The following is a 288,358-nucleotide window of genomic DNA, read 5'->3' on the forward strand; positions in this document are numbered from 1 at the left end:
TCACCATCACTGTAAAGAATTTCTTCCTAATATCCAGTCTGAATCTCTCCTGTGCCAGCTCAAAGCCATCCCCCCTCGTCGTAACATTGCAAGCCCTTGTCCTTCCCCAGCTTTCCTGTAGCCCCCTTTAGGTGCTGAAAGGCTGCTGTAAGGTCTTCCTGGAGCCTTCTCCGGACTTCCTCATCCTCTCCTACACCTCACCGCTTTCCTCATCTTCCCCTCTGCCTTGCTCCCTTTCTCATCCATCCTTCCTACGTTTGGAGGTGGGTTGTTTGTTGCAGAAGTTGCATGGGAGAGGAGGATACTGTGACCAGCACAGAGATCCCCATCTTCTTGATAGTTGTGTCAGGGCAGCACAGCTTCAGGTACTTTCTTGAAGCAAGAGCCGTGATCACGCTGGTTACCTGCTGTACAGTCTCTAGGGTTGATGGCTTTTCTTGATCTTAAAACAGTTTGGATGGGAGGTTTAGGTTGGACGTTAGGAAAAATTTCTGTCCTGAAAGAGTGTTCCAGCATTGGAACAGGCAGCCCAGGGATCTGGTGGAGTCACCGTCCCTGGAGGTGTTCAGGAAACGTGTGGACACGGCACTTGGGTACTTGATGTGGCCCTGGGCAACCTGATCGGGTTGAAGGTGTCGCTGCGCACCGCAGGGGTGTCGGACAAGTGGGCTTTGAGGGTCCCTTCCAACCCCATGCAATCTGTGAGTCCGTGATACTGGAAATATTGGCTGTAATAAGCAGTCAATTTCTCTTGAGTGAGATAGCAGCCACTTAACCTCTTCTCCCAAAGCGGCAAGGTTTGCAGAGGACAAAACCCACAGATAATTTGTCAGTGTGCCTCTGTTGGCGGCTGTCTGCAGCCTGTTTGTTGTTTCCCCGGCGCTCTGCTGGTAGAGCAGTTCACATGAGCACTTCTTCGATCGCCTGAAGGCAAAACATGCCTGCTCTCATAGACTGCACAACAGCAAACCAGTGCCATCAGGAATTTACAACTCCCTGCCTTTCATTGCTAACGTTGGCGAGAAAATTTGGATCGATTTGGGTGAATTCCTTCACGATTGGCGAGGTTTTTATTTTCTTTGCTAATTATTTGGAAGTACAGTTGCTGAAAATCACCTTTCTCAGTCAGGCAGAGCCAGCAGTGAGCAACTTAATCCTCTGAAATGGAAGTGTGCTAGTTCCAAAAAACCCCCAAAACCAACCCAAACCGAAACCCCAACAGCTCCTCACCGAGAAACCTTTTATTTTGAGGTCGTGGTAAATAGGTGTGAAATGTATTTAATGAAGCTTTTAATCGTGGGTATTTAATTGTTATGAAGCTTTTGTATTTCTTTTTCAAGGAAGCTTTTATTTGTGTGTCTTCATTTTTTCACTGGGCTGCAGTTTGATGTTTGGGTACAGTTTCCCATGGTTCTGTTTCAGTTGCTTTGCTTTTCTGAGGTCCAGCTTGCAGCACAACGAGTAAATTAGAGAGTAGTTCATTGCCAAGTGCTGTCAAACACCCGATTATAAGGTAACCATAATAGTCGATTATCAAATCACCATGAATTTATCATGTTTAATATTGTTGATGCTCTGTGGCAGTCCAGTGTCTTGTGAGAGAATATTAAAGCACAGAGTAGTTCCTCGGTGCAAAGTGTCATCAAATACAATACATAGTACATTTATAGTTGTTTCATTTAAAAAATGACTGTTTTGATGCTCAGCAATAGTCTGTGACTTGTGTGAGAATATCAAAGCATTGTCTCAAAGATCAGTGCTTTTAAAGCTAAAGACTTGCTTTGGAAAAGATGAGCTCCAGCAGATAGTGACACGACTGCTTTCTCTGTCATTTGGCATTTTTTCCTTTGTTCTTTTCTCTCCTTACTTTCCCCTAATTGAATTTAGTCATCCAATCCATATCACACTTCTGGCCTAGTTTATACGTGTAAATACCATTAGTCCCTCTGAAAATGCTGGAGCTACTCCAATTTGTGTGCTTATAGTGCTGGTATAGTCAAACATTTTGAATGATTAATGCCACTTCAGGGAGCAATGACTGTTCCAAGAGCTATTAAACTATGATGATTTCTCACAAACGAGGAAAACCACAGTGAATAAAAGATTCAAAGCCTTCATAGTTTGAAGTCAAACCTCTCTTCTGGCCACGGGTGTTGGTTAAATTTGATGATCTCAAGAACTGTGAATGAATGAGAATGGATTGAAGATTGAGGAGGGTACATTTAGGCTGAGTATTAGGAAGAAATCCTTTACAACATGGGTGGTGAGACACCAGAACAGGTTGCCCAGGGAGGTCATGGAATCCTCCTCCCTGGAGGTGATCAAGGCTATGTTGGATGAGGCCTTGAGCACCATGGTCTAGAGGAAGGTGTTCCAGCCCATGGCAGGGGAGTTGGAACTAGATGATCTTTAAAGTCCTTTCCAACCCAAAACCATTCTATGAATCTGTGAATTTCTGATAAAATCTTGGCATAGGATTTAGGTCTTTCTTGAAACAGTGGTTAGTCAGTGGTGGTGTTCTGGAGCCGTGCTGGAATATGGCAGAGAAATGGCAAACCCCATTAGTGGTGGTGGTTTGTCATTAACCACATGGAATGCCGTGGTAGGATTAATCACAATGATTTATAGTGCAGGTCATTTCTCAGTACAAAAATCTCCATTTTCAACTCCATTGTGTATGCACTCAAACACTGAGTAAGACTCTTATCTAATACATGGTCTGTGCAGCCCCCCTGTCAGAAGAGAGAGAATTTACGAGGAAATATCTAAACCTGTGGGCATTTGACTCCACCTTCAGAGATAAGAAGGAACAAATAATAACATTTTATTGACTGAGCTGCCCTGCCTGCCATCTCTAGAAAGTGTAGAATTTATGCCTCCTGTCCTTAATGAACTGATTTTAGATAGCTGTGTGATCAGCAGCAAAATTGGAACATCAGTGGAACAAGAGGAAATCAGCCCTTCATGCAGTATTCCTGACTATGGCATTTTAGGGGCAGCAGCCAAGGAAGTGGCACCCCCAAGTTTTAATCAAAAAATAGTGATGATAGGTTAAGGGACCTGTCCATTAAATAGGTGTGATAATTCACAGATGGCCTTGGTCATCTTGTCCAAACCTCCTGCAATGGTCAGGGATACCTCCCACTAGACCAGGCTGCCCAGGGCCACATTAAGTACGACTTGAGAGTCTCCAGGGATGAGCCCCATCCGTATCCCTGGGCAGCCTGTTCCAGTATTTCATCACACTCATTGTGAAGATCTTCCTCCTAATGTCCAACTTCAGTTTACCCTGTTCAGTTTCAAACCATTGCCCCTCATCCTGTCAATACAAGCCTTTCCAAACAGTCCCTCCCCAGCCTTCCTGGAGGTCTCCTTCAGTTATTGAAATGCTGCTTTAAGATCTCCCCAAAGCCTTCTGTTCTCCAGGCTGAATGCTCCCAGCTCTCCCAGACTGTCATCAGCCCTCTGATCAGCTTTGTGGCTTCCTCTGGACCTTGCTGAAGCAGGTTCATGTCCTTTCTGTGTTGGGGGTCCCATAGGTGGACACAGAATAGAAAAGAATTAACCAGGTTGGAAAAGACCCTCGAGATCATCGAGTCCAACCTATCACCTAACACCATCTAATCAACTAAACCATGGCACCAAGTGCCTCATCCACTCTCTTCTTACACTTCCAGTGATGGTGACTCCACAGTGCTCCAGGTGATGTCTCACCAGAGCACAGTGGCTGAATCACCTCTCTTGATCTGCTGGCCACACAGCTTTCGATGCCATTGGCCATTGGGCTGCAAGTGCTCATGTCCAGCTTCTCACCCACCAGCACCCCTGGGTCCAATCTCACCTCCCACCTCCTTGGCCAATGAAATTCGTTCAGACTACCAACATATTTTATAAACATTTAGCCAGTGTGCCCCTTTCTTAAAGGCACAGCGTCAAACGGCCACAGCACCCCCAAGTCTTTTTCTGCAGGGCTGCTCTGGATCTCATCGCCCCCCAGCCTGGACTGATAGCAAGGATTGCCCTGACCTAGGTGCAGGACCTTGCACCTATTTGTGTAGAGGGGCTGCGATAAGATTCTGATCATGCCTTTTTTCCCCCCTTCTTTTGTTACTTCATTAAAGCATGCTTCTGGGTTTGTGGTGTGACAGAAGGGTTTGGGGGGTTGGGGTGTTTTTTCACTTCTTCCTATGTCATGTGCTGCGATTCTGTTGTACCTTAAGAGGGAATTCTGAGTTGTGTCCCTTTTGCTTTTTCTTTCCAGGTTCTGCCCAGCTGGCCCTTACTACGACAGATGTGGAAACAACTAACTGTAACAAAACTGTTATTTTGCCTTGCTATGTGACTGACCTCCACGAGAACAATGAAAAGACCATGATTGTTTTGTGGGCACTGAATGAACGAGAGATATTTTCCTACGAGGGAGCAAACCGTACGGTTTTCAGAGACAATGCCTTTCCCTCCGCTAACTTGCTCTCGCCGGGGGATCTGCTTAAGGGTGTTGCCTCCCTCACGCTTAGCAGTGCTGAAGCAGAAGTTGGAAATTACACTTGTCAAGTAACAGAATCAAACAGAGAAGGAAAAATAAGAGTGGAACTTAAAAGCCGCGTAGGTGAGTTGCCTGCCGGTGTTGTAGGACCTGCCTGGAGGGGGAAGAAGCACGGTTTTATGGGAGAGAGGAAAGTGGGGCATGTGATGCGTTTGTGTTCATGGATTGAAATTAAAAGTAGAAGAAGTGTGGCACCCAGACCTTCTCACTTGCATGCTAGTGTGAGTTTTATTTTGGCCAGACTGGATGAGGCCTTGAGCAATCTGGTCTGGTGGAAGGTATTTCTGCCCATGGCAGCGAGGTCTGAACTTGGAGGATCTTCAAGGTCTGAACTTGGAGGATCTTCAAGGTCTGAACTTGGAGGATCTTCAAGGTCTGTTCTGACACAAACTGTTGTATGAGCCTCTGAATAAGTGTTTCTGAGGGGAAGATCTGACTACATCTTTAATGCCTGAAGATCATCACTTGTCTAATAATGGCAAAATCACTGCTTTCCCTCTTCTCTTAGATGGTAAAGTTGGTGGTATTTTCAGCACCCTCATGTTATGAATTTGCACACTGAAATACACTCCTAGTTTCATTGCAATGCTGAGATGGATACATCCATCACAATGCTTGGAGAGAGCTTTTCTGTTAAAAATTGCATCTTGCAATCTTCAGCATTGGTGGGAAAAGTACAGAACTGGTAGAAATTCTTTGTAAGCCCTCTAAAACTTGATCTGAAGGTGTGTGGTTTTCCAGTGAGGCTGAAAAATGCTACTACTAGATGGTAATTGGCTATGGTTATCTAGCATTAAGTATCTTCAGAAGATGGTACTTACAATAATAGTGATTAAGAGGGCTGATTTAGACTGGATATGAGGAATAAATTCTTTACAGTGAGGGTGATGAGACACTGGAACAGGTTGCCCAGGGAGGTTGTGGATGCCCCCTCCCCAGAGGTGTTCATGGCCAGGTTGGATGAGGCCTTGAGCAACCTGTCTAGTCAAAGGTGTCCCTGCCTATGGCAGGGGATTGGAACTAGATGGTCTGTAAGGTCCCCTCCAACCCAAACCTATGAATTAATTTCTCATTTAGTGAGCCATTTTCCCTTACCTTGTCAAGGGGATCCTTGTGCCCTAGTGCCTCAGCTATTGAAAACGGAGATCTCATACTGAAAATGAGATCTGCATTTGTGCAGGCTGTCCAGGATGCCGCAGAGATAAATTTCACTGAATGTGTCTGTGTATTTTCTACTTGGTCTGCACAGGAGATTTGCTTCTTGCTCTTGGAAAGCTCCTCAGGAGCACCAAATATGTGCAGCACATGGAGTCTTACCTATGCACTGTAGAGCTGTTGTGGGCTGTGCTTGCTGTTTAGCTATTTAGCAATTGTCATTACAATATCCAGGAAGCTCAGACAGATGCTACTTGTGTGCTGCTGCAAATATCTCTGTAATTCACAGCCTGGTCTACTTACTGAGTTAACTGCAAGCCAAATGTGATCCTGAAATGAACCGAGAAGGGCACAGCCACTGAAAGAGGGTGGATGGTACAAAATCCCTTGGCTCCTTGCAGTGTTCTTTGGAGCTATAGGTGGTTTCCATCCATCTCATAGCATCTTCCTCAACCTTTGTGACCTGTTTTACCATCCAGTTTTAAAGTCTAGAAGAGGAACCAAGGCTGGAGGGTGTGGAATCAAGTCCCATGATGCAAAGTTGCGCTGTTTTATTTTTACTATGTGTTTATAGAGTTTTGAAAGCCTTACCAAGAGTGCAAAGCAGGAAACTGATGCCCTTTTTCTAATTTCATTTTCTAGTTGTCAGTTGCGCCGAGGAAAGTGCCCCAGCATCAAAGGAAAGCTGTGGTTGGTGAAGAATTTATAGTTGTGAGGTCAAATGTTAAAGTTTGAGAGTGTATGCTAGAAAATGTCAAACTTAAGTGTTATGTTTGAGGGGTTAGCTGAAGGTAAAAAACAACTCACTTGCTTTCTCTTTCAATTCTTCTACTTTTGTGTTGCTCGTCCCTCAGTGTTCTACACAGTCTCATGAGCAATGAGTCTTGAAAAGGGTTGAATGTCAGAATCCTTCCCCAGTCTTCACTCTGTCATTTCTGAGCAGTGAATTCCTTCTGGCACCACTAACACGTTCAGTTTTACGTGGGCTTAGAGGAGCCAACTGTTTTCCATCTCACTTTGCACAAATCCTCCCTTCCCTCTCCCTTCCCTCTCCTTTCCCCCTCTCCCTTCCCCCTCTCCCTCCCCCCTCCCGGCCCCCTCTCCCTTCTCCCCCTTCCCGCGCCCTTCTGCCCCTTCCCTCTCCCTTCTCCCCCCTTCTCTCTCCCCTCTCTCCCTTCTCCCCCTTCCCTCTCCCTTCCCTCTCCCTTCCCTCTCCCTTCCCTCTCCCTTCCCTCTCCCTTCCCTCTCCCTTCCCTCTCCCTTCCCTCTCCCTTCCCTCTCCCTTCCCTCTCCCTTCCCTCTCCCTTCCCTCTCCCTTCCCTCTCCCTTCCCTCTCCCTTCCCTCTCCCTTCCCTCTCCCTTCCCTCTCCCTTCCCTCTCCCTTCCCTCTCCCTTCCCTCTCCCTTCCCTCTCCCTTCCCTCTCCCTTCCCTCTCCCTTCCCTCTCCCTTCCCTCTCCCTTCCCTCTCCCTTCCCTCTCCCTTCCCTCTCCCTTCCCTCTCCCTTCCCTCTCCCTTCCCTCTCCCTTCCCTCTCCCTTCCCTCTCCCTTCCCTCTCCCTTCCCTCTCCCTTCCCTCTCCCTTCCCTCTCCCTTCCCTCTCCCTTCCCTCTCCCCACCCCCCCCATGTCTGGAAACCTCTTTTGGAACTGACTTCCTTATACTGCCTCCCAACATTTTTGCTTTATTGCTGTTAAAAAGCAGAGTTAGAGAGAAGTGTTCCATGTTGCATGCTGATGTCCTAGTAGACACCAGGCTTCATGGCTGCTTTTTTCTCTCTTTGGTAAATACCTGGTGGTGTGATCTGGAAATGCTGGAGGGGAAGTGCAGGTGCTTTAGAGCCTGTGCTTGCAGGTATTTTCAGTTCATTAATAATTCTCAGTTGCACAGAACAACATCCCTGGGCTTTGCCTTATCTAAAGAGTGGCACTGAAGCTGCTGTTCAATGGGAGCTGCCTAGTCAACAATGCAAATGAAGCAAAGAGCCTTCCTTTTACAGTTCATTCCATTGTTTTGGGGTTTTTTTGGTGATAAGGAAGTTGTCAGCTATTTCTCCACTTCTGCCTTTACTATCTTTTCTATCTCTATTATAACCACAGTATCTTCTGTGAGCCCTTGTGGGAGGAGGAGAGGGGGAAGGAGGGAGGTTGGGAGCTTACAGCTGGCCTGGAGTTATCTCCTTGACATTGAAACTTGAGAACTTTTGCTGCTGAATTCCATATTTGTGGAGCTGCAGATAGAGGTTTTAAATATGGAGAGCAAGGGGTATGCAACAGCATGAAGATGAAATATCGCTTTGGAAGTGGGAGTGCAGGCAGAGGAAGCTAGTGGAAACAAATGGAGGCTTTGGATTCCACTGAGTGAGTCTAAATGAAGCCATGAGCAGAGATGCCAGAACCAACTGCATTTTCTAGTTCAGTGGAGGTATTTGCAGGATTCTGTACTGGGAGGTGGCTTTGCAGGGGTTTGCAGCACAAGTGACTGAACAGCCTAAGGCATCCAAGATGCAGAGGAAAGAAGGCTAAATGCATGATGGTGGGAAGAAGTAAAGGAAACTTGGGTTTCTAAAATTAACATACCAATGTTTACTTCTCACTGAGGTTAGCTCCTGTGTTCCTTGTCACACAGTTGGCTTTCTTCAGGAACTGCAATGTTTGGATGTAGAACAGAGCAGAATAAACTGGAACACAGGAGGTTCTGCCTCAATAGGAGGAGAAACTTCTTTGCTGTGAGGGTGGCAGAGCCCTGTACCAGGCTGCCCAGAGAGATTGTGGAGACTTTCAAGATTCATCTGGCCTGCCCTAGGTGATCCTGCTTTGGCAGGGGGGTTGGGCTGGATGATAAACAGAGATCCCTTCCAACCCCTACTGGGCAAGCATCAAGTTTGACTTGCCATATCTCTCCTACTTGCAGATTCACAGATTGCATGGGCTTGGAAGGGACCCTCAAAGGTCATCCTGTCCAACCCCTCTCCACTGATCAGGAACACCTCCAACTACACAAGGCTGTCCAGGGCTACATCAACTCTAATACATAGCCTCAATACACAGTCTTTCTGATCTACTGTGCTGTTTGTGGTTCCACAAGCTAGCAGAGCTTGTACTGCCAGAAGATAGCACAAATATATCCTCTGTTCCAGTGGAAATTAAAACCTCCAGCTTGGAAAACATGAGGTTAACTAGAAATACAGAAAAAAATGGGTTTTCACACACAAGATCAGAGTGAAGAAGCTTTCTTAGCCTTTCATAACTCCTAGTGCTAACTCTCCATGTTAACTATTACATCCAGCATTGAGCAACCTAGAAACATAGCCTAAAAGTAACAAGAAGCTGCTAACCTCAGTTTTTGTTTTCTTCCTACCATTTTGTCTGTGTTTATTCCCTAGGATCATGGTTTCCTCTAGTGGAAAGAGCTATCATCATAGTGTTGCTGTTCTTAATTATTGTTTTGTGTTCAGCTCAGTTAAGTGTTGTTGGTAAGTATTGACTCTATTCATTATTTTTAATGACTGATTTGTCCTGTAAAATCACTTGGGTGTGTAAAGGCATCTGTGGAAGGTGAAAGCTGGTGTTTGCATTTGAAAGGGACATGGTAAAACTGACCCAGTTTGGGCTGTGCAGCCAGGAGGGAAAAATGCTCCAGAGGGACTTTAGAGTGGCCTTCAGTGCCTGAAGAAGGCCTGCAAAAAATCCTGGGGAGGGAGTTTTCCCAAGGGCTTGTAGTGACAAGATATGGGGCAATGGCTTTGAGCTGGAAGAGGGGAGATTTAGAGTGGGTATTAGGAAGAAATTCCTCACAGTGAGGGTGGTGAAACTGAAGCAGGTTGCTTAGGGAGGTTGTGGATGCCCCCTCCCTGGAGGTGTTCAAGGCCAGGCTGGATGAGACCTTGAGTAACCTGCTCTAGCAGGAGGTGTCCCTGCCCATGGCATGGGTATTGGAACTAGATGATCATTAAGGTCCTCTCCACCCCAAACCATTCTCTGTTTCTATTAATACATAGAGTGTTGTATGTCTGCTTTGTCAGGTCACCTGGAATTGGGTTATGGGTCAGCTGGCACCACAGAGAGTTAGCCCATACACAGTTCTGAGGATAGTTCCTCGTGAGCACTGTTACAGGACTGGTCAGAAAGAGCACACCAAACTATGTTCTTCCTCACTGCTTGCTCTGCCATTTCATTTCAGGCAAGCCTTACAGTCTTCCAGGACACATAACATGGCATCAAGCTACACAAACACTTGTCTCCCACAGCATCTGTGGATTTGAGGAGCTCTAAAAACATGACTTCACCTAAAGAATCTGTGTTTTGGGTCTTCAGTGTGCCATGGGGGAAGTTTAGATTGGAAATTTCCCACCCCCTTTAATTTGCACTGGTTTAATTAACCTGTGAATCCAACAGTGCTGCAGTAGGCCTTTAAATATCCTCTCTAACTGGGCTTGATTTTTCTATGGGCTACTTGGGAAAATATTGTCTTGGGTTTGTGTTTTGGAGGAGTCTGTTTTGTTTGGGTTGGTTTGGGGTCTGTTTTCATTGGGGTCTATTTTGTTTGGGTTGGTTTGGGCTCTGTTTTGTTTGGGTTGGGGTGTGTTTTCATTGGGGGTCCTTTTTGTTGCTTTTGGGGTATGTTTGGTTTGGGTTGGGGATCTATTCTGGTTTGGGGCTTATTTTTGCTCATTTTGGGGTTGTTTTGCTTGTTTGGGTATCTGTTTTATTTGGGTTGGGGCTTATTTTGCTGCTTTGGGGATTGATTTAGCTGGTTTGGAGGTCTGATTCGGGGTCTGTGTTGCTGGGTGTGGGTCTGTTTGTCTGGGGGTATGTTTGGTTTGGGATGTTTGGGAATGGTTTTTTTCTGCTTACAAGATGGGCTTTTAGGATTGCAGTATAGCTTATCCACAACTGGGTTTGGAGTATTGTTTGCTTTTTGTGTCTTGCTTTCCATATTTATCATATGCAGCTAACTGAGCAGTATCAGCCTCTTGTCAGTCCACTGCATTATTTAGGGTGTTAACAAATACAGGACATTGTAACTGAATGGAAGTTGAAGCCAGGTGGAGGTTGGTCTCTTCTCCCTAGTAACAAGTGATAGGATGAGAGGAAATGGCCTCAAGTGGCACCACAGGAGCTTTAGGTTGGGTATTAGAAGAAACTTCTCTGAAAGGATCCTCAGCCACTGGAACAGGCTGCCTGGGGAAGTGGTTGAGTGCCCATTTCTGGAGGTGATTAAAAGAGGCAGAGATGTGGTACTGGGGGATATGGTTCAGCACCAGACTTGGTAGAGTTAGGGAATGGTTGGACTTGATCTTTTGAGGCTGAGGTCTTTTCCAATGAAAACAATTCTACCTCATATCTACTCATCCTCAAAGCATTCTGATGAGAAGGGAACACCCCTTTATTGCCCTGGGGACAGAGGTGATAGGTCTGAGCTCACAGAGTCAGGGGAAAGAGAATTAAACCTGGGATTTGTAAATCTCTGCCTGACACTCACCTGAGCAACAAATTCACTGTAACTTGAACCAACTACTTGAATTCAACTGTGCCATGTCCCACAGTTACTCTGATAATGTATCACCTGAATCATCTAGAAGGTGTAATTAAGAGTGTGACTGGAACACCAGTGCCAGATTTCCTTTATCCTACTAAACCATATTAACCACACAAACCAATGAAACCAGTGAAGCCTTAGTGATACAGGTAGTTCTAATTGATTAGGAGCTTGTGTCCTTTTCTTAGGACACCACTCCTAATCCCAAAATCTCTGTATGTTAGTGAGAGAAACTGTGTGTCTGATTGGTTTCCTCTCTCTGTGTTTTGTCCTTAAGCATTTAAATACGAAATAGTACCTCAGAAGAAAGTGAGCATTGCTGTAGCAGGTTTCATCTTCACAGTGGCTGCGGTTATAGGCACTGTTCTTTATGTCCAAGGTAAGTGTCTTAAAATCACTTTCCCAGTTTAAGGGAGTAAGAGAAGCAATTCAGTCACTTCCATGCAGTATTGTGGAAGTTAGTATCACCTAGTAATTGCCACCTGTTCATTTGAAAATCAAAAAAGAAACAGTTGTAGGATACAACAGAGAGAGCGTGGTGGTGGTGAAGCCCAGAGGTCATCAGCAGGAGGTACAGACTCCACATTTACTTCTCTCTCCCCCACTTTAGCCCTGTCCTCCACAGTTATTCCTGTTCTCCTCCTACCCTAGCTGAATATTAGGGAGTGCCCTCTGTTACTTCAGTGGGATTGTTTATTTCCTGCCCCCCTAAAAACTTGAAGATGCAAATAATTGTTGCTTTGAGCTTGAATTCATTCCAAGCCAAGGTTTTTATTGTATTCATTTCCCTGCAAATGTTTGCAGATGGCTTCACTGCACAGAACCAGGCTGGGCTTGGCCTCATCGTAATCCCTGCTGTGAGCATGGTACCACTCCAGTACTTTATTTTTAGAATTGGTGAGTATTTGTTTGTTCACTAGCTCAGGAACATAAGAGAAAAACAGGTGACAGTAGAGCTGAGCTCCCTCTGCCTCGGGAAAAGAGGTTTTGTGTTTTGGAGAAGTGGGTTTTGAGTAGTTTGGGGCTTGCTTTTGCTGCTTTGGGGTCTCTTTGGTTTGGCTTGGGGTCACATGGCAGGATCTGCACAGCCTCTTCATTTTTACACAGCAGTGCTACAACAGCAGCCTGGATTCATAGTGTCTCAAAATAAAATGCTCATAAGTGCATAAGGCAGGAACAGGCACAAGGGGGAGAAGGTTTCTGTCGCAGGGGTTGGCTGTGCTCATTAATCAAGCTTTAAAGTAGATTCAGAGGGGGGAAGGGTAAAAACCAGGCTTGCTGAAAACAAGCCTGGGGTGCTGTGAGGTGGTGTGCCAGCTCCACTGCTGCTTCAGGGGAGGTGGGGCATAATGAGCCATGTGCTGGGGAAGATAAAAGAGCCAGTAAGCAAACAGCAGCACGGGCAGGGCTCACTGGCAGGTTGGTGGCCGTGGAGGGAGCCAGGAGCAGTCGGGCAGCAGTTGTGAAAACGAATGGATTCACTCCCTCTCTGAAATGCCTTATGTACCAGTGCATGGAGCATGGGCAATAAGCAGGAGGGGCTGGAGATCTGTGTGAGGTTGCACAGCTATGGCCAATGGGATCCTGGGGTGCATTAAGGGGAGTCTGTCCAGCGGATTGAAGGAAGTTCTCCTCCCTCTCTACTCTGTCCTGGTGAGGCCACGCCTGGAATATTGTGTCCAGTTCTGGGCTCCCCAGTTCAAGAGGGCCAGGGATCTACTTGAGAGAGTCTTAACAGAAGGCTACCAGGATGATTAAGGGACCAGAGCATGTGCCATATGAGGACAGGCTGAGAGCCCTGGGGCTTTTTAGTCCTGAGAAGAGAAGGCTGAGAGGGGATTTAATGGTTATGTGATCTACCTTTTGTGTCTATGGAGTTAAACTTTAAAAAGTAGAACTTTTTCTTTCTCTTTTTGTCTTTCCCAGCGTTTGATAGTCTACCACAAGCAACATTTGCTCTGATAGGTTTGCACATCCTTGGTTATGTAATTGCTGTGGTTGGTTTTGCACTGTGTGTCTCAGGTAAGCAATTTCTCCTCTCTAAAAGTGTCTTTTTTACTGATGTTTGTTTATTTGTAACATGAAAACACTGCGAACTATTTCAATACACAGCCTGGGCAAGTAACTTCTGTTAATGTTCTTTAGGAGTATTGAGTTAATGCTCTTTCCTCTGATGAAAGAATAGCCCTAAGGCAGTATTACATCTATCAGTTTCATTTGTATGACTATATCCAGCATCTGTCAGCTTAAAAAAAACACACAACAAACAACACAAAAGCTAATTGTTTTAATTCTGCAATAATTAGTGCCCTAGAGTCACCTAAACCCACCACTGCTTAGGTTGTAATAGCCTGTTTCTGCTCTGTGATACCCCTGTGAAGGTGGAGCATTCCTGTTATCAGGGGTGCATTTGCCTCAGAACTGCCCTTCTTCTCCCCTCTTTTCTGCCCTTCTTCTCCCCTCCTTTCTGCCCTTCTTCTCCCCTCCTTTCTGCCCTTCTTCTCCCCTCCTTTCTGCCCTTCTTCTCCCCTCCTTTCTGCCCTTCTTCTCCCCTCCTTTCTGCCCTTCTTCTCCCCTCCTTTCTGCCCTTCTTCTCCCCTCCTTTCTGCCCTCCTCCTTGGTTTTACCCTGTTTTATTAGTAACAGTATTGTGTTCTCTAATCCAATGCAATTATAGTTGGAAACAATTGGGACTGAGGATGTAGGTTTAAATTTAAAGTACAGTTAATGCCAGAATGCTGTCAAGTGAATGACAGTGGAAGAGCTAAACTGTATTGGAATATTACCAGCTAAGTAGGATAAATCAGTAAATGCCTCCAGCATTAGAGAACTTAGGGAAATGCAGAAGTAGCTCTGGGATGGCTTTGAAAGGGAAAGGAATCACATCTGGTTTTATCAGGCTTCTTTCATTATTCAGCTGTGGGTTTACTTATCTCAGATGCTTTTATCTTGTTTTTAACAGCCTGTCCTCCTTCACATGGGTCTATTTTGATTGCTGGCTTAGCTATTATGGCTATCACAAATTTGCTGAGCCTGGCTTACGTGTTTATTATGGGTAAGTAGCACCTCATGTTATCTTCTTTCAGCACTGAAATACTCAGAAGAGCAATTTTGTCTGCTGCACTTTCCAGAGGTAGGCACAGCTGATGAGGTGTGGTTGCACAGTTATGTAGTGAGGTTACTGAGAAGTTGCATTGGCTTTGCTTCACAGAGCCCATGGACAATCTTGATTAATTAACAGTTTATCAGAGAATAAACTTACCTTGAGATCCACACAGCCAGGATTTTAAGTGGGAGTGTGGGATTGGGTGGTGCTGTGTAACGTCTGCACAGACACAGTTGGCTGGCTGAAGGTTAGAATAAAGAGAGCTGAAGGGTTTCAAGGGTCTGTAGCCTGTGTCTGTTCACCAGGCTCACCAGATCTCAAAAAGATGAGAGATTTCAATGTCTAAAAGCCAGACAGGCCTCCAGTACCTGAAGGGGACTATGGGAGAGCTGGGGAGGGACTTTCTACAAGGGCTTGTAGTGATAGGACAAGGGGAGATGGATTGAAGCTGGAAGAAGGGGGATTTAGACTGGATATTAGGAAGAAATGCTTGGCAGTTGAGGGCAGTGAGACACTGGAACAGGTTGCCCAGGGAGGTGTTCAGGCCAGGTGGGACAGGGCCTTGAGCAGCCTGGTCTGGTGGAAGGTGTTCCTGCCCACGATGGGGGCAGAGGTTGGAACTAGATCATCTTTAAGGTCCCTTCTAACCCAAAGCATTCTGTGGTTCTAAATAAGTATAAAAGGTGGCAAATGCTCTGTGCTTGGAATTCTGGCACACCACAGAGAGAGCAGAGTGACTTTGTTTCAGAGTGCATGAAGGCTTTTCAAACAGCTTGCTGGTGTAGATGCGGAGCCACGCAGTGGAGCATGTCTCGCATCCAGACTCAGTCTGGTGTGTGGTCTGCACTGAACTAAGCACTCTTACAGCTTCAGGGTGATGTGCACAGGATCACAAGCAACAGACCCTGGAACAGGGAGGATTTCCATTACAGAAGAAATTAAAGAACAGATTAAGGCAGAATGCTTAATACTTGATATCTGAGGTCGATTAAGATGAGTCCAAAATAGGAGAGATGAGACAAGCCTTTTAACAACAATAAAAGTTGTTGACTTTGGGCTATCTATAGATGTATCTATACCACTTGGATGCAGTGTGCCAGTGAGCTGCATAACCATGGCATTTGTAATTCAACTTTGCAGGCTGAAAAGGTCAGATGTGGCTTTTGGACTAGATTCCAGCACACCAAAATCAGCACAAAGAAAAGTGAATGCATGAGAACAGTTCAGAGTGTACAGAGCAAGATTAGCTCCTAACCCAGAGGAGAGCTTTCAGAGGCTCTGAGAGTTTGCAGATCATCACCTAAAGAAATAGTTTGGGATAGGGGAAAGCTTCCATTTTGTGTGCTTTAATTTGGTTGATCATGACATTGCTTCATCTCCCTTGTGTAATTGTTTTAGGTTCCAGAATGAAAGATCATCCTCGTCCAGGGGTAAGCTTAAAATTAATAAATTTGGGGTGACTAGATGGCTCAGGGGATTGTAGTGAGATACTGAACCTTTCTCCACTAGTTCCAATTCAGACCAGGTTGGTAGCAAGCCAAAGTTCTGACTGTGTAACAGATGTCTAATGTTGAGTGAGTCTTCATTGTTCCTACTGAGTGTGTCTCCCCTTACCTAATCACTGCTCTGCCTGTTGTCCCCAAATGGAGTTGCAAGAGCTGTCACAAAAGGTGGTGGGTGTGCAGTATGATGTTTTACAGTGCACTTTCACATGCATTTATGAAGATCTTGTGCTCACCTGAATGAAAGAGCTTTCCATTAGGGCAAGGGCAATACACTGTGGATTTGTTGTTGTTGTTGTTACATTTCTAGGTGGCTTCTATTAAAGATTCAAGGTTGTTTTGCTTTTGGGTTGGGTTTTTTTTGTCCTGTGGTCTAACAGTCTCACTGAGGGGTTTTTTTGTGTCCTATGTTCTTTATGTCAGAAAGCTTCAATATTCTCTTGAATTCCCATGCTGCAGCCTTGATCTTTTCTTATCTTTTAATGGCCTTGGTGGTCTTAGGTTGAGGGTTGGAATTGATGAACTTAGAGGTCTCTTCCAACCAAAACAATTCTATGATTGTATTTTCCTATAATGCCCCTTCATATGATGAGGCTCTCTGAAAGCAGAGTGTCTGTCTTTGGGTAACACAGAACAAATGAGATTGGATCTTAGGAGGAAATGCTTTAGGGTGAGGGTGTGGAGACACCAGAACAGGTTGCCCAGGAAGGTTATGGATGCCCCCTTCCTGGAGGGGTTCAGAGCCAGATTGGGTGAGGCCTAGAGCAAGCTGGTCTGGCAGGAGGTGTCCCTGCCCATGACAGGAGTTTTCTAACTAGATGATCATCAAGGTCCTTTCCAGCCCAAACCATCCTGTGAGTCTAGGAGATGGAAGAAAGACCCACGTGTGTTTTGTTTGGCTTTGCCTGTTTTTCCTTTTAAGAAGGTTTTTCAGTCATTTTGTTAAATTCTAGAGTAATCATTCCTAAAACAGTAATTTTCATAGATTGGTGCTTTCTAGTGAGCCATGAATGTGAGCTGCCTCATTTGTGTCGCTCTGCAGAAGCAGATAAAGAGGCACAGCTGTAAAGCACCAGTGGAATGTCCTTACAGCAAGGGAGCATGGCAAGCCGGCCCATTTCCTGGCTGGCAGCCAGCGCAAGACACTCTTCCAGGTCTCTTCAGTCTGAGACACAGCTGTGGAAGAAAGATGGTTTCTAAAAGAGGGGCAGGAGAGCTGACTGCAGTTGGCCCCCAGAGTGGGGGGGAGGGGCTTTTTTTTCTGTGTGCGTGGTAGGGGGTTTTTTAGGTTGTTTTCCTTTGCTCTTTCTCATCTATTTTCATTTTAAGGAACAGTATTTCAGAGGATTGGTCTCTCACAGAAGGAATTCAAGTGCAGAAGGTTTACAAACAATGAAAAGAAAAAGAGGTTCACAGAGTTCATTATGATACAAGAGATAGTTGAGAAGTGTGTTACAGAGACAGTTTGGGGCAACCAATCTTGCCTTTATCTGTTATGCTCATGCCATGGTTTAGTCATGAGGTCTGTGGTGACAGGTTGGACCTGATGATCCTTGAGGTCTCTTCCAGCCTTGGTGATTCTGTGGTTATTTGTAGAATGGAAGAGGAGATCTTAAAACTTAGCTTTTTATTGTAAATAAGCTTGAAGTAGAAACCAGAAGTCTGAATAGCATCCTTTGTGGAACACCAGCCTTTTTATGAACTACTCAAGTTTGCTGGCACAAACCTGAACACAGGAAGTTCCATCTAAACATGAGGAATAGCTTAATTTAAGGCTGATGGAGCACTGGAACAGGCTGCTCAGAGAGGTGGTGGAGTCCCCATCTCTGGAGACATTCCAAACCCACCTGGACATGTTCCTATGTGACCTTCTCTAGGCAGGGGGTTTGGACTCGATCTCCAGAGGTCCTTTCCAACCCCTCCATTCTGTGATACAGAGCAAGGATTTGAACAAGAAATAGCCACAACTACATAGTAGTGAACACCATGTTAGTCTCTGAATTTGAGACAGGAATGAAATCAAAAGGAGTTTTTGGAACTTAGAGGCCATTGGAAATCTCATTGTAGCTGCAGGTAGTGGAGGCTCAAACACAGAGATTAAGTGACAATAATTTGTGCTAGTGAGTTTCAAGAAGTTGTGGAAAGCCCTAGTGGCAATTGGAAGTGTGTCAATCTGTTGCTCATTTCCATCAAGGGCTGTACTTCGAGGCAATAAATAGATGTGAAGTCATTTTGTAGATGCCCCCTTCCAGCAGGTGTTCAAGGCCAGGCTGGATGAGGCCTTGAGCAGCCTGCTCTAGTGTGAGGTGGGGCTTGGAACTGGATGACCTTAACAGTCCCTTCCAACCCCAATCATTCCAGGAGCCGATGAATTTGGGGACTAAATTTTTGATTCTGTGTAATCTAAAGACTGAAAGGCTTCATTTTGGTGCAGTGCTTCATTTTGGCACAGGGGCACAAACCAATGCTTTGTGTGTTGTGAAGGCAGAGGGGGGGAAAGCTGTGCACTTCGAAAGCTCCTCTCTCGATTGCTAATTCCTCTTTATTTTTAACCTTTCTGTAGATTGTGTGTGTTGCTTCTGACAGTTGTCTAACAGCCTAGGCTCACAGCTGTGGTGTATTTCATTTTGAGGAGATGACATTTGATTGCTTGGCTACTATTTTTGGGGTGGTTTGTGGTTGATTCTTGTTCCTAACCATCGATCCAGTGACAGAAGTCATGGCGTTTGTAGAGCTTCACTGTAGTATCTGCATGCCTTTTGCTGCCACCTAGAGGGGTTTCACCCGAGGAAGAATTTACAGTGGGGGAGTCCAACCCGACTAGGCTGGGCACTAGTTACTGATGGGTATCTTGATTTCTTTTCAGACCTTATTAACTCTCAGCTTTCTTCACTTTTGTAGAATCACTACTTACTGTATATGTCAATTAGAGTAATTTAACTGTGGCGAGCCAAAAGTAAACATGAAGGCTTTTTATACATATATATATATTTTTAAATGTTTTGCAGAAAGCTGTAGAAGAACCACTAAATGGTAGGTGATATTCAAGGCTTATCTTCTCATTAGGGGATTAATGATAGCAAACAGGTCAACAGTTGTAGTCCTCAATGAAAGCAGCGGTGAGGTGTCACCTTACGCAGCTCAGTGAGAGTTTGATCTGTTGATGGCGTTGTGCCTGCAGCTCCAGGCTCCCTGTTCCCTGCTGGCTAGCCAGAGGCATTATTTGAAGGGTGGGCTTGATGATCTTAGAGGTCCTTTCCAGCCTTAATGATACCTTAATGACACTTAATGACTGTCTCAGGACAAGTCTAATCTCACGGTATTGTCAGGTTGGGCTTGATGATCTCTGAGGTCTCTTCCAACCTGGGTGATGCTGTGAGACTGTCCGCCCTCTTTGCTTTGCCTTAAATGCAACTTCTGAAAGTTGAACTTGATGATCTTAGAGATCCTTTCCAACCATAATGATTCTATGACTCTTAGGATAGTCTGTCCTCCCTCTTTGCTATGCAAAAAAGTCCCAATTTAAGAGGAAAAGAGGGCTGAGTCTTGAAAGTCGATCTTAGTTCTTTTTCATAAGCATTTATCTTGATGGGATAGTTAAGATTAAAGCAAAACCTCTTCCTGTCACTCTGTTCAATTGATATTTGGGTTGGGGAAACTCCACCAAATTAGGTTGAATTGACATTGGAAACTCAAACCAGTGTTGGGAAACCCTGATAGTGCTTAAGAGGGGGGGAAAGTCACAGTGAGACAAGGATGGCTGAAGTTTATTTCATTGATATCTCTATTTCTTGTACTATTCTGTTAACTAATTGGCATGCAGAGTACTAGCAATTCCTAACCTGACTTTTAGACTTAATCTGACTAGCACTTGTGAAGCATTTCTTGCTGTCTTGCTCATTACTAATCCTTGTGCTTGGCTTTTAAAGATGCAAAAGGAGTGATGTTAGAATGATGGTAAGTCCAAATCTGTCTCTGGGTGTTTGTTTTGATAAACATGTTGGGGGGGGTGTGAGATACTAATGAGATGGAACTTGGAGGACAGGTTTCAGTGCTGCAGGGACTGTTTTAATTCAGACTGTATTGACAAGAGCCAGTGCATAGCTTGTGTCATGGGAAGGGAAGAACGTGTATGGCTAACCAGTGAAGAGGATGAGTAAGGAAAGACTGTTGAACAGTATGTTGCTGATCAGATGTGTGAAGTCAAACAGTTTGTATGCTTTCCTTTTATGTGATATTGAAGATGCATGGACTCTTTCCTTGGTGGTGGGCTGCTGTGGTTAGTCTTTTGGGCTGGTTGGTTGGTGGTAATGTAACTAAGCTTTTGCTGTGTACCTAACCAGTAATCTCCTGGAAAGTGGTTAGTTAGTGCCACTCTCTTCCATCACTGAAGTGCTAAAAGCTGGTCTAGTGGAAGGTGTCCCTGCCCAAGGCAGTGGGCTTGGAACTAGACTTGAAGGTTCCTTCCAACCCAAACCATTCTATGAATCTATGATTCTAGGCAGCACAAAACTTCCCTTAGCAGTAGTGGTGGGATTGGGAGCTCTAGGCAAGTGCTTGGACTTGAGGATCTCTGAAGAGAAGACTCTGGGGAAGCCATATAGCTGCCTTCCAATACCTGAAGAGAACCTCCAGGAAGGCTGGGGTGGGACTTTCCATAAGGGTGTCTAGCAGTAGGACAAGGGGGGATAGTTACAAGCTGAAGGAGAGCAGGTTTAGACACTATCTCTGGAAGAAATTCTTTACAGTGAGGGTGGTGAGACTATGGAACAGGCTGCCCAAGGAGGTTGTGGATGCCCCCTCCTTGGAGGTGTTGAAGGGCAGGCTGGAGGAGGCCTTGAGCAACCAAGTTTATAACTTCCCAGCCATGGCAGGGGAGTTACAGATGATCTCTAGATCTCATCTCTGTAGATGATCTCTTCCAGCTTCAGGCATTCTGTGATGCATGATCCTATGGTCTCAAAAGTATCTTCCAACCTCACAGAATCGTACCACTGCTGATCATGTGCTTGCTCTTCTGTGATCTGATGATTCCATGAACGCCTTGCTGCTCTTCCTGAACAATCCTTTTCCCTTCTTTTCTGCTCCCCCCCAGAACTGAGGAGCTCTGTGATGTGTGGAAAGTACACCGCTGTTGGTACACCGTGGCCTTGAAGACGCACTCCCCAACAAGAAGAAATTCAGGACCCCCAGCTGTTGTGCATGTGTGGCAAAAGTGCTTTTGACCCGAATGCCAGGAGTTTCTGGTCACAGCAGCTGCAGTGAGGAGCACGTGTGCCTGCCCACACGTGACCTTCATTTGCTTCTTGGTCCGGTATCTCTGGGGGAGGGGTGAGAGATGAGAAGCGCTGTTTGCCCACTCCGGGGTCTCCCTGCAGTAATCCTTAGTGGTATTATTTGCCCCAAACTCTCCTTAGTCACTGCTTTGCTGTTGGGCCCGCTCAGCCCAGCGACTGCAATGCCCTTCAGATGATTGTGTCTCTGTCTGTGTGCATGGGCAAGTTCTGGTCCTGCGCCTGCGATGCCGGCAGGGGGTAGGGGCCGTACAAAACACCAAACCTACTTCCTGACCTCGGCAAGACTTCTCGACAAAGCAGCCAGAAAATGCTTATCCACCACGTTGCAGGAGTGCAAAGTTTGCTCCCAGCTCTCCTTGAAGTTAACAGAGTTCTCCTGATTTCCAGCAAAAGCAGAATCCCTCTCTCCAGACAGGAGCCAGGCCTGCTCTGCTGGCTTCTGGCCCGGTGAGAGAGCTCTCCATGCTTCTTCCATGATTCTTTGATGAGAAACCACTCGGCTGTTGGAGCCTGATTCAGCACTGGACTTGTGGAGCACAGCAGCCAGTCATTTCCCTGCTGACTGTGGTTCTTTCTGTGTGTGTGTGTGTGTGTGTTCATGTTGTGCCGTGTGTGGTACCAGAAGCAATTTCAGGCTTTCTTAACTCGGTGAATTTGTAACAGTCATGGATGCTTCGTAACCAGCAGGAGTTGTCCTATTTAGTGTTACTTTTGGACAGTTCTGGTCTTAAAATCCTGTTTTCTTGAATGGAGAAGAGGAAAAAACACACAAAAAAAAGGAAAAAAAAAACCACACAAAAAAAAAGGAGCTGTTTAATTTCTGACCCAAGTTTGTGATGCTGCCATCCCACCACCAATAGAGAAAAGCGAGTAGCAGGAGCTGCTGCGACAGGAGGAGGCTCAGTTTCTGTATATATGTTTGTGGTCCAGTTAAAAATCAGTTTTCTAGCAACTTGCACATTAAATGAAATCTTAAGCTGTTTTACAAGTGTTCTGAGAGTCCTTCCAATGCTGTTGGCTTCTCTGGAACTTCATGTCTGCTTTGTAGAAATCTTGTCTTCTCGTTGTGCTAAGGGAATCCATTTCAGAGGTGGCACTCATGGGTTTCTCCTAACAATCATCTCCAAACTCTGCTTGCAAAGCTGTTGCCAAGCAGTAGTGGAATGAAAGGGAGGGAGCTGGGGTTGCTTAGCCTGCAGAAGAGGAGGCTCAGAGGAGACCTTATTGCTCTCTACAACTCCCTGAAGGGAGGTTGTAGCCAGGTGGGTGTTGGTCTCTTCTCCCAAGCATCCAGCACCAGAACAAGAGGACACAGTCTCAAGCTGTGCCAGGGGAGGTTTAGGCTGGATGTAAGGAAGAAATTCTTCCCAGAAAGAGAGATTGGCCACTGGAATGTGCTGCCCAGGGAGGTGGTGGAGTCACCATCCCTGGAGGTGCTTAGGAAGAGCCTGGATGAGGCACTTGGTGCCATGGTTGAGTTGATCAGATGGTGTTGGGTGATAGGTTGGACTGGATTAACCTGGTTAATTCTGTAAAATCCCCATTTTGGAAGAGTGATTTGGCACAGCTCAAGAGCTGAGTGTTGTGACAAGGGAGGTTTGTGTTCATGCTGGTGCATCTTGCAGAGATTCTCTGCATCCTGAGCTTCAGCTCTCAGTGCAGGACACCAATGCACCAAGAATTCAGCAAAATGAAGCAAACAGCAGGGGAATGAAATGCTCATTTTGTTCCAAGATTCCAAGTCATCTGGCACAGCTGGAGCACAGGGTGTTTAAAATGCAAGGTTCCTGTGCGTGGTGCAGAGATTCTCTGCATCTTGAGCTCCAAGGCTCGATGCAGACACCAAGAATTCAGCAAAATGAAGAGTTACAAAATAACCCCCTGGTTTTGCAGAGCAATTTGGCACTTGTCAAGAGTTAAATGCCACAAAAGAGGAGGTTCCTGTCCGTGTTGGGGGTGCCTGTTGCAGGGATGCTTGGCATCTTCAGCTCCAAGCCAAGCTTGCATCAAGAATTCAGCCAAATTACATGATGAACTGTAATGGAATAAAATCCATGGCTGTGAGGACTCTGAGGAATTTGGCACAGCTCACGAGTTGACTGTTACTAAATACAAGGTTCCTATCCTGATGAATGCAGTGAAATCCTTGTGTTTGAAGCCTGAGTGATCTGGCACACCTTCAGAGCTGAATGTTATCAAATACAAGGCTCTCATCCACGTTCTGGGTGCGTGCTGCAGAGATTCTCTGCATCCTGAGCTCCACGGCTCAATGCAGCCACCCAAGGATTCAGCAAAATTAACACAGGGCTGTCTGAGTTGGCAGTATTTGCTCTCACCAACAGTCCTCTTGCTGGGGCTGCAGCATTGGGCCACTAAAAGCAACCTCTGGGTCTCGCCCTCACTAAAATCAGTGGAAGCAGCCACAGTGCAGAGGGTTTTTCAGGTGATGAAACACTGAAGCAGCCCCTGTGGTTTACAGCTGTTTTCATAGCTTCAGGTTTGCCAAGGGGGAGCATTCATCCTTGAGCTCCTTCGTGTGAGTCTTTGGAGACAGGTTTTCCGTAATCCCAACAGTCTTGACCTGAAGATGGGAGGTGAACAACTCGGCAGAAGCAGCAGCCTGATGAAGTGCCATGCAGAGCTCCCTCATTTTGGTTCCCTCTGGCAAAGTGACAGTTGAGCAGTTAAGGAATGGAAGTCCAACTGGAATTGTGTTGAGGTTTTTCTGCCTTACAAAAGCTATGATGTAGAATAGCTTCATGTTCACTTCTGTACAGCAGACCACGGTAGAACCTGTTTGTGTCCCCTTGGGCTGAGGCTGAGCTGTTGGTAGGCATGGCTGACACCTCTGAGGAGCGCGGGGGCCACGGACAGCTGCCTCAGAAGTGAGAGCCCCACGGTCCTGGTGGGTTCTGCCTTGGATTTCTGGTGGGTACACAAAGTCATTGACAGGCCCAGCCCTTTCCTGCCAGGAACTGAAAACCAAAGCTGTTTGATAGCTGTAAGCTTCCACCTGTGTCTCTCTCTGTATATATCAGCACATAGCCATTTGGAACCTCTATAGAGCTCTAGTCTTTACTCCAGAAAATGTTTCTATTTATGAACCACTTTTGTAAATACTGTGCTAATATACTGGCAACAATACAGGAATTTCAAGTTGGTTTGGGCTGTTTGGTTTTGTGTGGGAAACTTTCTCCTTGCTGTCACGTTGAACTGGCTTCCTGCCTTCAGCCACAGGCCAGCTTCACCCTTCCTTCGCATCCTCTCTCCACCCAGGTTCCCTACTGGGTATGCTTTGGCTCCACAGCTGGGCTCTGGTGTGAGGGGAAGGAGCAGTCCCAAAGGGAAGGGTAGAAGCAGGCTGTGTTTCAGTGGGTGGATGGATTGCTGAGAAGCTTCCCTCCGCAATGTAAATAGCAGGGAGAGCAGGATCATCTGCTCTGGGGGAGGAGAACTGCAGCGCTGCAGCAAGCTTTGGAGTTCTTCTGGTCTCTGGCTTGCCTGCTTGTTTGTAAGGACTACAGAAAGCAGGCTTTTGAAATGAGCTGGAGAGTGGGTGCAGTGCAGTCACGAACACACAGCGGGTGGGAGAAGCATTCTACAGAGCTTAAGAACTGGAGAGCTGCTGGAAGAAGCCTGAACAGTTCCACAGGGTCACAGGGAGGTAGGGGTTGGGAGGGACTTATGGGGATCATTGAGTCCAGCCCCCCTGTCAAGGCAGGATCACCAAGGGCAGGTCACAGAGCTGTGTCCCGGTGAGGGTGGGAGGTCTGCAGAGATGGCTCCTCCTCAACCTCTCTGGGCAAGCTGTTTGGTTTCTCACCACCCCCGCAGTTCCTGATGTGTCCGCGCCCAGCCCTTGCACGCGTGCACCATGAAGCTGTTGCTGGATGGAGAAGTGGTCCAGAGAAACCTTTTCTATCTTTGAAATGGAAGCTGTGATTGCTCTTTTTAATGCCACCCCCACCCCCCTTTTTCCTGGAGAGGCTCAGCAGCAGAGTGGGGTTTGCTTCTAAATGGCAGAGCACAGCTGCTCTTCAGCTAGCTTTGGAGCAGGGGGAGTATTTGCTCTGACTCACCAGAGCCATCTGCTTGAGGCAAATATTGTAGTGAATGATCCCTCATTTATAGCTATACAATGGCTTTATTCGCCTGTTGAAGGATCAATTGCATGAAGAAAAAGATGGGGTGGCTTCTCACCAGCTTGCTCACCCTGCCTCCATCAGCACTTGCCTGCGTAAAACCATCTGTCTCACCCAACCTCAGCACCACCAAACACTAACATGGCTTGAGGAGGGTAGATTCAGAATGGATATGAGGAAGAAATTCTTTACAGTGAGGGTGGTGAGACACTGGCACAGGTTGCCCAGGGGAGGCTGTGGCTGCCTCCTCCCTGGAGGTGCTCAAGGCCAGGCTGGATGGGGCCTTGAGCAACCTGCTCTAGTGGAGGTGCCCCTGTCCATGGCAGGGGGGTTGGAACGAGATGATCTTTAAGGTCCCTGCCAACCCAAACCATTCTGTGAATCTATGAATTTTCAAGGTGGGTTAGAACTGTGGATTAAAGTTGGAACATCTTTGGCTTTCTGGGCAGTTCCAAACAACTAAGGGTCAGCTTGCTGCAGATTGCATGAGAACACCAGGGCAGGTACAACCAGCCTGACAGAAACATGGAAGTGTGGCAGACACTTGATAAATGTTAGCTTGGTGCCTCTCAGCCATTAACCAGGCCTCCATGCCCAGGCTCTTACCCTCCAACTCATTATCAACTCCTCAGTGGTGTCCTGTGATAGGACACAAATTGGAACACAGGAAGTTCCACCTCAGCATGAGGAAAATGCCTTTGCTGTGAGGGTGGTGGAGCTCTGGAACAGGTGATGCAGAGAGGTTGTGGAGTCATCCTCTCTGGAAATGAAGTTTCAAGACCCATCTGAGAGTGTTCCTGTGTGGCCTGTCCCAAGGGAACTGCGGTGCCAAGGTGGTTGGACTTCAGGTCCCTTCCAACCCCTACACTGTTCTATAGTTTTATGACATGCCACCAATAGTGGGAACTAAGGGAAAGAGCTGTGGGCAAAACCCTTGCAAGGAGGGAGGATCTTGCCATACTGAGGAAACACTGGTTGTGAAGCTGTGTTCCAATTTGTGTCCATTGCCCCTTGACCTAGCACAGGACACCACCGAGAAGAGACTGGCCCCTTCGTAATTGCTGGGGTGATGGATGGACTCTCCCACTGTACACAGTCTGGGTACAAGCCAACCCTGTGTGGGGCCCTTCCCTTCCTCCTCCACCTAGGTCTATCACTTACATGTATCTTGGGTGGCTGCCCACTTAGCATGGAGACTGCAGCTTGCTCCTCTTCCACCAGCTGGATTTGGGGTGCTCCATGCTGTGTGTGAGAGAGGAGCAAACCCAGATCCTAACCCTGCAGCACCACTCTGACCATGTACCTGCAGGGAGGACAGCAGGACATGCTGGGTGCCCCTAGCTGGGGTGCCTGGCTAGCAGGGCTACAGGCCAGCTCTGGAACTCATCCTCATGGTGTGCACGTGGCGTGCACGTGGGCCCCTCTGTGGTTGCCTGGCTGGACACTGGGGCTCACAAGGGGCCTGTGCCTCCTCCCCAAGAAAGCCACCTTGCAGTGCCGGCACCAGAGTGGTGCTCGGAGCCAGGGCCACACAAATACAAACCAAATCAGCATCACACTGGCAGCTGCCAGCACTAAGAGCATCAGTACTCAGTCAGCAACTTGCTGCCCATGACTGGTGAGTACAGACCAAGGCTCTCCCTCTGTGCACACGTAAAACCATGCAAAAGCCAGCAAAAGAGGTGAAATTAAGCAAAAGCCCCTTGTTTGACTGCCAAAGGAGAGGGGTTTACTGCTCTGGGGGCAGCTCTGCTGCACAGGCAGTGCCACCACATCAACTGCTGCTTTGGGGTGGGATGGCTCAAAACAAACACCAGCAAATGGTGTTGACTGCTGAGGGCTGAGGCTCTTAGCAGCTTCATCTCCCCATTTGTATCTCATGAGATTTAGTGGGAAGAGGCTTTGCTGTCTGCCCTACACTCCATTCTGTGAGCCACCACAAGGGAGCAGAGCCAGGTGTCCAGATCCCTTCTCCTGGAGAAGGACCAATTTTGTGCTGTGCTCTGCTGAGAGGAGGGCCCAGCACGGGGTGCTGCTGTGTGTTCCCTCAGGAACTTCTGAGCAGCTTCCTGAGAAAGAGGAAAGGATCCTCCTGTTAAGGTTGGGTTTGGACCAGCTGATTCTCGGGGTCCCTTCCAACCTGGCACTGTCATTCTGTGAAACACAGCAGGTTCCCACCAGTTGCTCCTGGGAGTGACTTTTGTTGTTTGTTTTGGAAATGCAGAAAAACCCTGGCAGAGGTGTCAGAAGGGAGAGGGGCCTCCCCACAGAGCAAACCCTCTCCCCAGAAACACAACCAGCCCAAGGAAATTAACACCCAGACAAGTCATGACTTCCCTAGGCAGCCTGTTCCAGTGTCTCAGCACCCTTAGAGCCTGTCTCAGCAGAGGCTGCCAGGGTGTGTAGCTGCCGAGGATGGATGATAGCTGATGGATCACCTTGTGTGTGGCAAAGCACAGAGTGCCCCTCGCCTTCCTGGCACGGCCGTGGACCGGAGCCTGCTGTGTGCATCGAGCTCTGCTGATCTCCACACCTCAGGGCAAAACCCAGCACCACCAGAACATCAGGCTGTTGAAAGAGCCAGAAGCTGGCAGTGACGGCACCTGCCACTGCCACCCTTGCCTGCACTGGAGAAGAACAAAGAGTTGTGTGAAGTTAGAAGATAGAGTCACTCATCTATGGCCACAGGGTCTCCTCATGTCATGTCCTTCGATTCATTTATGCCCACAGTCTGCTCATGTCCACACATCTGCTTAGGGATGGATGGCTAGGGCACCAGGCTAGGATGGCTTCTTGTGGCAGCTCCTTCCTTTCCAGCACCCTTTGGGGGTTTTTTGGCCTTTTTTTGTCCTGGGCATTTGCCTGGCCCCTGCTTTGCTGTGGAGTTGAGCTCTGCCAGCTGTGGTGGGAGCGCTGTCCTCCTGCTGGCAGCCACAACTCCATCACCTGGCCTCCCCCGGCCCTGACTGCCCCTGAGCGGAGAATGAAGCAGCACACCACTTGGCTTCAAAACATACAATATACTTTATTGCCTGCTAGATAACCAAAGTGAGGAGGAAACACCAGAGCTGGAAAAAAGCAGAAAAGGACCAGGAGAAGGAAAAGAATATCCAGTCACCAAACAAGGTCTCAGGCAATAAACCATACACAATATAAATAATCTGTTTCCCAAACAACTAAATCTTTCTTTTGCTAATGGCCATTAGATGCTTCATTATCAGTAGTAAAACCTCTGGATTTGCCTTTTTTTGTTTGTTTGCTTTTTTTTTTTTTTTCTACACAGCATTAGTAGTAAGAAATATAGAGGGGACTCTGCAGAAAGCAATACAAAGGAGTTATATACACAGGCACCTTCTGTGGAGCAGGAAGGGAGGGAGGAAGGCAGAAAGGAAGGGAGGAAGGAAGGCAGAAAGGAAGAAAGGCAGAAAGGAAGGAAGGCAGGAAGGAAGAAAGGAAGAAAGGAGGGAAGGAAGGCAGAAAGGAAGAAAGGAAGGAAGGCAGAAAGGAAGAAAGGAAGGAAGGCAGAAAGGAAGAAAGGAAGGAAGGCAGAAAGGAAGAAAGGAGGGAAGGAAGGCAGAAAGGAAGAAAGGAAGGAAGGCAGAAAGGAAGAAAGGCAGAAAGGAAGGAAGGCAGGAAGGAAGGAAGGCAGAAAGGAAGAAAGGAGGGAAGGAAGGCAGAAAGGAAGAAAGGAAGGAAGGCAGAAAGGAAGAAAGGCAGAAAGGAAGGAAGGCAGGAAGGAAGGAAGGCAGAAAGGAAGAAAGGCAGAAAGGAAGGAAGGAAGGCAGAAAGGAAGGAAGGAAGAAAGGAAGGAAGGCAGAAAGGAAGAAAGGAAGAAAGGAGGGAAGGAAGGCAGAAAGGAAGAAAGGAAGGAAGGCAGAAAGGAAGAAAGGCAGAAAGGAAGGAAGGCAGGAAGGAAGAAAGGAAGAAAGGAAGGAAGGAAGGCAGAAAGGAAGAAAGGCAGAAAGGAAGGCAGGAAGGCAGAAAGGAAGGAAGGCAGGAAAGAAGGAAGGCAGGAAGGAAGGCAGGAGGGAAGGCAGGAAGGAAGGCAGGAAGGAGCTATCTACAAACCAGAAGACAATATTAGCTCAGACTTGGTTTAGCTGCAGCCTTTCCCCGAGGTAAGGCTTGGCCAGCTTATGGATACATATATATTTTAATATAGATAATTATATATAGAGAGCTTTATTATCTTTAAAAATAATGTGAACTACCTGTAGTTCCTAGACTAATTTTTTTTCAAGAGGCAGTGTGTACCTTTCTGAAGCTTCATTTCAGGAAGTCTATTAAAAATGGGATATAAAAGACTAGCAGACCCAAGATCACCTCTGCCCACCTCCAGCATCTCCCCTCTACAGGTTTGGTTTCTTCCCTGCCCCCCACGTGGGCAGCACCACCTTGAGTCCCCTGGATTGCTGTCTGTCACGTTGCTGTAGCTGCAACCTCTCTGCTGGCTGGGCTATAGAGTTAGTAGCTGCTGAGCATCACTGATGCTGCAGGACACCGGGGAAGCCTGCCCGCGCTCGGGGCTTAGTCTGGATGTGCATGCAGAGCTTTGCTTTAAGCTAAAAGGTTTCTCAAAGTGCTTCATCCCCTGCCAACCTCACCACCTTGCTCAAGACATGTCCTTTCTCTAAGGAAGAGGTGAAGCTGCTCTCCCCACACCAAACTCACAGCAGACAGCTAGCTAAGTCATCCATCCACACATCCATTCAACCAACCACACATCCAGCCATCCAACCAACCAACCACCCACCCACCCATCCATCCATCCACCCGTCCCTCCATCCATCCACCCATGCATCCAGCCATCCATTCTCTTTTATCTTTAGGGCACAACCCCTCCCTCTCCCACAGCCAGTGTTCCAAGGGCTACTGACTGTGACTCACAAAACTTGAACCTGACTATTTGAGGAGATGCTTTTGCCCCATTTTGGGCCAGATCTCCAGCTGGACTATTTCCACCTCACACTCCCCACAGCAGGCAGGCAGCAGAGCGCCCAAGGGCCCAGATCAAGCTGGAGACATTTGCTTCAACACCCAATGAAACCAAGGGTGCCTCCTGTGCTCCTTGTCTGCAGTCTGCAGCCTGTCTGCAAATCTTGGGGTCCACTTCCAAAGGCAGAGTCACATCAAGCTCCTCTTTGAGGGGGTTGTCTATTCATGACACTTCCTGAGGGACCAGGTCCTCTCCATACCTGATGCCATTTTGCTCTCAGCCCAGCTGTCCCCATGAGCTGGTCCATCCTTCCTGTTCAGACACAGACACCACTCCACACACTCTTCCCCAGTCACTGGTGACACCCTGAGATGTGGTCAGGCTACTTCAGGTACCACTCAGGTGGTGAGGAGCCACCTGGGTGTGAAGGAAGTGGCTGAGACCCAGGAAAGACCTGAAAGACAGCAGTGTGAGCATGAGGATCTCCCACCCAGGCAGAAAACCTGTGGTGTGAGGTGGCTTGGAGGGCTCCAGGGAGCCTCTGTTTTCACATCTGCCCAGGTGTCCCTCACAGCCTGCAACATCTCCTTGCAACCTGCCAAGCCAGGATCCAGCCCATGAGGCTTGGCAGGGTCCCACCAGCACACAGGACAAAGGAAGAAACAAGCTCCACACCAGCACTGGCCAGTGCATAACAGCTGACCAAGAGCACAGCACACCCTCAGCAGAAGCCACCTTCTCAGTACACCACAAAACCACCTACTGACCAAAGTGCTGCTCCCCATAATGACTCTGCTTTTGGGGTAGGGGAGCTTAAGAAGGAGTGCTTTCAAAGAAGGACACCCTGATGGGCCAGGACCAGAGGACGAAGGCTGGGCAGTGTTTGAAGGCACACTTGTCACCAGCCAGGCACAGACAGCCTTGAGGAAGCCAGCACTGCCCTCTGCACTGCTGTTTACAAACCAAGAAAGCTGAAGAAGTCCTGAACTGGTATTTCATGGTGACCTCAGAAGCAACCTTAGCTATCCAAGCAGCAGGTGTCCTCCTCTGTCTCACCCAGCTGCCATTCCAGAGCACACACAACAGCTAGAAGATGGCCTGCTACGGTGCAAGATATCAACTCTTGGGTCTACACTGTGTAGGGATGGTGTGGCCAACACAGACACTTAGTCCCTGCATCACCACAGGGTGTTGGTTCATCTTACTGATGCACCTGGGCCTTGCTCTACCCTTGCTGTCCCCCAGCTGGGCTCAGCAGAAGGGAGATGCCCCTTTCTCCTGTTATCTGGGTAAGAATGTTGTGCCTGCAGGGCTTACAGGATCACTTAATGATTCAACTCCATTGGCAGCTCCTGTCCAGCTCTACAGGGCTCAAAGCACAAACCCAACAGCAGGGAAAATATGAGAAGCTTCCCACCAGGCTGGGGAGAAGGGGTCAAAAACTGGTTTATTTTAAGAGAGCTACAAATGAACTAAAGATTGATCTTTGCTGGCTGCTCTCAGAGCTTGGGGACTGCTGAGGGAGAGGGTGGGATCTGTAAGTCATGCTCTGGTTGATGCAGTCTATGATCTGCTGCAGAGTGCAGCCTTTGGCTTCACCACAACTGATTTTTGCTCATCCTGGGCAGGGCTGGGCAGGAGCAAGGAAATCAGGGGCAGCACAAGGATTAAGAGCCTATGGGAGCAGAGGGAAACTGGAACACAGAGGAACACTTCTCCAGGCATTGCTGATGGTTGTATGGACCCAGAAAGCCAGGGGGTGCTGAATCTACTGGATGATTTACCACTGGAAGTCCAGGCTCATAGGGCATGCAGCTCATCTCAGAGCTTGTGGGTGAAACCACGAGCCAGAAATACTCAGGATGGAGCTTCAGTGCTAGGGGGTTTACTGAAGTTCATCCCTTCCACACACTTCATCTCCCCTTTTGCAGAACCAATGCTTCCACTCACAGGGCTTTTGAGGAGATGGCACCTTCTGAACTGCTCTGTGGCACCCATCTCCTTTTCAGCCATCTAAAAGCTCTCCTGACACTCTGAGACTGCCAGCTGCAGAGGGAGGCTGCCTGTAGAGGTGCTGCCTTCAGAAGTCAGCCTTTGGTCAGTTGCACTGAGCTTCATCAAAGGCTCTTGCTGGAAGTAAAGAGAATTGGGTCCCTCACCCCACTGTGTTCCTTGCCCATACCTGAGCCAGGCATCACCTGAAGCAAGAGCCCACAGATGGCAAATGCTTCTGGGGCCTCAGCTTTGCATCCTGCCACTTATTTTAGCTCTTCAATATAGCACCCAGACCCTGCCCAGGCTCCTGCTACCACATGCAACAGTTTAAAAGAAGCCTTGGGGCCACAATGACACCTGATGGGCACTGCACACCTCTGGCAGTACCACCTGTAGGGTCACCTCTGCCACTGCTTGCTATTAGGGGCAAAGCCATGGATGTGCACAGCTCACACTCAGAGCACCCCAGCATCCCGTGTAACCCTCAGCAGTGCCACTGGCCCCTGCCATGGGTTGCCATGCGTCTCAGAAGGTGCTACCACCACTTGCTGCTGGAGCTGGGGGACTCTGCTATTGCCTCCCCCCACCTCTGAGCTGTGTGGGGCTGTGCAGCCCAAGGCAGGGCTGGTGGGACCCGGGGCCAGGTCCCAGCAGCATCCTGGCACAGCCAGGACAACCTTTGCCCTGCGCACGAACCATCAGCGTGGAAGAGGTTTTTCCACTGAGCGCAGCCAAACCCTGCCCGCACACCAGGCACAGAGACCCGAGAAGGGCAAGGAAAGAAGGCAACTGTGTCTCTTGCTTGAGGGATGTGCTCTTCCCTTGGCTTGTTCCCAGTGATGGGCATTCTGCACAAAGCACCAAGACTCCTTGGCAAACGGTGGCAACTCCTGAGGTAAGCCAGTGCACCATCAGCAAGGGAGCTCACTGCTCTTGCTGACACCCCGGCCTTGCTCCCGTAAGTCTCCTGAGTGTGGCAAAGAGATTCCACTAGTCCTGGTTTTGGAGATGGAGAGAGTATCCCAGCAACAGCCACGGGTACCCCCCCCAAAGCAGAGCCCCAGGGATGTTCTGGTCCCTGAGCTGCTGACAGCATGGTGGGAAGCTTCTCCCATGTCTCCATCAGGCAGAGACCTTGCTGTGAGCGCAAGTGATGCTTCACCAGCAGCACCCCGCCAGAGGACAGCCAGGAAAAGCCCTGGAGGCAGCTGAGGATGGCTGCAGAGCCAGGACAGGTCTGCTGGCCCACCAGCCTCACAGGGTGGCTGCTACAAGCACTGCCTGATGAAGTGGAAGCTGCTCTCCTCCAGCTTCCTCCTCACAATATGGCTTTAGTGATGGAGCTGTGTCTGGAAAGGGTACTGAGGAACAAGCTGGCCAGCTGGGGTCTTTTGGTTTTTTAGGCTTTTTTGGTTTGGTTTTCTGTTTTTTACTGTTAGAAAAGGAAAGGAAAGAAAAGAAAAAAGGCAACTGCTAGACAGAAAACACAGCAGGAGGAGAAAGGTTGCTTTGAACCTCTCTGGTATGGCTATTAACTGTCAACCTGACACACCAGTGGAAGGAAGAGGTTTCCAAAGGCATGGAGGACTCCTGTGGCTAGCAATAAAGCTGGGCTGGTGCCCCTTGGCAATGGCATCTCAGGTCCTCTCTGATCATTATCTCTAAGGCTGCATTTCTAAAACCAGCTAAAATGGCTGTCTAGCATCTTGTGGGGACACCTTGTCTCCTACACCCTAAAATTTCATACTTAGGCACTGGGGGAATAAGCCGCCCTCAAAAAGGAAAGATAGCCAGGCAGTGGGAAAACCAGCATGGGGAAATGCTTCAGTCTCCAATAATAAAGGCTTCTGAGGACAGGTTCAACACTCACTCATCAGGTATGACAGGCATAGCTTAACCTGCCTTAGGGCAGAACTCCTCTCTAGCTGATGCCTCCAGGCCCCTGTCAGTCTGTACCAGGTAGACACTGCTGAGCTCTCATCCTGCCACGACCCAGGATATGTTTAACATCCTGAGTGTGGCCACTCAGTCTTCTGCCTGGGCTTGCTGTTTGTCCAGGAACACACACAGAGCTCTTCAGACATCTGGTTTGGAGTGAGCCTACATCTTCCCCACAAACCATCCAAAGCCTGTCTACTTCTACAGTCACCCTGAAAACCCCTGGGGAGCAGTGAACCAAGACTGCAGCAAAACATTCACCCTAACATCTCACAAGCTGCCACGGAAGCCTTCCCGCAGCCCTGTAGCCTCTTGACCAAACTATGGGCAGGCTGGTAAAGAGCAAGAAAATCCCACACTCAGAATTACTGCCTCTCTTAAACATCCTCTGCTGGTTCTTGCACAGGTTGGGCATCCAACAAGCCTCTGGCTTCTAGAATCTGCTACAAGTAGCCCCAAGAATGACCTGGTTCAGAGGTGCATTAGTAGCTGGAACAAGCTGTGCCCTAAAAAATGACCCAGGGCAGATCCTCCTCAATCTATGCTCAATAAATTGTGACTCTCTTCCCAAGAAACTGTCCATCTACTCCCAACAAATTGTGACTAAGTTCTCAATAAACTGAGAATCTATCCTCAATAAGCTGAGGCTGTTCCCAACAAAACATGAATCTATTCCCAGCAAACTGAGAATTTATTCTCAATAGTCAATCTATTCCCAATAAGCTGCAAATCTATTCCCAACAAACTGAGAACTCAAGTCTCAATAAACTGTGGTGCTCAGCAAACTGTGAATCTATTCCCAACAAACTGAGAACTTAGTCTCAATAAATTGTGAATCTATTCCAAATAAACTGTGAATCCATTCCCAATAAACTGAGAACTTAATGAACTGTGAATTTATTCCCAATAAAGAGAAGACTTATTCTCAGTAGTTAATCTATTCCCAATAAACTGAGAACTGAACTCATTCCCAATAAATTGTGAATCTATTCTCAATAAATTGTGAATCTATGCCCAATAAACTGCAAATCTATTCCCAATAAACTGTGAATCTGTTCCCAACAGAGAACTTATTCCCAATAAACTGCAAATCTTTCCCAAATAAATTGTTCATCCCTTCCCAATAAACTGTGACCCTCTCCCCAATAAATTGTTAATCCCTTCCCAATAAACTGTGACCCTCTCCCCAATAAATTGTTAATCCCTTCCCAATAGATTCTATTCTCAATAAATTGTTAATCTATTCCCAATAAGTTGTGAATTTATTCCAAATAAACTGAGAACTTATTCTCAATTAATTGTGATTCTATTCCCAATGAACTGTGAATCTATTCCCAATAAATTGTGACTCTATTCCCAATAAACTCTGAATCCATTCCAAATAAACTGAGAACTTACTCCCAATAAACTGTGACTCTATTCCCAATAAACTGTGACTCTATTCCCAATAAACTCTGAATCTATTCCCAATAAACTGTGAATCAATTCCCAATAAACTCTGAATCTATTCCCAATAAACTGTGAATCAATTCCCAATAAACTGTGAATCAATTCCCCAACAAACTGTGAATCTCTTCCCAACAAACTGTGTATCTTCTCTGAATAAAGTGAGAGTCTACTCTCCACAAACTGTGAATCTGCTGTAAACAAGCTGGGAGTTTCTTCTCAATAAACTGTCAGAAGGAGGAAACAAATCATTGCAAAGCCTGCTGGATTCCTGACACTGCTGCTGGCTTCAGCTTTCCAGCAGGAAGCTGGGCTGCAAGAAGGGCCCAGGGAGCCCAGCTTTGCTGCTCTACCCTCTTCACCAAAGGATCCTTCTTTTTGCAGAGGCTGCCTTAGATGCACAGCCCCAGCTGGGGAAGATCACTGGCAAAAACGCCACTAGTTAAAAACGAAGCCACCGCAAAATGACTGTCTGGGGGCTTTTCAGTTGTGTGGTAGCTGAGGATGGTTCAGGACATGGCCCACCCACTGAAAAATCAGTGGGAGGTTTTGCTACTGATGCCCAACAAGTTTTGAGATGGTGGAGAAAAGAGAGGAGAGGAGAGGTGGAAAACCTGTAAGTAAAGCTTGACAAGCCCAGCTTCCAGCAAGGTGAAAGCAGAGACTGATCTGTCTCAGTCAAGTGCAGCCAGCTGGACAGCAGATATGACAACACTGACAAAGCCTAACCAGTGGGCTTGCTTTTAACCAGCTTCTACCTTGGTGGCAATAGATTTCCAACAGCTGAAGATTTATGGGATGGTGGGTTGATGCTGCAGGCAGCTGCACATTCCAGACATGCCACCACCTCCCCCCACAAGCACAGCCAAGGAGCTCCCAGCCAGGTCTGGGGCACCCAAAACATGAGGAGCTGCCCTCTGTTTAGTTAGTTAACTTAAAAAATCAATTGGAAGGCTGTTCAGCTGCCTGTGTTTGTGAGCCCAGCAATCAAAAGCAGTAACAAAATCACTCATCTTGCAGAGGACTTGCAGGACTGGGAAGCTCTTCAGAAAAATCTATGGAGTGCTGCAGAAAAAAATCTATGGAATGTTTCAGGAAAGATCCATGGAGTGTTTCACAAAAACCTATGCCTGGAGTATCCAACCTGTGCTACCCAAAGCTAAGCATTGCAGAACATCTCCTCTTTTCTTCTCAGTAAACTGTGAATCTATGGATTGTGAATCCATTCCCAACAAACTGTGAAGCTATTCCCAGTAAACTGTGAAGCTAAGACTCTCCTCTCAATAAAATGTGGAACTTTCATCAATAAGCTGTTGGCTTCCTGAATGGTCCTAGAAATCCCACACATTGCCATTGTTTGAAGGGGAATTCTGTAGCTCATGATTAAATGAAGCTGCTTTTAAAAGCCCTGCTAGCAGCCCTTGGCTGGCAGTGCTGGAATCGCTCTGCCCAGGTGGAACAGCACACACCTACTTGTAGCTACGATTTCTTTCTGTCTAGGCTTTCTTTTAGCTAGTTGCAGGTTAAGAAAGTCTGTGAATATGGGAAGCAAAAAATGGCTTTGTGCCTCTGATGGGGTTGCCATGCTCCTCAGACATGAGGCACCTGAGTGCAACTCTCACCAATTGTTTATGTCAAATACCTGGTGGCAAATGCTAAATTAAGGGCCCCGCCCTGCAGACCATCTGGAAATTGCTGTTTTTTCCAGCTACCTGATGACCAAGGCACATTTTGCCATCAGGCAGAAACCTGTCTATTACAGATCTATTTCCACTCATTTGTAAGGCTCCAAGTGCCCAAAGCAGGCTGTGTGAGTGCAGCTGTCAGACCTGGTGGCAGCAAACAGTGTGCATCCCAGGCGGTTTTCTCGCACAAGCCACGAAGGACCGAAGGGCTCAGCCGTGGGGGGGTGCCACTAACAGTCTGCTTCACTTTTTATGAGCATCCTCTATTTCTGCTGCTCCCAGAGCACAGCCCAAGCAAAGCTGTTGGTGCCCCAAGGCCAAGTGCCTTTTCCTTGAGCACAGCAGAGAATGCCCAAGTGGCTTGCCCAGGTGAGTGCCAGCGCTGCCACCATCAACCCCACACCCTGTCCTCCAAAGCAGCCAGAAACTGCACTGGGCACAGCCCATGAGGCAATCCTGGAGGATGCTGAGAACCACTGGTTACCCCTTCAGTGCTTCACATCTACAGTGGGGCTGCTGCACCTGGCCATGGACAACAGGATGGTATCAAGACTCACTCTACCCCATCTGCAACTGATCTAGGCACCCATGACCATCTTTGGGGCAGGGCTAAGTTAAAAATGTTGAGTTGCAGAGAACCAGCAAAGAAGCCCTGCAATGAAGCCTCCTCTCAAACTCTGGTAAGAGCACCTGGTGCTGATGACAACATGTTGGACTCAGAGAATCAAATGGGTTTTAAATTCAGCTGTCCTGCAGTTTAAACCATTTTCCTTTCATGCCACCCAGCACAATCAGATACCTGCCAACAGCCTGTCCTAGGTCTGCAATCAACCATCTTCCACGTCCCAGGTCTTACCAGATCTAGCACTTCCACACAGCACCCTTTAGCAGCTCTTCAGCCCTAAGGGATTCCCTTGCTGGTGTGGATTTCTGCATCAGAATCCAGTAGTTACCTTCACTGTAGAAGACCTCAGAGCTGAATTAACTGTCTCCTAAAGATAAAAAAGGAAACCTGGTTTGGAAATATCATCTACTGTGGCCAAGCTGTCCCTCCATTACATTCTGGGGTAAAACCACACTTTGTGCCAGCCAAGCACAACAGCTTTTCTTGAGCAGGGAGAGTATTTTAAGCATTGCTTGAGCTGCTGAATGCTTGGTACTATTTATTGTGTGCATGCAGGGAAGAAGCACTTTGTTAGCAGCACTTCTGCACTTGGAACTCCATCACATCTCAAGCAGCTCAGGCTGAAAAATCATCACTGAAGCAAAACACAGCATCCATGTCAGGCCACACACTAGAACTGCAATTGCTTAATTTCTTCCTCCCCCCACTTTTTTTCTTTCCCTGGCAGACCTCACTCTTCAAATTGGAACCTCTTGAAGACAACGCAGTAGTCCATCTGCTGGGATGGCAATTTCCCTGACACCTCACTTCCATTAGCAAACATTGCTCTCAGCAACAAAAGGAACCCCAGCTTTGCTGCTGTAGCCTGTCAATCTCTGCCACAATTTCCATAGCTGCTCTGGCTGAGGACACATTGCATGCCTCACCCTCAAGCTACCACCTACTGAAACCTGGAAGCTGATGGAGGTCCAACCTTACCATTGAATTCTCAGCTGAGTTTGCTTCACTTTGTTTTACAAGAATGTATCTGAGCAGTGGTGGGCAAGAAATGACCCTAGCTGCATGGACAAAGAGGCACTTTGCTCCCCTGAAGGGCTTTCATGGTGGAAAAGCCTCCCTCTGCCAGAGCCCTGCTTCACGACAGCCACCACAACTGGGAGTCCCAGAAAGGTTCACTTCTGTGAACAGCGAGTCTTTGCCCAAACCAGTGGGCCACACCAGGTGGGACATTTCAGAACAAGGAACAGTCTGACTGTTGAGCCAAGCAATGAATTTGCTCCAAATGACATCAGCCTGGCCTATGCTGATGGCAGTGGCATGCTGCAAGTGTTCTGATCAAAGTCACTGTAACGTGCACAGCTCAGGACAAGCCCTGCAGAAAGACTCAGCGGCATGACAAAAGCCACCACCAATGGACACCAACACCAACACCTTTCATTTCTGACAGACTGGGACTGATTTCCAAATTCTCTGTAACTCCTAAAAGACTGCAAGATGCTTCAATAATCCACAGCAGTTAAGACAGCAGCACTGAGAACAGCCCTCCCATTATTGTAAATGTTCTGAGGTTGATATCTGAGCTACCAGACCTTGAAACTCTTGGCAGCATGCTGCTGAGTCTCAAGAACTCCAGCAGCAACACAATGGTTAAGAATCTCCCTCATGAAGACACAGCAATCCAGATTTTTTTCACACTAGGAAAACCTGAGATGAGATCTTAACTCTAAATGTTCACCAGGTAGTGAGGGAACCAACCCACACACACCTTGGAAGCAAGAGAAGTGATGCTCAGGTTGATGTGTCTGGAGCCTGATGGTCTGCCATGACTGAGAAGCCTTCAGTGGACCTTGTATGTCACTTTAAGGTACACTCCAAACACTTCTTTTGAATCAGAAGGATGTCTGCTGAGAGCTCAGGTTTTCTCTTTACCCTTTTTTCTTCCTTAAAGTGGATGTTGTTTGATGGTCTTCTCCTAGTCATAAATGAACTTGACATTCTTGATGCTACTGCTCCAAACCAAACACTAAGGGACCAACAGCAACAAGCAAAAGCGAAAGTGGATTAAAGCATTAGGTGCTTACATTGAGAAAATTCCACTTTGGTGCTGAGCCTGATGTTCTGCCTTGATTTTTGGGTCTGTTTCAACTAGCTCCTCTTTCCTGGCTTGGCTGAAGTGCTGCTCTCTGCACAGAATAAACCTTTTCTATCACTTTATGGAGTTTGGATTTCCAAATGGAGTTCCAGCTGGGGTTGGGACAGCTCTGCCTTGCACTAGCTTGCTTCTACTGAAGGTCTAAAGTTTTCTCTTGAACCTTATCTTGTCCTGAAGATCTAACCTGTTTTTACTTCCTGTGGATTGAACTGTATCTTCTCCTGAAGAACTGCCTGACCTCATCATCTCCTGTCAGAAAGCACCCCATGAAGCCTAGCTGAAATCTGGAGTACACTTGAAATACAACTCTATCACAGCTCAATTTCTTACTGCTGCTGTGCCAAGAACAGTCCCCCAAAAGAAGCTGACACTGGATAGGTGATAGGTGTGATCCCTCACAGCTTTTATTTCTGGAAACAAAGCAAAACAGAACTTTGAGGCAAGCTAGAGGAATGCATCTTGCTGCTGCTTACAGAGTGCTAGTGTCCTACTGAGGAATCAGATGCTTCACAAACATGGCTAGGGGCTGCCCAAGTATACTTTGTGCTGTCATGCTGTAGGGGAAAAAAAAACAAAGGTCTGTCTGAAAGCAGGGTTTGCTGCCCCTGAAAAATCCAGGATGAACAACGAAAAGGACCCAAACAATGGTACGGAAGGGATAACACTGCAGCATCTAAGCTGGCACTTGAGGGGGATGCCTTCCCACCCCACGTCCTTCTGAAACCATCAGTGGAAACTTCTCTTACCTGACAGTTAAGAAAGTGTCAGTTCAATGCCATGCAGCTGCAAGAAGCAACATCAGTTACAAGCCAGACCTCGATGCACCAAGAGCTAGCTGAATTTAGTGTCTTGTGTTGGAAGAACAGAAAGGGAGCAGATGAGGAAAGGTGGGAGTTGGAGGAGTGAAAATGACTGGTTTAAGGTAATTTGGTAATAAATAGTGTCTTCAATGTCCCTGACTGGCCCTACTGTGTTGAGAGAACACACACTTCTTAAGATTTCTTCCATCTTTGTCCTCTGAGCTTTGCTTCCCCTTCCCCACTCATGACCTCTACATGGCCTTTAATTCTGAACTTCTCCATTCCTGGTGTTCCTTTCCAGACATCTCGATGCATACCCAGTAAAGGCAGTGCAAGGCTGGGCACTTTGCTTCTTCCCTGAGGAAATGGTTAAAGAACCTAAAGCTTCCCTTCTGCTACTTCTGACTCAGAGACAGCAGTTCCCCTCTTGTATGAACAGCCAGTGTCTATCTACTGGCTTCATGAAGTCTTCTGTGATCAGAAGAATACATTGCAATCAAGGAGGCTTCTGGCATTGAAGGACAGGTGAAGACAAGATCCCCAACTGTCTGCTTTTCAAGCCTCAGGGGGCTAAACTATATGGACAGAAGAGAGACTGGTTTACATAAGTTTCCAAAGCAGTGAGGACCCTCATGTTCAACAGTGATGATGCTACTTACTGCTGAAAGAGTTTCTAAGTAAGTACTCTTAGTGTCCCAAGACTAAAAGCATAGCAAGGGCTTCTTCAGGTGAGATGACTTCTCTTGCACTTGTGCAGCCTATGAACAAGTTTCCCAACGGTGCAAAGAAGACAAAACCCAAAGTGGATACCTGGAAAGCTCAGGAGAAAAGGGCTGACTTTTCTTCTACAGCCTAACTGGCTCTCTCTGTTCCACCATCTCCAGTTTTATGCCATCCACTGAATTCTGGGGATACTGGCACAGGTCCATGGATCTTTCCAACCACATCCAACTGTGCTAGCCAGGCTCTGAAAGTTTTAAAGATAAATGGAAATTTAAAAACAAAAAAGAAAGCTCCCATTACAGCCAGGTGTAGGCAAGGACTGAAAGGGTGGAAGTTCTCTGCAAAACAGGTGGTCTCTTTACAGCCATTGTGTAGGAATTGAGTGGATGATCTGACAGGAATTTACAGCTCTGAGGATCTACCTCTGGTCTTTGGCATCTTCCATGTCCAGGTGTAAAATGAGCTTGTTTCTCCTGCGAGTATAGAAACATCACCCCCCAACAATTCATCCTGCAGCTCAAAAGCAATGCTGCAAACGCTGCTACCTCAGCCACACGGTGAAGCCAATGACCCTTTGGGAGGAGGAAAGCAGGTGAAGTGGCAAAGAAGGTCCTTTTGAACAGCAATGTATTTGCAGTCATGAGCTTTAAATGGGAAGCTGATTCCAGGCACACGCTAGAGAACCCAAATAAAGAAATCTATTGGAAGGTCCTTGTCAAATAGTTCAAATCTTTTATTAAATATTTTATTCAGTTGCATTATCACAGTTTAATGTACTTTTAGCATGTTAGACACATGACTGAACATGTGCACTCACTTAAAAAGATCAGATTAGAGGGGTTTTTGGGGGGAAAAGCATGACATTCTATCAATGTGCTTACTTTGACTACACACATCTAAGAAGGCAGTAGCTCTGTTATACCATTGACAGAGATAAACTACTGTAAGGCATGTTTACACCAAGCTTTGGAGAGAATCAAGCCAAACACTGGGTCAAACTTCAGTGGAATGATGTGTGAGGACAAAAGTCAAAGGATTAGGCTCGAGGAAGAAAGATCACAGAAAGTAAGTTATGTTGCAACTGTCAACAGCTACCAGTAGTGAAAAGCAAGGGCTGCTGAGAAAGAAGGGCTTTGCAGCATCCAGGCCAGCAGGAGCTGTGGCTTTTTTCTCAGGTGTGATTCCTGACAATCACACCTTCTGGTGCAAAGTGAAGGAAAGAGGCTGCAATCTAGCAAAAGAGTTGGAAAACTATCCTCTGAGAAGTGTCACCTTGGTTTATGGCCTAGGATGGGAACACTTCCGTGCAGAGAACGTGCACGCAAGTCCCTGCGAGTCACTGCCGTCCAGTGCCTGTGCTGCATTTGCACACACATGTCCCTGCCTGCTCCTTTCGCTTTTCTCTAAGCCCCAACCACTGATTCAACTGTAGCAGTGCTGGGGGAGAAAAGAAGTAGTAGGGGTTGAAAAGAGTAGCTTAGACCTGGGTAGTTGCCCTGCACAGGCGTATTTCCCCAGAAGAGTACAGTGTGAGTCTGCTGGTAAATGCTAACAGTCAAGGCCCAGGAACTCCAAGAGTGTTCTTGGGAAGAACTCAATAAAATGGTTAGCTGTTTGCAGCTGGTCCACATCACTGAAGGCCCTAGGTGACAAAGATGTACCTGCCCCAGGAACATCATGCAAGCCCAAGAGTGCGGTGGCTCCGTAAGAGAGACACTGGCACAGTGCAAATGTCAAGGCTGCCCCTTCCCTAAGGATGGGTTTCAGCTTAGGTGTGGAGATCTCATGACAAGTCCTGCTAGGTTGCTGCCTTAGAAGCATTAGTGGGGAATGTAAAATACACACCACTCTCATAAACCTCTCCAAAGCTCTTGGTTCAGTAGAAAACACTGAGTCTAGAAATGACTGGAACAGTTCTCAGGTGAGTATGAACCTCACTGTGCCTTTTCACTGGGGACTTCAGGGGGGGAGGCAAGTGACCCCTTCACAGCCCAAATGCACTCCTTCACAGCACAGAGTATTCTGAAGTGCCTCAGCACGCTGGCAGCTGTAGGTGACAGTTCCACAACATGTACAAGGTAAGGAGAACGCCGCAAGCATCAAAAACCACAGCAGAGATACCTAGGAGCTTCTACAGCCTACCAAAGCACAGCAAACAAACAATGGGTAAGGTATGATGTCCAACACACAAGCTGCAGAGCTCTGTTTCTTTGCAAAGTCAGGACTGCAAACGTCAACCCCAGGGTAAGTTTCGAGAGCAGCACTTGGCTGTACTGCATCAACTCTGGCAACACCTTACGTCCACCACCTCACGAGCACTGCATTTTCTGCTCTTTACAAAGCCTGATCTCACTGAACCAACCACAGCTAGCAGACCCATGTCCTGCAACCCAGATGACCATGGCAGACCTTAAAAAAAACGCCCTGGCAACACAGTTTGGCCACCACTCAATATCCAGCCTCTGTGCTGACTGCACCACATGAACCTCGCCCTTTGAAAGCGAAGCACACAGAGATACACCAATGGTATCCATGGCTGACAAAATGACACCAGCAAGCCTGAAAGCAAATGGAATTTAATGAAAGTAGTCTTGGAGGAGAGGTAGCCATATTAGACTGAGCAGTCAATAAAACCAAGGGAGTGCACTCAAGAGGGCCAACATACACCAGAGTCTCCTGGAGACCCATGGGGTTTTTGTTTTGCCTACATTTTTCTTGCCAAATGTACACACCCAGGCGCGCACACACACACACACACACACATATATATACATCTTTTATTCTAATTCCACTTTGCTGCCATAACTTTGCCATGCTGAGAACAAAGGCCACCTTTCCTTTCATCCCCTCTGAGCTGTCTCCACGTCCACAACGGCTGCCTTCGGCCTGTTCAACACCTGCCCTCGGTCTGTTCCATACAGCAGCTAAACAAGGCAGTGGAAATTCAAACAAGATCTCCCTCTAAAAGACAGCACCCAAACTCCAAGGCATTCCCTGCTTCTGAGGTGAGTTACAACTCTTTTTGGGTTTCTACCTGACACAAACTGCAGAGTGATCTTCAGCCTGGTGCTAGAAAGGCAGCTTTCACACCAAGAGGCCAAGACCAAAGCTGGAATTTCACCACCACGAGTTCACACGCTTCTCTACCAGTCCCTTACTCCTGTGCCCCTTTCCAACAGCACTCACCACTTGAACTTCAAAAGTCATGCACCAATGCTACAAAATAGAAACTCAAACTACCAAGAAGTCTCTTACTCATGACTTTGGGATACTGTATTAGTATAAAAAGAGCATTCAGTCACCTTAAATAAATATATTCTATTTCTGAAATCACAGCACATTCAAGGGGTAGTTACTGCCATAAGCAGAGCATTAAGTGATCTCCATAGATGCTTTCAGAATCATAGAAGGACAGAATCATTTTAGGCTGATCTTTAGACCTCTCAAGGTCACAGCGTTTGGATTGATTTGGTCTAAACTCTGAGAAATAACCTCCTGCGGGGTTAAGAATCTGCATCTCAAATGTTCTGCAGAACATTCTGCCCATACTTGCATACAGTACTAGAACAATTCAGAGGACATTACAGTAGTTTTCTCCTAGCTGCTTAGATCCTGTAGCTCGGGCTACAGCGAGATGCGTTTTGTACACCTCCAAACTACGCCTGAAATCCCAAAAGATAAAGAGAAGCCAAGGAAAACTGGGACAGTACTGCATGTCACACTTGAGACAAGATTCCCCCCTCCCATGGAGCAGTCACAGAGGACAACTAGGGTCAATGCTTTGCTTTTTTTTTTTTTGCTTTTTTTTTTTTTCTTTTTTTTTTTAAAGAAAGATTTATACACAGGTTCAGATCCAGAAAATAAATGTGAAATGCATAAATACCGAGAGCTTCAGCTAGGTTAAAATGGGTTCAGTCAAAAGTATGATACAACATATTCAGAATAAACAAAGCAGAGAAGCATCATATTTTGGTTTGCTTTGAGATATACATAAGGTGCAACAATTTCTTCTCTAGAGGCATTTTGTGGACAATGTGTTAACAGGTAACAGTGTTTGCTGGTATGCTGAAGGACACACAATAGCAAGAGTTGTTTTGTTTGTTTTGTTCCCCCCCCCCCCCCCCAAATGAAAGCAGCTGAAATGAATAAAATTTAAAAAAAAATAATAAAAACAAACAAGGAAGGAAACCAAAAATCAAAACCAAAACCAAACCAAAAACCCAACCCAACCCTCCCCTCCCCCCCCAAAATACAGTAAGATATTGGTCTGGATTTGTCGTCGTTGTCGTTGTGCTAACAGACTTTGTTACCTGAAAATACTGATACCCCCTTTCCTAGTAGATTCAGGGAAAAAAAAGTTCTAGCTACTGAAATCAAGACATCACTCAGAGAACCAACAAAGGCAAATGCCTAGTGAACTATAAAGCTTTGCAGGATTTCTGCTACTCTCAGTGCCTAATCGCTTAAAAATTAAGCATATCTACAAAAAGGTTTAATAAGTATCTGAAAACAGTCATATCCAGTAAACTGACCCAAACCCTACCCCCTCTCTAAGGGAAAGTCAAGGAAAAGCAGATCAAGTAAAGATATTAATCCATATAGAAAAAAGTAATTTTTTTTCTGTTTCTCTTCTTTAAAAAAGGTACCATTAATATACAGAAATATCTCCAGGAACAACATTGAAGTTTCAGTCGAGGAAGGGCGGGGTGCTCTTGACAAAAATAGATCTACTCTAAAGGCTTCTAAGAGAAATAAGTTAGTACCATTGTCAAGGTGAACGGCCTGCACTGGAACGATATTTGGATTTCAGCTAATTTATAAAGTGGTCCAAAACTCCAACAGCCACCTTGCTGGCACCCAGCAGTTGGTGAAGTTTCTTCCTGTCTTTGTTAAAATAACTTATAAAACTTTAATAAAATCCTATTAAAAATACTGCCATAGGCTGCAATGGCATTCTAGGGGCATATATTATATATTGATATATATTCATATATATTGATATATATACTGCTAGATATATATTGATATATATTCATATATATTCATATATATATTCACCTGAATTCTTAAAAAAGCCTTTCCACTGACTCGTGAGTTCTGTTGTTCTTGTGTTGCTGCTCCCTTCTTCCAACACATGCATCCTCCAGGGGGCTGCTTCAGTGACACTTCCCCAGCCAACTGCCCTTCTGCCAGACCTTCCGAGCCTTTGTTCCGACCGCTGTGGTGTGCTGCCCGTTTGTTTCCTGACCCCGAACCAAAGACTGACACTTAACTACGACAATGAAAGGCTAAAACTCAGCAAGCAAGTTAAGAGACTTACTGTCCATATGGCTATTACATCAAATTAGTTACAAAATAACCCCAAAACACCTCATCAGTTCATCAAGTATAAATAAGAATGCCTGATAGAATGATGTAAACTCGCATCATTTAAAGACTTAATTCAAAGAACTTCAAACTCAAGCTAATACTATCAAAAGTTCAGCCGGTGTGACGAAGACTTAATAGAAAATTATTGCTGGAGTCCAATTTGGTAACTTGTTGTGCTACAATGCAGAAAGTAGGGAAACATCTTGTGCTATAGAAGAAGTACCCTGTTGGATTTGTAGCTTTAGATCAATTACTAGCGATCGCTTTGCATCTATTGGTAGGAATCAATGCTCGGTTATACAATAGTGTTAAGTCAGCAAAAGGTTAAGAGGCCAAGTGATACACTCGGCCTGCTCCTGGGATGTCTTTGTGAGAGCACAACACAAAAAAATTCAACAGAAGCAAAGACAAACTGGCAGATGGGTCTGTGTGGAAGCCTGAATTCGGTCAAGCATTACTCTCTTCGGTTGTAGTTTGTCTGTATACAACTCGCCACTTTACCAACACAAACTCTCACTGGCCCTTGACGCAGGCTCTGCTGTGGACTGTGCATAGTTAGCTACAACAATGCCAGTGTCTGTAGCAGGGAAAAAGGATGTGTACTGGTGTGCATGTATATCCAAAGTCACGGGTTTAGGGTTTCTCCAGAACGCTGAAATAATACTAAGGTCACTTTTGAAAAACTCCTTTGCAGGACTTTGTTTTACAGGAAAAGTTTCACCAAGTCGCTCAGGGATCTACCCAAGAAACATCAAGGAACCCTCCAAGGCATGAAAGACACAAGTCAATTATCTGCAGCATTTTGCTTGTCCATACACCACTCCTTTTGCTTGTTTTTGTTTTTTTTTTTTCCTCCTCCTTTCTCTTTTTCCTCCCTAATGCACAACATCCTGGTTACTGAAAAACTAAAGTGAAAAATAAAAGCAAAGAAGAAGGAAAAAAAAAAGAAAAAAAAAAAAGAATCATAAACCCAACTGCAAACCAACAAACAAAAAAGAGAGAACCCAACCCAAACATAGCCTGTCAAGAAATCTCTGTTTTGTTTTTGTTTTTCTCCTTTTCCCAGTAAACTCTACCACGCCGGTGGCAAGTATCAAAGTGCAGAACATCTGGACCACGTGGCTGCCCAAACACCGCTAACAATGGTACATCTGTCCAGGGCCTGCCTTCAGTTCTCTGGAACAGAGCTTGTATTTTTGTCTGGTGGTTGTTTTTTGTTGTTGTTGTTGTTTGTTTTTTTTTTTTTCTTTTTAAAGTCATTCTACAATATAAAGGTAGGCATCACCTATTAATATAAACCATCTTAGAACTTAAATCTTCATGTACAAAAAAAAAAAAGGACTAAGAATATCTAATAATAACTAGTGCAGTGCGTCAGTGTTTTCATTCTTTTTTTGTTGTTGTTTCTTTGTTTTTTTTGTTTTGTTTTTTTTTCTTCCTTTTCTTTCTTTTGTGTTGCTGTTGGTTTTTTAAACTTTTCATTTAGAATAACTAGGTATTACATGAAACTAGTTGCCATACTCTCGGGTTGGTACAAGAGATGCTGTGTGAGCTAACAGTAAAGGCAGCCTTTTTTTTGTTGTTGTTGTTGTTGTTTTTAATCACACCAACCACCTATCCAAACTGTTTAAAAGCCTTCAATAGAAAGCAAGCTCTAGGATCATTCCACTTCTGTTCATTAAAAGATAATTAATATCACCCTCCTACATACTGGGTTCCCGATTTGAGGACCTGGCCCAAGTTGCTAAGGTCTGGCTTCCAGTGAATTCTGGGCCACTCAGAGCAATAAGCACTTGCTTGCAGTCTATAGTTTCCATCCCATGGACTGACTAGCTTCCCTTGGTAAAGACAAGGCTAGGAGATTAGGTAAAGCACAATGTTTTACAATAAAGTGGAGCTTCACTGGTCAGCGCAGGAAATAAGCACTGGAGCCTGAGACATTTCATTTGGCTGTCCATCGTGTGGGAGAGGTGTGGCCCTCTGACTTCTGCAAAAGAAGAGAAGAAAAGCCACCCATCAGTAGATCTTGGGTATTAGATATCACCTGCCATTAGATATTGGGTGTTAGATATTGGATATTAGATACTGGGTGTTAGATACGGGGTGTTAGATGTTGGGTATTTGGTATCAGGTATCATTCATCCTTAGATATTAGGAAAATTTCCTTACTGAAAGAGTGGTCAGGCATTGGCATAGTTTACCCAGGGAGTCACTGTCCTTGGAGGTGTTCAAGGATCATAGAACAACAGAGTTGTTTTGGTTGAACAGGCCTACCATATCATCACGTCCAACCTTCAACCTAAGACCACCATGGCCATTAAACCATGTGCCAAAGTGCCATGTCCACACCCTTCTTGAACACCTCCAGGGATGGTGATTCCACCACTTCCCTGTGCAGCCTGTTTCAATGCCTGACCACTCTGGCAGCAAAGAATTTTTCCCTAATCTTCAACCTATACCTCCCCTGGTGTAATTTCAGGCCATTTCATTTTTGTTCTATCACCTGATACTAGGGAGAAGAGACTGACCCCACCTCACTCCAACCTCCTTTCAGGGAGCTGTAGAGAGCAATGAGGTCTTCCCTCAGCCTTCTCTACGTACATGGCACTCTGGGACATGGTTTAATGGTTGATTGTTGGACTTGATGATCTGGGAGGTCTGTTCCAACCAAACCAATTCTATGATTCTAGGATTACTTGGAGGAGGGGAGGTACTTTTATCACAGCAGAAAGGATGTGACTTGGCCTGTGATATGGTTTAACACCTGGCATTACAGCATGTGCTGCTACAGATGCCCAAGGTCTTTTCAGAGTGACTCCTGCTAAAGGAAGACCATATCCTCAGAACAATCCCCAACACAGTGGACAGGCAGGCAAAACCAAGATGTCACAGTATTTGAAGGCACAAACCAAAATGCAGGGCTCTAGAGTGAGTTCAGAGTGCACCAGTGCTGCTACTCATTTTGTAAGGGAGTGGCTTCAGCCCTGGGAAGCAGAGAGCAGAGGTCATGTTTGGCAAAGGAAGGTGAATGCACAGATGCACGTGTCATGTTCACGCAAGCCAGCAGCCAGCTTGCAAGCAGTATGGAAATGCACTCCTCAGCAGAGAAGCACACGTTGGGATGGCTCCAAGTTTCATGACTTAACACTTCATCAGCCCAACACATCATCTCTTTCATGACTACAGCAGTGTTAATTTAAAAATGATCCCCTGGCACAGGGATATTAAAAAAAAAAAATCAAGTAAATAAAATGCACCAAAATTCAGTGCTGGAAATCAATTACTGTGGCAGATGGACTTGGGAGAGCTCCTCTGCAGCTTGTCTTTTAAAATACACACACAAAACATGCCACCTCCTGTTACCTAATCTCACAAGTCTATTTTTATTCCTGGATGTGTCATCTGCAGTGATGAAAATCTGGGGCCCACTTCTTATTTACATCAAGGCCACTTTCCCTCACTCTGGCCCAGCGGAGACCCCAGCAGAAATGGAGGTACTGACCTGCTTTGCACAACTGGAGTGCAGTGAAGTGGCCTTGGCACAAAATGCAGCTCAAGATGCCAGCACTTAACTGGGGCATGCACAAGATAAATAAAGCTAAACAGAAACCTTCCAATGAAAACCATGCTGCTCTTTCCAGACAAGGTCTAATAACAGTTAGAAAGGGGTTTAGCTTCCAGAGCCCAAGGCTATTGACATTATTTAGTAGCTACAGTCAGACACTGAAGAAACACATGAAGTAAACCTCTTCTCATCTCTAGCTATTTGCAAACAAATGAATTGCAAAAGATAGCAAAGAGTCAACCAAGTATAAAACAGAGGAGCTTCTAGCCCATGAGATTTAGGTTTTTGTTTTGACCTCCATTTGCCAAGTCTGCCAGAGACATGTCTAAGTTTCTACTGGAGATGAGACCTCCCCTCTTGTCATGGGCTTCCCTGGCCAGGGGCATGGTTACAAGCTGGAATTGGCAGCTGTTGCTGGCCATTTGCTGGTTTGGTGTTTTCAGGCATCATGGAAGGTGCTGCATTGTTCTAGCTGCATGATGAGATGACAAAAGGTAGGAGGGGAAGAAGAAAGACCCAAGCAGAAGACTATGCAAAACATTAGCTCACTTCAATAGGAAGACGAGGAGGACAAGAACTCTGAGAGGAACAAAGAGGGAAAACCCACAGCAAAGCAAATCCTATTGCTCTTGCACAATTCTGGTCAGTGTTAATGGGAATCAATGAAACCACAAAGATTTAGTGAGAGCAGGGCTTAGCACAGCACTTCTCCAAGTCTCACTTTGTGGCTTCTGACCACAAAAGGTGACAGAAATGAGTTCAGCCTTTCGCTGTCTTGATAGCAGACTAATTTGTTTTGCAAAATGGGAAGGAAAGGTCAGGCTGACTGCATAGTGAAAGCTCTTCTCACCCCAAGCAACGTGGCTTAAATAAGACAACAGCTTTTCCAAAGAGGACTTAGTGAGCTAGGTTCACCTGACCTTCTATAGGGCCTGTGGGCTTCTAAAAAGCCTTTTAATGTTTGAAGCACAGCCTGAACACACAGGACTGACATGGTTGATGGGGTCCACGAGATGAACAGTAAACATCTCCAATAACCTGCAGCATCAGACACCACCACTGGATAATTAAAAGCCAAGGAGGACTCGCTTTCATTGGTTTCCTCCCATCACAGGTCTAACATGCAGTATCTGAAAACCTGATCTAGTTGGAGGTGTCCCTGCTCACTGCAGAGGGGTTGGACAAGATGACCTTTGAGGCCCCCTTCCACCTTGAAGGATTGATTCTATGACCATGCTGAACTGATCCAACAGCCCAAAGTAACCTGCACCTTCTCCAACTTCCCTGTGAGGGATCACAGAATGTTAGGGGTTGGAAGGGACGTCTGGAGATCATCTAGTCCAACCCCCCTGCCAAAGCAGGCCCACCTAGGGCAGCTGGATGGCCCACTCAGTAACTGAGTGGACCAACCCAACCTAATGTGACTTTCCATCCCCCAAAGCTGCTCTGTCACATGACATTCTGCAGACACTTTGCCTCCTACACAGCAAAGTGCCAAGAGTCAAAATAACAGCTTCCTTCAGCCACCTTCATCATCAAAGCTTGGGCTGAAGGTGTACAACATTCTATCCAGTCTTAGGTCACTGAAAAGTGGAAAGGAGCATGCAACAGCTGTTATCTGAGGAATGGCATCTGAGAATTGGAAAGCATCAACCACTAGGATCTCAAGGACCTCCTTAGGGAAGTTTCTGTTCCTCAGGAAACCTGTTTACATCAAGAAATTGGCAGGCCAGCTTACCAAGGAGGACCATTCTACTGACTACTGCCACAGGCTGCACTGTCATTTAGGTGAAGACTAAACACTGCTAAGCAAGTGGCATAGAACATGTGACATTCACAGAAAGCTGTGAAAGAGGAAACACAGGCCAAACTGAACACTTGGCAACATGGTTTCTTAACAAGGTGGCAGACACATATTATTCACTTAGACAACAAGGGGAAAAGCAAACCATACCTGTGCACATTTTCCATGGCTGCTACTTCTGCCAGAGCAGCTAAACTAAAGAATGCAGACACTGCTGGCATATCTGATGTAATACTATGATTTTCTTCTGTCTCTGCACTTCTGGAGCATTCACTGTTGCAATCTGTTTCTGCACTTGATGTTTTTTGAAGAGTACTTTGTGGCAGCTCTTTTGGCTTCTCATCTGCAATACAAGGAAGATAAGCTTGGAAATTTTGCTCTTAAATTCCCAGCAGGCCACCGAGATACCGACTTGCCTGATGTTAAGAGAATCTGTACCTTTATCTTTACTGCAACCTCCTCTGAGCCAAGCTGTTGCCAGAAGCACAGTACAAAGGTTTATAAAGCAGCTGACTGATCTTGATTCAGCTGAGTTTGATCTTTAGGTCAAGCAATAACATTTTTGTGTAAATTTCAGATACAGAGATTCTGAGAGGACTGCAGCACTGACTCTCAGGCTACGGAATTACTTTTTATGTCCTGCAGCTAGGTGCAGTGCAATTTCTTTGCTGGACTGGAAAGAAACCATGAAAGGTAGCTGCCTTCCATTTCTCTCTGTATCAGCTCTCAGTCCTTCCCAAAGAAATGTCCAGGGAGACAAGACAGATTTGGACTTTCAAACAAAAAGATGTTGGCCACAGAGTGGCCATAGAGACTTGCTGATTTCCTGGTTGATGGAGAGCCATATTTTAAAGAATGGTCTTTCTAAGCAGGTATGAAACCAACCCAGCTGAAAAACACATCCCTGGTAAGTTATTCCAAACATTCTCCCACCATCCCATGTACAGAAAATTCCCATCTCCTTACCCACTGTCCCTCCTGCTGGCGAGACTCGGCCATCTGCTGTTCGGACAAGATGTGTGATCTTAGTTTTCCTTGCTTTCCTCTTCTGGCTGCCAACTAAAGGCTCATGCATCATTGCTGGCTCTGGAGTGTTTAGGGCAGATAGAGAGAATTTGCTCTTCCAGGCAGACTCACTGGAATTTCTGTCTTCTGAGAGTATGGCTGAAAAAGGAGAAAAGCAGAGTTTTACATGGAGAGTAACTGAGTTACTAGCTATGCTCAGTCTCCATTTTGCATCTATTTGCACAAAGCTTCCCTCACAGATGCTCAGAGCTTAATCTTTTGGTGAGATACAATCCAAATGCTGCAGATATTTGCAGAAGAGCAGCACAAACTCATAAACACATCTCAAGGGGTTCAAGTTTCTTATATTTCTAAAGGCAACTGTGAGAGGGGCAGCAGGACTTCAGTGGAAGCAGGATACCAAACAGTTTGTACAAAACATTCCACAGCTGAGGATGCCAGCAAATAGCTGAGACAAAATACATTTAACGTGAGCTTATCTCTCTACAGTCACTCTATGTCATCCCTTCAAAGCAGAAGGAAACAATTCCTGTGCAAAACAATGAATACTGATCTGCTGGTTGACAGCTGAACATAAGCCAGCAGTGTGCCCAGGTGGCCAAGAAGGCCAACAGCATCTTGGTTTGATTCAGCAATACTGTAGCCAGCAGGACTGCAGAAGTGAATATGCCCTGCTGCTTGGGTACACCCCTCGAATGCTGTGTTCAGTTTTGGGCCCTTCACTACAAGGACATTGAGGTGCTGGACCATGTCCAGAGAAGGGCAACAAAGCTGGTGAAAGGTCTAAAGCACATGTCCTATGAAGAGCAGCTGTGGCAACTGGGGTTGTTTAGCTTGGAGAAAAGGAGTCTCAGGGAAGACCTCATTGTTCTCTACAACCCCCTGAAAGGAGGTTGGAGTGAGGTGGGGGGTGGTCTATTCTCCCTAGTATCAGGTGATAGAACAAGATGAAATGGCCTGAAATTACACCAGGGAAGGTTTAGGCTGAAGATTAGAGAAAATTTCTTTGCTGCCAGAGTGGTCAGGCATTGGAACAGGCTGACCAGAGAAGCGGTGGAGTCACCATCCCCAGAGGTGTTCAAGAAGCATACGGACATAGCACTTTGGGATATGGTTTAATTGCCACGGTGGTGTTGGGTTGACAGTTCTTTTCCAACCAAAGCAATTCTGTTATGCTATGATATCTTTAACACTCATTTGTTCACTTTCTGGGTGGCAGGACCAGCCAAAATTGCACCCACACAGCTCAAGCTGGAATGCAAACAACCGCTCTTTCAGAAGGCCTCAGCAGTGCCCAGGATTAGTCTCCCACCCCCAGACTTGTTTTGCCACACAGGAGCAGCAAACCCCCCAAACCACACACGACAGCTGAGCAGTCTACATGGCCCTTTGCTTTCTCTTATTTCAGTGTGGATTCACTGGTTATCTGATGTTTGCTCTGTGGATTTAATGAGCTTCCTGTTCCAAGCCCCGGCTGATAGTCACCTCTGTCTTTTGCTAGCTTCTCCAACTGTTAATTGCATGAGGATGCGGACTGGGTGAAGAGAATCTGTGAGACATCTGATCTTGTTAGCTGTTGCCTTTTGCTCTTTTAAGTGGGAAGGGGCTTTGAAATGTTTTTATGGCATAAGAACACAAAGAGATCTAGTGTATATATAGCTGTAAAAACGTTCAGAGACGTTCCAAACCTTAATTTGTTTATGGTCTTAATTCACCTTCATTACCTTCTCTTGTAAAGCATTTTGGAACTTGTGTGTGCTCTTTCTTTTGGAAAACAGAAGCAGTTTGGATGAGCTTTTCTCAGTGTTTAGCTACAGCTGCTAGCTGTAAAACTTGGCCTTTGTAAAGAGAACAAGAGAAATCACAAGAAAAGATCAACCCTGGAACAATCCAATTAAGTGGAAGCACAAATGCCTGCAAATGTGACTTTAAAGTAACTCATCTGGGCTAAGGGTGAGATGTTCAGATCAGCTTGTTGCACTGAGACTGAAATCTTAATTAGAATGTGCCTAATTAAATGGACAGCTTTCTCTCTAGATTTCTTCTTTGGGAATTCATAAGTGTTGATTATCTATTAATGCAACGGTTTGGTTGCAGTCCAACGCTCGTCGTTAATTCTGATTTGAGGATTTGCTCTAATTACTACTCTGACAGTGCCATTTAATTCCAGTTTGATTGAGTTGAGAATGGGTTCAGTCTTAGGAATACAAACCACTTTTTTGTTTCACATTTAATACAAACAATGTGCCCTTGTGGCCAAGAAGGCCAATGGCATCCTGGTGTGCATTGAGAGAGTGTGGCAAGTAGGTCAAGAGAGGTTCTCCTGCCCCCTGCTCCGCCCTGGTGAGGCCACATCTGAAGTATTGTGTCCAGTCCTGGGCTCCCCCATTCAGCAAGGGCAGGGACTTGCTGGAGAGGGTACTGACAAAGTCTGCAAAAATGCTGAGGGCACTGGAACATCTCCCTGATGAGGAAAGCCTGAGACAATTGGGGTATTATAGCCTGAAAAAGAGCAGACTGAGGGGGCATCTCATCAATGCTGATCAGAACTTAAAGGGTGGGTGTCAGGAGGATGGCACCAGTGTTTTTTCAGTGGTACCCAGAGGCAGGACAAGGGGTAACAGGAACAGACTTGAACATAAGAAGTTCAATCTAAAGATGAGGAGGAACTTCTTTAATTTAAGCTTGTTGGAGCCCTGGAACAGGCTGCCCAGAGAGGTGGTGAAGTCTGTCTCTGGAGACATTCCAAATCTGCCCAGCTGCCTTCACATGTGACCATCTCTAGGTGAGCCTGCCTTGGCAGGGGGATTGGACTTGCTGATCTCCAGAGGTCCCTTCCAGCCCCTATCATTCTGTGATAAAGACATGATTTCAAGCAATAAACATCACACAGTAGACAGAAGTTACATGCAAGACAGACTTAATTTCCTCAGTGATACCTATCTGTTAGGAGAGAGAGCTGCAGAGGTTTAATGGTCTTTATGGAGTTAAAAAGTGGGAACCTAGCAAGGCAGAGCAAAGCTTCAAGTCCCCAGTGCCTAGGGAACCATTTCACCAAGGAAGTGATGCCAAACACACTCCTGGTGGGAATTGCAGCTCTTCTGATAATGAGATGCTGCTGCAATCTGGCTCATGGAATGAGGTAGCATGGGGAGCTGTAGCAAAGGCTGGAAACCAGCTGACAAAGCAGCAGATGGTCAAGTCAGGTGGATGGGAACAGCTGCCTGGATGAGATCTACAGCATAAATCTCTGCTGACCCATCCCTGTTCCAGTCTGGATGGATGCTAAAGATGCAGTGGCACAGAGCTGCTGGCTTCCTCTGGGTTGCAGGCCCTAGACAACAGGGCTTTCTCAGCAGAAAAAAAAATCAACAACCAACAAGAGAAGAAAAGGTCAATTCTGCTAATTTCCTTCACTTTCTGCTCTTTCTCAAACATGTACTTAGGCTGTACAGACTGATGTGTGTGTGGGAGAGCTGGTGGAGGAGCAGTATCAGGCAGTCAGCTCTACCAGGTAGAGGAGATCGTGCTCCCTCACACACCAGCTCATGTGCAGACTGGTGCACATGTTCATCTCCTCTTCTCCTGTTCTGGTGCAAAGACCAGAACATTCACTCAGATACTCAAACCACACACAGGCTCAGACAACATGACCCAATCACATCAAAATTTGCTCTCACTGTACTTCATTCCAAACACAGACACACACACTTTTCAAGACAAAACATGGATCCAGCATGACCTCTGCTGACAGCAACCATTCCAAGTGTCTCTTCTCCAGCTTTAAGAATATCCAAGCTCCTTCCTCCAGCAAAATAAACTCCATAAACCCCCAAACCACACACTATGACTCACCACAAGCATAGGCTAACCACAAAAAGAAGTTGAAATTCTCCTTTAGTGTTCAATTCACTAAGTCCTTGCCCCTTTGAGCTCAAATAGTGGGCTGAGACTCTCATAAGGTTCAATAAAGCAAAGGGCAAGGTTCTGGAAGGGTGGGGAGGGGCCGTTTAGAAGGGCTTGAGGTGACAAGACAGGGGTCAATGGTTTGAAACTGGAGCAGGGTAGATTTAGGTTGGTCATCAGGAGGAAGTTCTTCACAATGAGAGTGGTGAAACACTGGAACAGGTTGTCCAGAGACGTAGTGGAGGCCCCATCCCTGGAGACATTCAAGATCAGACTTGGTGTGGCCTTAGGGAGCCTGATCTAGTTGAAGGTGTCCCTGCTGACTGCAGGGGAGTTGGACAAGCTGCCCTTTGAGGGTCCCTTCCAACCCAATGCAATTTGTGAATCTGTGAAATGATGCTGGGATTCCCATCTTGAATGCTGCAGAACATGGGACAGGAGTTCAGGGCCACACTGCCTAGGAACTCAGGAAAGGATGCAGTAAGGTAGGCAGCACACAGCACCCACCAAGGTCATCCCCATGCTGCACATTGCTGATCAATACTTTCTTCAGTGTCGCTTCACATTGAGAGCAGGCAAGACCCCAGAGCTTTTCCCCTTTGTATCCCAGAGAAGATGCAATTGGGGTTGCTTAACCTGGAGAAGAGGAGGCTCAAAGGAGACCTTATTGCTCTCTACAACTCCCTGAAGGGAGGTTGTGGCCAGGTGGGGGTTGGTCTCTTCTCCCAGGCAACTAGCACCAGAAAAAGAGGACACAGTCTAAAGCTGTGCCAGGGGAGGTTTAGGCTGGATGTTAGGAAGAAATTCTTCATAGAAAGAGTGGTAGTAATTCAGGAAGAAAAATCTGAATGGTGGCCAATGAAAGCTATGTTAATGTATGCTGCCTTCTTCACACCAGTGTGGAAGAATGGAAGAAGTCACTTCTCCCAGGTGACTCCCACAACTTGTTTGTGATACAAATCCTGTGAAACAGAGCAAGCAATTTCCAAGTATTTGCACCCCTGAATGCAGCAGAGCTGGCAGAGCCTGTAACCACAGAGGACAGAAGAAAAACAGCATCAAGAGAAGAGGAAATGACATGAGCAAGCCTTAGGGAAAGAGAATAAACATAAAGGTAGCTGGAGGAACTGGAGATAGGGGTAGTAATTTTGTTATCTTAGAGATGGATATGGAGGAGGGGGGAAAAGTAAGAAATTCAGGAAGCTACCTTAGTAAGCAGAACCAGAGAAGCTCTTCTACACCACAGTGACAATGTGAGACAGAATTCCACTGTGGAAGAGCTAAGGAACAGCCTGGGAATGATTTGTATAACGTGGACAACATTACTAGAGAAGAAAACAAAACAAAACAACCCCATCAAACCAACAAAAGGCCCAAGGAAGTTGGCTAAGCTACAATCCTGCACATACTGAACATGTGAAACTGCTCCTCAGACTTGTGAGCATGCAGGAGCACAACACTGTTAAGAACACAAAAACTTTGAAGAGCTACCAGCAGGACAGTGGACAGACAAGTCCAGGACATAACTTAAAAATCTGTTCAAGTTATCCTCAGTCTGAGGCAGACAGAAAGCTAATTAAGATTTCTGCAGAGAAGGGGCTGGGTTAGGTTAGTAGTTCTTAGATGTGGTGCAGAAACAACCTCCTGCGGTCTGCAAAGTTCTAAACAGCAGAGACCACAGGGAGAGGAGACAGGGCCATGGATAAATGCTCCTGCAAAGGGATAAATTACTGTGGTCTCTGAACAGGTTGTCCAGGGAGGTGGCAGAGTCACCATCCCTGGAAGTGTTGAAGAAACATGTGGAAATGGCACTTTGGGGCATGGTTTAATGGCCATGTTGCTGGTAGGTTGATGGTTGGACTCAGTGACCTTAGAGGTCTTTACCAACCCAAACAATTCTATGGTTGTATGAACCATTTAGACATGGCACTTTGGGACATGGTTTAAAGACTGTGGTGGTCTTAGGTTGACTGTTGTACTTGGTAATCTTACAGGTCTTTCCCAACCCAAATAATTCTATGATTCTGTGAATCTATACAGAATCTAGGGAGGTAAGAGCAACCAAGGGATGGAGAGCTACAAGCTGTGGAAGATCAAGAGTTCAGGGCCAACTGCAGTACTATCCTTGTTTTGTCAGCTCTGCTGCATGTCTTAGGGAGCAGGGAAACTGTAATTAAGGGACATGCCAATTAAATCCAGAACAGCATCATACCGGAATAAGGTAGCATGATCAGCTGGAGCCAGAAGCTAATGGAATCAGAGCAGACAGGGAAATAAGGGACCAAAGCAACCAGACTAGACAGCTGAGCAGCCTCTGTCTAGTCATACTTCCCCAGAGACTGGATTGAGACAGAAGGTGGCCCCAAACCTTAACTAAGCAATGCGCCAGTACCTGTGTCCGGAACATTATGCTTCTCCTTTTTGTGCTTACATTTGGTGACAATTTTGTGGAGTAAGTTCTTTTTCTTAGACTGGAATGAACCTACAGACAACATTAATAATACATACTTGTAATTAGCATGTTTTCAAAAGAGTACAACAATCACAGTATGTCCTATGCAACTGTGGATGCCCCCTCCCAGCAGGCGCTCAAGGCCAGGTTGGATGAGGCCTTAAGCAAACTGGTCTAGTGCAAGGTGTACCTGTGCATGGCAGGGGGGTTGGAAACAGGTGGTCTTGAAGGTCCCTTCCAACCCAAACCATTCTATGATTCTGTGAATCTCTGAACCTCCCTTTCCACTACTACAGGATGCCATTCCACAGGGAAGCACAAAACCTGGCCTCTGCCAGAACGGGCTTTCAGCAGACTGGATGTCAACTCATTAGCTCCCAGCACTTCAGTGCACAGAAAGCATGTTGGAGAGCGATGACCTCAGGAAAGCTCAGCCATAGAACAAACCATGGGTTTAGCTTGCTTGTTTAAAGCTATGCTCCCCTTTGCATGTGGACTGGGTTTGGCAGCAATGGTGCAAACTTTCCCCCTAGCAGCCTGCCTGGTGCTGTGTTTTACAGCAGTGACCAAAGCAGCGGCGGCAACAAACCCGTGTTTCAGCCGCTGCTGAACAAAGCTCTCCTCTGCTGAGGCCCCACCTGGGAGTGCTGTGTCCAGTTCTGGTGCCTCCACCACAAGAAGGACACTGAACTGTTGCAGAGAGACCAGGAGGCCACAAACATGATCAGAAGGCTGGAGGACCTCTCCTATGAGGAAAGGCTGAGCTTTGGGCCTATTCAGCCTGGAGAAAAGAAGGCTCTGAAGAGACCGTAGAGCAGCCTTCCAGTACCTGAAGGGGGCTAAAAGAGAGCTGGGGATGGTATAATGGCCATGGTGGTGTTAGGATGAAGGTTGAACTTGATCATCTCAGAAGTGTTTTTCACCAAAACAAGTCTATGATTCTAGCCCAGAACAGACCAGTCCAAAGACAAATGAGATGTGCTACAGAGTGACACAATGGCTTATAGCCTAACAACAGGGTTAGGCCGCTGTCTTGGAACCTGCAGATGACTTGGAACAGGATTGTACCACTAGAACTACTTGCCTCCTCCACTCTCATCCTTAAAGGGACCACACACACACACTGGCCTCTGAGACACCACTGCAACCATGCAGTAACACACTGCAATTTAATGATTAAGGCAACTCTACATCACACATCTGCAACTCACCATGACTGATCCTCTATAGGCAGGGTAAGAATGAGAAGAGGATGTAGCACATGGGAAGAAGGATCTAGTCTTAGGAAGAGAAAACCATTCATAGACACTAGGTGAACAGGGTAGATTCAGCCTGGACATTAGAAAGAAATTCTTTGCAGTGAGGGTGGTGAGACACTGGAACAGGTTGCCCAGGGAGGTTGTGAATGCCTCCTCCCTGGAGGAATTCAAGGCCAGGATGGATGGGGCCTTGGGCTACCTGCTCTAGTGGAAAGGAAGGTGTCCCTGCCTATAAGAGGGAGGTTGGAACTCCATGCTCTTTAAGGTCCCTTCCAACCCAAATCATTCTATGAGTAATATTGAAAATTGAGAGAAAACTAAAATCCAGCCAGAAACAGACACCGAAATGCTAAGATTTTGTAGGTGTTGACTTTGTGGCTCACCACTGCTTGGTTTCTACTACTTAAGAAAAGAAATCATATCTTTCCCTAAAGATTAAGCATCTCCCAAAAAAATCTAGAAGTCACATCAAGTCAAACAAAGCCCAAGTGAGACACCATCTTCGGTAGCATCGGCTTACATCTGAACAGCTTCACTAGGCCACATTAACTCAGATTCAGTGTCATTCTTCACATGTTAGAAGAGTTCCTTTAGGATCACAGAGCTGGCCAAGCAGTCTTGTGCCAGTGCAATGCAAATGCAAAACAGGGGAGGAAAAAGCTCAGGTAGGTCGAGGGAAAGCCCAAGTGAAAAAGCTGAGCTTTTCTGCAGAAGAAGGTGGAACACTTCACCCACATCAAGGGGGACAAGGCCTCCCACAGCAGTTCCACAAGAAGACAGAGGCTGAGGAGCACAGAACCGTGATTCTTAGGAATTCTGCCTGTAAAATTTTGTTCCCCAACAGAAAATCCAAATGTAAAGACTTGAGTGAGGTCAAAAGAGAAGCTGCCTTTTCATGAGGAAATTCAAAGTTTTCTTCCCTTTTAGCCGTTATTCCTGTGAGACAGGGACCACTGCCACTGGAATATCCCTTAGTCATGAATGCAGTGAAAGAGAAGATGGGCTAATAGCTGAATAGGCCAACACTAAACTGCTGGAGCAGGTCCAGAGGAATTTAATTTACGGGTATCCAAGCCCCGAAACAGCCTGCCCAGAGGTGGTGGAGTCTCCAGCTCTGGTGGCATTACACGCCTGTCTGGATGTGTTCCTGTGTGACCTCCTTTAGGTGACCCTGCCTTGGCAGGGGTGTTGGACTCCATGATCTCCAGAGGTCCCTACCATTCTGTGATTTCTCTGTGCACTTCTGCATCCCTCAGGAAGACAATGCTGTATTTTTAGGTCAAGATCTTTGGACTATTACAGCACACAGTCTCCAGGCATCTGAACACTTTGAACTCAGCCAACCCTTGCCCCAAGCTAAGACCAAGAGGAATGCCACAAAGAAGTATCCATCTTAAGCTGATGCTTTATTTCTAATACTAGAGGCCACAGATAAAAATTTGTTGACAATCCCTTTCCCAACCAGATCACAGTATGCATTCCTTGCCTTGCCTTCCCAAAAGCAGAGCTTTAGTGACCTTCCCACAGCTGGAACTAGATGATCTTTAAGGTCTCTTCCAACACAAACCATTCTATGATTCTATGAAGGGAGCATTTCTTCACAGCTCAAGGCAGAAATAATGAGTATGCCTGTTGCTCATTTTTGCATACAAGCAGCTTAGTGACTCACTGCAGACTGCTGACTCCTGGGTGGTGGGATGTTTTGGCACATAATGCCATTGGGAAGAAGAAAAATAAGAAATCAGTCACAGCACCAGCAAATGTTGGAGCAGGCCATCTGCACAGATTCAGTGTAGCTACATTTTTCAACCATTTTGTGACATTATTAATGTATATGCACACCCCCTGTTCTAAAGGCTTAAAGCAGGTTTTGCCAAAGCTTCTTCAGTCCTGCTCCCATTGAAGACAGAAGCCCATTAATTTCTGTGGGAGCAGAATTCCCTCTCTTCTCCCTGGCATCAGGTGACAGGATGAAACGGCCTGAAATTGTGCCAGGGCAGGTTTAGGTTGCTGCAAGAGTGGTCAGGCATTGAACAGGCTGCCCAGGGAGGTGGTGGAGTCACCATCCCTGGATGTACTCAAGAAATGTATGGGACAGGAACTCTGGGACATGTTTTAATGGCCATGATGGTGCTGGGTTGGACTCAATGATCTCAGAGGTCTTTTCCAACCTAAACAATTCTGTGATTCTCTGTGACTTTGGACAGTTCTGGGGGGAAAAGCTGCATACACTTAAGAAAGTTCAAATTTTTCTTTCTGCACGTGGCTTGGAAACAGCTTTCATACTACAGGGTTTTCATCTGGGTTTGTATGAAAAAAAAGAGTAGCTGAAGTGAGGACTGAACATGCGAATCAGCAGACACTGACTGACTCATGCTCTGCTTAGGCCTGGGAAAGCATCCTGACAATCCTAGCTGTTTGGGTTAGGTAGCAGATCTGGCCTCTGGCAGGTGGTGAGACACTAGTAGAACAGGTTGCCCAGGGAGGTTGCGGATGTCTCCTCCTGGGTGGTGCTCAAGGTCAGTTTGGATGAGGCTTTGAGCAACCTACTCTAGTGGAAAGTGTCCCTGATCATGGCAGGGAGGTTGGAGCTAGATGATCTTTAAGGACCCTTCCAGCCCACAGTGCTTATTGTCTGGAAACACCCAGAGGCCCCAGCCACTAGTAAGCACAGTGCAGGACATCTGTTCTAATTACTTTACAGAGAAACACAACCCCAAGGAAGGGCAAAGCAGCAGAAAACTGAGTGTTCAAACGGTCCAATGTAGGACAACCCACAGCTTCCCTTGGGAGACAATTCTAATGTCTAACTGTTAGAACAGAATATAATTAACCAGATTGGAAAAGACCTTCCAGATCATCAAGTCCAACCTCGCACCCAACACCATCTAATCAACTAAACCATGGCATCAAGCACCCCATCCAGTCTCTTCTTAAACACCTCCAGTGATGGTGACTCCACCACCTCCCTGGGCAGCACATTCCAATGGCCAATCTCTCTTTCTATGAAGAACTTCTTCCTTACATCCAGCCTAAACCTCCCCTGGTGCAGCCTGAGACTGTGTTCTCATGGGGAAAAATGTTCTTCAGTGGTCTAAAACCCCTGATTCTCTTTGAGGGTCTAAAAGATTATTTTTTCTTTGATAGACTAAACCCTCCCCCAATAATTCAAGGAAGCCAGATCCATTCCAAATCCAGCTCTGTAATTTTGCCATTTTCAGCCTAGCACTCAGACCTGTATGCTTAACGCCTCCGGAGGTCAGCATCCTCTGGTTTTGGACTCTCACAGCTCCCAGGCAAGCCAACAGCATGAGGAGGCTGAAGGGCTGACTGCCAGTACATCCCAAATTAAATTGAGGATTCAGCTTAATGGATGTTTGGCTCAGCTGTAAGAGTTTCCCTTCTAAGATAACAAGCTTGCCTGTATGCAATTTGGTTCAGGTCATTTCAAATTCACAAGCTGAATCTTCATTTTAAGCACCCTAACAAAATGAAACAAACTCAAATGAACCCACTGATGGAACACAGACAGTCCCATCTAAACATAAAAAGGAATTTCCTTTAATTTAAGGGTGCTGGAGCAATGGGACAGGCTGCCCAGAGAGGTGGTGGAGTCTCCATCTCTGGAGACATCCCGAACCTCCCTGGATGCGTCCCTGTGTGACCTTTGGCACGGAGGTTGGACTCGATGATCTCCAGAGGTCCCTTCCATACTCCCACCACACTGTGATTCCATGATACATTCCAATGGATTCATTTCTTTTTAGCAATCTTCCCTTTTCCTAAAGAAAAATGGTTAGTTGGGAAATTTTTCAGCTGCCATTTGAGAGCTGAGTGTGCCTCCCCAGCAAGCTGGAATGAGTGACACAAGCTGACAGCCTGCCCAGCTAACGTGAGCAAATCCAGCATTTGCTGAAGTTACAAGCAGATATCACTGGCTCGTCTGGATTTAGTTTGGGGCTGTGGTTAGATGTTCCCTACAGAAAGAGCTGGCTGTTCCTGCCCTGGGGGGCTGCTTGTTGCAACCCCACATCTCAGTTGGTAGAAAAGTTCATGTGACTTCACCATCTGCTTCAGTACAAAGTCAGATGGCTTGGTTTAAAGAGACCTTCTCAGCTAGAGGCCAATGCTCCAGGGCTTCCTCCGCAGGGCTGTGCCAAAACTACTCAGATCAGGCTTCTAACCTGCCTGCAGTTATGTTTCTGACCTCCCCTTGAGACACGGCCAAATACATTCCAAAGCTTTTTGAGTGATACAAACAAGGATAAAAATTAAGCTCTCATGTATGAATCCAGCCACAAGTAGGATGAAGTTCTGGGCTACCTGACTTGAGGCAGCGCTCTGGTGTGCCATTCCCAAACTACATAGGGACTGTGAAATGTTAGATCTAACAGGTACACGGTGTAGCAAGGAAGTCAAGGAGCTGCTTTCACAACTCCAACTGCCAGATCACGGTCCATGAGATGTTCTTCCCAACAGATGTTACTTAATTTGCAAGGCTAGAGGCTTGGGGTAGAGTGGCTGGAAAGCTGCCCATCAGAAAAAGATGTGGGCGTGGTGACTTGAGAGCTGGCTGAATGTGAGCCAGCAATGTGCTCAGGTGCCCAAGAAAGCCACCAGCATCCTGGCCTGCATCAGCAATAATGCAGTCAGCAGGAGCAGGGAGGTGATCATGCCCCTCTACTGGGCACTCCTGAGGCCACATCTTGAATACTGCATTTGGTTTTGGGTCCCTCACTACAAGGACATTGAGGTGCTGGAGCATGTCCAGAGAATCACAGAAACGTTCTGGTTGGAAAAGATCCTTGGGATCATGAAGTCCAACCAATAACCCTACTCTACAAGGTTCACCCCTAAACCATATCCCCAAGCACCACATCCAAATGACCTTCAAACACATCCAGCTTCATCAAAGCTGGGGAAGGACCTGGAGATCAGGTCTGGTGAGGAACAGCAGAGGGAACTGGGATTGTTTAGTCTGGAGAAGAGAAGGCTGAGAAGAGACCACATTGCTCCCTACAATTCCCTGAAAGGAGGTTGGAGTGAGCTGGGGGTTGGTCTCTTCCCCCTAGTACAAGGTTACAGGAGAGGAAATAGCCTGGAATTGTGCCAGGGGAGGTTTAGGCTGGATATTAGGAAAAATCTCTTTGCTGCAAGAGTGGTCAGGCATTGGAACAGGCTGCCCAAGAAGGTGGTGGAGTCACCACCCCTGGAGGTGTTCAAGAAATGTGTGGCCGTGGCACTTTGGGGCGTGCTTTAATGGCCTTGGTGGCCCTGGGTTGATGGTTGGGAGGCAATGGTCTTAGAGGTCTTTTCCAACCAAAACAACTCCGTGATTCTGCGAATTACCCACTGCACTATCCCACCACAAAGCAACTAATTCATGCTCACTGAGGAAGTCCTGTTAAACACATACCAGTACAAAAAAAACCCAACAAAAAAGGTATTTCAAGTCAGAACTCACTTGGTATTAGCACAAGCTAATTTTGTACAAGTGACTGTTCCACAGCTAATTGCATGAACACAAGAATCAATACTAAAATTGGCAGGCATCAGAAAAAGAACAGCTGCTCAATCCTACAGACTCTACTGTGATGATTTGTGAAGCACTCCAAGAGACATAGCTCTAAACCAGGGTCACCTGGGTAAAATAAACAAAACAGATCTAAAAGCCTGTCACAGAGTGGCTGAAAAGGAAACCAGCTGTGCATAATGTCTTTGTCTTGCAAAAGTATCAGTGTCATCCCTCCATTTGGTGGTGTTTCTGCACTGTATGGATCCATCAGTATTTCTGCCATGGTCTAAAAGCAGTTTTTCCTACCATATTCTCACCTCTCTACCACCTCTGTGTCATGGGTGTCTGTACATAAAACTGCCAAATCCATCACACCCCCCTGGAGGTGTTCACGGCCAGCTGCACAAGGCCTCGAGCAACCTGGCCGAGTGGAAAATGTCCCTGCCAATGGCAAGAGGGTTGGAAGTGGATAGCCTGTAAGATCCCATCCAATCCAAACCATCCTAGGATTCTACAATTTTTGGTACATTTGCTTGCTATGAAGAACAGGAGGAACAGATTTCATGCACAAACTCTAACCAGCTCTACTCAGCATGAAAAGCCAAAGTGCAGTCTGAAAACTAACCCAGGTAGGAACCAACCGACTTCAGTGTTAGAAAAGAGGTCTCCTTTGATTTCACACAGAACAGTAAAACAGGAAAGTACAACTTCCTGAGCTGCTTGTAGCATTGCTGCTGCTTAAGAAATGATTGCACATGGTCATTTACCTTTGTTGGACTTTGGGTGTTCAGACGAGCCGCTTCCAACCTTTCTCTTTTTCCTTGGGACAGCTGAGTTTTTCCTGTCAAAGGTAATAGGACTGTATTGAGGGAGGCTGTTGAATTTCTTTTCAAATTCTTCTTCCAACTTTGCTAAGCTAAAGGGGGAAACAAAACCAACCAAATTAAATGTAACTCTGTTTCTGGAGGAAAAATAGTAATGTCTTGTTTAGGAGTGTTTGTGCACAGAAACACAGCTATCTACACAGGGCGGGGGGAGGAGAGAAGCACACATGGAAACATCAAACTAGGATGAATTAACCCAGCTCCAGGATGAGAATGGAGAGCAACAAAGCTGGTGCAAACAAAGCTGCAAAACAGGTCTGGTGAGGAGTGGCTGAGGGAACTGGGGTTGATTAGTCTGGGGAAAAGGAGGCTGAGGAGAGACCTCATTGCTCTCTAGAACTCCCTGAAAGGAGGCTGTAGAGAGGTGAGGCTTGGCTTCTCCCTAGTATTAGCTGATAGAACAAAAAGAAATGGCCTGAAATTGTGCCAGGGGAGGTTTAAGTTGGAGATCAGGAAAAAAATTCTTTCCTGCAAGAGTGGTCAGGCATTGGAACAGACTGCACAGGGAGGTGGTGGAGTCACAGACCATGAAGGTGTCCAAGAAACGTGTGGCCATGGGGCTTTGGAACATGGTTTAAGGGTCATGGTGGTGTCAGGTTGGTGGTTGGACTCAGTGATCTTGAAGGTCTTTGCCAACCAAAAGAATTCTATGATTCTGTGCAGGCTCCAGCTTCTGCATCAGCAGCACAGTGTGAGAGTTGGTTATATTAGTTGCATATATTAAAATGAGAGAAACAACATAAAAGTCAATAAATCAATGTCACACTGGTGACATTTAGTTCTGCGGCACCATTTGTACAGGAAATTTGTCTGTTGTGTGAAGGGAATGAAAAAGGACAGTAAAACCAATAAACAACCCAACCCCCCAAAAAAAAAATCAATAAAAGAACTTCACATCAAAGTCCTCACACCAGAATGAAAGCAGCAATTCAAACCAGAATTAAAATGACAAACTATTCAATCCTCTGCTTCTATTCTAAATCTTAATGCTTTGGGGTGGGAATTAGCTTTCTGTTTGCCTGTGAGGAGACTTCATTTTCTCCCCTTGTATTTCATTTGTTGTGGGATGAATAAAAGCAATTAGATCAAGCTTCCAGGAGACTCCAACAGCCCTCATACTTCAGCCCAAGCTGAGTTTGATGACTTGGCTTGACAGGTTGCTGGGTCACCTCAGTTCAACTCTACTGCTGTTGAACCAGATGATCCTTAGGATCCACTCCAGCCTGGTGTTCTGTGAATAACTGCAGCCAGATTACCTACAACTCAAGAAACCCAGAGAGATGATGTTGTTCCCATCAGCCAGATGGAAACAAGCCAGTCAAGCAGCATGATGGTTCTGGATGCAGTGACTCCATGGCTTCCATGTGCACTCTGTCCCAGCATGTGTTTGCAGCCATGCAGAAGCACAGGAAGGAATGGAGGAAGATGAAGGACTGGAACATCTGTCTGATGAGGAAAGGCTGAGAGACCTGAAGTGGTTTAGCCCAGAGAAGACTGAGAGGGGATATCATTCATGTTTATGAATATGTGAAAGGTGGGGGGTGTCAAGAAGAAAGAGACAGTCTCTTTTCAATGGTGTCCTGTCATAGGACCAGGGGCAATGGATACAAACTGGAAACCCAGGAAGTTCCACCTCAATGTGTGGAAAAATCTCTTTGCTGTGAGTGTGCTGGAGCACTGGAACAGGCTGCCCAGAGGGGCTGTGGAGTGTCCTTCTCTAGAGACTTTGAAGGACCCATCTGGATGTGTTCCTGTGTGACCTGCCCTAGGTGGTCCTGCTTTGGCAGTGGGGCTGGACTCAATGATCTCTGGAGGTCACCATTCTATGACTGGTGCTTTAGTAACACAGCTAGGCAGGCCATAAACAGCACAGCCAACATCAGGGGAACAAGGACATTTTTTACTTATCTTCAATACTGGTTGCTACAAAAAATCTGAACTTGACAAAAACTGGGAATGGTAGCATAAGGGGCAATGGTTTGAAACTGGAGCAGGGGAGATTGAGGCTGGACATCAGGAGCAAGCTCTTCCTGATGAGAGGGGTAAAACACTGAAACAGGTTGCCTAGGTATGTGGTTGAGGCCCCATCCCTGGAGACATCCAAGGTCAAACTTGATGTGGTCCTGGGCAGCCTGATATAGTTGGAGATGTCCCAGCTGACTGCTGGGGGGCTGGACAAGACGACCTTTTAGGGTCCCTTCCAACTTGATGCATTCTATGATTCTATGACTATGTCTGCTGTCCCACAGACATGTTATTTCCGGGAACAACAACATCATGTCTGTGGGTTTCTTGAGCTGCAGGTAATCTAGTCACAGTAATGACTGCTGGAGGGATGGCCCTTACACACTGGACACTTGGCAGTACCACAGCAGCATGGCATTCCTCTCCGCTCTCTGAAGCAGCACTTGAAACAAATCGTGTTCTGAAAGCTTTGGAACACAGAGTGACACTTCATTTTATCTCTGTAATCATCACTCAGTAAGCAATCTTCAAGTGCAGCCTTGGCTCTTGTAGACTGTGTGCATGATGGGTTAGTTGGTTTGGGCTTTTTTTGTGTGCACATGCTCCATTTTCTTTTTAAATCACTAAGAGATCTGCCATTAGTGGTGCCTGGTCACAGCACAAGCTGATTTCCTGCTCTGACAGCTGTCACACAGTTCCATCTTCTGCCTCTGCTCCTCCCCACTGCCTGGTGACACCTGCCTGGTCTCCTGCCCCAAGGCAGGCTGCAGTGCTAACTGGGAAAGCCCAACCCTGCAGCAGACCAGCTCTCCTCCTGGCTAGTAATTCACACTCATGGGACATGGAGACACTGGATCATTATTAACAGTCAGAGCACCTTCCGGCCTGGTCAGGTACATGCAGTGGAGCTAAGGTCTTCAGGCCATATGGACTAGTCCTGCCAGGACATATACAGAGCAGGCTGCAGATGGACTAAGCAAACCTGACAGGGACTATCAGGGAAGTGTGGGCAGCTATTGATGGAGAAGGTCAGAAGACACCAGGAGAAGAATGCAGTTCCAAGGAGGTGAGGAATTTCCCCCAGGGCTCCCAAACTCAAAAGAGACAAGGATCTACTGGAGACAGTCCAATGGAGAGCTACGAGGATGATGAAGGGACTGGAACATCTGTGAGGAAAGACTGAGAGACCTGGGGCTGTTTAGTCTTGAGAAGGCTGAGAAGGGATCTTATTAATGTCTACAAATATCTGAAGGGTGTCTGTCAAGAAGGTTTCAGTCTCTCTGTGGTGGTGTCCTGTGATAGGACAAGGAACAGCAGGTATAAACTGGAACACAGGAAGTTCCACCTCGACATCAGGAAGAACTTTGCTGTGAGGGTGCTGCACCCTGGAGCAGGCTGTCCAGAGAGGTGGTGGAGTCTCCTCTGGAGGCTTTCAAAACCCATCTGTATGCATTCCTGTGGGACCCTGCTTTGGCAGGCAGGTTGGACTCTGTGATCTCCAGAGGTCCCTTCCACCCCTTAACGCTGTATGATTATATGAAAGATGATGCTGAAGGGAAAAGAAATGATGAAGAGAACCTGGTGGAGGTAAAACCAGTCCTTCCATTAGCCAGAAGATCAGGCTGTGCTATGAAGAGGGATAATGGATACCTTCTCCAACACTCCACACTCCAAAAATGACTGATTCTGCCTTCAGAGAGTTCACTAAACAACATCCATTAATGACATCACTGAACCAAGAAGATTGGCAAGGATGTTTTTTTCCCAGCCACCTAATGATTGTAGAACAGCATTTGTCAAATGAATTGATTGCTTACACAATGCTCCTAGGAAATGTTTGTTAACTACAGAAGGGTTGGTTTGGTTGTTTGGTTTGGGTGTTTTTTTGGCTAGGAGATTGTAGCTTTCAATCATTCAACCAAAATTCAGAAAGTATTAACAGAACTTATACACAAAGCACTAAAAGCCCAAGGAATGGTCTATTATTTTTCTCTTTTTACCATTCCAAGCAAACAAGACTTGGAAGTTTTCATCAATTTAAGACCTCTGCTGTAAAGTTAGCTACAGCTAAATTTCCCACAGCCTAGGTGATAAAAAAAGGCTCCTGCAGACCTGCACGTAACAAACACACTCATTTTAAGCAAGAAGTGGAGGATTTCTACTTTTTAAATTACTTTTCACCTCTGAATTCAGATAACTGGAAGTCTTAAAGAATTTGCAAAGGTCCAAAAGGCTAAGAAGATTAAACAGTCAACAGATTAAACAGCAGTTAAATAAATGTGTAATACCCTGACAAAAAGTTAGCCATGGGACAACAATGTGCCCTTGTGGCCAAGAAGGCCAATGGTATCCTGGTGGGCATTAAGACGAGTATGGACAGCAGAGCAAGGGAGGTTCTCCTCCCCCTCTACTCTGCCCTGGAGAGACCACATCTGGAGTACTGTGTCCAGTTCTGGGCTCCCCAGTTCAAGAGGGACAAGAAACTACTAGAGAATGCCCAATGGAGGCTATGGGAATGATGAAAGGACTGGAACACCTGTCTGATGAGGAAAGACCTGGGGCTGTTTAGTCTGAAGAAGAGAAGGCTGAGAGAGGAACTGGTCAATAATTGCAGTTATGTGAAGGGTGGGTGTCAAGAAGAAGGGGCCAGTCCCTTTTCAATGGTGTTGAGTGATAGGATAAGGTGCAGTGAACACAAACTGGAACACGGGACGCTCCACCTCAACATGAGGATGCTAGAGCCCTGGAGCAGGCTGCCCAGAGAGGCTGTGGAGTCTCCTTCAATGGCAACTTCCAAGGACCCACCTGGATTCATTCTTGTGTGACCTGCCCAGCTGATCCTGCTTTGGCAGGAGGGCTGGACTCAACCATCTCCAGAGGTCCCTTCCAAGCCCTATCGTTCTACGGTTGGATGATAGACTAGACAATAATTCAGTGCAGCCTTGCATCTGTAATCAGCAACTATTGAACAGTGTATATGAAAACTACATCATCCTGTCTCTGCAGTGAAGAGAAGGTACACTTCTCATAACTATTTGCCAATATGAAATCATTATGTAGTCTTCCTCTGTAAGCAGTGTCCCCATGTGGGCACAGAGATCTATTCTTCTTAGCCTAATTCTGTTTAGGATGGTTGAACACCTACGCAGAACTATAAATAGTGCTCTGCCAAGGGCTCTGAAAATATAATAACCCTTTTTGACAGCTCTTGAGAGGGCCAAATCCTGCATGGGATTTTTCAGGGCTGGGCAAATGACGTCGCTCCAAGCTGTTTACAGGAGCGGAAACCAGGAAAGATCTCACAGGAATTCCTTTGGTATATAAACAACAGGTTACCCAGAGCATGACTCAACCCACTGTTCAGGAGTTCTGGCTAATGATGATGATTTGCATGCAGCTCACTGAACTGCAGTGAGGACAACTCACTCTCAAGCTGGAACAAAATTAAAAAGGGAAAAAAAAAACCACCATCCAAGTGCCAGGTCACAACAATGCCATGAACGCTCCAGGCTGGGGGCTGAAGGGCTGGAAACTGCCCAGCAGAAAGGGACTGGGTCCTGGCTGTGAGCTGGCTGAACACAGAATCATACATTCAGTAAGGTTGGAAAAGACCTCAGAGATCATCAAGTCCAACCTATCACCCACCACCTCATGACTAACTAAACCATGGCACCAAGTGCCACGTCCAATCCCCTCTTGAACACCTCCAGGGATGGTGACTCCAGCACCTCCCTGGGCAGCACATTCCAATGGCTAACAACTCTCTCTGTGAAGAGCTTTCTCCTCACCTCCAGCCTAAACTTCCCCTGGCACAGCTTGAGACTGTGTCCTCTTGTTCTGGTGCTGGGTGCCTGGAAGAAGAGACCAACCCCCACCTGTCTACAACCTCCCTTCAGGTAGTGTAGAGAGCAATAAGCTCTCCCCTGAGCCTCTTCTCCAGGTTACTGCATGCTGAGGGGGCCAAGAAGGCCACCAGAATCCTGGCCTCAATCAGGAATGGTGAGGCCAGTGGGAGTAGGGAAGTGACTGTGCCCCTCTACTGGGCACTGGTGAGGCCACAGCTCAAGCACTGGGTTGAGTTTTGGGCCCCTCACTACAAGGACATTGAGGTGTTGGAGCAGGTCCAGAGAAAGGCAACAAAACTGGCGAAAGGTTTGGAAAGCAGGTCTGGTGGTGAGTGACTGAGGGAACTGGGGCTGTTTAGTCTGGAGAGGAGAGGACTGAGGGGAGAACTCATTGCTCTTTACACTCCCTGAAAGGAGGCTGGAGTCAGGTGGGGGTCTGTCTCCTGTGCCCACTATCAGGTGATGAGAGGAAATGGCCTGAAATTGTGCCAGGGAAGGTTTAGGTTGGAGATTAGGAAAAATTTCTTTGTTGCAGGAGTGCTCAGGCATTGGAACAGGCTGCCCAGGGAGGTGGTGGAGTCACTGCCCCTGGAGGTGTTCAAGAAATGTGTGGATATGACTGTTCAGGATATAGTTTAGTAGTCATGGTAGTTGGGTTACAGTTGGACTCAAAGATCTTGAAGTAGTTTCCAACCTTAATGATTCCATTGCTCTACAGTTCAGGACATGGTTTAATGGCCATGGTGGTGTTAGGTTGGTGGTTGAACTCAATGATCTCAGAGGCTTTTCCACCCCAAATAATTCCATGATCCTGTGATTCTAAGCGAGCAGACTGACCCAACTGAACTCTTGAACAGTGTTAAGCTGCAACTTACCCGAAACCAAACTCCTCCTTTTGCTTAGGCCTTTTCAGTTTTTTGTTCCCACTTGTCCCACTTTGGGAAAAAGCCCAGTTTTCTTCATTCCAGCATCCTTCATGATCTGAGGAGTTGCCTTTTCCTGAGCTTCTTTTTCCTGGGATGAAGGTAGAAAATTGTTTCTCATCTTTAGACAAAAGTGTGCCAAAAGGAAGTGGGCTCAGAAGGAACTTGGGCACCCATTCAGTGCTGCAACTTAGCAATCTGTGATGCTTGACCTTCTTGATGGGGTTACAAAACATTCACTTATTTATTTTCAACTGGATAAAGATGATATTGGCAAGTATGGCCCCCCCTCCCACCCCCACCAGGTTTCATAGTATCTCTGAAGTTAGGATCAATTTAAGGTATAAAAGAAAAGAAGGAAATCAGTAAATTCAGAGCAACACTTTTCCCTCCACTACAAACATCTGTGTTGTTTCTGGCTGTTCTAGTCACACACTGGGATCTACTAAACAGAAAATAACCTTTCAAGCTCATGCCCAGTAGCTGTTGTGGAGTCCCTTCTGTACACTTTAAAGACTCATCTGGACACATTCCTGTGTGGCCTGCACTAAGTGATCCTGCCTTGGAAGGGAGGTGGGACTGGTTATCTGCAGAGGTCCCTTCCAACCCCTACCATTCTATCATCTCACTGAGCTTCCAGAAATTATTTCAAATGTATCCTTCCACAAGCTGAAGGGTTCTTGCTCAACACCTACCATAAAACTAGCAACTAAAACCAAAGCACAACACATTTGCCTCTTGCAGGATCAAGAGCTAAGCACATATCCAAGAAAGCTGTTTATATAGAAACAAGCTAACTGTTCAGGGTTAGGTACAACACAACTCCTGAACACGCAGATCCAACACAGGCCCAGTACTTAAAAGGGCCCTGCAAGAAAGCTGGGGAAGGACTTTTACCAGGGCTTGTGATAGGATGAGAGGGAAGGGATTGAAGCTCAAGGAATGGAGAGTTAGATTGGATATTAGGAAGAAATTCTTGAGAGTGAGGGTGGTGAGACACTGAAACAGGTTCCCCAGAGAGGTTGTGGATGGCCCCACCTGGAAGCCTTTGAAGCCAGGCTGCATGAGGCCTTGAGCCACCTGGTGTAGTGGAAGGTGTCCCTGCCCATGGCGGGGGGGTTGGAAATAAACAATCTTCAAGGTCCCTTCCAACCCAAACCATTCTATGAATCTATCAGCAGGCTGACAAACTAACCAACAAAGCCCCCAGTCAGAAACCTAAATCTTAAATCATGAAAGACAATAAAGGAGAGGTTAAGGGTTTGTAAGTAGGAATAGACGGCAAGACTCCAGAAGACCTGCTGTGGACCACGAAGCCTGATTCCTCCACCTGCCCAAAGCAGGCAGCCACAGCTTTCCCACTGCACACCATTCAAACTCCAGCTTAAACATGGACTTTTGCTTTTCCTCCCAACTCCAGGCAGGCTTTTGTGGTGCATGCTGTAAAGGAAACACTCAAAGCCACCCACCTCTGTCCACATTAGCGCGTAGAGATGTGAGCATGCCCTCTGACACCAGAGTTTTATAAAGAGCACCTTTGCAAGATCTCTCTGATTTCCTGGAGCCACAGGTTTCTATCTTTTTAAGACAGTCACTGTCCTCAGTTTTGACCTGTCCTGGTAAGCTTTGGGGTACCACCTCCTCTGTCGGGGTCAGTGGTTCCACTTTAATGCTATCAGAAGCCTCACAGGGTACCTCCTTGCTGGCTGCAATATTAAGGAAATCAGGAGGTTTGGATTCTTTGGTGGTCTCCACGGGTTTCTCCTTTGATGTTTTCTTCTCTTTTGACTTCACTTTTTTCTTTGGTGATTTTGTGTCCAACAGGCTCCCCTTCAGGCTGGGGACAGGGCGAGGCTTTTTGCGGGGAGTTTCTGCCAGTCTCTCTGCGCCCCAGTCCCCCTTGGCCACCGCCTCGATGGTGTACATCACGCTCTCAATGTCCGACTCGGAGGACTGCCTCTTTTTACAAGGCTTCTTAGGGGTGGATTTCTCACTTGTGTGCCTCTCCAACTTGTTTTTTTTCTTTTTCTTCTTTATCTTTTCTGGCTTTAGCCCCAGGAGATTCATGTCAGCCATGGAAAGCTCCGGAGAACAGCAGATGTGACCCTTTGTGGTGTCGTTCCTCTCAAAGCGACTGTTCTCCGTGGCAAAGCTCGTCAAATCTCTGCATTTTGCTGCTTCTGGTTCCTCAGCTTTTGACTCATCCCACTTTTGCATTTTCTCTATCTCAGACAGTTCTACTTTTCCCTTACAGGAGTCCTTTGCTATTGTTTTCTCCAGTTCTACTTCCATTTCCTCTGGGACTTCCCCTCCCACATCTCCTGATGCTTCCACTTCAGTTTTCCCAGGCTCTTTCATCACTTTCACTCCTTCTGAAGCAAGGCACATCTGAAACAAATTGAAAAGTAGCTCAATGAGAAAAATGCCAACTCTGAAGATCACTAACTTGTCGTAATAGGAGCATTTTCTGGAGAAGAGGAGGCTGAGCCAAGACCTCATTGCTCTCTGCAGCACCACCAAAGGAGGTTGGAGTGAGGTGGAGGTTGGTCTCTTCTCCCTAGTATCAGGTGATAGAATGAGAGGAAATGGCCTGAAATTGTGCAAGGGGAGGTTTAAGTTGGAGATGGGGAAAAAGTTCTTTCCTGCAAGAGTGGTCAGGCATTGGAACAGGCTGCCCAGGGAAGGTGATGGGGTCCCTGGGCAACCTGTTCCAGCCTTTTACCACCATCATGGTGAAGAACTTCCTCCTGATGTCCAACTTAGATTTACACTGCTCCAGTTTCAAACCATCCTATCACTACAAGCCCTTCTAAACAGTACTTTCCCAGCCTTTCTGTAGGTTCCCTCAGGTACTGAGACGCAGCTCTAAGGTCTCCCCAGAGCCTCCTCCTCTCCAGGCTGAACAGCCCCAAGCCTTTCAGCCTTTCCTCATAGGAGAGGTGCTCCAGCCCTTTGATCATCTTCATGGCCCTCCTCTGAAATGGTCAATTAAAGACTGATCTTTAGGTTTTGAAAACCACAGGCTGTGTTTATATTCCAGTGCATTAAAAACTCACAGAAGTGCCTTGGTAGCAAGAACACACCACAGCACAGTTGGGGGTTCTCCACTGTATCATTTAACCTGCTTCCTAGTAGACAGTGCTGCCCAAGGCCCAGTATTTCCAGTGCTCAGCCTAGCTTGACCAGAACCAGAGCAGGATTTTCCACCCTGTGCAGCAAGAGTTACTGCAGTGTTCTGCCACAGGCATAATGCTCATACTTACAATTATAGACTCATAGAACTGATTTGGTTGGAAAAGACCTCTAAGATCATTGAGCCCAACCATCAATCTAAGAACACCACGGCCATTAAACCACGTCCCCAAGTGCCATGGCCACCTCTTTCTTGAACACCTCCAGGGACAGTGCTAGTTTGCAAGGAAAAAATGTCTTGCTGATTTGAGAAATGTAAAAGTGACCTAAAGAACCTCATAATCTGGAGCTTGCATTCACACTGACCACATGCTCTGTGGGCAGAGGGAAGCTCCTGATGTCTGGTTCAAAGTCAGCCTCTTCCAGATGGTTTTGCTCCAGGCAGCTTTTTGGTTGACATTTGCTTTCAAAACAAAAGAGCAGTGGAATTTCAGCATGGGGGCTTTGAGAGGGAGAGGAAGAAGAGGACCATGTCTGCCCAGGTGCTTCTGCTGTGAAGGATTACACTCTGCAGCAGCAGCAGCAGCAGCGCTTTCCAAAACTGAGAGGATCTCTCAGATCAGTGCTGCAGGAACTTTACAGTCTGAGAACCTTTTTGCATCTCTCTTTTTGAATATTGCTGTTCCTCAGACAGTAGGAGCATTCTGGAGTCCATTAATGTTCACTCCAGGAGGAGATAACCATGGCAACCACTGCTTCTTTGCAGGTCTTTGCAAAACAAGTCTATGATAAGAGAATAAATTACCGGCAGGCTTTTTTTTGCTACTTCCCTAATTAATTTGCACATTCAAGTAGAAGAAAATAATCTCAATTACTGAGATTCAATTAGCTTGCCTCCACCACACCTCCTTCAAGACCAGCTGAAAAATGGAGGAAAAGAGTTGTGTGTGGAGACATTTGGGAGTTGAAGTGGGGATGGATGTGAGATTTCAAGTAACTCGACTGTGGCAATGGTGAGAGGTGTTGTTCCGTTGCATTTAGGGTGTTCTGAAAAGCAGCCTAGTAATTGGCTTCCAGGTTATATGAAGGCATTTAAAGGGATCATGGAAAAAACCACTGGAATCAGTTGGAGTCTTTCAGAGTGGTAGAACCCAGCAGCCTGATTCTAGCACTTGGCCATCCTCACGTAGCATCCATTTTGGTAGGGTTTCAGCATGTTTCACAGTCCTGACCTTCAGCATAGTTTGCTTCCCTGAACTGAGATGTCAGAGAGATTCCTTGTGAAATCATGGAATCATGGAATTGCTTTGATTGTAAAACCCCTCTAAATTAAGCATTGAGTCTGATCTTCAGCCTAATACCACCATAGCCATTAAACCATGTCCCAAAGTTCCATGCCCACACGTTTCTTGAGCACCTCCAGGGACAGTGACACCACCTCCCTAGGCAGTCTGTTCCAGTGCCTGACCACTCTTGCAGGAAGGGAAATTTTTCCTAATCTTCAACCTAAACCTCCTCCAGCACAGCTTGAGGCCATTTCCTGACACTAGGGAGAAGAGACTGACCCCACCTCACTGCAACCTCCTTTCAGGGAGTTGTGAAGAGCAATGAGCTGTCCCCTCAGCCTTCTCTTCTCCAGAAGAACCCAGTCACCAGTGTTGGAATATTACCTCTGCAAGCTGAAATAATGCTGATGTTCCACACTGCTTTGTTAAATCAGAAGGACTTGAATGGGATGTACTTGAAGAAATCTGAGGAAAAAAGAGAGAGGGAGATTAAAAAATAAAGCAGAAGCCCACCATTACTTTGCTAGCATCATTCTTTTACATTTACTACCCAGCTTTTGAATGGATTCTTTCCTCCCTCCTCCCAAAATTCATTCATAAGATTACACATTGAAAAAGAGCAATTCCACTGGACACTAAAAGGTATTTGCAGATCTGGGGATCTTCTTGTCAGGACTTCCTTTGAAGAGCAGGATGAAATAAAGCAGTTGCTCTCTCACACGTGCACAGATTTCATCAGCTAAGCACCAGTCCAGACCAGCATGCAATCCAGCTGGTGGACTGCATGCTTAGTTGGACATTTGCTTTCAAAAATCATCTCACTGATAAAGCTTAAGAAGGTTACTCCTGTGATGCTTCAGCACTGCCTATTGGTGTCCTTTAGGACTCACAAAAGAGATGCCATGAAGCCCAAGTGAAGCAGGAGCTCTGAAGTCCTTGGTAACCTTCACTACTTCTCCAAGTGTGGGAGGTTGTCTGGCAAGTGAGTAGCCCATAGTTGGCAGCTGGAATTCTGGTAGCCACAATGCTAGGGAGGATGGGACCAGTCTTTGTTCACTGGTGCCCAGTGACAGGACAAGGGGTAACAGGCACAAACATAAGAAGTTGCACCTAAATATGAGGAGGAACTTCTTTAAGGATGATGGAGCACTGGAAGAAACTGCCCAGAGAACTGGTGGAGATTTCACCTCTGGAGACATTCCATACCACCTGGACATGTTCCTGTGTGACCTTCTCTAGGTGAACCTGCCTTGGCAGGGGGGTTGGACTGGATGATCTCCCTCCCAGTCCCTACCATTCTGTGATTCTGTAATACTTCAAGAGTATCTTCTACCAGTTTTGAGCTAGGTGCAAAGACATTCTCTTTTTCTAAATAAATTAAATGACAAGGATGAGTCCTGGGAGTGAACACAAAACTGTTCTGCCCCATAATCTCTGGCCAGGCTTGCAGATTTCTTATACTTGCTTCCTTAGAAAGAGATGGAGTTGTAGAGACTGAGGAACAACAATGTTTACAACCTTTTAGCTCACCCTATCCCCACAAGCTCTGTTTTCATTGCTGGCAACCAGCATGGGCCCACAAAGGTGATTTTGTAGGAATCAATCCATCATTCATAGATTCATAGTCATAGAGTGGTTCAGGTTGAAAAGGACCTTGAAGATCAATCCCCCTGTCAGGGGAAGGGACACCTTCCATTAGACCAGGTTGCTCAAGCCCTCATCCTGTCTGGCTTTGAACACCTGCAGGGAGGGGACATTCACAACCTCCCTGGACAACTTTTCCAGTGTCTCATTACCCTGACTGCAAAGAATTTCTTCACAATACCCGGTCTAAATCATTGCCATAAAGGAAAACAAAAATGGTTAACAAGACTCTCTTTATGCCTCCTGGAAGCTGCAGCTCTTCACAGCATCTTCCCAAGCTCTCACTGATACAGCTCAGGCCTCCAGCTATTGCTTACAGCCAAGAGCTTCTGGTGCTGCTAGCACTCTGCCAGAACTGGTCTCCTTCTCTGGTGGAGATGATGCACACCCCCTCACCCTCACACCTCCAGACTGAAAGCCAAAGACAAAGCATGCATTTAGGCACAGCAGGAAACTGAGCAGAGCTGAGCAGCAACAGCCTCCCAGGCTCCAGCCTGCAGAGTGGCTGCTCCAACTGTTTTTAGAAGCTCAGAAATGCTCAGAATTCTTTAGAAAATCAGTTAACCCACTTCTGCATTTTATTTTATGACCATCTGTGACATACTGTGAAGAAGGAAGGCGTAGGGAAAGAGTGGTGGAGGGAGAAGGTGAAACTGGTTAAGCCACATAGCAGAGATGAAGGAGGGGTAAAGCAGCACGCTGTGCTGAAGCAGATGGGCTCCCTGCCATGGCAGCAGCATGGAGACAGCAGTCCAGTCCCCTTCAGTGCACAGCATCTCTGGTTTGGAGTTACAGTATCATGGCAAAGCTGTTTGAGGAGGAAATTCTTTAATTTAAGGGTGGAACAGGCTGCCCAGAGAGGTGGTGGAGTCTCCATCTCTGGAGACATTCAAAACCCATCTGGATGTGTGGCTGTGTGACCTTCTCTAGGCATTCTTGCTCTAGCAGGGAGGTTGGATTTGATGATCTTCAGAGGTCTATTCCAACCTCTACTATTCTGTGATTCTCTTTGCCAAGTGAAGACACACACATTAGGACACCCCCTCAGGTGACAATGAATGCCATTGATTTGGGATGATCCATACCTAGCCCTGAGCTGCTGTCAGGAAACTTGGAACACTGAATCTCTTGTATTTTATTTGTCCATGTACAGCCCAACATTACAGGGACCTCCAAAATCAATTAAAGAATAATCCAAAAAGTCAACAGCGCTGGTGTCCTTCAAGATCTAGGGACAAGGAGGGTCATAGGATCATATTTCCATCTGGACAAGACTGCCAAGATCATCAAGCCAAACAACCAACCTAAACCCACCATGAAATCATGTCTCAAAGTGCCACATCCAAATGTCTCTTGAGCACCTCCAGGGATGGTGACTCCAGCACCTCCCTGGGCAGCCTGTTCCAATGCTTCACCACCCTTAAAGAAGTTTGTCCTCATCTTTGGATGGAACTTCTTGTGTTTGAATTTGTACCTGTTACCCCTTGTCCTGTCACTGGGCACCACTGAAAACAGGCTGGTCCCATCCTCCTGACACCCACCCTTTAAATATTGATCAGCATTGATGAGATCCACCCCAGTCTGCTCTTCATCATCTCCAGAAGTCCCTTCCAACCCCCACCAATTCTGTGATTCTGAGAAACTCTACTACTGCCAAGGACTGTCTGAAAGCAGGTCTTGTCTTGCACTGATAACCAAAGCTTTGCTTTGTGAATCCTGGTATCCAGCTCCTCATGAAGAAGAATGCTGATGTCTCTTGTCTTTGCTGTTGTCATGAGCATTGGTTTTATTACACCTATAATGCTAGTTCTCCTAAAAAGCAGCTTGAATTTTCTGTGTGGTCTCCAAGAAACTAGGAACATCATCAAGTGTGCAAAGGAAAACTGGGTCCTTGGAGCCACTGCTTGATTTTCTTGCTATTCTCTTCTTCACTCATTTATGCTTCTGGAAACACCCAATTTGACAGCAGAGCAAATCTGACACAACTTGTAGTTTCTGGGGGTAAATGATACACACATCTTCCCAGGGGGACACTAATGACTGTAACTTTACCTCTGCCAACTGGAAGAGAGCCGACTTCCCACAGAGCTTTACTGACTCAGGACTTGACAACTGGGAAGTATTTGAGGAGATCTAGGTTTTAAATGAAAAGAGGAGAAAATACTTCAGTGGCAGGCAGGAAAGGCAGAAAGGAAGGCAGAAAAAGAATGGAAAAAAATTAAGAAGTTAGTAAGATCAGTTACTCCAGATAGGCAATCCCCCCCAAGAGAGAATCAATGGGCATTTAGGAGTCAGCAGATGCAAGCAAGTAAAGAACTTCTTCCATGGATTAGGCTTATGGATTCTCTGCTACACTTGTGCTCACCACACCACACCTGCTATTATGCTGGGTTTTTTATGTGTTTCATGTGACTAAGTGAACAAGACAGACCTGTGGCTTAAAAAGATGAACTGGGGGAGTCAAGGTTAAATAAAATCCTCTCAGAAAGCCTGAGCAGTATTCTCCATTTGGTTAGTCACAGAAGAGGACCTCACAGACACTGCTTGTTTCACTTCTTTAGTCAGAAAACAGGAGGAAGACCTGCAGCCTGGAGGTAAATGTAGCCTTCTGCATAGATGCTGGTGTGCCAATAGAATAGAATAGGAATAGGAATGGAATAAACCAGGTTGGAAGAGACCTTCAAGATCATTGCATCCAACCTATCACCCAACACCATCTAATCAACTAAACCATGGCACCAAGCACCCCATCCAGTCTCCTCCTAAACACCTCCAGTGATGCTGACTCCACCACCTCCCTGGGCAGCACATTCCAATGGGCAATCACTCTCTCTATGAAGAACTTCTTCCTAACCTCCAGCCTAAACCTCCCCTGGCACAGCTTGAGACTGTGTCCTCTTCTTCTGGTGCTGGTTGCCTGGGAGAAGAGACCAACCCCCACCTGGCTACAACCTCCCTTCAGGTAGTTGTAGAGAGCAATAAGGTCTCTCCTGAGCCTCCTCTTCTCCAGTACCAAACAACCACCACCACACTTCAGGGAATTGCTTTCAGAGCAATCCTATTACAAGGCAGGTCAGCATTTTAACTACTATATTACATTCCAGTTTGCAGAAGCAGCATCTGCCATGGCACCACTTCTTTCTTTGCTTCTTAGAACAGGAATTTCACACCCAGGTACTTAATAATTTCATTTTATAGACAAATAGCAAACACACTTGCTTATTTTATGTAACAGCTTTACCAGGGAAGCTCACAGCTACACCTAGGAGAAGGTGAGAAGACACTGCCTAGCTCTCACACTCCCAATTTCAAGGCATTTTGATGAAGATTTCTGCACTCAAACCTTCTGTGCTCACTACAGAAAAAAACAAACAACAAAAGACAAGCAAACAAAACCCCCAAATCCCAAAGCCCAAACAAACAAAGCCCCCAAAACCCAAACAAACCTAACCAACCAAACAAAAAAATCAACCAAACAGAAAGAGCTGCTTGCAAACAACTCAGTTTTGAGCATGTGAGAGAGCAGCAGGGACAAAATCATCCCCAGGCATGCACAGTTCTTAAAAGAGAGTAACCTGCAGGACTAGCAAAAAAGGCCCACCTTGCTGCATGCTGCATGGGATGTTTCTTTGGTAACTCAGCTAGAGAAAAACTGCAGAAGTGCAGAGTCTGGAGGGTTTGGCTTCATCTCCTTTTCAGGACAGCTGAGCTAGTGATTTCATTGCTTCAGCTCTCCAGAAACCTTTCCTTTGTTCAGCAATGGCCGAGAGTTTGGCTAAGTAAACCTAAGAGGTACCCTTGTTTCTTCTCAACAAAGCAGTCACCACCATCTGTCTGCATTTGCCAGACACACAACCAGTGAGCCCAAGAAAGCAAGGGGTCCCATCTGCTTTGCTTCCCTCACGTGGCAAGGAGGATGGCAGCAAGCAGCCCTTGGGAGCAAACAGCTTGCAGTCCCCATGCTCAGGAACACAGCCCACTGCTCAGCAACCACTGGCCTACATAATGGCTTTCTAGAGAGGCACAGAGGAGAAAACTGGGACCAAGAATTTGCAGATCAGAGTAGAATGAGGGTAACTTAGCAACACCCCAAACTTCAAAAATCTCTTATGAGGATGTCATATCATCTTCAAAGGATCTCCAAGGTGCTCATCTGCACCTGCAAGAACCCAACCCAGTTTTACTCCCAGGTCTTTAATCACAGAATCACAGAATTGTTTTTGTTGGAAAAGACCCCTAAGCTCATGGAGTCCAACCCTCAACCTCAGACCACCATGGCCATCAAACCATCTCCCAAAGCACAATGACCACACATTTCCTGAATGTTTCCAGGGATGGTGACTCCAACACCTTCCTGGGCAGCCTGTTCTAATGCCTGACCACTCTTGCAGCAAAGAAATTCTTCCTAACCTCCAACCTAAACCTCCTCTGGCACAATTTCAGGTCATTTCCTGTTCTGTCACCTGATACTATGGAGAAGAGACCAATCCCCACCTCACTCTAATCTCCTTTCATGAAGTGTAGAGAGCAATGAGGTCTCTTCTTGGCCTCCTCCAGACTAAACAATCCCAGCTCCCTCAGCTGCTCCTCACCCGACCTGTTCTCCAGGCCCTTTACCAGTTTCATTGTCCTTCTCTGGACATGCTCCAGCACCTCAATGTCCTTCTTGTAGTGAGTGGGCTCAATACTGAAGCCAGTATTCAAGATGCAGCCTCACCAGTGCCCAGCAGAGGGGCATCATTACTTCTCTACTCATCTGTTATGGCAAGCGACTGGCCAGGCCTCATTAACCACATCCTCATCAGCTTTAATTAGAGACTACAGCACTTGGGACAGCCAACCAGACGAAAGGCTAACCGAGGCTGTAAAGACAGAAGGAAACTCATGCTGTGTCTACCTATAATGAGCTGCTTGAGTGACAAGGGACTTGTACTCATGGGCTAGAGGTGTCCATTTTAAATTACACATCTACTCAGCAGGATGGCTGCCCTCACAAAGATGCACTCTCACACACTCTGCTGCAAAGGTGGTGAAGAGAAAGGGAACAGATGAAAAACACCCAGTCAGAACCCAAACTGAGCTGGGAGGGCTGCCAAAAGTCTCCAGGCACATCCGACTGCAGCACGTATCACATTTCTTCACAGGTCTACTTGGCTACTGCCTAAAGAACTCCTTTCTCTCCCTCTCTTTTTCCCTTTTGTAGCACTGACAGCAGCCTCCTGCAAATTGCTTGCCATGATTTAGCTTACCAGAGGCAGTAATGCCTTCCTATAGGCAGGACCCAATGAGAAGTGGCACAGTGAGGAACGGGATGTTTGCCAAACCTGACAAAGACACCCTGTGCAAATGAAAAGCCCTTCTATTCCAAACAGCACCAGCAGCTTTAACAGCAGGGAGGGGAGAAAGCATTAAGAGGTTCTGTAGCATGCTCAGTACTTCCCCCTGGCACAACCTAAATGAAGGGGAGATGCAGACTGGGTATTAGGAGGAAATTCTTTACAGTGAGGATGGTGAGACACTGGAACAGGTTGCCCAGGGAACCTCTGGATGTCTCCTCCAATGAGGTGTTCAAGGCCAGGTTGGATAAGGCCTTGAGCAACCTGCTCTAGTGGAAATAGAATAGAATAGAATAGAATAGAATAGAATAGAATAGAATAGAATAGAATAGAATAGAATAGAATAGAATAGAATAAGAATAGAATAAGAATAGAATAAGAATAGAATAGAATAAGAATCGAATCGAATCGAATCGAATAGAATAGGAATAGAATAAGAATAGAATAGAATAAGAATAGAATAGAATAAGAATAGGAATAGAATAGACCAGCCCAGCCCAGCCCAAGTTGGAAAAGACCTTTGACACCATCAAGTCCAACCTATCACCCAACACCATCTAATCAAGTAACCCATGGCACCAAGTCTCAAGCTGCACCAGGGGAGGTTTAGGCTGGATGTTAGGAAGAAATTCTTCCCAGCAAGAGAGATTGGTCATTGGAATGTGTTGCCCAGGGAGGTGGTGGAGTCACCATCACTGGAGGTGTTTAGGAAGAGACTGGATGGGGTGTTTGGTGCCATGGTTTAGTTGATCAGATGGTGTTGGGTGATAGGTTGGACTCTGTGACCTCTGAGGTCTTTTCCAACCTGGTTAATTCTAATACAACATCATGGCTAGGGATATTAACTCCACAGGGTTTTACAGAGGTGTTTGTATGGTATGGTATTTTATGGCACCTGAATCAGTAAATTGATTATTCTTTATTAGGCAATCCTAAAAAACACATCAAGCCCATCCTAGCCAAGCTAAAACCAGACAGTACACAATTAGCTGAATGTTTATCAGAAAGCAGCATGGTGTAGGTGCAGTCAAACCTTGGAACAACAAAAGGTACCTTTTCATCCCATTATGCTCCTCCACAACAGCTCCAGCTCCAACCCCAGTCCTTTCAGACACTGTACCTTTGTCATAACTGATTCTGCAAACAGGACCAGACTCCTCATACTGAGCAACAAGAGTACACACATGGGAAGCCAATGAAGCACACAGGAGTAAGAAAGGCTGAGAGAACTGGGTTTGTTCAGCCTTGAGAAGAAAAGGCTTAGGGCAGACCTTACTACCATGCAACAGTACATCAAGGGTGGCTACTAGGAGGGCGCAGACTCCGCTTTTACAAGGAGTCACATGGAATAGACAGGGGGGAATGGGGACAGGTTACTCCTGGGGAGATTCTGACTGGAATCCAGAAGAAAATGTTTCCCCATGAGAACAGTTGGAATCATCTCCCAAGGGAAGCAGTGGACTCTCCTACACTGGCCAGTTTGGAGACTCAACTTGGCACAGTCCTGGGCCTTCTCATTTCAACTCTACAATTACCTAGAAAGGTTGGACCAGATGATCCCTGGGGTCCCTTCCAACCTGGCATTCTGTGAGCCTGGGAAATTCTTAAAAGCAACCTTGAAGAACTTCAACTCTTCAATACATGGAGGAAGGAGGATAGCTTAGGGGTAATTTATAGGCTGTTTAAGTCACCACCCAGTGATGCTGCCACATCTCCTTGTAGCTGCTGTGACAAGCTTCCTTTCAGCTGCAAGATGATTTCCCAAAGATTCCTGGCTCCAGGGCAGTTGTCATTTTGCTCTGCTGCAGCCTGAGCCTGTTCCACAGGCAGTGCAGTGTCCTTTCAGAATGTTTTTTATTTCTTCTTTTCCTAGAGGTAACTTAGAAGGAAAACATGGGAAATACATCTGCTGTGGTCCTGTGGTATGGAAGGCCAGCTGATGTTCACAGGCCCAGTATCTTTTATGTACGCTACAGCTGGTAGCACTGGTCAGCATCTCCTCCAGTCACTGCTTACTCCCCCTGTAATTTCTTAACACTATGCTGTCATGAAGGTAAATACCTACTGAGAGCAATCACTTCTGACACAGGGTGCTCAGCCAACCCCTGCTTGCTGCCATCCTCCCCCCCTACCATTTCAAACTTTATACCTCAGCAAACTGGAACAAAGCAGAGTCCTCAGTGTGTTTACCAGGTCCTGGGACTGCAGGCTGGGATGTGCTTGAAGAGATCTGTCAGGAAAACAATCATGTCTGTATTTTCAGTATCAATTTCAACATGCAAACAGTTTCAATATCAACTTACAGTTCAATACCTTCAGTTTCAAGATCAGTTTGCAACATGAAAAACTTCTGATCTCTCAAACAGAAAGCCTCCCAGCACCTAAGAGTGTTTCCAGGAGGCATAAGTCATAGAATCATAGAATGGTTTGGGTTGGAAGAGATCATCTAGTTCCAACCCCCTCACTCACCCTGGGCATTCACTAGATCAGGTTGCTCAAGGCCTCGTGCTCCTAAGAGAATGAGCTGTGAAATGGTGATGCTGAATTATTTTTCTCCAGGAAAATCTTTGCTAGGATCAATGAGACAGGCCAAGATACTTTCCTGAAGGGCTTTTATTTGCCCATTGATGTGGTGTAATGTGCTGGGTTGAAAATTCCACCCCCCCCCCCCCCCAACAGTAAATTTGCCAGACCAGCTCAGGTGGAAGCAAATCTAATGCTGGGGGCAATTTTCAACCCACCACAATGCTGAAACAGAGTTAGTTAGCCACTATTGTATTTCACAGCTCAGAGGAACACCTGAGACTGCAGAATGGTGGTGCTGACAGAGCAAAGAAATACATGTGGACAGGGACACAACAGATGCAGGTACCTGAGATACCAGATCTCTCCCAGACACTGAAGTAACTGCATTTTATACTGCTTGACTTGTGCAAACATCTTTTTGTTGCAAATGACACCTCTGACCAATGTTAGACCCTGACACAAGTATCAGTTATTTGGCTGTTGACACACACAGCTACCATGCACTGCTGAGCTGCAGCCTCACTACAAGCTGCTTGCTGCAGCTGTTCAAGAAACATGGACACAGCACTCTGGGACATGGTCTAATGGTGGTCATAGGTTGAAGGCTGGATTCCAGGATCTAAGAGGTCTTTTCCAACCAAATCATTGTATGATTCTAATGTTTAACATCCCCTGAAAGGTAAGACTAGCTAACAAACTAACAGAAGGGAGATTTAGAATAGTTTCCAAGAAAGAGGGTTTTTTACAGTGACGGTGGTGGAACACTGGAACAGGTTGCACAGAGAGGGGGTAGAAGCCCCATCCCTGCAAACATACCAGGTCAAGTGGGGCAAGGCTCTGAGCAACCTGATCTCACTAAAGATGTTCCTGCTCACTGGGGAAATAGGGAGTAGGGGTGGTGTTGAACTAGATGACCTTTAAGGGTCCCTTCCAACCTAAAGCATTCTATGACTCTGATGTGCATTTATGCATGGCTGCACAGAGCTATTTGGCTAAAGCTCTACATAGAAGCTCTTACTGTGTCCAGTTCTGGGCCCTTCGATTTAAGAAGGATATTGAGACACTTGAACATGTCCAGAGAAGGGCAACAAAGCTGGGGAGGGGTTTGGAGCACAGCCCTGTGAGGAGAGGCTGAGGGAGCTGGGGTTGCTTAGCCTGGAGAAGAGGAGGCTCAAGGCAGACCTTGTTGCTGTCTACAACTACCTGAAGGGAGGTTGTAGACAAGTGGGGGTTGGTCTCCTCTCCCAGGCAACCAGCACCAGAACAAGAGGACACAGTCTCAAGCTGCGCCAGGGGAAGTTTAGGCTGGAGGTGAGGAGAAAGTTCTTCCCAGAGAGAGTTGTTAGCCATTGGAATGTGCTGCCCAGGGAGGTGGTGGAGTCGCCATCCCTGGAGGTGTTCACGAGGGGATTGGATGTGGCACTTGGTGCCATGGTTTAGTAGTCATGAGGTGTTGGGTGACAGGTTGGACTTGATGATCTCAAAGGTCTTTTCCAACCTTACTGATTCTATGATTCTCCTACAAAAGCTCTTCTACAGGAGACAGTATTGGAAATTCCAGAAGTATGGCTCTTTCTGATGGAGTCAGTGACTGCAGCAGCCCCAACAGATAAGGGATGCAATGTACCATCCATATAGACATATTAAAACTATAGTTACTACAACTTCAGTTTAAAACTAAGTGCAAGAATGGCAAATCTCTGTATTACTGCTTGAACCACAGTAGATCTTCCAACATGTGCCTAAATGTGCACTTCATGTCTCATCTAGCTACCTGGTAAAGGATCCAGCATCACCAAACCATAAAGAAGGAACAAGTAAGTTGGAATTTGAGAGACTTGATTTTACATTCAGCTGAACATCAGGTGCTTCTGGGGAAGCACTGGGGAAACAAACCCTTTTTAAAGGAGAACTCACCTCTGCAAATTGAAACAATGATGACTTTTGACATGCTTCTGTAGAATTTGTTGCAACTGACTGGAAAGTACTTGAGGGAACCTGAAATGAGGAGGGTTCAGAGTAAGACATCAAAGGGACTTCTTTCAAGCTAAGAACAACAGTGAGTAAAATGGAGCAGGGTAGATTTGGAATGGGTGCTAGGAAGAAATGCTTTACAGTGAGGATGATGAGACTGGAGCTGGCTGCCCAGGGAGGCTGTGAATGACTCCTCCCTGGAGGTGTTCAAGGCCAGGCTGGATGAGGCATTGAGCAACCTGGTGTAGTGGGAGGTGTCCCTGCCCATGGCAGGGGGGTTGGAACTAGGTGATCTTGAACACCCCCTCCAACCCAAACCATTTTATGAGTCTTGAAAAAGTTAATGCTGTTAATGCCTTTGACAGAAGCACAAACTGGAGACTGTTTCTTCTCTTCTCCTTGTCCACACACTCCTTTGACTTGTAGGAAATGTATTAACCTCTGCCAGGCTGAACCTGATCAAAGCCTAAAGACAGCTACTGGAGGGAACAGACACACACAGAGTGTCACTGCCTCTGTCACAATGAAATGTTCTCATCATCCACTCATTTCTCCTCCTCCTTCCTCTCCAGCTTATCCTCAGCTGCACCAAAAGCTTTTAACTTCTGCCTTGTGATGGGGCAAGGGGCAACAGACACAAACTACAACACAAGAAGTTCCACCTCAACATGAGGAGAAGCTTCTTTGCTGTGAAGGTGCTGGAGCCCTAGAACAGGCTGCCCTGATAGGTTGTGTAGTCTCCTCTGCAGACACTCCAAGCCCACCTGGACCTGTTCCTGTGTGAACTGCCCCTTCCCACTGTGTGGTTCCATGATCTGCACCCCAGGGAGTACCACCCTGCATAGATCCAGTATCACATTATGGTAACTTTTTACTCTCCAAGAGAAGGAAAGCACAAGGATACTCCTCTGGACCCTCCTTTTCCCTGCAGGTTAACACAACCTGCTCTGAAACAGATCCCACCAAATGAAGGTGAAGCACAGCCTCATGCCCACCTTCTGCACTGACAGATGGGAAGTTACAATGCCATCCTGATGTACTGGGCAGTGGCAAGAGAAGAAAACGGCAGACAGGAGAGATTTTGGACTACACCACAAGTTCTGGCATTTCAGGGCAGTATCCTGCAGACAGGCCACTAGGTGCTGCTGTAAGGCAAGCAAAGCGCCTGACAGGCAAGGCAGGGAGATCACAGAGCCGCAGAACAGTTTGGGGTGGAAAGGACCTTAAAGATCATCCAGTTCCAACACCCCTGCCATGGGCAGGGACACCTCCCACTAGATCGGGCTGCTCAAGGCCTCATCCAACCTGGCTTTGAACACTCCCAGGGAGGAAGCATCCACGACCCCCTGGGCAATCTGTGCCAGTGTCTCATCACCCTCACTGTAAAGATGTTTTGTGCTGCACCCCAGAAAGCCAGCAACACCTCTCTGGCAGCTTGTTCCGGTGCTCTGCTGTCCTTAAATGAAAAAGAACACATTCCTCTCCATCTTTAGGTGAACTTCTTTTGTTCACACCTGTGTCTGTTACCCCTTGTCCTGTCACTGGGCACCGCTGAAAGAGCCTGGTCCCATCCTCCAGACACCCAGCTCTGAGCACTGGTCAGCACTGATGAGATCCCCCCTCAGTCTCCTCTTTTCCAGACTAAAGAGCCCAGATTCTCTCAGTCTTTCCTCACCAGAGAGATGTTCCAGTCCCCTCAGCGTCTTTGCCACCCCTTGCTGTACCCTCTCCAGCAAGTGCCTCTCCTTCTTGAACTGGAGAGTCCACAGCTGGACACAACACTCCAGCTGTGGCCTTCTCAGGGCAGAGATGCTATCAGCAGCGTTAATATTGAACTGATACAAGAAGTGGACTCAACTTCTATGTTGAGTGTTGGAACACAGGACTCGTAGCACAGGGCTCACAATTCCATCCCACCTGAGGCTCCCCAAGATGGAATGGACTGGAGTTTGAGGAGGGTAGATTCAAACTGGGTGTTTTAAAGAATTTCTTTGCAGTGAGGGCAGTGAGACACTGGGCAGGTTGCCCAGGGAGGTCAGGAATGCCTCCTGAAGGTGTTCCAGGCCACGCTGAATGCCTTGAGCACAACCTGGTCTAGAGGAAGGTGTCCCAGCCTGTGGCAGGGGGGATAGATTAGGTTATCTGCAAGGTTCCTTCCAACCCAAACCATTCTATGAATGATGTATCTGAAATTTCATTTCCCACTGGTGAAGTATTTCACTTTCAGAGCTCTCTTTGAGGACTCAAGGTAAGGGAGAAGAGAGAGTTCCTTACCTCTTGTGCAGTCAGGGCATGTTCCCCTGCTAGAAGCAGCATACTCAGGCCTCCCATTTGTGTAGGATCTGTTCAAAGAGTAAAACAAAGTCTTAATTTTACTAATTTGCTTGTTTAAAGAACCTACCATTTGCAGCATTAAACCCCCAGAAGACTACTTGTCACAGACACTCCAAGCAAGCTGCCATAAAAGGCAGTTCCAGAGAATCACAAATAACCATTTCTGTCCCCTCTGGGAGAGGCTTTCAAAGCTGTTTTAAAGGGTTTAATTGGATTTGTGTGCTTAACACCCCACTGTGTGGATTTACAATTTGACTGCCAAAGGTTTTATGCACTACAGAGATGGGTATCTTCAAAACAGCAACTGCAATGATCTCAGACATAAATACACACAAAAATGCTCTAATGCCACATGTGTTTAGGACTCAATGGATGCCCCTACCAAGGCACTGGTTCTCCCTCCTCAGCCTCTGAGCAAACAAAAGGATAGAATCAAATGAGATGATTAAGCTCTGAAGCAAAATTCCTATTTTCATTTAGTTTTAATTTAGAGCTGCATTTAGTGGTGAGAAGTGCCAGCCTGCCAGCTCTGCAGCAGAAAGCTCCTGAGCCTCTGTGCCAGAAGAACACAGGCACTGGCCAAGCAAGCTGCCTGTCTGCTTGTTGTCCTGCCAATACAACAGATAATTGAGGGAAGTACAACAGCAATGCAAATGTTCTTTCTCCAAGAATTTAATTCACAGATTGCATCAGCTTGAAAGCAACCCTCAAAAGTCATCCTGTCCAAGCCCCTTGCAGTCAGCAGGGACACCTCCAACTAGATTGGGCTGCCCAGGGCCTCATCAAGTCTGATCTTCAGCATCTCCAGAGATGGAGCCTCAACCACGTGCCTGGGTAACCTGTTCCAGTATTCTACCACTCTCATCAGGAAGAGCTTCTTCCTGATGTCCAACCTAAATCTACCCTGCTCCACTTTCAAACCATTGCCCCTTGTCCTAACACCACAAGCCCTTCCAAACACTCCCTCCATAGCCTTCCTGCAGGCCCCCTTCAGATACTGAAATGCTGCCCTTCAGGCTGAACAGACCCAGCTATCTTAGCCCCTTATCCTAGCACTACAGGCTCTTCTATAAAGTCCCTCCCCAGCCCTCCTGTAGCCCCCTTCAGGTACTGGAAGGCTGCTCTAAGGTCTCCCTGGAGCCTTCTCTTCCTGGCTGAACAGCCCCAATTCTCTCAGCCTGTCCCTGTAGGAGACATGCTCCATCCCTCCAATCATCTTTGTGGCCCTCCTCTGGACCTGCTCCAGCAGGTCTTGGGGGCCTCATAGTTGGACACAGTACTCCAGGTGAGGTCTCACCAGAGAAGAGCAGGGGAGCAGAATTACCTCTCTCAATCTGCTGGCCACACTGCATTTGATGCAGCTCAGGATGCCATTGGCCTTCTGGGCTGCAAGTGCCCACTGCTGGCTCATGTCCAGCTTCTCACTCACCAGCATCCCCAAGTCCTTTTCTGCAGGGCTGCTCTCAATGTTATCATCCTCCAGCCTGGACTGGTATTTTGGGTATCTGGATTGTCCAGACCTAGCTGCAGGACCTTGCACTCTGAACCTCATGAGGTTCTCCTCAGCCCATTTCTCCAGCCTGTCCAGGTCCCTCAGAACACCCATCCTGTCCTTAGGCCTTATCAACCTCACCACTCAGCTTGGTACCATCTACACACTTGCTGAGGGGGCACTCAATCCCACTGCCTATATGATGCTGACAGCCTCTCCCTTCCAGCTCTTCCACACTGCCTGAGCTCAAGAAATGAACACAGTAAGTAAAATCAATGAACACTGGCACTGCATCCCTCACCCAGTTCTTTTCTGCTCAGAGCAGTGGTTGCTCTTCATCATGATGAAGACTAATTATCTGATTTTGGGGGATTGCCTTGGAAGCAATGCAGGGGTCTGACTTAATAGCATCATGTCAAGAGGGAGAGAGTCAGTGGCCCAAATGTCTCACACAATAGAATCACAGAATGGTAGGGGCTGGAAGGGATCTCTGGAGAGATAGTCCAACCCCCCTGCCAAAGCAGGATTCACCTAGGGCATGTTACACAGGAGTGCATCCAGATGGGTCTTGAAAGTCTCCAGAGAGGGAGACTCCACAGCTTCTCTGGGCAGCCTGTTCCAGGGCTGCAGTACCCTTACAGTAAAGAAATTTCTCCTCATCTTGAGGTGGGACTGTGCTCTGGTTTGTATCCACTGCCACAATGTGTGAGAAAGGGAAGTGTTACCCTTCCTGTTTGGCTGGGACACCAACTTCAGCCATGTTGAGGCATCAAAAACAAGGTTTCACTAGAGATGCACTCACATTTTCCAACTTCCTTTCACTAAACTACACAAATATCTCTCTCTACAACAATAAAGCACACATCCCCAGGACCACTTCCCTGTACTCAGCACTAGAGAGAACACACCTTGCATACTGGGCTCAATTCTGAGCCCCTCACTCTATTGACATTGAGGTGCTGGAGCATGTCCAGAGAAGGGCAACAAAGCAGGGAAAGGGTCTGGAAAACAGGTCTGGTGAGGAGTGACTGAGGGAGCTGGGCTTCTTTAGTCTGGAGAAGAGGAGGCTGAGGGGAGATTTCAATGCTAGCTGCAACTCCCTGAAAGGAGGTTGGAGTGAGGAGGGAGTCAGTCTCTTCTCCCTACTATCAGGTGATAGGAGAGGCCTGAAATTATGGCAGGGAAGGTTTAGGTTGGATATTGGGAAAAATTTGTGCCCTGAATGTGTGGTCAGGCATTGGAACAGGCTGCCCAGGGAGGTGGTGGAGTCACCATCCCTGGAGGTGTTCAAGAAACGTGTGGCCATGGCACTTTGGGACATGGTTTAATAACCATGGTGGTGCTGGGTTGAAGCTTGGATTTGATGATTCTAGAAGTCTTACCCACCCAACAGAATTCTGTGACTCTATGATTCTATTCCATGATTAGATTAGTTCCTAATTACTTCTTAAGGTCTCTATGTTCTACTCTGAGAGATGTTGATTCAAGGTCCCTCTGTAACTCAGAAACTCTGCAGCAGGAGTGGTGGGGGATGGCAGACAGGTAGAGCAAGACCTATTCTAGTTCTGAAGCCAACAAACCTTTAAGGAGCGTAGAAGTTACTCTTCTGATAGCAAAACCAGAACAGGATGAAGAGGCTTGTCATTTTTGGAGCTAGGCTCTCAGCTAGGATATCTATGTAGCATGAAAAACTTTATTTTGATCCCATTTTACAGTTCCCTCATAGCCAGAAGGATTTTCATGACAGGAATTTCCATACCACTTTAATAGCCAAAAGGTACAGAGGAGTTTTTGTATCTTTATATCCTTTTGCACTTGTTCCACAAATCCATTTTTCCACTCCCTAGCTCACAATCTCTAAGCAGAAAACTCCTACCTGCCACACACTTGTCAGAAACTAGGCAGGATACCACCAAGTTTCTGGAGAAGAGGAGGCTCAGGGGAGACCTTATTGCTGTCTACAACTGCCTGGCTGTAGCCAGGTGGGGGTTGGTCTCTTCTCCCAGGCAACCAGCACCAGAAACAAGAGGACACAGTCTCAAGCTGTGCCAGGGGAAGTTTAGGCTCAAGGTGAGGAGAAAGTTCTTCATTGAGAGAGTTGTTGGCCATTGGAATGTGCTGCCCAGGGAGGTGGTGGAGTCACCATCCCTGGAGGTGTTCAAGAGGGGATTGGACGTGGCACTTGGTGCCATGGTTTAGTCATGAGGTCTGTGGTGACAGGTTGGACTTGATGATCTTTGAGGTCTCTTCCAACCTTGGTGATTCTGTGACACAGCAGTATTTCCAAAATGAGGAATTTTAGACTGGAAACCAATTAAAAAATGGCTGGTAGGCAGCAATGATTTTCTACTTACTAGAGTCTTTTTCAGCTGGCAGTGTTTAGTGTGTCTGCATTTCAAGGTCATGAGAGCAAGAGTCATGCTATTTGTGGCTATCAGTGAGAGATTATCTGCCCTTCACCACCAGTTCAGGCATTCCACCTACACTCCTTCACAGATTTTATTTTATATGACCATGAACAAGTTTAAATGATTAAATTATTGTTAGGAATAAAAGCCTTATGAAGCAAAAAAAAGTTCAGAAAGGTTAAAATCTGCCTCTCCAATGCAGAAAGAGGGAAACAGCCTCTTTTAACTGAAATAAGATAATGCTTCTCTTGATTTAAACACAAAAAGTTAGCTCCACCTGTACATTCATCCACAAGAATGTTGCCTCTTCCAACTTTACTGGGACCAGTGCTACATTAAGCAGTGATACAGGCAGCAATCCTGAATGCACCCTCAGAAAGTTCTGGGGCCTTCAGTTTAGGAAAGATGCTGAGTTGCTGGAATGTGTCCAGAGAAAGGCAACAAAGCTGGGGAGAGGTTTGGAGCACAGCCCTGTGAGGAGAGGCTGAGGGAGCTGGGGTTGCTTAGCCTGGAGAAGAGGAGGCTCAGGGCAGACCTTGTTGCTGTCTACAGCTACCTGAAGGGAGGTTGTAGCCAGGTGGGGGTTGGTCTCTTCTCCCAGGCAACCAGCACCAGAACAAGAGGACACAGTCTCAAGCTGCACCAGGGGAAGTTTAGGCTAGAGGTGAGGAGAAAGTCCTTCACAGAAAGAGTTGTTAGCCATTGGGATATGCTGCCCAAGGAGGTGGTGGAGTCCCCATCCCTGGAGGTGTTTAGGAAGAGACTGGATGAGGCACTTGGTGCCATGGTTTAGTTGATTAGATGGTGTTGCGTGATAGGTTGGACTTGATGATCTCAAAGGTCTTTTCCAACCTGGTTAATTCTCTTCTATTCTAAAGTTTGCTGATGACACCAAGCTGAGTAGTGCAACTGGCAAGACTGAAGGACAGGATGCCTTTCAGAGGGACAGGCTGGGCAAGTGGGCTCAGGAGAACCCCATGACATTCAATAAGGCAAAGTGCAAGGTGCTGCACCTGAACTGGGGCAATTCTCAGTATCAGTCCAGGCTGGGGCACAATGAGATTGAGAGCAGCCCTGCAGAGGACTTTGGGGTGCTGGTGGGTGTGAAGTTGGATCCGAGCCAGCAATGGGCACTTGCAGCCCAGAAGGGCAATGGCATTCTGGGCTGCATCAACAAGGTCAGCAGGCTGAGAGAGGTGATTCTGGTCCTCTGCTCTGGTGAGACCTCACCTGGAGTGCTGGGTCCATGTACAGGGCTTCTCAACACAACAGAGACATGGAGGAAGCCATGAAGATGATCAGAAGGCTGGAGCACCTCTCCTACAAAGACAGGCTGAAAGAACTGGGGCTGTTCAGCCTGGAGAAGAGAAGGCTCTGGGGAGACCTTGGAGCTGCATCTCAGTATCAGGAAGGCTGGTAAGGGAGTTTTGACAAGGGCTTGTAGTGGTACCACAAGGGGAGAATTTAGGTTGGTCATTAGGAGGAAGTTCCTCACAGTGAGGGTGGTGAAACAGTGGAACACAGGCTAATCAGGGATGTGGTAGAGGCCCCATCCCTGGAGACATTCAAGATCAGAGCTGATGCTGCCCTGGGCAGCCTGATCTAGTTGGAGATGTCCCTGCTGACTGCAGAGGGATTGGACTAGATGACCTTTGAGGGTTCCCTTCACCCTGATAAGGTCTGTGAATCTGTGAACGTCAGAATGATCTCCGTAAACAGCAAATTCCTGAGCGTGCCACAACACTCTCTGAGAGGAAAAAGAGAATGCACACAACCAGAATTTCCCTTTTTGACTAGAAAATTAAAATCTCTAACAGCAAATAAGCTGGAATTCAACACCAGCCAAATCTGGACCTCAAACCAAGTATGGGTTATAATGCCTCTTACGTGGCCTTGACTCCTGAAAGCAATCATGCATTAAGGAAAAACGTTAGAAAGTGGATATGCAGAGATTTAACTGGAGCTTGGCAACTTAATTCAGGACATGAAAGGTACTTACACTACACTGCCATGTGCAGTAAACGGGTGTTACACTTCCATTTCACCACCACATCCTCAAACACAAGGAGGAGTAAGCTGGATGGAAATCTCACCTGCCATCCCAAAGTTAAGCTGGGGCATTTCTTCATTTTTTGCCCCTTTCCTTGGGCTGGGCAAATCTTTTGTAGATTCTGATGCAAAGGCCCACAGCTTTTTCCTGCTTGCAACAGTGGATGTCTGGGTTTTCACAGGTTTGTTTGTGGTTGGGCACCACTTGTACCCTGGATTTGCCTTCATAAATGCATCTTTGTACTAGAAAAGAAAAGGAAAATTACCAGTCATGCCAGTCATGATATTATACTATCCACAGGGCAAGAGAATGCACTGTAAGAGGATTTAATGCAGTAAATTATCCTTAAATACCTTGATTTTTTTAACAGTTTAATCACATGCTTAGAGTCTGATCACCAACACAATTTAGCAGGAAGAACCATTAAGAGAAGCAGGGTGCTATTTAAAACGGGGGGGAGGTGTTTCTTTCTCTGCCTCTGAGCATTTACCACCCAGAGCAGGCTGAAGTTCTGAGCCTGCAAACTGCTCCTCTGTCTTCACTGAGACATGCAGGCAGCTATTTGAATTCTTTTGCATGTCCAGGCTGTATGTTGTAGCCTGAGTGAAAGGCAAGCATCCCTCCAGCAGTAAACACACATTTAGTCAGCCCAGCAGCATGCTGCTCCTTACCTTGCACTCTTTTTTTTCTCTGACACTTCTGTGTTTTCTAATATTTAGGCACATGCTTTCCCAAACCAGGCAGAGAAAATAAACAGCCACCAGCATTATCTCCTGCTCAGGACCTTCTGACACAGCACCTCTGCGTTCCCTGGGAAGCGCGCCGTGCTTCGCAGCTGCACGAGATAAACCGGGACCCTTTCGAGCTCCCGCTGGCCTTCAGCACACTGCACACAGCTCAGCTGCTTGATGCAGTCTTGGTAGGAGGCAGCAAAAGGAACAAAGCCAGACTACACATGGGGGGTGGGGGGAGAAGTCTGGATCCCAGGGAGTTCTGGGGGTAGGGGAAAGGATGGGGACCTGCTTTGGTCACCGAATGCAGCAGTCCCACTTTTGCCGACCAAATCCCAACAAGGTTTGGGAGTGACTGCAGCAACCAAAGCAGCACATCTCACGTTTCCAAGGTGGTGTTGTGGATGGTGGAGAAAGGGCAAACGAGAGGAATGTGCCACACATTCCAGCTACAAATGTTTGCCTGACAACTGCTAGGGGTGCAACAGCACTGGCTGCTGGGGAAGCCAGAGAGTCACAGAATCGCTGTGGTTAGAAAAGACCTCAAGTCATTGAGTCCAACCTTCCACCCAACACGACATGGGACATTAAACCATGTCCCAAAGTGCCACGTCTACATGCTCCCTGAACACCTCCAGGGATGGTGACTCCACCACTCCCCTGGGCAGACCTGTTCCAATGCCTGACCACTCTGGGCAGAAACCCCTTTTTGTCTAATCTCCAACCTAGCCCTCCCCTGGCACAACTTCAGGCCATTTCTTCTCATCCTATCATTTGATACTTGGGAGAAGAAACCAACCCCCACCTCACTTCAGTCCCCTTTGAGGGAGTTGTAGAGGGCAATGAGGTCTCCTCTCAGCCTCCTCTTCTCCAGACTAAGTCTATCCAGTAAGTACTAGTGCTCACCACAGGGAGAAAGAAGCCAGCACCTGGAATTGTTCAAGGCCAGGTTGGCTGGGGCCTTGAGCAGCCTGGTGTAATGGGAGGTGTCCATACGCACAGCAGGGATGTTGGAACTAGATGATCTTTAAGGTCCCTTCCAACCCAGACCATTCTATGATTCTGTGTTTCATGCAGATGCCTGCACAGAAACACACACATAGGGTTACAAAACCTCTTGGCTATGAAAACCAGAACTAGCACTAAACCCTTGTCCTCTCTGGCAGTGGCTGTGGTGCTCTCCCAGATCAATAAGCCTGGTAGCAGCATCACCACCACACGCAGATCACTTTTATTTCCTTCTTAGCCTGTTAGCTGGCACATGGAACCTCCAGGCTGCAGCAAGGTTTCAGTTTAGAAGCAGCACAGCCCCGTGTGAGCCTGCTGGGTGAAATCCTGTATTTATAGAAATGGCTATAAATAATAAAAACCTGCAGGGACTGCTGACCCACATACACACTGCATTTCTGCACAGGGTGCATCTCTGAAATGGGCAAAGTAAGGGCTGAGCTACCTCTCACCTCGCTCCTTTCCTCTCTGGCACAGGCTGCCCGGGGAGGTGGTGAAGTCACCATCCCTGGAGGTGCTCGAGAAACACGAGGGCTTGACACTTCAGGACATGGTTGAGTGGCCATGGTGGAGTTAGGTGGACAGTTGGACTCAACAATTCAGAGAATGGTTTGGGCTGGAAGGGACCTTAAAAATCATTTAGTTCCAACTCGCCTGCCGTGGACAGGGACACCTTCCATTAGACCTGGTTGTGCCAGCCTGGGTTTGATCACTTCCAGGCTTGGAGCCTCCATGATTTCTCTGGGCTACCTGCTCCTGTGCCTCATCACCCTCATGGGGAAGAGCTTCTTCTAATGTCTAATCTAAACTGAATTTTGTTTTAATAATGATTTTTTAATCCAGTCTAAACTGGATTCCAAATTTCAGATCTATTTTAATGTCCTGAGGATTGATGCAGCAGGAGAACCACAGAACACCTGCAACAACTGCTAAATGCAAAGCAGGACTTAAATCCCACCACACTTCAAGAGGGATCCAAGCAAATTCATGCCTATAAATCAGAGGCAAACTAAGGTTAGAATATTTGCTTTACAGGGAATTTCACTACAGGATCATCATCAGACCCCCTCCTCTATGGGCCACTTCCTACAGCCAAGCAGGCAAAGCTCCACACAGAAGTGACAGGTAAAGGAAAGCCAAGGAAGTGTGACTGCAGTGACTGACACCCTGGAGTCAGGAGAAAACCCACTATCCCACCCTGTGTACTCCCACACCTCAAATTATGAACCCTAAGGAACTGACACAATTACAGGGTTCTAGGATTGACATTTTATCTTGACATAAAGATGCTTTGTGCAACATGAGGTTAAATCCCTTCTCCTTGCTCCCAGTTTAAAGACTCTTGACTATGTATTGCTCCCTGATTCCAGAAATGGACTCAGTCTCAGCAAAGGTTGTTCTACCAAACACTGATGAACAATACACAGAAACACTAATTGTTTCTGAACTCTTCAGAATCAAAGGGAAAAGATGACTACATTTTTTGACCATGCTTCTGGTCCACCTGTGTAATAATAGCAACCTGTGTCATTGATAGCAAATGCACAGCTTGAGCTAAGTGTCTTTGGGGAGCTGGCACTAGGCTGTATGTCACTGTTTTCAGTGGCCACCATCCAAACACCACTGCTTGTACCACAAGCAGTTATCATGTGGTATCTACCACAAAGTGCATATATTCTTAACAATGACTAGTAGAGCCAAGATAGTTTGTGCACACAGACCAATTTCTTCTCACTCTAGTCCAAAGACTAAGTGAAAGTCTGGGGAGGTTCTCCTTGCCCTCTGCTCTGCCCTGGTAAGAGTATTCCAGGAATACTGTATCCAGTTTTGGGCTCCCAAGTCCAAGAGAGCCAGGGATCTACTGGAGAGAGTCCAATAGAGGCCTCAGGGATGAAGAAGGGCCTTGAATATCTCTCCTATGAGGAAAGACTGAGAGACTTGGGGCTGTTTAGTCTTGAGAAGAGAAGGCTGAGAGGGGATCTTATTAACATCTGTAAATATCTGAAGGGTGGGTGTAAAGATGAAGGTGCCAGTCTCTTTTCAGTGGTGCCCAGTAACAGGACAAGGAACAATGGGTACAAGCTGGAACCCAGGAAGTTCCACCTCAGCATGAGGAAAAGACTTTTTTACTGTGAGGGCTCTGCAGCTCTGGAGCAGGCTGCCCAGAGAGGTTGTGGAGTCTCCTCCGGAGACATTCAAGACCCATCTTGGTGCATTCCTGTGTGACCTGCCCTAGATGATCCTGTTTTGGCAGGGAGGTTGGATTAGATGATCTCCAGAGGTCCCTTCCAACTCCTATCATTCTATGATTCTGTGATTCTATGCATCAAAGCAAGAACAGCAGCTGTGACAGGCACCATAATCCCACTTAGGAAGCTGAGGAATTCAGGGAAGAAAAAGACTCCACAGAAAACATTTAATACACCAGAGAATGAGGAAACGGACAAGAAACATGTCATGAACTCCACTGACATCCACCACTCTCCCAGCACATACCTCCTTAGCCATGTCAGTGTATTTCTGCTTCTCTTTTGGATCTAGAACAGCCCACCAGTCTGCCAGGATCTTGGTGGCGCCACGGTTGTCGAGCCGCGGGTGTTCCTTCCGCACCAGCGAGCGATGGCGTTTGCAGAACAAGAGAAACGCGTTCATGGGCCGGCGAGCTCGCTGCTCCGAGGACTCCTCATCTTCGGTCTCATCAGCATCCTGCTCTAAACCATCAGCACCAAGGAGTGGCACCTGGCAGAACCAAAAGGGAAGGGATGTAGACCCAGTTACCCACGCTTCCCACATGGGCTGAGTCCTGGTGTGAACAAGGGACATGCACAGAGCTGTCTCCGGAGGCTGTCCATGCCACCCTGGAGACCCAGAGCCCTACACCAAACTCCCTCACGTGAAGGTTCAAGGTTCATTTATGCTCTCTGCAAGACTTAACAGGCACAATCTTGAACATAAGAAGTTCTGGCTAAACTTGAGGAGGAACTGCTTTAATTTATGGGTGCTGGAGCACTGGAACAGGCTGCCCAGAGAGGTAGTGGAGTTTCCATCTCTGGAGACTTTCAAAACCTGCCTGGATGTGTTCCTGTTTGACCTTCTCTAGGTGAACCTGACTTGGCAGAGGGGTTGGACTGGATGACCTCCAGAGGCCCCTTCCAACCCCTACTGTTCTGTGTGCTTCTATGATTTCATAAACTCCCAAATTGCAGGTTGAGTAGATTTCTAAACTGAGGACCATTTCCCTCAGGGGGCCTACAAGGAACCTGGGAAGGGACTTTATACAAGGGCTTGCAGTGACAAGATCATAGGTGAGACAGACTGAAGCTTGAGGAGGGCAGATTTAAACTGGAGATGAGGAAGAAATTCTTTACCATGATGGTGGTGAGACACTGGAATGGATTGACAAGGAAGGCTGTGGATTAGCCCTCCTGGGAGGCGTTCAAAGCCAGGCTTGAACAGGCCCTTGAGCAACCTGGTCTAGTGGGAGGTGTCCCTGCTCATAGTAGGGGGGTTGGAACTAGATGATACTTCAAGGTCTCTTCCAGTCCACACCATCCAATGAATCTATGAAGGAGGCCTACAGCAGCTGGAGGGAGAAGATCCTTCCTATTCACTTCACACAACCTAGTCATCATCTCAGTGGGATGATGTGAACCTCAATCGTGTGTTTGCAACTACAGAGTGCAGAGGAATGGAAGTGCAGAGGCAAGGTCTTCTGCAGCTTGGTGCTGAGGCTGTGAGCTGTGCTGCTGCCCAGCCTCTGCCCAGTTACCCAGTGAGAAAGACAGGGAGCAAACCCAAGCAGGAGACACTGCCAAAAGATGTCCTCTCCATTTAACCCTGTTACACCCCTGCAAGGTGCACACCCCAAAAGACTAGTTCTGACTGAGTAAAATGAATTATTGTCATCTCCTGCCTAACTGCAAAGCTGCTGTTTTATACCACACTGCAAAAGTGACCTGGAAGGTGACTGTCAGAGCAGCAGTACCTTCTTTTTTTCCCTTTTGGCCTTTGCAGTTTTAAAAATCTTGTTAAGACAGGTAAGAGAAAGAGGCTGAGGGAGCTGGGGTTGCTTAGCCTGGAGAAGAGGAGGCTCAGGAGAGACCTTATTGCTCTCTACAACTACCTGAAGGGAGGCTGTAGTCAGGTGGAGGTTGGCCTCTTCTCCTGGGCAACCACCAATAGATCAAGAGGACAGAGTCTCAAGCAGTGCCAGGAGAGGTTTAGGCTGGATGTTAGGAAGAGATTCTTCACAGGAGGAGTTATTTGCCATTGGAATGTGCTGCCCAGGGAGGTGGTGGAGTCACCATCACTGGAGGTGTTTAGGAGACTGGATGGGGTGCTTGGTGTCATGGTTTAGTTGATTAGATGGTGTTGGGTGATAGGTTGGACTCGATGATCTCAAAGGTCTTTTCCAACCTGGTTAATTCTATTCTATTTGTTTGGTATGCCCTCAGAGCCACCAGGAGCAGGCAGCAAGTAGATGGGGACAATCTTCTAGCAGAGGATAGGGCTGATAGATTTAAACTAAAAGAGGGAGGAGTCAAACTAGAGAGAAGGGAGAACTATTTTATACTAGAGGAGATGAACAGGTTGACCAGAGAGGTGGAAGATGCCCCATCCCTGGAACCACTCCAGATCAGGTTGGATGGGACTCTGAGAAACCTGCTCTAGTTGCACATGTCCCTGCTGGTTGCAGGTAGGTTGGATCTTCAAATGTCTCTTCCAAGTCAAACCATTTCATGCTTCTGTGACAGGCTAACTTAATGTCTAACTTAATTCACAAAAACATTCCAATGTTTCTGAGCAATTACTATTGAGCTGTGCAATAAGTTACCAAAACAGCTAAACCTCTTACAGCCCAAATCTTAAAAAGGGAGTTTTTGACTAAGGTTTTAGGGTTTCAAAGCTTCACTTTTCTACTTGCCCTCATAACATTGTGGGCACAGCATCGCTGTGTTTCACTAAAGAGAACAGCAAGAAGCAAAGAAAACAAAACACATGGCTAAGGAGAATCTGACCCATCATTAACCTCCTACAATCAAAGCATCCAGTGAAGTCTACCTTATCAATATCTTCCTCCTCTTCTTCCTCCTCCTCCTCTTCAGAGAAGTCAAGGAGTTTCTTGGCAAGCAGGGGATGCCACTGAAGACACTTTCTTTTTGGTCGCTTCCCAGTTCCTTCTCCTTCTGTCGAGTGATCCTTACTCCTACTACTGCCTTTCATTACTGTGACCTGTCATGCAAAAATAGTCACAAATTCAGAATGAAACCCCAAGATGACCCTCACAGAGATACACCAGGGACAAACACCTGGGACACTAATGCAAGACTTGCAGAAGTTTTTGGCAGGATAATGGCATTTTCCTGGGGCCAGTCTCTTTTCAGTGGTGCCCTGTGACAGGACGAGGGGCAGCAGAGAAACTGGAACACAGAAAGTTCCACCTCCACACAAGGTAAAATGTCTTTGCTGTGAGGTTGCTGGAGCCCTGGAACAGGCTGCCCAGAGAGGCTGTGGAGTCTTCTTCTCTGAAAACATTCCACACCTGCCTGGACACATTCACCTGTGTGGCCTGCCCCAGGTGATCCTGCTTTGGTACCCGCTACCAAATGGACTGAATGATCTCTGGAGGTCCTTTCCAACCCTTACCATTGTGTGATTCTGTATTAGATGTTGTTAGTTCCTCCCTGCTCACCAGCAGTACCTGGCCCCCACCAGTTAAGGATGCCCTGTAACTTGGTAGCAGCTTGCCATGATGTGTTGGACCTAGATGATCTTTAAGGTCCCATCCAGCACAAACTGTTCTGTGAAGCTCCACGCTTTGCTGTCCCCATCATGTTGCTTCTGCCTGGAGCACATCTAAACTCTCACTTCTTGGCACCTGCTCCTCATAATCTTCTGTAGCCAACTTATGTCTCTTAAAGGGTACATAACTATGCCCCATTTCACCATCACTGGAGGTGTTCAGGAGGAGACTTGCTAGGGTGCTTGGTTGCATGGTTTAGTTGATTAGGTGGTGTTGGATGATAGGTTGGACACGATGATCTTGAAGGTCTCTTCTGACCTGGTTTATTCTATTGTAGAAACACCAAAATATCTGTCTGTGACTTGTAAAGTGGAACCAAACACAGAAAGAAACAAGTTTGGCTAATAAAATACTGAAATGTTACTTTTATATCATGATCTGGAAGCCCTCCAGCCATTAACTGTGTCAGGCTATATACTCCATGCCAGTTCCCCTTGCCATGGGCAGGGACAGCTCCCACTAGACCAGGCTACCTGAGGCCTCATCCAACCTGGCCTTGAACACTTCCAGGGAGGGGGCATCCACAACCTCCCTGGACAACCTGTTCCAGTGTCTCACCACCCTCACTGTCAAGTATGTCTAATATCCAGTCTAAACCTCCCCTCTTCCACATCAAAGCCATTACACTTCATCCTATCACTACAAGCCCTGGCAAAAAGTCCATCCCTAGCTTTCTTGTGGGCCCCTTTCAGGCAGATACAGTGACACATTCACATATGGAGCTAGATGATCTTTAAGGTCTCTTGCAACTCAAGCTGTTCTACCATTCTATGATAATTACATCAGCTGTCCCACTTAAAAATCCAGCTGAATGCAAAACACAACCAACAAGGTCACTGTCCTTCATGTTTCTGAATGGAAGATGTTGGCAAGGCATAGTGCAACTCCTCAAGACACTCCATGGTCAAGTGGATGTAGGTATGGTTAATGCCAGCACTAGTTTTACTGACATTATTTACTTGATGAATAGCAAAACATCAATAGGATCTATGTAGTGGACTCATTCTATTTATCTACCTCATTTTTTCCACTTGACACATCACAAAAAGCATGTTAGCTGCTCATTTTGTATGGCAGACAGGAAGCTGGCAGCCAGAATCAAGCAGATATACCAGCTCCTCCTCTCCTCTCAAGGATTCCTGAGGGCTGCCAAGTATCCCTACCAGCAAGCTTTTGAAAAGAGAGCTGGACTTGGACCCTACAAGAACTGAAGTACACTCTTAAGCTTGGCAATTAAGTATGTCCCCATAGGAAGTCACAGAACCAAGTCCTGAACAGCCTTTGCAGGATTTGTGTGTTAAAAACACAGAAGACACACAGCATCCCAAGAACAGTGCTTGCAGTAAGTGGTATTTTTTAACCACATCACAGAAAAAAGGCAATTTCCTCTACACCATCAGTAAAAATATCATGTGTCTCTAAGGAAAATGTAATGGTTTTTAGAAGAGGAAAAACAAAAGCAGCTAAGATGATTTTAGAAGCTAAGGATGACACACAGAATACAGAATTAACCAGGTTGGAAAAGACCTTCGAGACCATCAAGTCCAACCTATCACCCAACATCATCTGATCAACTAAACCATGGCACCATGTGCCTCATCCAGTCTGTTTTAAACACTTGCAGGGATGGTGACTCCACCACCTCCCTGGGCAGCACATTCCAATGCCCAATCTCTCTTTCTATGAAGAACTTCTTCCTAACATCCAGCCTAAACCTCCCCTGGTGCAGCTTGAGACTGTGTCCTCTTGTTCTGGTGCTGGTTGCCTGAGAGATGAGACTGACCCCCACCTACATCCACCCTTCAGGTAGTTGTAGACTAAAGTTGAAGGAAGGAAGGAAGTAGGGATATTGCAACAAGACAAGATGAAAGCTTTGCTTAAAATCAGCCACATATGCTTTACAGTACCACCAGAAGATACCTGTGAGGGTTGACATTCAAGACCCACTGACAGCAAGAGATGCCTTCAGGGTGATGTTCTACATCTCCCTTTAGTGCAGATACAGATCAAACACCACAGAGATATTACAGCAGTTAAAAAAGGAACCATTTTTTACTTTTTCTGTTTGTGTGTATTACACCTGGCTGTTTTATTTCCCTTCTGGTCCTGTAAATAACTATCATCAAGGAATTTCATTGCATGTCTTACAAAGGGGTTTCAGAGAAAATAAATCAATAGATTCCTTAAGAAAAGAGCTGGATGGTGGGGGTGTTCTTCTCATTGTTCAGCTTTTAATGGTACATATTTCTATTTCAATTCCACAGCTCTATGCAAGTCTTCAGTTTTAAAGTGTTCATTCTGACCAGATGATCCTTGGGGTCCCTTCCTGCCTGGCATTCTCTGATTCTGCAACTAACAAGTATTTGATTACCTTCATTATAGAATCATAGAATGCACTGGGTTGGAAGGGACCTCTAGAGTTATCTAGTTAACTCCCCTGCAGTGAGCAGGTACATCTCCAATTAGATCAGGCTGCTCAGAGCCCCATCAAGCCTGACCTTGACTGTCTCCAGGGATGGGGCCTCCACCACCTTCCTAGGCAACTTCTTCCAGTGTTTCACCATTATATTTTTGTTTTCCTTCTGTATTCTTCTGTGATTTAGAAATCCTGATACCAAATTCTGCAGTCCTGATTTTGGGGGCCATCTCATCCCATGGTTGAGCTGTCACCAAAGTGCTGCTAGTGCTTGTGCTGAAAAATCCTACAAGTGTTCCTCAAACACTGAAATCCTTCTAAAATATCTTCAAAAGTACCCAAGTGCTAAAAGTGCTGTAGTAAAGAAATCCAAGAAATTAATGTCTGCTTTCTTATCACCTTAAACCGACATTTCCTTGAGACTACCTGAGGCAGATTACTGATGGAAAAGGGCAAAGGGAAAGCTTCAAGTGTATCTTCCACGCTTTCTGCTCTGTTTTACACTATTATCACAGAACCACAGAATTGTTTGGGTTGGAAAAGACCCCAAGATTATCAAGCCCAACTATCAACCTAAGACCACCATGGCCATTAAACCCTGTCCCAAAGCGCCATGTCCACACATTTCTTGAGCACCTCCAGGGATGGTGACTCCACCACCTCCCCGGGCAGCCTGTTCCAGTGCCTGAGCACTCTTGAAGCAAAGAAATTTTTCCTGATCTCCAACCTAAACTTCACTTGGCACAATCTGAGGCCATCTCTTCTTGGTCTGTCCCTTGTTACTTAGTTGAACAGACCAATTTCCACCTCTTGAAGTCCTCCTTTCGGGGAGTTGTAGAGATTCAGGAGGTCTCCCCTAAGCCCACATCAACACCACCACCGCAAACCAACGCACATCCACAGAGCCAATGGCTCCTCGGTAGGTGGGCACCAAACCCATGGGACAGAGGAGGCCCAGGGCACGCCTACCCAAATGGCACAGAACTGGAGAGCCAGGGAGTAGGGGGCAGGGAAGCTGGGGAGGAGGCTGAGAGACACTGCAGCTGCCAGGGTCAGCGGCCGGCTGCGCCAAACGGCTGCGCTACGGCAGGGGCCGGCTTACGGTACCTGCTGCGGGGAGCGTCCAGCAGCACTGACCGGCGCCGCCCTCACGGCACCGTGGCAGGCCCAGAGCAAAGCCCAGCAGTGCCTGGGGCTGGCTAGCACCGGCCGGGACTGCAGAGGCGGCGGGACGCGGAGCAGCGACTCAGCGGAGCCGGCAACCGGTTAGGGGCGGCTGGCAACCGGCCGCGTTCTGAACGCGTTCTAAACGGGCAGCGGCGGGGAGGGGAGGGGAGAGGGGAGGAAGAGAGAAGCGTGGGAGAAGGCGGGGACAAGGTGAAGAGAAGAACGGGAGAGGAGAAAGGAAAGCTCACACCTAAGGCTCTCCTTTTTAAAAGCAAAGTTTAAAAAAACCAAAGTTCAAAAAAAACCCAAACCAAAACAAATAAACAAACAGCAACCAGCAACGAAAACCCCACCCGAAGGCAAACATCACCACCAAAACCATCCCAAGCCAAAGTGACCTGCAAAACCACCACCAAGCGGCATACACAGTGGAAAGCAAGCGCCAGGCTTGAGCAGTTGCTGCTACTCTACCCGGTGCCAGAGGGGGCATCTCTGGTGGCAGAGTTCTGCAGAGCTCGTGGGGGCAGGTTTGGGGTGTAAATCACCAGCATCTTTACTCACACACATTGATGTCTCCAAACAGGAGCCCCTGCTGAAGGACGCAGTTTAAACAGTTTCAGTAACTAGCCCCAGAACTCTTTCCCATTCACGTTCCTTTTTTTCCCCTGCAGCTGTCCTCCAGAGTCACGTGAAACAAAGCAGCAGTTATCTGAAGGCTCAAGGCTTAACCAAAACAGGCCATTTTTCGCCTCGAATTTAAGTTCCAGTAGAACATTTGCTACTGCAGGATTCATTTCGGGCTTCAGCAGCTGCTGTGGCAGACACAGCAAGAAACCCAGTCGCAAGCTACAAGACGGATAATAAATTCCTAGCTACTGTCACATTGTCTGTGGAATCTAATCACCACAATCTCCTTTCATCCTCTCCCTCTACTAAGAGATAAAGTGGGTAAAGCAAAAAAACTTAGTAAAAAGTGAGCCAGTGGAGTCTGTTCCCTGACTGAATACCACACCACCTCCCCACATCTGGGTTCGTTTCTGAGTTCTTAACCTATTCAAGGCCAGGTTGGACGAGGCCTTGGGCAACCTGGTTTAGCATCATAGAACAGAATCACAGAATCGGTAAGGTTGGAAAAGACCTGAGAGATCATCAAGTCCAACCTGTCACTCAACACCTCATGACTAACTAAACTTCAAGTGCCATGCCCAATCCTTTTTTGAACACCTCAAGGGACGGCGACTCGACCGTGGAAGGTGTCCGTGACCAACGGAATGAAATGATCTTCAAGGTCCCATGCAACCCAAACCATTCTATGATTGTATGAAAATCACATTAAAATAAATATTACAGCAGCAACATGTTGTCAAGGTATGTTGGATCTCAAATTAGGCTTAACCCTAGAAGGTACCTGGCATGCCAGGGCGGAGCAGCATTTGGTTAAAAGAGATGGCTATAAATAGAAGCAAAGAAACGACTGTGTACCCATTTATCAGTTAGATTTGGAGCTCTCTTCTTTCTACAGGCAGCATTTTAAGCATCAGGCGTGAGCCTTTCATGCAGACTAGATCCACAGAATGGGTTGGGTTGGAAAAGATTGTAAAGATCATGTAGTTCCAACCCCCCTGCCACGGGCAGGTACACCTTCCACTTCCACCAGGTTGCCCAAGGCCTCATCTAGCCTGGCCTTTAATACCTCTCGGGAGGGATTCCTTGCTGCGGTGGTTTAATTTGGTAACAGGAGGAGGAGACAGAGCTAAAGGAGCCTCAACTCTCTTTTTGGAAACAGCACTCTCAGACCTCTAACATCTTTTTGGGTCTGTTAAAATTGGCAGTGAGCTGGAAAACAGATGTACCAGCTCCAAACACAATTTCCAAGTGCCATCTAGTGGTTATTATCATTCTTCTTTCAACTTGGCACTTACTTTCTCAACTAAAAATAAGAAAAAACAGTTTATTATTTTTTCTTCATGCTCTTTTTATGTGGCTCTTGGTCTTGCAATGGTTAAGTGGGTGCTTAAATTTAAGCCTAAGCTTAAGCATTGCCTTGGATCGAATTTGGGCCAGAAAATAGTTGATTTCAGAAATATGGAATTAAAAGGAAAAAAGGGGGAAAAAATAATCTCATCCTTAAAAACAAAATGAGGTACAAAAGTCAGTTCATTATTCAGAACTCCAGGTGGGGGTTGGTCTCTTCTCCCAGGCAACCAGCACCAGAACAAGAGGACACAGTCTCAAGCTGTGCCAGGGGAAGTTTAGGCTGGAGGTGAGGAGAAAGTTCTTCCCCGAGAGAGTCGTTTGCCATTGGAATGTGCTGCCCAGGGAGGTGGTGGAGTCACCATCCCTGGAGGTGTTCAAGAGGAGATTGGGTGTGGCACTTGGTGCCATGGCTTAGTAGTCATGAGGTGCTGGGTGACAGGTTGGACTTGATGATCTCTGAGGTCTTTTCCAACCTTATTGATTCTATGATTCTAACTTCTTCAGCAATCACTTGGCCAGCGACTCAGCTTTGTGTGCTCCCAAGGACTACAGAAGCAGTGAAGCACAACTGCCTTTTCACCTGAGGTTCTGTTAGTCTTAGATTTGTATTTTTATTGATTTATTTCTTGAATAAAGCCCTTCTACAAAATGTGGAGTAAAACTGTCAGCTGGAAGAGATGCAGTCAAACATGATTCATAGAGTCATAAAATGTTTTGGGTTAGAACAGGGACCTTAAAAATCATCTAGTGTCAACTCCCCTGCCACAGGCAGGGACACCTTCCACTAGAACAGGTTGTTCACAGCCTCATCCAGCCCAGCCTTGAACACCTCCATGAAGGGGGCCTCTGCAACCTCCCTGGGCAACCTGTCCCAGGGTCTCACCACCTTTATTGTTGCCACAAGTAGAGGAGTTCAGCCTGCACTGTTTCATCCTATCTCCTTTTGGCAAGATCTTCTGGAGCATCAAGAAAGCACCAGAGAACCATAAACACTGCAGGGGGGAAGTTCTTTTGGTATGAGAGATTATTTACTCTTTGGAGTCTCATTTTTGTTTTACACTACCACCTCTTTAACCCCCCCCATTTTTTAACTGTCAGTTAAAGAAGTGGCTTCATGAAACGAAACAACCCCACAGCCTGGCTCCAGATGGGTGGTGAAAGCTTCTTCTGTAGTTAAAACAATCACCAAAACAATAAACCTCGAGTCAACATTTAAAAACCACTTCACAAGCAAACCACACCTCAAACAAGATTGGGGAGTTAAGATTACAGGTAGGCATTATGGGTTTTATCTTCATATCTTTATGACAACAGATTAAAACAGAAAAAGAGAGGAAAATATTGGTTTTCCCACTCCTTTTGCTTGCTACTGAGGATCTTTGTTGATAGTTTAACACATCTAAGACTGAGTTTTTGTGAATGCCTGCAAAGTTTGTATGAGTTTTATAAAATGTGTTATGATGGCCATGCAAATATTCCCCGATGGAAATACAGACTACACACATGTGAAGTCATAAACTCAAGGCATTACATCTAGCTACTCTGCCACCAACCAAGGAGAAACTTTCATCTGTGTCCAAAGACCAGCCAAAATATAGAACCACAGAACTGTTTCAGTTAGAAAGGACCTCCAAGATCATCAAGTCCAGCCATCCACCTAAGTATTTTCCAACCTGCTTAATTCTATTCTGTTCTATTCCATTCTACTCCATTCCCACCATGGCCATTAAACCATGGTCCCAGAGTGCCACGTCCACAGATTTCTTGAACACCTCCAGGGATGGTGACTCCACCACCTCCCTGGGCAGCCTATTCCAGTGCCTGACCACTCTTGCAGGAAAGGAATCTTTCCTGATCTCCAACCTTTCCTGGCACAACTTCAGGCCCTTTTCTCTCATTATATCACCTGATACTAGGGAGAGAAGACCAACCCCCACCTCACTCCAGCCTCCTTTCAGGGAGTTGTAGAGAGCAATGAGGTCTCCCTTCAGCCTCCTCTTCTCCAGACTAAATGAATAATAACAGATGAGTAACAGTTAAGAAGAATATCTGCAAAAGGAAGATACTTTCCTCCCTCCTCTCACTTGGAAGCGTGTTACCAGTTGCCTGTAACAATAGCAGGTAGAGCACAGAGATTGAAATCCTACTTGAAGGTGCTACTAGAGTGCAGCATTGTGCTTGGTTGGTAAGAGCTGATGCAGCAGCCTTCAGAAGGTGTGTGCTGAAGAGGCTGAGTGTTGCCAGACATATTGCAGAGACATCTTCATTTGAATAAATACTTGAAAAGTCACAGGGGCTTTCCAGTACTAATTGACACTTGTATTGCAGTTTGTCTTTTCTGGATCTCCTTGTCTCCCCTCTCTACCTCCCTTTCCTCCTTTTGTTGCTCTGCTGTGTGGTTCCCTGGGCTGCTCAGCTCTTGCTTTTCAAACGATTGTGCTCAAGTGCCTGGTGCTGACTGCCCCCTCTGTAGCTACAAGGAGCTGATGTATGCCTCTCTCCTCCTTGCTGCTGGGGCATGAACTCAGTAGACTTTGAGCATGGAACACAGGCATACGCACAGCTTCTACAAGGTAAGGTACAAACAGAGTGGGAAACAGAAGGGACTCAAGCTTGCCCACCAGCCAATGTTATTTCAAATCATCACAGCAAGCACATTTCTGAGCACTTAAGTAATCTAGAGAACAAAGCAATGACAAAAATCTTAATGCACCATCTTTAATCAAAATGAAGAAGGAAAATGTTCCCTTTGTTTTATTAAAAATAAAAACAGTATAAAAAATGTTTATTTTCATTAGACAACTACTTTTACCTCCTTGGAGTTAATTAATTATTAATGTGAAGTTACTAATTGATTCACAGAAGCACACGTCTGCCCTCTAGTGACTACAACATGCAAATGGAGTGATTAGTTAAAGCAGGATCTTCACAGGATCAGGGAATGGGTTGGGTTGGGAAGGGGCCTTAGAGATCATCTAGTTCCAATCCTCCTGCCATGGGCAGGGACACCTCCCATCAGACCAGGTTGCTCAAGGGCTCATTCAACCTGGCCTTGAATGCCTCCATGGAGGAGGCAGCCACGACCAATTGTTTACAGTGAGGGTGGTGAAACACTGGAACAGGTTGCCCAGAGATGTAGCGGAGGCCTCTTCCCTGGAGACATTCAAAATCAGACTTGAAGTGGCCCTGGGCAGCCTGATCTAATTGGAGGTGTCCCTGCTGACTGCAGGGGACTTGGACTACATGACCTCTAGAGGTCCCTTCCAACCCAGTGCATTCTATGATTCTATAATGAAGGTAATCAAATACTTGCTAGTTGCAGAACCACACAGCATCACAGAATGCCAGGCAGGAAGGGACCCCAAGGATCACCTGGACAGAATGAACATTTCAAAACTGAAGACCTGCATACAGTTGTGGAATTGGAAGCAGATGACCTTTGAGGATCCCTGCCAACCTGATGATTCTCTGTGCTTCTGAGTAGTAGTGATGCAAAACTGCCCTTTTCTGATTCAGCAGATAACCTCCTGCCAGGTCTCTCTTGAAGAACAGCAAGAGTTGTCCGAGTTCTGAGTGCCACAGCCAAGCCAACAGAGCCACAAGCGATGAAGAGATCGCAGCCCGAGGTCTGCGTCCCCACAGCCGCCTGCCAGATCTGGTCTGCAAGACCAGTTTCTGTGTATGTGACCCATTTCCCTCTCATCCTCAGCCCACAAGCATGGCAGAGCTGCCAGAAAAGGCAGAATCAGGCCTAAAATTAACTTTATCAAGCAGAGTAAAACCCTAGGAAGAAGCCAGGGAGCTCTGCTCTCCCCAGCTGAGTTGAGCAGGGCGGACACTGCGCATTCCGATCGTGCTTCAGCCTTTTCATTCAGCAGATTTGTCACAGAAACCCCACAGCCAGCCCACATCCTGGCAAGCCTTTTTCACAGGGTGAGGCTGAATCTCACAGGAACTCCTGGACACTCTCTTCCACTTCTTCCTGTCCTGATTCTGCAGTAAGTCAATCCCCTGCCACCTCCAAGCCACATGTCTAGTTTTGAGTAAGTGTTCTGTTGGAATGCTTTTGGTGAGATACTGGACTGGGCTGCCCAAGGAGGTCATGGATGCCCCCTCCATGGAACAGAACACAAGAGAATAGAATAGACCAGGTTGGAAGAGACCTTCAAGATCGAGTCCAACCTATCATCCAACATCACCCAACCAACTAAACCATGGCACCAAGCACCCCATCAAGTCTCCTCCTGAACACCTCCAGTGATGGTGACTCTACCACCTCCTTGGGCAGCCCATTCCAATGGGCAGTCACTCTCTGTGTGTAAAACTTCCTCCTCACCTCCAGCCTAAACCTCCCCTGTTGCAGCCTGAGACTGTGTCCTCTTGTTCTGGTGCTGGTTGCCTGGGAGAAGAGACCAACCTCTGCCTGTCTACAACCTCCCTTCAGGTAGTTGTAGAGAAGTATTCAGGGCTAGGTTGGATGAGCAACTTTGAGCAACCTGGTCTAGTGGAAGGTGTCCCTTCCCATGGCAGGAGAGTTAGAGCTAAATGACCTTTAAAGTACTGTGAATGACCTTTAGAGTACTGTGATACTGTGACCTTTAAAGTCCCTTCCAACTTCAACCGTTCTGTGAATCCACAAATGGATGGGATGGACAGACAAGTGTGCAAAATCACTGCAGCACTCCTGTGTCTGGAGTGATAATCAGTTTATCTTATACTGTATGTACACATACCAAATATTTTATTCTATTTCTATGTTATTTGTTTAGAATCCTGGAACTGTTGAAATGGGAAGAGACCTCTGAGACCACCAAGTCCACTGGCTTGCCTACAGCTCAGAAGCCCAACACTACTGCTAAGCCACTAGCACTAAATATAGAATCATTTACCAATTAATTTCTTTAGGAAATTTATATGTAATTAAAATGGATGGTTTATTTACTAAACCTGTAATGAATTTAATAGCCAGATATTTAATCAGCTGAGAAACTCTGACTCTAGATGCTCAGTGCTTGAGAGCACAATTTATCATTCAAGGCTCATTCGGCTCAACAGGATTCTTCTCCTTACTCAACTCTCTTGTAAATGATAACAATAAAGGGGGAAAGCATGAATATGCTCTCATAACAGGAAGAAAGAAACAAAAGGGATAAAATCTTCTCCATGGTTTTAGTCTGAAATCATCTGATAGACCTTAGCATTAAAAAAAATGGAAGCTCTTTCTCAAGGAGGGGCAAACTGGACAGTGAGGAGAAAAACTGAGACTGTTAATTATTTGTGATCCTACAGAACCTTATTCAACACTGAATGATGATGCATGAGGGGGAAAAAAAGGAAGTCTAACCAATATTTTGGTTAAATTCTCTCACTTGAAATCCTGAAACAAACAAGCAAACACACAAACAAAAACCCAACCAAACAAAAGAACACTAAAAAATTTCAGGCTATTTCTTCCCATTCTATCGCCTCATAGTAGGGAGAAGAGACCAGCCTCCTCACAGGGAGCTGTCGAGGGCAATAGGGTCTCCCCTCAGCCTCCTCTTCTCTAGACTGAACAATCCCAGGTGCCTCAGCTGCTCCCCACCAGGCCTGTTTTCCAGACCCTTCACCAGCTGGACATGCTCCAGCTCCTCAAAGTCCTTCTTGCAGCAAGGGGCCCAAAACTGAACCCAGTGCTTGAGGTGTGGCCTCACCAGTGCCCAGTACAGGGGCACAATCACTTCTCTATTCCAGCTGGCAACACTACTGCTGATCCAGGCCAGGATGCTGGTGGCCTCCTTGGCTACCTGACCTCACTGCTGACTCATGTTCAGACAGCTGTCAAACAGCATCCCCAAGTCCTTTTCTGCTGTGCAGTTTCCAGACACTCTGCCACAACACTGGAGCACCTATGGGGTCACTGCTACCCAAGTGCAGGACCCAGCACTTGGTTTTGCTAAACTTTATACACCTGACCTCAGCCCATCGATCCAGCCAGGCCAGATCCCTTTGCAGACCCTTCCTGCCCTCCAGCAGATCAACACTCCCACCCAATTTACTGCCATCCAAAAACTTACTGAGACTGCACTCAATTCCCTTGTCCAGATCATCGATGAAGATGTTAAAGAGAGCTGGCCCCAGCACTGAGCCTGCAGACCACCACTGGTGACTGGCCACCAGCTCCATTTCCAATATGTACCAAATAAATTGCAGGCAATATATTTGTCCCCAGTTAGTTCAGAGCTCAGCTGTTTTTTGCAAGCTCTATGTTTCCCCACCCTGCTGTGTACATTCAGAACCCTGTGTGCATCCCTCCCATCAGGCTTTCTCTGAAAGCCAGCAGCTATACAACACTGAGAGCAGCAGGATTAATCCACATACAAAAAGGTTACAGTCAAGGCTGGGAAAAAAAAACCACAATTGTTTCCCCACCAGAGCTGCCCAGTGGATGAGGGAAAGGCTGTGGCCTTTGGCTACCTGGACTTTAGTAAAGCCTTTGACACTGTCTCCCACAGTACTCTTCTCGAGAAACTTGAGCCCCATGGCACAGCCCGGTGGACTCTTCACTGGATTAAAACCTGGCTGGATGGCTGGGCCCAAAATGTTGTGGTAAATGGAGTTAAATCCAGCTGGCAGCTGGTCACAAGTGCACCCCCCACCCCGGGCTCAGTATTTGGGACAGTTCTGTTTCATATCTTTATCAATGATCTGGGTAAGGGGATCAGGTGCACCACCAGCACCTGCAGACAGCACTACACTGAGCAGGAGTGTTGACAGAGCTCGAGGGTAGGAAGGCAGTGCAGGGAGATCTGGACAGGTTTAATTGATGGGCTGAGGTCAACAGAAAGAGGTTTAACAAGACCAAGTGACAGGTCCTGCTCTTTGGTCACAATAACCCCAAGCAGTGCTACAAGCTTGGGGAAGAGTGGCTGGAAAGCAGCCTGGTGAAAAAGGATGTGGGCATGCTGGTGGATGGCCAGCTGAATATCAATCAACCCAGGGGCCAGAAAGGCCAACAGCATCCTGGCCTGCATCAAAACCAGTGTGTCCAGCAGGAGCAGGGAAGTGACTGGGTCCCCTCTACTTGGCCCTGGTGAAGCCACAGCTTGAGTACTGTGTTCAGTTCTGGGTGCCACAGCATAGGAACAATAGTGAGGTCCTGGAGCACGTACAGAGAAGAGGAACAAGGCTGGTGAGAGGCTTGGAGGGCATGTTACACAAGGAGCAGCTGAGGGAGCTGGGGTTGTTTAGGCTGGAGAAGAGAAGGCTAAGGGGAGATCTTACTGCTCTCTACAACTGCCTGACAGGAGGCTGGAGTGAGGCTGGGGTTGGTCACTTCTCTCAAGCAACTAGTGATAGGACAAAAGGAAATGGGCTTAAGTTGCCCCAGGGGAGGTTTAGACTGGACATGAGTTAAAACTTCTTCACTGAGAGAGTGGTCAGGTGCTGAACAGGCTGCCCAGGGAGGTGGTGGAGTCGCCATCCCTGCTGCTGTTCAAGAAGCATGGAGATGTGGCACTTCATGATATGGGTTATTGGTCATGGTAGTTGGGTTATGGCTGGACTCAATGATCTTAAAGGTCTTTTCCAACCTCAATGATTCTAATTGAACTATACCAGGGTGATCAAGGCCTCATCCAACCTGACCTTGAAGTCTCCAGGAAGCAGGCATCCACAATCTCCCTGGGCAGACTGCTCCAGAGATCAACTGAGCTAACCTGCCAATCACACAGGAGGAAGGCCTATTCTATCCACATAAACACCAAGCACTGCATTTCAAGTCTGGTTTGCTGCTCATTCACTTTGGGGAGGGAAAACCAGACATTATTTAGGAAGTCACAGGTATCAGCTGGTTACCATTAGGACTCCAGTTGTATACCAGATCTGCTGCAGCCAATCTTGGGCTACAAAAGCCTTGCCACAAACAGTTCACCTCTTTGGATACTCACATCTACAGCTTTCAACTGCCTGAGAAAGACGGCTGGCTGCCAGCCTGGCTGAGTCTGAGGTGTTACTCTGAGGTCTCCAGCAGCATCTTATGCAGAGCTTTTGCTGCAGCTTCAGTTAGGGAACTAGGCTTCAATAAAAAAACAAGCATTCTTTATCTGCCTTACTACACATGCAAAAAGCAAAGGTCTCATCTTGTCCAGCACACTGGCACAACCCTTAAAGAGATTCAGTTGTAATTCCTCTGGAAATGCTATGCTGAGGAGACAGGGTGAGATTCTCACTGACTTCAAAGGATTCTCAATAAACCAGTGAAATCAGAATCACAGAATGGTTTGGGTTAGAAGAGACTTAAAAGATCATCTAGTTCCCAACCCTCCCAGCCTTCCACTGGAGCAGGTTGCTCAAGACCTCATCCAGCCTGGCCTTGAACACCTCCAGGGAAGAGGTATCCACAAGCTCCTCCTGTTCCAGTGTCTCCCCACCCTGTCAAGAATTTCTTCCTAATATTCAGTCTAAACCTCCCCTTTTGCAGCTCAAAGCCATTGCCCCTCATCCTGTCACTACAAGCCCTTATATGAAGTCCCTTCTCAGGTCTCCTGCAGTACTGGAAGGCTGCTGTAAGGTCTCCTCAGAGTCTTCTCTCCAGGCTGAACAGTTCCAACTCTCCTAGCCTATTCTCATAGGGGAGCTGCTCCAGCCTTCTGATCATCTTTTTGGCCTCCTCTAGACCCACTCCAGCAGGTCCATGTCCTTCTTGTGTTTGGGGCCCCCAGTGCTCCAGGTGGGGTCTCACAAGAGCACAACAGAGAGGCAGAATCACTCACTTGTCCAGTGTCATCCTAAAATGAGGTAACGGTACTGAGAGCTATTTCAGCATTTCATCACTCTTTTCCTGTAGGTTTCTTGTTCTGAAGGCCAGCAGGGGTGAGGAAGGTGGAAGGAGTTTGGTCACTCTGGTAAGGGAGGACTTGTCATGCACTGTGGGGTGGCCTCAGCAGCTGCTGCCCTGCTACAGGCTGTTACACCAAATCAAATCCTCAGCATTCACCTTAAAGCAGCTTTGAGAGGATGAAGAAATCTAATCCTAGAGGGAACTCCTGTGCCCACAGACAATAGAGATCCCACCCACACCCAAACAAGTTGCTGGATGCACATCAGAGAACATACCCTCTGCAGAATGAATGCTAAATCCACCCTCCTCAGAGCTGTGTCAATATTGGCACTAGGATATGAAACCCAGCTTCTAAACTGGTGCTGGGAAAGGCTCCAGTTGTCAGAAACTTCCTGAATCCACCAGTGCAACATTCCCTGCGCTTCAGCTGACAGCAATGCAGGTACAGACCTTTGTGAAATGCAAGGCTAAGGCAGGCAAAGATCCTGGAGTTCTGCAGAGCCAGTTAGAAGCTGTAGGAGCTGCCTGAAGCCTCATTCAGTTTACAGTTCTCTACCACAATCCAGAAATGAAAAAGGCAAGCTTCTTCAAAGGCATCTGCTGACAGTCCTCAAGAGGAGTTCAGGTTTATAACTGACTCTTACCACATAAATGCATGCTTGTATTTGAGGGTAAAACTATTAAAAGAGGGTTAGAAAGAGGTAAAGCTTTACTCAAGGTTGGACCAAATGATCCTTGAGGTCCCTTACAACCAGGCATTCTGTGATCTCATCCAGTGATTTGTGTAAGTGCTGTACCAACCTTATCTCAAACATTCATTGAGTTCCTCAGGCTCTCAAGGATGTTGGTTTGTGGGGGGTTTATTGCATTTAGAGGGAAAAAACCCCACACCCCAAAAGTCTGATTTTCTGTCTCACACTGACCATACTCAGCATTCCCTCAGAGAATCAGATTGCATCAGGATGGAAGGGACCCTCAAAGAGCATCTTGTCCAACCCCCTGCAGTCAGCAGGGACATCTCCAGCTAGGTCAGGCTGCCCAGGGCCACAGCAAGTCTGATCTTGAATGTCTGTAGGGATGAGACCTCCACCACCTGTCTGACTAGCCTATTACAGCACTTCATCAATCTCATTGTGAAGAATTTTCTCCAAGTGTTGGACATAAATCTCCCCTGCTCCAGGTCTGAACCCTTGCCTTGTGTCAAATCACTGCAAGCCCTTCTCAGCAGTCCCTCCTCAGCCTTTCTGTAGGTCCCCTTCAGATACTGACATGTAGCTCTAAGGTCTACCCAGAGCCTCCTCCAGGCTGAACAGCTGGTCCATACAGTACAGATGTTGCAGGTCTTTGGTCATTTTTGTGGCCTGCTCTGGATCTGCTCCAGCAGGTTCACCTCTCTCTTGTGTTGGGGGTCCCACAGCTGGACACTACTGCAGGTGAGGTCTCACCAGAGCAGAGTGGCAGAACCACTTCTCTCAACCTGCTGGTCACGCTCCTTTTAACATGGCCTTGGATGCCATTGGCCTTCTGGGCTGCATGTGCCCATTGCTGCCTCACATCCAGCTTGTCACTCACTAGCAGCCCCAAGTCCTTCCCTGCAGGGCTGCTCTCAATCTCATCATCCCCCAGCCTGTAGTGGTATTGAGCATTGGCCTGACGTAAGTGCAGGACCTTGCACTTCACCTTACTGAACCTCAGGAGATTCTCCTCAGCCCAGCTCTCCAGCCTGTCCAGGTCTTTGCAGAACACCTAACATTCCAAACTGTCCATACTCCAACTGACCATTCTAAAACTTCACTATGCTAAGGGCAGGAACAAAGAAGTATCCAAGGGACTAGCTGCTCTATCCACAATGATAGCTGATGAACGAGGAAGAAGCAGAAAGCCAGGCATATAAGCATGAGTCCTGTGAGCCATAGGTCTGCAGAGGGATAAGCACACTGAGCTCACCCTTCTCCCTGCCACTTCATTCACAGACTGGTTTGCGTTGGAAGGGACCTTGAAGAGTGCTTCCCAGGAAGGTGGTGGAGTCCCCATCCCTAGAGGTGTTCAAAAAAGGATTGGATGTGGCACTTGAAGCCACGGTTTAGTTAGTCATGAAGTGTTGGGTGACAGGTAGGACTTGATGATCCCTGAGGTCTTTTCTACCCTTATTGATTCTAGTGGCTGACAAAAGCAATAAAATCATAAACAAGTATCATCAGCCCTGTGTGCACTGGTGTTTTATACAGCTCACACTTTGCACCATGAACAGGCCACACTGCAGAGCAACTAGTTATTCATGTTTCATTTTCTTCTGAGATATAATAATGTCAGAGAAACCCACAGAGCAACTAAAATACCACTTCATCATCTAAGTGCCTTGATAAGGTCTGCACTAGATGCTTAGTACAGACCTTGGCAAAAACATGTTTATGAAACTGAAGCATCATTTACTCTGCCTCTACATGGGAGGAAGATTATTTAATGCTGAGCACTGCAGGGTGAGGAGCAGACCCTCTGAGGATGCAGGGAAATCTGCAGGGACTTGGGGAACGTTCTGCCTGGGCTTTAATGTCAAGATTTTGTTCCATTCTAACAGGATTCATCCATCCATATTCAAGATGCAAAGAGGCAGCAAAGACAGAGTTGTACTGCTGCTGGTTGGGGGGGGTTGTGGGTTTTCTAGTTTTTATTTTGCATTGTTTTGGGGTTTTTTTGGTGGTTTTGGTTGGGTTTTTTATGAGGTTCTGTGGGTTGTTTCCTCCCCCCAAGCTTACGAAATAGGAATTGTAACAGCAGAGCTCAACATAAAACCAGGCATTGCTTTAGACTAGACAACAAGTAGTACAACTTGCAACATTAGCTTCTTCACAGATCTGTTAGCTCAATAAATCTACCCTGACCTTAAGGGGGTCACAACCTTTGTTTTACAGATTCATTGAATGGTTTGAGTTGAGAAGAAAAACCTTAAAGGTCATCTGGTTCCAATCTCCTTGCCATGGGCAGGGACACCTTCCACTAGAGCAGGTTGCTCAAGGGCCCATCCAGCCTGGCTTTGAACACCTCCAGGGAGGAGGCATCCATGACCTCCCTGGGCAACCTGGCCCAGTGTCTCACCACCTTCACTGGAAAGAGTTTCTTCCTAATTTCTTGTTCTGCAATTGCTTTTAAAAAGTACCCATCAAGAAGCCTCAAAAATCAGTGTTTTACTGCTGTATTGCCCTGTAACTACTTCAACTCAAACATGTTAACACTTCCTTCAGTTGTGAGACATAAAACAACTTTATTTTGCTGCATCTCCCTTAGCACCCTCCAAGAATAGTCCTCTCCTTTCCACAGATCTTTTCAGCTCCTAGCTCACCTCCCAGCAGGCTGAAGGAGTCATCTAGTGGCCACAGATAATTCCTGCAACCTGCCTGGATTCTGCAGTGGAGCTAAGACACGAGTTTTGAGCCCTGAAAGCACACTCAGCACTGATGAGTGTACACTGAATCTGCAGTAGCTGCTACCAATCCATGCCCATGTTCTCTAACTTGCCCTCAACATTAGCTTCCCACCTCTGGTCACCATCAAGGCCAAATTCCAAGTTGTGTCCCTACACATGCTTGGGAGATGTGCTGTGTTGTTTCTAACCCATAGGCAGCTCACTTTTCCTCTTCAAGGGCCAGACACGCTGAATAACATTGTTCTACATGTAAGGCACCAGTTCCAGCAGTGGTCTTGCTCACCAGTTAAAGGGCAAAGCAGCAGCACAGCAAGCTACCTGATCCTCCTTGGTTTCTAGCCCTCCTCTTCCACAAAATCCACAGGTAGGCGTGGACTGAGCACCTCATAAGTATTCAGGCAAGGCCTCTCACTCATCTGCCCAATGACCTGCAAGCCTCAGTAAGAACCATCATGCCTTAAACAGCTAGTCAAAGGCTGAGTGAAACCAACACTGATAAACAGTCGTAAGATCTACAAAAACCTTATTAAGCTCCACACAAAAGTAAGAAAGTATCATAATGCTTTAGCAGTTCTTTGTTCCACATCTCCAGTCAGGTAAGCCCCAGGAATTTTAGGCAGTATAACTTGCTTGGAAAACTTCAGCTGAATTGTCATCTGACCTGTGTTAGAAATTCCAAAGGGGAAAATCAGGGTTGATTGTTTTCCCCCATCAACACCTTTGTTTCAAACTAACTCAGATGGGGAACAGTTTTTTGTTACTCTGTCAATGTGTGCCACCTGCTGAGCAACTGTACCTGAGCAGAGAGCAGGACTGGCTTCAGTTCTTTTGCTGGAGATGGCACTTAAGATTCATAGAATGGTTTGGGTTGGAAGAGACCTTAAAGATCATCTCCTTCCAGCCTCCTGCCATGGGCAGAGACACCTCCCACCAGCCCAGATTGCTCAAGGGCTCATCCAACCTGGCCTTGAACACCTCCAGGGAGGGGTCATGCACAACCTCCCTGGGCAACCTGTTCCCATATCTCACTACCCAGTCTAATTCTTCCAGCTCAAAGCCATTCCCCCTTGTCCTATCACTAGAAGCCCTTGTAAAAAGCCCCTAATTGCTACTTCATCACCATCACTGGAGGTGTTCAGGAGGAGACTTGATAGGGTGCTTGGTGCCATGATTTAGTTGATTAGGTGGTGTTGGATGATAGGTTGGACTTGATGATCTTGAAGGTCTCTTCCAACCTGGTCTATTCTATTCTATTACTAGATTGCTCTTTACATCTCTTCTTTTTAAGCACTGTCACCCTCACTCAGAGATCAATCCAATGCAGTGGGCATCAGGTGCTGAATATACCTCTGTTTTCTAACACCACCACCCCCCACCCCCAATACCTGTGTGGTTTAACATCTCATAACTTTATCTTAGCAGCAGTAGCCCCTTCTCAGAAACCAGGAACTATAGGTTCTTCAGACCTGTGATGGATGAGCCTAAAGGCTTCCTTAAAATTCATATTCACCCTCCCTGTGACTCAGAGTCTCTATCTGCCTCAATCAGTGCAGTCAGAAAGGTGCCACCTAGCTTTCTTCATCAATCCTTGTGCAACTCAAATGAAAAGTCCAGAAAAGTGCAAATCATCATTATGGTTTTGTTAAGGAGCTTGGACCTAGCTGCAGCTGAAGGTGGGAAACTGTGGTACCACAACGATACTAATGAGCGAAAGAAAACAAAACCCTGTTAAGTATTAGCCTTCATTACAAAAAAGCTGTCCTGCTCACACTTGGGAAATTTCAGGTACTTCCCATTTCAACTCAGGTGAGCTGGTCATCACAGATTCATGGACTGCATCCAGTTGGAAGGGACCCTCAAAGTCCAACCCTCCTGCAGTCAGCAGGGATACCTCCAACTAGATCAGGCTGCCCAGGGCCACCTCAAGTCTGATCCTGAACGTCTCCAGGGCCAGGGCCTCAACCACATCCCTGGGCAACTTGTTTGAGTATTTTGCCACTCTCATTGTAGAGCTTCCTCAAGTTCCCATCAGGGAATACTATACCCTGCGAAGAACATCATAGCAGCTCCCTGCACCATCCCTCCACAGCTGGGAGGCTCTTTCCTCTTTCCAGTTACTGGGAGAGTGAGGCTCTCCCAGTATCATCCCAAACAAATCCGTGGAGAATGCTGCTGCCATTACACCGTATCCATGCAGAGGATGAAATAACACTGTCAGAAGGTGCTGCAACAGTAGCAGGAACTCCCTGTCTCATCAGAAGCTCTACACTGATACAACCATGGTCATGGCCCAGCTGCATCAACTCTGGAGGTGTTAGCTCCCTTCTATTTGCTGTAATTTGCCTAATGAAGAAAACATCACTCTTGTGATCTGCTCTCATGAACTAGCTTCCTCACCAGGTCTCAGCCCACCTCTGATGGGCTCTGCTCACCAGGAAACCTCAAGGTGCTGGTGAAGAGAAGAAAAAAACCCTTACTTTTCCTTTCAAAAGAAAGATACAATTCAACTTAACTGCCACTCTTGCAGTTTTTTATGCTTGGATTCTAGGTGGTTCTTTCAACCATCCTGCCTTTCTAAAAGCCAACTGAATGTCATGCTGTGAAATCTTGATAGGAACATCTAAGTAAGTTTTCTTTCTCCCTGTGGAATTGTCATTCCTTTTGTTCCTCTCCCATAAATACAAAGTTTTCATTGGACAGCATCCTTTTGAGGCTGAGGGTACTTTCAATACTGTGTCCAGTTCTGGGCCCCTCAGTTTAGGAAGGAGGTTGACTTGCTGGAAGGTGTCCAGAGAAGGGCAACAAAGTTGGTGAGGGGCTTGGAACACAGCCCTGTGAGGAGAGGCTGAGGGAGCTGGGGTTGCTCAGCCTGGAGGAGACTCAGGGGTGACCTTATTGCTCTCTACAACTACCTGAAGGGAGGTTGTAGACAGGCAGAGGTTGGTCTCTTCTCCCAGGCAAACAGCACCAGAACAAGAGGACACAGTCTCAGGCTGCACCAGGGGAGGTTTAGGCTGGAGGTTAGGAGGAAGTTTTACACAGAGAGAGTGATTGCCCATTGGAATGGGCTGCCTGAGGAGGTGGTGGAGTCACCATCACTGGAGGTGTTCAGGAGGAGACTTGATAGGGTGCTTGGTTGCATGGTTTAGTTGATTAGGTGGTGTTGGATGATAGGTTGGACACAATGATCTTGAAGGTCTCTTCCTGGTTTATTCTATTCTAATTAGGACTCACAAACCCGAAGAGCACGTGCCAGATTCTGCTACAGGTTTTCAGTTTGTTAGGGCCAGGGAAGGAGCAGAGATGACATTTTCCATTCCTAGCTCTACTGTTTGAACAACTTCCAAGCAAAGCAGACACTGGCCCTGTAATCCCTTTTCAAATCCACTAGCATGGGATTTCTGTACTTCCAGTGTCTCACAGAGCGTAACAAGGCCCTGGACAAACACATGGGTCCAAACTGGATCTTCATCCTAGGATGCAAAATACAACCCCAGCCAAAACACAGCCCCCACCAAGGACTTCAGGTAGAAATATTTGCTGATTTCCATCCCCCAGCACCTAACACATATAAGGAAAGCTTGCAAACCACTAACAAAAACTTCCCTGAACTCCACAAATCACACACAAGCAACGACAGCCATTTAAAAACCAACCAAAACCACTACAGTGCTGACTAGGGGCAGCACTGAGAGATACTCTGCCCCTACTCCAAACCTCAGAGTAACTGACTGTATGAACAATTTACAGCCACAGCTCCAAAGCTGAACCAGCACCTTGAATCTGGAGCAACTTAGCATTCTGTACCCAGAATTCTTTCTTTAATCCAGGTATTACCTGGGTAAAATAATTTATCAAACACACTCACTGAAAGGCCCAGGGGACTTACAACAACTTTCATGCTGGGTCACACAAAGAAAAGCCATGCAAGGCAGCACCCACCTCAGAAAGGATGTCAGGAGGAATGTAACAGCCACCCCACAATTAAGGCATGCTATCTCCAGCATCAGTAACTAACTGATGCTATCTGGACTGGAAGCTATCCAGCCTGCAAAAAAATAATCACACTGAAAAGATGCATGCATGTCCCCAGTAAAAGAAATATTGACAATAGTGGTCTATTTCTGGAGAGACATCCTCCTTCTCTTGCATTTTACTTAGCCTGCCCTTGAGGCTGGAGCTTGACAAGCAGGAAGAATGCACAAGCCAGCTCTGAAGCCAAAAGTAGCCCTGTCCCCTGTTCACAGAATCAACAGAATTGCAGATTGAAAGGGACTTCAAGGATCATCTGGTCCAACCTTTCTAGGTAACAGCATAGTTGAAAGGAGATGGAACCAGCACCCTGCCAAGCTAAGTCATAAAACTGACCAGTGTAGGGAAATCCACTGCTTCCCCTGGGAAATTATTCCAGTCTCTAACTGTTCTCATGGGAAAAGAATTTCTTCTGGAGTCCAATTTGAATCTCTCCAGGAGTAACTTGTCCCCAGCCCCTTTGTCTTTTCCATGTGACTCCTTGTAACAAGGGAGTCTCCATCCTCCTAGTAGCCAACCTTGACGTACTGGTCCATGGCAATGTCTCCTCTAAGCCTTCTCTTCTCAAGGCTGAACAAACCCAGTTCTCTTAGCTTTTCCTCATATGGCAGGTCTGCCAGTCCTCTGTTCATTCTTGTGCTTCTGCTTCTATTCCTCAAACTCCTGGACTCCTTATCTGGGGGCCAGAGAGCTGTTCAGTTCTCCAGTCTAACTCATGAGGCAATCCACAATCCACCCGACGGTGCTCAGTTCTATCTTTAGTGGATGGAAAAAGTTAGGCTAGTAAACCCCACCAATTTTAGCTACAATCAGCTCAGCATGCAACTGCAAAAACAGTAGCACAGACCCATGGTACCCCATGGGATCTGTGCCATGGGATGGGAGGATCACAGAGTGGTAGGGACTGGAAGGGACATCTGAAGATCGAGTCCAATGCCCCTGCCAGAGCAGGATGCAAGCGTCTGAGCTGGGACTGCTCCTTTCAGTGACAGAGCTGTCACATAAAACATGCTGCTCCCTTATTGCCTCTGTCAAATAAGTCTTATTCACTTCTTTGTCAAGGAGCTGTACTTCAAATAAGGTACTGTCTCTTCTGTCTGTGGTGAAGCCCTACACATGTAATGAACAGAGGGGAAAAAAAGGCTCTGGGAGCTATTCCTTTCACTCTTCTCTTCATGCCTACGAATACAGAGCTTTTATTCATTCTCTTATGACCTGCACTTATTAATACCCTTACAGCCTCTCCTACAAGGAGAGATCCAACTTGCAGACAGAACTTCCCATTCCCCCTTCAGTGCACTCTGAAATAAATTAGCAAATTTCTACAAGTTAGCAGAAGACCAGGTTGCCAAAATGTGACAGAGAAGTAGCAAATGCTGTGACCCTAGCTGTCAGCAAGGCTGGCAAATCAGTCTGAAGCACAGAATTCAGTAGGAGCCCTTGACTGCTGATAGAGGCAGCATTTTTTTACAGCAGCCTGCCATCAATCAGGGCAAAAATTCTGAAAGTAAGTACAAAATGAGTAAAACAGCCCAGAAGTGCAGCAGCTGTTAGGCTTGGGGCTTAGCATCAGTGCTGCAGAGTTGCAGCCTGGCATCACTTAACATCAGTGCTGCAGAGTTTCTCTAGTGCTGGAATGAGAGTAAAAGGATAACATTTGGCAATTAAGAACTGGATACTTGGGTCCAAGCAGGAAATATATCTGCATCTACAGGATAAGCCCATTTCTCACATTTTGTGCAAAAGTTACCATTTATAGATTCATAGAGTGCTTTGGGTTGGAAGGGACCTTATAAATTGCCTAGTTCTAAACCCCCTGCCATGGGCAGGGACACTTTCCACTAGAGCAGGTTGCTCAAGGCCTCATCCAACCTGGCCTTGAACACCTCCAGGGAGGGGGCCCCCCACAACCACCCTGGGCAACCTGTTCCAGTGTCTCAATTAACACACTGAGGCAAATGGGCATCCACCATTTTTCTGACATGCAGATATGAACAGCGTATAAAACATCTTTAACCACAGGCTGTACCTCTTAGAATGACGACACAGCACATGGTTAGGTTTCTGGAGCACAAATATATAGTGAGAAGTAGATTTATCAGCAGTGAATTAACAGCTTGCATGGAGGCAAAACCAAGCAGGACCTGAAGTCAAAGTGCATGGGAAGTTTTATTACTACTTCCTATACAGTGCTCTTCCACCATCATGGACAGGCCTCAGAAAGGGCAATGAAAGTGTTTTACTGGATTTCTTCTGACCTTATACAGTTATCCATGAAGGTGTTCAATTACAAGGAGTAAGTGTGGCCCAGTAATACAACACACTTCAGAAAAATCACAGCGTCACAGAATGCCATGTTGGAATGCACCTCAAAGATCATTGGGTCAAACCTTTCAAGGTTATAATAGTGGAGTTGAAATGAGCTGGCCTGAAGCCCTGTCAAGATGAGTCTCCAAACTGACCAATATAGGGGAATTCACTGCTTCCCTTGGGAGAGGATTCCAGATGCGCTCCTAGCTTGCCCCACAACCAAAAGAAGCAGTGGTAATGTCCATCAAGGCAAAAAAGCAATGTCAGTCACACCCCAAAATGTTACAGAACACCAGCCCCCAGTTTCTGATTTGGTAAATCTCTCTTATTTTCTACTGAAGCTTTGAAAACAAAGATACCCTGGAACTACTTTCACACAGCTACTGAAGAACTTCACTGCAAGAGAAGTATCCTCTACTCTCACATCTAATCTAAGACAAAAAAATAGGTTTCATTTTACAGCAGAACCAGTCAGTTCAACTGGGCATCACAGAAAACAGCTACTCCAAAAGGGCACCCTGGTCTGCATGCAGAACACAAGCAGTTCTGGTCAGGCCTCTGAGCTTGGAATACATCATAGTATCAGTCAGGGTTGGAAGGGACCACAAGGATCATCTAGTTCCAACGCCCCCTGCCATGGGCAGGGACACCCCACACTAGATCAGGCTGGCCACAGCCTCATCCAGCCTGGGCTTAAACACCTCCAGGGACGGTGCCCCAACCACCTCCCTGGACAACCCATTCCAGGGCTTCACCACTCTCATGGTGAAAAACTTCCTCCTCACATCCAGCCTGAATCTCCCCACCTCCAGCTTCATTCCATTCCCCCTAGTCCTATCACTACCTGAGATATCAGGATCCCATCCTGATCACATCACATCACATTCCCATCTCATCACATCACATCCCCTACAATCCTGAACAATATCCTTGATTCCCTCCTACTGTCCCTTGTCACCTGGGGAGCAGCTGAGCCCTGCAGCAGTGCCTTGGAGCTGTGATGGCATCATGCAGCACTGGCTGGCCCAAAACAGCCATGCTTTTGGGTGGCTATGAAGAGCCCAGCAAAGTCACTCAGGGCAGCTCACTCAGAATGAACAGTCTGTTAACAGGCAGGAAGGAGAAGGCAGCAAAGTGTCAACCTGCCATCCCTTACAGAGCAATGATTTTGGAGCTCCATTAGAAGCTGCTCACCTGTTAAAAAAGCTGAAAGTTCATAAACCTGTGATATTTACATTATTTCTCTTTATGGAATGATGGAAAAAAATTAAGTTCCAAAAAAATCACAACTGTGTAAGAAGACAAATTCCTGCACAAGCTGCCCATTTGTTGCAACTGAGACACTCTTCCAAACAATCTGTTTTCTCTCAACCAACCTGGCTTCCATCCTGTAAGGAGGTTTTCCTCTTTGTTTGTTTTTCCTGTGTGCAATTTTATTTCCACACATGATAAAAACATGTCATCCCTTCATATACATCCTGCTGTTCTAGACTCAGTCATTACTAAATTACTGTGAAGGGATTTGTTTAGCAAGGCCTTGCAGTGATAGGATGAGAAGAAATAGAGTGAATCTGGAAAAGGGGAGATTTAGACTGGATGTCAGGGAGAAATTCTTTACGGTGCGGGTCGTGAGACACTGGAACAGGTTGCCCAGGGAGGCTGTGGATGAAACCATTCAAGGTGAAGTTGGAGGAGGCCTTGAGCAACCTGGTCTAGTGGGAGGTGTCCCTGCCTATGGCACAGGGTTTGGAACTAGATGACATCTAATGTCCCTTCCAACCCAACCCATTTGAGGAGGTCTCTTTCTGGCAATTAATCTGAATTAATCACAAATTAATTGTTTGTGATGGATTGAAATTCTCCCCCCCCTCCCCCCCAAGATTAAACTTGCCAGACCAGATCAGCTGGAAGCAAATGAAAGCTGTTTAGATTTATCATTATTTTCCTTTTTACACCCAATAGTGATTTATTTCCATCTCACTACTTTCTGTTCAAGATCTGTGAAAGATTTTTAAAGGCATAGCCTAAAACTACCACATTATTCAATTCATCTGAAAGTTGTGGAACTACCTTTGTTCAGTGTTTTTCCTGTCTGAAGTTGTTTGGGGCGACCCCTCCTTTTATGATCTGCCCTTTATGGCTGTGTTTGTGCTGTATCTGCCCAGGCTTTTCAGTGAAAGAAAACCCAATTTACACATTGTAAGCTTTCATTAACCGTGTCACTTTGCTACAGTAAACCCCATCATTTCCTGAGCGTGCTCCATCACGGTGTTAGTAGCAGCAAAAGCATCTAACCAGAGAGCACAACAACGTTAACTGCTCTCTCCTTTTTGCCGAGCCGCGGCAGGTTGTGACTCCTGGTTCCACCTCCAGCAGCTCCCCGGCCCTCCGCGATGCAGAACTGGCACTCACCTCCTTCTCTTTCCCTGGTCACAGAGCTGGCACTGAAATGTTTTGGGAGCAGCACTCAACCATTCTGCCTACAGCTCTGCAACAGAACAAAATCACCATCACCCCGCTGCTCAGCCTCGGCACGGTGGGAGCCCGGCAGCAGAAGAGCCAGCAGCCACCCATAAAAATTAGGGGAAAAAAATTTAAATAACAACAACAATCAACTCCAGAGCGAAGAAAATAACTCTTGGAGGGGAGGAGCAGCAGCGCCGGGAGGAAAATGAAAAGCAGGAAGCTGATCTCAGCAGCGCGGGGCGCAGGGACGGGGCGGAGCGGAGGCAAGTGGAGCAGAGCCGGGCCCCGCGCGGCGCTGGGCTGGGGCGGCACGGCTGGGCCCCGCCGGGGCACCGAGAGCCGGCGGCGGGGCTGCGGGCACACGGGGGAGATCCCTCCCCACACACGGGGGATCCTCCCTCGCCCCAGCGGAGCCCCCTCCCCGCACAAGCGCACACACAGAGGGGAGCCTCCTACAAACCCACAGGGGAGCCCCCTCCCCACACGCACACAGGAACAGACACCCACCCGGCCCCACGGTCACCCACCCGTTCCCAAAGCACCCTTGGCCGCTTCCCCGCTGGCTCCACTCAGCCCCCGACCCCAGTTTCAGGCGTGGGCCAGTTTGAATCCTGCTCTGGTGCCCGGGGGAAGCTCTTACGCATGTTAAAAGCACCAGATGATGGCATCTTCTGAAGTGCCATGTTTTGTGCATTGCTAACTTCCCTCCCTCAACTTATTAAAAAAAACCCCACCAACAAAACCATACAAAAGGCCTTTCCAAAGTCAGGCTGCCTCTGCCACTTGCCATACCGTCCCCGTGCTCCTCGGCAGCAAGGTTCGTCCCCATCATTAGGATGGCATTACAGAAACCCCACCTACAGCATGCTGCTGACTACCCTGTGAGAGCCATGGGCTGTTGTTTCCAAAGGAGAACGAAAAGCCCTAATGGAGAACAGAGTGTCCATTCACCTTCCCAGCACTCAGCCAGCCAGGATCTGATCCACACCTCCCAATTAAAAGCAAACAATCCCTACTCATAGATTCACAGAATGGTTTGGGTTGGAAAAGATCTGAACAATCATCTCCTTCCAACCCCCTGCCATGCGCAGGGGCACCTCACACTAGACCAGGCTGCTCAAGGCCCCATCCAACCTGGCCTTGAACACCTTCACAGAGGGGGCACTGCCAACCTCCCTGGGCAACCTGTTCCATTGTCTCACCACCCTCACTGTAAAGAATGTCTTCCTAATATCCAGTCTAAATTGTCCATGGTTTGTTCTCAGTGAGGCTTTAGAGAGTATTCCTACTTGGAACACTTGTCCTGCTCACCTGCAGGTCTGAGTGTTTCACTTCACTAGCTCTGCACCTCAAGATTTGCAGTGATCTTTCACCAGCGGGTACAGAAGAACCACACAAGCAACACAAAACAGTACACCAGTTTAAGTCATGGGAGCATTGAAGTGTTGAGGGTGGAAGACACCTTTTGGATCATGGAGTCCAACCACTCAGAGCTCACAGTCCCAAGTTCCTAAACTTTTCAAAACCCTGTCTTCTGTCCTCTACACCAGTACTGACAGGAAAAAGGGGAAAAGAGAAGCTATGTGGCCAGCCAATTTGATCTTTACCACTTCTTGCTTGTATTTTCTTTTGTCTGGTCGACATAGGGACCTGTGGCATGTTTTCAAATCACACTTGAAACATCCCCTTCCAGAAATTTACAAACCCAGCAAATGTAATGACTTCTTTGAAATTGACTGTGCCTTGTTCACTTCTTGACAGGACTTCAAAGTGTGCCTTTTACTCAGTCTGCAGTAAATCCAGACTGAGCTGGAGACACAGTCACAGAAGTGACTGAATGGTTTGGGTTGGAGGAGACCTTTAAAGGTCACCTAGCCCAACCCCTCTGCAGTGAGCAGTGACATCTTCAACTGCATTAGGTTTCTCACAGCCCCAACCAACCTGACCTGGAATGCTTCCAAGGAATGGGGCATTCACCACCTCTCTGGGCAACCTGGGCCATATTTGATCACCCTCAGTGTACAAAAATTACTCCCCAGAGTAGTGGCAACATAATCACTCCTCTTTTCCATACCTTCCTCTTCAGCCTTCCTATTACTCAGCCTGCTTGCAGGTGACGGCAGTTCCATTGACTCCTCAGGCCCTAAGTTGAAAGTCACTGATGCAGACAAACATCCCTTTCTACAGCTTCTCTGACAGTGTGGACACAAAGCCTCACTGCAGCAGGATCTTCAGGTGCTGCAGCAACATCAGCAGAGCCACAAGGAGACTCCAAGCAACCTAAATCTCAGCATGCAGGCTAGGCCAGCCAGTGTTTGAGCAGCAACACATCAGATCCTACCCACCTTCATCTCAGTGCCATTTCTGCACTACTGTTCCTGTTGTTTGGCAGCTTTATCCCTCTTCTTGCACATACTGAGATATTCTAGTTCCACTTTCAGCAGGACTTAGTCTTTCTTTTCAGGGGAACTATTGGCACTGAAGTAGCCTACAGCTGCTTCCTTACTAACAGAGGTGTCAAAGCCAGAATTACGTCAGAACTGGGAATATAGTTTATACACTCATCTGAAGAGAGAATCACCGAGTATTAAACCCAAGAACTGTGCTGCTGGTGCTGTGTGGGCCAACAGGAAGGCTAAAATACAACTAAGAGGTGAATTTAAGAGAATCATATAGTGGCAGGGATTGGAAAGGACCTCTGGAGATCACTGAGTCCAACTCCCCTGCCAGAGCAGGATCACCCAGGGCAGGTCACACAGGAACACATCCAGGTGAGTCTTCAAAGTCTCCAGAGAAGCAGGCTCCACAACCTCTCAGGGCAGCCTGCTCCAGGGCTCCAGCACCCTCACAGCAAAGAACTTTCTCCTCATGTTGAGGAGGAACTTCCTGGGTCCCAGTTTGTATCCATTGCCCCTTGCCCTATCACAGGACACCAGTGAAAAGAGTCTGCCCTTTTCTTCTGGACACCCACCCTTCAGAAACAATGATCAGATCCACTCACAGCCTTCTCCTCAAAAGGCTAAACAGCCTGAGATCTCTCAGCCTTTCCTCATCAGATGTTCCTGTCCCTTCATCATCCTTGTAGCCTCCCTCCAGTAGATTCCAGTCCCTCTTGGACTGGGGAGCCCAGAACTGGATACAATGCTCCAGATGTGCTCTCACCAGGGTTAAGTATAGGGTGAGAAGAACCTCCTTTGACCTGCTGGCCCACTCTTCATAATGCACCCTAGATATCAGGACTAAACAGCCCCAGGTCTTTCAGCAAAGATACTCCCAAACCTTTTCAGATGTAAATACTGTTGTGTGAATCCCTGGACTTCAAATCAAACCCAACACCTACAAAGCATTACTCACAGCTTTGGGAGTCTACCACATCAGATATAAACTATCTTACAATCCCAGGATTATCCTGTGTATTTCAGAGAAACTGTTTCCTGCCTGGTTAATGGAAGAGATTCTACAGCACTGATTTCCCCCTGCTGCTCAGACTGGAGAGGGCGCTTCTCAGTTCTCACACATACCAACTGGGTATGCACGTTGTACTAGCCTCCTTCCTCCTCTCCACTTCTTCACTTCAGGTACACATCACTGGTTGTCTCATTAGATACAGAAGAGTAATCCCTGCCTCTCCTGACATGACAGTCAATTTATTCCAGTAATCTAGAAAACACCAGAAATGCCTTAAACCACACTAACAAACCGAACCAAACACATCAAAAAACCTACAAACAAAAGCATTCTTAGACAATAAATAAAAACCATGGGATCACAGAACTGCTTTGGCTGGAAAAAATACCTCTTAAGATCATTGAGTTCAACCATCAACTCTGGCCACTAACCCACGCCCCCAAGTGCCATGCCTGCATGGATTTTGAACACCTCCAAAACTCCACCACCTCCCTGGGCCTGTTCAATGCCTGACCACTTTTGCAGGGTGGAAATTTTTCCTAATACCCAACCTAACCGCCCCCCAGCAGAATTTCAGACCATTTCCTCTCATTCTGCCAGCTGATACTAGGAAGAAGAGACCAAGCCCCACCTCACTCCAACCTCCTTTCAGGAAGTTGTAAGGAGCAATAAAGTCTTCCCTCCTTATCTTCCCCTTCTCCAGACTAAACAACCTCAGTCCCTCAGCCTCTTCTCATCAGACTGGTTCTCCAGACCCTTCCCCAGCTTTGCTGCCCTTCTCTGGACCCACTCTGGGACCTTAATGTCCTTCTTGGAGTGAGGGGCCCCAAACTGAACCCAGTGTTCAAGGTGTGGCCTCACCAGTGCCCAGTACAGGGGCACAATCACTTCCCTGCTCCTGGCCATGCTATTGCTGATCCAGGCTGGGATACTGGTGGCCTTCTTGGCCACTGGGGCACATTGCTGGATAAGATTACCAAATCCCTTAAGGCACATCTCTGACCTCAGTAATGTGCATCTTTATCAACAAAGTCACATTTTTAACTTCAGTCCATCTTGACTCAGGAACAAACCGAAACACTCTCACATGGTTTTAAATAGCTTGCTGTGATTTAGTTTGCAAACAGGTTTTTTTCAAAGCTTTCTGCAAGACCCTCCTCTAATAGCCCAATTCAGTGAAAAGCACCACTGAAAGCACTTCATCCTTAAGGTGACAGGTCACGTAAGGCAAAGCTGGAGAGACCCTGTCTAAAGCGCTGCATTGTTTGCTGTACAAGCTCCGTTTCTTTCACTCTGCCCCTCTACGCAAGACACTTCCTTGAGAAATTAGAGCAGCATCTGCTTGTACTTCAAATAACCATTCTCTGCTTCTTTGCCCCTCCCAGGTTTCCTTGACTGAGGTCATCAAGAGAACAAGTACATTTTAAGAATCAAAGTTTAACATTAGGAGGATTTCAGGGACAGGATTCTGAAAGTCATTATGAGGCAACCACTTTTCTCCAAGTGAAACAGTTCGTGCTCAACACCACCAAATTGTTAGACTCCTATCATTACCTTTGCTTCTGCCATTATCTTTGTGGTCCCTGACTTCAGATACAGTGTTAAATCAGCAGTTTGTACACCACAGTCAATATTTCCTACAGGTCCACAGAACAAACCATAGAATAAACCAGTTGGAAGAGACCTTCAAGATCCAACCTATCAACTAATCCAACACCACCTAATCAACTAAACCATGGCACCAAGCACCCTGTCAAGTCTCCTCCTGAGCACCTCCAATGATGGTGACTCCACCACCTCCCCAGGCAGCCCATTCCAATGGGCAATCACTCTCTCTGTGTAGAATTTCTTCCTAACCTCCAGCCTAAAACCTCCCCTGGTGCAGCCTGAGACTGTGTCCTCTTGTTCTGGTGCTGGTTGCCTGGGAGAAGAGACCAACCTACACCTGTCCACAACCTCCCTTCAGGTAGTTGTAGAGAGAGTATATCTTTCCCCTCTTGAACCAACATGACATTGCCTGGCTTGTTAACTCTGGTACTCCATGAGCATTAAAATTGCTTAGAAAGTGAGCAGGGTGAGGAAGAGTTGGTGAGAGAAGGTACAAGAATAAGACTGCTGAATTTTGTATGGCTGAAAGCTTTCTGCTGCTAACAAGCAAGGAAATGGACCAGCAAACAATCAAGGAAACAAACATTTTGAAAGTATATTTAAACAACTCCTCCAAATCTTAACCTGGAAGTGACTGTCAGTGAGGACATCCAAGCAATTCCCCAATCAATCAAATTCACAGTATCAGTCTATTACTGCTGTCTCGCCACTTCTACAATTCACACTGTGCTCATTTATACACACACAGCATTTGCAGCAGTATCAGTAAGTTCTCATCTCCACTGGAGCTCCAGATTTTATTCCCATTCTATGAAGAAACACAATTTTAAACCACTATATCTAAATAAAGTCACTACACATCCCAAGCTGGGTGCAGTCTCCCAACCCAGTGCTTACCTAACTCTGCAATACCGGTTGCAGCAACACTCAACAGATACATTCATAGAATGGTTTGGGTTGGAAGCGACTTTAAAGATCATCTAGTTCCAACCCCCTGCCATGGACAGGGTCACCTTCCACTAGACCAAGTTGCTCAAGACCTCATCCACCCTGGCCTTGAACACTTTTAGGGAGGGGGCATCCACAGCCTCTCTGGGCAACCTGTTCCAGCGTCTCACCACCCTCACTGTATAGCATTTCTTCCTAATAGCCAGTCTAAATCTCCCTTCTTCCAGACTCATTCCATTCCCTCTTGCCCTATCACTGTAAGCCCTTGTAAAAAGTACCCCCTCAGCTTTCCTGTAGTCCCTTTTGGGTACTGGAAAGCTGCTCTGAGGTCTCCCCAGAGCCTTATCTTCCCCAGGCTGAACAGCCCCAAATCCCTCAGCCTGTCCCCGTAAGGGAAGGGAGATTCCAGAAAACATCAACACCACTCTGTGTATTCAGAAAGATCAGAAGTGCCATATTCATAACTCCTAGATCTCAGCTCTTCTCAGAAGTTGGATCAAGTATTTTTGTGTGCACATGTACACACAACAGCTTTCTGACCTGTGTAGCACACCACCAGCAGACATGCAATAGCGGATTTCCATCAGACCGCCACTGCTCCTTTACCTACCACACAAACTTCAGGTAGAATATAATATATAATCATAGAATTGTGATGGTTGGAGAAGACCTCTAAGATCATTAAGTCCAACCACTTACCTAACACCACCATGGCCATTAAGCCATGTGTCCCAAAATACCATGCCCACATGTTTCTTGAACACCTCCACCACTTCCCTGGGCAGTCTGTTCCAATGCCTGACACTCTTGCAGCCACGAATTCCTCCTAAGCTCCAATATGAACCTACCCTGGAACTTGGTCCCATTAGTATCACATTTGCTAAAACCCTGACAAGCTTCTGTAGGCACTGGAAGAAATTGGGAAATGAAATGAGAAAGCTTCAGGAAGCAGGCAAGTGACTTAAAAGAAATAAAGACACAGAGATGTGGTCCGAGGGCCATGGATTAGCACCAGACTTGGGAATTAGATAATGGTTGGACTTGATGATCTTAAAGGTCTTTTCCAACCAAAACAGCTATATGATTCTATGATTCTAAATGTGCTTTGTCCACATCTGTGGGCAGCTGGTGCCTGTGCCAGCCACGACAGGAGATGAGATCAGTCTCTGCAGCAGCACCGAGCGAGAGAGGGAGCAAGCATGGAGGAGAGGCCAAGCCCTTGCAGTCTTGGCATATCCAGGTTCACTGAACTAAGAATGGGTAGTTGGAAGGGACCTCAGGGATCATCTATTCCAACCTTTCTAGATGATGGTGCAGTTAAAATGAGCTGGCCCAGCACCCTGTCAAGTTGAGTCTTCAAACTGACCCGTGTAGGGGAATCCACTGTTTTCCCTGGGAGATGATTGCAATGCCTAACTGCTCTCATGGGGAAACATTTTCTGCTGGATTCTTTTCCTCTATGAACATGCTTTCTGAAAAAGCCAGCAAGGCAGCAAAAGCAGCAGGAAAATCATTTCCCTTCACAGAGTCACAGAATGGTAGGGGTTGAAAGTGACTTCTGGAGGCAGAGGCCAGTCGCCTGACAAAGCAGGATCACCTTGGGCAGGTCACACAGGAATGTATGCAGCAGGTGGGTTTGGAAAGCCTCCAGAGGAGACTCCACAACCTATCAGGCCAGCCTGTTCCAGTGCTCTGCCACTTTCAGAGTAAAGAAGTTCCTTCTCATGCTTAGATGGAACTTCCTACATTCAAGTTTACACTCATTACTCCTTGTCCAGTTTTACTAAAAGAGAAACCCAGACTGACATTTAACTGCCCTTCCACTGCTTTCACCTATGGCTGCTCTCCCACCTCCACAGCCTCCCCTCCCCTCTTGCCCTCTGGCAGAGAGTGCCCACACAGCCCACCCTACCCCACCACAAGGGTACACCAGCACATACCACAGCTCTGCCAACAGCCTGATCTGGGAAGCAGAGCTGCTAGGAGGACAGCTGGCACCAGCCAAGGCCACTGCAGCTGAGAGCAAGGACAGAGGACTCCTCCCTGGAAGCACAAGGGGGGGTTGTGCCAGTAAGCAAGTGTTGTGTAAATGCTGTACCCAGCATGCAAAGCCAGCAAGGAAAAATTTCAGACATCCTCTGTGGATTTATGAAATGGCACCCAATCTTTAGCTGTTCTTCTCTTTTACCAACAACTCATTTACAGATTGCAGTAGGTTGGAAGGGACCCTCAAAGGTCATCCTGCCCAAACCCCCTGCGGTCAGCAGGGACATGTCCAAATAGATGAGGCTGCCCAGGGCCACATCAACTCTGATCCTGAATGTCTCCAGGGATGGAACCTCCACCACCTGACTGGGTTACCTGTTTCAGTATTTTTCTAATGTCCAACCTAAATCTACCCTGTTCCAGCTTCAAACCATTGCCCTTTAGCCTATCACTACAAGCTCTTCTTAACAGTCCCTCCCCAGCCTTCCTGTAGGTCCCCTTCAAACACTGAAATGCAGCTACAAGGTCTACAATTCCTCTGAATGGCTGCAAAACAAATTGAACTGCAAACCCATTAGCCTTGGCTAGATGCAAACTTATTTAAAACAATACCTGTATAACTTCATTTCCAGTAACAAGTGTCACTGAAGGGTTCATACATCAGAACAGAACATTTGCTTTCACAGCTCTTGTGATGATGCCCCACTCCTGGAAGTGTTCAAGGCCAGGTTGAGCAACGTGGTCTAGTGGAAGGTGTCCCTGCTCATGGCAGAAGAAGGGCAATGAAGTTGGTGAGGGGTTTGGAACACAAGTCCTATGAGGAGAGGCTGAGGGAGCTGGGGTTGCTTAGCCTGGAGAGGAGGAGACTCAGGGGAGACGTTATTGCTCTCTACAACTACCTGAAGGAGGTTATTGCCAGGTGGGGGTTGGTCTCTTCTCCCAGGCAAGCAGCACCAGAAGAGGACAAAGTCTCAGTCTGTGCCAAGGGAGGTTTAGGCTGGAGGTTAGTAGGAAGTTTTACACAGAGAGGCAATTGGAGCCCATTGGAATGGGCTGCCTGAGGAGGTGGTGGAGTCACCATCACTGGAGGTGTCTAGGAAGAGACTGGATGGGGTGCTTGGTGCCATGGTTTAGTTGATTAGGTGGGTTGGATTGGTTGATAGGTTGGATGTGATGATCTCGAAGGTCTCTTCCAACCTGGTCTATTCTATTCTAACTAGATGATCTTTAAGATCCCTTCCAACCAAAACCAGTCTGTGATGTCCAGTCTTACCCCAAGACCTGACACCAGGGCCGGATGTGTGAATCAGTGGCCATCACATGGTCTTCTCAGAGTCCCTGTATTTTGTCAGCATATTATCTAGACCCATATGAGTCATTTTTCTCACTCAATAAAAAGGCCAAAAAAAAAAAGCAAGCATTTTCTTCTCTGGTCTGTGGTTTTCTTCCCAGTGTTTGTGTAAAGCTAAAAAAAGTTTCTGTTATGCAACACTTCACTTTACTATAAAGAATACAAAACAGATTACCAACAGTCAAGTTTTACTTCAAACATGTGTCTTTCCCCCCACCAAAAAAACCAAACCAACATACCCAGGCTCTTTTTTCCCCCCAATCACTGCCCTTTTGTGTATAATTAAACTTAAGAATCAAACTTTACCTTACTATAGTTTTGCAGTCTGAGCGCCACATGAAGATTTACATGCTCATACAACACAGGAACTACACTTGAGAACACTGTGGAACACAGACACCTTCATAGGTTCATAGAATGGCTTCGTTTGGAAGGGACCTTGATGATCATGCTAGGTGAAGGGACACCTTCATAGTATGGTACCATAGTATCAGTCAGGGTTGGAAGGGACCACAAGGATCATCCAGTTCCAATCCCCCTGCCATGGGCAGGGACACCCCACACTAGATCAGGCTGGACAGAGCCTCATCCTGCCTGGTCTTAAACACCTCCAGGGATGGGGCCTCAACCACCTCCCTGGACAACCCATTCCAGGGCTTCACCACTCTCACAGTGAAGAACTTCCTCCTCATGTCCACCCTGAATCTCCCCACCTCCAGCTTCATTCCATTCCCCCTAGTCCTATCACTACCTGAAATCCTGAGAAGTCCCTCCCCAGCCTTCTTGTAGCCCCCTTCAGATACTGGAAGGCCACAATTAGGTCACCTCAGAGTCTCTTTTCTCCAGACTTAACAGCCCCAACTCCTTCAGTCTGTCCTCACAGGAGAGGTGCTCCAGCCCTCTGATCATCCTCGTGGCCCTTCTCTGGACACCTTCCAGCACCTCCAGATCCCTCTTGAAATAGGGGCTCCAGAACTGGAGGCAGTACTCCAGGTGAGGTCTCCCCAGAACTGAGGAGAGGGGGAGCATCACCTCCCTTGCCCTGCTGGCCACACTTCTCTTGCTGTAGCCCAGGATCTGATTGGCTTTCCAGGCAGCAAGTGCACATTGAGAGCTCATGTTGAGCTCCTCGTCCACCAGCACCCCCAAGTCACTCTCCTCAGGGCTGCTTTCCAGCCAGTCACTGCCCACCTTCCACTAGAGCAGGCTGCTCAAGGCCCCACCTAACCTGGCCTTGAACACCTCTAGGGAGGGGTCGTCCACAGCCTCCCTGAGCAGCCTGTTCCAGTGTCTCACCACCCTCACTGTCAAGAATTTCTTCCTAACACCCAGTCTAAATCCACCCTCCTCAAGCTTACTTGTTCAGAGGCCAGTAAGTTCCTGCATGGTTTCACCTCTGCTCCCTACTCACAGCCACGATGTACATTACAAGCTAATTACCACCACGCAGTGAAAATAAAGGTCCCTTTTGTTGACAAAGTGAAGAATGTTTGGACTTCCTCTTTTGAGGCAAGATTCTTGAGGATGTAATCTCTTTTGTTCACCCAAATTATTCAGGAATACAAGGAACAACCTACACAAGGTAGGAGTTTGGAGACTTTTGATACAACGAGGTTGGGGGTTGAAAGTTTTAGGTCGAACTTGCTGATGATTTGAATGCGTGCAACCAGCAGGATCAGCTCATTACCTTTATTTTCCTTCAGACCGTAGCTCTAGCATAGAACAGTTAGCTCCTGCCACCTTGTGGGACTCCATGGACTTCCCTGCAAAGTGGTTTCAGCAGCAGCAAGCTGAGTCAGTTGAAATAAACAAACATTCAAGAGTTGCTTTCCCTGTGTTTCACCAAGGTGAGCGTTAAAAATAAGAGAGCAGTATTTATGGGCAGGGCATGCCACCTGGAATATTTTCTGCTTCATTATTCCTAGCATTGTTTACCTAGTTGAATAGCTAGATTTAGGAATCTTATGGAGGGTGGTTTAAATATTTAAATACCTGTCAAGACTCTTAACTTTTGGAAGCTGAGGGGAGTTGAAAACAACACTCTGATCAAATACTTGTCACAGGTAGTAAATTCACGTATCTGAAACAGACTCCACCTAGAAATAAAAGGAATTCAGGCTGAAAACCTTTGCAGTCAGGGGCAAATATGAAACCCCCAAAATCACCTCAGTCTCACAAGGAATTATGCATGTGCTCAACTTCTAACGTGGTGACAACACATGATCACTTTTCCCCAAAAACTCTCATTCATCTGCTTACTTTTTAACTGCAGTCTATTTCATGGGTTTCCCCTCCTCATCCTCCCCTTATCAGATGTGGCCAAATGCACATGGAGTGAAGTTCTCCAAAGAATGGAACAATTAGAATGGAAGAACTGTTTCAACACAGTAACAAACAGGTGAATCATAGAAGACCAATGAATGCCCATTCTCATGTCTTCCATGCTGTCTTCTGCCCTTCGGACAGGTAACTCGTCACACTTACTTCACGAAGGTGCAGAAGACAACAGAAGCTGCAAATAAAAAGAGAAGAGGTGAGGTTCTCCTTTTATCTAAGCAAAAGCTCTTCTGCTCCAGATGTCAAAAAAGAAAAAGCACAATAGACTGCAGATGATGTGACTCCATGAACCCAATCAACAGCCTCAATGAACCCGCTCCTTGCATGTTCTTCATCATGGAATGGTCTGGGATGGAAAGGACCTTGAAGATCACCCAGTCCAACACCCTCCCCTGGCCTCCCATGGGCCGAAGCACCTTCCCACTGCAGGGGGTTGGCCCTAGAGGATCCCTAAGGATCTTGGAGATAAGTGATGTTTTACAGATACACAGAAATGCAACTGCTTCAGTGAACCTGCTGGAGATCTACTGTGCTGTGGTTTTGATGTCAACTGTAGTAAACTCCTTGGAGCTTCCTTCTGCTAAAGGAAACACTGTCAACAGACTCCAAACAGAAACAGCTCTTCCTGACATCACAACCAAATAATCTCTAGTAAAGGCCTTCAAGACTCATAAATAAACTCAAGCAGAGTAATCACAGATCCAAGGAATGTCCTCTTTCATCCATAAGCAGAATGCATCTTTGCTAAGGAATGAAACAAAATACCAGGCAACAAATGAAACTGGCACAGGACACCTGAGGGACAAAAGTTCTGTCTTCTTGAATAAAAAGTTGTACAATCCCACAAGCTTCCCTGGGAACTTCACAAGTAGGGTTTTCTATGACAGTTACCATATTCCCCTTTCCCTTGTCTCCTCCTATATATTCCTGAAGTCAGAATCATAGAGCCAATGGCATCCTGTAGGGCATTCAGAAGAGTGTGGCCGCCAGGTAAGAGGAGGTTCTCCTCACCCTCTACTCTTCTGTGGTGAGACCATCTGGAGTATTGAGTCCAGTTCTGGGCTCCCCAGTCCAAGAGGGACAGGAACTGGAGAGAGTTGAAGGGAGGCTACGAGGATGATGAAGGGATGGGAACATGTGTCTGATGAGGAAAGGCTGAGAGATCTCAGGCTGTTTAGCCTTTTGAGGAGAAGGCTGTGAGTGGATCTGATCACTGTTCATAAATATCTGAAGTGTGGGTGTCCAGAAGAAGGGGCCAGTCTCTTTTCACTGGTGTCCTGTGATAGGACAAGAGGCAGTGGAAACTACCTGGAGCCCAGGAAGTTCCACCTCAACACAAGGAGAAACTTCTTTAGTGTGAGGGTGCCAGAGCACCGAAGCAGGCTACCCAGAGAGGTTGTGGAGTCTCCCCAGAGACCTTTGAGACCCATCTGGATGTGTACCTGTATGACACACCCTAGATGATCCTGCTTTGGCAAGGGAACTGGGCTCCATCTCCAGAGGTCTCTTCCAACTCCTCCCACTCTATGATTTTTCATTTCTCAGTGTCATCCACTGCATCCTGAGACTGTGAAAACTGACCACTATTAACTTCAAAGTTTGAAGTGCTCTTAGAAGCCAGAAGCATGTGGTCCAAGTCAAGGAAGCATCTCATCATGGCTCCAGCCTGGGTCCTATCCAAAACACAACTCCTCAGCTGTCAGGGTACAATTTGGTTTACTTTTTCTCAGAATATTTATTTTGCTGAAAAAAAGGTAATTATTTGACTTTTGCCAGCTCTTGTTGAGAGAGCTTTCCAAGCAGTTTGATAGATTAATTACTTTATTCATGTATTCAACTGAAAGAGTATTAAAAAAAAAAAAAAAAGTAGAAAACAAAAATCACTCTGAGCTTTCCTGGTTTTATTCTACTATGCTCTTTTGATTATTTTACTACACTCTTGTTTACTATACTCTTATTATTTTATTGTCATAGAATCATAGTATCAGTCAGGGTTGGAAGGGACCACAAGGATCATCCAGTTCCAATCCCCCTGCCATGGGCAGGGACACCCCACACTAGATCAGGCTGGCCACAGCCTCATCCAGCCTGGTCTTAAACACCTCCAGGGACTGTGCCCCAACCACCTCCCTGGACAACCCATTCCAGGGCTTCACCATTCTCATGGTGAAGAGCTTCCTCCTCACATCCAGTCTGAATCTCCCCACCTCCAGCTTCATTCCATTCCCCCTAGTCCTATCACTACCTGAGATCCTGAGAAGTCCCTTCCCAGCCTTTTTGTAGCCCCCTTCAGATACTGGAAGGCCACAATTAGGTCACCTTGGAGCCTTCTCTTCTCCAGACAGAACAGCCCCAACTCCTTCAGTCTGTCCTCACAGGAGAGGTGCTCCAGCCCTCTGCTCATCCTCGTGGCCCTTCTCTGGACACCTTCCAACATTTTACCTATACTCCTGCTGATCTCCTTTTGCTGTCAACTGCTTAGCCTTAAATTTTAAGAAGAAAAGAGGAGAGATCTGAATTGTTATTTTTCCGAGTATTCTGAATGCTATTTTTTGAGAAAGACTTCTCAAACTCACTCAGGTTACAGAATTTTCAAACCCCTGTAACGGCCATGGTGGTATTAGCTGTATGGTTGGATTCACTGATTGCAGAGGTCTTTTCCAACCCAAACAATTCTGTAACAAGCCTTAAATGAGATTTCCAAGAGGATCCTCCCTGCTTCACAAATGAGAATCCACAATCAGATCCACCTTACAAATTGTTTCATTGATGCCAACCTACAGCAGCTTAACCAGAACTATGCACGTGCCCAAGGATCTGTGCCAAAAATGCCTCAGAGCAGGATCAGGCTTCAAGTCTGTAACTGCAGTAGGTCAGGGAGGCTGCTGTGAGAGAGGCACTGCAGGGCTGGGCCCTAAAATAATCAAGTAAGGGAAGAGCTTTGTCCCCTACACAACTAAAGCCAAAATCTTAAAAAGCAAGTAAACAAAAATCTTTTGCATCTGTGAAGTAAAAAAAATATCAATTCTTTGAACAACAAGGCAGAAGCAGCTTTGAGGAAAAGCTTTTTCATTGTAATGGTGCTGGAGCACTGGACCAGGCTGCCCAGAGGTGGTTATGGAGTCTCCTCTGGAGACTTTTAAGACCCAACAGGATACATTCCTGTATGACCTGCCCCAGGAGATCTTGCTTGGGCTTAGAGGCTGGAGTCTGTCTCCAGAGGTCCCTTCAACCCCTATCATTCTGTGAGTTTATGATTCTAGAAGTCAACCTGAAGACTCTCTCTGATCTTCAGAGACATTAACCTTAACTCAGCCTTGGCATAAAGTTTTCCCCAATTATTGTAATCCCTCCACAATTAATGGAACTGCTGTTTTCCCCCATGATAAAGCCCACACATGGTACTACTAGTGAAAAACCAAACACAACAAAAACCAAACATCTGGACAACTCAAGTTTCTGTCTTGCTGGTCAGAGGTTGCACAACACTTTATCAAGGAAGAAGCCATCTGCATCTCACAGTTGCAAACACAGAAAGAGGAAGCAATCTGCCCAAGATCACAGAATGGAAGGGGTTGGAAGGGACCTCTAGAGATCATCCAGTCCAGTGGGTTTGGAATGTCTCCAAAGATGAATATTCCACCACCTCCCTGGGCAGCCTGTTCCACAGCTCCAGCACTCTTATATAAAAGAAGTTGCCCCTCATGTTTTGATGGAACTCCTCATGTCCAAGTCTGTGCCCATTACACCTTGTCCTGTCACTGGGCACCACTGAAAGAAGACTGATCCCATCCTCCTGACAACCACCTTTTAAGTATTGATCAGCACTGATAAGACTTCCCCCTCCCCCCCCAATCTGCTCTTTTCCAGACTAAAAAACACCCAATACTCTCAGTCTTTCCTTGCCAGTCTCCTTGTCATCTTTGTGGCCCTTTTCTGCACCCCCTCCAGCAAGTCCCTGTCCTTCTTGAGCCAGGTTTGGGTTCTTTCTCCTCATGTTCCATCCAGCACAATTCCCACCCTTTGCCAGAATCCTAGAAGGAAGTGCTAACCTTTTTCCTTGCTGGAATGTAACTGCAGAAATGGAATGTATTTTCACCTAGCCCTCTGAATATATTGGAGCTTAAATAGTAAATTGTACCAGCTACAGGATTGCCTATGCCCCAGCTTGTATTTCAAGGAATTCATCCAGTGTCTGGGACACTTTTCAGGAGAAACTCACTCCAGTATCACTCTTCTTCACTCCTAGCACCATCAGAGCAGAATTCATGCATTATTCTATGCATTTGTCCACCTTAGGAAATGGTTGCTTCAGCTGAACCAGAACACAGTCAGAACAAGTACCATGGCACCAGGATTTTAGTCTATACCTAGGAAGAAGTCATTTTTTCTGTGCATACACTCCAGCTTTTATCATCCCCATGTGGTAAAAAAAGGAAAGCTACCAAAGCAGCACACCCATGTGAAAGGGCTTTCACTGTGGGTTTTTTTTGCTCAGAGAATCATAGAACGGTTTGGTTTGGAAGAGACCTTAAAGGTCATCTAGTTCAAACCCCCTTGCCATGAGCAGGGACACCTTCCACTAGACCACTAGGCCGCTCAAGGCCCCATCCAACCTGGCCTTGAACAGTTCCAGGGAGGGGGCAATCCCAGCTAAGGTCCCTGTAGCTAGAAGAGCTGTAGTGGCATCCTGACCTTCTATTCTAAGTTACTGCATCATCCATGCTCACTCATAACTTCACCTGCATTTGTGCAACAGCAGAATTCCCACCAATTACCAGTATCATTACACCAGTGAAGTGCAGGTGATCCTTAAGTGTTCATGAATGTGATTCCTGAAGGTCTTTTTTGACAAGTCAGAATTCACTCCCACTGAAGTCAATAGCAAAGTTCTCCCTGAGCTCAGTGTGACAGCGACTAGAAGTAATGGGACACAGCTCCCAGGCAACAGTGTAGCTCCTCTCTGGATGGGAGGTGAGGCAATCACGGCTGGAAAAAGAGAAAGCTGGGGCGGGGGGGGGGGAGGGTGTGTGAAGAAGAAGGTGCCAGTCTCTTTTTGGCAGTGTCCTGTGACAGGCACAGGGGTAGTGGATACAAACTATAACACAGGAAATTCCACCTCAGCGTGAGGAGAAACTTCTTTGATGCGAGGGCACTCGAACCCTGGAACAGAGAGGCTGGTGAGCCTCCTTCTCTCAAGACCTTCAAGACTTATGTGGATACACTCCTGTGTGGCTTTCTCTAGGTGATCCTGCCTTGGCAGGGGGTTGGACTCCATCTCCAGAAGTCCCTTCCAACCCCTACCATTCTATGAGTCTGTGGTTAGCTGTCCCCTGTTGCTTTTAGGAGTGTGGGGTGAGAAGTACCTGAGAAAGCAACAGACTCTCTTTTGCAGACAGTGAACAATACAGATGCTAGTTTGCAAAGGATGTTCTGCTGCAGCTCAGCTTATACAAGCTTGTACAGACAGCACACCTGCCTTTCCACTCCCTCTGTGCCTGGCCGTACCTGCCATGAAAGCAGACTGCTTGGCAGAAACACCAGTTTGCTTCAGCACTAGCAGAAACACTTCTGGTTGTGAGGAGAGGATTTTTCTGAAGTTCATCTGTATAAAATGGCTTCAAGGAAGAGACTGCCCTGCCACCTAAAGAGGAACTGTTGGTGGAGTCATTTCACTAAACTGCTCCATCTGACTACTCTCCAAAGCAAAGGAAAAAAGGTGACCCTTACCTGCAGTGATGGGCCCAAACTCCCTGGTCCCCCAAACTGAACCCAGGAAGGAGTAAGGATGTCTTGTTCTTCCCCATCAAGTGTTACTGATGGTAGTCACAGCAGCATTTTAAACATGCATTGCTCTCAGCTGGTTTTGCCACAACCTCTGTGACTAACACAGGGCAAACTGTTCAGCAGCCTGGGTGGAACTGCACAAGCTCACATCAACTCTGAGTTTAGACCAAAGTGAATTTTATATCCAGACTTTTTAGCCTAACCAGTAGCCCACCTCAGTGTAACCTAGCAGGAGAAGGCTGCTCAGCACAATGCTGAGTAACAGGCTTCTGTGAGACACCTCAGACAGCACACCCTCAAAGGTATCAATTCTCCTGAGACAAACTCAGCTCAAATATTTATTTTCTGGAAAAGAAGAAAGCCTCATGCTGAAGCAAGTTACAACAAGAACAGTTCAACCCTATGGAAAGGCAAGACCTGTAAAATCAGCTGCATTAGGGAAGTGTCCTGTTTAAAAACTTGCACTAAACAAGAACTAATTGTTTTAGGGCAGCTTATAGAAGATGAATGCCTCAGCAATAAATGGCTTCCATCAGGAAAGCTGCCTAAATAGCCAACCACTTTATTTCTTTACTGATCTTGTATCAGTTTAAGTGAAAATGAAAATTAGCATCCTTTAGGATGAGTGATTCACCTCACTTTGGCTTGTTCTCTTACAAGAAAGAGTAAATAATCCTAAGGAATCTTTCCATTGAATGTTAAGATACCTTTCTTGTGACCTACAGCAGCACTGTGATCTTTGCTTTGCCTTTCCACTGATTTTCTCCAATTTCTATGTAGCTTTTTAATCTTACCTTTTTATATTCACACACAAGAGCTCTTGAGACTTTGAATCACAGAATGGCTTAGGTTGTAAGGGACTCTAGAGAGGATCTACTCCAACCTCTCTGACATCTTCATAAGATCCAGTCTAAACCTACTCTCCCTCAGCTTAAAACCATTCCACCTTGTCCCGCCGACAGACAGCCTTATGAGAAGTCACTCTCCAGCCTTCACCTAGGTTCCCTTCAGGTCTTGGGGGGCAGCCATAGGGCTCCCTCAGAGTCTTCTCTTCCCCTCTTCCAGCTTCAGTCCATTCCCCTTCATCCTATCACTCCGAGTCCTTGCAAAAAGTCCCTCCCCAGCTTTCTTGTAGGCCCTCTGCAGGTACTGGAAGGCCACTCCAAGGTCTCCCCAGAGCCTTCTCTTCTCCAGGCTGAACAACCCCAGCTTTCACAGCCTATCCTCATAACAGATGTGCTCCAGCCCTCGGACCATCTCTGTGGCCCTCCTCTGGACTTGGTCCCACAGTTCCATGTCCTCCTTGTGCTGGGGGGTCAGAAGTGGACGTGGGCTCTCCCTGTTTCACCTGCCTCTTTCGTTTTGTTTGAAGGGAAGCATTTCTTTAAGTTTTAAAAACTGCCTGCTTTAAACATTTGTGAACTGCAACAGCACTTTGACTTTGCTTGAATTGTCTTCTATTTAGCTTTTCAATCTTACCTTTTTGTACTCAGCTACACAAGAACAGCACCTGTTGAAACTTTGCATACCCCACAGACTGATACTAAAGAATATAGGGAAACTGGGCAAAGGCAGAAGCACAAATTAGCACATTTTGCATGTTTTTCCTGAGGCATCTCCTGCTGATGACTGACATGTAACCAAGGCTTCTGGAGGCTAGCTCAGATAGGCAGGCTCTGCGGTGCTCCCCAAACAGCAGACAGGCAATACTGATACCACTGAAGCTATCTGGAAATGTTATTAAAGTTTCCAGATGTAGGCAATTTCAGAAGCTAGTTTAACAATCATGAGATACTGTCCCTGCCCATGGCAGGGGGATTGGAAGATGATATTTAAAGCTCCATTCCAAACCAAACCATTCTATGATGCTATGAAAATGTTTGTGCTGGGAAGAGAAGGCCATGAAAACACTTGTTAAAGTGGTCAGGCACAAAATTGCAATATATAAGTTATGTGCCACCAGGCCTCAGGCACACTCTACATTTCTGAGCACAACCTGAGGTCTAACTCTGCATTCCTCACTGGTGAGAGACACTGCTTCCCAGTTGCCCTACTGCAGAACAACTGTGTGGAGCTGCAGAGTCAATACATCTTATCAAGCTCTTTGACTCTGCCTAGATGCTATTAATATTTTGGTAGAGTGGGGGTTAGAGTTGCTACCTTAGCCCAGAATTGCTGACACGTTGACTAACTCATGTTTTCTCTCCTTATTCTTTATCTAATCACTTTGGGACCCTTGCTACAAGAAGGACATTGAGATGCTGCAGCAGGCCCAGAGAAGGGCAACAAAGGGCATGCTATATAGCCTAGGAGAAAGCTTCCAACAGCAACTTGAAAATAATCACTTCAATGTTTCCTAATGTTAAGTAGGGATCTGTGTAAACACACAGGTATCTGTTGATCTAGAGCTGCTAGAAGCTACAGTGGGGTATAGCTCCCATAAAAAACAAAGGTTAATAAGGCCACAGTGTCACCTAGTGAGCTGATCTGCATTCCTCAATGGCAAAAAACATATTGCCCAAGGCTTCTATTATTACAAATGGAAACTTTAGATCACAAGTATTGAAGTTGTCTGAGAAAATATATTCAGCTTCACATAAACGTGCACAGCTAGGTTAGAAGAGACCTTTGAGATCATTGAGTTCAACACCATCTAATCAGCTAAACCATGGCACCAAGCACCCTAACAAGCCTCTTCCTAAACACCTCCAGTGATGGTGATTCCAGCACCTCCCTGGGCAGCACATTCCAGTGGCCAATCTCTCTGTGAAGAACTTCTTCCTAACATCCACCCTATACCTGCCCTGGCACAGCTTGAGACTGTGTCCTCTTGTTCTGGTGTTGGTTGCCTGGACCAAGAACAGGTTTAGAACTGAATTACCTGAAAGTTGGTACTTCCACTGCATTTGCAGAGAAAATGTCTTTGCTCCACAAGTCACTTAGGGGAGTTTGGTGTAAAGCTGAGAAACTAACTGGGAACTGAAAATCACAGAATCACCAAGGTTGGAAGAGACCTCAAAGATCATCAAGTCCAACCTGTCACCACAGACCTCAGGACTGAACCATGGCACCAAGTGCCACGTCCAATCCCCACTTGAACACCTCCAGGGATGGAGACTCCACCACCTCCCTGGGCAACCCAGGCTGAAAAGGCATAACAACTTGTTTCCCTCCTCATCTCTGCTTTGCTATCTCAGAAGTTTGAGTTCCAGCAGCTCTAAAAGCTTGCCTTCAGTTACAGAAAAATTGGTTACCTTATCAGGGATACACTTTACTCCTATTTTAAGTGTAAACTCTATTTGCATTAACTTTTTGTACATGCCTGGTCATGCATGAGGGTGGCTTTATTAAACACCATCATAGAATGGTCTGGGTTGGAAGGGACCTTAAAGGTCATCTAGTTCCAACCCCCCTGCCATGGGAAAGGACACCTTCCACTAGAGCAGGTTGCTCAAGGCCTCATCCAACCTGGCCTTGAGCACCTCCAGGGAGGGAGCACCCCTGGCCTCCCTGGGCAACCTGTTCCAGTGTCTTACCACCCTCACTGGAAAGAATTTCTTCCTAATATCCAGTCTGAATCTGCCCTCACATCCTGATCAAAACTTTCTCAACAGTTGCCATCTAAATCCACAGATGTAAGCCATGTAATTGCTTAGCAAGTGTGCAGGCACAGAGAGCATCCTCTGAAGCAACAGAGAAGCAGTGCCAAATTTAGTGTGAAGACTGGAGTTAGCATATAGATAATAAAATATCCATTTTATTTTCATTGTCATCTACCAATGGACATTGCTTCTGAGGAAATAAATACAGAAATACCAAAGCCAAATGAGATGAAAAGCACCAATTTAAACCAAGTGTTTATAGACCAAAATCATGAGTTCAGTCATTTCAGCAGGTGCAGCTGGGACATCAAGGCAGCAGATGTGCACAGGTATTTACAGAGGGGCTAACAAGAGCCAGGAATTTGAGGTGTGAAAGCCTCTCTCCTTCCACTGTGCCTGCCCTGACTCTTTCCCTCAGCCCTGCTGTATCTCTGCAAAGCCTGTCAGTGCCCCACAAAACACCATCCCCCATACAAAGAGTATCTTTTTTCACTGGGATCCTTGAGTAAGAGGACACATCCTGTCCTCACTGGGAGGCCTGAACTGTGTTCTTCTCTCATGCAACCAGCTGTGCTGACTGCTTCGTCTCTCATTTTGATTTCTCAGTGTCTCCAAAGGTGAAGACTAATAGTAAACTTCAGCCCTGTGGGTCCACCTAGGAAAACAAGACTGCACACAGAAACTAGATCACCTGTGGCACAAAAATGAAGAGGACAGCTCTTAGACAAAAACAGTTACCTGGACAGCTTTCTCAAGTGCTTCCCTCCCCACACTCCAGCATCCTCTCACTTTGGCTCCATCACCACAGGGTACAGTGAAATAGAAAGGTTGACAAGGCTGTCCTCAAGAGGTCACTTAGTTATGTAAATAAAGAACACATTTGCTATAGACATGTGTCTCCAGAGAGCAGGATCTTCCTCTGCAGATTAAAGATGAGGCAGGCTTTGCACAGGCACAGAACTCTGTTTGGAGCTCTCGCCTGGAGGGTCAGCCCTCAGCAACAGTGAGCAGTGAAAGAGATTTCAAAGCCTGCATCTGAGCATCCAGATCCCCTCTACAGCCTCCTCTCACTGGACTTCAGTAGAAAATGCTACCCCAGGAGAACAGTTAACAGATTGGAATTATGTCCCAAGGGAAGCAGTGGATTCCTTTATGTTGGACAGTTTGAAGGCTCAGCTTGACAGGGTGCTGGACCATCTCATTTCAAGTACAGTACCACCTAGAAAGGCTGGAGCAGCCGATGCTTGAGGTCCCTTCCAACATGGCATTCTGTGATACTAACAGCCCTGACTGTAGTGAGAGCCCTCACAGTAAGATTTTGCCTGAGTCACTGGTAACCATAGATTTTATTTACCTTCTGCTGCTTTGGTGCACAATGCTGACGTGAGAGACCAGCACAAGCAAGCACATGCAAGATTCACAGACTGCATCGGGTTGGAAGGGACCCTCAAAGGGCATCTTATCCAACATCCCTGCAGTCAGCAGAGATACCTCCAAATAGATCAGGCTGCCCAGGGCCACATCAAATCTGATCCTGAATGTTTCTAGGAACAGGGCCTCATCCATATCCCTGGGCAAACTGTTCCAGTATTTCACTGCTCTCATTGGAAAAAGGTTCCTCAAAATGTCCAACCTGAATCCCACCTGCTCCAGTTTCAAACCATTGCCCCTTGTCCTGTCGCTACAGGCCATTCTGAACACTCCCTCCCCAGCCTTCCTGCAGGTGCCCTTCAGATACTGAAATGCTGCTCTAAGGCTCCCCAGAGCCTTCTCTTCTCCAGGCTGAACAGACACTACTCTCTTATCCTGCCTTCACAGAGGAGGTGCTCCAGCCATCTGATCACCTTTGTGGCCTCCTCTGGACCAGCTCCAGTAGGTCTATGGCCCTCTAGTGTTAAGGGTCCCAGAGCTGGACTCCAGATGAGGTCTCACCAGAAGAGAGTGGCACCATCACCTCTCTCAACCTGTCAGCCACACTACTCTTGATGCAGCCCAGGATACAAGATGCAAGGAAAATGCTGATTTGCTGCTGAGGGAAATACCAATAGGAAATGGATATAACTAACCAGCTGTTACACTCGGCTATCCATGATTTACTTCCCTTCTTTGAGGTTTTCTGCACTAACAAACAAGGTCTAAAACTTTCTCCCCTTGCTCTAGTTCCGACACCTGCTCTTCCTTTAAGTCCAAAAGCTCTGTGAGAATGAAAACCAGCTTTAAAAGAATGACACTGGAGCTTCTGCTGAGCCCTTCAGCACTGGAAACCATTGTTAACCAACAGAACAGAAGCGGAAAATCCTGAAGAGCTTCCTCGTGTCGACGGATTTGCTACCAGCTCTGTCACTCTTCACGTTGCAGAGACCAAATTTCCCCCTCTCTAAACACCTCTGTTTCTCCAAAAGCAGCTGGAAATTAATTATGCTACTTTTATTTTCTTATTAATTGGTATGCCATAGCTCTGCAATCAGTGCTGGATCAGGCGGCAATTTGCTGCGCTTGTTTCAAAATACATTACGAGCACTTGATGAGGGATGTTTAACACAATGTATGAAAGAGTATCTCAAACAAATTAGAGGCAAGAAATACAAACAAAGACAGTGGGATAAGAAAAAAACCCACAACAAAATATTACAGAAATATTCAAACATGAGGTGAACCCTGAAAGTCACAGGCTGGTGGCACAAAGCACTCGCTGCTTAGAGCTGAGGCAAGGCAGGAAGTCTTCACTCTTCAACATGAAAACTAGATATAAAGAAGCCTTCTCCAAACAGAAAGAACATCTGAAGCCAGGATTAGCAGTGAAGTAGAGGTGAATACACTGCTTTTTTCCAAAACCATTCACCTCCAAACACTGACTTCCAGGTGGTTTTCTCTGCCTAGCCATAGAACCAACTTGAGAAGCAAAGACGCACAGACAAAATGGCAAACGTGCCAAAGATTCATTCGCAGATTCACAGAATGGTTTGGGTTGGAAGGGACCTTAAATTAGGTCATCTAGTTCCAACCCCCTTGCCAAGGGCAGGGGCACCTCCCCCTAGAGCAGGTTGCTCAAAGCCTCATCCAGCCTGGCCTTGAACACCTCCAGGGAGGAGGCATCCCCAACCTCCCGAAGGCAACCTGTTCCAGTGTCTCACAACCCTCACTGTAAAGAATTTCTTCCTAATACCCAGTCTAAATCTGCTCTCCTCAGGCTTTAATCCATTACCCCTCATCCTATCACTGGAAGATGTATCTTCTACCAAATGGCATTCTCACACTTTATGCTCCTCTACCTTCTTTTTCATTAGGGGAACTTAGCATATTTCAGCCACATCTTTATTCCCAGCCCTGCCTGACCCTGGCAGGACTATCTGCACATCAATGGCTCATGAAGAATAACATCAAATCTGCAGCATTCCTGAGGAATTTTGTGCCCCCAGCAACTTCAGGCAGCAGGTCCAAGGAGAGGGACACACTGCTGAGGCAGCTCTGCTTCTGTTTTTCCTTTGTTCAAGAATCCAATTGCAGAGTTGTGTCTGCAGGACTGAGCTCCTCAATAGTTAGGACAACACACACTGATGTCCCTGTACTTAAACCCACAAGGAAAAAGAAGTAACAATCATTACCAGGACAAAAATAGTATGATGCAGCTCACTGTAGAAATGATGCTGCTCAAAGACCACCTGTAGAAAGTGACTCAAACAACAGCCAACTACAAGAATGCCTTTTTTCATCAACCTGGCAGAAGAAAGCAACTTCCTCAAACTTTTACAGAGAGGTTGTAACGCAGAACATCACAATGTTTCAGTTCTGCCGACTTTCACCCAGTTACTTCACACTGAGGAGGCTAAAATAAGGCAAGAAATTAAGTTCTCCCTCACTCCTTCCATTCTCTCCCAAGGTTTTCTTTATCCAGCTTCATCTCCAAATCTCCTGTGATGTTGCTCTCTTAAATATTGCTTTGACAGCCACAATAACAAGGCATTCTCTCATACACTAACAAAACCCCAGGATTATTTGCTTCGTAAAAGAACACACAGGCTGAAGAGTGAAGATTTACTGCAAGAGATATAATCCTAACTGCAATGGTGTGACATGCCTTACCCACTCCTATTGCTGGTCAAGTCCTGATGGTGTAGGACATGGGTATAAAACAAAAGCAAACACAAAGAAAAACAAACAAACAAAAAACCCCACAGCAGCCCAACACCAACACCACCACAAGGAAAACAAAAACCAGACAACTTCTGACAAAGGCTTGGAGTGATGAGAGGGAATGGATTGAATCTGGAAGAGGGTAGATTTAGACTGAATATCAGGAAGAAATTCTTGACAGTGAGGGTGGTGAGACACTAGAACAGGTTGGAGGTTGTGGATGCCCCCTCCCTGGAGGTGTTCAAGGCCAGACTGGATGAGGCCTTGTGCAACCTGGTCTAGTGCAAGGTGTCCCTGCCCACGGCAGAGGGGTTGGAACTAAAAGATCTTGAAGGTCCCTTCCAACCCAAACCGTTCTATGAATCTATGACTGTTTAAAAGCCTTTATGTAGCTGGCAGAAAAAACATGGTGGGGAAAGAACCGAAAGGTTCGGGTTCAAAACCAACAATCCAAGAGCAGTAAAACACTGGCTGGCACTCTTAGCAGAACAGTGACATCACCAAAAAACATTGATGAAAGAAATATTGATTTTTTTAAAAAGTGAAAAAAACAAACCAAACCAAAGCACACACACACAAAAGAGGCAGCATGAAGATGCACCTTCCTGCTTCTCCTGAGCGGAGGAAGCTGGAGACAGGACTGGTTAAGTTTGCTGTCAGGAAAGCGTCTGCTTAAACTTAGCTCCATAGCTCCCACGTTAGGCAAGTCCACTGAAATATTTTGATCATGCTCTGTTATCATGAAGGTCAATAAAATGCTGGGTTGGTTTTTTTTTTCAGCCATTGCTACCTTTGATGAAAATTCTTCCATCGAAACACCCACGTGGGAGATTTCTGACAATAAAAATTCCATGCTTCCTAAGCAACTGATTTTCTTCATCTGGTCTCCTAAAATCCTGTTAACTTTCCCTCCCCTCACTAAAAAAACCGAAATTTTGTTGTACTAGCTTTCTTTGTACTCAGATATGCCTGAAGCCAATTTATTTTCACATGCTGAATTGTCCATGCTCCTAAGGACTTGCTATTACATTATGTGTGTGTGCTCTGAAGGAAAGCACGAACACTGGAAAGTGGCAAAACAATGCTTTTCCTCTTTTTGCATTCATCTTCTAGGTAATCACATTTATAAATACTTGAAATAATAAAATGCTGCTAGCATTGTAAGAATACTACAATTAGCTCTTGTTTCAGGCATTAAACATGCTTTCCTCCTCACATGCAGCTCCTGCTTTACCAAAGAATGGCAGGGGTTGGAAAGGACCTTCAGAGATCATCAACTCCCACCTCTGTACCCGAGCAGGATCACCTAGGGCAGGTCACACATACATGTTCTGATGGGTTTGGAAAGCCTCCAGAGGACATTCCACAATCCCTCTCCAGGGTTCCAGCACCTTCACAGCAAAGAATTTTCTCCTCATGTTGAGGTGGAACTTCCTGGGTTTCAGTTTGTGTCCACTACCCCTCGTCACAGAATCATAGAATCAATAAGGTTGGAAAAGACCTCAGGGATCATCAAGTCCTATCACTGAGCCCCAGCAATAAGAGACTGGCACCTTCTTGACACCCATCCTTCAGGTATTTATGGACATTAATAAGATACTTTCTCAGCCTTCTCTTTAGAAGACTAAAGAGTCCCAGGTCTCTCAAGTCTTTCTGCATCAGAGAGATGTTCTAGTTGCTTCATCATCCTCATAGGCTCCACTGGATTCTATCCAGTAAATCCCTGTGCCTTTAGAATTGAGAGGGCCAGAACTGGATGCAGTATTCCAGGTGTGGTCTCACTAGGGCAGAGAAGAGGGGGGAGGAAAACCTCCCTAGATAGCTAGGCACACTTATCTTGATGCACACCAGGGTACCACTGGACCTCTTGGCCATAAGGGCACATTGCTGCCTTATGGATCACCGAACATCCACTACAACTCCCAGGTCTTTCTCCATGGAGCTGCTTTCATTAAGGTTTGAGAAGACCTCTAAGATCACCATGCCCAACCATTAACCTGACACCACCATGGCTATTAAATCACGTCCCCAAGTGCCATGTCCACACATTTCTTGAACTCCACCAACCCCCCCTGGGCAGCCTGTTCAAACACCTGACCAGGGGCATGTAAAAAAAAAAAAAAAAAAAAAAAAAAAAAAAAAAAAAAAAAAAAAAAAAAACCAAAAAAAAAAAAAAAAAAAAAACCCAAAAAAAAAAAAAAATCAAACCCAATCCACATTCTCAGGAACAAAACATCAGCAATCAGCAAACCTGGAAGTGTTTCCAGGATGAAATATGTTTAACGGGTTTAGAAATGAAAGTTCAATTTAGTAAGTTCCCCTATTTATCACAATACTGCCAGAGTGTCAAAGGAACTGCTGCTGTCAATTCCATGTGTCACAGGAAAGCTGTGATTTTGCATTAAGCTAGGAACATAAAAAAATAATTTAATTATAAAGAACTATTTCAGACCAGTGCATATTTTAGCACCTCTGCTATGCAAAAAGAAAAGCTTCAGTTAATACAAGGAAGCCAGTATTAATACAAGGAAGCTACCATTAAAGAAAGTGCAATGTAATAAATAGTGTAATATACACACCAGCTTAAATACCACATTTAGCGGCAAAATCTCTTCAGTAAACTCTCCTACTTGAGTCAGGAAATGTAACTGACCTGAAAGTCAGCATCTTCACTCTCTTCTGAAGGCATTTTGTACTGGGTTTGGTTGTGGCAGGGGGTTTTGTTTGTTTCTTTGAGGTTTGTTGTTGGTGGTGGTTTGGGGCTTTTTGCTTGTTTGGGGTTTTTTTGTTGTTTGGTTGGTTTTTACAGTGGTGTTATGAATGAAAGCCGAGTGTTAGCAAAACATGCCCACCTGGCACAGAACTCAGTGAGACTCCTCACATTCCAGGACAGGCATTCACCGGGAAAGCTTCCGAGTGGTAGCATACACCAAGGGAAAGGACTCAGAGGTGGCTTTTGTTCCATTCCCTGCTAATGCTAACCTGTTAAGTGACTGCAGGCAAGCCTATGTGTCTTCACTGCTTTGCATCCCAGATGCCTAAAACAGGGATAAAAATAATGGTTCCTCCTTTTGAGGTGTGTGAGTAGAGTATGGCTTATGCACTTCAGCAGACAGGTCATAAGCACATGAATAAGGCACTGCCTACAACTGCCAATTATTAATAATATCATTATTACTAACAGAGTAAAGTGTGATTCCTCCCCCCCCCCCCCCCCCCCCTTTTTCCAAGCAATGGAATATAACAGCAGCCCATTAAGCCATTCTTAAACTTAGAGTAATCCTTATTCTGGGTCAATTCTTACAAGCACTTCTTAAACTATCAGGAAGAGTGACAGCTATGCGAGTCTGTCCTGAAATTCACACAACCTCTAGTACCAGGCTCACCACACTGCTCTCAGACAGAAACAGTGAGCTTAGAACAATAAAAGCAGTAAAAAGAAAATAAATCCTAAAGAGTCTTTTCACATAAACCAGAATAAAACATCTTGTGACCCTGGGGAAGGGAGACAGCATGGTAGAAAGACAGGAAATCAAGTTAATACTACATAAGTCAAAGAGTTAACTTTTTCTCCTCCAGAACCTTTGGAAATACATTGGACTGTTACTTCAATCCAGGTTTACATGCTCCTAAGTAATTAAAGTGCACAGAAATTAACACTGCAGTAAGGTAAGGTTCTATCCATATCACTTTAAAAACAAAATAGATAAATCAAAAAGCCCTAATTTAGCTCACTCAGGAAAACCATCCCAATACACTCGTGCCATATGATTTAACCATGCAGGGAAGGATTGTGAAGTCTCCATTTGCAGGTGGCAATGGGACATATGGCTGTGCTTCCAGGAATAAACTCTGACCCTGGAAGTCACCAGCAGGCCACAGCATTCCCGCTGACACCATCGGCAGACGTAGCAGGCCACCCTCATGGCACAGCACAGGGAGCCTGACTAAGGTCTAAGATATGGAAAGTGATTACATCACTTGCCAGAGCTTACAGAGACAGCCTGTGGCATGCTCAGAAATCAGAATTTCATTGCAGCTTCACCTGTATAGTACCCTCCTCCACCAAGAAGCCATCTTCAGACAGAGGGAGGCACGAACACTACACATGCCACTGAAAGGGAGGCAGTGTTTCACCCCTGAGGTGCCAGGATTTCACTGCAGGTGCATTTACAACCTTCACACTACAGCCTTGCACACTGCAGGTCTTGTCTACCTTCCCCACAATTACATGTGGTGGAAGAGTAACTCTCTCCAGCTCACTTGGTCAAAATTTCCTTTCTGCACCCCAGTCTGCCAGACAACTGCCTTGCCAGACACCACCACCACGAGCAAGCTCTGGGGACGCTGCACATCCTCAGTCTGAAGACTAGGAGTAGCAGCGGCCTGGAGTAACTTTAAGCTCTGAAGGTGAGCAGTTGTATCACTAAGTTTAACAATACTTGTCACCTGCTTAAAGATACTCACATGCTTACACATTCACAAGCCGTGCAACCACCAATTTATCAACAAAGTGTATCAAGATCATTCTAGATGAAAAGGAAAAATGTCAGCTATAAAGTAACTGCACAATTATCTCTGATATTTTATGTGGGAAAATGACATTTAATATCTTTAATTATTCACACAACAGCTATGGAAGAGAAAGGTTTTCTTCACTGAATGGCAAAAATAAGCATGGACAAATTCATCTCACCGTCACTTCTATACTTCTCTCCTAAATAAACCTCCTGCTGAAACCAATGGAAGTTTTGCAGACGCAAGCAGACCCCAAACGAAATCTAAAGCATCAAGGGTAAGCCTCTTCAATATTCCAAGTTTACCTCAACACAGAAATCAGTTACATTTCTCCTAAATTAGGTGTCTGTTTGAAATGCTTTACCAGCCTGCTGTGCCAAGAGGGACACCACAATGCAATGAACTTTTGAGACCAGGACACAACTTTCGCAGCGCTCTCAAAGCCCCTTGTCTCATCACGTTTTAGCTTGTTACACACCATCACACCACCCAGCACTTGGTAACCAAGGCCAGAATAAAGGTCTCCCTGCTGTACATTACTAAACTGCATTCAGGAATGGTTACTTAACTGAGAACTGTGTAATAAAAGAAATCTTTGCTTTTACCAAAATAAAAGCTCTCCAAAGTAAATGGAAGTTTCTAGTTATGGACAAATCTAATGAAATCTCTAGTCTCCTCCTAACTAGGCACATTATTACCTTTGTTTTCCTTTTTAAGCTGAAAGGAAATTTATTTCTCTGCTTCCTCTGAAGTTTCTGTAAGGCTTTCTTCTTCAAAAAGAATTCCTGCCCTTCTTTACTTTGTCATTTGTTCACGGCTGTTCAGCACCGGGCAAGACCTATACTCAGGACTAGGCACAAAAACCACTCCTCTTAAAGTTGGGGGCAGATTATGATCACCACTTCATTTCTAGGATGAAAATTCCATGCATCCAAAAGACTTCATCACAATAAAAATTAAAACCACACCATGTGTGAAGACACTACCTGAAGTAAGGTCCCTGAGCTATCCTTGCTTAGTACCCTGAAGTATCACTCCAAATAAAGTCCTTGGAACTGAAAGCACTCAAGTCTGAGTCTCACCTGAAAACACAGAAATTAAGTTCAGAAATCAGAGCATTTGTATTCAGCTCTGAGCAATAGCTTGAAGCCTAACCTGCCATTTTTTTAATTTCCCAATGCATTTTTACATGGCAAGAATTGCTGTAGCAATTACTCCACACACAAAATAAAAGCAAAGGCAAGATTCTGCTGTTTTCCTACGCAACTAGCCTGTCGTGAAGAATTTCAGTCACTTCATTTGCTGTTTATGCTCTCAGACCTACATACACCAACCTCAATGCCCACAAAAATCTGGGAAAGTGAAATTTGGGTGTAATTCCCCAGGAAACTGAGAACAGAGAGAATCCTCTCTTCAAACTCTCTCCCCACAGCGGCCTTCCCAGCCTGAAGACTAGTTTTGCGGTCATAATATCACACCAGAACAGCTGCTCCCAACAGCCCCCTTCCAGCCAGCATATTTGGGACCATCACTTATCCTATGTCTGCTCCACACTGCCTGGAAAAGGTCAAGAGTATGTTATTAATCATTCACGCTTATGAGTACTAAGCTTACCCCAAATACATGTCTTGGTTTTAATTAAGTACACAACAGTACTGTAAATAAAATATATATATATATATATATATTTTACTTCCTACTTCCCCATTTTGGGCCCAATGCAGCTCAGTGCCACCAGCAGTGATTTTATGAGAAGCGCTCCAAGCGTTGGCTCGTTTTAGGTCACCCATGAGTATCAGCCCACAAATTGAAAACCTCCTCTTTAAAACTTCCACTTGGCCTTAAAAGATGTCAAACCCTTCCAAAGAGTGTCAAAACTTTCCCCAGCATACAGATTAAAAAAAAACAATAATAATAATTAAAACAATGGGTTGTGTACCTGAAAGCTTAGGACTACTAGTAAATTAGTCACTAAGATTCATCTTTCTAATGGATGTACCTGCATTAATCAATGCCAGAAGAGGGGAAAAAAACCACCACAAAAGTAATGCAGAAAGGAACATGGATGGAATTCTAATCCTCCAGTTTAGGTGCAAAAGCTGAACCACCTCCTGTTGCAGTAGTTGCACAGCTCTGCTGATCTTCACACAGATTCCTGACCCCCAGAGACTTCCAGTGAGGTGCTTTTCTTCTACTTTCATGATTTTACTACCACTGAATTTTAAAAGGAGTTTCTATTCTCATTAAGTTTGTGACTTTTGTGTTGCACCTTGCATATTCCAACCTTACTTGGGTTTAAAACTTTTGCCTTAAGTCCATCACCTGATTATCTTTACAAAGCAAGGTTTAAGATGAAAACAAGGGGGGGGGGCGGAAATCAAGAGATCTGAATATGCACAACCTTACAATTGTCAGGTTATTCAGAGCTATCCCTACATACAAACTTTGTCTCTAGCAGTTGCTAGGAGCACCTGAGAAGACATGTTTGCTGAGGCACTAAAACCTGAGCAAGCATCTTCCATGTAAGAAGTGGCAGCACGAGGTCTTCTGCCTTATCAACAAAAACCCAGTTCTTTTTTTTTTTCCTCCATGTGGACAGTTCACATACTCACCCAGAAGGGCAACTGGAAATTACAGACAGATGAAGATGAAGCTGTCTCAAAGCCTTTGTCATGTGATAGTGACCTATAAAGTAGCAAATAAAGGCACATCATCAGCACACCATGATTTTACAATATTGCAACTCACCACAACGCCAACGTGAGGAGAGATCCCAAAAACTTGAAACTTGCTTCTGCTTACACACACACACACACCAACCCCTGAGAAGCTGTCATTAAAACGAGATGACAGTGGCAGGAAATCCTAAGGAGCAAACAAAAGATGTCTTTAAAAGGGCATTAGGAACTGGGCAAACGGAGCAAATCACCTGAGTGGGAATGGGATGGGTGGGTTGTTTCTCCTCTGTGCCTCTCGAATGCAGGCTTATGGGAGCACAGAGGTAACAGAGAGGGATGCAGCACCTAGGTATTTACATGCATACACAAACATTATCGAAAAAAAAAGGCACAAAGTTGACCACCATCTGCAAGGAGCCAAACATAACAATAACCCCCGGGAACTTAACACAAGTGAGCGATCAATCCCCGCGCCTGGATAAAGCCAAACAACGCGAAATTAACAAACAAGCACAAGCCGCCAGACTGCAGGTACGAGATACACCAGGGGAGACAGACAGACAGAGGGACGGACGGAAGGCTGCAAACGCTGGAACACAGTTTCAGGTAGTGCCCGTGCCCCTTTCCTCGGCAGAGCCCGACAGAGCAGCCTCGGGGGTCCTGCGGCCGCCCCTCCACCTCCGCAGCCCGCAGGGAGAGCAAGCACCGAGACCCCCGGGCCAAGCCGCGGGGGGAAGCGGCGTTTGCAGCCGCCGCCCGCCGCCCACCCCCGCCCGTGCAAAGTGTAGGGCCACCGGAATCCGGGCTCCCGGGGTGGGGTGGAAAGAAAAGGTATTAAATATGGAGAAAGACCGCCGTGACCCTGGATTTTCCCGTCTCCACCCGACCCCACGCCCTCGGTCACCATCAAGTTTGCATTTTAGTTACAAAATGTCGATCTTGGAGGCTGACAAGAGACAGGGAGAGGGGGAGAGAGAGTGTGTGAGTGAGTGTATGTGAGAGAGAGAGAGAAGAGAGAGTCCATCTTGCTTTGAGGGGGGAGGAGAGGAGCAATAATGCAGCGCATAAATCTCACCCTCCCGGGGGAAAAGTCTGCACAACACCTTTGGGGGCGGGCAGGCGGACAGGGAAGGGGCGGCGGCGCGGAGAGGGGGCGCAGGGGGCTCCCTGGCCCTCCCAGCTGCCCTCCCCGGCAGGATCTGGCGAGGCAGGCTGGCAGCAAACACCTCCCTGCTACTCCCCTCCTCCTCCCCGCGGGCCCGGGCGATGATCCCGCTGCTGCCGCCGCTGCCGCTGCCACCGGGGAGGAGGTGCCGCCGCCACCGCCGGAGCCACATGGAGACCGGCACCCTGTCCCTGCCCCCGGTGGCCGGGCCGGGCCCCTCCGCCGCCCCGGCGGGCTGCGGGACTTGGACGTGTCACCAGCAGGACGGGCAATGGTTTCGGCGCCCCAGGCCCGAGTGACCACCGCCAGCCTGGCGGCGCCCCGGCCTCCCCGTACGCACTCACCTCCGGAAAAAAACTTTTAACCGAGGGCCTTCCCCGGAAAAAGTGGCGAATCCGCCCCGCACACGGTTAAAGCCCAGCGGCCCCCCGGCTCGGCTGGCGGCGAGCGGGGGAGACCCGGGCACGGTCCTTCCCCGCCCCGGCGGGGAGGGAGGGAGGGAGGAGGCAGGCAGGCAGGGAAGGGAGGGAGGGGGCGGGCAGCCGCCTGCCGGTGCCTCTCGCCCCGCCGCCGTACATGTCGCCTCAGCGGCTCTCGCATCGCTTCGTTTTACCTTCCTCATTCAGCGGCGGCTGAGTGCCACCGATATTCCTAACGCAAACCTGCTGCCGTGCGGCGCCCGGGATTAACACGATCACCTCCCTTCCCCTGCCTCCAACCTCTCCTTCCCCGTACTCCTCCTCCTCCTCCTCGCAAACCTACCCTGGATCGGCTCTTCTCACAGCCATGCAAGTTTCATACATTGCAAATAAACCCGAGGAGGAAGAACGAAGCGGCTGGCGGGCGGCGGGGGGGGAGGAGGAGGAGGAGGAGGGTTGGTTGCTTTCTGTAATTTACCAGCTACCCGATCTCGCAGCAGCAGCAAATAACAGCCGAGCACCCATCCGGCTCCCGGCGGCCAAGAGAGCCGTCCCCGAGGCGGTCACCCCCTCCCCGGGGAGCCCCTCGCCAAGTTTTCTGTCATCGCGACCACCCAATGTCACAACTTACCTTCGGAAATAGGACTTCGCGCGGCCGAGGCCTGCCGCCACCTCCCCTCCGGCCCCCGCCCGCCTCCCTCCCTCCCTTTCTCCCTCCTCTCCACCTTAAACTTATTGACACAACATAATCCCCACATCCACGCGAAACTCCGGCAGGGCCGCCCACCCCCGCGCCCCCCCCAGCTGCCCACCGGGGCCGCTGCTGCCGCCGCCGCCCCGGGTGCATCGCCGATGACTACCGGAAAACGCACAGCCCAACTCTCCGGCCGAGCTCGGCCGCTGTTGTTGTCGGGGTCGGCGCCGGGGTTTTTCCTCCCGCCGCCCCCCAGCCCCGTGCGGCCGCTGGATCGGTTCTCTCACCCTCTCCGGTTTGATACACACACCCCAACCCCCTTTCTCCCGGCGGCAGCAGCGCGGATCCCCCCCAGGCCGGCGGCAGCCGATACCGATCCGCGCACTCTCCGCTGCGCCTCGCCTCGCCGCCCCTCGGGATGAAGTTTCGTTTCTGCCTGCCGCGATTTCCCTGTCAATTTCCCCCCGGGGGCACACACCGAGCGGCGGCCCATGGCTAGCCCTCCTCCTCGCCCTCCTTCCCCTTCCTCCCTCTGCCGCTGCTGCTCTTGCCTCTCTCTCGGTGGCGGCGAGAGGTGCCTGGTTTCAAACGCAGCCTGGCACTGGCTGGCCTACCCCTGCCGCCTTCTTCTGGGCTTTTATTTTCTGCACATGCACTGCGCTGGATTGCAATGCACTCCGCCGCCCCCCGCGCTCACACAGCCCCGGCCACCCCTGCCCTCTCGGCCGGGCAGAGGGCTGGAGGCACCAACCCACCCGTCCTCCCCTGCCCAAACTTTCAAACGCAGGCAGGGCTGACGAGAGGGAGGAAAAGTGACTGCGAGCCCCGGCAGCTGCCGCGCAGGGCAGGGGAAGCTCCGCGACTCCTTCACGGCCACCAATGCCGCCGGGGGGGCCCGGAGGGCTGCCTCAACGCTGGGGCGCGGAGGGGAAAGTGTGGGGCTAGGGCACCTCTCTCCCTGCCTGCCGCTGCCCGTCTCCGTTTGCCTTCCTGCCGGCCGGTGAGGGGTGGGGGGTGGCGTGCACTCACCTCGGTGGGGCCGGCGGGCGTGCGGGCAGCGCGCCGCTGGGCCGGAGCGAGACGCGGCGCGCAGCGGAGCCCCTCCGCCTCGGCGCCCGCGGAACGCGGCTCCACACAGAGCCATGCAACCCGGGCAGCGCCACAACACTCCCCGGGATATAAGGCGGCCCGCCATTGGCCGGCTCGCTGAGGGACAGGCTCGCCAGCCATTCAGCGATGCCGTTACACCCGCGGCCCGCGAGGGAGCCGCTGGCGCACACACTCACACAAAGATCGTCGCTCTGGCTTCGTAGTGTTTCAGGAGCCGGTGTCGGCCGTGGCGGAGTGGGGCAGGTAGCGGGAAGCTACCGGCCACAGTCCATCAGCGCCCAGGGGAGCGCTGAGACGAGCTGTGCCGGCCACAGCGCCGGCAGCCGCTGTCCATTGGCCACCCGGGAAGGGCTGCGAGAGTAAACTACGCCTGCCCTGGGCAGCGCCGCGGGGTAACGGCGGTGGCGGGGTGCGGGCGGCGGGCACGGCACGGCCCGGCACGGCCCGACCGGTCCCCCCTCGGCCCCAGCCCCGGCAGCCCTCCGCGCAGCTCCCCGATAACTTACTTTGCCGAGTTGGGCGGCTTTCATTCAGAGGCCAAAACACGGCGAGCGGAGAAGTTGAGGGAAGCAGCAGCGCATCCGCACAGCCCCTGCTCAGGGAGTAAACACGGGAAGGCAGCCCCGCGGCCCGTGGGGGGAGCCGGGCGGACGGGCCGAGGCCAGCGGCCGCCCCCTGACCCGGCGAGAGGCTTTGAGGGGCAGCGGCGCTGCACGGGGATGCGGCGGAGCAGCGGGCGGTGCCTGCTGCCTTAGCGATCCTCGCCCAAACGTGGCGGAGAGGCCCTCACCGGCCCAGCACCGGCAGTAGCACGGCAGCCTTGCGCACCGGCTTTTCGCAGGGACAGCGGCCGCTTGTTGGACAGAACTGGTGAAGTGCCAGGGTGGCGGCCGTGCCACTCTCCACGCCCTGATCTGTGCCCTGGCCGTTTCTCTGCCCTGCACCTCACGCACGGTACCGGCCACATGGATGTGAAATTCATCTGAGAATTTCTGTGACCCGCAGGCTGACAGGGACAAAGCAACAGTGTGAGGCCAGCAGCTTTGGGGTGGCTGTGTGGCGATTGTGCTGACGGCTGTTGGAAAAGCCTTGCTGGATAACTTTTTTTTTTTTGGAAAAAGCTATTTTCTCCTGCAGGAATCCAACCCAATCACACTATGTGCACTGCCCCAACATCGTAATGTTTGCAAGGGCTTGAATATAAGAGGGTGTATTGTTTTTTTAAGGGCAAAACACATTACATTTATTCTTACAGCTAGCACTAATTTTTGTGTGATGCTGTCTCCAGATGGAATTCTGCCTTATAGTCAGTAATTGGCCTATACAAAACTAAAGTTAGAAATAGCCAGTTATAATAACAGTAGAAACTGAAGTGCATTAATTTTTTTCCCCAATAAAACAATATTCGTGCTTCACTAGATCTTTACACATTCAAGACTCCAAGGATGTTGCAGAGTTTGTTCCTTATGTTGTTTATCCTGAGCTTTTCTCTGGTGTAGTATGGTCAATTTCAGCATATTCCCCTTCCTTATCTAACTCTTCCTTCATCCTCTCCCCTCTCCCTTTTGTTTTAATGGCAGGATTGTGTTAAATAACTGTGAGACTATTTCTGAGGCTATGTCTCACTAACTCTGTCCTGAGCTTTTCGCCAGTGTTGTACGATCAATTTCAGCATCAGCATGTTGCAATTTATTTCTTATGTTCTCCATCCTGATCTATTTACCAGTATAGCATGGTCAATTTCAGCATCTTCCCATCACTTCCCTGCTCTTTCATTCCTTCCCCTCCCATTTTTTTTTAACGCAGAAATGTTAAATAACTGTGGAACAATATTTCTGATGTCTGTCCTGAGCTTTTTTCCAGTGTAATATGGGCAATTCCAGCATCATTCCATTACTTCCCTATTCTTTTTTCCCTTCCTCTCCCCTCTTTTTCATGTTTGGGTTTTTTTTATTGCAGAAATACATTATATAACTGTGAAGCAATATTTCTCATATCTGAATAAAATGGTGGAGTAAAGTACAGGCTCATATTGTGCAACTAAATTGTATCCATGTTTCTGAGAAGTCATTTTTGGGTAAGATGTGAGAAAAGTATCCCAAATGCCCAGCAGCCTTGCTGGTTGTAAGCAGCAGTGCATTGATTGGTGCCTGAATAATACACAAATAAAAATATAAACATATTGCATAATTAATGTGTTCTACCTAATTTTTTTTTTCATGGAGGAAAGGAAGAAGAGCTGACCATCATCCTTCACTGGAAGTCAGATCCATGTCAGGGCTCACAGGTTGGGACACTGACAAGTGAAGGCACACAGATTTCGTTAGAAGTGTGTGAACATGTTGGCCTAATTTTCAGACAGAGCTTCCTCCTGTCACAGATTCACAGATCTGTAGATTCACAGAATGGTTTGGGGTGGAAGGGACCTTAAAGATCTTCTGGTTACAACTCAGCTGCCATGGACAGGGATGCCTCCTGCTATACCACATTGCTCAAGGCCTCATCCAACCTGGCCTTGAACACCTCCAAGGAGGATGCATCCACAACCTCCCTGGGCAACCTGTTCCAGTCTTTCACCACCCTTATTGTAAAGAATTTCTTTCTAATATCCAGTCAAAATACCACCACCCACCCCTTCCAGCTTAAATCCATTCTCCCTCAGCCTGTCATTTCTAGATGGTGAAGGAAATAAGCAACATCTTCTCAGTGTGCATAAGTTGTTGGTACTTTTAAGAGGCCTAAGCCATGCAGTGAAAACTTGAAGGTGTACGTTTCTTGTCAGTATCAAGCCTTGTTTCTCGGATTCTTTTACTATTAAGAATAGTACACTTTGGAGCCTCTCTACCTCTTGATTACTAAAATCCTGCCAAAACAGATGTCGACATTTGACAGCATGCGTGTTCATTTTAAAGCATGCTTCATTTTGCTATTAGCAGGACTCCTTATTACACTTCATGCCTTTACTGTCTATTTTTTCAGCAAAGAGGTCAAGATAGGGACAACTATCTTGGTTTGAGGGTTGATTTAGGCTGCATATTAGGAAGAAATGCCTCACAGTGAGGGTGGTGAGACACAGGAAAAAGTTGCCCAGGGAGATCATGAATGCCCCCTCCCTGGAGGTGTTCAAGGCCAGGTTGCATGAGGCCTTGAGCAACCTGCCTTAGTGGGAGGTGTCCCTGCCCATGGCAAGGGGTTGGAACTAGATGATCTTTAAGGTCCCTTCCAACCCAAACCATTCTGTGAACCTATGACTGTCCCCAGAACTCTTGTGCTCTGCTGGAGTCGATGCAGTTCAGCACGGATGAAGCAGTTTGCTCAGATGCACACACACAGCGGGATGGGTGGCCTCTGAAGTGGCATTTTTTAACTTTTTAATGTCTTTGTGGCATTTGAGTTCAGCTGGGTTTGCCTATTTTGCACTCGAGTGATGGAGGAGTATCTCTGTCATACACATCCCCTCCTCATTAACCCATGGCACAATATAAAACACATGAGTAGCCATATGTTTACACTCTGTCAAAAGGGGAAAAGTATTTCCTTTCACTTTGTTGTTATTTAATAATAACAGGAAAAAGAATAATGTTTGTATAAGTAATAGTCATCAGGGCTTGTTCTGTTCCCCTCCTAACCACTAACACTGTGTCGAGTTCTGGGCACTCTAGCTCAAGAAGGACAAAGAACTACCAGAGAGAGTCCAGCACAGGGCTACTAATATGCTGAGGGGACTGAAACATCTCTCACATGAGGGAAGGCTGAGAGAGTTGGGGCTGGAGACTCCACAACCTCTTTGGGCAGCCTGCTGCAGCACTCCAGCACCCTCAGTGTAAAGTTTTTCCTCATGTTGAGTGGAACTTTCTGTGTTCCAGTTTGTCTCCATTGCTCCTTGTCCTATCATGGGACACCATTGAAAAGAGTCTGGCCCCTTCTTCTTGTCACCTGTCCTTCAGATAGTTATAAACATTGATCAGATCCCCTGACAGCCTTCTCCTCTCCAGGCTGAACAGCCCCAGATCTCTCAGCCCTTCCTCATCACATCTGCCTAGGTGATCCTTCGTTGGCAACAGGCTTGGACTTGATGATTTCTGGTGGTCCCTTCCAACCCCTGCCATTCTGTGATTCTGTGGTCATTTAAAATGTGTTCAGATCATGAAAAAAAGGAAGCTTGGACTAGGCAGCTGCAGCCTGAGCCTGCAGGCCCTGGATCCCTTTGAGCTGCTACCATGGCTGACTCCAACTGACGGTTGTCATGTGAGCAGGGAAGGAAGGCCAGAAGGCATCTTGGGGAGCATATGCTTTATCTGCATTAAGCTTTATACACAGCCTGGGGAGAATCATGGGAGAGAAAGGGTGAGGCAGATGCAGCCTTATGGAGCCTGGCCCACCACTGTTGCTTTAGGTTGTTTGGGTTTTTTTTTTGCTGTGGCTTGTTGCCCACCCACAGTTCATGGAATAGCATGGCATCCTCCAGGTTAAGAAACACTGGAGCAGGACAATGCATTAGTGGGCTTATTTTCCTCCCCAATGCACTTGTATAACATGGTAACATTTAATAGCAATTTATGTGCAAGCACTGAAGGGAGGAGGCATTTTATCTGAACTAAAGCTGCAGCGTATCCACTTTAGCGCAGGAACAGAGCCACAGGATCAGTGTGTGGACAACCATTCTTCTAAAACCACACTTTGAGGAAGTTATTGCTACCACCTCTGCCCCTTTTTGAGAATATTTTTCAGCTTCTTGAGATCTCCACAACAAAAGTTTGTAGAAGTCAAAGAAATGGCCAACGTGTTCCATTGGTTTCTCTGTACAAGGGCGCAGTTAAATCAGAGAGGTGGATGCCCCTCCCTGGAGGGGTTCAAGGCCAGGTTGGATGGGGCCTTGAGCAACCTGGTCTGGTGGAAGGTGTCCCTGCCCATAGCAGAAGGTTAGAACTAGGTGATCTTTAAGGTCTCTTCCAACCCAAACCATTCAATGATTCTATTACTCTGTTAATGAACTCTGTATTTCTTTGCTCCTATTCCTCACTCTTATTATTTTACAGCATAAAAATAATCAGGATATTTTCTTCTTTGTAATTCTGAGATGCTGTTTCCAAATGTTCTCTTTCTATACCTGTGCATCTCACTGTCTTCTGTTAACTCTTCTTTTCTATTTTTCATGCCTCTTTCTACTAGCAGAACATGAACAACTCTTAACAGAAGCAGCCACTTAAGAGCATTCAGTCCTACAAGCAACCTCTGGCCTAAACTGCCAGCAGTTTCATTTGACAAGTTAGAAAAGAGAGTAGGAAGGGCAGGAGACAGGTGAAAAGCCTTCCCAGGAGTCTCACAGAATGGGAACAGAAAAGTCAGGTACCAAATCTGGACTTCTAGCTTTCAATGTATCGCTCTGTACATTTCTATCTTGCATGCTCTGACATTTCTCTTTCATAGTGCCTCCCTTTTTCAGAGAAATATGACTATGCCTTGAGGAGCTATTTGCCATTTCCCCCTGTTTCGGAAGAACTGAGTGATAGGATAACCAGAGCACCCAGATCCCTTTGTGTCTAACACCTCTGAAAAGTTGCCTCTGATCATGCAAGGCCTACACTAAAGTAGTAACTACTTAATATACCAATGTATGTGAAATATGCAACATTTGCAATAATCACAGAATCACAGATTTGGTTTGGTTGGAAGAGACCTCTAAGATCACCAAGTCCAACCACCAGCCTAACACCCCCATGTCCATTAAACCATGTTCCAAAGTGTCATGTCCACACGTTTCTTGGATACCTCCAGGGATGGTGACTCCACCACCTCTCTGGGTAATGCAGCAATTGTCTGCTAAGCTCTAAACTCAGTAGATTTTTGGACCAATCTATTTGGACAAATCAAATTTTCTTTGTCCTTGTACAAGTATACTTAGTCTGGTGCAAGAAAATCGGTCTCCAGAGCTAGCAACAAACTGGAGAGGAGTGTGACAAGAGGGAATGACTTTGAGCTGGGAGAGATTTGGAGTGGGTATTAGAAAGAAAGTAAGGGTGACAAGACACTGGAACAGGTTGTCCAGGAAGGTTGTGGATGCCCCCTCCCTGGAGGTGGTCAAGGTCAGGCTGGCCTTGAGTAATCCAGTCCAGTCAAAGGTGTCCCTGCCCATGGCAGGGGGGTTGGAACTAGATGATCTTTAAGGCCCCTTCCAACCCAAACCATTCTGTGATTCTCATAAAGGGATTCTTTCAGACTTTCTGATAAAGTCCCCATTAAAAGCTGGGGCACAGGATAGCATCTTTCCCTTAACCCCATGCTTCCAATTTGTGTAGCTACTGCTTTAACTCTCATGAAAGCTGCAATAAGCTTTAACAGTTTTAAGCATAAAATGTAATTGGAACTCGTTTGTCAGTTTTAGATTGTTTGCCCCTTATTTCCTTTTAGTGCTACCAAGTAACTGGCTCCTTCCTACCCCCAAGGGCCTCCTTTTCCTGCCTCTGTTTCTGGTATTATTCAAATATTCTCCCTTTCTGTAAACGTTCCTGGTGTTTATAGAAACTGCAACTCCATACCAGAGTCATTGAGTTGTTTTGGTTGGAAAAGACCTCTAAGATCATCAAGTCCAACCACCAACCTAGCACCGCCATGGTCATTAAGCCATGATCCAAAGGGCCATGGCCACACGTTTCTTGAACACCTCTGGAGACAGTGACTCCACCACCTCCCTGGGTAACCTATTTGAATGTACCACTGTGAAACTGAATGATATGTCATCCTCTAACCTCTACCTCTCTCTTCTACTGCCCTTCTGCAACCTCCAATATCCTGCCAAAGACTTTAGACCTACCTCACAATACATATTTACTTCTCTCTAGAACAACAAGGACAATCAAGGAGTAAAAAGTTTTTAACCTGCTAAGTCCACTACTTAAGAGGATGAAATTCATAGAATTTATAGAATGGTTTCAGTTGGGAGGGACCTTGATGATCATCTAGCTCCAACCCACCTGACATGGGCAGGAATACCTTCCACTAGCCCAGCTTGCTCAAGGCCTCATCCAACCTGGCCTTGACCAACTCCAGGTATGGGGCATCCATGACCTCCCTGGGCAACCTCTTCCAGAGTCTCACTAACTACTGAGTCTGTGCTTGACAAGTATCAAGTCCCTGTAGTGACTCAAGTGAAAAAGTAGCACCCATTAGGTCTAAGCCTGAATTCTTATACCCTGGTGAGTTTCCCAAATGTACTCCTTATTGCTCCACTGCTGTGCTTCCTTCTAGGAGGAAAAAAGGATAGAGAGAAAAAAAGGAGAGGAAGAGAGAGGAAGGAAGAGGGAGAAAGAGAGAAAAGGAAAGGAAGACAGAAAAGAGAGGAAGGGAGGCAGGAAGGAAGGAGAGAAAGAACACATCATGTGTCGGACTAGGGCAACCCACTCTAAGTGTTCTAGCAGGAGCAAGGCTGTGCACTGCTTCAGTGCATCCAGGTGAGAGGCCTCAGGAGAGGAAATTAAATCTGAGCATTGCATTGTGTCTGTCCCACTGGGTTAAAATAGAGAAGAAGGTGAAACTTAGGAAGGTCACTTTCTCCCACTCCTCTCTGCTCTGACATGAGACTCACTGGCAGCCCAGCCTTTGAGGACTAGTCTTTTTAAAAATAGTCTGCATTCCTGCATGCCCTCTTCAGGTGGCTAATCCCTGAAGTCACAGGTCTGTAGGGTTCTCGCCAGTGCCAGTGCAACAGCAGGGAAAATATTTTACTCTAGAAAGTAGGCAAATTCCACATGGAGCTCTGTCTGCCACCCCTGCTTGGTTTAGCCCTCAAAAAACCCACCGTGGGTGTGAATTTCACAGATTGCATAGAGTTGGAAGGGACCCACAAGGGTCATCTGGTCCAGCTCTGGGCCACTCAATTTAAGAAGGGTATTGAGACACTTGAACGTGTCCAGAGAAGGCTAGGGAGGGGTCTGGAGCACAGCCCTGTGAGGAGAGGCTGAGGGAGCTGGGGTTGTTTAGCCTGGAGAAGAGGAGGCTCAGGGGAGACCTTATTGCTCTCTACAGCTACCTGAAGGGAGGTTGTAGCCAGGTGGGGGTTGGTCTCTTCTCCCAGGCAACCAGCATCAGAACAAGAGGACACAGTCTCAAGCTGTGCCAGGGAAGGAGGTGAGGAGAAAGTTCTTCCCAGAGAGAGTTGTTAGCTATTGGAATGTGCTGCCCAGGGCGGTGGTGGAGTCACCATCCCTGGAGGTGTTCAAGAGGGGTGTTCAAGGGGCACTTGGTGCCATGGTTTAGTAGTCATGAGGTGTTGGGTGACAGGTTGGCCTTGATGATCCTTGAGGTCTTTTCCAACCTTGTTGATTCTATGATTCTTTGCATGAAACAGTTTACATTTTCAAATACTTCCTGAATTAAATATTTTCATGTTTCAACAACAGAAAAAAACCCAAACTTTAAAATGGTCAAAAATGAAACACAGCATTTTTTGTCCAATTTCCTGGCCTTGACATCAATTGCTTCAATGTAAGATTTTGAAAAATCACAGAAACAGAGAATGGAAGGGCTTGGAAGGGCCCTCTGAAGATCATCCAGTCCAACTTCCCTGCCAAGACAGGTTCTCCTGGAGAAGGTCACACAGGAACATATCCAGGCTGGTTTGGAATGCCTTCGGAGACAGACACTCCAGCACCTCTCTGGGCAGCCTGTTCCAGTGCTCCAGCACCCTTAATTTAAAGAAGTTCCTCCTCATCTTTAGATGGAACTTCTTATCTTCAAGTTTGTGCCCATTACCCCTTGTTCTGTCAGTGGACACTGCTGAAAAAAGACTGGTCCAATCCTCCTCGCATCCACCATTTAAGTATTGATCAACATTGATGAGATGCCCCCTTAGTCTGCTCTTTTCCAGACTGAAGAGGCCAAATTCTGCCCTGGTGAGAGCACACCTGGAATACTACAAGATCATCAAGTTCTGGGCTGCCCACTTCAAGAGAAACAGGGATCTACTGGAGAGAGTCCAAGAGAGGCTATGATGATGATTAAGGGACTGGAACATCTGTCTGATGAGGAAAGACTGAGAGAACTGGCGCTGTTTAGCCTGGAGAAGAGGAGGCTGAGGGGAGATCTCATTGCTCTCTAAAACTCCCTGAAAGAAGGGTGGAGTGAGGTGAGGGTTTCTGTCTTTTCCCTGGTATCAGGTGATAGAACAAGAGGAAATGGCCTGAAATTGTGCCAGGGGAGGTTTAGGTTAGCAATTAGGAAGAAATACTTTTCATGCAAGAGCGGTCAGGCATTGGACCAGGCTGCCCAGGGAGGTGGTGGAGTCACCATGCCTGGAGGTGTTCAAGAAATGTGTGGAGATGGCACTCTGGGACAAGGTTTAATGACCATGGTGGTGTTAGGTTGATGTTTGGACTCTATGATCTTAGAGGTCTTTAACCAACAGAAACAATTCTGCGATTCCATGAAAATGGCCACACAGGTGCAGCTCAGAGGTTCCCCAGAACCCTCTCCTTACTCACCAGATACCAAGTCAATGTATTCAATAAATATTTTATTTTGCCACAATACCCATTTGCACTTTTAAGCAAATCCTCTAGCCTAAGGGTTGCCTACAAAGCCATCAGCACAAAAGAAAGAGCAAAGCATAAAATTATCATTTTCCTCAACAGAAAGATTTCTGTACTTCAAGATTTATATTATTCATTGAGTCCCATTCCCCTGCTCAGTGCAGCTGAGCCAGCCCTAGGACAAATATTTTCAAAGTCATCTAAGTGATTTGGAGACTAAGACAAACTGTCAGTAGTTATTAGGTACTTTTCATGGTGTTACCTCTCTTGTGCAGTTCACAGGGCTCACAGTCTAAACCCTTCTGGTGAGACCTCACCTGCAGTACTGTGTACAGCTATGGGACTCCCCACACAAGGACCTGCTGGAGTGGGTCAAGAGGAGGGCCACAAAGGTCCAGAGCACCTCTCATACAATGACAGACTGAGAGAGTTGGGACTTCTCTGCCTGGAGAAGAGAAGGGTCTCTGAGGAGATCTTAGAGCTGCATTTCAGCATCTGAAAGGGACCTCCAGGAAGGCAGGGGAGGGACTGTTTAGAAGGGCCTGTAGCAGCAGAACAAAGGGCAATGGTTTGAAACTGAGGCAGGGGAGATGTAGGTTGGACATTAGGATGAAGTTCTTCACAATGACAGTGGTAGAATGTTGGTACAGGTTGCCCAGGGGTGTGGTTGAGACACCATCTCTGGAGACATTCAGGATAGCCTGACCTCATTGGAGGTGTCCCTGGTCACTGCTGGGGAGTTGGACAAGGTGACCTTCGAGGGTCCTTTCCAACCCTGTGCAATCTGTGGATCTACTGCAAAGGCTCTGTGGCAGGGCTGCAAGGTGCTGTAAGCTCTCTCTGAGGAGATGGGAACCTTTCTGGAACAACAGATTGCTTTGGACTAAGGAGGTCATCTCCCGAGTATAATGCAAAGATTAAGTAGGTGACAGTCATTGTTAACATGCAAGCAGCTGAAGGGGTGGCACTAGGACAGCATGGCATGTACATGTTTTCCTTTTCAGTGAATGAAGAAGAAAACCTATGAAGCCAACACTTCAGCTCAACTGAGGCCTTGAGCTATCTGGTCTAGTGAAAGGTTTCCCTGCCCATGGCAGGGAAGTTGAAACTAGAAGATTTTAAAGGTCCCTTCCAAACCAAACCATTCTGTGATTCTATGAAATTGCTGAACTTCTCACCCTCACCTTAGCCAGCAAAAACTCAATCTTTGTCCAAACTGCTGCATCCCATCAAGATAGCAAGGAAAAAAAGAAAAAGCTTCACTTTGCTCTCCTCTGGAATTTAAAGAATCAGGGCTGCCTTTTGTTATGGAAGCCAGCCTTGTAGGGCTTCCAGGCCAATGAGCTTGAGTGCCTGAAAATATCTATGATTCACAGAATCTTAGAATGGCTTGGGTTGGAAAGCACCTTAAAGATCACCCAGTTCAAATCCCCCTGCCTTGGGCAAGGGGGACACCTTCCACTAGACCAGCTTGCTAAAGGCTTCATCCAACTTGGTGTAGAATGCCTCCAGGAAAGGGCATTCATGACCTCCCTGGGCAACCTGTTCCAGGGTCTCACCCTAGAAAACTGTCGTTCAGCATGAGAAATAGGGAGTGAGTGGAGGAGCCATCCTGTTTAGTTTGGAATGAATGGCAAAAGTTCCACTGACTTCAGCTGGGCATGAGCCAGGCCCAATGGGCATAAAGCTCACTTTGGCATCTCTTCCATCTACGACACACAATTCTGACAGGGGTCCTATGAACAATATTTAATTGATTGTGGCACTCAGACATCATCTGTAAGTTGTTTCTTTGTGGTGAAGTTTCCCTGTGTGTAAAGAGTCAGCACAAACAGGACTGTGAGTGACTTGTGTGGGACATAAACCTTGTTTTGTTCCTCTGCATAACTGAACTCTACCCCTGGAGAACAGGCAAGAAAGTCTGCTTGTGAAGGGTTAGTTTTCTGTTACAACACATGATGGATGACTGTGTTTAAAATATTTATTTGTAGAGGCATGTCTGCATTACACCAAAGACAGGTGTTAGTTTAATCATAGAATCACAGAAAGGTAGGGCTTGGAAGGCACCTCTGGAGATCGAGTCTAACACAGGAATTTGTCCAGCTGGGTTTGGAAAGTCTCCAGAGAAGGAGACTCCACAACCTCGCTGAGCAGCCTGCTCCAGGGCCCCTACAACCTCACAGCAAAGAGGTTTCTCCTCATGTTGACATGGAGCTTCCTGTGTCCCAGTTTGTATCCACTGCCAATTTTCCTATCACAAGACACCACTGCAAACAGACTGGCACCTACTTCTTGACACCCACCCTTAAGGTATTTGTAACCATTGACCAAATCTCTCTTCAGCCTTCTCCAGGCTAAACAGCCCCAGTTCTCTCAGCCTTTCCTCATCAAGACAGATGTTCCAATCCTTTCATCATCCTCTTCCAGTGCTCCATCATTCTCACAGCAAAGATGTGGTCCAGTTTATACCCATTCTTCCTTGTCCTATTACTACTAATGTTGCTGGGGAATGAAACTTGAGATTTAGTCACTGAGAAAATGAGGGCTTCTGAAAGTTAATTCACCTGAAGAATTTGACCTTCATCTTATTATTATGCTAAAATACCCCTTCACCCTACAAAGCTGGTGAAAAGTATGGAGAACAAGTCTTATGAGGATTGGAAGAGACCTTAAAGATCATCTAGTTCCCAACCCCACTGCCATGGGCAAGGACACCTTTCACTAGAGCAGGTTACTCAAGGCCTCATCCAACCTGGCCTTGAACACCTCCAGGGAGAGGGCATCTACAACTTCCTTGTGCAACCTGCCCCAGTGTCTCACGCCCCTCACTGTAAAGAATCCTAATATCCAGTCTAAATCTCCTCTTTTCCAGATTAAATCCATTCTCCCTTGTGCTATCACTAAAAGCCCTTGAATCCCTTCACCCAGAGGATTTATTATTGTAAAACATCTTGAAGTACCAAACTAGCAGAGAGTGATTGTTGTCCTGGCTCTCAGCATTTTTCCCTTCCCAGTCACAATTGATATCCAATCATTTCTGTCTGCATTTCATGTTTGTACATAATCTCTTTGCAGTGTCTTTGTTTTGTCCACCCCATGTCAGAAAGAAGGTAAAACATCCTAGAAATAGCCTCACCAATTAAACAATAGAATCACAGAATGGTAGGGGTTGGAAGGGACATTTGGAGATGGAGTCCAAGTGCCCTGCCAAAGCAGGATCACCAAGGGCAGGTAACAGAGCTCAAGAAATGTGTCACAGACAGCTGGGCAGTGAGGTGGATTGAAAACTGGCTCAACAGCAGAGTTCAGAGGGTTGTCGTCAATGGCTCAGAGTCAACTGGGAGGCCTGTGGCGTTCCCCAGGGATCAGTACTGGGTCCAGTTTTGTTCAACATCTTTATCAATGACCCGGCTGAGGGGATTGAGAGTACCCTCAAGAAGTTCGCTGGGGGTTGGCTGACACCCCGTCAGGCTGTGCAGCCATCCAGTGAGATCTGGGCAGGCTGAGAGCTGGGGGCAGGCTAACCTCAGGAAGTTTAATAAGGACAGGTGCAGGGCCTGCAACACCCAGATGCTAAAATGGGTTTTGCAGGTATCTTAAAGTTACTGAAGGAATACACCAGTACAGCCTCTGAGAAGAAAAGGTAATGTGCCTTTCCCAGCCTCCAGGGAGTTTGCATGGTTGCTAAGAAATTGAAGATGTTTTTGTCACTAGCAGAAGTTCAAGGAACTAGCTCTGGGTCCAGGCAGCAGAAGTGTATACCTAGCCAAAGGAGCAAGCTATTCAGATACTGACAACAGCATATACTAATATTAAGTTCACCTATTTGAAAGAATGATGAATCATTGGAATAGGTTACCCAGGGAGGTGGTGGAGTCACCATCCCTGGGTGCTCAAGAGACATGTGGACATGGGACTTTGGGTCATGGTTTAAAGGCCATGCTGGTGTTAGGTCAATGGTTGGATTTGATGATCATAGAGATCTTTTCCAACCAAAACAATTCTATGATCTTGTGAAAGTGCTATGGACCATGACAGCTTATCAAGAAACAGAAAGGCACTTTCTTAGAACCTCACTGTTTGTGTAAGCACCACTGAAGTTGAGATAGGCACTGGAAGTTTAAAGTTCCCCTTGAGACACTAGGATGCTGCAGCTACTGCCCTGTTCTGTGGCTGCTTAACACAGTGTCCATTTCTTTCTCTGTTAGAACACACAGCCTTGAGGCATGTTAAGCCTCATGCAAGAGGTGAAGGACAAAACCAAGCCATCTTATCCAGTTATGTGCTTTAATTCAGAGACAAAAGCAAAACTTCAGGCACATCTTTCAAGGAGAGTCTATGAATGACTGGGTCTGTGCACAGGCTCATAACTAAAGGGTTTGTGAATGGGGAGATTAAGTTCTATTGTAGCTGTCTCTTTGTTAAGTGATTTTTTTTCTTTTTGTATATGCAAGCAATAGATTATGAGGCCTAGAACAAGTAAAATTAGGTAGGGATTCAGTTTAGGCTGGATCTCCTCAGGCTCTTCCTGCAAATGGTGGAGAGACCTACAGGCTTCCCTTGGGCCTTGAATACTCTGGATTTGTTTTGGAAGTTGCTCAGCTCCCTTCACTGTCTGTAAACAGAATCTGAAGGGACTGTCTTTTGGGAGAGGTACTTGGGTGCTTGGAGTTAGAAAGTGTCACAGTTCCACTTTGCTTTCTTGTGTGAAGATTTAGAAGAAAAGAGAATCATAGAATTGTTTCAGCTGGAAAAGACCTCTATGATCATTGAGTCCAACCATCAACCTAAGACCACCATAACCATTAAACCATGTCCTGAAGCACTGTGAACTGACAAAATGCTAAATTCCTGTTTAAATTAAGCATCCAGGGATTCCCTCATAGATCAATTCATAGAATGGTTTTGGTTGGAAGGGGCCTTAAAGAACACCTAGTTCTGACCCTCCTGCCATGGACAGGGGCACCTTTCCATGAGACCAGATTCCTCAAGACCTCAAAAGTATGTTTGATGCTCAAACCATCAATATATTGCCATTATTTTTAATCCAGCCCAGGAAACCCATTATTTTTACTGATAAACTCTTTACCTCCAAGTGGAATAAGGACTGCTAGGGAATGAGAATAAAAGTCTATCCAACCACAGACACTGAATCATGTAATTGTTGCAGTTGGAAAAGACCTCTAAGATCATCAAGCACAACCATCAATGAGGATGAGTCCTTCAAATAATAAGTAGTTTCTTCACAAGCAGAGAAATATCAACCCCTTCTTTTACCTTTCTGTTTCATATCATGCAGGAAGAGGTCTTGACACAGTATACTGTGATACAGGAAGAGGTCTTGACACTCCTTGAAAGCATCTCAGAAGCTTCCAGGAGACATGCATAAAGAGCTGCAGCCAACACAATAAAAACGCATTAAAAACTACCATGCAACCCTGACTAGGTCCACTGGGATGGAATAAGGTACAATCATAGAATCAATAAGGTTGGAAAAGACCTCAGAGATCATCAAGTCCAACCTATCACCCAACACCTCATGATTAACTACCCCATGGCCTCAAGCACCATGTACAATGCCCTCTTGAACACCTCCAGGGATGGTGACTCCACCACCTCCCTGGGCAGCACATTCCAATGGCTAACAACCCTTTCTGTGAAGGCTTTAGTTGTAGCTCCCCTGAAAGTTATGCACATCTAGAATGCTTCCAGAATTGGACTACACCTTGGGAGCTCTTTGTGAAGAGAAGCTCCTTTATGATGAGCAGCTGAGGGAACTGGGATTGTTTAGTCTGGAGAAGAGGCTGAAGGGAGACCTCATTGCTCTCTGCAGCTCCTTGAAAGGAGACTGGAGTGTGGGGAGGGTCAATCTCTTCTCCCTAGAATGAGGTGATAGAACAAGAGGAAATGGCCTGAAATTATGCCATGGGGGATTTAGGTTGGAGATTAGGAAAAATTTCTTTTCTGCAAGGGTTGTCAGTCATTGGAACAGGCTGCCCAGGGAGATGGTGTAGTCACCATCCCTGGAGGCGTTCAAGAAATGTGTGGCCATGGCACTTTGGGACATAGTTTAATGGTGATGGTGTGTTGGGTTGATGGTTGGACTCAATGGTGGTCTTTTCCAGCTGAAATAATTCTATGAATATACCCCTTGCATATGTTGTAGCTGGGACCAATCCAAGTTCTGAGGATGTGCTTATGCAGTTGTCTACATGATCACAACCAAATATCCTGATGTTGAAAAATGTGCTTACTTTGCAGGCAAGGACCTATCCTATTCTCAGCCTGGAGAAGAAAAGGTTCTGGGGAGACCTTGCAGCAACCTTCCGTCACCTGGAGGGGCTTACAAGAAAGCTGGGGAAGGACTTCTTACCATCCTTTGTAGATTTAGATAGGATATCAGGAAGAAATTCTTGACAGTGGGTGGTGAGACACTGGAACAGGTTGCCCAGGGAGATCATAGATGCCCCCTTGCTGAAGTTGTCCAAGGCCAGGTTGGATGAAGCCTTGAGCAACCTGCTCTAGTGGAAGGTGAACCTGCCCACAGCAGAGGGGTTGGAACTAGATGATCTTTAAGGTTCTTTCCAGCCTAACCCATTCATTCTATGAAACACACCTCTGTGAAAAGCTAATCACGTCCATGAGGTTTTGCAAGACGAGTCTGAGGTGGTGAAAAGGTTCTGGGACACCTGAGTGTTCTGTGGGAAATCTCCTCAGTTTACCTCAAGTCAGAATGTGTGTTATAAAAGCCTGTGTATTGCCTCAGAATTACACTGCTAGCTGTATTAAAAATAACATTTCCTTGCAAAATTTTTCTAGGTGTTTTAGCAGCTTTTTTTTTTTCCCCCCTTTGACAGCGAATGTATTGATCTGATCCTGGAAAAGTGACTGTAGTGCTCAACAGAACAATTCCTGCCATATAACTTCTGATTTTCATGAGGTTGTGTAATATTTCATATGAAAAGCCTCTGTCAGCTTCCACTGACTGCTGAATCTTAGAATGATTCATCCATTTTTCAGGCAAGCTTCTGAAGCAGGAGGCTGACCTCATTACCAAATAACAATTTAATTGAACATATGTTGGTTTAAAAAGTATGTACATATCATATAGATGTTTCTTTTCTCTCTCCCCCCCTTAATATTCTTGTGGTTCTTACAGAAATCCAATGTTTTAAAAATATATGAGGAAAAAGAAAGTCATTAGAAGTAGCACAGCTTGAAGAGTAAAGTTGCAAACCCCATGCATTTCTCTTTTGTAATGCTTTTATGTTTACCTGTAACTGAGGAAATAATGAAAATTAATATGTCAAATAGCTAAAAATGTCAACAGTGTGCCCAGGCAGCCAGGAGGGCCAATGGCATCCTGGCCTGCATCAGGAACAGTGTGGCCAGCAGGAGCAGGGAGGTCATTCTGCCCCTGTACACTGCACTGGTTAGGCTACACCTTGAGTCCTGTGTCCAGTTCTGGGCCCCTCAGTTTAGGAAGGAGGTTGACTTGCTGGAACGAGTCCAGAGAAGAGCAACAAAGTTGGTGAGGGGTTTGGAACATAAGCCCTACGAGGAGAGGCTGAGGGAGCTGGGGTTGCTTAGCCTGGAGAAGGGGAGGCTCAGGGGAGACCTTATTACTCTCTACAACTACCTGAAGGGAGGTTGTAGCCAGGTGGGGGTTGGTCTCTTCTCCCAGGCAACCAGCACCAGAACAAGAGGACACAGTCTCAAGCTGTGCCAGGGGAGGTTTAGGCTGGAGGTTAGGAAGAAGTTCTATACAGAGAGAGTGACTGCCCATTGGAATGGGCTGCCTGAGGAGGTGGTGGAGTCACCATCACTGGAGGTGTTCAGGAGGAGACTTGATAGGGTGCTTGGTGCCATGGTTTAGTTGGTTGGGTGGTGTTGGATGATAGGTTGGACTTGATGATCTTGAAGGTCTCTTCCAACCTGGTCTATTCTATTCATTCCTTTACATTTCTAATAATCTTAGCCCAAGTTTGTATCTCTGTCCAAGCTTGCATGTTCTTTCATCTCAGCATATCTGAGTGTTGCTGCCACTCACATTTCCCATGCAGCAGTAGAAAATCTGACTTTTTTTTCTGCCTTTCCCAATTCCTCTTGGTTTTAGTGTCATGGGAAGAACCACCCTTAATACACTGGGAGAGGAGAGACTGGTTCCATTGAGAGCAAATTAGGTTTTTTGATTAAGTTCACTGAAGTTAGAGTTCTCAGTCTCAAGACACAACTAAAGGAAAGGCTGGGCACAGGGAGGTTGGTGGCAAGCCTTTGGTTTCAAAGGGGATACTTTTCATAGAATCACAGAAGTGTTTTGGTTGGAAAAGACATCAAGATCATCAAATCCAACCATTGACCTAACACCACCATGGCCATTAAACCATGTCCCAAAGTGCCACGGCCACAAGTTTTTTGAACACCTCCAGGGATGGCGACTCCACCACCCCCCTGGGCAGCCTGTTCCAATGCCTGACCACTCCTGCAGCTTGTCTTTGATTGTATTGTGAGAAGACAGGTGAGGAGAGCTATGATGTTATGTTTCCCCATAAATATCTGATAGGAACTAAACATACAAACCTTAATTTGTGTAAGGAAGAAATTAATTGGAATCAGATCACGATGATCTTTGATATGATTCTAATTCATTTCTCAGTCCCCCAGCACTCAGTAGTTTACAAGCTGAGGTCCAAATTTCTTACTAAGGGTTATGAAGATCATTGCCTTGCAGAAAGCTACCATTTTCAAGAATATTACTATTTAAAAATCTTCCAGACTTCGAATAGACCAGGTTGGAAGAGACCTTCAAGATCACGTTCAACCTATCATCCAACACCACCTAATCAACTAAACCATGCAACCAAGCACGCTGTCAAGTCTCCTTCTAAACACCTCCAGTGATGGTGACTCCACCACTTCCCAAGGCAGCCCATTCCAATGGGCAATCTCTCTCTCTGTGTAGAATTTCTTCCTAACCTCCAGCCTAAACCTCCCCTGGCACAGCTTGAGACTGTGTCCTCTTGTTCTGGTACTGGTTGCCTGGGAGAAGAGACCAACATCTGCCTGTCTACAATCTCCCTTCAGGTAGTTGTAGAGAGCAATAAGGTCACCCCTGAGCCTCCTCTTCTCCAGGCTAAGCAACCCCAGCTCCCTCAGCCTCTCTTCATAGGGCTTGTGTTCCAAGCCCCTCACCAACTTTGTTGCCCTTCTCTGGACTCGTTCCAGCAAGTCAACATCCTTCCTAAACTGAGGGGCCCAGAACTGGACACAGGACTCGAGGTGTGGCCTAACCAGTGCAGTGTACAGGGGCAGAACGACCTCCCTGTTCCTGCTGGCCACACTGTTCCTGATACAGCCCAGGATGCCATTGGCCCTCTTGGCTGCCTGGGCACACTGCAGGCTCATGTTCAGCCTACCATCAACCAGCACCCCCAGGTCCCTCTCTGCCTGGCTGCTCTCCAGCCACTCTGACCCCAGCCTGTAGCACTGCATGGGGTTGTTGTGGCCAATGTGCAGAACCCGGCACTTGGATGTGTTCAATCTCATACCATTGTCTTATGCAAGTTAATTAATCTCTTTTAAACCACTTAATTGAAGCAAACATACATTATCCTATCCATGTTCCAGCTGAAGGAATTGAATCACCAGAAGGTTGTTTCTATAGTCATAAAGCAAGGCAGAAGGCAAATCAGGGTTAGAAGTAAGCAGCCCTGAACTTGTAGACTCCTACTGTAATGACTGCATTAGCATGACTTCCTAGAACCAGTGTGGCTGAAGGACACAATTTTATTCAAAGGCCTTCTCAATTATGTTCACATATAGGCTTGATTCCAGCAGTACTGGAGCTAGTGGAAAAACAGCAGCAGATTTTGGTGCTACTAATTCTTTTTCAGTGAAAGGAAAAACGATGTGGGTGAAATTATTTTCTTAATGGGGCTTCTTTTTTTCCTGTTAGCAGGCATCAGTGTCATCATCTTGGAAGAAAAGGCCAGGTGCTCTGTTCTGGTATGACCTCACCTTCCTTTAGAAAGGAGTATTCAATATGTCTCTAATTGTCTTGGTCAGGCACACCTCCCTCCACCTACTGTCCTGGACTCCTGGACTATTCAGCCTTACCATATGCGCAGAAAATTGTGGAATGGTTTTGCTTGGAAGGCACCTGAAAGATCATCTAGTTCCAACCCCCCCTGCCATGAGCAGGGACACATTCTACTACAGCAGGTTGCTCAAGGCCTCATCCAACCTGGCCCCAAACACCTCCAGGGAGAGGGTATCAAGGATCTCCCTGAGCAGCCTGTTCCAGTGTCTCCCCACCCTCACTGGAAAGTATTTCTTCCTAATATCCAGTCTAAATCTACCCTCCTCAAGCTTCAATCCATTTGCCCTTGTCCTGTCACTACAAGCCCTTGTAAAAAGTCCCTCCTCACCTCTCCTGTAGCCCCCTTCAGGTATGGGAAGGCTGTTACAAGGTCTTCTTGGAGTCTTCTCTTCTCCAGGCTGAGTAGTCACAGCTCTCTCAGCCTGCCTCCATAGAGAGATGCTCCAGTCCTCTGATCATCTTCCTGGACTCCTCTAGACTTGCTCCAGCAGTTGGATGTACTTCTTGTGCTGGGGGCACCAGAACTGGACACAGTGCTCCAGGTGGGGGTCTCACCAGAGCAGAATGATGATGCAGTCAGAAGGATGATACCCAAGGTGCAATGAAGGGTCACTTGACCAGCCATTGCTGTTGCTGTGGCCCCTTCCCTGCTTTCCAGTGTTTTATCTCAGAGTGTGCAGAAGACAGAAGGGAGGAGGAACATGAAGGAGGGCTACTGTTTTGCCACGTCTGTGGTGATGGAGCTTATGCCTGGGGGCTGCTGTAGCAGGGAAGGCCACAGAGATCAGGTGGCTGTTTGCAGTGGCTCCAACCACCAGGAAGCAGGGTACTCTGCTGCTTCTTTGGGGACAGTGGTGTCTGCAGGATTTCTGCAGAGCATGTAGCCTCGAACCGACCCTTGGGGCTCCACAACGTACCGAAATAAAACGGACAGCAGCCTTCTGATCCGTGCTGGACATATCCTGAAGAGCAGAACCATACCAAGGCAGGTCTACCAGGCCTTCCTCCTGCTCCCTCCCTGAGGCAATAGGATGACCATCTGTATACTGCTCTGATAGGTCAGCACTAAACACCCAGCCCGTACACCACAGGCTTTATCTACCACTCTGTGCACAGCCCATTGACACATGACAGTGGCTGCAGCACCTCAGCAGTTCTCCTGATTTCTCCTGTCTGTTCCTGATTCCCACTGGCACAAGAGAAAATGGATCATTGCTGGGCAGCTTTTTGCAGAATAACTGGCCTGGCAGTGGGAGGAAAAAGAGCTCACATTTAATTTCTGCTTGGAAAAAATAATCACAGAATCTTATAATGCCAGGTTTTAGAAGGGACCTCTGGAGGTTATCTAGTTCCCAACTCCCCTGCCATGGGCAGGCCACAGAGGAATGCATCCAGACATGTTTGGAAAGTCTCCACAGAGAAGGAGATTCCACAATCTCCATGGACAGCCTGGTCCAGTGCCCTGGTAGCCTCACAGCGAGGAAGAAGGTTTTTCTCATGTAGAAATGGAACTTCCTGTGTTCCAGCTTATACTCATTGTTCCTTGTCTTGTTACTGGGCACCACCCAAAAGAGACTGTCCCCTTCTTCTTGACACCCACCCTTAAGCTATTTGCAAACATTGACCAGATCCCCTCTCAGCCTTCTCTTTTCAAGACTAAACAGTCACAGTTCTCTGTCTTTCTTCATAGGAGAGATGTTCAAGGTCCTTCATCATCCTTGTAGCTCTCCATTGCACTCTCCTGAATAGATCCCTATCAGTGATGAGAAGGCCTTGTGCTAAACTTCTGCAAACAGCTGACTTTCATGGTGCTAGGAGCAGTTTAGACCAGACAGCTGAGCAACCCTTACTATAAACTGCAGATTTAACATATCAGGTGTTCAGGAAGCATGTGGACATGGCACTGTGGGACACAGTTAAATGGCCGTGGTGGTGGTGTTTTGAAGGTTGGAGTCGATGATCTTCTAGGTCTTTTCCAACCAAAAGAATACTATGCTATCTTAATCCATGCAATCATACACACAAGCATTTAAGTGTGGCTGTAAACCTCATTAGCACATTGCACCATCCTCTAGTTCCCATGCAATTACCTGGAGAGACCATGTAATTACGCCACCTAATTACCCATCCGTTTTGCCAGTGAAGCTGCATGTCTGCAGCTCAAGATGATGGAGCCCTTTCATGTCAACCAAAGTCCTCTGGCACATTTCCAGTCATGCACACCTTCTGTGGATTTGTTTGGTTTGGTTTTTGGGGTTTTGGTTGGTTGGTTGGTTTGTTTGGGGTTTTTTTGTTGTTGTTTTTTAAACCAAAGCCACTAAGAGCACCAGAAAAACGTAAATACTGTGTTTCAGGCAGCAAGTTTTGCTTTAGCATTAATTGATGGAATTTATTGGCAGAAGCTTGTTTCAGACCTGTGAACTATTTTCAATCTAACCTGTTATTACTGGTATCTGTTAAACTTCTTAATAAGCTCTAGGCTCTCTCTGGGGGGCATGTAAGAGACAGCCACATAGCAAATACAAAGGCAGGAAATAATTCGAGGCTGTGCTCTTGGCTGTGTTTACTTCATGCAGCAGATAACAGAAATGACACTGATGTTGCTTGTAATTCCCAGATACTCTGTGATAATCCAACAAGGCCAAGTGTAGAGTCCTACACCTGGGCAAGAATAAACCTCTGCACCAGCGCAGGTTAGGGGTTGGCCTGCTGGGAAGCAGCTCCATGGAGAAGGGTCTTGGAGGCCTGGTGGACGCCATGGGACAGCCAAGCGCCCCTGTGGCCATGAAGGCCAATGGTGTCCTGGGGTGCATTAAGAAGAGTGGCCAGCAGGTTAAGGCAGGTTCTCCTGCCTGTCTACTCTGCCCTGGTTAGACTACATCTGGGGTGTTTTGCCCAGTTCTGGGCTCCACAGTGCAAGAGGGACAGAGACCTACTGGAGAGAGTCCAAGGGAGGCTACAAGGATGATGAAGGAACTGGAACCTCTGTCTGATGAGGAAAGGTAGAGACACCTGGGGCTACTTAGCCTGGAGAAGAGAAGGCTGAGAGGGGATCTCATTAATGTTTAGAAATATCTGCAGAATGGGTGTCAAAAAAGGGACAGTCTGTTTTCACTGGTGTCCTATGACAGCACAAGGGGCAATGGTTTCAAACTGGAACACAGGAAGTTCCACCTCAACCTGAGGTGGAAACCACTGCTGGGTTCATTTGCCATTCAAGAAATAAAAGCAAGCCCTCAAAAAGAACTACATTAAAATATGTATTCCCTATGACCTCGCTCAAAACCCTTTTATTCTGGGTCTCGGCTTTTCTTTTAATCACAAAAAGAACCACAAAAAGAAAAAAAAAGAAAGAAGCTTTGAAACAAAAGTACTTTGGAGGAAAAGAATTTGGTTGAAATAAAACCTGCAGAAAAGAAAAGCAGTGAAACAAAGTCAAACTCACTCTGTGTTTCCCTCATCCCCAAAGCAAGGTGTGTGCCAAAACAAACTTTGGTGATTAATATTCTCACCAGGAGTCCCATGTTAGATTTATTTTTAGTAGCATAGCCCTTGCATTCCTATGAAATAAGGCCTGTTCCAATGAGTGCAAGCTCAGTCCTAAACACAGAGGGGAAAAAGGTAAGGGAGATAGGAAGGAAAGCCACCCAGAGAACTGTGACCCTAACCATTGACATGTAATTGGGAAAGACAGGCACTGGTACTCATAGAATGGTTTTGGTTAGAAGGGACCTTAAAGACCGTCTAGTTCCAACCCCCCTGCCATGGGTAAGGACACCTTCCACTAGACCAGGCTGCTCAGAGCCCTGTCCAAGCTGGCCTTGAACACCTCCAAAGGGTGAGAAGCTCAGCTGTTCCCTGTGTGAGCATCTTCTAACTCTGGCAGGGGGTTATGTCTTGCTCTCTGAGTGGGATGAGGGTATCTAGACAAGATTAAGAGAAACAGTATACAAAGGAAGGGGCCAGAGATAGAAATGGTAGCATGTTTCATGGGGTGCTGGGTGACAGGTTGGATTTTATGATCTTTGAGGTCTTTTCCAACCTTATTGATTCTATGATTCCGTGTTGTCTTTACAGTGTGCCAGTTAATGTCAGCCCAAGGTTTGGCTTTGTGATAGCAACATGCTCTCAGCAGCCCATTAAAGAAAAAATGAACTGAACTGTCCTGAGTTATCTCTTGGGTGCTAAAATCAGAGCAGAATCAACCTAAAATACAGCTTGTTTCATTCAAAGGGCACTGAGGGGGAGGGGTGTCTGTCTTTCCACAGTGCCAGCCAACGCATCCTCAAAATGTCTCAAGCTGTGCCAGGGGAAGTTTAGGCTGGAGGTGAGGAGAAAGTTCTTCCCAGAAAGAGTAATTGGCCACTGCAGTGTGCTGCCCAGGGAGGTGGTGGAGTCACCATCCCTGGAGGTGTTCAAGAGGGGATTGGATGTGGCACTTGGTGCCATGGTTTAGTTAGTCATGAGGTGTTGGGTGACAGGTTGGCCTTGATGATCTCTGAGGTCTCTTCCAACCTTATTGATTCTATGAAAATTGTGCCCCTGTTCTGGGTAGTGGTGAGGCCACTCCATAAGTACTGTGGTCCAGTTTTGGGCAGCTCACTCCAAGAAGGACACTGAGGTGCTGGAGTGTGTCCAGAGAAGGACCACCAAGCTGGTGAAAGGTCTGGAGGATAGGTCTTGTGAAGAGCAGCTGAGGGGGCTGGGCTTGTTCAGCTTGGAGAAGAAAAAGCTGAGGCAAGACCTCATTGCTCTCTACAGCTGCTGAAAGGAGGGTGCAGCGAGGTGGGGGGGGTGTCTTCTCTCTAGTATCAGGTGATAGGGTGAGAGGAAATGGCCTGAAATTGAGCCTGGGGAGGGTTAGGTTAGATACTAGAAAAAATGTCTTTGCTCCAAGAGCGGTCAGGGACAGGCTGCCCTGGAGATGTGAAGATAAAACAAGTAGATGTGGCACTCTGGGACATGGTCTGGTATTCAAAGAGGTGCCCAGGGAGGTCGTGGATACCCCCTCCCTGGAGATATTCAAGGACAAGTCAGACAAGGCCTGGAGCAACTTTGTCCAGTGGAAGGTGCCCCTGCCCATAGCAGAGGGGTTGGAACTAGATGATCTTTATGGTCCCTTCCAACCAACACCATTCTGTGAATCTATGAAAGCAGTGAACATTCCTATGGTGTAGGCATCTTGACTGCAGATACCCACAGAATGAACAAGTCATTCCAGGGTTCCTTTGAGTCTATGGAGGGAAAAATAGGCCTGTCTAGGTTGTGATTCATTCCATCTGAAGCAGGTCTAAAATAGGTCATATGAATCATGTCCTATAAGTGTCTGATTCCTTCCACCAACAGTAAATAAAAACTAGCCTAGATGTAGCATCTATAGCTTGTAGGCCTCTGAGGATACATGAAGTAGGTGTCCATTCTGACTGATTCTGTTCCAATACAAGGAGTGCAGAGAAAATCTGGGGGTGAGAAAAGCACTCAGTATAGGAAAGATAGGTCGCAAAATCATTGATGGTGGAAAAGACCTGGTGAAAAAATGCTATGTCCACATGTTTCTTCACATCACTTCCAGGGACAGTGACTCCACTGCCTCCCTGGGCAGCCTGTTCCAATGCCTGACCACTCCTGCAGCAAAGATTTTTTTTCCTAATCTCCAACCTAAGCCTTCCCTGGTTCAGTTTCAGGCCATTTCCTCTCATTCCATCACCTGATACTAGGGAGAAGAGACCAACCCCCATCTCACTCCAACCTCCTTTCAGGTGGTTGTAGAGAGCAATGAGGTCTCCCCTCAGCCTCCTCTTCTCCAGACTAAATGATCTCTTGAACTGTGGAGCCCAGAACTGGACACAATACTCAAGATGAGGCCTTACTGAGGCAGAGTAGAGGGGCAGGTCCACCTGCTGACCACACTCTTCTTAATGCACCCCATGATACCATTTGCCTGGTTGGCCACAAGGGCACATTGCTGTCCCATGAATAACTTGTCCACCAGGACTCCAAGGTCCTTCTCTGTGGAGCTGCTTTCCAGCAGGTCAAGCCCTAATCTGTGAAGGGGTTTGTTCTTGCCCAGGTGTAGGACTCTACACTTGTCCTTGTTGAACTTCATTAGGTTCCTCTCTGCCCATCTCTGGACCGTTCAGATGTCACTGAACAGCAGCTGAGCCTGATGGTTTGTCAAGGGGATAAGCAGGGTTGAACAGAACAGCATGGAGAGATAACAAAACCAGAATGAAGAGCAGTAGTAATTAAACAGTGTATAAAGTGAGTGATACAAAACCCAGCACTGACCTGATGGCCTAGCCACTGATGCTGATGACCTGGTCCAGCCTAGAGTGACTGCACCACAACCACCATCACAAAGCACCCACACCTATCCCAGCCAACCCTGCCCTTATAGAGTGGGCAATATGGTTGGGGACACTGCATTGGTTGGTTCAGATGCTTGTCTTGGCTGTGACCCCTCCCAGCTCATTGTGAAAGGGAAAGAGAGAAAAAGCCTACCCTAGATGATGTGGGATGCCCCTGAGAAGTGGTGTCAGGTGAACCTCATGAGGTGTAATAAGGCCAAGTGCAAGGTCCTGCATCTGGCTTATAGCAGCCCTCAATAGCAGTCCAGTCTGGGGGATGATAGGGTTGAGAGTAGCCTCACAGCAAATGACTTGGGGGTGCTGGTGAATTAGAATCAAAGAATCACAGAATGGTTTGGATTGGATGGAAGGGACCTCTAAGATCACTGAGTCAAACTATCAACCTAACACACCCGTGACCTTAAAGGTATCTAGTTCCAGCCCCTCTGCCATGGGCAGGGACACCTTCCAGTAGACCAGGTTGGTGAAGGCCCTGTCCAACCTGGCCTTGAACACCTCCAGGGAGGGGGCCTCCACAACCTCCCTATGCAACCCATACCACTGCCTCACCACCCTCACTGTAAAGAATTCACTTCATTTACAAGGGCTGGTAGTGGTGGGATGAGAGGCAATGGCTTTATGCTGAAAGAGGGGAGAATTAGACTGCATATTAGGAAGAAATTTTGGACAGTGATGGTGGTGAGACACTGGAACAGGTTGTCCAGAGAGGTCATGAATGCCTGCTTCCTTGATGCTGGAGGCAGGTGTGATCTGCTGTGGTCAGATTGTTGGACAATGTTGCTGCAAAGCAGGAGTTCTCAGGCAATGGATTACAGGCAGCATCATGCCCTAAAACTGGGGCTAAGTGCAAAGTATAAATTGTCTGCAGCACATCACCTACTCAGCAGGTTTACCTATGGCTCTGCAAAGACATGGGTCTCTGTCTAAAGCAGTAAACAGCCAGTCTCTTTTGAATGTATTTTATTCAGTATCCATTTTCAGCTGAAAATTCATTTATTTTGACTTCTGAGTGCACTTTCTCTTTTTGCTGAAGTTACTTCACAAAACTAAATGCCTGGAATATTTTGAGTTGCAATTATGCAGTGGAACATTGCCTTAGTGGTCCTCTTTGAGTTTTATGGTCTGGATAGGATGTGGTCCTAGTGACTGCCTGCCATTTCCACTCATGATTTACCATTTGTATTACAACAGGAGGCATGAGCACTGGACAGCTGATACATCACAGAGCCATAGAATCTCCTGGTTGGGAAAGACCTTAAGATCATCAAGTCCAACCATAACCTAAACTGGTTAATTCTATTCTATTCTATTCTATTCTATTCTATTCTATTCTATTCTATTCTATTCTATTCTATTCTATTCTATTCTATTCCCATCCCTGGAGGTGTTCAAGAGGGGATTGGATGTGGCACTTGGTGCCAGGATTTAGTAGCCATAAGGTCTTGGGTGACAGGTTGGACTTGATGATCTCTGAGGTCTTTTCCAACCTTATTGATTCTATTCTATTCTATTCTATTCTATTCTATTCTATTCTATTCTATTCTATTCTATTCTATTCTATTCCATTCCATTCCATTCCATTCCATTCCATTCCATTCCATTCCATTCCATTCCATTCCATTCCATTCCATTCCATTCCAAAGATCTCCCTGTACACAACCTTTAGGCCATGTGCCTAAGCTCTTCATCCAAGCATCTTTCAAATGCCTCTAGGGATGGTGACTCTAAGGATGGAAGAGATCTTCAAGATCATCACATCCAACTTATCAACTAATCCAACCCACCTAATCAACTAAACCATGCAACCAAGCACCCTGTCAAGTCTCTTCCTGAACACCTCCGATGATGGTGACTCCACCACCTCCCTGGACAGCACATTCCAATGGCCAATCTCTCTTTCTGGGAAGAATTTCCTCCTAACATCCAGCCTGAATCTCCCCTGGCACAGCTTCAGACTGTGTCCTCTTGTTCTGGTGCTGGTTGCCTGGGAGAAGAGACCAACCCCCACCTGGCTACAACCTCCCTTCAGGTAGTTGTAGATGGCAATAAAGTCTCCCCTGAGCCTCCTCTTCTCCAGGCTAAGCAACCCCAGCTCCTTCAGCCTCTCCTCACGGGGCTGTGCTCCAGACTCCTCCCCAGCTTTGTTGCCCTTCTCTGGACACCTTCCAGCAACTCAGCATCTTTCCTAAACGGAGTGGCCCAGAACCGGGGCCAGTACTCAAGGTGTGGCCTGTTCCCAAGTGGCTGGTTTCCCTCTGCCAGCCCCCCACCCCTCAATGAAGTCCCAACCCACCTACAATATTTTTTTCTGCTCCAGATTCTTTTTTGTTGCTGTTGCAGGAAGTCACAACACCGCCAACTGCTTTTGCACGGCAGCCTCAGTCGTCTTTCACTATGCTCGGTCCCTCCAGCCTGTTATTTAAGTTCCCTCTGGAAAAAAAACAACACCCAACAAACCAACAAACCCCACCACTTTCTTCCCCTGTGCCCACACAAAGTGAGTCAATGTTCTTTCCCATTCATCTCAGAGAGACCAGGACTGCATCCAACGTGTTTGCTTAAAGAAAAACAGAAGGAGCAAAAGGGAAGGAAGAGGCATGGGTGACGGCACCGGGATGCTCCTGCAGCTCAGCTCAACCCTCACACCACTGTGTTTCTCCTATCCTTAATCTGCCTCATTCACACTCTCCCTGCTAGCAAATGTACAATGGGCCTAGCTGGTTAACTATTCATTGTGCAGAGCAGAATTTTAGACAACACATGCCCCCTCCCTGCAGGTGCTCAAGGCCAGGCTGGATGAGGCTTTGAGCAGCCTGCTCTAGTGGAAGACGTCCCTGCCCATGGCAGGGGGTTGGAACTAGATGATCTTTAAAGTCCCTTCCAACCCAAACCATTCCATGAATCTATGAATAGTAGCAACTTCTTGTGTTTTCCCCATGGAATCATGCTTTTCCTCCTCCTTGCTTTCCCTATAGAAATCTATGACCAAGGTGGTGACTTCATCCCTGCAAAGCTTTAGAGTCATGAAATCACAGAATCGGTTTGAGTGGAAAAGAGCTCCAAAACCACTGAGTCAAAGTGACACCACCATGGCCATTTAACCATATCCACACACCACCTCCAGGGACAGTGACCCCACCACCTCCCCTGGGCAGCTTGTTCCAATGCCCAATCACCCTTGCAGGAAAGAAATATTTCCTAGTATCCAATCTGAACCTCCCCTGGCTCCATTTCAGGCCATTTCGTCTCATTCTGTCAGCTGACACTAGGGAGAAGAGACCAACCCCCACCTCACTCCAGCCTCCTTTCAGGGAGCAGAGAGCAATGAGGTTTCCCCTCAGCCTCCTCTTCTCCAAACTAAACAATCCCAGTTCCTTCAGCTACTCCTCACCAGACCTGTTCTCCAGATTCTTCACCCCCTTTGTTGCCCTTCTCTGGACATGCTCTAGTACCTCAATGTTGGAGTGAAGGGCACAAAACTGAACCCAGTATTCAAAGTGTGGCCTCACCAGTGCCCAGCAGTGGGGCACTATAACTTCCCAGTTCCTGCTAGCCACACCATTCCTTGTCCAGGCTAGGATGCTGGTGGTCTTTTTGGCCACCTGGGCACACAGTGGCTCATGTGTGACACTACCACCTCCATGGGCATGCTGTTCCAATGCCTAACCACTCTTTCAGGAAAGAAATGTTGTCTCTTCAGCTGTCATAGTTCAGCCTCCTGGACTCAGAGAGCAACACAATTGCTTAATTTCTTTGAGACTGACCTTACTTGTTTCTGAGTTGTACTCAGATTAATCCTTGTTACCTGTAAGGCTTGGCCATGGTACCCCTTAGGTGATGAGTGCATGGTCCTCTGCCATACCTACTGGTGTTTGGGGCACTTACTGGTTTGAGATGAGTTCTAATGGGTGAAGAGGGGTCTGGACAACACTTCTAAAGGGTGTTTTAAGGATGAAGTTCTGCAAATGTCTCCTACTGTGCTGGAGGGAGGAATAGTTCATCCCTTCCAAGGAGTGACTTAAGGAGCAATATTATACTGTGTCCAGTCCTGGACTCCCTGCTTCAGGAAGGACTGGAGCTTTCTGGAGAGGGTGCAGAAAAAGACTATAAAGATGCTGAGGGGACTGGAACATCTCTCTGGTGAGGAAAAACTAAGAGTTGGGTCTCTTCAGTCTGGAAAAGAGCAGACTGAGGAGAGGTCTCATTAATGCTGATCAGTACTTAAAGGGTGGGTGTCAGGAGGATTGGATCAGTCTTTTTTCAGTGGTGCTCAGTGACAGGACAAGGGTTAATGGGCACAGGTGTGAACATAGGACATTACAGCTAAACATGAGGAGGAACTTCTGTAATTTAAAGGTCCTGGAGCCCTGGAACAGGCTGCCCACAGAGGTGGTGGAGTCTCCATCTCTGGAGACATTCCAAACCCATCTGGATGTGTTCCTGTGTGACCTTCTCTAGGTGACCCTGCCTTGGCAGGTGGGTTAGACTGGATGATCTCCAGAGATCCCTTCCAACCCCTGCCTGTGATCATCAATGAAAAGGTGAGAAGGTGTCTCTAGCCCTCCAGCAAGCCAGGAAATAAAATGTTTGTAGCACTAGCCAGCCTCACTGGGTAACCTTCTGACTGTGTCTAGGCTTTGCACTGGGTCTGTACATGAGTCTTACCCTGAAGTGTGAGTGAATCAGAGGGAAATGATAGGGCAGGACTCAAAAAGAGAAAGGAGTCCTGCCAAACAGGAATAATGGGCTGCAGGCAGGAGCTTTCCCCAGTCTCCCACCCTTTCATTTCTGCAGGATGGCTCCACAAAAGCTGCAACATAAATTTGACATTCTTATGTAAAACCACCTCTAGGTGGAAGTATTGACCCTGCAGACAGAGATGAGATCATAAATAGCTGTGCAGCACAAGTGATGGCAACGTTTGCTTCTTTTAAAGCCCTTTCCTTCAATAGTTTGCTCTTGAAACTGTAATTAGATGAGGTGCCTTGAGATTTATCTACCTGAGGACAGGTTGCAAAGCTTGCTGGAGCCAGAGATGTGTTTCTTTCTTGGCCCAGATCCAGAGACCGTGGCTCAAAGGAGCACTTCAAAGGTGCTGGACATCTGCCTTTGGTGAATGTAGCAGCAAAGTGTGCATTCTTGGTTTTGAACATGGGCCTGTCTGCAGTCCTCAGGCTCAGTGCTGGTCAGTGTGTGTCCAGAGAAGGGCAGCGAGGCTGGGGAGAGGCCTCCAGCGCAGCCCTGTGAGGAGAGGCTGAGGAGCTGGGGTTGTTTAGCCTGGAGAAGGGGAGGCTCAGGGGAGACCTTCTTGCTCTCTACAACTACCTGAAGGGAGGTTGTAGCCAGGTGGGGGTTGGTCTATTCTCCCAGGCAGCCAGCACCAGAACAAGAGGACACAGTCTGAAGCTGTGCCAGGGGAAGTTTAGGCTGGAGGTGAGGAGAAAGTTCTTCACTGAAAGAGTTGTGAGCCATTGGAATGTGATGCCCAGGGAGGTGGTGGAGTCACCATCCTTGGAGGTGTTCAAAAAAGGATTGGAGCCATGGTTTAGTAGTCATGAGGTGTTGGGTGATAGGTAATAGGTTGGACTTGATGACCTCTGAGGACTTTTCCAACCTGGTTGATTCCATGATTCTGTGACCTCGACCATGGGTTTGATTGCCACTGTGGCCTGAACATATGGTCCCTGGCTTCTTTGGTGTAACAGAGAGCTTTGGGTTTTGGTTCTCCCAAGGGAGGCAGTGGATTCCCCTGATGGTTTGAAGGCTCAGCTTGACAGGATGCTGGGCCACCTCATTTCAGCTACACTCTCACCTATAAAGGTTGGACCGAGTAATCCTTGGGGTCCCTTCCAACCTGGCATTCTGTGCTTCTGTGATTTTAACTTGATAAAACAACATCTCTGCTGCTTCCCTTTCCCTCTTTATAGAACAAATTGTGAATTCCTGACTCTTTATTTACAGACTACCACAGAATCACAGATTGCATTGGGTTGGGAGGGACCCTCAAAGGTCAGCTTGTCCAGCTCCCCTGCAGTGACCAGGGACACCTCCAAGTAGGTCAGGCTGCCCAGGGCCACATCAAGTCTGATCTTGAATGTCTCCTGGGACAGGGCCTCAACCACATCCCTGGGCAACCTGTTCCAGTATTTCACCACTCTCATTGTGAAAAATTTCCTCCTAATGTCCAACCTAAATCTCCCCTGCTCCAGTTTCAAACCATTGCCCCTTGTCCTATCATCACAAGCCCTTCCAAACAGCCCCTCCACAGCCTTGCTGGAGGTCCCTTTCAGATATTGAAATGCTGATGTAAGGTCACACCAGAGCCCTCTCTTCTTCAGGCTGAACAGTCCCAACTCTCTCAGCCTGCCCACACACAAGAGGTGCTGCAGCCTTCTGACCATCCTCACGGTCTCCTCTGCACCTGCTCCAGCAGGTCCATGTCTCTTGTGTTGAGGGTCTCATAGCTGGACACAGCACTCCATGTGAGCTCTCACCAGAGCAGAGCAGAGTGGCAAGATCACCTCTCTTGTTTTCTGTGTTTCTATTTCATACTGAAACCTGCTGAGGCTTTCTGTTGGGTTAAGTCAATATTTTCATAAAGGACTAAGTGGAACAGGAGTAGAGCTGAATACTGTTTTGCTGCAGGTAGATTTAGTTTACCATCAAACCCACTGTTTATATGGACCAAACCCTTCTAAACAGTTCCTCCACAGCCTTAAGATATGAAAATGTAGTTCTAAGGTCCACCCAGAGCCTTCTCTTCTCCAGGCTGAACAGCCCCAGTTTTTCCAGCCTGTCTACAAATGAGAGGTGCTGAAGCCCTCTGATCAAGTCAGGACCCACTCCATAAGGTCTATATCCCTCTTGTGTTGGGACTTTGCAATGCATGAATTGCAGCATTCTTTATAGAGGAAGATCATTTTATTGTTACTGTTAAAGCATTTGAACTAGTCACCACTGAGCACATGGAGGGACTCAGAATCACACAGAATCACCAAGGTTGGAAGAGACCTCAAAGATCATCAAGTCCAACCTGTCACCACAGACTTCATGACTACTAAACCATGGCACCAAATGCCACATCCAGTTCCCTCTTGAACACCTCCAGGGATGGGGACTCCACCACATCCCTGGGCAGCACATTCCAATAGCTAACAACTCTCTCTGTGAAGAACTTTCTCCTCACCTCCAGCCTAAACCTTCTCTGGTGCAGCTTGAGACTGTGTCCTCTTGTTCTGGTGCTGGTTGCCTGGGAGAAGAGACCATCCCCCACCTGGCTACAATGTCCCTTCAGGTAGCTGTAGAGAGCAATAAGGTCTCTCCTGAGCCTCCTCTTCTCCAGGGTAAACAATCCCAGCTCCCTCAGGCTCTCCTTGTAGGGTTTGTGCTCAAGGCCTCTCCCCAGCCTTGTTGCCCTTCTCTGGACACCCTTTACAAGGCATTGTGGTAATAGGACAAGGAGCAATGGCTTTCAGATTTAAGAGGGAAAAATTAGACTGGAGATTAGGAAGAAATTCATTACCATAAGGGTGGTGTCTACAGGAACAGGTTGTCCAGGGAGGCTGTGGATACCTCCTTCCTGGAGATGCTCAAAGCCAGGCTGGATCAGGCCTTGAGCAACTTGGTCTAGTAGGAGGTGTCCCTGCCCATTGGAAGGAGGCTGGAACCAGAAGATCTTTAAGGTCCCTTCCAACCCAAACCATTCTATGAGTTAGTCTGAAAGCTCAGGCCTTGTGTTCAGCCCTTTTCATCTCCAAGATGCAGTTGCACACTTGAGTTTGTGCTTTGGATTCTGGCATCATTTTTTTTGCACCATTTCTTTATCAGGGGGAAAAAAAAATCATTCTAAATGGCAGAGCATACATCCTCCAAGCATTTCATTCCACCCACACAGCTCTTTTTTTCTTTAAAACAGTGGCTTATTCCCAACTGGAAAGGCAGCAGTCTAGCTAGAAGACAGGTTATGTTCAAGAGAGAAAGGAAGGAGGTAGCTGAATCATAGCAATTTAGCTCTGACTGGGTGGATGCAAATCCAGCCACTGGTTGCTGCTATCAGAAGCATGGTATGATTTCAGATATTGTGCTGGGTAATGAAGGCAAGAGGTCAGAGCAGACCATGCATTTGCCTTTCTTGTTTGCACTCCAGCAGGAGCAATATTCACTGCCTCTGCTCTGTACCACAGCCATCTCTAGCATTACAAATGAAATGGCAAATCAGATTTGTATTTATGGCCTTTCCTCACCACCTGCAAGTGACCACGAGTCGTGAGAAAAGGGAGCTGAGGGAAGACCTCGCTGCTCTCCACAGCTCCCTGAAAGTAGGCTGGAGCCAGGTGGGGATCACTCTCTTCTCCCTAGTATCAAGTGACAAAACAAGAAAAAAATGGCCTGAAATTGTACCAAGGAAGGTTTAGGCTGGATAGCAGGAAAAGATTCTTAACAGCAAAAGTGGTCAGGAATTCATGCAGTTCCAAGATCCATTGGACAGTGTGAAGACTCAGCTTGACAGAGTGCTGGGCCCGCTCATTCCAACTACACTGTCACCTACAAAGGCTGGACCAGACGATCCTTGGGATATCTTCCAACCTTGTGTTCTAGGATTCATCCAGCCCAGCTTTTGAAGCTGGAATTCTGAGGCTCTGGGAGGGCCATGGTGTATAACTGACTTGGTCCTACCTCATGCTTTTTGTCTGAGGGCTTTCCTGAGATCCCATCAAACACTGGCTGTTGGTTAGGCATGCCCTCCTCAGAGTGGGGTTGGAGAAAGCCCCAGCCGTCATGACTTGGTGCCTGATAGCATTCCCAGAGGGAATGTTCTGGCTGGATGCCTTGAACGCATCATCCTACCCACGCTGGCACCTGTTGCAGCTGCTCTGCCCTCTGGTGGCAGCAGGTGGGAGGTGCAGGAGGCTTGCTGGTGACCCTGCTTGAAAGGTGAGGGCTGGGAAAGAATCGCTACCCGTATGAGGGAGCGCAGTCCCTCACCCGCAAACGGGGCCTTAGTAGTGACAGGGATCCTGAGGACTTAGCTGAAAGATTAGAGAGGAAAGAAAGAAAGAAGGAAAATTTCAAAGCAGCCAACTGAATGTAAACCTGCCTGACATCTTTTATTTGTAATAAATAAACTCAACAAGGAATTGAGGAAGGAACGGAAATAATACAAATTAAAAACAAAGCCAGAATTTGCCTTTTGGTTTTTCTTTCTTTCTTTCTTTCTTTCTTTTTTTTTAATCTTTTTTTTTTTCTTTCTCTTTCATTTTTCTTTCTTCCTCTCTTTTTTTTCTATTTCTCTTTCTTTCTCTTTCTCTTTCTCTTTTTATTTTTATTTTTTCTTTCTCTTTTTCTTTTTTCTCTCTCTTTCTCTTTTTTTTTTTTTTTTTTTCTCTTTCTCTTTGATTCTCTTTCTCGTTCTCTTTTTCTCTTTCTTTCTCTTTTTATTTTTTTTTTTTGGTCTCTTTCTTTCTCTTTCTCTTTTTTTTTTTTTCTTTCTCTTTCTCTTTCTTTCTCTTTTTCTTCTTTCTTTCTTTTCCTTTTTTCTATCTTTTTACTTTTTTTCTCTTTTTCTTTTCCCCCTTTCTTTCTTTCTTTCTTTCTTTCTCTCTTTCTTTCTTTCTTTCTTTCTTTCTTTCTTTCTTTCTTTCTTTCTTTCTTTCTTTCTTTCTTTCCTTCTTTCTTTCTCCCCCCTTTTTTCTTTCTTTCCTTCTTTCTTTCTTTCTTTCCTTCTTTCTTTCTCCCCCCTTTTTTCTTTCTTTCCTTTTCTTTCCTTTTCTTTTTCTTTTCTTTTTTTTTCTTTCTTTTTCTTTCTCTTTTTACTTTCCCTTTTCTTTTTCTTCTGACCTCTTTCTTATTTTGTTCTTTTTATGGGCAATTATTTGAAAGGAGAAACTGAGCTTTTTCCAGTTTGGTCAAAGAGTTATTGTGTGATCTCAACTGCAACAGGCTGCCCAGGGAGGTGGTGGACTCACCCTTCCTGGACTTCTTCAAGAAAGATGTGGACATAATGTGCTGCCCGGCGAGGTGGTGGAGTCACCATCACTGGAGGTGTTTAGGAAGAGACTGGATGGGGTGCTTGGTGCCATGGTTGATCAGATGGTGTTGGGTGATAGGTTGGACTTGATGATCTTGAAGGGCTCTTCCAACCTGGTCTTTTCTATTCTATTCTATTCTATTCTATTCTATTCTATTCTATTCTATTCTATTCTATTCTATTCTATTCTATTCTATTCTGTTCTATACTAGGACATAGTTTAATGGCCACAGTGTTGTTAGGTTGAAGGTTGGACCTGATGATCTTAGAGCTCTCTTCCAACCAAAACAATTCTGTGACTCTCTGACAACCCTCCAGACTGATCATTTGGGGGTTTCTAAGAATGCCATCAGTAAAAGCCAGTCATTGGGAAAGAGCACTGCTCTCTGAAAATAAACCCAACAGGTTCATCTGAGGCTTGTGATAAAACAACACAATTAATTTGTCCAGCATTAGTCATCACCCTTTCTGCATGTTCATTCTGCTGCTTCTGGAAAAAAAGTGGATTTTTTTCCCCCTGTTGAAAATATCCTCAGTACTCACAAAGGGTGGAAAAAGCACACATCTGAGTGTGTCACATCACCATTCTTCACTGCCCTGCATGGCCATGTCGTGCAGACTGGTTTGGTCACAGCTCAGTAGTTCCTTCTTTCCCAAAGAGCAGCTACTTACACCTGCTGTCTGGCCAAGTCTTTGCTACAACAGATTTGTGTTGATTTGGCTCAGGACAAGGTTCCTTCCAAGGAATGTAAATATTTAAGAGGAAAAAGCTCTTCAGAACATCCCCATTGCTGGAGGTTTTCAAGTTTCACTGATTCTCAGATTGCACTGGGTTGCAAAGGACCCTTAAAGGTCACCTACTCCAACAAACCCCCTGCAGTGACCAGGGACACCACCAACTAAATCAAGCTGCCCAGGAGCACATCAAGTCTGATCTTGAATGTCTCCAGGGATGGGGCCTCCATCCCTGGGCAACCTGTTGCAGTGTTTCAACACTCTCACTGTGAAAGAACTTCCTCCTAAAATCCAACCGACATCTACCCAGCTTCAGTTGCAAACCATTGCCCCTCGTCCTATTGCTACAAGTCCTTCTAAGTTGCAGTAGCACAGGGTGCTAGGTAATCTTATCTATGCTCCCTTTCCCCATAAAAAGGTTGGATCAGATGCTTTTTTGAGCTCCCTTCCAAAGTGGGCTGTTCTTTAAATTTGTGACAGGGTCAGGTGTACTTTTGCACTGAAAACCTCACAAGAGACACAGTATTTGGTGAGTTTCATTACCAGAGGAAATATCTTCTGCAATGCATCCTATGTGAAAATGGATATGTGGAGGAATCTCTTCTATATTCATCCCCTCCTCCTCCTCCTTTTTCTTCCTTTCTTCTGGAGTCTGGCTTTTGCTTTGTATGTTGACAGGTTTTTAGGGAAGAGAGTGTTTTGGTTGCAGAGGGTTGCTCAGGAGGTGGAAAATTGTGGGTTTAGGGCTCTTGGTTATTCCTCAGGAGCACAATGTTTGTGCTGCCCATGAGCATAGAATTGTTTCAGTTGGAAAAGACCTCCAAGATCATGGAGTCCAACTGTCAACCTAACACCACCATGGCCTTCAAACCATGCCCCAAAGTGCCATGTGTATGCATTTCTTGAACACCTCCAGGGATAATGACTCAAACCCCTCCCTGGGCAGCCTGTTCCAATGCCTGACCACACATGCAGTGAAGAATTTCTTCCTAATCTCCCAACTAAACCTCCCCTGGCACAGTTTCAGGCCAGTTTCTCTCATACCATCACCTGATACTAGGGAGAAGAGACCAGCTCCCACCTCACTCCAACCTCCTTTCAGGGAGCTGTGGAGAGCAATGAATTCTCCCCTCAGCCAGACTGAACAACCCCAGTTCCCTCAGCTGCTCCTCACCAGACCTATTCCCTAGACCTTTCACCAGCTTTGCTGATACTCCCTGGACACACTCCAGTACCTCAATGTCCTTCTTGTAATGAGGGGCTCAAAGCTGAACACAGTACTCCAAGGAAAGGTCTTGTGTTGCAGATTGAACAAAAGCAATGCAACTTTAATGATGTCTATGCATATTTTATGCCTCTACCATAAGGACATGGATTCCTTAGGCTGTATGATTTTGACACACAATCAAGAGCAGCACAAGTGTAATGCAAGGAGCTGCTCATGTCAGAAGAATCTGTAACAGAAGGGGTTCTCTCTTGCTCTGCATCTGATTCCTGTCTTAGTACAAAGTGTGGACGTTGCAGTTCAGGACATGGTTTAATGGCCATGGTGGTGTCAGGTCAGTGGTTGGACTCGATGATCTGAGAGGTCTTTTCCAACCTGGTTAGTTCTATTCTATTCAATATGATTCTGTGAAGCCTCTGGTTTTCTGAGGGAATGTGGTGCTTTGTAATTTACCTTCACAGAAGTCACCTTACCTTATCTGAGTTCCTTCAGCTCCAAGAAACGCTGGTGTTGCTGCCATGCAGCAAACCCCCACTTTTGTATCAGAGAGCCTCACTGCTGGATAGATGGCATTTCCTCTTTTAATTTGCCTGAAATATACCAATCCCTCCTGCTCTATAACTGCAGGTAAATATATTTACAATGGCCTGGGTTCTTTTCCTGTCCCTTTCAGAATCATAGAATGGTTTGGGTTGCAAGGGACTTCTAAGATAATCACAGAATCAATAAGGTTGGAAAAGACCTCAGAGATCATCGAGTCCAATCTATTACCCAACACCTCATGACTAACTAAACCATGATTTCAAGTGCCACATCCAATCCCTTTTTGAACACCTCCAGGGATGGTGACTCCACCACCTCCCTGGGCAGCACATTCCAATGGCCAATCTCTCTTTCTGGGAAGAACTTTCTCCTCACCTCCAGCCTAAACTTCCCCTGGCACAGCTTGAGCCTGTGTCCCCTTGTTCTGGTACTGGTTGCCTGGGAGAAGAGACCAACCCCCACCTGGCTACAACCTCCCTTCAGGTAGTTGTAGAGAGCAATAAGGTCTCCCCTGAACCTCCTCTTGGTCATTGGTAAAATCATTGGTGAGATCATTAGTGAAACATTTTCTTCTGCATTCCAATCAGAATCTCCCCAGCAGTAGCTGCTCCCCATTGCCTCTTGCCTTTTCCATGGGAGTCCTTGTAAAAAGGGAGCCTCCACTGTTCTCTGGTGGGTAGTTGTATGTGAAGTGGCTCATAGAGTAGGGCTCGGGAGCTGTTGCTCTATCCCTAGAGACAGAGGATGGGATTTCCACAGCAGAGCACTCAGCCGTGGCAGGGCTAGCACATCAGGGAGTAGGTTTCCCGGTGCTGGGGCATCAGCCTGTCAGCATGGATTGCTCTGTGGAGCTGTGATACTCACAGGGAGGAAATCTTCCTCTGCTCAGCTCCCGGGCAGAGATAAGGGCCATCTAGTGGGGAGAGAAATTAATAGCTGAGACAGCTCTCACTTCTGGTCCGCAGCCTGCTGCCGCTGCGTGTGCTGACAGCACGGGAGTGAGAATCTCAGAACTCTTCTGAAGCTCAGGAACAGCTAAAGCCAGGCTGGTGCAAAGCACCCAGCACTGCTAACAGCATTCACATGGCAATGGCACCAGGGAGACTTATCCAGAAATAATGAATTGGCTTTGTTTCTCCACTTCAAATGAAGTGCCCTGTCAGTGTGGAAAGGAAGGCAGGTTATTACATACACCCTCTTGCTGTCTCTGGGTTGCTTTACTTCAGGAAACAATTTAGGCCATGCCCTATAACCTCACCTTAGCTTCTAAGAGCTGTTTCTTAAGTTCATATGGTTAGGTTTGTGCTGTGTATATGCCACAGGGAACTGACACACATCACATCAGGATCTCTATTTCTTTTTACTGAAGTTGGATTCTCAGCTTCTCTTTCCTTTCCTCTGCTCCCTCCTTTTCCTATCCCCTTCTCCCTCCCTTTTTCTTCTTGCTTCTTCTCCCTTCTCCTTCCCTTCTCCTCCACTTCTCCTCCCTTCTCCTTCCCTTCTCCTCCCTCATCTTTCCCTTCTCCTCCCCTTCTCCTTCACTTCTCCTCCCTTCTCCCTCTCTTCTCCCTTCTCCTTTGCTTCTCCTCCCCTTCTCCTCCCTTCTCCTTCACTTCTCCTCCCTCCTCCTTCACTTCTCCTCCCTTCTCCTTCACTTCTCCTCCCTTCTCCCTCTCTTCTCCTCCCTTCTCCTTCGCTTCTCCTCCCTTCTCCTTCGCTTCTCCTCTTTCGCTCCTTCCTTTTTGGGAAGGTGCCTGTAGGACTGCTCTGTGCTAGATATCAGTTCATTTCAATTCCTGAAATGGCTTGTTGCCACCCTGCCCACCCCTCCAATATGATGAGTGCTCTTGTAACAAGGGGAAATGGCCCCAAGTTGTGCTAGGGGAGGTTCAGGCTGGATACAAGGAAAAATTCCTTTCCTGCAAGAGTGGCCAGGTGTTGGAACAGGCTGCCCAAGGAGGTGGTGGAGTCATTGTCCCTGCAGGTATTTAACAGATGTATAGGTGTGTTGCTATGTGAACTTCTCTAGGTGAATCTACCTTGTCAGAGGGGTTGGACTCGATCTCCACAGGTCCCTTCCAGCCCCTAGCATTCTGTGATCCTGTGATTCACACCTCCCTCCTCAGAGTCTGTTCAGGAAGTGTCATTTGTTTCCCAGCCTCTCCACCATGCCCACTTTAGCCAGTGCACAAGAGAAACTGGCCCTGTTTTTACCAGGCTGCTGAGATGCCACATTGAAATACCAGCCCAATAAACTCGTGGTGGGGTGGGAGGGGGGATCCTAATTATGCTAGCACAAGGATAATTTAATTCAGATTGCTATAACAACAAGCAGTGTCCATGCTCACTGTAATCACGTTAAGGCCTACACACAACATGATTAGCATCTTTATATTGGGTAAATCGAGGTCTGCTCCAGGTCAGCCTCAGTGAGGGCAGGGCTTTGTTAGAAGCTGAGGCCTTTTAAAGCTTGTGCAGGAAGGGCATTTGTAAATAAAACTGCTGAAAAGGACAAAAGAAGGGCTTGATTATCAAGCAAAGCACCTTCACTTCCCTCTTACTCAGCTTTTGTTCCTGCTCCTGAAGAAAATACATAATGATTTATTCCAGCACGAGGAATCAAAGGAAACTGTGTCCAACAGCTGCACTGTTTGCTCAGGTTCCTTAGTACAGCTCAACCTTATCCCACAGACTTCTCAAAATCCAAGAGTGTGTTCCTGCAGTCCCATCTGTGGCAAAAGGCAGGGGCAGTTATTGATCAGGCATTTCTGCAGTCATGGGGCCTGGGACAGGTTTGCCAGAATTTTGAGCAGTTGAGGAAAATCAGAGGACACTTCCACAAGAAAAGCAGGAGCCCAGAGGCTTTTGGTCCAAAGCTTCCCAGTCACTTCTGCAAAGGTTTCTGCTGCTTACATAGAACCATAAAACTATTGAGGTTGGAAAAGACCTTTGAGATGAAATCCAACTGCTTGCTTAGAGCTCACAGTCCCACCACTACTGCTAAGTCATTACAACTAAGCCACGTCCCTCAGCATCACATCCCTGTGTCTTTTAATTATCTCCAGGGATGGTGACTACACCACATCTCTGGGCAGCCTGCTCCAATGCCTGAGAACCCTTTCTGGGAAGAAACATTTCATAATGTCCAACCTGAACCTCCCCTGGCACAACTTGAAGTCCTTTCCTCTTGTCCTGTCACGTGTTGCATGTGAGAAGAGCCCGACTCTCACCTAGCTCCAGCATCCTTTGAGGGAGTTGCAGAGAACAATAAGGTCTCCATACCTTGAGTCCTGTGTCCAGTTCTGGGCCTCTCAATTTAAGAAGGACATTGAGACTCTTGAATGTGTCCAGAGAAGGGCAACGAGGCTGGGGAGAGGCCTCGAGCACAGCCCTGTGAGGAGAGGCTGAGGGAGCTGGGGTTGCTTAGCCTGGAGAAGAGAAGGCTCAGGGGAGACCTTCTGGCTGTCTACAACTACCTGAAGGGAGGCTGTAGCCAAGAGGGGGTTGGCCTCTTCTCCCAGGGAACCAGCACCTGAACAAGAGGACACAGTCTCAAGCTGTGCCAGGAGAAGTTTAGGCTGGAGGTGAGAAGAAAGTTCTTCACAGAGTTGTTAGCCACTGGAATGTGCTGCCCAGGGAGGTAGTGGAGTCACCATCCCTGGAGGTGTTCAAGAGGGGATTGGATGTGGCACTTGGTGCCATGGTTTAGTAGTCATGAGGTGTTGGGTGGCAGGTTGGCCTTGATGATCCTTGAGGTCTTTTCCAACCTTGTTGATTCTATGATTCTATGATTCTATGATTCCTCTCAGCCTCAGAACAAGCAACCCCAGTTTCCTCAGGTCCTCAAGCCTTCATGTCCTTCATTATCATTGTTTTTCAACTTGATTTAGCTAGTCACCATTCCATGATACTTTGTATTTTCACCACATATAGAAGACTGAATCCAACCAGGGAGGGAGCACAGTGTCCAGGCAGAACTGACTTTTTCTAGAGGTGCTTTTTCCTGTGGAGTAATATGAACAAACTGCCCAAAGACTCTCTGCCTACAGAGTTCAGAATACATGCTGTAGACAGACAAACAAACCAGCCAATGTTGGTTTTGTTTAACCTACACCAAGTGATGGCCTATCTAAAGTGTGCTTTCTGAAAGCTGGTGAAAGTTTCTCACCACAGTGACATTTTGAAGTGAGATCAGACAGCAGTTGCTGGACAATAGTGGGAAAAAATCTCCTGCAAATTATCCTTTCATAGAATGACAGAATTATTTCATCTGGAAAAAATCCTCCAAGATCATTGAGTCCAATCATCAACTCAACACCACCTTGGCCATTAGGCCACGTTCCAAAGCGCCCTGTCCACATGACTCTTGGACACCTCCAGGGATGGCGGCCCCGCCACCTCCCTGGGCAGCCTGTTCCAATGCCTGACCACCCTTGTAGCAAAGCAATTTTTCCTAATCTCCAACCTAAACCTCCCCTGGCACAATTTCAGGCCATTTCCTCTTGTTCCACTACCTGAAACTAGGGAGAAGAGACCAACTCCCACTTCACTCCAACCTCCTGTCATGGAGCTGTAGAGAGCAATGAGGCCTCTCTTCAGCCTCTTACTACACCAGGTTGCTCAAAGCCTCATCCAGCTTGGCCTGAAACAATTCCAGGGATTAGGTGTCTCTGGGCAACCCTTTTCAGTGTCTCACCACCCTCATAGTGAAGAGCTTCTTCCTAATGTCCAATCTAAATCTACCCTGCTCTAGTTTCACACCATTCCTCCTCATTCTATCACCACAGGCCCTTTTAAATAGTCCTTCCCCAGCTTTCCTGTAACTCTCTTCAGGTACTGGATGTTGCAGATGCTCACATAACACATTGAGAAAGTGCATCTCATGATCATTGAGGTGCCAGCAGTAGATGCATAAGCTCCTGGTGCCAAAAGAATACTGTGCTGAATTTATTCTCTCTCATTTGAACAGCTGCAGTTGAGTTGTAAGATGCATACCTAATGTCAGGTTGCAAAAAGTCAGCAAAAGGCTTTGGAATGAGAGAAGAGTGACAGGTTGGATCACTGTCATTATTAAAGCAGAAATACAAGCAGAATGTCAGCCTAGAAGGGACACAGATACATACAATGGGTTGGGTTGGAAGGCACCTCAAAGTTCATCTACTTCCAACTCCCATGCCATGGACAGAGACACTTTATGCTTGACCAGGTTGCTCAAGGTCCCCTCCACCCTGGCCTTGAACAGCTTCAGAGAGGGGGTGTGCACAGCCTCCCTGGGCAACCTGTTCCAGTGTCTCACCACCTTCACTGTCAAGAATTTCCTCTTACTACCCAGTCTAAGTCTCCCCTCTTTCAGTTTCAGTCCATTCTCCTTCATCCTATCACTACAAGTCCTTGCCAGAAAGTCCCTCCCCAGCTTTCTTGTAGGCCCTCTGCAGGTATTAGAAGGCTGATCTAAGGTCTCCCCAGAGCCTTCTCTTCTCCAGGCTGAACAACCCCAACTCTCATCCTGTCCCCACAGCAGAGGTGCTCCAGCCCTCTGATCATCTTTGTGGCTGCCTCTGGACACTCTCCAGCAGTTCCATGCCCTTCTTGTGCTGGAGGCACCAGAGCTGGAGGCAGTACTCCAGGTGGGGTGCCACCAGAGCAGAGTGAAGCTGGCTCTCATTGCAGCAGGAACTGGCCTTAGAGAGAGATGAACCCCTACATCTTGTAAGAGGCTCCTGCAGGGCTGTGCCTGTGCACAGCACAGGGGGACTTGGTGCAGATCCAGCCTCCTGATGCAACACCACAACATCCCCGTAAAGCAGTCATCTCAACATCTCCAGTTCAGCTGGTGCAAAGCTAGGTGTGAAATGTTCCACAGTGCAAACTGCTACAGTGTTTTGTGAGATCTTCCCTTTTCAGCCAGGGAAGTCGAAGCTGAATGAATCATGAACAAAACCTGGAAATCCCCCAAGTCTGTGCATCATCACCAGGCCCATCTGGAGACTGTTGATGATTAACTGTGCCTACCCAGGAAGCACTGTCCTCAAATCAGATGCAGGGCAGGTGTACCTTTGATAAGACCTTCTGGCTCTGAATCCCAGAACATTAGGCAAGATGAATCCAAAATATCACCTGCAGCCACTGTCTCCAAGGAGGACATCTCTCTTATGAGGAAAGGCTGAGGGAGCTGGGTCTGTTTAGCTTAGAGGAGGTTGAGGGTGTGTGTGTTATGAATGCTTACAAATATCTAAGGGGTGGGTATCAGAAAGATGGGGCCAGACTCATCTCCCAGTGATAGGACAAGAGGCAATGGGCACAAACTTGAGCATGAAAAGGGAACTTCTTTGAGGGTTCTGGGTCACTGGAACAAGCTCCCAGAGAAGTGGTGGTGTCTCCATCCCTGGAGACTTTCAAAGCCCTCCTAGACATATTCCTGTGTGACCTTCTATAGGTGAACCTGCCTGGGCAGTGGGATTAGACTTGATGATCTTCAGAGGTTCCTTCACACCCCTACCCTTCTATGATTCTGTGATTTGTTTTACAGGTATGAAGGGATTTGAAAGGATGTGGCCACTTCAGCAAGGTGAAGCTTGGGAAGATAGATGGTTGCTGTCTGCAACACATCAACAAAGGAAAATGGAAGAGCTATTGAAGCTGAATAGCACACTGGCATGATGACAAAGATACCTGTGATCCATAGCCATGCCTAGACCAGGAGCTGGAAGATACCTCATTTACTTTGCTCTCTGCTGCAGCTACTGTGAAGATACAAGGTGGTATCCTGGGAAAGACATTACAGGGTTTGGTGTCCATAACTGCTGTTTCCTCCCTTGCTAGGGGTTCTTTGTGCTGTGTCAAAATGTTGCAGCATCTACAGCTGAAAGAGCTGGTGACTGAAAGCAATGAAATAACACAGACTTCTGAGCTCCACAGGAAAACTGCATCCAGGATAGAGTCATAGAAGCACAGAACAGTGGGAGTTGGAAGTGACTTCTGGAGGTCATTGAGTCCAACCTCCCTGCCAAAGCAGGCCACACAAGAAGGTGTCCAGGTGGGTTTTGTAAGTCTCCACAGAAGGAGACTCCACAACCTCTCTGGGCAGCCTGTTCCAGTACGCTGCCACCCTCACAACAAAGAAGCTGCTAAGTCACTACCACTAAGTCATGTCCCTAAACACCATGCCCACATGTCTTTTGAATACCTTCATGGGTAGTGACTCTAGGCACATAGAGATCTTTTCCAACCAAAACCAGTCTATGACCAACAGGCTGAAATAAGGACAGCTACAATGAAATAGCCAAACTGGTACCAAGACCTCATCCAGCCTCTTCTTAAACACCTCCAGTGATGATGACTCCACCACCTCCCTGGGTAGCACATTCCAATGGCCAATCTCTCTTTCTGTGAAGAAGTTCTTCCTAACATCCAGCCTAACCCTCCCCTGGCACAGCTTGAGACTGTAATGTCACTTCCACTAAGGGTGTCTTTCATAGAACCATAGAAAAGATCTTTAAGATCATTGAGTCCAACCATCAACCTAACACCTCCATGGCCATTAAACCACATCCCAAAGTGCCATGTCCACAGGTTTCTTGAACACCTCCAGGGATGGTGGCTCCAGGACTTCTTCATACAGCCTGTTCCAATGCTGACCACTCTTGCAGCAAAGAGATCCTTTCCTTTTCCTGATCTCCAACCTAAACCTCCCCTGGCACAACTCCAAGCTGTTTCCTTCCATTCTATCACCTGATACTAGGGAGAAGAGACCAACCCCCACCTCACTCCAACTTCTTTTCAGGGAGTTGTAGAGAGTTGTCTTTCCCTCAGCTTCCTCTTCTCCAGACTAACTCCAGTTCACTCAGTCACTCCTTACAAGACCCCTCACTGGCTTTGCTGCCACTCATTGATATAGCCCCAAACCCGGGTAAAAGAGGTTGGACAGTGAAAGAAGATTAGACAGATGCTACTGAAGAGGAGATCTAATGGGGGAAAATGCAGTTCCAGTCCTTCAATGCACCAATAAATGTTGCAGACTTTGACAGAATGAAAGCTACAAATGTAATAGCTATTAACAAAAGGAAAAAAAAAAAGGGAAAAGCAAGAGACAAAAAGGACTCAAGCACAGAATATGCATAAAGCAGAGACAGAACTGAATAAGCCAAGAAGAAGCACTAAGAATGAGATTCAGTTGCTCTGGAAACTGAAATTGTGAGGCAGTGAGGCTGCCCAGGAGGGTGGTGCAGTCACCATCCCTGGAGGTGTTCAAGTACTGTGGGACATGCTCTAGTGGTCACGGAGAAGCTGGGTAGAGCGTTGGACTTGATGACCTTAGAGGTATTTTCCAACCTTTATGAGTCTATGATAAATTAGAAACATTGGCCCAGGAGCCCAAGTGATCCAGAGATGAATGGGTGAGCAAAAGCAGTGTCTCAGGTGCATCAGATGCTTTCCTGTAAAAACAAAGCATAATCAGCAAACCTGCGATGAAAGCAGGCAGGGGAGGACGCAGCAGCTTAGCTTCCCCATGGGCTCAGCAGTAGGTGTGCACTGGAACCCACAGGTGTGGAGATGATGGGCCTAGGAGCTAATGGACAGGGTTGAAAGGTGGAATACAAATCTCTTTCTGGCATTTGCAGATATTCTTGAACGGATAAATAAAAGCTTTGTGTGGAAAAAAAAAGCAGTGTTAATGAGATGTAGTCATTGGTTGTTCTTGGTTTAGAGAGGTGGTGGGGTCTCCTCTGGAGACTCTCAAGACCCATCGGAAGTGTTCCTGTGTGACCTGCCCTAGGTGAGCCTGCTTTGGCAGGGAGATTGGACTGGATGGTCTCTGGAGGTCTGTTCCAATCCCTACCATTCTGTGGTTCTATGATTTCTTTTCCCTGACTCCATATAACAAACAATTCTCCTGGACTGGAGTGACCTTTCCCTCTCACATCCTGTTTCTGATGGTGGTCAACATCAGTTGAGAGTGAAAGCAAAGCCTGAGAGGATACTGGTGGGGAACTATTAATTCTAATGCCAAGAAATGGAACCTAGATACTGAATTTATAATCAGCCCATCTGAAGAATGCTCTGGAGCACCAGAAACTGGCATCAGCATATAATTGCAGAGTCTCCTCTGCATCTTCAGATGCACAGATGGAGACAGAGTAGATGGCCTTCCTTTCCTCCTTCTTCAAATTGCTTATTTCCACTGAGGAAGCTGAGTCAGCCTGTTCAGAAACATGACAAAGACTGATCACATCAAACCACTGCTAGCAAAGACAGCATGAAATAAGTGACTGGGAAAACCTCAGCCCCAAACCAAAAAGCTTTCTTAGAAGATTGATGGGCTTTATGCACAATCCTTCATACAAAGAATCACTTCAGCTTCCAGCATCCCTCTCCCCTAAACTAAGGAAGAAAAATCTTCTTCCCCCCAAATATTGAGAGCTGCTTCTCATGATTATTGAATGAAGCCTTGGCAGACATGAGCAAAACAGAAACCAGATCTGTTCAGGTCTGGCAGTGAATATCCTGTTTAAGAGACACACATGCATGTCAGTTGCCCAATATCTTATCAAGAGCAACCACCTGGGAGACTGAACAACTGGTGAGAGATGCTATGGAGCTTTCTAGGAGCTGCTAGATGTGTCCTAAAGGAATCCTTGTTCATTTCCTAACAAAGTTATTTCCTGGAGGGGAAGAGAAGAAAATGTTTCATGTGCCAGAGCTGGACCTTGTGTTTGTCAACTAAATGTTGCTGCATTTTCCTTTCTGTTCAGAAGCTGCAGGTTTTGCTGTCTTGTCCCTGGCAGGCAGATGTGGTGGGGTTGGCCTGAAACTTCATCCATAAGGTGTGTAAACCAAGGGCTCTCAGAACCTTTGTGCCTGGTCCCAAGTGGTAGGTTAAACAGTTTTTCCAATGAAACAAGAGAAGGTTTCCTTCTCAATATCCTCATTTCAAGGGGTCTGTCACAATCCCTGTCACCCTCCAGTGCTATTTCCTAGCTGCTAAGCACCATCAAGGCATGGGCTGGGACAGGAGAGACTGGATGGGGTGCTTGGTGCCATGGTTTAGTTGATCAGATGGTGTTGGGTGAGAGGTTGGACTTGATCTCAAAGGTCTTTTCCAACCTGGTTAATTCTATTCTATTCTATTCTATTCTATTCTATTCTATTCTACTCTACTCTACTCTACTCTACTCTACTCTACTCTACTCTACTCTACTCTATTCTATTCTACTTTATTCTATTCTATTCTACTCTACTCTATTCTATTCTATTCTAGACAAGAAGGTGAGGACCAAAGACAAGGACTGCTGTGTGTTCCAAGGCCCCTCAAATCACAGGGATATGTGTAGCTGCCTCCTCCTCACCACCACCTGCTGCTGCCCTGCTGAAACTGCTTTGGGGTCTCCATGTCCTGCCCCACGCTCCTATGTGATGGTAGGTATGATAATGAGTCTCAGATGGCTATACATTGTGATGGTAGGTTGGTTTGGAGGGGTTGAAAACATCTCAAATAGAGGGAAACTGATTAGTTTTTCCTCTTCTCATCCTAGTTTTCCCTCCCTTCCCATGTCTTGCGATGAGCCAGCAATGCTGGAATGGCAACATCTCCTTGCCTTCCCCCTGTGGTGAATCACCAGCTCTCAAACACAACAACAGATGCTGACTCCTCTGCCTAATTGTTTAGAGAAGATGCTGTGCTTGGAGACGGAGTGTCTACCTGGAGAGACGTGAAAGCCCTTCTGAAGGGATGATGAAGAGCAGTGCCTGGGATCTGTGGCTCAGTGCCATAGGACTCTGTCACAAGCAAGTCAAAGTTACCTTCAAGAACGTGTTGCAACAAACATCTTAAGCATCTGAACTGACAAATCAGCTTTAGCACTTGGATCACCAGTGTGGTCATTTCTATGGAGCTCCCTCCAGCCCTCAATCCTTTTTGGTCTGAGTTTGCAACGTGTCCTACAGTGGTGGTCAGGTGATGGAAATCATCTGGTCCTTCCTGCAAGTGTCTTGAGCCAGTTCTGAACAGGGGTTTGGGGCTGATTGCAGTGAGTCAGCCTCACAGTCAGCCTCACAGTTTTAACATCTCCTATTTGCCTGTATTTGCATGTTCTGATCCAATGCAGCACATCCAGAGAAAAGCTGGTGAAGGGTCTGGAGCACAAGTCTTATGAGGAGTAGCTGAGGGTTGTTTAGTCTGGAGGAGGCTGAAGGGAGACCTCATTGGTCTCTACAACTCCATGAAAGAAGATTGGAGTGAGGTGGGGGTGTCAGTCTTTTCTCCCTAGCATCAGGTGATAACATGAGAGGAAACAGCCTGAAATTGTGCCAGGGGAGGTTTAGGTTGGAGATTAGGAAGAATTTCTTTCCTGCAAGAGTGGTCAGGCATTGGCACAGGCTGCCCAGGGAGGTGGTGGAGTCACCATTCAAGAAACCTGTGGCCATGGCACTTTGGGACAGGGTTTAATGGCCTTGGTGGTGTTAGGCTGATGGTTGGACTCGATGATCTTGGAGGTCTTTTCCAAGCAAAACAATTCTGTGATGCTATTCTGCAGTTCCATGATCAGAAGCTAGCTTCTCCAAACAGCCGAAGTGCGTGCTCGTGACTCACGCTGGAGGTGAACGCATCATGGACATGTAAAATACCTGCATTTATCCACCTTTGAAAAGTCATGCACTTGTCTTTTAGAGCATTTACAGGAGCTGACTGTTTCAAAGTGTATTTGTAATTGCATTTTGTGTGTGTGTGGAGTAAATTCTTCTTAACCTCAGTGCCTTGAAAGCACAACAGCACGAGTGGCTTATGGGACTGTTGTTTTGCCTTGATGGTCCCTAGGGGACATGAAAGAACCTGTGTGTTATTTTTCCCCAAGCTAGTGGCAGGCATTAGAAAATTGAATGTTGATGTTCTCCAATGCAACAGTTATAAAGATGCTTTGCATGCCTCACAGCAAACCTAAATGAAAAGAAGTTCTGAGAAGGCAGAGAGCCATTTTTCCAGTTCTGAGTGACAGGTGTGCCATTTCTGATAGCCATTGAAGAAGCAAGAGCTGGAGATGCCAAGCTGTTTAGCAAAGCAGGGCCAACATTCCTAACATTTTGTGGGGTCACTAATAGCTTCTGCACCTATCAAGACAGTCAGCCTTGATTGTTCCCCTGGATGCTCTCTTCCAAACTTCATCCTACTACCTGCAATATTCCAGAGAGGATATGAGCAAACATCAACTGTGAGCATGGGGACTTGGCAAGGAGCATCCCACTCCCTTCATTTTGTCAGGTTATTTGTGGCAAAGTGCTTTACAAAGAATGCAAGCTACAGATCAAAGGAATGTGATGTCCTCTTGTTTTGTTCATAGAACTGTTGCAGGTGGAGAAGACCTGGGAGCTGGGATTGTTTAGCCTGGAGAAGAGGAGGCTCAGGGGAGACCTCATGGCTCTCTACAACTACCTGAAAGGCGGTTGTAGCCAGGAAGGGGTTGGTCTCTCCTCCCAGGCAACCAGCACCAGAACAAGAGGACACAGTCTCAAGCTGTGCCAGGGGAGGTTTAGGCTGGAGGTTAGGAAGAAGTTCTATACAGAGAGAGTGATTGGCCATTGGAATGTGCTGCCCAGGGAGGTGGTGGAGTCACCATCCCTGGAGGTGTTCAAGAGGGACTGGATGTGGCACTTGGTGCCATGGTCTAGTCATGAGGTCTGTGGTGACAGGTTGGACTCAATGATCTTTGAGGTCTCTTGCAACCTTAGTGATACTGTGATACTGTGATACCTCTAAGACCATCAAGTCCATCCATTAGCTAAGTCTCCCAAGTCTGGTGCTCAGCACCACATTTCTGTGTCTTTTAAACACCCCCAGGGATGGATGTGTTGGAACAGGCTGCCCAGGGAGGTGGTGAAATCACCATCCCTGGAGGAGTTCAAGAAATGTGTGGCCATGGCACTTTGGGACCTGGCTTTAATGGCCACGGTGGTGTTAGGTTGGTGGTTGGACTTACTGATCTTAGTGGGATTTTTTCCAACCCAAACAATTCTATGATTCTATGTCTTGTGAAGACATGTCTGTTTGGCACACATAGCCAGTGCTCCCCTGGGACCCCACTGCCCTTTCAGCCAGTTTAACCTACCCTTCAAAGCCACAGAGGTGGCTCACCAAGGCTCCCTGGTCCCCTCTAGCTGACTGAATTTTGTGGAGAGCGAGCTGTGGTGTATCATGTGGCTTGATGAGCTGATGCCCCAACGTGACCCCAGAAATTCATTAGGTTAACTTAAAGAAGGCTGTTTTTTCTCAATGGTAAAGTCAATCTCATCTGCCTTTGCAAAAATAAAGTCCCAACTAAAATAAGCCTTGCTCCATGTCAGCTTTATTTATGGTAAGCTGCAATTACTTCATATGCCTCCTTGCTATCTGAACAACAGCTAGAATCACTGGCTCTCCTCAACTTACTCCCACAGCAAATGTCACCAGGATCTAATTATCTGAATGAAATGCACTTTCACTGATGCCTGCTTCCTTATCTGCACAAGGCTTGAGCCAGGCATTCTTTGTGTGGATATGAGTTTGCACATTTCATTCTTTTCCTGGAGAAGGTGTTCAGGTCCTCACACCTCACCTGTGACTGAGCTGAAGCAAGCCAAGGCTCGGGGGAAAAGGCTGAACAATGCTGCGGCACCAGGGGAAGGATTTCTTGCAGATCCTCATCTGCTTTTAAGGATTTCTCCTTTCTTTGAAACACGATGGGTGCTGTCTCTGCAAGCCTCTGATCAGGCATCCAGCATCCTCACCAGCTGCAATCTGTCTCAACGCACTTCTGCAGGGAATGGCTTGGTAGGAATAAGCTGAATAACACTCGGAAAAGAGCGAGGTGCATAACCAGGCTGACAACCCAGGCGCCCATTTCCTCTACACAAGTCCCTGCCTGCCATAAAAACACATGTAATGTGGACTTAAACTGATGAAAAAGGCAAACCTTGCAGGACTTCATAAGAAAAGTGGCACTGAGGGTTACAGAATCATAGAATTGTTTTGGTTGGAAAAAAGACCTCCAAGAGAAGAGTCTAAACCCCACGCCCCTCCAACCTCCTTTCAGGGAGTTGCAGAGAGAAATGAGGTCCCCCCTCCTGCTCTCCAGACTAAACCACCCCAGTTCCCTCAGCTGCTCTTCATAAAACTTGTTCTCTATGCTGTTTAGACGTGCCTGTAGCGATAGGTAGAGGGACACTGGTTTGAAACTGGAGCAGGGTAGATTTAGGCTGACTTTAGGAGGAAGCTCTTCACGCAGAGTGGTGGAATACTGGAACAGGCTGCCCAGAGACATGGTGGAGGCCACATCCCTGGAGACACTCAAGGTTAGACTTGATGGGATCCTGCGCAGCCTGCCCTAGTTGGAGATTTCGCTGTTCACTGCAGGGGGGTAGGACGAAAGGACCTTTGAGGGTCCCTACCACCCTGTGATTCTGTGATGCGCCGGCAGCGCTGCCATTCCTCCCCCAGCCCAGCAGATGGTAACATTACCTCACACATGGTCTCTGCTTTTCCTCGGCGAGCTTGAGAGGAGAGCTCTCCTTACTCGATCGTCCTGCACTGCCCTGCACAGTTAAAAGGAAACGTCAAAGAAATCATTCTGGTGCTGCACAACTGCTCCCAGTGTCACCAGGGCTGCTCAGAAGCTGCGTAGAGCAGCTTGCCTTTGAATAGTTCATTTATTAGTTCATCAGTTGTTAAAGTATTCACCCCCAGTCTGAATTACAGAGTTAGTTTCTACAAAAACCCTGTCTGGCATTATCTAAGGATCTTGACCATGTTAAGTCATAGGATCACAGGATGTTAGGGGTTGGAGGGGACCTCTGGAGATCTTCGAGTCCAATCCCCCTGCCAGAGCAGGACCATAGAATCCAGCACAGGTCACACAGGAACACATCCAAATGGGTCTTGAAAGCCTCCAGGGAAGGAGACTCCACAACCTCTCTGGCCAGCCTGCTCCAGTGCTCTGTGTCCCTCACAGTGAAGAAATTCCTCCTCATATCGAGGTGGAAACTTCTGTGCTGTAGTATATATCCATTACCCCCTGTCTTATCCCAGGATGCAACTGTGCAGAGCCTGTCCCCTCTCTCTTGATCCTCAGCCCTGAGATATTTATAAACATTTATTAAATCCCCTCTCAGCCTCCTCTTCTCCAGACTAAAAAGCCCCAGGGCTCTCAGTATCTCCTCACAGAGCACAGGCTCCAGTCCCTTCATCATCCTGATGTTTTCTGCTGGGATCCAGGGAGAAAATTCACTCTTGGACAACTTTTTTTGTTGTTATTGTTGTTAAAACTTGTTATTTTGATCTGGAAAGCAGAGCTTTCCCCACCAAGCAAAATGGTACTTATGGAAAGGTTTCATTGTCATAGCCACCATGGTGCTTTGTTGGATGAAGTGCTGATGGGTTTGTTCTTTGTGCACGGGGGCAAAGCAAACCAGGAACTGCAGCTGTGCATTATGGAAGATTTATGGAAGATAAAGTGATTTTAAAATCCTCTTTTTTCACCACCTCTCCTTTCTCACCATATCTGCACCTTTTCTACCCCACCTGCCCCTTTCCCCCCTTTTTCCCCTCAAACCCAGAGCACCTGGGCTCTGTTGGAGTCTCCTCCCACCCCAGGTGTTGCCACTTGCCCCTCCCCACCCACTCCACTATTTAATCCCCACCAGGAAGGGCAGCAGCCCTAAGCTGAGCCCATCTGGGCTGGAGGATCCTCCTCTCATCACAGGTGAGTGCCTCTGGTGCACACTGGGTGATGGTGGTGGTGACAACAAAGGCCGGGGGGCCTGGTGGCCCCCCGGTTGTTAGGAACAACATTGATTGCTACTCCAATGTCATCCACGGGTGCTGCCTGGGGCTGAGCTCCTCTGTGTGCTGTCTTGGCTGGTTGAGGGTCTTGCCCTTGGCTCTGGGATGGGTGCAAAGATGGTGGTGGTGGAGCAGGAGCTGTTTAGGCAGGGTGGAGAATGGTGTAGAGGGAGCAAGAACTGCTTTGGGAAGATGAAGAGGGGTGGTGGTGGAACAGGCATTCAGCTTGCTCAGAGCCTTGTCAAGCCTCACCTTGAATATCTCCAGGGATGTATGATTCTCATTGACAGCTTTAGGTGAATGGATAGACTCAGTAATCCCAGGCTCCTGAATCCAGATCTGGTGCTCCCAGTGCAAGAAGGATGTTTTGCTGCTGCCGCAGGTCCAGAGGAGGCCACAAAGATGATCAGAGGGCTGGAGCACCTTCCCTAGGGGGACAGGCTGAGGGAGCTGGGCTTCTTCATCCTGGAGAAGAGAAGGCTCCAGGAAGACTTCATAGCAGCCTTCCAGTACCTGAAGGGGGCTACAGGAAAGGTGGGGAGGGACTTTTTTCAAGGGCTTGTAGCGATAGGTTGAGGGGCAAAGGATTGAAGCTTGAGGTAAGTAGATTTAGATAGGATATTAGGAAGAACTCCGTTGCAGGGAGTGTGGTGAGACACTGGAACAGGTTGCCCCTTCCCTGGAGGTGTTCAAGGCCAGACTGACTGAGGCCTTCATCAACCTGGTCTACTGGAAGATATCCACCCATGGTGGGGAGTTGGGGAAGGGCTGGACCTAGATCACCTTTAAGGTCCCTTCCAACCCAAACCATACTATGACTCTATTAATCTCAAAGGTCTCTTCCAGCCTCAACAGTTCTATGACTCTAAGTGATATTAGTGAAGATGAAAGCAAACTTCACTCAGGTGTGTGGCAGAGCCTCAAGTGTTGATTGCTGGCATGAAGAATACCTTCCTACCCAACTGTTTGATCTTGCAACTTCTATGGTGCTGTGGAGATTTCCTTCCTGATGAACAGTGACTCAGAACAGAGCTTTCTCACTTGGCATTTGATAATTCATTTCAATTGCAGTAGAAAATAATTGTTCTGCTCAAGCATACCTGGATGTACTTTACTCTGGCCCTAATGAGTACATTACAACAGGCAACTCATCCTTGTCTGATTTTAGCACAGGCCACAAACTTTATGGCCGATTCATTATTCAGTCACCTCTCAGTCTTAAGGAATAAAACTCCAAAGAGTTGCAATCTCTTAATGATGGCAGTTTCCCATTTTATAAATCACTGGGGCATTCACTGAGCTCCTGAAAGAATCTGGGAATCCTTGGGAATGCTCTTGGTGAACATCATAGCATATTCTCACTATTTTTTTGCATGATCTGCCATCTAGATTATCCCCCCCCTCCAAATAAAGAAAGGGTGCAAAAGAGTTGCCAGAACCTAAAGCACAAACTCAAGTGGGCAATGGCATATTTGAGCCTCTTTTTGTATCATTCAGATAACCAGATAAAAAGGGCAGAACACAAGGTAAAAGTTTCCAGACTCTCTCTTAGAACCATAGAATGATCTCAAAGGTCCCTTCCAACCCAAACCATCTGGTTCCCAACATCCCTGCTGTAGGCAAGGACACCTTCCACTAGACCAGGTTGTTCAAGGCCCTGCCCAAGCTGGCCTTAAACACCTACAAGGAGAGGGCATCCACAAGCTCCCTGGGCAACCTGTTCCAGTGTCTACATTGTAAAGAATCACTTGGGTAAGAGGTCATAGAATCAATAAGGTTGGAAAAGACCTCAGAGATCATCAAGTCCAACCTGTCACCCAACACCTCATGACTACTTAACCATGGCACCAATTGCCACATCCAATCCCTTTTTGAACACCTCCAGTGATGATGACTCCACCACCTCCCTGGGCAGCACATTCCAATGGCTAACAATTCTCTCTGTGAAGGGATTGTTCTTCTGTATCAGTGACCCTTACCTCACTCAGAATGTGAGAGATATTTTCTTCCCTGAGTGTCCTTTTTGATTTGTCTTTCCCTTAGGAAAGACATAAGCAGACCCTTTGGTTAACCAGCTTGTAGTGAAGCTGCAGATCAGCCCTTGCAAAAGCTGGCAGGTTTCAGAAAGCTGTATGGCCTGTGTGGTAGGTGTGTCATACAGCATGGAACATTGGTGTGTTGTAATTCTCACCATGGCAGCCTCACTGACTTCAGGGAAGGTGAACAAACATACCAACAATGTGCCCTTGTGGCCAGGCATCCTGGGGTGCTTTTAGAAGAGTGTGATCAGCAGGTCCAAGGAGGTTCTCCTCTCCCTCTACTCTGCCCTAGTGAGACCACATCTGGAGTATTGTGTCCAGTTCTGGGCTCCCCAGCTTAAGAGGGACAGGGAAATACTGGAGAAAGGCCAACAGAGGCCATGAGGATGATTAAGGGACAGGAACATGTGTCTGATAAGGAGAGGCTGAGAGACCTGGGGCTGTGTACTCTGGGAAAGAGAAGGCTGAAAGGGGGTCTTATTCATGTTTATAAGTATAGAAACTGGAATACAGGAAGTTCCCCCTCAACATGAGAAGCTTCTTTGCTGTGTCGGTACTGAAGCCCTGAAACAGGCTGGCCAGAGAAGTTGTGGAGCCTCCTTCTCTGGAGATCTTCAAGACCCATCTGGATGCATTCCTGTGTGATCTGCCAGAGGTGATTCTGCTTTGGCAGGGGGATTGGAGTCAACCTCCAGAGGTTCCTCCCAACCCCTACCATTCTGTGATTCGAGGATTCTCTGTCTCTACAGTAATGAAAGAAAAGTCATTGTGCCACTGGAGATTGAAGTTGCATGGCCCCGTGGGTAATAAATTGCTGCTATTCAGGCTCATGAAAGCATCAAGGCAAGCTGATGCAGAGTGCTCTAATGACCATTACCCCTGACTGCAGAGGAAAGGCTGTTATTGCAGTACAGCTCCAAATGCACTGTAAATTGGGTAAAGGTACAGCTGTGCTCATGCTCTGAGACAGCCTCTGGTTTTATTCAGCCTGACAGACTCTGATCTTCAAATTGAGGTTTCATCTGTGTGAGCTGAATGCTCTCAGTATTTATGGATCCTGGTTGGAAGAGCAGCCGCAAAGCCAGGGACAAGAGGCCATGTTAAAAGCTGCTCTGCAGACTCACACAAGCAATCAATCATGGAATCACACAATCCTCTCAGTTGAAAGAGACCTTCAAGTCCAACTATCAGTTCCAGACCACCATGGCCATTAAAACATGTCCCAAAGTGCCATGTCCACATGTTTCTTGAACACCTCTAGCTGGGTAGCACAGGCTCTGGGGAAAGGGAAGGCAGTGGAAAGGAATGTCCAGACACCCTTCAGTATTGCACTGTTACATTTCCCCAAAGCAACCTTCTTGTGTCTCACACCAAACACACACCCCTATGAAGACAGTGTTTCCAAGTGAAGCTAAGAAGGATCTTTGAGACTTTCTATAATTTGCCCAGAAACATGTGGACATGGCTCCCAGGGCATGGTTTAACAGCTATGGGGGTCTTAGGTTGATGGTTGGACTCCATGGTCTTAGAGGTTGTCTCCAACCAAATCAATTCTATGGTAAACTCTATCACCCAGTTACCCCTTTCCAGCAGAGAAGGAGAATCAAGGAAGGGAGACAAGACCCATGGGCTGAAGTGAATACAGCTTAATGAAACAGTCAAATTAATATCAATGTCAGCACCAGAGATATAAAGTTATATGCAGCCCAGCAGCAGTCATGAAGTCCAGGAAGGCAGGGCTCAAGAGCAGGAAAGGAAAGAGAAGCCAGTGAGGAGGAACACAAGCAGGAAGCCCAAGCAGAGGACTCTTACAGGAGACTCCACTCATGAAACGTCCACCTTTATACTGAGTGTGACACTCGTGGTCTGGCATACACTGGAGTCAGCTGTCCTGGATGACTCAGAGCTGCTGCTGATCTGCAGCCCATGGCTGCCTTGGGATTCTGTCCCAGAAACCCCAGGATAAACACTTGACTGTTACATTGCCATGAGGAACCAATAATTTTGCTTCTGCATCAGACAAATGCAGACTCTCCTCCACACTGCACACAAGCCAAATTTCCCAGAATGGCCTTAGTTAGACAACACCTCTAAGATCATCAGCTTGTTTGACTGGAGTGTAATCCTACCTTCTTTTAGAGGCTACTCAGTTTACTCAACCATCTCAGTGTTCATACATCACCTCTGATTGAAAACAAAAGAGGGCAAGAATAAAGTGTCTTGGCTGTGCCAAGTGGGCAGTGAAATTTATGGCATACTGTTAGTCAGAATGGTTTGGGTTGGAAGGAACCTTAAAGATCATCTAGTTCCAACATCCCTGCCCTTGGCAGGGACACCTTCCACTAGAGCAGGTTGCTCAAGGGCTCATCCAACCTGGCCTTGAGCACCTCCAGGGAGGGGGCATCCACAAGCTCCCTGGGCAGCCTGTTCCAGGTTTTCACCACCCTCCCTATCAAGCATTTGTTCCTAATATCCAGTCTAAATCTCTCCTTTTCCAGCTTAAAGCCCATTCTCCCTTGTCTGATCACTAGAAGCCAGTAGTCAGTATGATCCATCCTTACCTTGGCATTTTCTGCTTGAAGTTGGCCAAAGACTCTCATCTTCTGCTTTTCTTTGGCTGGCTTCTTCATGGAATCATAGAATTGTTTAGGTTTGAAAAGACCTCCAAGATTGTCAAGTCCACCCATCACCACAACACCAATATGGCCATTCATGGTTGATTTTGCCTTTTGTTTGTCTGGTGGTGTGAGGTGATGTGCTGTGTATCAATTTTCTTTATTGAAGAGACTCTTGTGGATGTTGTGGAGTCATCCAATCTGCCCATTTAAATCAGTTTATCACCTGGCAGGCTCATTGTGATCAAGCAACTTTCAGTAAGGAAGCTGCCAGCAACATTTAGGCAGCCAACAGTGCAACAAATAGTCTGTGTGAGCCTCCTTTTCAGCACTGGGGGTCAGACCTGTGTATCCCAGGAACCAGCTAATCCCCAGTGGTTCTGAAGTGTTGTAAATAAAGGTGGACATCTGAGCTAATGAATTAGCCATAAAGAAAATAAAGCACACCAATTACAGCAACTGCTACTAATGGTGGTGACCTTCCTAGAGAACAAAATGAGAGAGTCAGGATGAAAGAGTTATTGCCTGGGTGTTTGCTGACGTAGTTTGGTTGCTGAATACATTTCCACTAATTGGTAGCACTCAGCCCAGTCTTTGCCAGGCAAAATGGAGACTTTTCCTTCAGTGAAGCCCATGAAAGACAAGTGTTGAAAAGGTAGTCCAGTTTTCTAAGGAGGTGCTCTGTGGTCTGCATGAATTGCAGAATCACAGAATTGCTTGGGTTGGAAAAGACTGCTGAGATCATTGAGTCCAATCATCAACCCAACACCACCATGGCCATTAAACCATGCCCCAAGGTGCCATGGCCACACATTTCTTCCACACCTGCAGGGACTGTGGCTCCACCACCTCCTTGGGCAGCCTGTTCCAATGCCTGACCACTCTTGCAGGGAAAGAAATTTTTCCTGAACTCCAACCTAAGCCTCTCCTGGCACAATTTCAGGCTGTAAAGGCGAAGCTTAAGGTGAGGATGTCATACAAATATTGATTATGCCCAGAGCATCACCAAGTGTGTGTAAAGATCAAGGAATTGACTACAGCTTTTTCTTTTTAATTTGTTCTGAGTTTCCAAATATTATCAAGAAGCTGCAGAGAAGTAGCTCAGCTAACTCTCAAACTCTCACTTTTTGGGTTTTTCTTCTTCATATCTATGAAGAGCAACATGACTGGTGAGACACCAGAATGCTTTATCCAGGGAGGTTGTGGATGCCCCCTCCCTGGAGGTGTTCAAGGCCAGATTGGATGGGGCCGTGAGCAACCTGCTCTAGTGGGAGGTGTTCCTGACCCATGGCAGGGAATTTGGAACTAGATGATCTTTAAGATCCCTTCCAACCAATACTACTCTAAGAATCTATGACTGAAGTCACCAGGTAGATGATTAAAGCTGATGGGCATTTATTAATAGATCAGTGTCCCTATTACTGTTGAAGGTTGCATAAACAATTCCTCAGTGTTGGTGATGGTTTTCCCCACATGCCTCCGAACCCTCTTCACTATTTACTTGTCATGATATCATTTCTGCACCTCTCCTGAGTCCAGAAGAAACTCAAGCAAGCATCTGATGTTTTGTTGGACGTGCAGCATGTAAAAAATGGGATCTGATCAAACATTTCTATTTGTAGGTCAGTGTTCTGCTGCATTTGTTTGATTCTTTGTCTGTTTATGACCATTCTGGAAACTATTCCGAAGCATAAGAGCTGAATGTCTCAAGCCAGCCCAAAGCACTTCTGTTTAGACATTAAGCTCAAGATCAGAAGTTCTGCTGAGTGACAGCTGTAGAGGGAATGGGTGCTAAATGCTGTCAGCCTGCCCAGATTAGTCTCCTTCAGGCAGAGAGCTATCTGGAAATAGTAGCTTACTCGCATGGAACAGTTGTTCAGTGTCTGTGCTGCACAAAACTAGTTTGTCTTTACTCATTTCCAGCTCACAAAACCAAAATAAAGGGCTGTCCCCATCACAGTTTAATGAAATCTTGATCATTTGGAGCCTCTTCCTTTAAGTGTTTGGAATTCTCAGTCCACGTGCCACTCAGCTTGCCCCAAAGTCACTGATTCTTTTGTAGAACCAGTCTGTTTTATTCACATGTACTTCTCCAAATGCTTCCTGTTCCCATCCCTCTGAGCCAGTTTCAGATGAGCAAAAATCAGTTTATATGATGTTTGGACATCTGACATTTCTTTTGACAACTGCCAGCTTGTGGTGTCATAGTCTAGTGACTATGCTGGTAAGGTAGAAGCAGGATAATCATAGAATCATACAATTGTTTCTCTTGGAAAGGACCTCCAAGATCATCAAGTCCAGCTATCAACCCAACACCACCATGGCCATTAAACCATTTCTCAGACTGCCAAGTTCACACAGGCCAATGGCATTCTGGCCTGTATCAGGAGCAGTGTGGCCAGCAGGAGCAGGGAGGTCATTCTGCCCCTGTGCTCAGCACTGGTCAGGCCACACCTTGAGTCCTGTGTCCACCTCTGGGCTCCTCAGTTTAGGAAAGATGTTGAGATGCTGGAAGGTGTCCAGGGAAGGGCAACAAAGCTGGGGAGGGGTCTGGAGCACATGCTCTGTGAGGAGCAGCTGAGGGAGCTGGGGTTGTTTAGCCTGGAGAAGGGGAGGCTCAGGGGAGACCTTATTGCTCTCTGCAACGACCTGAAGAGAGGTTGTAGCCAGGTGGGGGTTGGTCTCTTCTCCCAGGCAACCAGCACCACAACAAGAGGACACAGTCTCAAGCTGTGCCAGGGAAGGTTGAGGCTGGAAGTTAGGAAGAAATTCTTGACAGAAAGAGAGTTTGTCCATTGGAATGTACTGCCTTGGGAGGTGGTGGAGTCACCATCTTTGGAGGTGTTTAGGAAGAGACTGGATGGGGTGCTTGGTGCCATGGTTTAGTTGATTAGATGGTGTTGGGTGATAGGTTGGACTTGATGATCTTGAAGGTCTCTTCCAACCTGGTTAATTCTATTCTATTCTTGAACACCTCCAGGAGTGGTGACTTCACCACCTCCCTGGGCAACCTCTTTGAATGCCTGCCCAAAACAAAAGTCACAAATGAAAGTAAGGATTCAATATAGTTAAAAGGTTTCAGAGCTGTGAGGAGTTAATGAATATTATTTTATAAACTGTATTGTTTTTAACTCACTCTGTGACCTGATTCTGAAGGAAATTGCTTAATTAACTTCCTACCTATCTGACAATAAAGTTCAAAGGAAGCAAGAAGTATTAAAACCAAAATTGAGACAAAAATCTATTCCTGAAATATCTGATATTGGTTAAATATATCCTAACTACATGTAATTACATCTCCTTTTCAGAAACACCCCCCTGGTTTCAAGAATTAGGTCAGATACTACAAATACCTTGGCTCATTTAAACAGTTCTGAGTCTTGCAGTTCTGAAAACTGGCTTACAGAATATTTATCATTTCATGTTTTTCTGGTTTTCTGTGGAAAAAAAAATGCCTCTAAAATAGCAAAAATTGAATAAACCAGCTTATTTGTGGTTTCAAGGCAGAGACTTACAGGTGGCTGTAACATTAAGGCAGTCAGGTGGTCACTAACTTAATAGATTCATAGAATGGTTTGGGTTGGAAGGGATCTTAAAAGATCACCTAGTTCCAACCCTGCTTGCCATGGGCAGGGACACCTTCTACAAAACCCAGTTGCTCAAGGCATCATCCAACCTGGCCTTGAAGACCTCCAGGGAGGAGGCATCCCCTTGAGCAACTTGTTCTAAAGAGTAAGAGTAGAGGTGGTGGAGTCACAGTCCCTGGAGGTGTTCAAGAAACGTGTAGAGATGGCACTTCTGGTGTAAAATGGGGCTAACCAGCAATGCCCCCCTGTTCCTCCCCCCCATTCAGCCTCTCCTCAATTATCTGGCTATGATCTCTGTTTCTTGGTATCACTACGGGGCCTGGAAATGCAACCAGCTCTCCACAGCAGAAAAATGTACAGACAGGAGTTAATGCCAGGCTCCACCATATGCTGCTTTAATTAGAGAGAAGAAAGAGTAAGCTAACTTAGCCAAGCTTTCAAGAAGCTACTATCAGGTGATAGAATGAGGAAAAATAGCCTGAAATTGTGCCAGGGGAAGTTTGGGCTGGATATTAGGAAACATTCCTTTCTTGCAAGAGTGCTCAGGCATTGGACCAGGCTGCCCAGGGAGGTGGTGGAGTCACCATCCCGGGAGGTGTTCAAGAAATGTGTGGCCATGGCACTCTGGGCCATGGTTTAATGGCCATGGGGGTGTTAGGTTGATGGTTGGACTTGATGATCTTAGAGGCCATTTCCCACCCAAACAATTCTATGATTCTATGTCATTTTTTTTCCAAGCACGGAGAGGAAGCAAAAAAATAACTATATCTGAAACCAGAAATCCCAGTTGGCAGGTGCTAGACATGAAAGTGAGAGGGTTTGGGGTGAGGTAGCCTATTGCTGGAGTTGTCACTGCTGATGATTTGACAGCATTACAAAGGGAAATAATTTGCCCAGTTTTGAAATATGCATCCGAACGTCTGCTCCATTAAACACACATCAGGATGGTGCCACCTGTTCCAGTCATGCTTGGTAATGAATGGTGTGCAGAGATAATATACCTGCCTGGCCTTGTGAAAGTTCTGCAGGGGAAAAAAAAAAACCTCCACTCAAAATTAGGTAATGTAAGTCAAATTTGGATGGATAGTCCTGTTTCAGTCAATTTTAAACCTAGTGCCCTTAATTACTTTGTTGCCTGACTTGGAAACCCTTCAAATAATGAGAGGGGGGAAATAAAGCTTCTTGACAGTTAAGAGCCAAGGAATATAATTTCTTTGCAAGGCCCATCAGTTACCCACAGATGACAGCAAATCTCTATGTAGATCAATCAGAGAGGTAGTAGAAAATGAAAGTGAGCTTTTGCACACACACATTTAAAAGATATTATAGCTGATGTTGCCATGACTAAAGATAAAGCAAGGGAGGGTGCCAGCAAGATCCCACTGAGATCAGTAGGAGTCTTTCATTTACCTTGCAGGACAGGGAGTATGCCTTGATGTGGAGGGTGTCCCTACCCGTGGCAGGGTGGTTGGAACTAGCTGATCTTTAAGGTCCCTGCAACCCAAACCATTCTGTGATTCCATTCAAACAAAGAAATACACACCACCAAAAAGCCCCAACCCAAAACCAACCAAAACCAAACAATAAACAAACAGAGAGGTAGTAGAAAATGAAAGTGAGCTTTTGCACACACACATTTAAAAGATGTTATAGCTGATGTTGCCATGACTGAAGATAAAGCAAGGGAGGGTGCCAGCAAGATCCCACTGAGATCAATAGGAGTCTTTCATTTACCTTGCAGGACAGGGAGTATGCCTTGATGTGGAGGGTGTCCCTACCCATTGAAGGGTGGTTGGAACTAGCTGATCTTTAAGGTCCCTGCAACCCAAACCATTCTATGATTCTATTCAAACAGACAAACACTACAAAAAAACCCAACCCAACAGAAAAAAGGACCCCAAAAACCAAACAATAAACAACTATGAAGGAAAAAGCACTAATTAGGAGCAGGAAAGGGGTAAAATTGAAGCATGTGCCAATGCCTTTGAGGTGTGTGCATATCAACTTTGAACCTCACAGAATCACAGAATGGTGGAGGTTGGAAAGGACCTCTGGAGATCATCCAGTCTACCTCTTTTACCAAAGCAGGATCACCCAGGGCAGGCCACACAGGAATGTATCCAGATGGCCTTTGAAAATCTCCAGAGAAGGAGACTCCATCAGCTCTCTGGGCAGCCTGCTCCAGTGCTCTGTCACCCTCAAAGCAAACAAGTTCCCTTTCATTTTTAGATGGAACTTCCTATATTCACATTCATTACCTCTTGTCCTGTCACTGGCTGCCACTGAGAAGAGTCTGGCCCCATCTTCCTGACACAGACCCCTTAGATGTAAGCATTAATAAGATCCACCCCTCACCTTCCTTTTCTCCCAGCTAAGCAGCTCCAGCTTATTTTCTGCCTGAAAGCTGGGATTCCTTTAATAGCGTCTAAAAAACCCATTGTCTGATGGCACTTCACTCTCACGTCCATGTGGAGTACACACGGGTTTGTGCTGTGCTTTAAACCTTGGGGTGGAAATTTCTTCCTAGGAAGTTTTCTTGCCTGGACATTTAAGCAGTTGAAGCTGTAGGTGTCTCTGCTGGAACGACTGTGAAGTACTGTCAAACAGAAAGAGCTGCGAGGATAATATGGACATCTCAGGCACCAATTTCTGCCTGTTGGGCTCTTACACGGTGTTGACTCTGCATAGTGTCACTGCCAAACGTGTTTGCTCCAGAAGAGTTCTTGGACTGTCATTCCACCATGGCATTTCATCACCCATTGTGTTAAAAGAGAGATGAATCATTGTAAGGGCTCACCATGCTGCCATATGTCCCAGCTCATCAAGCCCATGCATGGCTCTCTTAGGTAAGAGCTGTGTGAAACTCAGAAGCACCTCTTCCTCCTTTGTCAAGTACTCTTGTTTTAAGCAACAAGTCTGTACAGCTATGGAGCCTGTAAGTCATTGGCCCCTCAATGGTACTTAGTCCCAGTTACCTGTCTGTCACAAACCAGGGGTATCCCACCCTAATCTGCTCTGGTGATACTGCACCTGCAGTACTATGGCCATTTCTGGTCCCCTCACCATATGAAAGACATGGAACTGTTGCAGAGGGTCCAGGGAAGCCACAAAGATGATCAGAGGTCTGGAGCATCTTCCCTGTGGGGACAGGCTGCAAGAGTTGGGATTGTTCACCCTGGAGAAGAGAAGGCTCCATGGAGAACTTATATTTGCCTTCCAGTATCTGGAAGGGTCCTTACAAGAAAGCTGAGGTGGGACAGATTACAAGGCCTGACAACCTGATGGACAATCTTCTACAGATGGTTGTCCCCCTAGGGGTCTGTGCCCCCAGCTTTCATAGCATCACAGAATTGCTTCAGTTGGAAAGACATTGAAGATCATGGAGCCCAACCATTCTCTAACTCTACCAAGTCTGGTGCTAAACCACATCCCTTAGCACCACATCTCTGCCTCTTTTAAACACCTCCATGGATGAGGATACAACCACCTCTATGGCCCCTTTATTTCTGTTTTTACCCATTCAAAGCCCTATAACTGAAATCAAGTCTGTATGGCATGTCAAGCTCTAAAGACTTTCTTCCTCACAATGAGTTCTTCCAACTAGCTGACTGCAATGAAAGAAGGAAGTTAAAAAAGGGCATCTGGATAAACTTCCCCCACCTAGGAGAGTCTGAAAAGTCTTTTTTTCCAGTGGCATTGACTCTAATTTTTGAGGTAAACTTTTCTTTCAGTTAATGATTTGGTAATTAAACTCCTAGCTAAGGTAGATCTTGAAATACTGGAATTTTGGCAATACTGTTAAGACTCCAGAGACGATCTCTTTCAAAAACAAGCTATAAGCCTTTGACAAGCAAGTTAAGCTTTACTTTTACACCCAAGACACACTTGGTAAGAAAGTGATGAACTCCATGTAACAGCTTTATTGCCTTAACTGAGCCAATATGCTTCCTGATGTCTTGCCAGAATCTTTACCAGCAGGTAAAGCCCACTTGTGTTTGTCTTGCCCATCATGGACACAGGAAATGGAAGGCTTCCCTCTTTGCAGCAGCCCTTTCTGTGCTTCAGAACTGTTACCACATCTCTGCTTCATTTTCTCTTCCACAGATTGCACACAACCAATTAGTTCAATCTTTCATTGCAGGTCATGTTTTCTAGTTCTCTGATCATTCTTACAGTGAATAATAGGAGCTTTGTGAAAGGGGAAAAAAAAAAAGGAATCAAATTTATTGCACTGGTTATTATTATTATTAAAATTAATGATTCAATCACAATGCATTTTATTTGGTTTATTGCTAATCTAACTTTACCTTTCATGCTTAATAATGTGTACATGGCATGTGCAGCTCTCTGATGTTCCTCTCTCACAGTCTTTGTGAGAGGTACTTCAGGAAACAAAAAAAACCCCAACCCTAGCATGTTCTCAGGGCTAGGAAAGACAGACAGAATCACAGGATCATAGAATTGTCTGGGTTGGAAAAGACTTCTGAGATCATTGAGTCCAACCATCAACCCAACAGCAGCATGGCCATTAAACCATGTCCCAAAGTGCTATGTCCACATGTTAGATACCTTCGAGCAGCCTTCCAGTATCTGATGAGCCTTACAGGCTGCAGAGGGACATTTCAAAAGGTCTTGTAGTGATAGGATGAGGAGGCATGGATTGAAGCTTGAGGAGGGTAGATTTACACTGCATATTAGGAAGAAATTCCTTCCAGTGAGGGTCATGAGACACTGGAACAGGCTTCCCAGGAAAGTTGTGAATCATAGGATCAATAAGGTTGGAAGAGACCTCAAAGATCATCAAGTCCAACCTGTCACCCAAGAGCTCATGACTACTAAACCATGGCACCAAGTGCCACATCCAATCCCTTTTTGAACACTTCCAGGGATGGTGACTCAACCACCTCCCTGGGGAGCACATTCCAATGGCTAACAACTCTCCTGGAGATATTCAAGGCCAGGTTGGATGTGGCTTTGAGCAAGCTGGTCTAGAGTAAGATGTCCTTGCCCGTGGCAGGAAGGTTGAATAGCCTCTAACAATAAAGTTTCTGAAGTCCTATACAATACCAAAAGAACCTTACAATCCACACATAAACACTTCCATGCACTACTTCCATATTGGTAAAAAGCTGTCTGAAATGACTGCAAGAAAGAAGCTTTGAAGTGTTTCTGCCCAAGCAGATGGCCCTAAATCAAGGGGAGCAGAACTCATGATTCCTATGACCTCAAGTGCTATGCAGAGGGATATCTGGATGGGGTGAGGCCTTGAGCAGTCTGGTCTGGTGTGAGATGTCCCTGCCCATGGCAGGAGGGTTGGAACTGGATGATCTTTAAGGTTGCTTCCAACCCAAACTATTCCATGAGCATAGGAAGCTGACTATCAAAGAGTTAATCCAATTGCAAAATTAAGACTTTTCATGCAATGTGCTCCCTTAAGAGGTGCATTCTTCATTTTCACTCAAAATCTGTGAGGGAAAAAAGAAAGGGAGGATAAAAGCGGCTATAAAGCTGTGCAATTTAGGGGCGAAAGGAGAGGAACAAAACCAGAGGGGAAGAAAAGAGGAACAAAAGAAACTCACTTATAAAAAGGAGAACAAAGAATAGCCACTAAAGACAAGAGAAGGGCTGGCATCAAAAGAGGTTTTCAGCTTCAGAAAGTATTCAGCAGCCAGGCACTGCAGGTGATACCACCAACAAAACCGCTCTGTAGAGAGAGATACTCCTGCAGGACATGCTGCTGGTGTAGGGGTTAGGAGGGAAAGTGTGATTTGAGAAGACTGAACTTTGGAGGTATTCTTTGAGCACAAGGATTCAAGCTGTTTTCCAGTTCCTGAATGAAGCTTAGTGACCTCTTTTGCCTTTTGGGTTCCTCTATTTTGATTTGCTTGTTATTTTCAGACTCCTGCTTCAGTGAGCTCTACTAATTAAAAAAGACTTAGCTTTTAATTTAAGGTACAATGACTTTGGATTTTACTCACAGAGAAAAATGTTCCCTGAGGAAAGTTTCCATTTGTATGTCACTTTCTAAAGTCTCCACTGGAAGACCCTTGTGAGGGAGACCTAACAAAAGGAATGGGATATGATCAGAATTTTATGGACTGCTGTAGTTCTTTATTTCCCCCCAATAAAATGCATTCATATCAGTGAGCTCCCTGGACCATCTCACTCCTGACATCCCCCAAAGGGTGCTCAGCATCCTAATGCAGGCAACAGTGATGTCACACCTGTGAGTCTGTGTCCCCAGAATCAATTATTCATCGTGTCATGCACGTGCTTGCTTTTGCTAAGTGGTGGCCTTGCCCCTGCAAAGGCACTGCTGGGAGGACTGATCTTTCCTCCTGGGAAAGCACATGCCTTTGGCTTTGCACTTGCAGTACTGTGAGGAGCTGAAAGCAACTCCCTCTGCTCCAGGGCTACAAAGATGATGAGGGGACTGGAGCATCTCACATTAATGAGGCTGGTGAAGGGCCTGGAGAGCATGACCTGTGAGGAGCATCTGAGGGAGCTGAGGCTGTTCAGTTTGGAGAAGAGGAGGCTAAGGGGAGACCTTGCTGTTCTCTACAACTACGTGAAGGAAGGTTGGAGCAAGGAGGGGGCCAGCTGCTTCTCCTCGATGACAAATGACAGGACCAGAGCTGCACATGGGGAGGTTCAGGATGGACATCAGGAAATATTTCTTCATTGAAAGGGTTCTCAAACACTGGAATGATCTGCCCAGGAAAGTGGTGGTCACCATCCCTGGATTTGCTCAAGAGGTGTGTAGACCTGGCACACCTGACAAGGCATAATGGGTGCAGACTGGAACATTAGAAGTTCCATCTAAAAATGAGGCAGAATTTCTTCAATTTAAGGGTGCTGGAGCCCTGGAGCAGGCTGCCCAGAGAGGTTGTGGAGTCTCCATCTCTGCAGGCATTCAAAACCCACGGCAGTGCATTCCTCTGTTCTGTAGGTGCCCCTGCCTTGGCAGGGAAATTGGACTGGATGATCTCCAGAGGTCCTTTCCAACCCCTACCATTCTGGGATTCAGTGTCCCTAGGAGCAGAGCAGGGTAGCACACAGCTAGCCCAGCATGCCTCACAGAATCATAAAACTGCAGAACTGTTGAGGTTAGAAGAGACCTTTGAGATAATGAATTCCAACCACTCCCCTAAAGCTCACATTCTCACCCCTACTGCTAAGGCACTGTCACTAAACTGTGTCCCTCAGCACCACATCCACGTGTCTTTTAAACACTTGGAGGGATGGTGACTCCACCACCTCCCTGGGCAGCCTGTTCCAATGCCTGGCCACTCTCTCAGGAAAGAAGTTTTTTCCTAGTATCCAACCTGAACCTCCCCTGGCACAGTTTCAGGCCATTTTCTCTCATTCTAGCACCCATTACTAGGTATAAGAGTCCCACCTCCACCTTATGAGGCAGTTGCTGGCTTGATGTGTTATGATGTTCAAAAAGGCCAAAGAGAGCTGCAGAAGTAATGAAACCAACTTTCCAGCACATTTGTTTCTGTTGCTTGAGCAACTTTTTAAAGTGAGCTACAAGCCAATGCTTCCTCTTCAGCTATTAATTGCTCCTTTAATTGTAACTAACTCCATTAGTTATAAAAGAAGCCTCGTTCCCCCTTGCAGGCCTCCTCCCAGTAGGTTTGGTGCTAACACACAGGGTTAGAAAAGTTAGAGCATTGAAAAGTAGGCTGGGAGAAAAGACTGCTTGTGCCTGGTCCCATACCTCTGCCAATGGCTTTTCTATGTAGAGGGAATCACAGAATCATAAAGTGGTTTTACATTAGAGATCATCCAGAGCTTTAGGGTGTCTTTAAGGTGTCTTCCAACCCAACCCTTTGTATTATTTATTTATTTACTCTTTCATTCTGTGGATTTCTTAGCTTCTCTCTCAGATTTGACTGCCTGAAACTCCTGGAGAGGGGAATGGCAAAGCAAACGGGATGTGTGCAGACTGGCCTGCAGTCTGGAGAAGAAGAGGCTGAGGGGAGACCTCATTGCTCTCTAGCAGTCCCTGAAGTGGGAGTGAGGTGGGGGGGTTGGTTTCTTCTTGCTAGGATAAGGTGATAGAATAAGAGGAAGTGGCCTAAAATTACCCCAAGGGAGGTTTAGGTTAGGTATCAGGAAAAATTTCTTTGCAAGAGTGGTCAGGCACTGGGAATAGGCTGTCCAGGGAGGTGGTGGAGTCACCATCCCTGGAATTGTTCAAGAAATGTAGAGGGCTGGAGCACCTCTCCTGCGAAGACAGGCTGAGAGTTGGGGTGGTTCAGTCTGGAGGAGAGAAGGCTCCAAGGAGACCTTATTGTGGTCTTCCAGTATCTGAAGGGGGCTACAAGAAAGCTGGGGAGGGACTTTCTAGGGTGTCAGGGAGTGATAGGGCTGGGGGGAATGGAACAAAACCAGGAATGGGTAGGTTCAGATTGGATGTTAGGAAGTTGTTCTTCCCCATGAGGGTGATGAGACACTGGCACAGGTTGCCCAGGGAGGTGGTGGCAGCCTCAACCCTGGAGGTTTTTAAGGCCAGGCTGGATGTGGCTCTGGGCAACCTGATCTAGTGGAAAGACTCCCTTCCCATGGCAGTGGGGGTGGAACTAGATGATCCTTGAGGTCCCTTCCAACCCTGACAACTCTGTGACATGGCACTTTGGCACATGGCTTAATGGCCATGGTGGTTTTGGATTTACAGTTGGACTTAGAGGGCTTTTCCAACCCAAACAATTCTATGATTCTGTGAAACCAAAAGTGCTTAAAATATCTTCAGGCACTGCACTGACCTTGAGCTCTCTTACTTCATTAATTTTGTGATTTTTATGCCAACAGTTTCCAATTAAAACAAAAAGAAAATTCTGTCCCCCCTTTCCTGCATAAGATTCATGCCCCCTCTGTCTCCCACCCCTCTCTGATCTCCCCCTTTCTTTCCATTCTCACAATCCTTGGTGTGATGATGGTTAAGGAGAGGTATTTTTAGACAAAAGCCTGGTATTTTAATTTTGATAAGCTCCCTGAGCAGGGAGGTTTGTATGGGATGGAGATTAATGGGAGCAACATACAATGCACCCCTGTCACCAGGTAGAGTTCAGAAGCAGATAACCCTCAGGGAAGGAAATGGTTCAAAAAGGGGAATAAGTAATGACACATTTTAATTTTTCATGCATCCCTACCCACTTTTTAATGGAAGAACTCAAACTGTGAGTGGAGAGAAGATGAAAAAGCAATAGGAGCCTTAGACTTTGGATAGGCTCATCTAGGAGAAGGGGCCTGGGGGGACCCTGCCAGCAGCAGTAATTGAGAGCAACCCAGGGCATGGTGTAGCAAGGGGATGGTTTTCTGTACTATTTTATTACCTATTCCAAGGACCTCAGTAAGAAGCACAGCTTCATAATCCCCAAATTCATGTGGTGCCCACTGGTGTGGCTAAGCTGAGGGAGAGGGGGAAGGAGAGATGATCTCTTGAGGGCTGGTGAGGCACTATGATCACCTGGGGTTTATGAATCAGGGCCAAGAAACTGCCCAGACAGGGCTGTGGGTACTTGGCCACAGCTTGACAACTTGCCTGCTCAGCAGATGGAGGTCTTCTGCTCCTTAGGGATGCCTTCACTTTCTATGTAGCATTGAGCTGGTGGGGATTGCCTTGAGACCTGTAAGGGGCTGAGGAACTCATTCATTTTCTGTGCAGCTCCAGAGCTTCTCAGGAGGCACTGAACCCAATCAGCAGAAGGTCCTCTCCCTCAGGATGCACAACCAAAGCCCTTCCTGCAGCAGGCAGGTATCTCCCTGCTGCCATTTAGGGCTGCATTTCCCAGTAAAACCTACCCCTTGACAAAGCATGTGCCAGGTACCTCTCCCCAAATAGGGCAGGGCAGGAGAGGCATAGAAAGGACTGCTTCTGCTTGTTGGAAGCTGAGACATGAGTTTCTTTGCCCCAGCTCCTCATTCCCTCCCTTGCAAACTTCATGCATCTCACAGATGGCAACCACGGTGTAGATGTGGTCAGAGGGATGAAGATGATTTAGGTCTGTCCTGGAGTTTGAACTTCAAAGCCTGATCTCCCTTTAACAGCTGCCCCTGCCCCTCTGTTGTGATCAGCCCTGGTTATACCTGTAATACAGTTTATTACTTTGATTATCTTTTAAGTCTTTGAGTGTATCTCTCAACCTCTACTAATCTCCCCTCACCTCACTGAAATTGTTTTACAGTGAGAAACCCCTAAAATGACTGAAGGAGTCACAGGTAGAGGAGCTCACTCCTTGGCTTTTCATCTTGTGAAATAAGCTTCTAAAGATCATTTCTGAAGTGTTTCCAGAGTGATAAGAAGGCTGTGTCAAATGGTTTGAGAACCTATTCCCTCTGAATATGGAGCCCAAGAGAGTTACTTGAGTGAGGTGGAGGAGGTAGGGGGGGAGGGGGTGGGGAGGGCAAAAGGCTGCCTGGAAGTACAGAGGAGAAGAGGTGAATGATTAAAACCATACCAGTGCAGTGTATGTAATGCAGAACAAGAATGCTGAATTGCAATTAAAACCAAATAAAGGGAAATGATGGCTTTGCATGGGAAAACAAGAAGCTGCTGCCCACCATAGAACCATAGAGGTTGGAAAAGGCCTCTAAGATCATTGTGTCCAACCATCAGCCTCACACCACCATGGCCATTAAGCCACGTTTCAAGGTGCCACATCTCCTCATTTTTTGAACATTTCCAAGGATGATGGCTCCACCACCTCCCTGGGCAGCCTGTTCCCATGTCTGAGCACTCTTTCAGCAAACAAATATTTCCTAAAATCCAACCTAAACCTCCTCTGGCACAGTTTGAAGTTACAAGTTAAAGTCTGAAGCTACAAGAATGGCTAAACTGCAGTGCTTGATTCATTCCACTGCAGCCAGTGGATCTGGGCTCCTGATGGAGGACAGCATTTAGACAGTGATGGAGGACCACCCCTAAAGACAGCACTGGTTATGAGTAAGGACTATTGAGTAGATCAGACAGTTTGGTGATCAGTCCCTGTTACCCTTAATTATGAGTTCAAGTGTGAAGAAGGCCCAGAGAGCAGCATACTTGTCAGCCCTGTTGACTCAAAAGTTCATTGCTGTCCCCTTAACGGACCAGACCTGTGCAAGGCGCTCCATATACATCTGGTAATGGTTACTCCTGGGACCATTCACCCTCCTGGCCACACAGTGGGTCTGTCCTTTACTCCTTTTTCCTACCCACAGTCTCACTCTGGCAGCAGCTTTGGCAGATCTTGACATCTCACGTTCTTTCTTACTTGGAGGTGTAGACACACCTTGACTTCCCCTTTGCCTGTCTGCTTGGTGCTCTGTCGACTTTGTGTGTTTAGTTTGCTACATCTGTGGCTGGGCTTGAGCAACAGCAGCCTCACCAGAAAGTTCCAGCAACCTCTTGTTCACACCCACACACATAAATAACCATGATGGACTCAAAATTATTCAAGTCATTTCATGTGCTGATAAACAAAAGCAAGCCCTATGCCACTGACCCCTATTGCCTTTGCCTTGTTTTGTCACAAGGGGTTTTTTCAGCATCAGGGATTCAGTGACAGAACAGACACTGCTAAGGCTGCATCTGATTTTGGAATCATCAGCTTCTACAGCAGTCTGAAAACAGGAAGGCACAGAGAAGGATGCTCTGCTGTGTCCAGCTCCTTAAGTGGAGACTCAAAGGACGAGCCAAACAGCAGCCTCACATTTCTGAGGCATTTTCTTGCCTTTCTGTTCACTGCATTTCACTGTTCCTCACCTTGATGCAGGTGAACTCTGAAGGTGTTCAGTGACTGAGGCTACCACTTTTGGTCAATATAAAGGGTGTTTATTTGTCTTTTTGACAAATGTGCACAGCAGCAGCATCATCATTACCAAAGGGAAGAGGTGGGCCTGGTGCTCATGGGGTCCTCATGTGATAGGTAATTATCTTATTACTGCTGGCCTTAAAATACTTCAGCATAACAAGATCAGAGCCAGTGTAATCCTTTTTTGTTTAAATTTAATTTACCCAAAATAATGTTCTTCTTGCTCCATTTCTTCCAATTCCCTCTCTTTTCCTCTCCTCTGCATTTGTCTTGATCATTCCAACGTTCATCCCTTCACCAATGTCACCCTCCTTTCGGTCCCACATTTCACCTTTGCAGAGCACCCTCCATTTATTCTCCGTGCCATTTGTAGCTATTTGTTTGATCTAGTTGGAGATGTCCCTATTCACTGCATGGGGGTTGGACAAGATGATTGTTGAGGGTCCCTTACAACCTGTGATTCTGATTCTGTTTCAGTTAAAAATAAGGCTGCTAATCGAGTCGCTTTGTCATTCAGCAGATGCCATTCCAGGCTTTCACACACACAGACAACAGTTGGTGGTCTTCTCTGTTGTTGGATTCATCTTCCTCTGGTGCCATTGTTACCTCCCCTGGTGCTGAATTTTCCCAGCACAAGCGCAAGATGTTTGCCAGAATGAAAAGCATCACAGAATCACAGAATGGTTTGGGTTATAAGGGAGCTTAAAGGTTATCTAGTTCCAACCCCACTGTCATGGGCGGGGACACCTTCCACTAGACCAGGTTGTGCAAGGCCTCATCCAAAGAGTCCTTGAACGCCTCCAGGCAGGGGGCATCCACAACCTCCCTGGGCAACCTGTTCCAGTGTCTCACCACCCTCACTGTCAAGAATTTCTTCCCAATACCCAGTCTAAATCTCCCCTCTTCCAGCTTCACTAATCCATGTAAAAAGACCCTCTCCAACTATCTTGTGGGTCCCCTTTAAATGGCTGTGGAGTCATCTCTTCTCCAGGCTGAAGAGAACCAGCTCTCTAAGCCTGTCCCCACAGGGGAGGTGCCTCAGCCCTCTGATCATTTCCTAGCAGAGCTCTGGTCTGGACATACCACAGGAGGGTCTGCACTCTCAACATTTTTTTCTACCTGTGCTCTGGGGAAAGCTTGAAGCAAATCCTGAGACCTGTGTCTGTATTTTTCTGAAAAGCTTCCAAAGACACCACTGAACACTAAAAAGTTGCAGACACAGTCATGCCTGAGTGGGACTCAGTTTGTACATCCCCTGGCTACAGGATCAAATTGGCCAAACCAGACACCAAACCCTGTGCATCAGGGCATTTTTCTATCATTAGCAATCAGCTTCACAGAATGCTAGGGCTTGGAAGGGACTTCTGGAGATCATCCAGTCCAACCCACCTGCCAAGGCAGGTTCACCTGGATAAGGTCACATAGCAACACAGAGGGGCAGGTTTGGAATGTCTCCAGAGATGGAGATTCCACCACCTCTCTGAGCAGCCTGCTCCAGGGCTCTACCACCCTTAAACTGAAGAAGTTCCTCCTCATATTCAGATGGAGCTTGTCATGTTCAAGTCTGTGCCTGTTACCCTTTGTCCTGTCACTGGGTACCATTGAAAAATGACTGGTGCCATCCTCCTGACACGCACCCTTTAAGTATTGATGAGATTTCCTCTCAGTCTTCTCTCTTGCTGACTGAAAAGCCCCAATTCTTTCAGTCTTTCCTCATCGGAGAGATGCCTCAGTCCCCTCACCATCTTTGTAGCCCTTTTCTGTATGCTTGCCAGCATTTCTCTGAGCCACTTGAACTAGGGAGCCCAGAAATGGTCACAATACTCCAGGAGTGACCTCACCAGCACAGAGGGGAAGAAGAACCTCTCTGAAACTGCTGGCCATACTCTTCTTGATGCGCCCCAGGATGTTTCCCTTCTTTCCCTGTCTATGCAATTAGCTGGGAGCAATCAGCCTTCCTGATGGGCCTTTCAAAACTGAAGAGATCAAACATGGTCAAACTGTCTGAAAAATCTCACATCCTTAGGCAAAAAAAATGCTCAGTTGTCTCACTGATGCAGAGCTTGTGGTCAGCTGGCACAAACACAGGTTCTTTGAAAGGACTCTAATTGCAGCTGCCCATTAGCAATAAGTAAGAAGTCCTGGGGAGATGGGACTGGAGACAGGCCAGGAAAAGAGGGGAAAGATGCCAAGCAAAAGCATTTTCACTCCTCACCTGTGAGAAGCAGGCTGACAGCAATAATGCCAACATTTCTAACAGACAAGTAGAGTGTTTTTAAAGTGTTCCTAAACAGTGTCCTCTCCATTCTCCAGGATTATTCTGGTCTGCTTTTAAAAGGTAGGGTGCAGTGAAGGTGTTTTAAAAGCCCACCAGCTCCATGGGGCTTTATGGGGCACATCTGTGCTACCGAGTGGTTTGGAGAATCAAGCTGGCTGTAGAAAAGTTGTCACTACATTGTGGAAGAGCTGAGTCATTTTGCTTTCTAAACAAGAACCATCACCTCTGCCTGGGACAACTGAATCACAGAATGGTTTTGCTTAGAAGGGACCTTAAAGATCATCTAGTTCCACCCCCTACCATGGACAGGGACACCTCCCACTAGACCAGGGTGCTCAAAGCCTGGTCCAACCTGGTCTTGGACTGTAAAAGATGAAAGCAAATTAGCATAAGTATTCATGCATGTATATGGTCCCATGTCTAGGGAAGTGATGGTGCCCTGGTACTCTGCATTGGTGAGGCCATGCCTTGAATCCTGGGTTCAGTTTTGGGCCCCTCACTACAAGGACATTGAGATGCTGAAGCATGTCCAGAGAAGGGCAACAAAGCTGGTGAAGGGCCTTGAACACAAGCCTTGTAAGGTGTGGCTGAGGAACTGGGGTTCTTTAGTCTTCAGAAGAGGAAGCTGAGGCTCTCCTCATCACCCTCTACAACTTCCTTAAAGGAGGTTGGAACAAGGTGAGGGTCAGTCTCTGCTCACATGCAACAAGTGATAGGAGAAGATGAAATAGCCTCAGGTTGTGCCAGGGGAGGTTCAGGTTGGATATTAGGTTGTCAGGGAGGTGGTGGGGTCACCATCCCTGGAAGCAGTTATAAAACCTGTGGATGTGGTGCTTAGGGATGTAGTTTAGTGGCAGTAGCTTAGCAGTAGTGGTGGGATTAAGACATCTAGGTGAGCAGCTGGACTTGATGATATCAAAAGTCTCTTCCAACCTCAACAATTCTGTGCTTCCATGATTCTCAAAAGATGTGGTGTTTCAGGGCTGGATTAATTTGCTATGGTTCCACTGATCAAAATGGCATCTCCTTATTTTCTGCCATGACAGCTTGAGCAGAAGTTGTGTCACAGCTGTGCTGTGCTGTGCTTCAGGACAGGGCAGCACAAATACTGCCCATGCCATTCACCAGGCTTCAGGGAAGGTCTTGGGGAAGCCTCATCAGGACACAGTACCCCAGGGGGTGGGTTGTCTGCAGACCACAGGTTAACATGGGGAGGCTGAAAATGCCAAGGAGCTGCTGCCTTATGAAACGGTGACAGGCAATGAACAGTATTGAAGTGAATGATTGCAAACATTCCAAACCTGGCTAGGTGAAACCAGCTCTTTAACAAAGCCAGTGCTGGGCAGATAGCCATGGGAACCAGACATTTCCCTGGATCACCTCTCCTAATTCAATGGCAACAACAAAAGGAGGCTGTGGCAGCCAAGCACCTGCCACAGATTTCAAACATGGATTTCAATTCTTTTCAGGAAATTCAAAATGTGATAGTTTGACTCCATGCCCTTGAAAACCCCAATGCAATTATGACCCCCCTCAAAAAAATCTGTGGCAGGGAAAACAACACAGGGGAAAAGAAACCTGTCACAGTGGCATCTGTCATGGGGGCTTCTGTCAGAACCTCAGGATGGTTTACTGATTGATCTGAACAGCTCTGGACAGAGGGATTAGTTTGATGTCCAGGGCTGCTTTGTATTATGGAGGTTCTAAACCCAAAACATCACCTAAAACTTTAAGACTGCTTGATAAATATGAACCAAAGTCTGCTAAAGCCTGTGAGAGCATCTGCAGGGCTGTCAAACCACCTGGATTAACTTTGGGATGTGAGGGATACAGAGAAGGAAGAGTATTTCCAGATGACAAAGATTATTATTCCAGTAGTCCTTTCTTTCCCGTTGTGCTAGGGAGAAGGAAATGTGGACAGGACATGTTCATAGATTCATAGAAACATTTGGGTAGGAAGGGATCTTTGAGATCTTCTAGTTCCAACTCCCTGCTGTCAGCACGGACACCTTCCACTAGACCAGACTGGTCAAGGCTAAATCCAGCCTGGTCCTGAACATCTCTATGGAGAAGGCATTCACAACCTCTCTGGGCAACCTGTTCAGGTAGTTGTAGAGAGCAAGAAGGTCTCCTCTGAGCCTCCTCTTCTCCAGGCTAAGCAACCCCAGCTCCCTCAGCTGCCATCCTCCCCACGATTTCTACAAGTAGTCTGTTTTAAAGCATTTGGAAAAGAGGTATGAAAAGTTAACCTCCAGTGCCACATCTGAGCAGTTCCTGTGTTATTCCAGTCGAGATAATTCACGAAAGGAGTGTTTGCAGCATGAGATTAACTCCTGTGAATGCATTATAATAGTCAAGGACTTAATCACTTCTCAGTTCTTGTAAAACAAAGGACATTTCCCAGCACTGTCTGAACAGCACTTGCTGTAGTCAATGGGTGTTCAACTCCTTTACATGAGAGAATTGAGTTCACCACCCTGGATAATGAAGCCCTACGGTATTTTAGACTATCACTCAGCGGGTGACTGAATATTATCTGCTTCACAGAAAAATACAAGTAAAATGAGCTCTTCAGCTGTAAATAATTTGGTCATAAAAAGGAGAAAGCTAATGTATTTCTTAAGAGACAGGCTCAGCTCTGCTGCATGGTACACTGCTTCTTGCTAGCCAGTTCTGGGTTCCCTAGCAGCCACCCCAAAATGGGAATGTTAGTGAGGATGTTTGTGAAAGTCATAGAATAGAATGATGGAACTGTTGAGAAGAGACCTCAGCGATCACCAAGTCCAACCACTCACTCAGAGCTTACAGCCCCATCACCACTGTCTAGCCTCTGCTGATGAACCATGCCCCTCAGCGCCACATCCACACACCTTTTAAATGCCTCCAGGGACATTGGCTCCACCAGCTCCCTGGGCAGCCTGTTCCAATGCCTGACCACCCCTGCAGCAAAGACATTTTTCCTAATGTCCAACCTGAACCTCCCCTGACACAACTTGAGGCCGTGTTCTCTCATTCCATCACCTGAGACTAGGGAGAAGAAACTGACCTCCCCCATGTCACTCCAACCTCCTTTCAGGGAGTAGTAGAGACCAAAGAGGCTCCCTTCAGCCTCTGCTCTTTAAAAGCTGGTCTGATTGGAAGGGCACAGATAAAATGGGCAGCTGGTCCTGGTGGAGTTTTGGGTAACTTCACAGGTAGCATTCACCTGAAGATGTCAGAAGCTGCTCAGAATCTCACGTGGATGTTTTGCCCTAGACCCCATCTGTGGAGGTGATCACTAGTGTATATGAAATTAATTTTTTTTAAGGCTCACTAATTTGCAATACCAGGGAGGGGGAGGGAAATGTGCAGACACTGAGATAGTAGAAAAATGACTGACAGGAAGACAGCTCTTTTCCTGGCAGTGCATTGCTGCTGCCAGCGGTGGCTTGCAGCCTCAGAGCTGCAGAGTTTTTGTCAACAGTGTTAAAGCAGCATCCTCTGGGACAAAACTGTATTATTTATAGGGACAAAAATATTTGTGTTTTTTTTTCTTTAAATATCCAAGAAGTGAGGACAACTGAACCAGAGCTCTGTAGGCTAGCTTGCTTTGGAAGAGGAAAATTCAGCCCGGAACCACCCAATCATGCACGGACCTTGGAGTCCTAGCAGACAATAAGTTATCCATGGGACAGCAATGTGCCCATGGTGTCAAGAAGGCCAATGGTCTCCTGGGGTGCAGTAAGCAGAGTGTGGCCAGCAGGTCAAGGGAGGTTCTCCTGCCCCTCTGCTCTGTCCTGGTGAGGCCACATCTGGAGTATTGTGTCCAGTTGTGGGCTCTACAGGTCAAGTAAGACAGGGACCTACTCAAGAGTAGCCAATGGAAATGATAAGGATGATAAAGGGTCTGAAATATCTATCTGATGAGGAAAGGCTGAGAGACCTGGGGCCTCAGATCCAGAGGGCATCTGATCAGTGTTTCCAAACACCTTAAGAGTAGGTGTCAAGAAGAAAAGGCCAGTGATCAGACAAGGGGCAATGAACACAAACTGGAGCACAGCAAGTTCCACCTCAACATGAGGCAAAGCTGTGCTGTGAGGGTACCCAGAGAGGTTGTGGAGTCTTCTCTGGTGGCTTTCCAAATCCACCTGTGTGACCTGCCCTAGGTGGCTCTGCTTTGGCAGGGGGGGTTGGACTTGATGATCTCTGGAGGTTCCTTCCAACCTCTACTGTTCCATGATTCCATGATCCTGTGGAATCACTGATTAAAAGATGATGAAATTATGTAAGCTTTATGGTAACTTGGATCAGGCACAAGAAGTGAAGGCATCCTCTAGCTGTGTGCCTGTGCTCTGTGTCTCTTACAGGAAGAAAGCATTACTCTGGGTAGAATAGTTCTGGGTGACTCCCATTTACAGAAGTTCCTTGGATGCTTGGGCACCTCTGAGCGCTGGAGACAGAAGTACCCTGGGGTAGCTGATTCAGATGGGACTTTCTCAGTTGCCAGCTCTGATGTCTGGGCTTTGGCAGAGTTAGAGTTGTATTCTCACTAGTGCTACTTTGAACTATTTTTATTCTTTACAGTTGTGTTCCCACTGCTGCATGAATAATAAATGCTGTTCTTTCAATACTTCTGGCTGGCCACCATACACTGCTGGTTGCTGATTCCCAAAGGGAAACCACTGAACTTGCAAAGGGGCAGGAGCCTGTAAGTCAAGGTAGAAGCAATGAAGCAATTTAATAGGATGCAAGAGAAAGGCAAAGGCTGCATGTGGAAGCAAGAGCAAACACAGATGGTACTCTGTACTTTCCATCAAGCCAGACAATGTTTGGTCACCCCGGCAAGCAGGGCTTCAACATGCAGAGTGGTTGCTCTGGGGGGCAAACACCATCAACAAATATCCCCACACCTCCTTCTTTCACTTAGCTTCTGTATCTGAGCTGGCATCATATGGCATGGAATACCCCTTTGGCCAGTTTGGGTCAGCTGTCCTGGCTGTGTCCCCTTCCAACCCCTCTGCATACTCCTGGGGCAGGGAAATGTTGGCAAAGCACAGCCCGGGTGCTCAGTTCAGCAGTAGCCAAAACACTGCTGTGTTACCAACACCCAGCTACAGCACTGCAAAACACAGCACTACACAGATGCTCTGAGGAGAATTAGCTCCAGCTCAGCCAAACCTGATACAGCCATCAGTCTAACCTGTTCAGATCCCACTCTGAAGCTTCCCTACCCTCTAGCAGACTGACACAGCCACCCAGCTTGGTGTCATCTGCTAATTCATATCCTGCTCCTCACAGACAGATGCAACAAAGTGACTGCAGCCCATTGGCACAACTGCTCTGGGATGGAGGCAATCAAGAGATCATAGAGAAAACCATTTTGCCTGTGCTTAGGCTTAGAAAAAATCTCTTTCTTCTTTGTATATGTAATAAAATATTTAGAAAGCTCTACCTGAAAACTAGGAGTGAGGGGAAAGAGAAAGAAAAGAATATCACTATGACAGGACTTGAAAGTGGGTTTTTTTTTTGTCTGTGTTTTGTGGGGCTTTTTGGTTTGGTTTTGGGGTTTTTTTTATGAGTTAGTTAAGAAATCCTGTCTCCTGCTGAGACCTCAGAAGGTGCAGAAACAGGAGAAGCAGAGATATTTTTACTTCAGGTTATGCAGGCGCCCAGGGATAATGGAATGGTAATTAGTTCACCTACTACAGAAATGTAAATTCTCCTGGCTAGGACTCAGGCACTCCACTCCTCACTTCTTGGAGGAGATGAAGTATTGTTTTAATCTGAAGCCCTATCCAAGGAAGGCAGGTGGACAGAGTGGAATTATTTATGGTCAGGCATTGGAACAGGCTGCCCAGGGAGGCGGTGCAGTCCATGGAGGTGTTCAAGAAACCTGTGGCCATGGCACCTTGGGACATGGTTTAATAGCCATGGTGGTGTTAGGTTGGTGGCTGGGGAAGAGCAAAGAGGTGAAGTGTCATAGAATCATAGAGTGGAATTATAGAATTGTTCTGGCTGGAAAAAAATATCTAAGACCATTAAGACCAACCATTGACCTAACACCACCATGGCCATTAAACCATGTCCCAAAGTGCCATGGCCACACATTTCTTGAACACCTCCAGGGATGGTGGCTTCACCACCTCCCTGGACAGCCTGGTTCAATGCCTGACCTCCTTCAGGGAAGACATTTTTCCAATGTAGAGTAGAATAGAATAGAATAGAATAGAATAGAATAGAATAGAGTAGAGTAGAGTAGAGTAGAGTAGAGTAGAGTAGAATAGACCAGACCAGACCAGACCATTGGTTGGAAAAAAACATTGAGATCACCAAGTCCAGCCTATCATCCAACACTATCTAATCAACTAAACCATGGCACCAAGTGCCTCATCCAGGCTCTTCTCTACATTCATAGCTTTCTCCAGTGTGCTGTATCTAGTTGGAGAGGCCTCTGGTCACAGCAGGGGGAAGTGGAGAAGATGACCTTCAAGGGTGCCTTTCAATCCAATGTATTCTCTGATTCTGTATACATGTGGAAAGGGCAATTTTGGGACTGAAGATTCAAATTTCAGGGCCAGCTCCTTCTGTCATCTAAAGCAGCAATTGCAAAACTGTGGAGGGGATCATCCTTTCATATCTCAAGACAGGATGCCTCAACATATGGTCTGGGTTTGCTTGAAGGGGTCTGTACTACATTGCCTTATCCATGCCTTCGGCCCTGGTACAAGACTGAATTTTGTGATTCACAGACTCATAGAATGGTTTGGGTTGGAAAGGACCTTAAAGATGATCTGGTTCCAACCCCACTGCCATGGGCAGGGACATCTTCCACTAGCCCAGGTTGCTCAAAGCCTCATCCAACCTGGCCTTGAACACCTCCAGGGAGGGGACATCCACAAGCTCCTTAGGCAATCTATTCCAGTGTCTCACCACCCTTACTGTTAAGAACTTCTATCTGAAATCCACTTTAAATCTCCCTTCCTCAAAATCCAATCATGCCTAGTAAATACCTGAATCACCCCTAGTAAATCTGAGCACAAGGGTCCAGTCTGGTTTTCATGGCTGAGAAGTTTAATTTCTTCTGACTTTTTATTGAAACAGGTCTTTGCCTGTAGCAGAAATTGTGATAAAAGCAGGGTGAAAAAAAACAGATGGGCAGGCAAGCTCAGCTTACCAGTTACATTGATGGTTTGTCACACAGATGATATGTATGTCTCTCATCTTTTAATGGTTGGGATGGCAGTTCTTCAGGATGGTGCTTATGAAGTGAAAATGTGGAGCAGAGCAGATTTACATTGGACATTAGGAAGAAGTCCTTTACTGCAAGGGTGGTGAGACACTGGAACAGGTTGCCCAGAGAAGTAGTTGAGGCCCCATCCCCGGAAACATTCAAGTTATGGGGCCCTGAGCAACCTGATCTAGTTGGAGGTGTCTGTGCTCACTGCAGGGTGGTTGGGCAAGGAACACTTTGAGGGTCTCACCCAGCCCAATGCATCCTGTGATTCTGTGATGAATGACCCAGGGGAAGTTTAGGCTGGAGGTGAGGAGAAAGTTCTTCACAGAGAGAGTTGTTAGGCATGGGAATGTGCTGCCCAGGGAGGTGGTGGAGTCACCATCCCTGGAGGTGTTCAAGAGGGGATTGGATGTGGCACTTGGTGCCATGGTTTAGTTAGTCATGAGGTGTTGGGTGACAGGTTGGACTTGATGATCTTTGAGATCTTTTCCAACCTTATTGATTCTATGACACTTTGCAAAGGACTGGTTCTGTATCTCATATTTTTTTTTCCTTCTCCCAGTCATCCTTGTTCCTTGCACTTGTGAACCCTGCCTGTCATTGTTTCTTCTGTCTATCTATATATAAATATCTATATATACTGTTTAAAGAAAAAATCTTTGCCTCTCTACTTCCAATCTGAGCCCCAATTATTTCTTGTTGGATTTGCTCCCCCTCCCTTCCTTTTCCCTCTCAGATGGGGAAGAGGATTCTCAGCCTTGCCCCCATTTGAGCTCATACCCCAGTTAATGCTCAAACCACCACACCCTCCATGTCTGTGATTCTCCTTACAGAGGTTCCCATTCCATTGTGGCATTTAAGCACATGTTTAACTGTTTAGCTAGATAAGGACTGCAACTTTCATGGTGTTTGCAAACATCCTGCTCTGTGCATGAGGTTAGCTTCTGTGATTTGTTTCCCCTGTAAAACAGATTAGAAAGCTGCAGATGGGATTTAGTCTGGATTTCAGGGATGCAGGTGTGTACATTTTGATGGATGTGGTGTGTTGGTGTCTCTGCATAGATAGAGTTATTTTATTATTGATCATGAAATCACAGAATTGTTTTAGTTGGAGAAGACCTCTTAAGACCATCAAGTCAAACCCTCAACCTAAGACCAGCATGGCCATTAAACCACAGAATCATAGAATCATCAAATGGTTTGGGTTGGAAGGGAGCTTAAAGATTACCTAGTTCCAACCCTGCTGCCATGGGCAGGGACACCTCCCACTAGACCAGGTTGCTCAAGACCCCATCCAATCTGGCCACGAAGACCTCCAAGGGCGGTGACTCCAACACCTCCCTGGAGTTCCAAAGCCTGACCACTCTTGCAGCAAAGAAATTTTTCCTAATATCCAACCTGAGCCTCCCCTGGCACAGTTTCAGGCCATTTGCTCTGGTTCTGGTTGGCAGAACAGACTGAGCCCCACCTCGCTCCACCCTCCTTTTAGGTAGCTATAGAGAAATTTGTTACCCATCGAAATCAAAACCCAGAAACCTTTTGATCAGAACTGATGCCATGTGTGCTCTGACTGATGAAGTGCATGACAGAAGAAAGTCCTCTCTAGCAGCTTTGTGGTCTCTGTGTTGCTTTTGATGTGAAGTTATTTTGTTCTAAAGCTTCAGTACTATCTTTCATGAGTGATCTTGGGTCACTGGTTAGGGTCATTTGGCACTGGAACAGGCTGCATGAAGAGCTAGTGGAGTCACCATCTCTGGAGTTGTTTCAAAGGTGTTTGGATGAGGAGCTTAGGGCCATGGTCTAACAGTTGTGTACAGGGAGTTGTTAGGTTATGGTTAGACTTAATAACCTAAAGGTCTCTTCCAAGACGTAAGGAGGAAGTTCTTCACAATGGAGATACTGAAATACTGTAACAGGTTCCCCAGAGATGTAGTGGGGGCCCCATCCCTGTAGACATTCAAGGTCAAACTTGATGTGGCCCTGAGCAATCTGGTCTAGCTGGAGATGTCCCTGATCACTGTAGGGGGTTGTACAAGATGACCTTTGAGAGTCCCTTGCCTGCATTTTTTGATTCTGTGAATGCTGAGCTGTATTCCCACATGGAGAAGAGGCAGAAGTGCAATTTATTATAAATGAGAGCATTAGAGGAGAAGAACAAGAGAACTTGATGTTTGTGCCTCCAGGCAGGGGCAATAGATAATTTTGATGAGCACTTGTAACTATACAGCAACACTAACCTGTGGTCAGTAATTTGATGGTATGGGTGAATGTTCTGTTGGTGGAAAACAGCTGGCATCTGCAATCCATCACTGGAGAAACAGAGACAAGGCTGGAAACTGATCAGGACTTTTTCCCAGCTAGGCAGAGATTTAGCCAAAGACAAAGGAGCATCCTTGACTCTCTTGAGGTGATTAAATGCAGGTTCATGTTTTATCTGCTGCAAAGAATATCTGTGTGACTCTGAAAGATCTGCTTGGTAGTGAGGCAGACAAAATGTCAGCTGCTGCTTTCAGGGAGTTGAGTAAGATCTATTGCCTGCTGATAATTAACTATCCATCAATAAATGATAAGTGCTCCAGGAAATCAACATGAGGAAGAAGTTGTTCAAAGGCAAAAAGCAAGTCATTAGAAGGAGCCAACCTAGTGGAACATTTACAGGAAATGGCACACCAAAAAGCAGAGATTTAATACAGGTAAAGGTGGTGGAGCTTGGTAGGATGGTGTCAGAGTTGCAAGCATCTGGCTAGAAGCTGCAAAGTGAAAAGAATGATTAAAAGAAAACTTCCAAAATAGGCCAGGTTCATTGTGCTGCACTGATGGAACCTGACACAGAATCTGTCCCTGTTGCACTGTGCTGACTGTCAGAAGAAATCTAAAGATATTTAAAGGTAACAGCTGCCAGCAGAGAGAAAGAAAAATTACCACCAACTTTTCAGTTTGCCACGGCTAGGCCAATCAGATTCACAGATTCACAGACTGCATGGGGTTGGAAGGGACCCTCAAAGGGCATCTTGTCCAACCTGCCCTAGAGTCAGCAGAGACACCTCCAACTAGATCAGGCTGCCTAGGGTCACATCAAGTATGACCTTGAACATCCCCAGGGATGGGGCAACCTGTTCCAGTGTTTCACCAATCTCATTGTGAAGAACTTTCTCCTAAGGTCCACCCTAAATCTACACTGCTCCAGTTTGAAACCATTGTCCCTTGTCCTATCACTGCAAGCCCTTCTAAACAGTCCCTCCTCAGCCTTCCTGTAGGTCGCCTTCAGATATTGGAATGCTGCTATAAGGTCTTCCCAGAGCCTTGTCTTCTCCAGGCTGAACAGTCCCAACTCTATAAGCCTCTCCACACAGGAGAGGTGCTCCAGCCCATGACTACTGCAAAACCTCATTCCTGCATCTCCTTGAATCCTCTGCAGTGGGGTTGGTCTCTTCCCCCAGGCAACCAGCACCAGAACAAGATGACACAGTCTCAAGCTGCACCAGGGGAAGTTTAGGCTCAAGGTGAGGAGAAAGTTCTTCACTGAGAGAGCAATTTGCCATTGGAATGTGCTGCCCAGGGAGGTGGTGGAGTCACCATCCGTAGAGGTGTTCTAGAGGGCAGTGAACGTGGCACTTGGTGCCATGGTTTAGTCATGGGGTCTGTGGTGACAGGTTGCACTTGATGATCTTTGAGGTCTCTTCCAACCTTGGTGATTCTGTGATTCTGTGAATTTCCAAGGCAAAATCCCAGCTGAGGTGCTGAGGCAGCAGGCCTCAGTGTAGAAATGGCCATCACCTCCTGTTTCCATGGTGGGAATACAAGGTCTTCTGAGGTGTTTATTTGGTACCAGGGTTGAACCATGCAGTTAGTATTTTGAACTGTGCAGTTAATTTATATTCCCCATGGAAGGAGCAAGCTCAGCTCACCTCACACATGTTGATGAGAGCTCAGCCTAGATCGAGTTTGTTTTAGCTGCTAAATCACATTTTTCAATTGTTTAAATAGTTCAGACAGAATTTGCACAGTAACAGTTTAGCTTTTTATAGCTGTCAAGAAGTAATGCAAATAATTACCACCTTCCCTGGTGGGTTTTATCTGATTAAAGTGACATGTCTGCTTATGCAAGATATTTGAATAGAGACATTCAATAAAGTTAGTAACATTTAATTCCCCCCTTCTTATTTTTTTTCCTGTTTTCCCCTTATTATTTTTTTGTTATTTTTTGGTTTTTTCCCCTTTTTTCTTCTTCTTTTTTCTATTTTTTCTTTTTCCTTTTTTCTTTTTCCATTTTTATTTTTTCCTTTTTCTTTTTTCCCCCTTTTTTTTCTTCTTTTTTTTTCCTTTTTGTTCCTTTTTTCTTTTTTTTTTATTCTTTTTTCCTTTTTCTTTTTTCCTTTTTTATTTTTTTTCTTTTTTCTTTTTTCCCCATTTTTTCTTTTTTTTCCCTTTTTTCCTTTTTTATTTTATCCTTTTTTATTTTTTCTTCTTTTTTCTTTTTTTTTAAATTTTTTTCCTTTTTTCCTTTTAAATTTTTTTCCTTTTTTCTTCAATCTTTTTTCTTTTTCTAATTCTTCTTTTTTTCATTTTTTGCTTTTTCATTTTTCTTTCTTTTTTCCTTTTTTATTTTTCCTTTTTATTTATTCTTTTTTATTTTCTTTTTTTATTTAAATTTTTTTCCTTTTTCCTCATTTCATTTTTATTTTTTCTTCTTTCCTTTTTTCTTTTTTCTTTATTCTTTTTCTTTTATTTTTTTCCTTTTTTCCCTTTTTTCATTTTTCATTTTTCTTCTTTTTCTTTTCCTTCCCCTCTCCCCCCCCTTTTTAAGCTATATTTCATATTTATTTTGAAGTCTGGGTTTTAGGTTTGGGATAATTTTTTTCTTCAAAGATTTTACATAATGAAACAATTTAGCAGAATATTTTATATTCTGGATTGAAGCTGGGAGAAGGTAGATTTGCACTGGATATCAGGAAGAAATTCTTTACAGAGAGGGTGGTGAGACACTGGAACAGGTTGCCCAGGGGGGTTGCGGATACCTTCTCCCTAAATGTATTCAAGGTCAGGTTGGATGAAGCCTTGAGCAACCTGCTCTAGTGGAAGGTGTCCCTGTTCATGGCAGAGGGGTTAGACCCAGATGACCTTTAAAGTCCCTTCCAACACAAAACATGCTATGATTTTGTGATTCTATGATTCTATGAAAAGGTTTGATGCCTATGGCAGCATTCAGGTTTGGGCTCATTGGCTCATAGATGGTAAAAATTAGGTGTTTCAATTCCAGTCATAGTTTTGCCTCTTCACTCATTCAGACAAGGAATTTTCAGGTTCTGTGGCATAGGATTTGGGTGACACTCCTGCAAGAAACAGCGATTCAAGCTGCTATCTCTTAGTCTTTCTGGCTTGTATTCTTTAGATGGTCAGAATGGGTTGCCACAGTAGTGTTTTTGACTACCAAATATCCTTCAGGTTATGAACACCAGGAAATGAAAATGAGCAGTATACAAGAGCCATGAGACCCATACATTCTGTCAGTCCTGGCTGGTGTTTGCATGCCTGTTTTAGCAAGCACTGCGTAACATATCTCTTCTTAGATAGAAATGCAGATGGCAGACTTGCTCCTTGCCCCAGGGAACCTTGTGTCTCCAAGTCCCTTACACAGAGAAGCTTTGGCAAGATGAAAAGCACATGAGAAAAATCTGCCTTCAGGGCTGAAGGAATGGAGGTCACTCCCCTCTGTGCCAAGGGGCCTATGCTGGTGCTGCTCAGAGTCCCTGGAGCTGCTTCTCCCACGGCAGGGGGCTGGAGGCCAGTGTCATTTCATGTGTTCCTGCCTCTTTAAACTGCTGTGGAACACGGACTAGCTCTCATCTTTTCTCTTCCACTATTAAAATGCCCACCAATCCCCAGCTTCTTTTGGGTTTTATTTGCTGGGTATTTTTATGGTCTTGCTTTAGACGTGCCATCTCCCATGCTTTTGTGAGGCTGCTGAAGGCACTTTGCTCCATTTTAAAGCTGTCAGTGGCCTGCATTTAGATTTCTGCATAGATTACATGAGATGAGTGAGGTTGAACAGTTTATAGCTCCTTTCCTCCCTAGTGCAGCCCTGTGCTGTGAATCCTGTAATCCAGCACATTGATATTTTGCCCCTGAAAAATGTTTTATGAGAGGCAGCTGCTTGCATTGCTTTCTCATTACTAATGCTCATTGATTGCTACTAAAAAATCCTTCACAAAGGCTAACAGAAGAGATGGAAAGACACCAAGTTGCACAGCAAAAATGAAAAAATGTGGGGGTTTTGGTATGGTTTTTGTTTGTTTTTTATACACACTGTATTTAGAATCATAGCATAGCAGAATCCCAGAGTCAAAGAATCATAACACTATAGAATGGTAGGGGGGGGAAGAGACCTCTGGAGATCATCAAGCTCAACTTGCCTGCCAAAGTAGAATCACCTAGGGCAGGGCACACAGGAACATGTCTAGGTGGGGTTTGGAAGTCTCCAGAGAGATTTTCTTTGATGTTTCTTTCAAAGTCATCCTTGATTCACCTGAGGCCAAATTAACAGAATGGAATGGAATGGAATGGAATGGAATGGAATGGAATAGAATAGAATAGAATAGAATAGAATAGAATAGAATAGAATAGAATAGAGTTGACCAGGTTGGAAAAGACCACAGAGATCATCAAGTCCAACCTATCACCCAACACCATCTCATCAACTAAACCATGGCACCAAGCACTCCATCCAGTCTCTTCCTAAACACCTCCAGTGATGGTGACTCCACCACCTCCCAGGGCAGCCCATTCCAATGGCAAATCTCTCTTTCTGTGAAGAACTTGTTCCTAAGATCCAGCCTAAACCTCCCCTGGCACAACTTGAGGCTGTGTCTTCTTGTTCTCCAATCCCCACTGTGTCTTCTTGTTCTCCATTCCCCACCACTCTTTGGGCCTGCAAACACAGATTTATTTACCACAGCTTTAAATCTCTACATCAAAATATGAAACACTCTTCATTAGCCTAGCCTGATAATTCTGCACAGCCAAAGTGAGAATCTAGGAGGGCTTCAGTGCAGCTCTACAACAAGCAACTGCAGAAACGTTTGTCATCCCTGATGGCAAAGATTAAAACACTCACCATTTGTTTCAAACAGACACCTGTGACACCTGAACAATTCTGTCTCTTCCTTGCTGTATATATTTCCATTTCAAGGCCTGACACTGTTGAGGGAGAGATTTATTGGAGTTCATCACACAGCCTGAATCCTTTGGAACCAAAGCATTAATAATGGTGCAAAAGCGACAGTGTCAACAGTGATCTACATCATGCAGTCCTGATGACAAACACTGAGTTGCCCTAAAATTTAAGGGCTGCATGGAGAACATAAGTCACCCAGAATGAAAAAAAATTAACTCAGTGGAAAGTGGTTTGGATTTGTAAAACCTATCATGACCCAAAGCAAAGGATTGAATGAGGAGATCTAATGATGAAGACATAATATCTGTGAGATAAACACTCCCAACGTCTCCTGAGCCCATGAGATAAAGACAAATGTCCTGTGTGAATGCAGTACCTACCTCTCATCCTGAAGATGTCAGGACTGCACATTTTAGGAAAGAGCTAGAATAGGACTGTATCAAGCACAGATGATGTTTGATACTTGCCAGGCAGCAACTGCTCTGATCACAGAATCAGAGAATCACCAAGGTTGGAAGAGACCTCAAAGATCATCAAGTCCAACTTGTCACCACAGTCCTCATGACTAAACCATGGCACCACTTTGAATCCCCTCCTGAACACCTCCAGGGATAGTGACTCCACCACCTCCCTGGGCAGCACATTCCAATGGGCAATCACTCTCTCTATGAAGCATTTCTTCCTAACATCCAGTCTAAAAGACTGGCCTGAGGCTAAACAGAACTGACAAATTACTCTCTCAGTGAAGAACTTTCTCTTCACTTTGAGCCTAAACTTCCCCTGGTGCAGTTTGAGACTGTGTCCTCTGTTGGTGGTTGCCTGGGAGAAGAGACCAACCCCCTCCTGGCTACAACCTCCCTTCAGGTAGTTGTAGACAGCAAGAAGGTCTCCCCTGAGCCTCCTCTTCTCCAGGCTAAACAATCCCAGCTCCCTCAGCCTCTCATGATTGTCCTAAGCTTTGAAGTAGATCTACTCTTAATCAATCTGTTAGCTGTACCCTGGGATAAATTAGAAGATATGGAGATGGATGAAAAAAAATAAATAGAATCAGACTTTCATTCTAAATTTCTCTACCTAGTAGGAAGAGATGCAAGAGAATGGGGAAAGGCAGGAGATGTCACTCAAGGTGGCTGAAAGAGAATGAGACAATTGATCTGAGAGTGATCAGGGAAATTAACAATGAGGCAGCAAAAATGCTAAAAAGAAATATTATTGTCTCAGGAGCCTTGGAGGCAGATGTAAATTCAGAAGCCTACTCTAGATGCTTCAAGAGACACTGGGAGAACAAAGCAACTAGGTCTCCTTCTGCAGGACACTGCATCAGGTCCTGGGGGAGCTGAGGAAGAGCAAAGAAGTGAAGTGTCATAGAATAGAATCGTAGAATTGTTCTGGTCAGAAAAATCCTCTAAGATCATTGAATCCAAGTGCCAGCCTAACACCACCATGGCCACTAAACCATATCCCAAAGTGCCATGTCCACACATTTCTTGAGCACTTCCAGGGATGGTGACTCCAACACCACCCAGGGCAGCCTGTTCCAAAGCCTGAGCACTCCTGCAGGAAAGACATTTTTCCTAATCTCCATTGTAAACCTCCCCTGGGGCAATTTCAGGCCATTTCATCTTGTCCTAGTACCTGACCCTAGGGAGAAGAGACTGACCCCCACCTCACTTCAACCTCCTTTCAGGTTGTCCTCAGCAGCTGGACAGACCTGATGGCCTGTGTGTTTCTTCCTGTTCTCCTGGACCTGATTTGCCCAATTTCCTTCCTTCATTACTCACTGAGCTTGTCACTGTCAACACCATCAAAACAAACCATTGTGCTCCAGAGCTCACATCCCACCTAGTTAAAATACACAGCACCAAACTGTCCTATGTGACATGATAAATGTAGTCCTGGTTTCTAGTTTGTAATTAAAAATGTATATATAGTATGTTGCTGCTCCCAGGCTTCTGTTCATTTTCCAATGAGGGTCAAAAGATTTGCTCATGTGCTGGACAAGCTGTAGGAAATTTTGTTACTGTGATGTTTGTCCAAAAATTTCTTGTCCTTTTACAAGAACCTTCTGAGTTCTTCAAGGCCAAAGTGCCTTAAATATTTCCTCCTTTCCAGCAAATTAGGGATTGAGCTCAGCTCACTTTGGAAAGTTAATTTTCCATCCATTTTCTGTGCCGCTGCCCTAAAGTGTGAAAGAAAATGCCCTTCAGCAATTCTCATCCTTCAGCCACTCATTTGTGGTTCTGAAAGGGAAAAAAGGAAAAAGAAATGAGAGGCCACAAGGGTGATATAAAAAGTATTTAGAGATAGACTTACAACTTGGATCTGGATGTTATAAGATCCTAAATTAGTAGCTATTTCCACCCAACTTTTTAGACTCGGAAGGAGCACTTAAAAACAATTGAAAAATGTTGCATGAGCTTAGGACAGAGTCAGTGTGAGCAGAAACAACATAAGAACAACAGATGTCTGTAGGAAAGTTCTCCTGAGTGCATTTTCATTACACCTAAGCAGATAAATGAGTGCTTGGGTGAGCCTGCAGTGCATGTTCATTCTCAAAAGCATGTTTCCACACAGCCTGGCTGTGGCCTCATATTTCCCTGCAGGGATCAAAGAATTGCTATGATTGGAAAAGACCTTCAAGATCAGCAAGTCCAACCACTATCTAATTCTAATTCAGGGCCTCTGCTTCACCATATCCCTGAGCCCTATATCTAGATGCCTTCCAAAGGCATCCAGGGATGGTGATTCAACCACTTCCCTCAGCAGCCTGTTCCAGTATTTGAGAATCCTTTGGGTAGAGAAGTTTCTCCTAACACCCAACCTAAACTTCCCCTGGATTAATTTAACACCATTTCCTCTTGTCCTAGCAGCTGTGGCTTGGGAGAAGAGACCAATGCCCACTTTGCAACAACCTCCCGTTAGGGAGCTGTAGAGAGCGAGAAGGTCTCCTCCCAGCTGCCCAGATGTGTTCCTGTGTGCACACTAGGTGATCCTGCTTTGGCAGGGGGATTAGGCTCCACGATCTCCAGAGGTCTCTTTACAACCCCATTCTGTGATTCTATGAGACCACCTTTTCTCCTTTGAGATTGCTGAAAGAGATGTGTTAGGCTCTGAAAGAAATTATAGAATAGTACAATGGTTTTGGTTGGAAGGGACCTTTAAAGGTCATCTAGTCCAACTCTCCGGCAGTGAAGAGCGACATCTACTAGAGCAGGTTGCTCAGAGCCTTGCCTAACCTGCTCTGGAATGTTTCCAGAGCTGGGACACCTACCATCTCTCTGGACAATCTAGGCCAGTGTTTCACCACTGTCCTCATTAAAAAAGTCTTCCTTCTCTCAAGTCTAAACAATGAAACTAAATGTTCAGGCCACCAAGGATTGCAGTGGGAATTGGCTGCTTGCAGGCTTTCTCGTGCTCTTCACCTCCCTTTAGGTACTACCTCTGTTTAAAAATCTGACTCATGCAGCTTTATTTGTCAGGACAGATGGAGAAGGACAGAAAAGAGATTACTTTTAGAGCTGGCTTATCCTGAGGTGATATCTCTTGGAAATGTCATTGCTATTGATGATGGGCCTACTTCACCCACATAATTAAACACGTCTGCTGAAATGTCACTGCTGCCAGCCAGCGCTCTGATGGACAGCTCTGGTTGGGGGACATCCTTAAACAGCACAACCAAACTGTTAGGATGCCGTGGTCTTCATTGGATGACCCCTTGGTTCAGAAGTGATGAAATCCTGGTGAAAGCAAGGAGGGTTACTCAGTGCACACAAAATGAGTAGTCTCAGTGTCTAGTTGTCCTAAGTGTCTCTAAAATGGAGTGGATTTGCACAGCCTTTCCCCACAGCTCCTAGTTTTGGACACGTTCTACTACCTAAACCATGTTTGCTCAGTCCTGACTGAGCAATGTGCATGGACTTCCTTCAGCAAATGACTGACAAAGGAGTCTGTATTTTTGGTTTCATTTGGATTGCATTTATTTGCAGAAGGCATAGAAACCCTTTCCCTGACATTTGTCTCTTACTCCTCAAGGACCACTGTAAGATTTCCTCCTCAGCCTGAGTTATACTTTGCCTTCCTGCTCTGCCATGGGAAGTCTCACATAAAGTGGCCCAAGGAGATTTTGCAGGGGAAGAATCATAGAATCATTTGGGTTGGAAGGGACCTTAAAGATCATCTAGTTCCAAACCCCTCCTCATGAGCAGCAGCACCCTCCACTAGACCAGGCTGCCCAATGCCCTGTCCAGTACAAGTCCCTACTGTTCCCCCAGTTCAGTAGAAGTCCCTACTGAACATCAGAAAGCACACAAAGCTCAGTATTGCACTTGGGGAAAGTAAGCCATGAATTTCTCCTTCAGTTGTGATATGCAGGAAAAACAAAAAAAAAAGGGGGGGGAGGAAAGGAAAAAAACCAAAAGGGGGAAAAAAGTAATAAAAAAAAAAGAAGGGGGGAAATGAAAAGAAGAATAAAAGGAAAAGAAAAATGTAAATAAAAACAGAAAAACAAAGTGGGGGAAAAGTAATAAAAAATAAAAGAAGGGGGGAATGAAAAGAAGAATAAAAGGAAAAGAAAAATGTAAATAAAAAGGAAAAACAAGGGGGGAAAAGTAATAGGAAAAAGGGGGGGAATGAAAAGAAGAATAAAATGGGGGGGAAAAGGAAAAACAAAGGGGGGAAAGTAATTACAAAAAAAGGGGGAATGAAAAGAAGAATAAAAAGAAAAGAAAAATGTTAAAAAAAAGGAAAAAAGGGAAAGAAAGAGGAAAAAAGAAAAGCAAGGGGGAAAAAAAGGAAAATAGGGGGGGAAAAAAGGAGAAAGAAAAAAAAAAAACAAGGGAAAAAAAAGGGGGGGGGGGGAAGGGAGAGGAGGGGAAAGAACCCTTAGCTCTCACCCTGGCAAGAAATATTCCAGGAAATGAAAATGTTATAACTGCTGCTGCTGCTGCTTGTCAAAGACCTCATGTAAAAAGAAATGGAAGACATTCACCAAAGGAAACCTGAGATGAGTTGTGGGACCCACTGCTCATTTTCTTTATCCTCCTGCTCTTGAAGGGAATTGTTTTCACCAAGCAGTGGAAAATGGCAGTGTTCCGCTGGAATCTGTGGCAAAGTGCTGTGGAGCTGTGTTAGATTCCACTGCTATGTGCAAGATCTAGTCTTGAGGTCTAGTCTTGAAGTCTTGTTATGAGGTCTGTGGTGACAGGGTGGACTCGATGGTCTTTGAGGTCTCTTCCAACCTTAGTGATACTGTGATCTGGGTTTTGGAGCCAGTTTGTGACATTGCAGGTCTATATTGAAGAAAGGAAATAAGGAAAGAGAAGAGTGAGCCATTTCAGCTGCCAGTCTCATTCATTATGACTCTCTCTAGCATTACTGATAGTTGTTGAGGCCAGGCCACTTGTTTCCTAAGCTTTTAGCTTTCAAAAGTTGTAACCCCCTTGCCCAGATCAACTAACCTCAGGATGAAATATGTGCAGATTTGTCTTCTCTCAGAAGAAATACACTCTTGAGCTTTTATCCACTGTATTTCTGGGTGAAACTTTCCTATAAGAAAACACAGAGGTGCAGAGTACTTCTGCTATTGGGGAACAGAGGTTTCTCAGGCAAGATTCATAAATTCATAGAATGATTTGGATTGGAAGGGACCTTAAAGATCATCCAGTTTCAGCCCCCCTGCCATGGGCTCCCTCTACTAGACCTGGTTACTAAGGTCATCCAGAAGGAAATGATGCCATCCAGAGGGACAGGTTGCCATCCAGAGGGAAGGAATGCCATCCAGAAGGAAGGGATGCCATTCAGAGGACCTTAAGAGACTGGCCCATGGAATCATCATGAAGTTCAGAAAGTCCAAGTTCAAAGTCCTGCACATGTGTCAGGGCAATGTCAAGCACAAATCCAGGCTGTACAATAAGTGGATTGACAGCAGCCCTGTGGAGAGGGACTTGGGGGATACTGGTGGATGAAAAAATAAACACAAGGTGTGCTCACAGATCAGGAGGCCAAGAGCCTGCATCTAAAGAAACATTGCCATCAGGTCAATACTCTACTCTGCCCCAGTGAGATGATACCACATCTGGAGTACTGTGTCCTGGGCTCCCCAGTTCAGGAAGGACAGGGAACTACTGGAGAGTGTCCAACAGAGGCTATGAGGATGATAAAGGGACTGGAACATCTGTCTGATGAGGAAAGGCTGAGACACCCAGGGCTGTATAGCCTGGAGAAGACTAAGAGGGGTGCTGGAGCCCTGGAATAGCCTCCCAGAGAAGTTGTGGAGTTTCCTTCTTAGGAGACTTTTCCAACCCTCCTGGATATGTTGCTGTGTGACCTGCCCTAGGTGATCCTACTTTGGCAGGGAGGTTGGACTTGATGGTCTCTAGCAGTCCCTTCCAGCCCCTACCATTCTGTGATTGTGTGAGATCAGAAATCACTGCTGGGTTCCTGTGCTTTCACCATGGTGTCTCTGTTTCAGGAAAACCCAGATAGCCATTTCTTTATGCATTTAACTTGTAGCTGGTGTTTCCTGCTGCCTGGAGCAGAGATCTTCCCCATCAGCTCAACTCTTGGCTATCATTTGGGAGCATAAGAAATAATTGATGACATCGGGGTATAATCCCTACATTTAACAATTTCCTAAGGGTTAAAAGCTTTTTCTCTCTATTGCTTTAGAGATTAAAAAAAATAATCCCATAGGCTCAGGTCATAATTGAAACCACACTGCTCTCAGCACAGATTAAAGCATGCAGAGGAATGAGCCTCTTTAATTCATGTAAAGCCAGCCCTGCCGTTCCCTTTTTTTCACCATTACTGTCCGTTAGCCACCAATTTGAAACTAGTGGAGAAATGATTTGATTTCATAATCAAATAGCTGAGCAGAGACCATTTCCTTCAGCACAGCTTTTTTACATTTCTATTTAAATGAACTGCCTGTGGCTGGCAAGTTCTGCCTCATTTAGAGGCAGGAGTTAAAGCGACCCTACTGTGAGACGTAGCACAACAGGGAATGAAGAGATCTGGGTGAATTTCAAGTGTCCCAGAGCTAAAAGAGAATGTACCACTCTTTTATCTGGGGACTGGCACTGTTCAACATGTCAGTGGAATGGAGAATGGGATTGAGTGCCCCCTCAGCAAGCTGTGTGGTGTGATGGACATGCTGGAGGGAGGGGATGTCATTCAGAAGGAAGGAATGCTATCCAGAGGGAAGGAATGCCGTCCAGGAAGATGGGAGGGGATGTCATTCAGAAGGAAGGAATGCTATCCAGAGGGAAGGAATGCCATCCAGGAAGATGGGAGGCCATTCAGAGGACCTTGACAGGCTTGAGAGGTGGACCTGTGCAAAACTCATGAAGTTCAGCAAGACCAAGTTCAAGGTCCTGCACCTGGGTCAGGGCCACACCAAGCACAGATCCAGGCTGGACAATGAGTGGATTTAGAACAGCCCTCTGGAGAAGGACTTGGAGGTGTTGGTGGCTGGAAAACTGAATATAAGGAAACAATGTGCACTTGCAGCCTAGAAGGCAAATTGCATCCTGGGCTGCATGAAAAGGAGGGTGGCCAGCAGACTGAGGGAGGTGATTCTGCCCTGGTAAGACCCCAACTGCAGTAATGTGTTCAGCACTGGAACCCCCAGCAAAAGAAAGACATGGACCTGCTGGAACACAAAAACCACTGCTGGAGGTCACAAAACCAATCAGAGAGCTGGAGCACCTCTCCTGTTGAAGACAGGCTGAGAGAATGGAAGTTGTTCAGCCTGGAGAAGAGGAAGCTCTTGGGAAGACCTTATAGCAGCCTTCCAGTAACCAAAGGGGGCCTACAAGAAAGGTGGGGAGGGACTCTGTCAGGTGGTGTAGTGATAGGACAAAGTGTTATGGATTCAAACTGAAAGATGGTCCATTTAGATTAGACATCATTAGGAACAAATTTTTTGAGGGTGGTGGGACACTGGAGCAGGTTGCCCTGGGAGGATGTGAATGTCTACTCCATGGAAGTATTCAAGGCCAGGTTGGATGAGCCCTTGAGCAATCTGGTCTAGCAAAAATTTCCCTCCCTATGGCAGGGAGGTTGGAACTAAATGATCATTAAGGTCCCTTCCAACATTCTAAGAGTCTATGACTGCTGAAATTGAGTCCAGAGAAAGGTTGGATCAGAGTAAGTCTGGTCTTGTCCAAGGATCTTGGCTCCTCAGAGCTGCCTGCAGCTGGCTTAGGACTGAGAGACTTCTAGGAAGGGAATTCCTTTGGTGTCACCTGGAGTGACTTTAAGCAGTAACAGATTACACCAGCAAATACAGCCTTTGGGAAACTCTGAAGAATGATGGAAAATAACTCAGAGCTCATTCAACAGCTAAAGGAGTAATGATAAACAAAAATAATCAAGATTCAAATCTGGAGCAGGGTAGATTTAGACTGGACACCAGGAGGGAGTTCCTCACAATTAGAATGGTGAAATGCTGGAACGGGTTGCCCAAGGATGTGGTTGAGGCCCCATACCTGAAGACATTCAAGATCAGACTTGACAAGGCCCTGGGCAACCTGAGCTAGTTGGAGGTGTCCCTGCTGACTGCAGGGATGTTGGACAAGATGACCTTTGGGGGTACCTTCCAACCCAAGGCAATCTGTGAATCCATGAGTCTGTGACTGAAGTACCTTTGGATTCAAAGTGGTGAACTGGTGACCTGTCTCTTCTGTTTCCTCTGTTAGCAAAGAGCCATCATCTTAAACACCAATTCAGTAACATCAGTGTATTGTGCTTCACCCTCCCACAGCCATCTTCTTCTTTCCACACAGGAGCTAATTAATCCTCACAACACACTCCTCAGGGGAGAGCACAGCTGGCCTACACCTTAGGACATAGTTTAATGGTCAAGGTGGTATTAGCTCAATCCTTGGAATGATGATCTTAGAGGTCTCTGGCAATCAAAACAGTTCTATGCTTCTGGGATTCTTTACAGTCAAGGAAACTCAGGAACTGGAGTAATTTGCCCAGTGCCTACCAGGATACCAACCTGAAAGAAATGAGAGGAGCTAGGAGCAACTGGTGATGCTATCCAGCTGCAGATGGAAATGACCTCCTGCCAGGCAGGACCTGCTGTGCAGCTTCATTCTTTCTCTTTTCCCAGAGGGATGCTGCTGCTCTCACTACACGACAAGCCACTGTAATTTCACAGGAGAGAGAATGACAATACAGAACTTCAGTGTAAGGCAAGAGGAGAAGGTCAGGATGGGGCAGAAACACTCTGAGAGAAGTCTTTCAATTACTACCTCTCTTCCTTTCCTGTGCTTTGCCTCCAGGTGTTCAAACAAGAATGTTTCTGCTCATCCCTTGTATTGCCTCCTTGACTCAGGTCTCTGGTTCCCCAGCCAATTTTCCCAGTCAAGTGTTAGGAATAGTACCGAGTGCCGAGAGCTCCTGCTGAAGACTAAGAGCAGTGATTCTGCATCTGCAGGCTGCTGCTCACGCTGAGCCCTGCAGGGGAACAGGCTGCATGGGCAAGGGAAAGAGCAGCCAACAAAAGTGCCAAGTGAAATTTACTTGAGCAGGGAAAATATTGCCTTCCTGGCTGCTTCTGAAAGCCTTCCTGCTGGATTTTGTTGTTGACAAGAAGATCACTGTGTGAGTGTGGAAATTTGAGGGGAACCATAACAAGACGTGGGAAAAAAAAACCTAAGTGGTCACCAAGGTTTCTGCTCCAGCTGGAAAGAGAAGAGTGGCAACCAAATTGGAACACAAGAAGTTCCACTTCAACATGAGGAAAAACTGAGGGTGCTGGAATACTGGAACAGGCTGCCCAGGGAGGTTAGACTAGACTAGACTAGACTAGAATAAAATAGAATAGGATAAACCAGGTTGGAAGAGACCTTCAAGATTATTGTGTCCAACCTACCATCCAACACCACCTAATCAACTAAACCATGCAACCAAGCACCCTATCAAGTCTCCTCCTAAACACCTTCAGTGATGGTGACTCCACCACCTCCCCGGGCAGCCCATTCCAATGGGCAATCACTCTCTCTGTGTAGAACTTCTTCCTAACCTTCAGCCTAAACCTCCTCTGGTGCAGCTTGAGACTGTGTCCTCTTGTTCTGGTACTGGTTGCCTGGGAGAAGAGACCAACATCTGCCTGTCTACAACCTCCCTTAAGGTTGGGGTGGTTGAGGCCCTGTCCCTGGAGGTGTATAAGCCCAGGCTGGATGAGGCTCTGGCCAGCCTGATCTAGTGTGAGTTGTCCCTGCCCATGGCAGGGGGGTTGGAACTAGGTGATCCTTGTGGTCCTGTCCAACCCTGACTGATACTATGATACTATGACTTTCAAGATCCATCTGGATGTGTTCCTGTGTGGCCTGCCACAGGCAGGGTTGGACTGGATGATCTTAGAGGTCTTTTCCACCCAAAACAATTCTGTGATTCTAGGATCTGCAGGGGTCCTTTCCAACCCCTACCCTTCTATGCTTCTATGACCTTAGGACTCCTTTTTTTCCCCTGTCCAAAGCCACCTTTTAAAATGAAAACCCTACATACACATAAATGCAAATAAATATAAGTATAATAAATAGAAACAAGGCAAATAGAAACAATAGAAATAGACATAATGTAAATGTAAATAATAGAAATATAAGTAATGTAAATATAAGTAATATAAATATCAATAATACAAATATAAGTAATATAAATGACACAAATATAAGTAATATAAATAATGCAAATACAAGTACTATAAATACAAACTATAAAAGTACAGATATGTTTTTCATTGTACACCAACATGTTATTTTAATTCTGTATTATTTGAATTAGATGCATGAAGGAAAAAAAAAATAAAAGAAAGGTAAAGAAAAGGAGGACAAAAAAATGCTCAGAATAAATGGAACAGAGAAAGGCAGGGAGGTTGGAATAGATGATCACTGAGGTCCCTTCCAATCTAAGCCAGTCAATGATTCTATGGCAAACAGGAAGACCTTGGCTTTTGGGGACATATTTCAAACATCAAACAAAGCAGTAGTCCATCTATTTGGAGACAATTCCTTTCAGGTCCTAGTGTGCCTGTCTTCTTAAAAATAATTCATAAGCCCTTGAGAGCAAGTTTGACCAGAATTTATCATGCAACCATATATGTGATGACAACTATTCTTCTTCAGAGCAGGCTATCATAGAATCATGGAATTGTTCTGGTTGGAAATCACCTCTAAGCTCATCAAGCCCAACCATTGGCTTAACACCACCTTGGCCTTTAAAACGTGTCCCAAAGTGCCATGTCCACAGGTTCCTTGAACACCTCCAGGGATGGTGACTCCATCACCTCCCTGGGCAGCCTGTGCCAATGCCTGACCACTCTTGCAGCAAAGAAATATTTCCTAATATCCAATCTAAACCTCCCCTGGCACAACTTCTTGATATCCCTCTTGTTCAGACCAACCACAGTGATATTTGCATCTCTTCCAGGTGAGGTCTTCAAGCTGGAAAATCATGATAGGTCAAAGAGCCTTGTTGAAATACCTAAATTCTGTACCAGGCACTTCCAAAGTATTCAAATGTCTTCTTTTTCAGCTGTGAAATGGAAGCCTTTTCCACTGTTCTGGAAACATGGGATTCAAGGTGACTTCAAGTGGTGTTAATGGCCCAATGATCTGCACCCTGCTAACAATATTTCACGAGCAATGATGTAGCAAATAACATAGTGTATTACACTGTGCCACCACATGCCATCTGAGAAACACGTCACTGGCTGGAACATCCCAGGCTTAATCAGCTTTCCACCGAAATGACACTGAGGCCAACTGTAAAAGACAGCAGTGACTGCATCTCCTCAGATGTGGAAGTAATCACATCCCATTTTCAGCCCCTCTCCCACCAGTCAAATCTCTGACAGCAAATAAATGGGGAAGACATTAATCTTCCTTTCAATATCTGCTGATACCTGGATGTATGGGGCATTTATTTCAGTATCACTTTCTTCAAGCAGATGTAAGAAAATTAGCAGCTTTGAGACCTTCTGGTAAAATAAAGGCGCTTTTAAACAAAGTCCTTAAGCATTACCATGGGGAGAGCACCTTGAAAAGAGACCTGTGAAGAGCATGGGATAGATTTGTAGATTCATAGAATGGTTTGGGTTGGAAGGGACCTTAAAGAACAACTAGTTCCAACCCCCTGCCATGGGCAGGGACACCTCCCAGAAGACCAGGTTGCTCAAGGCCCTGTCCAACCTGGCCTTGAATATCTCCAGGGAAACCTGTTCCAGGGTCTTACCACCCTTGCTGTAAAGAAAAGTCAATGAGTCTGTGATTCTCATGATGTGTTGCAGCTCCAAGACACCAATTACATGTATAAGACAGAAATTAAACACTCTCTGGAGTAATACATTTGGAGATTTTCCCTGCCCCTCCAGTTTGGAAGCTGATGGCCAAGGAGATCAACAGTTTTGAATTATGTTATCTTTTATGAGAGATCATGGGCAAATTATTTGATGATCACAGAATGGTAGGGATTGGAAGGGACCTCTGGAGATCATCCAGTCTGACTCCCCTCCTGAGGCGGGGTCATGTAGAGAAGGTCACACAGGAAAGCATGCAGGTAGGTTTGGAAGATGACTCCACCACCTCTCTGGGCAGCCTGTTCCAGTGCTCCTGCACTTTTACATTAAGGATGTTCTTCCTCATCTTTAGATGGAACTTCTTATGTTCAAGTTTGTGCCCATTACCCCTTGTCCTGTCACTGGGTATAATTGCAAAAAGACTGGACCCATCCTCCTGATGCCTGCTCTTTAAGCATTGATCAGCATTGATGAGATGCCCCCTCAGTCTGCTCTTTTCCAGACTAAAAAGATCTAGTTCTCTCAGCCTTTCCTCATCAGAGAGATGTTCCAGTCCCCTTATCATTGTTTTATCCACTTGCTGTGCGGCTTCTAATTAATAAGCAACAGAATATAAGCAAGCAGTGTGCCCAGGTGGCCAAGAAAGCCAATGGTATCCTGGCTTGTATCAGAAATGCTGTGTCCAGCAGGAGCAGGGAGGGGATTGTCCCCTTGTACTCAGCTCTGGTGAGGCCACACCTTGAGTATTGCATCCAGTTTTGGACACCTCAGTACAGGAGAGATGTGGAGGTGCTGGAGCCAGTGCAGAGGAGGGCAAGGAAGCTGGGGAAGGGCCTGGAGAATAAATTGTATGAAGAGTGACTGAAGGAGCTGGGGATGGTTAGTTTGGAAAAGAGGAGGCTGAGGGGAGACCTCATCGCTCTCTACAACTACCTGAAAGGACATTGTGGAGAGGTTGGTGCTGGCCTCTTCTAACAGGCAATAAGTGATAGAACAAGAGGGAATGGCCTCAAGCAGTGACTGGGTAGGTTTAGACTGGATATTAGGAAGAGTATTTTCACAGCAAGGGTGGTCAGGCATTGGAATGTGCTGCCTAGGGAGGTGGCTGAGTCACCAACCCTGGATGTGTTTAATGGTCATTTGGATGTTGTGCTTGGGGATATGGTTTAGGAGTGATCCTTGTAGAGCAGGGTTATTGGTTGGACTTGTGATCCCAAAGGTCTTTCCCAACTTGAAAGTTTCTGTGATTCTGTGATTGCTGGCTCAACACCAGCCCATTAATCCAGATTTGTCAGGGATTACAATACTCCTTCCTCCTGCACTTCCTCCCTCCCTCCTACTCAGAGAAGTTTTACACAGCCTCATCTTGAATTTTGACTTGCTGTTGCCAGTGGCAGGTTGAATAAAACAAGAGCAGTTCACTCTTTGAGCTACTCTGTGTGTCTGCTTTTCTGTGGAAGACAGTGCTGCACTCCTTCAGAGAGAGCTTTCCTTTGCACAGAAATGCTTCAGTTTTAGGCTGTGGAAAATTCAAGCTGTCAGAAAGCGATGGTCCTCTAGAGGTGAGAGCACTAGGAATGAGCTGACAGTGATCTCTAATTTCAAGGGGAGAGAGAAGTAACCATGTAATGATTTCACAGCTCCCACTGCTCTACTGTTTCACTATGAACTAAACACGGGGGCAAATGAAAAAGGGTGAAGTATTGAACAGAGGAATGAGAAAAGAAAGATTTTCTTTGAGCTGACCTGCATGAAACTTTGGAAAGCTTCCTTTCACACTGGAGAAAAAAAAAAGTGCCTTTTGAAGTTCAAACAATGTCAAGAACAAAATCTGAACTTTGATATCATCTGTGAGACAAAATGCATGGAAAGCAAAATGGCCATTACCCCAGAATGATCTCTAATTTCTGCCCTGCTTTTATCTCTTGATCTTTCTTGTGAGTGTCTTTTTCCTTGATGGCAATCATCATGTGAAACTGTTAGGACAGCTAGCATAAGCCATACAGGCAATATCTAGCTGGTCCAATGCCACTCATACTTTTGATGAAGGCACTGTGGGCTGGACCAGCTTCACTTATTTTACAAGGGATTCAGTAAGAGATAAGACTGAGAAGAGTCAGGTCTTCTGAAGAGGAAGAGCTTCAGAAGAGGAGGCTCAGAGGAGACCTTATTGCTGTCTACAACTACCTGAAGGGAGGCTGTGGCCAGGTGGGGGTTGGTCTCTTCTCCCAGGCAACTTGGTGCCATGGTTTTGTTGATTAGATGGTGTTGGGTGATAGGTTGGACTTGATGATCTCAAAGGTCTTTTCCAACCTGGTCTGGTCTATTCTATTCTATTCTATTCTATTCTATTCTATTCTACTCTACTCTACTCTACTCTACTCTACTCTACTCTACTCTACTCTACTCTACTCTACTTCAATTCAATTCAATTCAATTCTACTCTACTCTACTCTACTCTACTCTACTCTACTCCAATTCAATTCAATTCCATTCCATTCTATTCTATTCTATTCTATTCTATTCTATTCTATTCTATTCTATTCTATTCTATTCTATTCTATTCTATTCTATTCTATGGTTGGAGAGCAGATAGATGAAAGCTCTTAGGTTTATCAGAAGCCTAGAAAACATGTCACTGGACATCCTGTTCCAGGGCTCCAGCACCCTCACAGCAAAGAAGTTTTTACTGATGTTGGGGTGGAACCTCCTTTGCTCCAGTCTGAGTCCACTGCCCCTTGTCCTATCACAAGACACCAGTGAAAAGAGATTGTCTCATTCTTGACACCCACCCTTAAAGTGTTTGTAAACATTGATTGGATCCCCTCTCAGCCTTCTGTCTACAGCTTAAACATCCCCATCTCTCTCAGCCTTTTCACAGTATCACAGTATCACAGTATAACCAAGGTTGGAAGAGACCCCAAGGATCATCAAGTCCAACCTGTCCCAACAGTCCTCACAAATAGACCATGGCACCAAGTGCCACGTCCAATCTCCCCTTGAACACCTCCAGGGACGGTGACTCCACCACCTCCCTGGCAGCACATTCCAATGACGAATGACTCGCTCAGTGAAGAACTTCCTCCTCACCTCAAGTCTAAACCTCTCCTGGCACAGCTTGAGACTGTGTCCCCTTGTTCTGGTGCTGGTTGCCTGGAAGAAGAGACCAACCCCCTCCTGGCTACAACCACCTTTCAGGTAGTTGTAGAGGGCAATCAGACATGTTGCCATCCCTTCATCACCTTCACAGCCTGCTGTTGGACTCTCTTCAGTAGTTCCCTGCTGAACTGGGCAGCAAGTGAGTCACACAATGAGGGAGTTCAGGACAGAGTCTCTTTCTTTGCTTTTGCCACGGGTGCTGTGCTGGGGACTTTTCAGCAGCAGAGCTCATTTGGGTATGAGTATGAAACATGGTTCTTCCACCTTTCATGTCTTCTCCTCATTATTCTTGGTGACATCCTTTCTCAGTGATGAATTTCCTTCTGTTTGAGGCTCAATTTGTCTAAATATTCCAAACAGAATGAATCGCAAGTACCTGAGTTTAAAGCTTCCAATTGAACCAGCTGCAAATTCCTGTCACTATTTAGTTATACAAGGGGAAAAAAAGAGAAAGCATAATCTGTGCTGTGTGTACTCTAATTCAATACTATTGAAGCGTTTTTGTCATTGCCTTCAATGGCAGTGCAATTAAAATTCCTATAAAGTGTTTCATTAAAGCCTCAAAATACCTGTGGAAGTCTGGGATAATTAGCTCAATTAAAGCTGCATTCTGAAAACCCTGCTGCAGTAATGAGAATCTGGTGATTTTGTGTTGGGACTCCAAGCTTGGCTTAATTTGCATGCTACAAGCAGAGGCTCCAGCACCCCCTTTCCTTCGGGATAATTGTCATGGATATAAGCTAATGAGCAATCACCACCACTAGCAAGCTCCACGGCCCTGGTAAATAGACTGAGATAGATTTATGAGATGGATCTTGGAGCATGGGTGTAGAGAGCTGAGGGAGCTGCACCAGCCAATGGCTTTTCTTGCCCATCAATCTCCCAGACTCCAAAGCTCCTCACTGAGTTGAATGGGAAACGTCTCCTGCATCATCTTGGCTTGGAGATGGTGACATTGCCAAACCCTAGCACTGTTTGCAGGACATTGATGACTTGTTTAGCTCCTGTCTTTTAGAAGAGACAGTTGTGGGCCCCAGTTGCTAGAGAGAAGAGACCAACCCCTTCCTGGCTACAACCACCTTTCAGGTAGTTGTAGAGAGCAATGAGTTACCATTTCTGTAAGAGGACACAGTCTCAGGCTGCGCCAGGGGAGGTTTAGGTTGGATATTAGGAAGAAGTTCTATACAGAGAGAGTGATTGCCCATTGGAATGGGCTGCTCAGGTTGGTGGTGGATTCACCATCATTGGAGGTGTTCAGGAGACTTGTTGGGGTGCTTGGTGCCATGGGTTAGTTGATTAGGTGGTGTTGGATTGGTTGATGGGTTGGACGCAATGATCTTGAAGGTCTCTTCCAACCTGGTTTATTCTATGTAATTCTATGTAATTCTATGTGGATGTGGTGCTGAGGGATGTGGTTTAGTGGCAGTGGCTTAGCAGTAGTAGTGGAACTCCAGGCAAGTGGCTGCACTTGCTGATCTCAAAGTTCTCTTCCAAACTCAATACTTCTATGGCTCTATGATTCCATGGTTCTAGGATTCTGTGAATCCTGCTTGCTGGCTACTTTCTGCACATCCACAATAAAAATACAAAGGATACACAGGGCAAAGCTATGGAGCTTTAATCTTGGTCCAAAGTCAGTCTTGGATTCACCACAACCAACCATTGAGGTAATGTGACAATGAAATAAAAGTTATCCTGTGACCCATTTGAAATGGTGCTGCTGTCTACAACTACCTGAAAGGAGGTTGTAGCAGGTGGGGGTTGGTCTCTTCTCCCAGGCAACAAGCTCCAGAACATGAGGACACAGTCTCAAGCTGCACCAGGGGAAGTTTAGGCTGGAGGTGAGGAGAAAGTTCTTCCCAGAAAGAGTAATTGGCCATTGGAATGTGCTGCCCAGGGAGGTGGTGGAGTCACTGTCCTTGGATGTGCTCAAAACAGGATTGGATGTGACACTTGGTGCCATGACTTAGTTAGTCATGAGGTGTTGGGTGACAGGTTGGACTTGATGATCTCTGAGGTCTTTTCCAACCTTATTGATTCTATGATTCTAAATAGAGAAGTGTGTCACAGGATCACAGTATGGTAGGGGTTGGAAAGGACCTCTGGAGAGCATCGAGTCTGACTCCCCTACCAAGACAGGATCACCTAGAGAAGGTCACGTCCAGGAGGGTTTGGAATATCTCCAGAGATGGAGACTCCACCACCTCTCTGTGCAGCCTGCTCCAGGGCCCTGTCACCCTTAAACTAAAGAAGTTCTTCCTCATTGTACCTTCTAACTGAATCAGGCACCAGTGCTCGAGGAGCGCTTCTTGGGCACAAGCACCGGGGAAGAGTCGCAAACAGCCTAGAATTGAGTTTTGAGCTAGACAACCTTGAAATCGTAGCTGGGCTCTTTAGGAAGCACTAAGCTTTCTTGCAGATCTTCCTTGCCCTAGAAAGTACTCAAACTTTTCTTAATTACTCCAGCTTACAGCTACTTAATACGTTTAATTAGATAATCAACGAGACACATCCTGTTTGCTGCTCGCTGCGACTTGAAATTAAATAAAGAAAGCATAATTCAATAACTGCTAAATAATCTCTTCTAATCTTTCTACAACAGTTCTTTTGTAAGTTACTAATCACAATTATGCAAATGTTAATTAAGGTGATTACTGCTCAGTTTCTATTGACTGGGGAAAAACTAATTTATAGGCACAACCAGCTGTAGCATTTTGCCTTAAAAATGTGAAGTCTCCACACTTACTGAAGGAAGAAATTGAGGCTCTTACAGTCCATTACAGTCACTCTACAGAAGCAGACACGTTCTGGAGGGCTGGCTTTCCGCACCATCTCCCTTCCTCCTTGGTCTCCTCTCGTTTTACTTTCTTAGTGGAGAATATGATCTTTCCAAACAACATTGATGCAGGAATGTGGTAGGAAGGATGAAAAGAGTGGAGTAGATGAGATTTCTTCCATTTGAGTTGAGCAGTGGGTGTGAGCCAGGTCATGCTCTGCTCAAGTCTACTCAGTTCTGGGCTTCCCAGTTCAAAAGGGAGTTGGAACTACTGGAGAGAGTCCAGTGAAGGCTGTGAGGATGATGAAGGGACTTGGACATCTGTCTGATGAGGAAAGGCTGAGAGACCTGGGATTGTTTAACCTGGAGAAGAGAAAGCTGAGAGGGGATTTTGTCAGTGCTTACCTTAAGGGTGGGTGTCAAGAAGAAGGGGCCAGTTATTGGTGTCCTGTGATAGGACAAGGGGTAATGGACACAAACTGGAACACAGGGAGTTCCACCTCAAGATGAATAAAATCTCCTTCACTGTGAGGGTGCTGGAGCCTTTCTAAGCCCACCTGGATGCACTCCTGTGTGACCTGCCCTAGGTGATCCTGCTTTGTCAGGGGGATTAGATGGGATGATCTCCAGAATTTCCTTCCAACTCCTAACATAGAATACATACATAGAATACATACATAGAATAAACCAGGTTGGAAGAGACCTTCAAGATCACCGCGTCCAACCCATCAACCAATCCAACACCGCCCAAACAACTAACCCACGGCACCAAGCACCCCGTCAAGTCTTCTCCTAAAAACCTCCAGTGATGGTGACTCCACCACCTCCCCAGGCAGCCCATTCCAATGGGCAATCACTCTTTCTGTATAGAATTTTTTTCTAACATCCAGCCTGAACCTCCCCTGGCGCAGCCTGAGACTGTGTCCTCTTGTTCTGGTACTGCTTGCCTGGGAGAAGAGACCAACATCCGTCTGTCTACAACCTCCCTTCAGGTAGTTGTAGAGAGTAATAAGGTCACCCCTGAGTCTCCTCTTCTCCAGGCTAAGCAACCCCAGCTCCCTCAGCCTCTCCTCGTAGGGCTTATGTTCCAAACCCCTCACCAACTTTGTTGCTCTTCTCTGGACTCGTTCCAGCAAGTCAACATCCTTCCTAAACATTCTGTGATCAGCTTCCCTACTTCAGGAGCCCGTCAGGTGGTAATCAGGTGAATGCCTCATGCTGCTTCCAGATTTCTGAGGGTGCCTCTTAAGTCCTTTACACAGAACTATTTGTCATTTTTCCTGGGTTTGCTGCCCCTTTTATACTCCCAGGAAAGTGTAAAGAAGCTGTGCATAGTAAGGAGAGACTGGGACAAGCCTCAGTTCTTGTCTCCAAGCTTGAGGCATTCTTTCCTCTTGGGTTACCTTTGGGTATTATGTGTGTGGGCTCATGTTTCAGATAACTATCTTTAACTTAGGCACAACATAGTCCCTAAGTTCTGAGGTGTTTGCAGTCTTCTCTGTTAGCTGCCTCATTTCTATCTACAACTCTCTGAAAGGAGGTTGGAGTGAGGTGGGAGTTGGTCTCTTCTTCCTAGTATCAGGTGACAGAATGAGAGGAAATAGCCTGAAGTTGTGCCAGGGGAGGTTTAGGTTGGAGATTAAGAAAAATGTCTTTGCTGCAGGAGTGGTCAGGCATTGGAACAGGCTGCCCAGGGAGCTGGTGGAGTCACCATCCCCGGAGGTGCTCAAGAAATGTGTGGCCATGGCATTTTGGGACATAGTTTAATGGCCATGGTCTTTAGCTGATGGTTGGACTCAATGATCTTAAATGTCTTTTCCAACCAAAAGAATTCTGTGATTCTATGATTTTATACTGAATGCATTGAAAAAGTACATATAGACTAGCAGCATCTATCGATCCCTTAGGGCACTCAATTTGCCTTATTTGTCAAAGCAAAATGCACAGATCAACACTCCACTATCTAGGAGAGTGCTGCAACCAGGCAAGCTCTGGTTTCCACACTGTAATTTCTTTTGAAGAGCCTGGTGATATGAAATAATGAACCCGTAAGCTTTGGACTAAATGGACTATTCATTTTTGTCTGGCTGGTTAATGTTGCATTCTATGATTGTCTAGTCTCCTCCTCTCATTTCAGCCAAGCTGGGGCATCCTTTAGCACAAACCACAGCATCTCACTTCATCAGAGGCTAGAGAGTTTAATTGGGGTTGGCCAGGAGGAAGCACTTAATTTTGAGAAGGGAAGAGCAGTTCTGTGTGTGCTGCATGGATGTTCTGCTCCAGCAGGATAGCTGAGGGACTGATTTCACACTCAACCCATTCATAGAGAAAACAGGCTGCTTAATCCTGTCTCCCGGCCCTTTGAGTCATTCTGCTCCCCTTAGCTTCTTAATTTACATTAATTAGCAAGTGGGCAAGAATAAATTTCAAGTCAGAGCCAACAAAGCCATTGCAGGAATCAGAAGGCAACACCCTTCATCTCCTCAAAGTGAGCGAGACACTGGTGAGTGATGTCAGTGACAGCTCTGGAATTGCAATCCATCTTCCTTCCACATGTGGCTGGCACATGGCTGAAAGGGAATGCAAAGCTCCTCTGCAGTGCCACATTAATCTATCTCAGCTCTGAAATGCAAGCACCATGGTAGCAGTAAATGGGAAGTTCCTCTCTTGGGCTTGCTTAACATTCAGAAGGTCAAAAGCTCCTTTTCTACCACATAGGATTGTGGCTACTTCAGCCAGAGCAGAGAACCATAGAATCACAAAAAGGTAGGGGTTGGAAGGCACCTCAGGAGATCAGAGTGCCACCTCCCTGCCACAGCAGGATCACCTAAGGCAGGTAACACGGGAACATGTCCAGGTGGGGCTGGGAAGCCTCCAGAGATGGAGACTTCTGTTCCAGTGCTCCAGCACCCTCTCAGCAAAGTTCTCCCTCATGCTGAGGTGGAACTGCCTATGTGTAAGACACCTCTGCTAGAAAAAAAGAACAAGGGTTTCCTTCAGCTTTTGAAGACTAATGTTCTTTCAAATAAATCACTCTGTCCATCCTACAAACAAACCCTCTCTTTCCCTGGCCTGTAGGTACTCCTGCCTGGTTATCCTTAAAAAGTCAAAGTAGTTGATGCAGAGGACCATGAAGAAGTGAAGATATATTAATAGCCCTCAGAGAACAAGTGTGTGCACAGAGCATTCCTCTGAGAGAGAGCAGCAAGGAATGCAGGATTTTGTAGAACAGAGATTTTCACCCTGAGTATTTGTGAGTAAGGTCTCCAAGATCATGATGCTGAGATGTCTTAGGGATTCTTTCTGTTTTGCTTCTGTTCTGCCCTTTTAGCCACTCCTCTTCATTAACCTTGGGCCTTTGCCCAATAAAAATTCTTTCATGGCTCTCCTTTGATTCAAGTATGAAGGGAAATGAATAAAACTCTTCAGTGCTTTTCCAGTGTCCTTTCTAATAACTGATTTATCAGGGAAACCTTCACAGGTTTATTCCCATCCTTGTACTTTCTATCTTAGCTGTGAAATCTCTCCCTTGATGTCCTTTGGGGCATACACAGGTTGCTGCCCAGAGTTTGTAGCCTGAGTTGTGCAGCCATGCCCCACTTCATGGCTGGGTTTCTGAAACAGAACTGCAATGCCTACAAAAAAGAGAGAAGACTGAGAGGGGATCCACCAGGTCAAAAGAAGGTTCTCCTGTACTCCTACTCTGCCCTAGGGAGACCACATCTGGGTTATTGTGTCCCGTTCTGGGCTACCCAGTTCAAGATGGACAGGGAACTACTGGGAAGAGTCCAACAGAGGCTATAAGGATGATAAAGGGACTGGAACATTTGCCCGATGAGGAAAGGCTCAGACACCTTGGGCTATTCAGCCTGGAGAAGAGAAGGCTGAGAGGAGATCTTATTAATGTTTATAAATACTTTAAGGATGGGTGTCAAGAAGAAGGGGCCAGTCTCTTTTCATTGATGTCCTGTGATAGGGCAAGGGGCAATGGACACAAACTGGAACGCGGGAAGTTCCACCTCAACATGAATGAAAACTTCTTTGCTGTGAGGGTGCTGGAGCTCTGGTGCAGGCTGCCTGGAGGGGTTGTGAAGTCTCCTTCTCTGGAGTCTTTCCTAATCCAGAAAAGGGCTACAAAGATGATGAGGGTGCTAGAACATTTCCTGTGAAGAAAGACTGAGAGAATTTTTACTTTAGAAAAAAACCAGACTGAGGGGGGATCTCATCAATGATGAACAATACTTAAAGGGTGGGTGTCAGGTGGATGGTAGTGCAGTGGTGCCCAGTGACAGGACAAGGGCACAGACTTGAACATAGGAAGTTCCATCTAAACATGAGAAGGAACATCTTTAGTCTAAAGGTGGTGGACCACTGAAACAGTCTGCCCAAAGAGGTGGAAACATCCAAACCCACCTGGATGTGTTATGTTCTGTAGGTGATCCTGCTTTGGCAGGGGAGTTGGATTTGATCTTCAGAGATCCCTTCCAACCCCTACCATTCTATGAAAGAGCAGCAGCACTTTTGGAATTCTTCTTTACCTAAAATTCCCCTTGAGGGCTGTCAGTTGCCAACGATCTTCCTGCAAAAGAGAGGAGCTGAGAGAAACCTGACTGACTTTTAATCAGAGAGCATATGGTGCTGAGAAGAACAAAGAGGCCGTCTTGACAGTTACCAAATTAAATGGTTAAGTAGGTTGGAACAGGGCTGCTGCTGATGGCAGACCTTACAGCAACAGCCCATTGGGCACTGCTGTTTGCAAAACATGTGCTGGAGTTTGGACACTCCTTGCATCGGTGGTGTGAGGGAAAATTGAAGGGGAGCAGATGGCAGATTGGCAGTTTGAAGGGAGAGGCAGCCTGGCTCGTCTGACTATTTCTCTGTACCTAGATCAATATTTTATTCCCTTGTTCCCAGGCTGGAAGTGCTCTGCCTTGTTTGGTGTGGCATAAAAAAAGTTGCTGTACAGATTTCAGCTGTCGCCCTGCTAAGTGGTGGCAGCAACGCGGCTCCAGGCAGCAGCCGGCACTGCCTTTGTTAGACTTCCTGACTTGGGAAAAGAGTTGTCAACAGCTGCACCAGATTGCAATCTCCTGCATCAGCACTTTCAAAAACCTTTGCAATTTGGACAGAATCACCAGCAGCAGGAGAGAAAAACAGCTTGGTTTTTTCATTAGCTTGACGTTTGGGAAGACGACAGAATGTGCCTGCAACTGAGATGACTTTACTGACTGGAGACCCTCGAGGCCTGCCTGGATTTGTTCCTATCTGATCTACTTTACAGATCCTGCTTTGACAGGGGGGTTGGACTGGATGGTCTTTCAGAAGCCCTTTCCAACCCCTACCATTCTGTGATCCTGTGACAGGACAACCCAATAGCTGGTTGGCAGAAGTTTCCTTGAGCCCCTCTATCCCACTCTCTCTCTTCCTCTGTTCCTTTCAACACCAGACATAGAATCATAGAACCATAGAACTGTTGAGGTTGGAAAAGACCTTTGAGATCATCAAATCCAACTGCTCACCTGGAGCTCACAATCCCACCACTACTAAGAGACTGCCACTAATCCAAGTCCCTTAGTACCATATCCACACATCTTTGAAACACCTCCAGGGATGGCGACTCCACCACCTCCCTGGGCAGTCTGTTCCAATGCCTGAGAACCATTTCTGTGTGGAAATATTTTCTAATATCCAACCTGAACTTCCTTTGGTATGGCTGGAGGCTCTTTGCTCTTGTCCTGTCACTTGTTGCATATGAGAAGAGACCAAGTCCCACCTTACTCAAATCTCCTTTTTCAGGCAGTCATAAAGAGCAATGAGGTCTTCTTTCAGCCTCCTCTTCTGAAGACTAAATAGCTCCCATTCCCTCAGCTGTTCCTCATAAGATTTGTGTTCAAGGCCCTTTACCAGCTTCATTTCTCCTCTTTGCCCACACACCAACATCTCAATGTCCTTGTAAGGAAGTGAGATCTTTGATCCCATGACGCTCTGGATCAACCTGAATGCTGCAAATTAGCTCAGAATGCCCTTTTTCAGGTCCCTGTGTGTTCTCCTTGCCTCAGTGCCACACACATGGCTTATATTCTGTCTTTTTTTTCTGGCAGCTTCACTGTGCTCCTCTTTCAAAGACTACAGATTATTTGGAGGGCCAGTGACCCATCTGAGTACTGGGAAAACATGTCTTGAAAATGTCCACAGAATCATGGAATTGTTTTGGTTGGAAAAGATCTCTAGGACCATCGAGTCCAGACTTCAGCCTAATACCACAAAGGCCACTAAACCATGTCCTGAAGTGCCATGTCCATATGTTTCTTGAACAGCTCCAGCACCCCCACAACCTCCCTGGGCAGCCTGTTCCAGTGTCTGGCTACTCTTCCAGGGAAGAAATGTTTCCTAATCTCCAACCTAAACCTCCCCTGGCACAGATTCAGGCCATTTCCTCTCCTTCTATCACCTGATGCTAGGGAGAGAAGACACTCACTCAAACCTCCTTCCAGGGAGTTGCAGATTCTTTGGGTTTGTAGATCCTTTAGGTTCAAGTTGTAGCTTCTTTGGGTTTGTAGATCCTTTAGGTTCATGAAGGCTTTGGAGTTTGCAGTGCTGCTGAAGGCTCAGTAGCAAGAGGTAGCAATGCACTCACAGGGGCTGTTGTGAACTCATAGAATCAAACAACTGTCTCAGTTGGAAAAGACCTCTAAGTTCATTGAGACCAGCCATCAATCTAAGACCACCATGGCCAGATTCAGATGTTTGTCTTCCATTCCTTTGCCTGGGCCCAATGCACCCCTAGTTAAAAGTGAAATTACCCTGAAAATCAAAAGCCAGCCAGCAGCAGAAGGTAGATTACATTACAAAGCAAAGCTAAGCACTGAAAATAGCAATTTTCTCTGCATATGACAATTTCAGAAGGGAGAGGAGCAAGGTGTTTTCAGGCATAACAACAGTGATTAGAAGAGCAGCTTTCCATACTGGACAGATAAAACTTATTACTATAATAACAGTCAAGAAAAACATATCACCCATGGCAAAAATGGGTTTGCTGGGTTTGCTGCTAAGCTGAAGGATCTCAAATTCATTTTCATTTGGGCATACCTAAAAGAGAAATGATGACTACTTTCTTCAACAACAACAACAAAACAATCAAGAAGAGTCTGGCAAGCAGGTCAAGGGAGTTTCTCCTCCCTCTCTACTTTGTCCTGGTGAGGACACATCTGGAGTCCAGTTCTGTGCTCCCTGGCTCAAAAAGGACAGAGGCTTGCTGGAGGGGGTACAGCAAAGGGCTGCAAAAATGCTGAGGGGACTGGAACATCTCCCTGATGAGGACAGACTGAGAGAACTGGGCCCTTTAAGTCTGGGAAAGAAAAGACTGAGGGGAGATCCCATCAATGCTGATCAACACTTAAAGGGTAGGTGTCAGGAGGATGGGACCAGCCTTTTTTCAGTGGCGCCCAGTGAAAGGGGCCCAGATTTGAACATAAGTTCCATCTAAAGATGAGGAAGAACTTCTTTAATTTAAAGGTGCTGGAGCCCTAGAACAGGCTGCCCAGAGAAGTGGTGGAGCCTCCATCTCTGGAGACATTCAAAACTTGTGTGGACTTGTTTCTGTGTGACCTGTCCTGGCATGGGGGTTGGACTAGATGATCTCCAGAGGTCCTTTCTCACCCCCACCATTCTGTGATTCTGTTGGGTAAAACATTTTGTTTGACTTCCAACATTGTTTGCTTTGGGCTTCTAATCTGCTTTATTGTTGTTGATATTTTCTCTTTTTGTTGGGAACAAATAGCTCCTTCCAAAGCATCAACACTTATTTTTTATTAAGAAAGAAAGAGAGAAGGAGAGAAAGAAAGAGAGAAAGAAAAAGAAAGAAAGGAGGAAAGAAAGAAAGAAAGAGAGAAAGAAAGGAAGGAAGAAAGAAGGAAAGAAAGAAAGAAGAAAGAAAGGAAGGAAGAAAGAAGGAAAGAAAGAAAGAAGGAAGGAAGAAAGGATGGAAGAAAGAAAGAAAGAAAGGAAGAAAGGAAGGAAGGAAGAAAAAGCAAAGCAAACCTTCAACTCTCTGATTCTCCCTCTACATTTCTGGGCCAAACTGTCCTCTAACAGATTCCAATGACTTTTGCCTACTACAAAACTGCATTTCCTGATAAATTTTCAGGTCAAACCCCAGTAAAGCTTTCTCCCAAAGATATCTAAAATCGTCAGCTCTTGGTAAACAGCAGTGAGGCAACAAAGACCTAAAGCTGACAGCAAAGAAGCACTTTTGGGTTTCATGATGCATCTTCAAACTGAGCCTGTGTTTTTCTTCCAGTCACTGGTTGGCTTGATGTGTTTGAGATGAATGTTACTTTTGTTCATTTCCAGGGGGTGGAGGCAGAATTTCTGACTCAGGATTCAGGCTTTTGGAGCATTAGCTGTAAATGAAACCAGATGCTTTGCTGAAGATAACCCAATCAAATCAATATGGAGCCAAAGGAGCCCCTCACATGATGAAAGCTGGCTTTTAAAGTACTGTAAAGCTGGTTTACTGTTCAGGACATCAATTTCCTTTTCCTGTTCTGCTCTGATACAGGACAAATGGAGGCCACAGACCTTCTTGCAGAGACCAGCATGGGAAGTTCCCCACTAGACCAGCAGTGTTGTCAAAGAAGACAGATCAGCAGAGGGTTTGTGTGCTGTGCCGGATGAAATTACAGCACATTTACCTGAGGTTCATACTGCTGCGCTGCAAACTATGGTTAGATTCTTGTGTGCAGAGTTCAGCACCAACATGAACACTGCCTGTACTCACACACAGGTACCAGTTGCTTCAGAGGGGGTCTGCTCCACTCCTCTCTGAGAACTTGGAACATAAAAGTGGCAGTTATACAGGGTTCATTCCTGAGTAAGCTACCATGGAATCATACAACCGTTTCAGTTGAAAAAGACCTCTAAGTTCATCACATCCACCCATCAACCTAGCACCACCATGGCCAGTAAACCATGTCCCCAAGTGTCATGTCCACACATTTCTTGAACACCTCCTGGGACACGACTCCTCCACCTCCCTGGGCAGCCTGTGCCAATGCCTGGCCACTCTTTCAAGAAAAAAAATTATCCTAATCTCCAACCTAAACCTCCCCTGGCAGAATTTAAGGCAATTTCCTCATGTCCTGTCACCTGATACTAGAGATGCTTGTACACCTGGTACTGTAGATCCCAGCAAATTCCCTAGTCTGAGTGAGTCTTTGGGAAGAATCAGAAACAGAAGCATCATCTGTTAGGATGCTTACATTGGCACACTGCGTTATGGAGGCAGTGCCAAAAGGGTGAATGAAGACTGATGTCACATGTCATGCAGAAAGCATTCCAAACAGGACACAGGAGAATGAAGAGTACAAATGGGGTTGCTCACCCTTCAGGAGTGAGGGCTGAGGAAAGACCTTATTGCTCTCTATAACGCCCTGAAAGGAGGCTGCAGGGAGGTGGGGGTTGGTCTCTTCTTCCTAGTAGCAGGTGATAGAACAAGACAAAATGGCCTGAAACTGTGCTAGGGGAGGTTCAGGTTGAAGATTAGGCAAAATTTCTTAGCTGTAAGAGTGGTCAGGCATTGTACCAGGCTACCCAGAGAGGTGGTGGAGTCACAGTCCCTGGTGGTGTTCAAGAAGCATGTAGACATGGCACTTTGGGACATGGTTTAATGACCATGTGGTAGGCTGAAGGTTGGACTCAGTGATTTTGGAGGCCTGTTCCAACTGATTCTATAACTGTGATTCACACCCATCTCCTTGTTTTCACGAGGCATGCACAGGCTATCCTTTGGAGGAGGCAACCAAGGTTTAACCCCCAGTTAAAACGTTTTGTAGCCCTTGCATCAGCGTGACTCATGAATTTAAGCTCCCCTGGCTCCCCATCTGCCATACATTAGCCAGCAGCAACTTGTCCTTGGAATGAACTGAGTACAGGTTTCCATCTGGCTGGTGACCAATTAGTCAGCTTGCATGGTGACCTTTCTGCCTTGTGATTGCTTTCAAATAAATGCTCCAAAATCCGTATTGTTCTGGATAGGAAACATCTGAAATCACTTTCCAAAGAGCTCTTGGCAGCTTCCCACTGTGATACCATTGTGCAATTGTAAAACACAACATCTCATTTATTGTTCAGTCCAACCATTTGATCTATACTCCTGCTGTCTTGCTGCAAGTCACTCCTCTGGAAATTAAGAGATCACAGAATGCATTGGATTGGGAGGCACCCTCCAAGGTCACCTTGCCCAACCTCCCTGCCGGCAGCAGGGACATCTCTGAGCAGATCAGGCTGCCCCGGGCCCCATCTAGTTTGACACTGAATGTCTCCAGGGATGGGGCCTCAACCACATCTCTGTGCAACCTGTTCCAGTATTTCACTACCCTCACTGTGAAGAGCTTCCTCCTAATGTCCAACCTAAATCTTTCCTGCTCCAGTTTCAAACCTTTGCCCCTTGTCCTATCACTGCAAGCCCTTTTAAACAGTCCACACAGTCCCTCCCCAGCCTATTGAAATGCTGCTCTAGGGTCTCCCTGGAGCCTTCTCTTCTCCAGGCTGAAAATCCCACATTCTCTCAGCCTGTCCCCATAGGAGAGGCACACCAGCCCTCTGAACATCTTTGTGGCCCTCTCTGGAGCTGCTCCAGCAGGTGCATGTCCTTCTTGCGTTGGGGGTCCCATAGCTGGACATAGCACTCCAGATGAGGTCTCATCAGAGTAGAGCAGAGTGTCAGAATCACCTCTCTTGATCTGCTTCTGATACAGTCTGGCATGTGAGTGCTCCAACACCTCAATCCCTTTCTTGCCCCAAACTGAACCCAGGATTCAATGTGTGGCCTCACTGGTGCCCAGTACAGAGCCACACTGACTGATCAGACAGTGCATGTCCTTGTCTTTTGACATGGGTTC

General features: G+C 46.5%; 2 protein-coding genes across 9 annotated transcripts in view; one reads left to right on the forward strand and one right to left on the reverse strand.

Moving 5' to 3' along the window:
- CD47 (CD47 molecule) overlaps window positions 1-21,924 on the forward strand; it is a 22,711-nt gene extending 787 nt beyond the window's left edge. The window contains exons 2-12 of one of the 2 annotated variants that reach the window (XM_054163206.1): window positions 4,262-4,609; window positions 6,344-6,391; window positions 9,084-9,173; window positions 11,517-11,618; window positions 12,044-12,136; window positions 13,166-13,261; window positions 14,202-14,294; window positions 15,744-15,775; window positions 18,856-18,880; window positions 19,777-19,804; window positions 20,943-21,924. In XM_054163206.1, coding sequence (XP_054019181.1) covers window positions 4,262-4,609; window positions 6,344-6,391; window positions 9,084-9,173; window positions 11,517-11,618; window positions 12,044-12,136; window positions 13,166-13,261; window positions 14,202-14,294; window positions 15,744-15,775; window positions 18,856-18,880; window positions 19,777-19,802 — 953 coding nt within the window. In that variant the 3' untranslated portion in view covers window positions 19,803-19,804; window positions 20,943-21,924. The remainder of the gene's footprint in view (window positions 1-4,261; window positions 4,610-6,343; window positions 6,392-9,083; window positions 9,174-11,516; window positions 11,619-12,043; window positions 12,137-13,165; window positions 13,262-14,201; window positions 14,295-15,743; window positions 15,776-18,855; window positions 18,881-19,776; window positions 19,805-20,942) is intronic. The other variant, XM_054163207.1, reaches the window with a different exon arrangement.
- Window positions 21,925-48,404: 26,480 nt separating this feature from the next.
- BBX (BBX high mobility group box domain containing) lies at window positions 48,405-168,225 on the reverse strand. Of its 7 annotated transcripts, XM_054163204.1 has the most exons (17): window positions 168,102-168,225; window positions 164,729-164,801; window positions 105,083-105,253; window positions 102,518-102,760; window positions 98,326-98,524; window positions 92,273-92,340; window positions 89,942-90,022; window positions 87,648-87,728; window positions 82,215-82,295; window positions 78,903-78,983; window positions 75,570-76,488; window positions 74,053-74,191; window positions 67,251-67,399; window positions 59,650-59,739; window positions 53,292-53,489; window positions 52,476-52,668; window positions 48,405-48,943 (listed from the first exon to the last, which is right to left on the reverse strand). In XM_054163204.1, exons 3-17 carry the CDS (start codon window positions 105,242-105,244, stop codon window positions 48,856-48,858), a joined length of 2,772 nt encoding a protein of 923 aa, XP_054019179.1. In that variant the 5' UTR covers window positions 105,245-105,253; window positions 164,729-164,801; window positions 168,102-168,225; the 3' UTR covers window positions 48,405-48,855. The 7 variants fall into 7 exon arrangements, with proteins under 7 accessions (XP_054019179.1, XP_054019175.1, XP_054019172.1 ...); XM_054163200.1 differs by lacking the exon at window positions 59,650-59,739 and having other exon boundaries at window positions 67,251-67,324; XM_054163197.1 differs by lacking the exon at window positions 59,650-59,739.
- Window positions 168,226-288,358: the final 120,133 nt, after the last annotated feature.

The sequence above is a fragment of the Dryobates pubescens genome, chromosome 8, assembly GCF_014839835.1.
Source record: "Dryobates pubescens isolate bDryPub1 chromosome 8, bDryPub1.pri, whole genome shotgun sequence".
Classification (NCBI taxonomy): Eukaryota; Metazoa; Chordata; class Aves; order Piciformes; family Picidae; genus Dryobates; species Dryobates pubescens.

Bases quoted from the DNA above. Each gene is read 5' to 3' on its own strand.
- BBX (XM_054163204.1), bottom strand. From the start codon at position 105,244: ATGAAAGGCAGTAGTAGGAGTAAGGATCACTCGACAGAAGGAGAAGGA. The intron at 74,192-75,569 runs GTGGGTGGCTTT...CCTTCATCCCAG, and splicing joins ACGCGCTAATGTGGACAGAG to GAAAAAGAAGCTCAGGAAAA. The intron at 53,490-59,649 runs GTACTGGCGCAT...CTCCTTTTTCAG, and splicing joins GCATAATGTTCCGGACACAG to CCATACTCTCAGAAGACAGA.